This window comes from Vulpes vulpes, chromosome 4 (assembly GCF_048418805.1).
Source record: "Vulpes vulpes isolate BD-2025 chromosome 4, VulVul3, whole genome shotgun sequence".
NCBI classification, from domain to species: Eukaryota; Metazoa; Chordata; class Mammalia; order Carnivora; family Canidae; genus Vulpes; species Vulpes vulpes.
In genome coordinates, this window is record NC_132783.1 from 55,042,079 (window position 1) to 55,278,990 (window position 236,912).

Genomic DNA, 236,912 nt, shown 5'->3' on the forward strand with positions numbered 1-236,912 from the left:
TTAACGTCTTTTCATCATCTGTTCTGAGCTGTAGTTTCTTTAAAATGCATCTAGAGGCATGTCTCTGGATTCCTCATTTATCTTTCTGCTAGGAAATTTCAACCACGACCTCTTTGAATATCACTTCTTTTTCTGAGACTTTACACAGAGCTGAAATGAAAGTAATAACATAGCTTAATCTGCTGTCATCACCACTGACTAATTTCAACCGCTGTTTTTCATTCCCCAAAGTACTTTCTCTTTTAGGTAGGCTTGGCCTAAAGCGTTCTGATTTTTCTTCTTTTGGTTTCATTGAGCTTTCATACATAGTTAACTTTATATCCTATGGTTGGTAATTCTGGTATTTGAAGTCGGGGGTCCTAAATCTCTTGTTGCTGAGTTGTTCTTATGGTGCCATTCTACATGTGTGATTTTGTGAATGCTTCCTTGGTTGAACCTGTGGGAATCCAGAGGTTCTAAGATGGACATGTTCTCTCAAAGACGTCTTGCATTTGCTTCTCTAGGCTGGGAGCTGCCCCTGGACATTTTAGCCCTCCTCTTGGTTCCTGGCCTGACTTGGGGTACTCAGACTTGGCTCCTCCCCTTACCATTCATCCAAGGTTTAGCCTCAATCCCAGTGCTGATTAGGGTATATGTGTCCTCAGGACAACCATGCTTTTCTGTTTATTCACCATTCCTGCTTCTATATTGTCCTTGGAGGTTTCTCTGCTTCCCTAAGAATCCAGTAAGGATTTTTAAATTTTCTTATTTTATCCAAGAACTGATAGTTATGGGAGAACCCTTTGGAGGGTGCCTGACTGGCTCAATAGGTAGAACATGGGACTCTTGATGTCAAGGTTGTGAGTTCAAGCCCCCCCCACATTGGGCCTAGCACTTACTTAAAAAATGATAGAGTGTATTCTATTAAAAGAGTTACTTGTGGGAGATACTAGAGTGTTGCCACTGCGATTCTAGAGCCAAAGGGCATAGTTTTGTCTTAATATTCACTTACCTTTCTCAGATTACTGCTAGATTCCTTTGTAAAATTTTAGTTTCTTAGAAGGCTGTAACAGGGCTTTCTAGCCCCAGACACTTGCCATATCTTTTAAGATTTTATTTAAGAGAGAGGGTGAGCGAGAGAGCGAGGTGGAGCAGAGGGAGAGGTAGACCCCCGGCTGAGCAGGGAGCCTGATGCAGGCGGGCTCGATCCTCAGACCCCAGGATCATGACCTGAGCCGAAGGCAAATGTTTGAGCCACCTGGCACCCCTTAAGTTTGAGTACATTTAAAAATCAGAAATATATAAAGGATAATTCAGAATATGTAATATTACGTGACATAGATGGGTTGATCACTTCTTGTCTCAAGTATCAGTTATTTTATACACACCAGACCCTTAACTTGATGTTATAAATCCCTTCATAAGTGACTCCAAAGTACTGGTTTTCATTCAGAAAATAATTGCATTCTGCCTGAAACTTTGCAACTTTTTTTTTAATGTTTCCATTTTGGCCTCTGGCCAGAAGTAATAAAATTTTTACCTGACCGTAAATTCCCTGACTTCCCTCCATTGGTCTGCAAACAATGTTCTTTTTTCCTGCCTGGAAACCAGAGCCCAGGACTGAAATGAATGACACAGTGGCTATTTGTATTATATCCTAACAGTGCTCTAGTTTTCCCTCTACTTGTTTCATTTCTTAGTGCCTATTCTAATGTAATACTAAATCAGCGTGTTTTGGATCCAGCTTTACTGAGGCAAAATTTATATAAAACTCATTCACCATGTTTACAATCCATCAGTTAGTAAGTTTACAGCTGTGCCAAAATCACCATAATCCAGATTTAAACATTTTCATCACACCCCCCACCGAATTTTCATGAGCCCTTCTTGCAGTCCATCTCTACTTCTCCCCAGGCAACCAGTGATGTGGTTTCTGTCTATAATCATATTCTATATGATTTTGCATCTTCTAGTATAAATTTCTTGAGGTTCACCTCAAAAACCAATCTAATTGCTGCATAGTATTTCATCTTATGTATATATCATATTGCTTATCCATTCACCAGTTGGTCATCTGGACTGTTAACAAATTTTGGCTCTTTCTGAACTTTTGACAGCAGCTTTACACATAAAAGAAGTAACACCAGTCATCAAAGTAGTAATTAGTAAGTTTATTGTGCATACACTGGGAGTGCTCAAACCACGGAATGAGGCTTAAGGGTTATTATCAAACAGCGTATATAGCGAGAAAGCAGTGGCTGTTTATTCTTCACAGTGTTTGACAGGGAACTGATTAGTGGTTACCTCATATCCACTTTGGGAAACATTTCAAGTTTTGCTTATGAATTTTAGAAGCATAAGCAATAAATGACCCAGGTCAAGTGAGTCTTGCAAAATAAACTTAATGTGTGTGACCAAACTGGTTTTGTCGGCCCAGGGAACTGTTAAGGCTGGTCTCTGTTTTTAATAAATGCCTCTTTTTGGTCATTTCCTCAGGGGGCTGAGAGTACGATTGACCAGTATGGCGTGATTCTCAGTTACTACTGTTGGTGTAGTCGGGTCAAAGAATTGCATATTCAGTGTTTTCATCCAGCTGAGTTGTCAGATTGCAAGGCATGTAGGCACCATCTTCATCATTTCTAGGGTTACTGTTGAGTTCATCCAGTTGTCTGATCACTGGTATGTGAGTGGCTGCTGCCAGGTAATGAAAACCCACAAGAGTATGCAGTGCGCTAGACAGGTGTATATGATGACTATAGGGAAAACCACACCAACGACCGAAAAACTCCCCAGAGCAGAGATAACCACTTAGAAGAAAAAAAAATGAAGCCCACTTATATACATAGGCACACAGGATGTATTAGCATTCACAGCTTCATTACTTAAAACATCCTTATATTCATCCAATCCTGTTTCAGGTGAGCTTTCACCTAAATTAGGTCTCTATATAATATGAACCAGTAATGAGATACATTTCTATGGAAACAAAGGAAAAACAAAGATTAATAGTTCCAGCAAACTGGAGAGCTGTCAGTTGAGAAAATTTCTAGTGTTGGGTTCAGATGGAGTGAGGGCAGGCAGGGACCGTCTGGCAGATTTTCCGGTTTGCACTGTGAATGTCTACATATGAGTTATTCTGATGATTTCTCTGAAGTTTGTATCAAGTTGTCCAGCTTTAAGCCGTTGGCTTCGGGGTAAAGGGTAATTTTAGTTTCATAGTGATTCTATGTCAGAAAAGTGGGAGAAAATTGGATGTGTTAGTCTGGAGTTCTAGCCAAATACTGGAGCAAACTAGAATAATTCAGGATCTAGTTTACAGGTAGAAAACAAAACCTCAAAGACAACAGCAGTAGAATCCAATATCCACAAAGGTATATTATTGAAATGTAATTTCTCTCATCACTTCCATTACAATCAGAGATAATGACAGTAGACTAATTTGTTTGCAAATTAAATCTAGTTTCAATAAAGTTGGCCTAATTAATTACATAAGTGCAGCAAGAATAGGGATTGACCATACAGACTCTTCCAAATCTGCTTTGCTGGGACTTTTTGTAAGGAATCTTAGAATGGACTTTCAAAAGCCTGAGGCTAAGAAGCCAAGCCTAGGACTTACCCAACTGGGTCCTGTTAGAACAGATTATTGAATTTTTTTTTTCCAGAGGGAGCAAGCATGCATGCATGCACATGCGAGTGTGTGTAGGGGGCGGCGGGGAGGCAGGGGGTGGGCAGAAGAGAGACAGTCTTAGGCTCCAAATCCAGTGCAGAACCCTACTTGGGGCTCAGTCTCACAACCCTGAGATCATGACCTGAGCCAAAATCAAGGGTCACTCAACTGACTGAGTCACCCAGGCACCCCTGAACTTAAGTTTTCAAAATCTGGAGAAATCAGGTGGAAAGTGACAAATGCTTCAGCCTTTGTTGCAAATATACACTTTACCAAATTGCTGTAAGTTATAGATAGCTTAAGAGAGGAGAGAAAGTGATCCTTTAAATCTAAATGACAGGGATCCCCGGGTGGCTTAGAGGTTTGGCGCCCGCCTTCAGCCCAGGGTGTGATCCCGGAGATCCGGGATCGAGTCCCACGTCGGGCTCCCTGCGTGGAGCCTGCTTCTCCCTCTGCCTGTGTCTCTGCCTCTCTCTCTGTGTGTGTCTCTCATGAATAAATAAATAAATCTTTAAAAAAAAAATCGGAAAAACATTAAGGAATCAACAGTATTTTAAATGAAGTCATAAAAATTCTAATCATCTTCATAAGTTCAATTTAGTTGTATGTAATTCTTTTGTTTCATCTTGGGTTAGCGGCTTTATGAATCAGTTTTCCATTAGAGCTTTAGAAATTCTTACCCAGTTCAGTTGTTATGAAGTTGTTAGAAGCCTGCATCTTTGAGTAATTGTCAAGATCTTTCACATGAATTTCTTTCAAAATGAAGCATTTTTGCAGGAATACTTTTGCAAAACCATCAGAGTAAAACAACTAATGTCTGTAAATGGCAAAAGACTTAAAAAACAGACACTTTTTAAAAACATCCCATGAGAGTTCCCATATTTACACCCCCAAAATGATACAACTGACAAATTTGGTTATTTTTTATGATCCACAATATTTTAAGATCATACTTGGAACTATGATAATACTATACCAACACATGAAATTCTTAAAGATCTTATAATTTGAATTTTAATGACCTATATATCCCAGAAATATGATCTAGGTTAAGCAATTACAAATTATTTGATGTTTCCCATGCAGTTTAATATATCAAATAAGCCTAAATAAATTAATATTTCTCTTCTTAATTCAGAGTTTGATTTGGGGCAGTTAGTTAAAAATGTCAAAAGATTTCTTTTTAAGATTTTAATTCATTTATTCATGAGACACAGAGAGACAGAGACACAGGCAGAGGGAGAAGCAGGCTCCTAGCAGGGAGCCTGATGCAGGGCTTGATCCCAGGCCTCCAGGATCACGACCTGAGCCAAAGGCAGACACTCAAACTGCTGAGCCACCCAGGAATCCCAAAAAATGTCAAAAGATTTAAAACATCTGATCTGATACAATCATTGGTCTCTGGGAAACAATACTTAGTTACCCATTCAACCAAAGCAACAAAAGATTTCAAAGGCAAACAGAAAGTTTCAGTTGTAAAAAAAACTCAGTTTTTTTAAAGAAGACTCAAAGGCTTGAAGCACAGGAAATATTTTCGTAAGACACAGATCTGTGTTTCCTAGGCAAATTAAAATAAAGGTAAACAAAAAACTTTGTTTACAATTTCTTATTAAAAGCAGACCAATAATCTAAGAAAAAAACTTGGTTCTTTTAATAGAGAGGGAACCAAATTTTAATTTTGCATCAGTTTACTTTTGATATTAAAGGTCTTTTTTAGGGCATCCCGGGTGGCTCAGCGGTTTAGTGTCGCCTTCAGCCCAGGGCCTGATCCTGAAGACCCGGGATCGAGTCCCACATCGGGCTCCTGCATGGAGCCTGCTTCTCCTTCTGCCTGTGTCTCTGCCTCTCATGAATAAATAAAATTATAAATAAATAAAAAGTAAATAAATTTCTTTTAAAAACTTAAATCCATTCTAGCCTGGGTGGGCTTGATCACACATAACATTCCTTTCTCAAGTTTCCCTTTTCACAAACCCTCTAACTTTCTATATCCAATTAGGTTTTGTCCTTTTTCCTTTCTGCTTGTGAACAATTATTTTACTTCAGGACAAAATTACTGTTTTTTCCCTAAAAAGACAAAAACCCAAAAGTCTTCATGTCTTTCCTTACCCAAAACCACACTATTTTTCTTACTTTTTTTTTTTTTTTAAAGTAGGCTCCATGCCCAGTGTGGAGCCCAACATGGGGGCTTGAACGAATGACCCTGAGATCAAGACCTGGGCTGAGATCAGGAGTTGGATGCTTAACTGAGCCACCCAGGTGCCCCTCCTTACCTACTTTTCATCTACAGTTGGTTTTTTTAGCCCTATTATTTCTAATAGTTTTAATTACATGTATTAGAATTCGTAGCTATTAGAATCTTTAATTCCTAATTAAAACTAAGAAAAAAGCAATTGTGTTGGCAAATTTATAAATATATCTCATAACTTCTAGAAGTATATTTTTCCTGATAGATTTTTTGATGTGGCACCATGTTAATTAATGGATCCAAATATCTTTTATCTCCCTGTGGATAAAATTAAAAAGCCAAAGATAGATAAACATTAAATGCTAAATGTAAGTTTGGAAATGATTTAGATATTCAATGAATATCCATTATTCAGTTAAAATTAATATAAACTTCAAGTTAGTGCTTTGAACACTGATGCTTGGATTAGGCATTGAACAACTAATCATCCTGTTTTTCTTTTTGGCAAACTTTGAAGACATACTTGATTTTATTAAACTAGCAAACTTAAATTAGCTTTTATGTATCTAGGATTATCTCAGATTATATGACCTTGAAAAACATCTGGGTTCATTCCTATATTTCTGAGAGTATACCTGATAAAACACTTCATTTTCTTTAAATGAATTAAATGTCTAAGTAGAGAGGCTCTGTTTTCCAGCAACTGTTACAAAACACAGGGAGTCACATTCCACCCCACCCCATTCACTTTGGACAGAACAGAATGACTCACCAAGGAGCTCCAACAAGCAAACTGCAGGGGGGTGCTATAAAGTTGAAGTGCTCAAAATACACAGCACAGCTGAGGTCCCGAAGAGATTTACCCTCCAATTCCAGGGTTAGTGAGGAAGCAGGGAGTTCAGTGGACTTTGTGGGTACCAGCACCTATTTGTTCACTGGCCTTGGAGACATTCAGGTTCTTCTTTGGATCCCACTTCTGTTGCCATGAGATGTCAAAAGTTCAGAAATAACAGAAGCAAAACCAGTCACCAAAGTACTGATTAGGAAGTTTATTGTACACACACTGGGAACACACCAAAACATGGGATGAAGCTCAGAGGAATATTTGTTAGCAAGCAGCTACGATAGTGAGAAAGCAGTAGCTGTTTATTCTTCACAGCGTTTGGTTATATTAAAATGTTCTTAAATGATAGGGAATTGGTCAGTGTGCTGCCTCCTACGAACTTTGGAATCTGCTCAACTTTGTGTATGACTTTCAGAGGCATAAGCAAGAAGTGACCCAGGTCAAGTTAGTCTTGCAAAATAAGCTTAATTAAGCTTTGTTTGTCTGACTAAATTGGTTTTGTCTGTTCAGAGAATTTTCAAGGCTGGTCTCCATTTGTTCTTTATTTTCACACTGCCATGAATGTTCATGAGCATATCTTAACATGAATGTGTTTTCATTTATCTTCATACAACTGGAATTGTTGGGTTGTATGGTAATAGTTTTTAAGAAACTACCAAACTTATCCACAGTGGCTGTACTCTATTATATTCCCATCCATACAGTAGGAGGTTTCTGGTTTCTTTCCATCCTCTCCAACACTGTATATTGTATTTTTGGTTACAGCCATTCTACTGGGTGGAAGTGGTACCTTCTTGTGGTTTTAAATCCATGTATTTTTTCCTAAGGGAAATGATTGCTCTCTGGTGGTGCATTCTGCACATTACAGTTGGATTAAGGGCAGTAATGAGAAGCCTAAAGCTAAAACTTGTTAAAATTTACATTCACGTCATGTTGTGCCTGCACTGCTTAGCACACCAAGTGCGATTTGAGGCCCAGGTTCAAAATGTTTTCCTCATTACCGCTAATAATAATCCTCAGGAGCTGGCTCTTGGCTGTGGCCTTTACTTAATCCCCAGAGGTACTTTATAGTCCAAACTCTAAGCTCTTGCGCTTCAGATCTCCTCCACTTGATGCACACAGATCTTCTGGTGTATGGGTTTACACCTGTGGAGTGGCTAATGCCTATGAATAAGGGGAGGAAGAGGCTAGAGACAGTTTTGTTGACTCAAACCTACCACATCCTTTCAAGCTGAAGCAGTAAATAATTCTTACTAGTGGAATGAATGTAAATTCTTTTTAATGAATTGCACACCAATGGAATGTCTGCTGGCTCCTTGGCATTTTCAGGTAACACTCTGTAAATATGCCTGTAGAGAGTTGTAAAGTTTTAGGAGAATGGGTCTCAGTTGACCCCAGGCTCCTAGGCTCTGCTGAAAGGAGAGAGCAACTATGGGCATTAAAAATAGCAAAGAAATTGGGCCAAGGAAGGAACCCGGCAAGGGATTTACTTACAGGAATGTATATTTGGTAAGTAATGAAAGATGTAGCTTCAGGAAATTAGGGAAGTAGAACCAAACATTTAATGGTATAATGTAAGAACCTACAACATTTGCTTTAGTACAACAGGATATCTCACCTTTTTTTTTTTTTCCCCAACAAAGTGTCCATATGTGAAATTTCCCTAAGTTCCTGTGTTTGAGGTAAGTGCCTTGTGCTAACAATACATTTTACTATCCTTATATGTCCATTAAATGATCATGGATATTCATTTGTGTGTATATGTACATAAATACATAGGCATACACAAATGCCTGAGCACAGCATAGTACAGAATATAATGGATGGGCCTCCCTGTGGTTGAGTCCCTGCTCCAGTCAAAGGGAGGCAAGAAGAGAGGCCAAGCCACCCGAGTGACATTTTTGTACACAATAATTATACTTCATAGTAAATATAGTTGAATTCTCTTATGTTCCCAATTGAGGTTGGATATAAGGGTATAACATTTAGGATAGGAGGAAGTCTACTCAACTTTAGCTTAAACACTAGATAGAAGGGAAAATTAAAAGAATTTTTAAACATGTATTAGAACTTTAAAAATGTTGCTGCAGGGCAGCCCAGGTGGCTCAGCGGTTTGGTGCCGGCTTCAGCCCAGGGCCTGATCCTGGAAACTCGGGATCAAGTCCCGCATCGGGCTCCCTGCACGGACCTTGCTTCTCCCTCTGCCTGTGTCTCTGCCTCTCTCATGAATAAATAAAATCTTAAAAAAAAAAAATGTTGCGGCAATGAATATTGCCATATATAAAGAATATGTGGAAATTTTGATTAATCCAGCGATGCTGCCATTATCGCCAAAACAAACATAAGGAGATACTGGAATTATTCAATAGGGAATTTTTTTTCTGCTGCTTTTTGAAAATTGGGTGTTTCAGAGCCAAGTCTAATGGGTAGTATTATTTAGCTCTTCCCAGAAAAACTACCATAAAATAAATATGCTTGTTTGCCCATCTAGTCTTGCAAACAACTTTAAAGTGTTCTGCCTCTGTTTGGAACAATTCTCACACGTGTGTACAACTGCCATCCACAAGATGATTTTGAAGGACAGTGGTCTTTTCTTTTAAGATTTTATTTATTTATTCATGAGAAACAGAAAGAGAGAGGCAGAGTCACAGGCAGAGGGAGAAGCAGGCTCCGTGCAGGGAGCCCAATGAGGGACTCGATCCCGGGTCTCCAGGATCACGCCCAGGGCCGAAGGCAGGCACCAAACCACTGAACCACCCGGAGATCCCCTCTTTTTAAAAAAAAAAAAAAAAAAAAAAAATTATTTATTTATTCATGAGAGACACACAGAGAGAGGCAGAGACACAGGCAGAGGGAGAAGCAGGCTCCGTGCAGGGAGCCCGACGGGGGACTTGATCCCGGGACCCCAGGACTATGCCCTGGGCCAAAGGCAGGTGCTAAACCGCTGAGCCACTGGGGCCGCCCCAAGGACAGTAGTCTTTTTAGTAAATTCTGTGTATCTCTAAATTTTAACCCATCACATTTAACAAATATATTAACATTTTTCACTTCATAGACTTTAGGATGGCCTTTCTGTCACAGGTGAGGAAACAGTACCAGACATTCAGGTGACTTGCACAAGGTAAAGGATGATTATTGTTTTTGGCTTCTGGTTGTTTTTCCTAGACACTGTAACTGTGAACGTGAGAAGCGTTCTGCAGGGCCAAGGCATTCAGTCTTCAAAGTCATACGTTTCTGACCTAAAGTTTTTTTTTGTTTTTTTGTTTTTTTGTTTTTTTTTTTCTGAGCTAAAGTTTTATTTGGTCCCACTATTCTCCAACTTGGAGGGCCCGGGGGGTGCAGTGGGGTGGGGGTGGGGGAATCATGCTGTTGCCTGTTTCGGTTATTTCATATTTGCTGGGATTTTAGCCTTTAAAGCTTACTTTGCATTGTTCGTGACTTTAGAACTTTTGTTTTATGCTTGTTTTTTTAAAGGCTTATCACTGAGGTGTACTTTTTAACTATACTTCATTAAACAATCCATGTCCCCATAAAAAGAAAAAAACTTGTCAATTGCAGCAAGCCCTCGAGGTATACTTGTATCTAGGTGGCTAGTACTAGTAAATGGAGAAAATCTACAAGGCATATATAAAGTAACATCAGACTTGGAAAATCCCCCACTGTGCTAGTCGTTGTTTAGTATCTGCAGATTCTCAGGATTTCCTTCTCAAATTCTGTTTTATAAAACCTCTCTAATTCCTACCCATAATCCTATTTTATGAATTGTCTCTAGTGGTAATCCAAAAGTGGTTAAATGTTAAAACAGAGTGAGGATACTGGTTGTAGATGAAATTAAAACAGCTTATTTTAAAAAAAACAGCTTATATTAGGGTGTCTGGTGGCTCAGCTGGTTAAGTGCCTGATTCTCGGTTTCACCTCAGGTCATGATCTCAGGGTCCTGAGATTGAGCCCCACGTTGGGCTCTGAACTTAGCATTGAGTCTGCCTGTCCTGGTCCTTCCCTCTCCCTCCCACTCTGTATGCATGTGCTCTCTCTAATAAATAATCTTTAAAAAAAAAATACTTATAAAGGTGCATTTCCTCAGTTTACTTTCATAAGCAAAATCCTTTATAATGAAAAGTCAGACAAATCTGTATCATAATCTGGGTTTCACCTTTTATTAGCTGCTTGATCATAACTCACTCATCTTTAAGTTTTATCATCTATAAAGCATGATAATGACTAATGTGAAAGGTAATTTTAAAAATATAGACTATGGAAACTATACAGTACACGTGGTTTAACACACATTCCTTTCCCCTTCCGCATTTTTCCATTTTCTAGGTCTACTGTGCTGTAGGGATGGGGATGTATCATGGATGTAGTAAATGAAAAGGGGAAAGGCTGAGTAGCTCCATTTTGCTCTGAGGAATTTAGGACAGATATATAGGCACAAGAGGCCTACTAGATAAACTGGCTTATGCCATGCTGTGAAGCCTGAAATAACTCAGTCTGAACAAGGGAGCTAGCCACAGGGTGTTAGTTTTATAATAGCATCTATATTAGGACCGGCTGGAGGCAAGGACAATGGCTGTCAGACTGGGAAAGTGACAGATCTGAAGTTACCTGTCACCTGGATGGAAAAGAGACATGCTGTCCAGAAGCTAGTCACCCTGACCTATGCTTTGTATTAAAACACTCAAGTGTGTCACTAGACACAAACCAATCACTCAGGCCACTGAATGGACAGAAGTAAACTTCATAGGGATAAGAAATCAGTCTTCCCTTGTTCTTTCACCTTAATTTAAAATAAGCAAATATCAGATTAATAGGACTATAGTCAAGTAAGGCTTGGGACTGAGCTGTGATGCATTTTAGATTTGATCTCTGCAGGCCATAAAGAAACCTGTAAAAAAAAGGAAAGAAAAGAAAGAAAAGAAGAAAGAAAGAAAGAAAGAAAGAAAGAAAGAAAGAAAGAAAGAAAGAAAGAAAGAAAGAAAGAAAGAAAAGAAAGAAAGAAAAGAAAGAAAGGAAAGAAAGAAAGAAAGAAAGAAAGAAAGAAAGAAAGAAAGAAAGAAAGAAAGAAAGAAAGAAACCTATGGTGAAATTCATTCTGTACATCCACTGGGCTTCAAAACTACCAATATTTCACAGTTTTCGATTTATCAAGGATGAATATCATTTGCTTATACAAGTAATAGGTTTTAAAGATTAATGGACCTTCAATTCCTATGTCAATGATGTGCATGTAGTTTACTTACTTAGGGACTGATCACTGCCTCCTACAGCATTGGAAAAAAGGAAATGGGAATTGTAAGCAGCTCATGGATGATGTTTTCTGAGGTGCAAGCCATGGAGCAAACTTGGGAAGAGTCATGCAGTGGGTTAGAGGCAATCAACAGCCTAGTCCAGGTTTCTTTTTTTTTTTTTTTTAATTCTTTTTCTTTCTTTCTTTATTTATGACAGTTACACAGAGAGAGAGAGAGAGAGAGAGAGAGAGAGAGTCAGAGACACAGGCAGAGGGAGAAGCAGGCTCCATGCACCGGGAGCCCGACGTGGGATTCGATCCCGGGTCTCCAGAATCACGCCCTGGGCCAAAGGCAGGCGCCAAACCACTGCGCCACCCAGGGATCCCATAGTCCAGGTTTCTTAATTTACAAATTAGAAAAAAAGATAACCTAATAGGAAATGCGCTATGCACAGGAATAGGCATTCCATGGAACCAGAAACAAAGGGCCAATAAATCTGTGACAAAATGGTCAACTTCATTTGTCAGAGAAGTGTGAATTGTATAAGGTTTTTCATACTGTATTCAAAGCTGGCAAGGATGTATGCCCAACCTGATACAGGCCTTACTGAAAAAACCTACAGCTAATATCATACTCAATGGTGAAAAACTGAGAGCCTTTCCCCTAAGGTCAGAGCGGGACAAGGATGTCCACTCTCACCACTTTTATTCAACATAGTACTGGAAGTACTATGCTATACTACTGCTACCCATAGCAATCAGATAACAAAAAGAAATAAAAGGCATCCAAATTGGTAAAGACGACTCACTATATGCAGATAACAGGATATTATGTATAGAAAAGCCTGAAGACTCCACCAAAGAACTACTAGAGCCAATCAGTGAATTCAGTAAAGTCACAGGATACAAAATCAACATAAAATGCAATCTGTTGCATTCTTATGCACTAATAATGAAGCAGCAGATAGAGAAATTACGAAAACAATCCTTACTTACAATTGTATCAAAAAGAATACAATACCTAGGAGTAAACTTAACTAAGAAGGTGAAAGACCTATATTCTGCAAACTGATTAAAAAAAGAAAAAAACCCTCTAAAACACTGACTACTGATGAAAGAAACTGAAGATGACACAAAGAAATTGAAAGACATTCCATGCTCATATGTTGGAAGAACAAATACTATTAAAATGTCTATATTACTCAAAGCAATCTACAGATTTAATGCAATCCCTATCAAAACACCAGCAGCATTTTTCACAGAGCTAGAACAAACAATCCTCAAATTTGTATGGAACCACAAAAGACCCTGGATAGCCAAAGCAATCTGGAAAAAGAAAAATATTACAAAGTGGTGGTAATTAAAACAGTATGGTACTAGCATAAAAATAGACACACAGATCAATGGAATAGAAGAGAAAACCGAGAAATGAGCCCACAATTATATGGTTCATTAATCTTAATCAATAAAGGAGGAAAGAATATACAATGGAAAAAAGAGTCTCTTCAACAAATGGTGTTCGGAAAACCGGACAGTCACATGCCAAAGAATGAAACTAGACCACTTTCACTATGCACAAAAACAAACTCAAAATGGATTAAAGACCAAACTGTGAAACCTGAAATAGAAATCCTTGAAGAGAAGACAGGCAGTTAATTTCTCTGACATTGACCATAGCAACATTTTTCTAGCTATGTCTCCTGAGGCAAGGGAGATAAAAACTATTGGGGCTACATCAAAATAAAAAGCTTCTGCACGGCAAAGGAAACAAAACTAAAAGGCAACCTACTGAATGGGAGAAGATATTTGCAAGTGACTTCTCTGATAAAGGTACTCCAAAATATATAAAGAACTTACACAACTCGGCATCCAAAAAAATGAATAATCCAATTAAAAATGGGCAGAAGATATGAACAGACATTTCTCCAAAGAAGACAGACATATGAAAAGCTGCTCAACACCACTCATCATCATGAAAATGCAAAGCAAAACTACAATGAGGTGCTACCTCATTACTCTCAGAATGGCTAAAATCAAAAACACAAGAAATAACAAGTGTTGGCAAGGATGTGGAGAAAAAGGAATCCTTTTGCACTGTTAGTGGGAATGCAAACTGGTATAGCCACTGTGGAAAACAGTATGGAGGTTTCTCAGAAAGTTAGAAATAGGACTATCCTATGATCCAGCAATCTCACTACTGGGTTATTTACTCCCAAAATACAAAAACACTCAAAGGGATATATGCAGTTCTATGTTTCGAGCAGCCTGATTTACAATAGCCAAACGATAGAAGCATCCTAAGTATCCACTGATAGATGAATGGATAAAGAAGATGTGTTATATACAACAAGAGAGTATTATTTAGCCATAGAAAAGAATGAAATCTTGCCATTTGCAACACGGCTAGAGCTAGAGAGCATAATGCTAAATGAAATGTCAGAGAAAGACAAATGCCGTATGTATGATCTTACTCATACGTGGAATTTAAGAACTAAAATAAATGAGGGGAAAAAGAGAGACAAACCAAGAAACAGCCTCTTAACTACAGAGAACAAGCTGATGGTTACCAGAGGGGAGGAGTGGGGGAAAGGATTAAATAATACACTTATCAGGGACGCCTGAGTGGCTCAACCTGAGCCTGAGTGGTTGGGCGCCTCCCTTCGGCTCAGGGCGTGATCCTGGAGTTCCAGGATCAAGTCCCACATCAGGCTCCCTGCATGAAGCCTGCTTCTCCCTCTGCCTGTGTCTCTGCCTCTGTTTCTCTCATGAATAAATAATTTTAAAAAAAAGAATACACTTAGCATAATAAATACATAAATGGGAAAAAATGTATGCCCATCCACAGTTGGTATGAGAGGTTTTTGGGAGAAGTGGTTTAACATAAAAAATTTTAAACTTGACTTATCTTTTGACTCATATCCCCCTTACAAAAATTTATCCTGTAAAAATACTTAAAAGAATGCAACATGATGTGGTATCAGGATTCCTTTAAAAAAAAACAATCCTCAGTATAGCACTGTTTGTAACAGAATAATGGGGGGGGGGGGGGGAGGTTACAGGGAAGGCCTGTATGCATAATGCGAGAATGTTTACATCAAGGGTGATATATCCTTATTATGCAGTAGTTTGCAGCCAAAATAGGATTACCATAAAGAAGACTGATATAAAGTGAAAAGAGTCAGAATATGGAATATTCCACATTTATGTTTAAAAACAAGGTATAATTGCACAATAAATGTTCTGGAAGGAGATGCACCAAACTTTATGGCTATTAACTCTGGAGGGAAAGGGATGAAGTATGTTTGCCCTTGCAATTTTTATTCTGCATGCTTTTATGTCATTTGATTTTCCTTCAAATAGCAATCAACAGCCTAGTCCAGGTTTGTGAACTGATTTGTGAATCAGTTAAAAACAAGATTTTAACAAAAAATCCCAAATGATTTGCATTAATCAATGTAGGTTCGGGAAGCTCTGCAAGCCACTCTAGCATATCACAGACTTCCTCCTTAAGATACTTGGCAAGTCCTCAGTTGTAATCCCAGGTGCCAAGTCCTACCTGCAGGAAGAGTTTCTTCAAAAACTGCAGGACAAAGATGGAAAAGCAGGGAGTCAAATAGTTCAACTGAAGACATATTTCCAAAACCCATGCAGCTGAGTACAACTCATTTTTCATAGCCAAGAGTGTATATACCTGTAGAAAAATATGTGTGTGTGCTCCTGTTTGTGTGTGTACTGTTGCTTAGATGACCGTTTATAGGAATATTTAGCAGTAGAGAGCTACAAACCCATAATTGTTTTCACTGCCTCCCCATGAAGTAAGGTAAATGAGAAGTTAGGACTGGGCCCTAGTAATAGAGAAGGGTGATATACAGCACTTATCCAGGGCAGGCACATGGTCTTTTGAAGCTAAAATAGAATTGTCTGTTTAGAAAGAATTCCAGGTCCACCCTCTAGTGTGTTCAAAGGCACAGGTCTTTATTATCAGAGCCTTGATGTCTCACTACAGTCTTGCTTTCGGCGTAGTGTGGTCTACAGGGAAACCACAAACCCTGACATGGTCCTGCTCTAAGACAAAACAGACGAGACGGGTACATTTATCTAACCAAGCACAGCCAAAGTAGCAGCAGATAAACCTCGGATTATGTTACGGTAAAGACCCATTGGGCTTCAAAGTCATTGAGAATGGACTGGAGGACTCTAAACACCTAGATGTCCTAAGGAAAAGTAGCCTGGGTGTGACAATTTACATTTCCAACCACCTGGCAAATAGTGAACAAATACCTATTTAAGAAATTCAGGCTCCCAAGTGCCCAAATACTTGCCGGTACAAAGACTGAGCAGCACACAAAGGGCGAGGACTGCTTACCTTGGAGCTGCCGCCGGGACGCAGCTGCTCTGCTCCAGGAGGGACGGCCCGGGTGCGCCGCAGGGCACCACCGGCAGAAAGTGCACACACACTGGCAGAGGTTGGCCTACATAAAGCAAAAACAAACTTTATTTAAAAGTGCCATAATAAAAACCGAAAAGCAAAAGATAATTTGAGAGAAACCTTTCTAACCTAAGAGATTAATATCTTGAATACAGAAATCAAAAGGAAAAAGATGAATAGCCCGGAAGGGAATCATCTGTTCTTTTTTTGCTGCTCAGCATCCTCTCTCTTCCTTAAGAGAACCCTTCCTGCTGGTGAATTCATGCCATGATTTAGGTGAAAACCTTCCCCGTGTCTACTGTTTGGGGCATTTGATCTGGGTCTCAGGGTATTGGCCATATAACCCACATGCTGCGAATGGCGCCTTGGTATGTGATGGGGAAAAAAAGAGTGCCACGGGGATAAAATGTGAATGAAAACATCAGAAGACACTGTTTTCCACCTAAAGAATTAGGTGATTTCTTTTTTCCCTTTGCATTCTTTAAACATAATACCCGGGACTGCTAAAGGAATGGCTTGTCAATGCATACTAAAATCACTAAGTGTCAGAAGCTGTTGGGTCATGGAAAAGCCCATATTCACCACAGCATTTCAGGGGTCGCATCTTAACTAAACGTTCAAAGTTAGCATCACTAACAATTTCAGGTGCCTCCTGATAGAACACAATGTGAAGCATACTACATCCCCTGTCGGGTCCTGCCAAATATAATCTTCTAAGATCTAACCTAGTTTGCAGGAAATAAAGGAGTTGGAGGAATGAATTGAAGGACACTTTGGGAAACAAGAGGACATCATATTTTTTAAAAGTTTTTTTCCTAATATAATGACTAATGTTATGCATGAAACTTAACTGAATCTTGGTTTGCAAAATTGACCCTTCAGGGACAATTACAGAAATTTTGCCATGAACTGAATATTAGATGTTTGTTGAAAATGTTTCTTAGCTGTTAACATGATATTAGTGTTGGAAAATGTCCTGGGAAATGCATGAACTTGCTAGGGCTGAAACCTCTAATTCAGCATAAATATATACATGCACACATTTACTTAAGGACAATATGGTAAAGTATTAATTGCTGAATCTGTTTCAAATAGTTTGATTCAGGGAGGTTTGTGGAAGCATTCTTTAGTTACAAATAATCTCAATGTCTAACAAGGAGGTTGGTTAAATAAACTGATACAATCATACAAAGGACAACAACTGAAAATTGGTAACAGACAAGATAGGACATGGAACAGCTTCTGTGAAAAAGATGAAAACCAGAGATTTTATGACCCATCTGCCCTATAGCTTCTCTTAAGAAGGACTAAAAACACTCCCTAACACTTGCTTGCCATTGTGTGCTTTACCAGTTCTTGCTGCTGGTCGACTCATCATAAGCTTGCGGAGTGACAGCGGGGGTCTGTTCAGGAGGCCCGATGTTAGGTAGAGGTCAACCTAACCTAAGGAACAAAAAATGAAAAAGGTGGTGGCAGGTAGTGAGGTCTTTATCAGTGTTCAGCCATAGGCTGGGGGGCAGGTGTTGGGGGGACTGTGGTGCAGTAAGGGCAAGGAGTAAACTGAAGGAGCCATCAGCCAATAAGCATTCATGGCAGGCACCACGCTAAGCACTCTCAGTTACCATCTAGCGCAATCCTGATCATCTTACTAGGTAGGCCGCAAATCAACAAAGTTTATGAGAAAACCCCCCGAGAGGTTAAGTAACTTGCCCAAGGCCACAGAGCAAATTCAAGAGCCAGGATTCAAATTCAGTGAGTCCGATTTCAGCACCTATGTTCTTTCTGATTTACTAACATCATTGAGAGGCAGAACATTAGTTCTTTCAGAGTTGCAAAGGGAGGAGAGACCCGATGGCCTTTAGAATTCCTTTTCAATACCAACATTCCACTCATCAGTCCACCCAACAAACATTCAAAATAGGCAAATGATGGTCACCATTGCACCTGGCACTTAATGTGGGAAAGAGAAGATGCCACACTGATGACATTAGGCTAATCTGTGGGTGACTGAAGTTCTTAAAAGTAAGCCAAAGAGAAGGATGACCTACCCTCTACCCACCAGTCTTTCCCCATTTCAACACTTAATACACATTGTGAGTAAGGGCATGTTCTGTTATCCCACCATGTCAGACTCTTCTTGGCTATAAATGGATGGTAATTACATATAGCAATTTTAGGAATCACTTTATTCAGGCAAAATGAAAGCATGGATTCAACCCCAATGATTTCTCTAAATTTTTATTGATTTTTTTTAACAGTTCGATCCTCTTGTGAAAAGGAAAGAATTTGAAGATTAACAAGTCAATTACATTTTTTTTTTTAAACAGCAATTAATCCTCATTACAGAGAACAACAAACAAAAGATCTGTGGCACGTTATCTTTGGAAAGATCTTTTGCAAATTTTTCTTCTAAAAAAAGAAAACTATAATTTTCACAGATCACATATGTCTCTTTCAAAGGACTATACAAGGCAGCTAAATTTTATTCACAAAAGCCCCAAGTTGCAGTTCCATTGCTGAAGTAGATAAAATACATGGAGTCCCCCCTTACTCGTGTTGCACATCTTCCCATTGAGAGCATCACTGCTTCCCTATCCTACATACAAAATCACTGTGTGGACTAGATAGCTGGCACATTATTCCACAATAACTAAAGACAAATTCATATTTTAGATAGACCAGTGATCATTTATCAACTGGACAATTTATTCCTTTTTAAACAATTTTAATACCAAGATTTGACTTCCTCTAAAGTTATAAGAAAGCAACAAATATATAATATAATATAATATATAATGGTAATAAATTAAAAAAAAAAAAGGCAACCCTGCTCAGGTATCATCCAAAACATGATCACATTCAGAAAAAACAAAAAAGATTTGGGACACATGCCTACAAACACACACACACACACACACACACACACACACCATGAACAGTGTATACTTGATATCTGAGGGGGATGTGCAGTAATTTTAACAATACATGTGGATGGCCTGAACAAAAGGCAAAGTTAATACTGCCTGTGTGAAGCATCATTTGAACATCTACTTTGAAGCAAAGCACATTATCTTCCTCAGGTGAGCCACCGCCCACTCTCACCAGCGCAGCTTGGCCAGCCTTGCTGCCAGTGGTCTTATTCCCTTGTCTTTCCAGGCCAATATAGTACTATGTAGGCTCATAGGGAGCTGTAGGTTTCCTTCCTGCCCTTGTGGGTAGAGAAATATAGGCACTTTTCTACCCATCACAGTACCTGTTGATATCTGTTGCACAGCGGAACATAGTGTGATTTCCCCCGGACAAGAGGAAATTCACAGCCCCCTTAAGTAGACAGCGCCTTGCCAACTCATCGTAAGAACTAAAGAACATGGCCAGTGGTCATCACTCTTAGTCTCTGAGAAGCCAACACAACTGGATTGCATATTGGAGGTTCATGTGGTAGATATCACTTGCACTGTTTGAAGGAAAAATCCCCCACCACCACTCCACCTCCAGCAAACAAAAGCACAAAGATAAAAAGGCACAGGAAAAACCTTACATCCATTAATTCTCAACAGGACGAAAAACAATCAAAATAGGCAACCCACTACAGAAAGGGAACAAAGGAATAAGTATCGCCATAATCCTGACACCCCTCCATAGCCACAATGTACAACTCACTTTCCAGTGAGCAAAGCTCTGCATTTATGTTTCTAAAAGAAGCCCAAATATTCCTGCAAAATTTAAATACTGGTAATTGATGATAAAGAGCATAGTAGAAGAAGTGGCAAAGTTTTTCAAAGATTTGTGTAGTGTCTGGGAAAATAAATCCTTAAGAAAAAAGTAGAATCTGTGGTGGGAGGTAGGGAATCAAGCCTAATTTGATGATTCATTTACCTTAAGATGAATAATTATGCCTCAAACTTCACGAAGCAGAACAAAAGATTTAAGACCCACATTAACAGGTCTTAAAAGCTACATCAAAATAAATACAGCATTATCCTCAAATTAGTATTTCAAAATCAGGTTTGGTTAACAAAGACACAATGAATATATCCAATTCAACCAGCCTCCTATTCTGTGTATGAATGCATATGTACACGCACAACACACACACGTCTCCTTTCATATGTCAGATATAAAACCTGTTCATTTTGGAGGATGCAATGGTTCATCTTTTTGCTTCTAAAAATTACTGGACAGGAATCATACAAAAAATAGTAAGCTCCTGGTTCTACTAACATAAATATTTCAGGTACCAATTAAGGCAAGCTTTCAGCCAGAAAGGGGTCGACAGTTAGCTTCTCAAAAGCCTGAGATGAAATTAAAGGATGTAAGTGTGTTTGAATTTGTCTAGGGGCAAAAGCTAAGTATCTTGATCAAAACAGACCTATAAAATAAAGTCCTTTTATTTAAAAAAAAAAATCAGATTCATTTAGTATCATTCGTATACGTCAGACATTCTATTGCAGTTCTCGTCCTGATAATATGCCTGCTGGACCCTTGCTTCTTTACCACAGCGAGCGTGCGGTGAAGGTTTTCACATTCTTAACCCAGTGCAATTTGGTAAATTTCAGTGAAGTGTTTTTCATTCTTTATCAGGGCCCCTAGTCTGGCTAAAATCTCAAGTTTAGTGATTCACATTTTAATTATCTACAGAGAGGACAGAAACATTCAACATTTTAAAAAGCGAAACAGTGTTCTTCCATTTCCTAGTAAACACACACGCTCGCACACACACACCAAATTATAGTGCCAAAGGCAAGATTTTACACTCAATTTTCACTCCTTAAGATGAAAAAAAAAATGTTCTGTATTTGTCTCATTTTATAATCTAGTCCTTTCAATTATCTACCCCAGTACAAATTCTGCCTTTGGGAATTTAAGCATGCAGTGAAAAACTGCAGTGATTTTTAAAATTCTTTAGATTTCTATACACAACTGAAACAAGAAAAAGATCTTATGAACATTAAGGATTCATCAGCCACTATTTTTCATACTCTATTTAAAAAGTAGCCACTGGGAATCCTCTTTTCGGTATAATGCAGTAAGAACTGGAAATATTCCACGATCAAAATACTACAAATTGATCTCTGCAAATTGATGAGTTTTTCAAGGGACAAATAAAATTTTAATATAAAGGCTGGAGGTGGGGAACACTACACAAGAAGAGTAAGGCCACTGAAAAAGCAAACAATTTTAGAAGTGGCTAAGAAATCGCTTAGAAATGTCTTTAAGTCACAGGAATGCTGTCGCTCTCACCAACAGAACACACACACATACACACACGCTCCAACACAATCTGCATAGATCAGAACCTGTCCCTAAAAGGACATACCCTTTCAAACTGACAGGTGACTTGTATTAGGGAATGGTAGGGGAAACAGGGCCAGGGGGGCCAAGTGAATAAGGGGGGAAAAAAAAGACTTAAATAATCCCATCAACCTGGTTCTGGTGTCTGGTCTCACACATGTAAGAGATGGACACAATGCCACAACCCACCAGGCAGTTAGTGCTCATTTAACAAAAGGTTCTGTTAAATAGCCTTGCTTTAGAACATCAATGAATGAAACAGGCCCATCAAGATCACACAACCAATTCTTACGTTCAGATACTACTACTGCTGTAACTCTGGCTTTCACCTAAACATGAGGTAACAAACCACTAAACTAGCTAGGATAACAAGAGCATAGGCTGGATTAGACACTGAAGGAACAGCTTCACGCAAACAATTCATACATGAAAAATCATCACTCCCATCCTCTACACATCCTTATATTAGTGACCAAATCACCAAGTTCTTGCATTCCTCGTACAGATCTTCGACCTCTTTGTAATAAAGATGGTCCACCTTTCTTCATGAATAGTATGAAAATGACAAACATTCTTGATAGGAATCAAAACAGAGAGGGGCAGAATGGGACGAAGGGAGAAAAAAAATGAACCAACAGGAGTGATAACACTCACTCCTCAATTTTAATATGTGTGCAAATTCTACTTCTAAAAGGGATATAAAGAATTGGCTTTTTAAAAACACTGCACTCAAAATAATGCTTCCAATACCCTTCAAAGTTTCAATTAAAAAAAATCTGTGCTTATGGTTATGTGGGAATTTTGATTGTGTTCTTTCATTTTAGGTTATTCCCTATGAACTTGGTTTAACGTCTATAATATGGCAATAACAGCGTATGGGAAGGCCACGGTTCCTCTTCAATCCAATCAAATCTAGTTGATTGAGAACACTTTGGAGTGAAGGCATGTGGTGACAATTTTTTTTAAGTCTAATTAACCACCCAAATCTCCACATCCTCTCAGGGAGTTAATTTACCCTAGACAATCAAGGGCTCAGAAAATCTACTTTTGCTATAAATATAAAATAATTTGTAGCAGAAAAATATAGCCTCTCTAAGAAGTAGTTTTCATTTTTCTTTGCTGACAAAATTGAGTGTTGGTTAGACAACATGAGTTACCACATAACTGTAGACCATAGATCAGCACCTCAAATCCCAGCTCTACTTAAACAAAAATGAAAAAGCATTTTAGCCATCTGGTCAGGTATAAATGTTGGTTCCTTCTTCCCCAAGTAGAAAAGTCAGAATATAGTCAATGGTGACTGCCTTTCGCTGAAGCAGGGGGCGGAGACGGCAGCACCACATCCTCCATGGTGCATGCGATCTCAAGATGGCTTCCCCATGAGCGGCAGCTCCTCCCTCCACTGCTCTGACTCAGGCTGACTGCAGCAGTGACAGAGAAATCCGAACTGGGGTGAACGCGTGGTACTCCAGGCAACAGGGGTGTGGGGGGGAGTTGCCTTCAATTTTCTAAATTGTGACAATACTTGGTATTATCAAAGCCACTGTTCATGTGCAGAAAGTGGGGTACAGTGGAGTCCTTCACAACTTATGCTTTACAGATGACCATTAGAATTTACTAAACAAACATTCCCCCCTAAACTTAAAAGGAAAAAAAATCATCCACAAAACCCTACACCAAAATTCATTGTTTAAAAATTTTTCTGGGAATAGATTGGGGTGGCTACTGACAGGACATGAACTTGCTTTCAGAGCTAAAACTGCTTCTCCTCATTTCATCTGCCTTTTGCATCCTGTTGGTTTAAAAAAGTACGGAAATGTTTCTAGACCACTCATACGCCCACTTAGTCTACATTGCACTTCTGTCCTTTAGTTAGGAAAGGCAAGATCATCTCTGAGGCCAGCCTCCTCATTGCTGCTTCTGCATAACCACCATGTCCAACCAACGATCACATAAGTTCTTGAACGTTTAAGTGGACAAATGTCCTGGCCATCTCATGGTGCTTCTCTTCTCGAGTCTGGTGTCCTGATGAGACAAACGTCTGAACTGTTTTTGAGGCTTTCAATGTGCAAAAAAGTTCCCAAGGCATCAAATCAATTTGGGCCTCCGTTAAGGTGTTTTGGTTGCTTGTTTTAGCCGCTGAAAACCCTGTCTTGTATAGTGCACCAGATCCATCAAACTGCTGTTGAGGGCCAAGGCACACACACTTGTGCTGAGCTGAGCAAAAAATTCTGCAAACAAAGCAAAACCAAAACCAAGTAAACACATTTGCACACACGAAAATAAAAATGGATACCTAAAAAGTCAAAGTTTCAGCAACTGTATCCCCCACATTATTCTATACTTCATCCCAGGAAAAAAAAATCACAATCTACTATAATGGCTCACTAGTTCTCCACATCCCTCCACTAGACTACTAGACTAGAAGGATAAGAACTGGGTTAGTTTTAGAGCTGAATCCATAATGCCTGGCAGATGGCTTGTGCCAGAAAATACCTCAATTTATGTGACTGGATCAATGGATGCGTGAATCAAAACAAAAAAATCCCCAATGTATTAAAAGCATCATTAGTTTGCTATGAAAGAAAATTAAATTGCAAGAAGCTATGAGAAAATTAAATGGCTAGAGCTGGCTGGCCACCGCGGAAGAACTACGGAATGGCAGTCATGCGGCAGTTACACAGACGCAGTGACTCAGTGGTCGCAGTACGACACGGAGCAGTTCCTCTGATAGCAGAAGCTCTACCACCTCCTACACCTTGAATTTCTCCAAGGGCCTGCTTCTCAGAGAAGTCTCGGGAATATTCACTACGCCATACTTCTTACACTGTTGCAAACCGTCTTTCTTAACATACGCTGAAAGCAGATAACGTGACTTGCTGTTGAGGTTACGCTACTTCACATACCAAACTGGTTGTGCCCAAAGACAGCCAGTGACTTCCCTTCTTCACTTGCCTTGCCCTTTTGCTAGCATTTCAGTTCAAGCTGGAATAAACGATGCCAGAACTTCTCGACGAGCAAGGTGGCTACAACCACTTCTAATTTAATTTTGCTGAGATCTAGTCACAGAAATCTGGCTCCAAGCTGCAGAGCTCATGCACTGTGGCTCAGGCGTGAGGCAGAATGGAGGAGATGTGAGGAGAGCAAATACCTACATACTTCCTTTTCTTCCAAACACTGAACATAAAGCACAAACCAACCACATTACTCCCTCCCGATCCCCCTGCCCCAGTAATTACCACCACAGAGCCATTTACCTTTATTCTTCCTTGTAAGGACCTCAGCCTGTTCCCAGAGGTCAAAGGCGGTAAGGACATGGGAAGTAATGGTGACATAAGAAGATGTCATGTTCTGGATGGTGACAGGCATACCACTGCTCCCTATGCTGCCAGCACTGGACTGGGACCCTACGGAGCTGGCAGGAGAAGGAACTGGAGAGAGAGGGGACGGTGTGCCTGTGTTTCTAGAAGGTGAAAGAAAGAAGACAACTGATTAATCACCTACCCGAGGACTATGGATTTATTGTCTCTGGGACTGCAGTCCATATTACAAAGTTCCAGTGTGTCCTAGCCAAATTGACAATCACTTCCAAAAGATCAGAGACACCCTTCACCTTCAGTATTTAGGGAATTTATTTCATGAAAGACAACAAAATGGAGCCCACCAAGCAGAGGAAGTAAATGGATGGAGGCAACGTGTCCTTCACTAGACACAGAATCAGGTGGGCCTATCTATAGTCCAAATATGTTTGCTCCATTTACAGAGTCTACTCCCTTGGCCTGGAATCCCTTCTTCCCCCCATCCCCTCAATTCTAACTTTACCAAGACAATGCTTCCCTGTGAAGACGGTTCTGACCTCCTATATATTCATTCTTTCTTTTGCTCAAATACTTACCGAGCGCCTACTCTACACTCGGCACTCTTCTAGACACTAGGGATACAGCAAGGCTTCCCTTCAGCCACCACCTAAGCTGGTCTCTTTGCATTTACCTTTTAATTTATCTACTGCATTTATCACATCCCATTTTACTTTTCTGTCTATTCCTTTTCCTTCTTTTCCTTCCTTGAAGACTGGAACCATTTCTTCCTAATCTTTGCATTTCTAGCACTTAGCACAAAGAGTAGGCTCTTCACATGTAACTATTGAATCCATGACTAAATGAATACAGGACAGCTTCCAAGGAGACTGGGCAAAAGGTATCATGCATCGGGGGCTTCACAGTCTTCCCTTCACTCCCCTTTTGGCCGTATACCTGCACATGCAGGTTAATGGGGGCCTTGATGTGCATCAAGGGAGAAATACAAGGAAAACGCTTAGACATAAAAAGTAATGGAGGGTGCCTGGGTGGCTCAGTGGTTGGATGTCTGCCTTCAGCTCAGGTTGTGACCCTGAGATCCTGGGATCAAGTTCCACATCAGACTCCCCAAAGGGAGTCTGCTTCTCCCTCTGCCGTGTCTCTGCTTCTTGTGTGAATAAATTAATTAATTTTAATAAATAAATAAAAAGTAATGGAAAGATGGGTCAAACAGGAGCCCCATGATTGGGTACATCTGCCCTCGGGGGCTGCAGGGACCCTAAATGTCTCCTGCAGAATGTATATTGTAAGAACTAGAATGGAAGCTCCACGAGGGGAGAGATTCTTTCCTCCTCTGCTTACTGCTTTATTCCCTGTACCTAAAAACAAGGTTTCGTACAAAGAAGGCTATATAGTGGCTGGACAAATGGTGAAGGAGTTATATAAAATAATGTGACTGACAACTTACTAAGAATTAATATCTCAGAGGTGAGAGTCATGAAAATTTTCAGAAGAAAGAAGTTACTTCTCAATCAGGGCTTTTGCTTTCTTTCTTTCTCTTTCTTTCTTTCTGTCTTTTTTTAAAGACAGGCATGCATAAATAAATAAATAAATACATACATACATACATACATACAGGCCATATGGGAATTTCTTCTCTTGAATGTGCTAGAAATGGGGCAATCTTCTAGGTGATATTCTTAAAATAGCAAAACTTATTAGAACTAGAAACTTTTCAAGGAGTATAACCAAATTAAAAAAAAAAAAAATACTAGGCAAGCACTATAGGGAAGAAAATTCTATCTTCATCTTAACCACCTGCACAAAAATTCTATTTTCCAACACCTTATGGCACAGATGAACAACTTCCTTCACAAAGTGGGGGTAGGGGTGAGGTGGAGGTGAAACTTAGGTAGGAATATTTTTTTTCGGGGATCCCTGAGTGGTGCAGCAGTTTGGCGCCTGCCTTTGGCCCAGGGCGCGATCCTGGAGACCCGGGATCAAATCCCACGTCGGGCACCTGGTGCATGGAGCCTGCTTCTCCCTCTGCCTATGTCTCTACCTCTCTCTCTCTCTCTCTCTCTCTCTCTGTGTGTGTGTGTGTGTGTGACTATCATAAATAAACAAAAATTTTTTAAAAATCTAAAAAAAAAAGAAAAAAATTTTTTTTTCATTTTTATTATCACTCTCATGGATCCTAGGTAAGGGTATACAGTTCTGGAAAGTTCTTGTTACCTGAAATGACAAGACCACATGTCATACAGACAGAGAAGACTATATCTGATTGGCTCTGCCTCTGTTTTGTGTTGTTAGGCCTATCTGAAGATTCTCAAAGCTCTAAAATGTTGACCCTATATTCCTTGTAATTATCTTTTTATGTTACTTAATCAGCAAACACCTGGACTTATAACTATTCCTCAAAAAGGTAGAGATATGCAAATAATTTAAGTTTCAGGGGCAAATCAGCACATAAATATACACAATTTTTGAAAAGCCAGAGTCCTACAGATGGTTGCAAAAGCAAGAGATAAATAAAGAAAGCACTCAATTTTGAAAATTACATAAATTAGACTTTTCATTACCTTGCAATGCATGGAGAAGGTGCCTGGGCAACTTTGAAAAAACTGCTGAAGTGTTCATTAAGAGCACGAGAATACTTTATTGCTATATCTTTTTTACAACGAAACATCGCCATGTTCAAAATGGACTGACAACGCATGCTATGAACATAAACAGAAGTTAAAGTGAAGTATTACTTTATAGACATGAGTACCACTACTACAGAAAGTCATATATAACTAGCCTTTTATAGCCTGAGGAACACACTGGGTTTTCCTCATCTACATGAGGAAGACTATCTTAAGAATCTTACTGTATTGTTCAAACTATCATCAAAAGGAACTATTGGTAGGAGCACCTGGGTGGCTCAGTCAGTTGAGTGTCCGACTCTTAATTTTGGCTCAGGTCATGATCTCAGGGTCCTGACATCAAACCCCAGGTTGGGCTCCATGCTGGGTGTGGGGCCCGCTTAAGGCACTCTCTCTCTCTCTTCATCCCCACCCCTCAGTAAATATTGGTGGAAAAATACAAATACACAAGAATATCATTCAAGTCACGAGACCAAAGCATCTACTGAGTCAACAGTAAAACAGATGCCTTTCATACAAAGTATCAGTGGGATTAGCCCCTTTGATCACACATCCTACTTTCTGGTATTGTTCTGCCTTTCATTATTAATTTCCATGTTAAAAAAACAAACTTCCAAATCTTTTTTATAACAGCAAAAGGTGCAAAAGCAAATACTATTTAGACAAAGTAAAAAGTACACACCATAAAACAGCAAATATTTTCTCTTGTGGAGATGAGGCGTCTGAGAAGGATTTTAATGACATTATAAATCTATAGGAAAATTAAAAAAATACACCAGGTTAAACAAAGGCAGTTAGAAAACCCCAGATACAAAGACATCTTATTATATTTGTCTTGGTTTTATGTTGATTTTCCTGAAGATGTGTAGACATGAAAACCACACAGAAAAAAACCCCAGGCTTTAGAGCAGTAATTCAGGCCATTCAGAAAAGCAGGCAAGGACATGTCTCTTCTCTTCTCTGGCCTGTCTACCTGCTTGAAACCACGTACCTGTGTCCTCACTGGGTCCCCTGCCCAAATACAGATGAAGAAGGGAGCTTTCACTGAGCTGCCAGCGCATCTGATAAGAAAACCAAACTGGAAAAACCAGCCTCTCCCTGCAAGGTCTGGCATTTCACAGCACACTTGGCAAAAGGACGGAGCTGGACTCAGTCCCTCTATTCTAGCACTTCATCCAGGATACAGCTTTCGTCTAGGACCCAAGAAAGTCCTGGATCAGTCACTTTTTTAAAGCTCTCCTTTATTAAGTTGTCTTCCAACTGAGTTCAAATGGATTCAGGCAATAAAGGTGAGGAAAGAGAAGCTCTTAGGAAGATGGCAAAATGACTTGGCACTTACTTAATGAGGTCTACGGTTTCGGAGTACACCGAGTAAGCCGATTTGGAGGCTGGGCTTTCCGACTCCATGGCAATCCCACACTCAATTAAGGACAAGGCGGCCTCCAAGTACTTAAAAGCCTTCCCAACCTTGTCCATCTGTAGAAGAATATGGTCAGTATTAGGCCCAAGACAGACTTTTGTTTAGTTTCTCAAACACAGTCTTTACCTTCCCCCTCCCCTCCACTGTCTTAGTTTAATTATGGCCAAGGAAAACTGTGAGAACAAAAGAATTCACAGTGATAACCAAAGCCTATTGGCTCTGACCTACTTATAAATTTTCTTTTAGAGAAAATTTAATAGAAAAGAGAAAAACTATCTTATTAAGACTACTCTAAGTCTTAAACTACATATTCAAAAACCAAGGCAGTAAGCACATCCTCTCCTTGTTATTAGGGTGCAATTTCTCATTATATAATTTTCCTGAGAAATAGACTTTTCTACATATCTAGAATGATGCAGACACAAATTTCTTTGTACTTGTGATGTTTATCTTACGAGCAACAGGAAACATTATGGTTTATAAGCATCTTAAATATTAATTCTAACAATAATTGTTTTATGTATTTTAGAGCCAAACAGATCATCCAATCTCATTTGGAAGTCAGGGCTAAATGTACAAGGCTATCCCTGGGCCAGCCAGCAGGGATAAAATTTCAGAGTCCCTTAAAGGGCAAGTAGAAATATGAATGAAATCAAATACTGGTGCTCACGTAAACCTGAAAGCACACCCTGTCACTGAATGCTCTCCTCACTGGAACACAGCCACCTCCTCCAAGACTGCGATGAGCACCTCCACCTTTTCTCTACATTTGTCCTATGGACCATGTGTTATAAGAGCAATGCATATCCAAGTTCGTAGTTTCTGCTAATGTTTTCAATTTGACATGTTCAAAAAGAATTAATAAAAGCAGCAAAGATGCAAGTGGAGTATAAGGAGATGGTGACAAATCAGCAAGGAAAGATGGTGTGGGGCTACTAATTTTTTTAAAAAATAGCTTGGTTCTAAAATATTTTTTCTAGAGAAGAGAGGGTCAGAAAATTGGTGACAGTAGGGAGGCTCCTCAAAAAGTTAAAAATAGAACTACCCTACGACCCAGCAATTGCACTACTAGGTATTTACCCAAAGGATACAAAAACACTAATTCCAAGGGGCACATGCACCCTGATGTTTAAGTTTATAGCAGCAGTGTCTACAATGGCCAAATTATGAAAGAGCTCAAGAGCTCAAGTGTCCACTGACTGATGAATGGATAAAGAACTGAACTGCAGGGGATCCCTGGGTGGCACAGCGGTTTAGCGCCTGCCTTTGGCCCAGGGCGCAATCCTGGAGACCCGGGATTGGATCCACATCGGGCTCCCGGTGCATGGAGCCTGCTTCTCCCTCTGCCTGTGTCTCTGCCTCTCTCTTTCTCTCTCACTGTGTGACTATCATAAATAAATAAATAAATAAACAAACAAACAAACAAACAAACAAAACTGAACTGCACACACAGTGTGCATACACACACACACACACAAAGGAGTATTACTCAGCCATCAAAGAGAACGAAATCTTGCCATTTACAGTGACAAGGATAGAGCTAGGTATTATGTCAACTGAAATAAGTCAGTTCGAGAAAGACAAATACCATGATTTCACTCGTATACGGTATTTAAGAAACCAAACAGATGAACACAGGGGAAGGGAAGGAAAATAAGATGGACAAAGAGAGGGAGACAAACCATAAAACAGACTCTTGACTGAGAGAACAAACTGAGGGTTGTTGAAGGGGAAGTTGGTGGGGGGTGGGCAACAAGAAGGGCACTTATGTGATGAGTGCTAGGTGTTATATGTAAGTAATGAATCACTAAATTCTATTCCTGAAACTATCACACTATATTGTAACTAACTAGCATTTAAAAATAAAGAAAAATTAAGAAAAACTTGAAACACTATTTAATAAGTGCTGTCAACTTCTTATACTTGAAAAGTGTATTTTGTGTTTAATAAAAAAATCTGTTTTACATTCCAAAAAAAGAAAAAGAAAATTAGTGACAGAAAGAATAAGAATCAAACTGGCAAAGCCCACTATATCAGCAGTATAGGGCTTTAGTGGTTTGCTTCACTGGTGAGACTATGACTCCTCATATTTACTTACTCAATGCCATCTCTTTCATGGAATTTCCAAGATTTGTACTGGCCTTTAGTGTACAAACAAAAGGAACTATAGTAAAACGATTTGCCAATATCTACTTCTCTGAGGGACGTATTCTGCAAGGCTAATAATGAAAATATTTCTGAGACAGCTCCCTCTGCAGCTCCAGAGACAGTGTTCAAGCAGTAGCATCCTCACCTCCCTACTCAACAGTGAGTACAATGCAGAGAGAAAATACATTCCTCTCTATTCAGTGGTGAACTTAACTACCTGGAATGCAAAATGAACTTATATGAGACCTTGCTCAATTAAAGGAGAATATTATAAAGAGATTGCCATTCTGGGTTTTGTGCAAACCAGCATAACTTCACGGTGAAATGAGCTTTTATTAGCTATTAAAATGAGATGCAGCAAGGTATAAATCAGGACTGCCCTGTACACACGGGAATATATGGGCAGCTAAGGTAGGGAGGAGAAGAGGTGCATCTGGAATCTGTATAATTTAATAGCAAAACAGAAAGTTCCCTGGACTACTGTTTGAATAATGAAGGAACCTAGCGGCTGAAAAACATTCAACCTCAAGGTAAGTTTTAGATAACTGGCTGACAAAGCACTGAGTATTTACTCTCTTGCAAAAATTCTAAAGGTTCTTACGGTTCTGGTACCAACTTTGGAAAGCTGGAAGACAGAGGCCAGAAAAAACACTGTCATTCAGTGCAGACATCTTAATCTGACTCAGGCCATCCTAGTAACAGGGCTGTTTTGGAGACAGGTCTACATGGAGAGGCTTAATTTTGACCCCCTCACAGCATCCCGCATAGTAAGGACTTGATAAACATCTTGCCCTGATGAACAGGGACTGATAAAGGCTCTGAGTCCAGCCTTCCCTCGCCTGCCTGCGAAGAGATGCCCGCCTACAGCCTGGGGTTGAAGAACACCAGGCCAGGACATTAGGGGCCACCATGCTCTTCTCATGTGGTACAAGGTTCAGTAAGTGGTATTTGTAGGGGTTTGGGTTTGGAGAATACATTAAATAAATAAAAGCGCCCAAGTCTTAGATATTTAAACACAACAAAGGGCAAACATTATCTAATTATACTGCAGCAGAGAAGTAAAAGTACATTTAATTGCATATGCAATTACCACAAAAGCACCACTTTCCAGAAAGTCCCAACAGCCACTGGATAAAGACAGCTCATTTTTAAAAGTATGTTCACCAACAGTGCAATCATACCTCCATCTTAAAATCTTACCTAATGGCACTGGTCTACTGTTCTCTCAGGTTATTATCTCAAGGGCTCTAAGACCATTTTGGAGCACAGACTACCTCATCTCCTGAAATGTTTCAGGTTAAACACAAACTGACAGACTTTGAATAGCAGACCTTGTCTTCTACATCCAAAGAACTGATCCACTGATTCAGTGACATATATTAATTAAATCAAACACTATTGGGTGGATTTAACTTCCATTCATTTACATATAAAACTTGTCACTAGGTACCCTGTACATTTGCCTATGTTCAGATGGAGTCAAAGAAAAATAATTTCACTAAGAATCCCTTACCCCTCACTCCTTAAGACCCGCTGATCGCGCTTATTTCACAGCCTATGTTGGCCCTCCCCACCCCACCCCTGCCGTCCAGTGATAGGGAATTCAATGAGACAACAGATATCTTATCAGAAAACTTTCTACCAAAGGGATGAAAGAGCCAAACTGACCATTAACTCTGCTTTTTGCTTCAACTTTTTGGCCTCCTTCCTGTGAAAATCTGCTTGTTGTCTGGAAGAGAAGCAAACATCAGGGGTGGGTCATAAGAACCTGGAATTATTAAGACTGGGACAAGATGACTTTAAGACTATGAGGGCAGAAAAAGGATGGGAGGAGATGCGGGGGGGGGGGGGGGGGTTCAAATGAAGGGGGTTGAGGGGGGCAGATGAGAGGGGGAGCAGCAGGAACACTCAAGGTCTTACCTGTCAAGCTTCACTGGAGGCTTCCCTGGTTTAGAGTTACCATTTGGCAAAGAAGGCACTAGAAAAGGATATGCACTATCTCCAGAAGATCCCTTTAAAAAAAATCATCATACAGCTCACACTCCAACAGTTAAAACCACTGACCACACCTCTAAATTAGCCCAAAATACCAGTTCAGAACAGAGAAAATCAAGCACTGTACAATTAAGCTTGGTCACCCATTTTCCCAACTAGATTCAACTGAAACTATAGGCTCTGGTTATACTGAGGACTAAAAAGATGTAAGACAAAAAAGTCAAAGTGCACAGATAATCAACAAAGCTAAACATAACATTTTCTCTTAGTCGACACACATACACACCCACCCGGCCCAGGTCAGTAGAAGAGAAAGTGGCTACATTTTTCCCATTACAACCAATAACGACAGTAGGTGACACCAAACATGCAAACCAAGAACTAACCAGGTAGCATTCTTTACTGCAAAACAACTGATAGAAAATCAACACGATAAAATCTATTCTGATCTTTCACCTCTGAACCACTTTAAGAAGAATAAACTGACATCTAAACAACATGGAATAGTAGTCATCTTTTTTATTCTCCCTCTCCCTTTTTTACTCTCCCTCTATAGGTTTAAACACAAATAACTCATTATTGCCTTATTAACAGTGATGAAGAGTTCTGAAAAATCATCATTGGGAACTTCTCTTATTTGGGAATTTAAAGTAAAGATGTAATGATGTGTTGATGTATTCCATTCCGTTAAGTTCCAGCCTTGCCTGCTTACCTTGTGCTCTGTACTGCTTCCAGATCCCTTCCCCTCTACTTTTCTGTGCTTGGGAGTGGAAGAGTCTTTGTGGTTGCCCTTGCTACTACTGGCACTTTGGGAAGCGTCTTGGCTGGAGGGATCAGCTTCCCGCCTTGGCCTCTTTTGTGCAGGCTTGGCTGGCTTCTGGGAGGATGAAGATGAGGATGACACAGGTGGAGGGGGAAGCATCTCCTTCTTTGAGGGCTCAGAGGAGGGCCTGGGTGTTCTGGAAGGAAACATCACACAAAACTAAGTTAAGGCAGAACACGAAACACATTAGCTTAGTAGTTTAGTTGTAAAATGGCTGCTGACACCAAAAATTAACAAATCACAGAGCATGAAATCCATTGTTATAGAAAGGCCAAACTTCAAGGACTTCAGGTACCTCTGAGAGATCTAGTCCTATCTATGAATAATGGATTAAGTTGTGTGATTTGTCACTAAACTCGTAGAGTCTACCAGAGATCCTAACTTCCCCAACCAAGTTAATCTCATTAGCTGTGCCACAACCTGGACCTTTGCTGGACAAGTGGGCAAACCCAGCTGTCACCTTCTCTCTGCTCCTTCTTCCACCCTCCCTCTCAAATCTGTTGGCTCCCACCCAGTGACACTATGCATTTACTTTCTTTTGCCAGGTCATTTTATGCAGCGATTTCTTGAATAAACCAAGGAGTGAATAATAACTTTTTATATTCACAACTTCCTGGAGTTAGCCGCCTGCCCTGTGGCCACCTCTCTCCAAAGCAGGAGACTTACTGAGTCAGCCTGGATTATCCCAGGCTCCCGGGGTTCAAGTGGTAGTTCTGTCAAGAATTTTGTGACTATAGGCAAGTCACTTTCTCTCTGTGCCTCTGTCTCCAATTCTGCAAAGTAGGGATTATAAGAGCACCCTTCTTTTTTTCATTAAAAATTATTTTAGAAAGAAATTACTTCCAGATGTTCAGGAAATTTTCCATTGTTAAAATGTCTTTGATGAACTGTTCATTCCCAAAAGGGCCTCGTGGATGAAAGCAACATGAAACAAACTTAGCAAGTCATCAAAATGAGCTAGACAGTGTGTTGATCCACTCCTACTGCAGAATAAAAATGATTTTGCCCTGTCGAGCCTGGGGAAGACTTGATCACCTTTCAAGGCCGCTGCTAATCTCTATACTCACTTTGTTTTGGAAGATTCTTTGTGGGGGGATGAAGATAATGACTGCAACTTGGTTTCTTTCTCCAGTCTGGCTTTCTTGCTGTCATGGTCTTTCTCAGCTTCAGCCTGTTAGCGTTGCATGACAAAGTACACTGTTAGGAACACAGGTGTACAGATAAAACAGAAAATGCTACACAGCAAATGGAGTAAGAGTAATTAGACTTCTGGTGACACCTCCACACACAGCAAACTTACAAGTACGTACACTGTGTGTATTTCGGGGGGTTGAGGGAAGCAATTGATATTTGATGAGATTTGTACTGAGACAGATTTTCACACGAGGAAGGCATATTCTTCCCATCCAGGGAAGGGAGGATGTCTAAATCATAGCTGACAACAGAAGAGTAAGTAATGGTCCTCAATATCTCACTGATGTTTTTCTAAATATAAAAGAATCAATAAAACATGCATATTCACAGCAAGTAACAACTGATGATTTTTATGAATAAGGACAGTCCTTTCAAAAGGACTATCTGCTTATACATTTATACCCACTAATTTATTCTTTGTATAAAATTAGGAATGAGGTGCTTAAAGTACACTTTTCATCTAATGAAAATTAAGTACGCTATTGAGAAAGAAATAGGTCACAAAACTCTCTGTCTCTGTAACTTATAGACAGGACTAGAAAGACATAAAACAAAAAATAGTTGCTTTGGGATTCCAGCTAATTTTTTTTCCTCTTCCACTGATACAACTGTCTTTCTTCCTTTCTTTTTAAGAGATTGTCTTTTTCTCTATATATATACATATGGACACACGTGTTTCTATTTTTCAAAAAAATTTGAAAAAAAATGAAGGGTAAGTATAATTTTAATGAGGGAAGGGTATGAGCAGAAGAGCTATCTAATTCTATGGAGAGTCACATACCTCAAAAACATCTGTTTACACCAACTAAAGTGCAAGATAAACACACGCAATCATTAAGAGAACAAAGAATTCTTCATGGCAAAAGTCTTTTTCACTTGTCAACACACAGACCAAGCTTACAGCAAGTCTCACGTAGACTCAGTGACTTCACAGTGGCCTCCTTCCCACTGGTCTGGGCTCACGTAAAGACTCCATGGGAAGAACAAGTGGCAGTGCAGTGATTGGTGGGAGTCCTTCAATTAATTCTGATGCACATTTAGAACTAAACTCCTCCAACTGTCAGTTGTTCACCAAGAGAGAAATCTGGGACACCACCCAGTCAATCTAGGACAATCCCTAAAAAACCTGAAATCCTCTCTTAATGCCTTAAAGGAAAAAAACGTTCTTCAAATTAACTGATAGTGGGAGGCCCCACTGTCTCTCCCTCATTCCCTGAATTTCTCCAAGAAAAAGCAGTAAGTTAAGATGTGTAGGCTCAAGCTCTGCCCAGACGTTTATAGGCAGCTTGACCCCACTCAAAGGAAGGGTAACAGGAAAAACGTGCCCCTCCTCCACCAGACATTCCGCAAACCAATGTACCTGAGCATACACGTCCACTCGGCCCTTCACATCTCCACTGGAAAAAGTTTGTCTCCTTTCAAAATGGATCATTCAAGGTACCTCATACCTCCAATCTCTTGGTGTGTGTACAACAAGTGAAAATATTAAGAAGGGAAAATATGGGTAGAGAAGAGAAATGAAATCCAAGGGCAGGCTTTCACTCTCCTAGAGGCCGATTCTGCATGGCCTGTGCAATCCCGACAGCCACCAGACAGTATCTAGACGGAACTCCAACATAGCTAGTCCAAAGGGACCAAGTTCAAAGGCTTAGTGCAAAAAATGGGAAATGTAATTATTTTTATATCAATTAAATGTTCAAGTGGTGCTGTTTTAGATATGCTGGATTAAATAAAAATCTAAAAATTATTTTCACTAGGGTTTTTTTTGTCTTTTTATATTTTTAAATGTAGCTACTAGAAAATTTAAAATTACATATGTAAAAAAAAAATAACATATGTGGTTTACATTGTACTGCTAGTGGGCAGTGCTATGCTACAGTTTTCTAGTGCCAATCTATAAATTGCGTTCTGAATTTCCAACTAGTCAATGCAAAGAAGAAACTATGTAATGTACAGGTGAGGGGCCCCTGGGTGGCTCAGTCATATAAGTGTCTAACGCTGGATACTGGCTCAGGTCATGATCTCGGGGTGGTGGGATGGAACCCCATGCTGGGCTCTGTGATCAGTGGGGAGTCTGCTTGGGATTGATTCTCTTTCTCCCTCTCCCTCTGCTGCTCCTCACTTCCTCTGATAATAAAATTTAAAAAAAATGTACGGGTTAGATAAGATAAAAAGAGACCAGTTGCTCAGAAATAATAACCATTTATTACAGAAGACCAGAGAAAAAACATCTTGGGAGAGCAGGTAAGGAGATGATGTGACGTACATAAATAGGCACATCTCAAAGGCACAGCTGAACAAGGAGAGGGCAATTCACACAGCTATTTCTCTTGTGGCATGCAGCAGGGGCCGGCCGCAGAATTCTGGAGCACAATTCAGAAGACATGAAAGGTACCGGCACATGCCAGGGGAGCCCTCCTAGGTGGGGTCCTGCACAGCACACAGATCCACAATTCAACTCGTCCTGCTAACAGTCCAGAGACCATCAATGTTGACAGAGAAGAGAGTGAATTGGAAATGAATGGGTTAAAACAGAACCCTACTATTCTCCCTGTCAGTTAAAAACCTACTGTGCCGGGAAGCCTGGGTGGCTCAGAAGTTGAGCATGTGCCTTCAGTCCAGGGCCTAATCTTGGAGACCCGGGATAGAGTCCCATGTCAGGCTTCCTGCATGGAGCCTGCTTCTCCCTCTGCCTGTGTCTCTGCCTCTCTGTGTCTCTCTCGAGTAAATAAATAAAATCTTAAAAAAAAAAAAGAAAAAAAAAAAAGAAGGAGCCTACTGTGCCAAGAGTCTCTGCCACCACTGGGCCCAGTGAGTTTTAGATTAAGGGCTAGAAAGTTAGCCTAGCAAGCCATGCAAAAAGATGGGAGATTTACCTTTAGGCCAAGTCACAGAATTTGCTAAAATACCCAGACAGATATTAACTTGTACAGGAGGTAGTTGGCAATATATACTTTTTCCAGTGGAAGGTATTTCCAGCCAATTAATGACACAGAGAATAAGTTCCCAAGGGAAAACCAGGCATAAACTGTCCACAAGGTTACTTCCTTAAAAACAAAACAAAACAAAACAAAACAAAAAAACCCCACCAAACCCCAGAGGTGGAGAGTTAGTTTTTGTTTGTATATCTTCATGCTGCTTAGGACATGCCGGTAACCCAAAGTGGTAGACCTTATATACCACACACAAAAATAAGATTCATAGTGAGTCAATCCTCACAAACTGGACATAACCTGGCTTGTGCCAGTCGGTGACTCAAAAGAACAGCCAAAATAACCCTCAAGAAATCACCAAACACACGAACTTTGACACTAGCATTTAACACCCATGTTGGCAATAATATGCTCATTACACTGATATGTAGAACTTACAAACAGATAATATTTGGTAAGCTAGGAGAAAGTAAGCCATTAAACTAAATCAAACAACATTCCCCTTCTTGTGATTTTCCTTGCTTGACTGAGTTCAAGCCTGTGGGCTTGAGGTCAGTACTTCCGTACACTATGCACTTGAAACCTTGTCATCTTCTGTCTGGAACAGTCACAGAGGCTTCCCCGGAATAAACGTTTGTCAAGTGGCACAAGCTGAGCAGCTGAAGGGTGCAGTGGAGGCCCCTGGGCAAGCTGGGCTGTGCGACAACTCTAAGGGGGTGGATTTAGGAAAGCAAGCAGGGAGTCCAGCAACACTCAGTGGCAGGAGATGCAGTCTTGAATTCCAAGACTGAAAAGCAGGAGGCAAGGACTTCTGAAGGTTTTTCTGGGACAAGAAGCCATTTGAAAATGAGACAAGAGTGGGGTACTTACTCTTCAAGAGAAAAAAAGAAGTCTCCTGTGCCTGTGGCTTACCTACAGGTCAACCCTGTATGAGGTCTGGGCTTTGGAAGTTCCCTTTTTCCAGAAGGATAAGCATCTCCACAAGCCTGCATCTACACAACAAAAGGAGGCTGTTGACTTGTTTGCTTTTCTCAACCAGTTGGATCAGGTGGCCCAGATTATCTGCCAAAAACTGCTCCACCTACAGAGTACAGCAGAAGGGCAAGTATGAAGACCATAAAAGGAAGAGATGGGACAGTGCTGAGCCAGGGTGGTTTCTGGGAGAGAGCGGCCTCACGCCTGCCCTAGCATCTGGCTCATCATCTAAGTACCTACAGGTAGCAGAGGGAAAATGAAGACAGCTTTTCCAAGACGGACACTCATTTCAGGCCACAGAGTTTCTAACAGGTAGAAGGTTGGTCTCCCTGATGCTTAGTTAGCTATGATAGAGACGACGAGCATCTGAAAGGGAAATGGGTGGGGATGAGGGCGCAGGCCCTGGAGTGGCAAGAATGGGGACAATGGAAGGACTGAGCCAGGGATGACACTGTCAGAGTCCGTGAACCCATCCTGAACTATGACCTTGTGCTTCTCTCCAATAATCCCCCCAACCAGATACCTGTGTACCAAAACAAAAGCAAACAAACAAACAAAAAAAAAAACCCATCAGGTGTGAAAGAGAAGAACGAACATCACTGGACTGGGCAGAGTGAGCACACACGAGTTCCAGACCTACGTTGGCTAAGCAGCCAGGTGATGTGAGAGCTTTCCCAGATCTCACCTAGGAAAGGGAGCAGCTGTACAAGCAACCCATAGGCTCTTAGCACTCAAACTCTAAGGCTGTCATCTCCCCTCAGGGAAGCAAATGGGCTCGGTAGCACCTGGGGTTAGGAAAAGCAGAGAAGCAGCCATCTGGGAAATTCGAGGTGTGTCTCTGCAGGAGGTTCAAGAAGACGAAGATACAGTGCCAATCAGCACCAAGAACAAGGGTGGGGACTTACTGAGAAGACAGATTAGAGGCGCTGGGATAAGTATTACAGAAAACCCATTTTCCCCCCTTCTTGGTGAGGAAATACACAGGCATGAGGATGGTTTATTTATTTATTTTAAAGATTTTGTTTGTCAGAGCAAGAGAGCCTAAGTAGGGGGAGAAGGAAAGGGAGAAGCAGGCTCCCTGCTTAGCGGTGCTCAATCCCAGGACCCTGAGATCATGACCTGAGCCAAAGGCAGATACTTAACGGAATGAGCCCCCCAGGGACCCCCATAAGAACAGTTTAAATCAGGGATCCCTGGGTGGCGCTGCGGTTTGGCGCCTGCCTTTGGCCCAGGGCGCGATCCTGGAGACCCGGGATCGAATCCCACATCGGGCTCCCGGTGCATGGAGCCTGCTTCTTCCTCTGCCTGTGTCTCTGCCTCTCTCTCTCTCTCTCTGTGACTATCATAAATAAATTAAAAAAAAAAAAAAAAAAAAAGAACAGTTTAAATCAGTCTTCACTATCATGCTCATATGTTTATGAGGCTCTTCTTGGGGTAACTAACAAAACATGAAGAAATTAGACATCAATGGCTTTAGGAAACTATAAGGGATGATGTTTTAAACCCTTGATTTGATTTTGAAGAATAACTGGGAATGTTGGTCTGAATAAACAATCCAAAGAAAGATGGTCAGATCTTGGATAGAAGGAAGGGACTGAACCAACCATTCACAAGCAATAAAAATGCGCACTCCCATCACATCCCATAATTTCCTTTTCCCATTCCCCAAAACTGACATAATTGATAGCTCTGAAATGTTATTTCCCAAAATGCCAAAGCATCTTGGTCAGTGAAGCCATTATTTAGAAAAATGAAAGGACAGAGATATTTGTCTACATGATGGTTAGGACAGTCTGGCATTTTATTTAAAAGGCGATCTATACAATGATTGAAATTAAATGAGATATGATCTACAAAAGTGCCTAGAATATGCTAAAGTCATACATGGAGCTCTATGCACATTAGATGTGTCGCTAGAATATGTTCAATTGTGCTGCACTGTTTTCATTATATTGTACTTCCCGACTTCCATTTGTCTTCCTAGTCTGCAAAGGCATCAGCTTGATTTATGAATTAAGTGAAAATACAAGTAGTGTTTTAAATTCTAAATTGTAAGCTAGATGATGAAATTCTGCAGTTTCTGTAGGGAGCATGATGTCAAGTCATGCCTATTTACTCCCACACTTTTCTCCATTTTTCGTCATGACCTGCCTCCCTGCCTCGTCCTTTTCTCCAGAGGCAACATGTGACAGCTTCATCAGAGCTGCCACAACCCACCATTATGTCTTTAGGATTATCTTCTCACACTTTTAAGTCTAAAATGGTTACAAGGACTGGTTAACCCTCTGAAAATGTTTGCTAAATTTGGCACCATGAAAGAAACAGATAGAATTTAAATGAAAAGCTAAAGTTCAGGGGTGCCTGGCTGGTGCAGTCAGGAGAGCATACAACTCAATAGCAGGGTCATGAGTTCAAGACCCATGTTGGGCATGGGGTCTACTGCAAAATAAAAAAAGAAAATACAAAAGAAAAATGAAATTTCACTCATGTGAAGAACCAGGCATGTTCTTCAACTGTTCTCATTACTTCCCCAGAGATCTTTTTCTAGTGTTCACACTTAAAATGAAGATGAACAAATCGTCACCATCTGAATTTGTGAAAGAGTGCACAGGCTTAACCTGAGAACAGCCCTGCCTGCCTTGGGGCCCAGGTGCACATGTTGGGGGAACAGCTGTTCTGTGGGGAAGGCCTGCACAGTGTGAATCAGGGTCCGGACAGGACGAAGTCCACCCATATAGGGCAGGATCTCAGGTTCATATGCTCAATATTCATAATATCGAGAACACAGCAGGAATAAACCCAAAAGACTGTGATTCTCTGATCATGAAAAAAGTATACAATTGATTATTATTATTTTTTTTAATTTTTTTATTTATTTATTTATGATAGGCACACAGTGAGAGAGAGAGAGAGAGGCAGAGACACAGGCAGAGGGAGAAGCAGGCTCCATGCACCGGGAGCCTGATGTGGGATTCGATCCCGGGTCTCCAGGATCGCGCCCTGGGCCAAAGGCAGGCGCTAAACCGCTGCGCCACCCAGGGATCCCCAATTGATTATTTTTAAATTGATTTATCTGAAAGCTTCTAACTAGTGATATACTTTGGCAAGGAATTCCTGGTTGCCTAGATCCATGATGTTCAAATGTAGCACAGTGGAGGAACTTCTTGAACCAAAGAACTAGCTTTGTACAATCTCAGCCCTGTAGTATGGCTCTGCTCCAGCAGTTCCCAGCTCTGCTAGACATTAGGATTTAGAAAACACCAATGGAGGGGGTAACGCAGGGGGTGCAAATCCTGCCATAGGCAATAAAGGCTTCCCCAGGTGACCATCATGTGTAGCCAGGGTTTGGAACCACTGGTTCAGACCCTGATCCTGTCAGTATCACAGCAGAGAGGTAAACTGTTCCCAGGGGCAGATCTCTCCGCTGCCTGCCAAAGCATTCAAGCAAGCATGTATCTGACTCAGATGAGCGGATCATTATCTCTCCATCCTCCAGAGAGATAAATGAGCCACCCTGGTGGAGCAGGGCCAAGGGCTGGGAATGGCTTTCTAGAGCCTAGAGCGCACAGCTCAAATACTCAATAGGGAGAGCTGACTTTCCTTTCCGGAGCTGCAAACAATGCTTCTAGACTTGCACTGGGGTATGGACTGGGACTGAGAACTGTCTGCAGAGCCTCCAATTTCTAATATTCCCATCCGGTTAGTATTTTAGAAGCGAATACTTCTCCCCACTCCAGCTAATGCAGAAGGTTCACTTGAGATTAGACAGGACCATGACAGGTGAGAGGTAAGTGATAAAAGATTTCCCAGGAGGAAGGGGAGGTAAAGGAGGGTTGTGTTTTATTTATTTATTTATTTTTAAAGATTTATTTATTTTACAGAGACAGGGAGTGGGGGGAAGGGCAGAGGGAGAGAGACTTCAAGCAGACTCCATGCTGAGCATGGGGCCCCACAAGGGGCTTGATCCCAAGACCCATGAGATCATAACCTGAGCTAAAACCAAGATTCATAGGCCTAACTGACTGAGCCACTCAAGGGCCCCAAGGAGTGTATTTCTGAACCTTTCTCAGGGATATGAGATGCAGGCGCTTTTTTCCTAGCCAGATCCATCGCCATTTCATCCATAAAGTTTTATACCTTTAACACACACACAGATCATTTGAAAAGTTCCCTGACATGGGAATATGCCCTCCTTTAGCTGGAGCAGCACTACCAATTAGGACTTGAGCTGCCAGCTGCGGTTACAGTGGTAATACACACCCTCACGTCTCATTCAACGAGCTTCTGGAGAAAACAGTCACCCTGTGCTATTTGATAAAGTCATGTTATATTTTTAACCTGGTGGAGTAATTGGTGGAATCACACAGACGGGACAACAGGCTTCAGGATCTTTTTGTCCTTTGTTATTCTTAGTTCAACTTCCACGACGGAGTAAGAAGTTTTTGGTGTACTTATAAAAGTGTTAAAATTTTTATCCCTTGTCAGCAGGAAAGAGTTGGCCCTTCCCGTGCCTTTTACTCTGAATCTGGAACAGATTAGGCTGGAATGCCACTAGGGGAAAAAAATTCACTTATCTTTCACCATGAAGCATCAGCAAAAAGTGTATCGGGGGCTCAGTGATTCAGGATATAGGAAGAAATGAGACTATCCAAAATAGTGGTATGTCCAAGTTAACTCAGGATCTTAAGTAATGTACAAATGTGTTTTTTTTTTTCATTGTGTTTATTCCTTAAATGATATCTCCAAAAATGGTGATAAATGAAACGACAGATTTTCATTACCTTACAATATATCCTTATCAGCCCGGTATTACTCAACAAGATATCCTAACCGTGTGTTTAATAGCTCTATAACTTTTTTTTATAACTTTCTGCTTATTAATGAAAGTCTTTAATAGAGGTCACAAATTCTAAATCTGGTAGTTTCAAATTAATGAGGTGTTAGGCAGCCATCAGTTAAAATACAGATATAGTATCAGTACTAAAAAGGATCCTACCAGAAGAGTAAGATTTAATATATAGCAGTTCTTTCAGTAATTCAGAATACTGATTAACATTTCAGTTCATGTAAGATATTAATTTCAAGGGCAAAACCTAATAATGGGTCAGGTGGCAAATACCAATGTTATCAGAAAAAAAGTGCACCTGAAAATGCTATATTATCCTAAAACAAGATAGCTTTTTCAATGACTGCCTCACCTCTTCTCAAACTAGCAAGACTGCTGAAGGGATCCAGCATTTGGTAATGCCTGCCGGCAGAGTGGGAAGCACGCAGGTCCCCAGGGACAGGGTCATTCTGGTATAGGAGCAAAGGCTATACCAGATCAAAGCAAAGACTTCCCGCCTCTTCTAAGACAATTCGGGTCACAGCCAGCTCCAGGCCAACAGTAGGTACAATCCACACTGCAGAGCGCGGCCCTGCCCTCTACACTCACCTTTCTTTTTTTGACCAACTTGCTTGAGTTGTCTGCACCTCTCTTCTCCAAATCGAGCTTCTTCCCTGTGGGGGGCTGCTTGTCCTCTGGCTTCTTCTGCCGGCCCCCTTTCCCAGGAAGCTGGGGTATCCGAGAAAGAAGGTCCAGGGTTATCTTCACCATCAAGATGGGTGGGGGAGGAGGGTCCCTGAGCGGCGACAGCAGCTTGGTGTCTCTGGCAGGCCCCGGGAGCTTGTCCTTCCTGCGGTCCTCCTGGACCACCACTGCGCGCCGGCAGCCACTAGTCCTGCCGCCACCGCCGTGGGGCGGGCCCTGGCTCTGGGTCAGGGGAACCAGGGCAAAGTGCTCGGGGCTCCTGGCCCCCGCATTGTCCTTCGTGGGCTCGGGGCCCGAGAGTGCCTTTGAGGGGGCCAGCGGCCCGCTCTGGTGCTTCTTCCGATCACCGGGGCTGGGCGCCGCGGGCTTGGGCTCTCTGCTGTCTCCGGCACGCGGCCTCCCTTTCGTCTTCACCTTGGGCTTGTCTTTGGAAGGCTGGTCTTTGGAGCCATACGGAGGGGGGCCCGGCTCGCTCTCCACCTGCAGGCCGGCCCGAGGGTCCGCCGGTGTGGAGGCCTTGACCGGCTTCTTGGGTTGTTTGGTTCCGACAGTCTGCCTCGGCAGGGCCTCCTGTTGGGCCGGGGACTTCTGACAGCTCCTCCTGCCGGGGTGAGGGGCCTCGGAGGAGCCCCGGGGGGCTTTGCTGGAGCTCTTGAGGGGAGGATCTTTGGATTCCGAGAGCTCGTGACCAGTGGTGGGGCCGCTGCTGTCGCCTCCCCCCTTGCCCTTACTGTCTGGGTGCCGAGGCGGGGGCTCTGCGCTCCCCTCCTGGGTGTCTGGTGGGGCTGCCGGTTGGCTGACTTTGGTCAGCCAGTTGTCCAGCTGCCATTTGTTTGTTGTAGGAGGCTCAGGCTAAAAACAATGGAAAAGAGAAAAACGTGAGCTGACCGATGATGATAAAAACTCTTCTTCTGTGTTAGTCAACCAATCGTACACAACCCCTTCCTCCCACCCCCACCCGGGGAGAAATGCAATCATTCCAAACCTAAGAATTCAAGTCCTTTTTATCTTTCTCTAATTACAGGTCAGAGTCTCTTAATAATTAACTCAACACAATCTTCCAGTCCATTTGTGCTACAGGAATTTTCACTGTAGCAGATATTGACTAGTAATAGACCATGAGATACTGACCAACCTAGACAACTGACAATTGCTGAGAAATCTTCGTAATAGGAAGTATTTTGTCCTAATTGTAATTACAATTTAGACAGAATTGACACATTATTTTGGTTTGTAAACTATCAGAAAATAAAGGGAGAAATGAATAAACAGAATCCTTTTATAAAGAGGATTTTCAGAAGGCTAGTGAATAGACTAATTCTTAGTGATTACCTATAGGCTTTAACCCCCTTTTTTGGACCTAACTTTTCAACTGAAAAGGACTTTCCTGAAGACTTGATTGCATTACTTTTACTTACTTAAAAACATTAAACATTTATACTTGACAAGGTTTGCAGTATATCATGGATAACAGCCTGACTTTCAAATTTTACGCCTTGGTAAAAGAGTAAGTGAAGTCACAGTAACCCACCTAAAGTTAGTCCCACTTGAATTCTTTAAAAATCAAACATTAAGTCTCCTGTTACAGACAGTCTTATCTGAAATAACATCTATTTTTCTGAGAAACACAGGGAGACTCCACAGCACACAATTAAAAGCAGTGAGATTATACTGATTATATATACATCTGACGAACGAACAGAAGTTTCTGACTTCTCCTGATATCCTGCTGTTTAAATCTTTGTTGCTATTGATGTATCCCAACTCATCTCTCCAAGTAGATTATTAACAGAAGACCCAATGGCATTTCTATCTCCAAGTTCCACTATTATCTTGCATATAGTGCTATACATGAGATATTAACTTGAGCATTTCTACAGACCTATTGATGTACCTATACTTATGCCATACGGAAACATATTCATGTCTAATACAGTAAGCAATGATCACATCTTTTAAAAGGGCAGTACAGGGCAGCCCGAGTGGCTCAGCAGTTTAGCGCCGCCTTCCGCCCAGGGCGTGATCCTGGAGAACCGGGATCAAGTCCCACTTCGGGCTCTCTGCATGGAGCCTGCTTCTCCCTCTGCCTGTGTCTCTGCCTCTCTATCTCTCTCTGTGTCTCTTATGAATAAATAAATAAAATCTTTTAAAAAAATAAATAAATGGTGATGGTACATCACCATTATGCTACATGTTTTTAAGATCCATTCATTCTGATAGGTGGCTTGTATGAATGACTAACTCATATACACAAAGCACCAGGAAATTAAATGAAAGACACTCCACATGGGATTTAACAGGTTAGATTATGAATAAGGAGATCACTCTAGTAGGGGGATGATATTTTACAGGGAAGACTGCTAACAATTTTCCCAAGAAGAACGTCCCAAATTATTCAACTCTATAAAAACACAACAACCTAATATATCAGGATGTGTGGATATAATGTAAAGAGTTTTCGGCCAGGAAAAAGGTAATAAAATGACCAGGTAGGTAGTTTGGGCTTGGTGTGATTACAACAGAAGAGGAACTTTAAGGAACCTGGTAGGACCAAACTTTGGCCACAAAGAGGGCTGCAAAACTGTTTTATTTCTGGCTACCTCTTATTGCTGCTTAATATAATAGGTCTCCTTCAGGATCGACTCTATATACCCAGACTCTTATTTGAATTTCAGAGCAGGGAGGAAGCAAGAAGGAAACTACTCCAGTGTGCCATTTATTTTGCCACAGGAAATCTAAAACTATAGTCCATATTCTAACAAGACAGGATGATGGTTAAGGGTGGAGAAAAGATTAGCACCCAATACCTACTTGTCAAACGATATTTCCTGCAAACACTTGAGGGTGTGGTAATCTGGGTGGCTAACCCGGGACAAGACATTAGGATATATCACTTGCCATTCACCTAAGGAACCAAACCCTTCAAACCCTTTCTTGGGAAGGGAATGGATCTCTCACCAGAGCTAAGTTTACAGCCCCAACTGAATCACTGACAGAGTATTTATTCGTGAACCAAAAAGGAAAGTCATTCCTGGTATAAATAACATCTGCTCTCCCCCACCCCAAAACAGGGCAGTATAAGATACATTTAGTAGGGATGTCCTACTAAAGGAATGTCCTGATTACAGAAATAAAACACATTTTCTTCCACTGTGGTCCTAAAAATGTCCAGAAGGGGAGGCATATGTCCCAATTGCAGGGTAAAATTGAGTTTATGTGCCCAGGTAAGGAGAATCAGTAGGGCCAATCCTTTCTACAGACCTGCTATAAAGATGGGAAAATGTATAGAATTCTTTTAAGGTCAGATATTTGGGTGTTGAGATGTGGAAAACTTTTTACATAAGGGATTGATTGAAACAGATTCTAAAATGAATTTTAAGTCTAAGTGCCGGATAGGATCAAGGTCTGGACTTTGTTTTCTTGCCCTACCTTGCCCCGTGCCCCACTGACAGCCACCCTGGGCTGGCACAACCCAAACACTGAACATCAGGTGTGAAAAAAAATACCAGATTGGTTTTCATTTGGCATTTAAAAAAATTTTTTTTTCCTTTTGTTTTTTATTAGGCATTTTAATAAATGTTTGAACTGCATGTCCCTTTACCTGTCCTAACTCCTCAAATTGTCAGAAGTTCATTTTAGGCTGAATTGTGATATTGAAGAAAAAGTTATAAACTATGCACAAATGTCTACTTTTTTTTAGTAAAAACATCGTCATTGAGTATGAATCCTAAAATGAAAGAAAAAGAAAATGAAGAGAAGTATGGTATAGTAGGAAAAAAAGGCTTCAGGATTAGATGGCTATGGGCCTGAATCTTGGTGTTGAAACATCAACAAAGGTCGTTTATTACAAAAACAAAAAACAAAAAACTGGACAGTGAACAGATTAGAAAACTAAGTAGACCCCTGAATAACTGAGAAGAGAAGCATTTTTTCTGAACCAAAGCAGTAAAAGACGATGTGTCCCACATATTGTGAAAAGCTGAGATTTACGTTTCGTTTCACACTATAAAGCGGAGCTAAAAGCGGCTTTCCTCCCTTGTTCACTGCCAGCCCACTGACAGGCACAGGACATTTTAGATCTTATAAGATCACTGGACTACTTTGTCAAATGAACTGAAAACAGAGCCATAAAAAGCAAAATTCTCAGCATTAAAAATAGATTTTAAAAAAAGTGAGAAAGTTAAAATTAGTAACTGTGGCTTATTGTGGAATTCATGTTACTCTCACACAGGAGATTTACAATAAAGCGGGTATTCCTTTTAAAAGGAAAGAAGGTAGTTAAATACACTGGGGGAAATGAAAGGTTTAAAATCTAGACCCAGACAAAATATTTCTGGTGAAATCAAGTGTCAGGAAATGACACACAAACTGTACCCAAGTCTAGATAGATTTGCTTGTCAACACAATCATACAAATATCAGCCTATTTGTAAGGCGATTAAAAAAAAAAGTGGGATGGGAACATTTATTTTTCAACTAAGAGTCTCTAAATTTATTCCAGTAACCTTTTGAGCAATAAGATATAATGGTTTCATTAATACAAACACTAGATTAAATTCTTCTTTCAAGTTTCAATTATTCAGCCAAATCTGTACCGTTTCCATTTTACTTGAACTGAATTCTATTATTTAATTCAATTATCTTCCTTCTTTTAGTAACCAAACAAGCATGCAGATTTTTCTAATTGAATAAGGTGAGACATAAAGCAAAGATCTTATAAACAAGGAACAAACACACAATTTGTCTGCACAGCATATTCAATATCTTTTTTCCTGAGGCACAGAAAAATTATTTCAACAGTGATTAGTATCACACAAGGAAATAGCCCCCAGATATACACAGAGTAGTTCCTACAATCTAAAAGGCATTTTAAGTGCAGTTAATGCTGATTCATGTTTATTCACTCCAGAAAATATTTATTGAGCACTTACTCTGTGTCAGACATAAATTCATATCTAACAACAACAAAAAAAATGACTTGGAGTTCTTTTTCCAGTTTCTCTTGCTCTCAGACATGGCTGTTAAGGCTCACTACATGTTCTCCAGATGTATTCAGTTAATGGTCTAGTGCAACTGCCTTGATTGCTAAATAGCAGAGACAAATACTGGGAACTTCAATGCTTTCTTAATCAGAAAAGCTCATTTCCCAGGATTCCCGACTAAAATATGCAGAGTTATTTTCTCTATACAAGCTGGACTAGTTCACCAAAAATGTCTTTCTTCCCTTTCCACGAGGTAGTCTTCCCCAGCATAATTTTTACATCACTATTCCAAGTTTTGAGGGCATCTGACAACCCTGATTGTTACTAGACTTCTTGCATTAAACAATCCAGTAAAAAATAGTATAAATCCTCCAGATATACTTAGTGCTTGCGATTTTGCCATCTCATCTGTTTATCTTACAATATCTCCCAAGGGTAGGGGTGACAGGCAAACACAATTATCCCTGTTTTACATGGAGCAAAGGGAGCAAGAAACACAGCCCTGGTAAAATCACTTTGCCATCAATTTAATGCATGGCTTTTAGTGATTCAAAAATAGAACCTCTGACGACTTATTTCTAGTTCACGTTCTTGTCCTTTGCTAAATTGGGCTGTCTCCTTTTGATTTCCTTAATTCATGCATTCCTGAAATTTCAAAAAGAATTCTCATTAGTATTATAACAGCAGCCTACTAAAAAACAAGTTTGGGTTTTTTTTTTTTGTGGGTGGGCTTTTTTTTTTTTTTTTCGCAACAGAAGGGAAAAGAAAATGGTGTGCAAACATTTCTTAATGAGTTACTCTTCCAAACAACACTAGCAATGACAGAGAAGAACATATTATTTTAAATAGGAGAGAAAGGCCTCTCTCCCAAACCTCTGTTGCCACATGTCTGTAAGAAGTAAATAGAAATAGCTGGCTCGGCTCTACACAGCACAAGAGTAGGAGAGAGGTGCCCGTGGGACAGAACCACTCAGTCCAGGGTCAGTGCTGGCCCACAGTGGACGCTAGCCCCAAAGGACAGAACGCTGCCATCTTAGACTGCCTCTCTGCCTCCTGGAGGGGACACGGTACCTCAGGAGTCGGAGCTGCTAGGGGCTCATTCTCTTCGCTGTCACTTGAGCTGCTCTCGCTCTCGGAGTCCGAGGAGCTGTCTGAGTCACTGGTGCTCTCTGACTCGGCACTACTGGAATGTGCTGAGGCCGCTGCTTCTGGAAGCGACTGCGGGGCACTGCGAAGCAAGCAACCCGGAGAGAGACTCTGAAGACACCTCAAAGGTGGATTTCTTTTTCCCCCTCTCTACTCATTTCCAACCTCTTGATCATTTTTCTGCTACTCAAAAGCAAGGGCCTCCATATTACTAAATCACCATTATCATCCAGTTGAGGGAAAAGACCATGGTGGCTCAAAACCCAGTGAAAAATCCTTAAAATAGCTCACCAAATAACTACATAAAAGAAAAGCCTGTGGGAATTTTGCTCCTGAAGAACATTTTGAGCTATACAAAATTTACATCTGATGGTAATGCTTCGTATCAGAAGTTGGTAAACCCCAACATGGACAGGCTGCCTGTTTTTCTAAATAAAGTTTCACTGGAACATGTCCACACTCATTATTTTATATATTGTCTGTGTCTGCTTTTATACTACAGAAGTAGAACTGAATAGTTTTAAGACAGGGTATGTAGCCCACGAAGCCTAAAATATTTACTTTCTGACGCTTTAAAAGTTTACTTTAATTGGTTCATTTTAGCCCAAAGAAGCTAATTTATAAAAGAACGGCCAATACATTAAAATTTCCCTCTATTTTCTATATGAAAACTAACAAATGGTAGCCAGAGAATTACTGATTTATTGAATATAAATGGTGTTCCTCTGGTAAGTGACCTCAAAGGTAATCCAGTCACACTCTTAGGCAGCAATGTAAAAGAGGCCTTCCTTTAATGAGTGGCCTCAAACACCAGCCAAAGTAGAAATTAACTATCCAAGTTTTAAGAATAGGGCAATAACTCTAGGTCAGTGAGAAAACACATGCTAATCGCACTGCTGGACACACACAGAATTTCATAGCTTGTCATGCCCCAGATGGAATCGGCCAGAGCAGTAAATCAATAACTATAATCTTGAAAGCCTCCACATCTACCTAAAATACTGACCTAATAAAATTGTGTAATAAGTAGAAAAAAAAATTAAAGTCACTAGTTGAAGTAATTTTAAAACACACACACTATGCTATAATTTCCTCATATAAAAATGCTATATCAAGTTTGTGGTCCTTTTCGCACTGGTAACTTAAGTCAGTGATGAATGGAATGAGATGCACTTTCAATGCTATTCCTGCTTCTAATTTATGCCTACCTTTCCTCTTTTCCTCAACTTTTAAGTTAGGCTCGTCATAATTTTTGGGTTATTACAAGCCATGAAAAATTACTGAACAGAATAGAATATAAATAAATGAGTAGAGCTTATGAATACATGATCTTCCTTCACATGAACTCTAACATCACATGCTTGACAGGAAGGTTTTATTGCTGAGCTTCAGAATGGATGACCCCATCTCAAGAAGTACAACAGCGATAGCATAGTTTAACTCTGTCCATGGAAGGCAGGTACTGGTATATTCATTAATATACCACTATATACAGGGAATCCCTGGGTGGCTCAGCGGTTTGGCACCTGCCTTTGGCCCAGGGCATGATCCTGGGGTCCTGGGATTGAGTCCCACATCGGGCTTCCTCCATGGAGCCTGCTTCTCCCTCTGCCTATGTCTCTGCCTCTCTCTCTCTCTCTCTCTCTTTCTCTGTGTCTCTCATGAATAAATTAAAATATATATATATATATATATACACACACACCAGTATATACTGGCATATACTAGTAAATTCAGTACCAGAGGAAAATATTATAAAGGCAATTCCAGTAACTCCCATTTCCAAAAATTAAAGCATCTTATTTTCTGAAATATGGCTACTGTTTACAAAGTAAAAATACTGCCATTTTCCATCACACTAAAATGTATTTTAGGTCATTTTTAAAAGCAGCTGAGGGGCGCCTGACTGGGCTCAGTTGGGAGAGTACACAACTCCTATTCTTAGGGTTGTGGATTCAAGCCCCATGCTGGGTATAGAGATTACTTAGAAATCTATTTATTGGGGATCCCTGGGTGGTTCAGCAGTTTAGCGCCTGCCTTCGGCCCATGACACGATCCTGGAGTTCCGGGATCGAGGCCCACATCAGGCTGCCTGCATGGAGCCTGCTTCTCCCTCTGCCTGTGTCTCTGCCTCTCTCTCTCTCTCTCTCATGAATAAATAAAAATCTTTAAAAAAAATCTATTTGTGAAATCAAATAGAATAAAATAAAATGAAATGAAAGCAACTGAAACAATTAGAAATTCATGACTGGGAAAACAGGTACTATGGAAAACAATTTCTAGAAATGATTCAGTTTTACAACTTCTGAAAAGAGCAAATAAATCTCCATAAAAATTTTCATACAAACATTGGGCTCTTCAGCGTAACTTTGAAAATACTGGTTATACTGAAAAAAGTGATTTGAGCTTATTTTTAAACTCTCAAATATTTTATATATTTTTTAAGATTTTATTCATTTATTTGAGAGAGTGAGAAAGAGAGGAAAGCAAGGAGCGAGGGGGAGGGACAGAGGGAGAGAAGAAGCAGTCTCCCAGTTCCATCCCAAGGCCCCGAGATCACAACCTGGACCCCAAGATATAGCCTGTGACAAAGGCAGATACTCAACTGACTGAGCCACCCATAAAGTCTCAAAAATTTTAAACTGATGATTTAGGTGGGTACAGGGACTTTCTCTTTTATAGAGTTAACAACCTCTCTAGGCTTATTTAAGCTTCCAAAAAATTAAACAGGTACTTTCTTCTGTGATCCTTCATGTCTTTCCCTAGGAAACAGCTATGAAAGCACTAAATAAAGCTGTATTTTCACCATTTGGTAGAAAAATGCAAACATTTTGCTCACACATGCACACAATACCTGGGAGGTGCAGACGCAGGAGGAGGCTTCTCTGGGCTCTAGGGATTCACAATAAGGGGAAGAAGGACCAGGAAAAGAACAAAAAACAGATTAGGATAAGCAGCTCAGAAATACTAGATTTAAAAGGATCACTGGTATTATGGGGTGTACAAAACTTACTTGTTCGTTGTCACTGTCCTCACTGTCACTGAGCTGAAGGTCATCTTCAAGCATGCTGAAATGGGCAGGGGCAAAGACATTGGAGGATTTAAAATAATTTCTAATAATTTCTTTTAGCATATAAATAGAAAATATGCTTTATAACTAAAAAAAAGAGAGATGGAATACGGTCTAATTTTTATTTATTCATCAAATGTCTCATTTTCCTGGAAATTTAAGTTTTACCTTTATAACACAGTCCAGGCTCCTTACCATCTCAAGACTCACTCTTTCACACGTTCTGAGCATTAAAAAGCAGAAATACCATGAGACAGGGCCTTGTGGCCAGCCTCGGGACTCATGTTCCCAGGCCCACACAAACAAGACAAATAGTGACAACCACAAAGAGAAAAGATACGCCAAATACACTCTATTTTATTCTATACTCTATAGAATAAATGATTAATCATTAGCTAACCCTGGAGAAGTGAATATCTGTCAAGTGCTGAAAACAGTGCCAAGGGACTCAAGAAAAAAGTGCTCTATGTCAGCTCAGTACCTAGTAAGGCAGATGAAGCTACAGAGGCCACTGTCACCGAACAGTGCAGGCTTCTTACAGCTTCGTCCAAAGGACATTATTAATACCGAACTTTATTTTTCACTGCCCCCCCATACAAATTCTCAAACACAGTCTGCTTAAACACTAACGAGCTGAAAGAGTAGAATATACAAATATTATTATTGCCTAGAAAATATGCTTAACTTTACAGGTATCATTCTAGTGAAAATATAAAAGCTCAGTTCGCTTCCTCAAAGTTATTTTAATACTTCTCTAGGCATTCTGGTTAATGATCAACCTGAATATTAAAAGCAAACATTATATTTTGATTTTTAAAAAAGCCATTTTCAATCTGCATGTGTTTCCTGAAATCTTAGCCCTTCCCTATCTCCTCCTCTTTTACCATCATCCATTGGGGATGCCTAAATATCAAAAGAATCAATCCTTCATTAAACTGCTTGCTCCCATTTCCCCCAAAATTTATGAGCGTGACTACTGGAGGAAATGTGCAAATGAAAAACAAAACAAAACAAAACAAAAAAACAACCAATCTCCTTAAGTATCATTAATGCTCCAAAAGGCAAAATTGTATTGGAAGTTATAATCCTTTAGTATTTCTAAAAATACTTCTTCAAATAAATTAATTAAAATAAAATACTTCTTCAATAATCTGATTTTTACTGCAAACCCACTAACCTACCACTGAAGTAATAAGTAAGCATGATTATTTTGGGAATCCTTGGTGAAATCATTATATTTTCTAATGAAAATAAATGATAAAACTTGGCTCTTTCATAATGACCACCTACATGCAATGTTGTAATTCTGCCAAGGAAATATTTTCACCAACAAATGTACTAAAACTATCTGCAATAAGTTTCTTAAAAATATGAAAACTGTTAGCTACTTGTAAATGTAGATGCTGCTCAATATTTATCTAATGAGAGCTAACTTCTAATTTTAGCAAGGCTAGAAAACGCAGCCTTCAGATGCAGGATTTGGTAGTAGATATCATAATAGTATATAAGAAAAAGTCACTCAATGGTGTTACTGCCAAGTCCTGGTTTGGCTGGGGCATACCCAAGCAAAAGATAAAAAGATGTACCTTTGAATAAATGTAGGGTACAACACAACCATGGAAAAACAAAAACTAAACCTGACAGTGTACCCAATATTGACCACTACCAACAAAACCACAATAAGTGGAGCTCTTTGTTTCTTAGTCATTGGGTTTTATACAAAACTAACTTGCTTTAATTTTCTGAAACATCAATAATCAGGTAACCAATCACACTTCCTGTTGTAAGCAGAAGACTAAATATGCTGTAAGCTGTCTGCCTGGCTTCCACAAATATGTTCTCCTAAAGTCAGAAAGTATGTTATATTCTGACTTTTAGCTCTACTTGCTCTTAGGGAATAAAAGGGACTGTAAAAATGCTGTCCCAGATTCTGAGAATTTCCCCTTCAGAGCCTTACGTAGACAATGACCAAATAACCCTGCAGGTATGACACCTAAAGAGATGAGGGACAGTGACCTCTGAAGGAAGAATGCTCCAGATATCTCCAAAGAAACATTCACTCAAAAAGCAATGATAAACCCACAGGGTCAAACAAATCTACCCCTTATGTGGGATATACTGGTTATTTACACATGGTATTTCATCTCATCAAAATTCACGGTACAATTTATTTGATGCAAAAAATCAGTTTTTTTTTTTTTTTTTAAGAGTAAGCTCTAATAGGCCCAATGTGGGGCTTGAACTCATGACCCCAAGATCAAGAGTCACATGCTCTAACAACTGAGCCAGCCAGGCACCCCAGTGCAAAAATTGACAAAGTGTATTATCAGTGTCTACCAACCCTGCCAAGAGAAACCACAGCATCTTCCAGAAACCACAGTTTATTATATCACCAGATGGGCAGCTTAACATAAACCAGCAAGATTAACTTCTAAAGTATTTTATAACAAACATGTGCTGAATCTGTAATAAAAAGTAGTACAAAGAAAAGTTACTTAAAAACCATATCTAAGTTTTACTAATACAGAAAATTAATCATGAATGCCATTGTGATTTAAATAAAAAAAGAATCTATGTAGTTGGGGGAAATCTAACCTAGTAACAGGTAATAGTTTTATTTTTAGAGATAAGGAAAAAAATGTAAAGGAAGCAGCTGCTAAAATCCCCTGCTTGTCTCACAAACAGGCCTGAGGCCAAGCACATTACTCTACCACACTTCACATAGTCTATGTAGGAGAACTGGTCCTTCATGTGAAAAACAGCAAAACTAATCACAGCACATCTGGGTGACCACCTCTGCACCCACCAGAAGGGAATCAAATTTCTCAGACCTCACTCATACCAGTAAGATCTAGGTCAAGAGAGCATAAGGCCCAAAAGACATAATCAACTGCTCAATTATAAACTTTTCTGGGGCAGGACCAAGTAATTTTCACCTTCATATCATCTATATGCAGAGCCTGGCAGGTTCCCTACAAGGCCAGGTGAATGAACAGCAACCCTTTTGCTGAATAACAGTAACACATAGCTGTGCCCACTGAGTGATCAGAACTCTACCGACACTGCCTTTACGCACAACCCTGAAGGCTGCCTCTCCTCTGATCATCCCCTCGCAGTCTGAGGGAGAGGAAACAGGCTCAGAACAGCCACCGAGCCTGCCTAGATCATGAAGCTGGTACATGCTGGATCTGGAATCCAACAGCCATTCCACCTTCTACGATCGCCTTGCTCCAGCCAATAGAGGGCACAATGGCTAGAGAAAACCTCCCTGATAGGGAGGAGTATCTAAGCTCCAGGATCCCTGAAAGACTTTGATTTAAAAGAAAACAATAATTATCCTGTTGGAATAAAATGAATACACTATTTTTCTCTTATGAAAATAAATGAACTATAAGCCTTACATACTTTAAAAGTTGGTTAAATGACTAATTTCACTTCCAAACACCAAGACAAAGCAGTTATTTCAAAGCATATGTCACCATACAGCCTACCTTGGCACTGTTCAAAAGAAGCCAAATACTCAGGTACGGCAACTCTTTGAACTAACACGTAGGTGTGACCACATTTTACATTACTGGTGAGGTAGAGTTTTTACTTAAAGGTTAGAAACAATCTTCAAACCCCTTTGTACAAATGCATTCTTCAGGCAGCTGCTCTGCAAAGCTTAAAGAGCCACGTACAGGTTCCGGCACAGAGGCTTCAGTGAGTCAGAGCCCAAATGTTGCTGTGTGAAGACACACAAGACAAGCCTTTATTCCTTTCCCATTCCCCAGTCCTGGGCTTGCCAAAGACTTCACTGCCAATATTCTGTAACATCTCAATTCAAACCCAAAAACTACTTAAATACGTTAATTTTTTTGGCTCAATGTTTCCTAAGATCAGGCCATACATTTTATTTGGGAAAGAGCAAGTGAAGGCAAGCTCACAGTAATTAATAAGTCACAACCCTGGTATTAGGTGTGGTTAAGATGGCAAGTAATACTTTTCAGAAACCGCTAATGAACACGTGAGAGTGTGTGAACTTCAACAATCTCACAAACTTCAAACCGACATGGGGAATAGAATAGGCAACGGAGTGGGGAGAAAAAGGTTCAGCTCCAGAGCAGATATACCTAATTCCCCAAATCTAAAATTCAATCAGGCTGTGATTCCCTTTTTTGATCAAAGGCGGAAATAAGGACTACAAATGCTTTGCAGGAGATGACAGAAAGCTACAAAGTATGAAGAAGTCTCCACATATAATAAATGAAAAGCTGAAAAGGCAAATCTCCAGCAGTTGTGACACTATATCCAAGGGGAACTCTCTCCAAATGGTGGCAGTGGTTGGCATTATTCAAATTCATGGAGACACTGTCTATGGGAGGTTATGGATACACAACACAGAGAGGAAAGTGACAGGAGATATAGTATTCAAGATTATGGTTGACAAAGTAAAACTTGTCATTAGTGTAAAGGACTATTTAAACTTCATCCATGGATGAAGTGAAGATTATCCGAGGTCACCTAAGGACATGAGAAAAATTATAAGAGTATATAAATGAGGGGAAATTTGAAGTGAGTAAGATTAAATCAGTAAGTATGACAGGAGTGTGTGGCTGGCTCAGTGGGTAGAGCGTGGGACTCTTGATCTTGGGAGTCACTCTTGATTGTGAGTCTGAGCCCCATGGTAGGTGGAAAGATTACTTAAAAAAACAAGTATGACAAATAAGATGTTAATGCAAGAATGACATACTGGACAAACAGGAAAAACCTAGAAAAATTACTGCTGAAAAAAGTTTACCTTTCCAATGGGTAAAAAGCCTGTGGAGGGGAATAAAAGAGTGAAGATGGGTATAGGTTGTTTTTCTACATGGGGTAGTCAGGGAAGTTTGCACTGATAAGGGGATGGCATCCACTGCGGGAATAAGGGGTAGAGTGATTAGGGCATAGAAAACAGCAAGGAAGGGGCGTCTGGGTGGCTCAATCGGTTAAGTTTACCTGCTTTCAGTTCAGGTCATGATCTCAGGGTTGGGGGATCAAGCCTCACATTAAGCTCCTTGCTCAGCAGGGAGCCTGCTTCTCCTTCTCCCTCTGCCCCCGCCCCCCTTCCCCTACTTGTGTTCTGTTTCTATCTCAAATAAATAAAATCTGAAAGAAAAAGAAAGACGACAGCCAGTAAGGAGGCCAACGTGGCCACAATGGAAAGTATGCCAGAGTATGGGGAGAAAAGGACAGTAAAGGAGGTTAGACAGGTAAGTTACTGGTGGGCTTTGAAGGCCCTTGTGGGGTGAGACGAATATACATTCTTAGGGAAGTAGACCACATCTTGTTGATATAATAGTCTAGCACCCTACAGTGGGCGGAATACACAAATTGCCTGGGGGCTAACAGATTCTTAGTGAATTAAAACATATTCAATCTTTCAGTCCCCGTTTAAATTAGCCTATGGTCACTTAATGCAGGAAATTAGCAGTTATGATCACCTTTTTTTTTTTAAGATTTTATTTATTTATTCATGAGAGACACACACACACAGAGAGAGAGAGAGAGAGAGAGAGAGAGAGAGAGAGGCAGAGACACAGACACAGACACAGACAGAGGGAGAACCAGGCTCCATGCAGGGAGCCCGACGTGGGACTCGATCCTGGGACCCCAGGATCACGCCCTGGGCTGAAGGTGGCACTAAACCCCTAAGCCACCCGGGCTGCCCAACAGTTATGATCAAATATGAGACTAAAATGGACCTCCACAGGCTCCCCCAAAACCATGTTTTGCATACGCAAAGAACTACTTACTTCAAAGTTGTCACTCCAGTTAAGAATTACTATTCCCCCAATGTTTTCAAATGACTTCAGGGAGTGCTGCAAAATCTATCAGGCTAAAGCCTTGGCAGAAATTCTCTGCCTCCCTCTCATCATTCAGGCACCAGATCAAATGTCACCTCATCTAAGAGATCTTTCATGACCTCCCTCCCAAAATTATCACCACCACCCAAAAGAATTGCTCCTGAAGCCTGTCACCACACATCACCTAGTTTGCATGACATGTCACCAGCATTAAGTTACAAGACAAAGAAGAATTTTCTTAGTGGCCACTGTTTCCAAGTACCTCAAGGAGCACCAGACACACAGCATGTTCACTAGTTATGCTCTGAATGGATGAATGGAAGCAATTTTTGGAAATCTCTCCAAGTCACCTGGAGCTCAGTCCAGAAAACAATAGATCTAAGGATTCCCAAGTACTAGCAACTGAAAGATAAAAGCATAAAGACCTACATTGATTTTTAAAACCATAGTACACATGACCCTGAAATGAACATTTTTTTTCCTCTGACATACAAAGTGCATTAGACCACCTCTCTGGCACTCTGCCTCTCAAATAGTTTAACTGAATGTCAAAGAACTTAATGTTGACACTAGATTAAATTAACCCGTGAGCACTAACAGATGTGACATACTAAATATGATACAACGATTGCACTTTACAAATTAAGTGGAACACTAAAGTGATTCCATTTTCCCAGAGTTGCGTTTGGCACTTATCAATACCAGCAGCCCCAGCCCCAGATAAACACAACGACACCACTTTCATCATCTACTGAGCCCTAGTACTACTTTCTCTCCTCCGTCATGCTTCCCTTCCTCTTCACTTCCATGAGGCCTTGCTTTCCTCTCCTCCTTCAATCTATCAGGATCATAATAAATATTATTTTCTAGGTAACTATACTTTTATATATGGCAAATGAATAGTTTTGTACAGGAAGCACTACGTATGTCAGAAGATACAAGTATACCTGTCACACACTTTCAGGCACCTTTGATTTCTGTGGTTTAACTCAGCAGAACTGCTTATCTCTCTGAGGAGCAAAACTGTCATAGAAAATAGTCTAAGTCCGCAGTACCTGGGTGGCTCAGTGGTTGAGCATCTGCCTTTGGCTCAGATTGTGATCCCGGGATCCTGAGATTGAGCCCCACATCAGGCTCCCCGCAGGGAGCCTGCTTCTCCCTCTGCCTATGTCTCTGCCTCTCTGTGTCTCTCATGAATAAATGAATAAAATCTTTAGTAAAGAAAAAGAAAATGGTCTAACTACTCGAGCCTGAAAGCTGATGAAAATGGGTGTAAGAGGGTGTAACTTTGCCCTGGCTCACATCCAGCTGCCTTTCTTCCTCAACCCACAGGCCTAAGGACACAGCGGGTTCCTTCTCTTCGTGTTGCTGCCTCCACACACTGCTCTGTGGGGACCTCCTCCCCTCTATTCTTATTGCCAAGGGGGATGCAAGCTGCCCCCAAAGACACTGACAAGGACCTTTCATGGTCTAAAGGACTTTACTACCAATCATTACAAAGATCACAAGGTGTAAAGCCTTGGGGGAAGTTAGAGCCTCCACAGAATCATTAGAATTGTGGTCCCTCAAGCTACAGTTTCTACTCTACCAGCCATTAGTTTAACAAACCTCCTCCTTATTCCAGACCTCCAGAATTCAGCAGCCAGTAAAATTTAAAAAGGAAGGAAGGGAAAAAAAAGGGGGGGGGGGGAAAGGCACATAGCTTTAAAAAAATTTTTTTTCTGGTAAAGGAAAATAAAAACAAGCAAAAATCTCACCATCTGCTAGTACCACAAATGAAATAATTTTTATTACATGTACAAAAAAGTCCATCCTTCAAACTACAATAAATTACTGTTTTAAAAAATTTGTTATATTGTTCTTTTTCTCTTATTTTGCGATGGAGAATTGAACAGGACATTGAGAGGCTGGCACTTGGCAGTGATTTAACTCAGGCATGGTGAAAAGATAATATAACCTCTTTGCCTCGACTACACAGCTTTTCAAAAATATTCAACCCATAGCAATGACCCCTTCCAAGATACATGGAACAAACACTGCCCAGAGCCAAGCTGGAGCATACACCTGAAATCCTGGGAGGCTGGCAGCTCCCAGTGACTGGGAGTACTGGAGTAACAGTGACTTGTCACTGATTAGATACTGGAGTATCACCTTGTTCCTAAAAACCCTTTGCAGTTGTATGAAAAGAAAGAAGTATCACTTTGATGCCTTCAAGAAATGACAAATCGGGTCCAAATGCTGATTTGGACCCAAATTTTTATTATGTACTTTAAAGTGTTGCAAAAACCCCCAAATGTATCTGGACTTAACTTGCCCTTAATCAAGAACAGCTGGGCAACAGAATTTGTTCTTTATTAGTTAAAATCAGGCCAAAAAAGTGGCAAAAAAAATCATAAATTGTACACATCCTCCAAAATTTGTTTTCCAACGCAAAAGCTATTTAAGACTGAAATTTACAAAGCTAAAATTTCTTTTTCCACTGTTAATATGTAAAGAATGGCTCAAATGCCTTTCTTTTGAGAAAGCCCCTTAGCAAACTCTCTTGTAGTGCCTGAACCTTCAAGAGAAGACCTTAATCCAAGTATTAATGTAGGGCATTACTTCCTTTTACAATCCAGTGGTAGTTTATGCAAGTCATTACTTGAAAGCAGTAGGGAAAAAAAAAATTTAAGCAATGGATTTACATGGGTAATTACAATGCAGTCTACAATGTTACATTATAAACTTCTAATAAACAAAAGCATTTTACTTACGATGTTCCCTGCTGAGAATTAGTGTAGGTTTTTGAAGATGTATCATATTGTTCTGTGGGGGAAGGAAAATGATCAGAGCAGCACAATGAGATATACCCATGGGTTTGCTAGTTGTAAGTCCCCCCCCTTTTATTTTGCTGTCCCCCTCACCCGTCTTCACCTAAACACTTAGTATAAACTCCATCAACCATACTGCTTACTATACACACTGCACTTGGTACAATCTCACCATTACATAATAACATATTACCTCCAGAAAGAGGACTTGCTCAGAATTGAAATATCCTGAACAGAGCAAAAAACACAGAAGAGCACTGCTTGTAGCATACCCCACCACCTGGCTGATAAGTTCCCTACATGCTGGGGAACTGACTTTCCTTGACATCCAGTTGTGGTGGACTCACATGCAAGCGCAATGACAGGGCTGCTCTCACGCCTACCCGGTCTGCCCTTACCTACGCATCAGTGATTGCTAGCAGTCCCTTTATATGTTTCTGCCCTTGGTCGAGTATGCTCTTCCTCTCAACTGCCCCCCCCCCCCATCATTTAACACCTGCCCCCAATCATTTCTTCACACTACCGTACAGATACAAGATGTTCAAGGCACTGAACCCTACCCTCAATGAGCTTACAACTGCCTGAGGGACAGGTGACAGGCACACAGCTATCTACAATGTACACAAATCAATCAAATAAATTAACGGTCTAATCTAAAGAACAGTCTCTCCGTTGGTAGTGACTAAGAGGGCAAGTTAGACAAAGAGCAAAATGAATTGTGCCACAAAGGATGGGTGAGATTTTGACAGAATGACTGCTGGCCAAAGGGAGGGGAGGGGGGAGGCATTCAGGCAGAAGAGACAGTGTGAGCATAGGCACAGAAGAGGGAAGGATTTAAAACGGCACAGATTTGGAAAGGGGAAGGATGGGGTATAAAATGTGTGGACACCATGGTAAGATGAGTAAAGGTCAGACTTCAAAGGGTTCTGAATGCCAGGATGGTAAGTTATAACTCTGTTAGGCAATGAGACACCACCAAAGGGGGTGTGACAGGATAAAGAGATTACTCAGAAAGATTAATCTAGTGGTACCACCCGGTAGAACCTAGAAAGGAATGGGGAAATATTAAATGTGGAGGCAACAAACCATGTGGGTAGTTGCTTTAGGCATGAGACAGTAGGGACCTGAAACAGAACTTGAAACAGCATGGAAATACAGGCGCCTTTTAAACAGCATTGAATGAGATTTCCCCAAAATGTCATGTGGAGACCTTGCAATGAATCACTTCATCCTCATGGTGGCAGCAGCTCTTATGTGATATTTGTAAATGCTTCCCCTTGGGGCTAGAAAGCTAGAGGTAGGATTACAAACTGGAGGGGCTGAAGTCACTCTTCTAAGCATTCACAGGGACTCTTCACTGTGTTTTAAGTGCCACAAAGCTCCAGTTATCTTCAGGCATACTTCATTCTCTACAGACTCCAAAACCTTAAGATAGCTCCCTCTTCATCTGACGTACAACCAGAACTCTCTAGCATAAAACGAGGCCCCAACTCTCACAAAAGTAAACAAGGTTCCCCAGAACACTAACAGAGTGGCAAGCAGCATGAAAAACCCTAGGGTAAGTATCTAGGGAGCCAAGGCCTACTGGAGACCTGCCAGGGTCTGAAAACATCTCGTGGCAAGGAGATATCAGCCCACACTACTCCACTGGCTGAGAATGCCATCCATCCTCAGCCAAGAAAGTGCTTACCTACTAGCTCATCTTCAACCATATTTTGCTAAAAGAGGAAATCAAACAATTTAAAGGATTAAAGCGTCTTTCTAAACCAGGAGTGAGCAATCACCAAACCTGTGAGCAACCCAGTTGAAGAGATGGGATCTGCCTGACGGGCAGCCCTACCTAGCAAATGGGGAGCAGGGAGAGCAAGAGGTAAAGGAGCATACAGCAATCCTGTCCACAGCTGAGTTGGTGATCCATCCAATACTTGTGCCACTTCACTGCTTATCTGTCTCTGGATAGGCTGCCAAGATGTTGAGAAAAAAAAAAAAAAGATTTCCCAATCTCCCTAAGAAACTATCAAAAAGATTTCCCAATCTCCCCCCAAGGAGCCATTAATTTATGTTCATTTTACTTTGCTACTTATAAAATACTGTGGCAGGATGATTGGGTTTATTTCTTTGCATTTGGGGGAAATTCAGTTGAGTTCTTTGCAAGATCTTATTCAGTATCGAGAGGAGAGGATGGCAAACTTTTTCTACAAAGGTCAGATAGTAAATATTTCAGTCTTTGCATGCTGTACCTTGTAGCATAATAATAAATGAATGGGCATGGCTGTGTCCTAATAAAACCTTCTTTACAAAAACTAGCTGCAGAACAGATGGGACTCTCAGGCTACAGTGGGTCCAGTCCACCCCTGCTCTAAAGGAAAGTGTATTTGTTTCTTGATTTCCTCATCTTTCCTACTCTCCTCACATACTGCAATTTATTAACTGTGGAAAAATAAAGGGGAAAAATATGAATGAGGAAAAGGAATGGGGTGGGGACAGGTGAGGAAGAGTCACCTCCAAGGAGTATCTATGTGCAACCTTCTCCCAACATACAGACAAACCCTACTTCGGTTGTCCTATTTTTTTGAAGACTAATACTTCATAACTTGGACACCTCACCATATATTCATAAACTAAATGACTGCAAATACCCTAGTCATTTTTATAAGGTTTGAAATGCCTTGTACGTTGCCAGAACACAAAAAATTTATTGAACCAAGGGGTTATCAATGAAGAGAAAAGCTGGATCCAGTTAGCTTACTTCTGTTTCCCTCTGAATTCTCAACTACTTACAATCCATAAAGAGGGACCAAACAAGAACTGCAGGACAAACACACTGAGAAAAACTAAAGAACCTATGTACTCTATTCCTCACACAAATTTCTTACTTTTGTGAGGGAAACACACACACACGAACCACACAAAATATCCCAATCTGTTTTATATACTATTCCTGGGTTACAATGCTTTGAGAGTCACTTTCGAGATATGTACATATGTCAGGGAATTATATTTGTTACAATTATGACACATTTTATTTGCCAAGTATTTTACTAAGACATCTTCATTAGCTCTTCCTAACAATCTGAAACTTCACTTAAAGAAGTTTTATGTTTGCACTCCATTCCTACTCTTTCAACATAGGAAGCATCTCACCTGTGCTGGGCTATTTTTCACTGTTTTTTCATATTACAACAATAAAAACCATGCTTTATTCTCCAATGCAATAATCAGTTCCACTTACTTTGATTTTGGGTCACAGAACTAATGTGCTGAGAATCCTAGAAAGAAAAAAATCTCTAGTTATTAAAATATTAAGGGTTATAAATCTAAGGCTACATCACTGCTAAGTCTAATGAATACTGATAAATCTAATTTTTACATATGTAAAATGGGTTTTTATTTCTTCTACTTATTTTTTTTCTTTTTTTTTTTAATTTTTATTTATTTATGATAGTCACACAGAGAGAGAGAGAGAGGCAGAGACACAGGCAGAGGAAGAAGCAGGCTCCATGCACCGGAAGCCCGACGTGGGATTCGATCCAGGGTCTCCCGGATTGCGCCCTGGGCCAAAGGCAGGCACCAAACCGCTCGCCACCCAGGGATCCCTATTTCTTCTACTTATTTCTTCTTCTATTCTATCCTAGAATTTATTTTGCCTGTGGCGTTAAGCAAAGACTGACTGATTCAAAGTCTAATGTTTTACCTTAAAACCAGTAATAACAAACATTTAAAACAAACAAACAAACATCCTATCATGAGAAAATATGTAACCAAATTCTGGTTTGAGTATGAAAATAATACCATGGAAAGGAATAGCTATATTAACAATCTGCCTGCATACCAAGCTGGACAGAACACAGATCTGAAGGTGCTATTTCTATACTCTGAAGGTTATCCAAAAGTACAAATGAGCAAAGGAAAATGGCAGTGTTTAAAATGCACTGTTCACAAATACTTCAATGGAAACATCCAAGTTAGCAACTGATTTGCCTGTTATTAAAACCAGCACTAATACAAATGATCACATCAAACTTTATAAAAATTAGTAGGCATGAGAAGTATAAGATTTATGTGTTATGCATATATCTAAATTCCAAATGAGGAATCAGACCTCTACCTCTCCTACTTTTCCTGTACTTCTGTTTTCCCATGTCTAAGTAAAAAAATCTCACATGAGAGAATTTACTGAAAAGTGCTGAATGCTTTCATAAGCTGTAGAACCTCATACAAATATAAGACATTCTTACTGACATAGTTTGGAGAGTGAAGTGTTTGAAAACATTATGAAGCACTTCAGAAGCTAAATCAGTTGTAAATTTAACCTAATCTGCAGAGATTTCATCAGCGAGTGCTAGATCCATCTAGCTCCCAGGAATACTTCAGACTTTGCACTGGTGTGGATACAATGCCTGCTGGACTTGTAAGGAATTACCTTTGTGGGAAAAGGAAATTTGGAGGGCTCAGCAGTACTAGGCGTGTGTATTGCTGTCAAAGGAGGTGGCCATGAATGGGTCATTTCCTGGAAAGAGATTTGGAAAGGGAAGAAAAAGTAAATTATAAATAGAACATTTACAGCTAAGTAAGTTAATATTTTACACTAAACATAGAGTGGATTGGTAGTAAATAAAAAGAGAAATCATAAAAGTTATTTTATTTAAAAAAAAAAGACTCCTATTTAAAGGGCTATGTTTCAGCGCTGATAATCTCCAACTCACAAAACAGAGATCAGTTCAAAGAAGAAAAAAAACGAGAATACAGAACATGAACAGTCTTAACACTGAATATTATAAAGCATATAAAGAGTAATAGGTATTAACAGAGCTTATGTAACTGTGACCACGGAGTCTCTACTCAATGCTTTCTTTTTCCCCTCAGCTTCTTTATTGAATTTCCTGGAATTATTTAAGTTCAAAGGAAGAAGAACTTTCCTGTTTGACTTAAGCAAACAAGTAATTCAGGTCACTTGTTCCACTTGGGAGAGTTTTAATGGATTTGACCCTCCCCTGATAAACACTATTAGGACATACGAACTTTTTTTTTTTTTTTTTTTTTTTTGAGGAAAGGACCTTAAGAAATTACCTTCCCTTTCCAGTAACAAGTTTTACTTCTATTCACTATTTTCATGGAGGCAAGATTTCTGTCTTACAAATTAATACATTTATCTTGACATGAATTATTTTCTAAGCACATTTATGACCTATAGTCTGCTTTGCTAAAAAAACTGGCAGAAAACAATGTCAGATTAAACATGTCTAATCACAAATATGTGCATGTGTGTGCATGCATACACACACACACACACACACACACACACACACACGTATGCACGCACCCACTTTGGTAAAGAGCTAAAATGTAACTGGAGATCATTAATATCAATCCCTTCGTTTTTCCCGAGGAGAAAACTGAGGTCCAAAATGAGTGGATCAGGCTGATGGCTGACAACGCACAGTGTGGGCCCCTTGGCTCATCTAATCTAAGAGCAAGAAATCCATTCCCATATGTGTCCACCTTGCCTGGGAAACTGGCTTAAAGAATGACAGACAACTCCAGCAAGCTGGTGGCCGGAGACTGTGCTGAATTACTTCAGGTGTACAACACTGTGTATTATAACACTGCATTCTTTTCAAAGTGCAGACCAACCTGCCCATTACCACAGAAACGCCGTCTGATCCTTGAGCAACCAGAGAGGGATCTCTAGCAGTATTTCCATTGCCAGCCACTGTACCTTTTCTCCTTGCCTTTCCCCCCGGCCACTATCTGGGTGGCTATCACCCCAAGACAGACAAATGATCTGGCACAGTAGCAAGCCAAGTAAGTGATGCTGGCTTTCTTAACTAATTTCTGCTAAAGGTAAAGACATGCCCCTGTCTACTGACTAACCTTCTGCTTTGTTTAGCACAAAGGAAGAATTCTGTCCTGAAACGGAATGGAAAGAGTAGCTGCATTGGAGCCAGGGGCCCAGACTGGAATCTGAACTGCGATCCTTACCAGCCCTGGCAGTCTCACATGCCTGGGCCCTCTGAACAGCTGTGTTCAGGGAGAGGCGAACCAAGACCACTTATTTTCCTAAGTGGAATGAGGGCAATTTATGTAAAGAGTTTAGATACATGGTCATAGAAAGTACTCCATAAATGAAAAGCATCACAACTTTTAATTAAGTCTAATTTTTAAAGAATTTCAATACTGCACCAAAGAGAGTTCCCGGCTGTTTCATGTATTTGACTATCCCCTTTAAGGAATGGGATCATCATACCGCTACAATATGAAAATGTAATTAATGCAGGTGTTTGAAAGTATTCTTCCCCTCTTCTGTTTTCCAAGAATTTCTTTAGAATCCCAGTGGTATCTATGACTTTTTAGTCACCAATTATTCCCAGAAAACGTCCATTGTACTCTCAATCCCTAAGGCTGCCCCAAGCTATTAAATTAGGCAGTTGGAAAGTGCATAAACTCTTTCAGGCCCTAAGTGGTTTGCCCAAGGTCTGAAAGAATTTATTTACTTCCCTAAATGCCTAGCTTACTAGAAGGAGTTAGGCCTTGGGAGAATTGGGGTCATCAGTCAAGGAGGCTGGCCAGAGCTACATGCAAGGTCATGAATTCACTACCCACCCTAACAGTGACTTCTCACACCTGCCTCAGGCTCCACTTCTAGGTGCCATGGCTGCTCTTGCTCCTCCCTCCCTCTCCACCTGGGTCATTGTGCTCTAGGCACACACATGGTCTGGCTCTTGGTGCTTTTCTAATACACCAATCTGTTCCCACCTCAAGGCTTTCTGCAATCTTTCCTCTGTCGAGTCCTCTTCATTTGTCTGCTATAGGACTCACAGCAGATATTTTTATTATATAATTATCTTCTCCCTTTTGAGCAAGAACTCTTAGTCATATGGAATCCCCAGTGCCTAGAAAAGTATGTGAGGCTGAGTGGATATCTGTTGCATGAATGAATGAATGAATGAATGAGTGCTGCCACTCATTGTACCAACATCACTGCAATGCTACACTGAGGTCATGCCCACGAGTGCTGCACTGACCCAGAAGGCTGTCCAGGCCAGGCCACTTTAAGTAGAAAATGTGAGCTGCTTCCAAATGCCCATGAGGACATGAGGGCACAGTGCCCTGTCTGGATCCTGTGTGTGACCATTTCCTAGTTTCTAGTAGTGTCTATCTGCTGTCTTCTTACCCCACATCAGCTGCAGGAATTACAGGCCACCACCTCCCCTTCATTAAAACACTTCCACTCTTAATATTTCCACCAGAGAACCAAACAATATCCCCTATGATTGATTTTTTTTCTGTTAGGTAACTATTTACTGCTTCTATTGCCCATCAGAAAGATTTGTGTTAGGACCTCTGGCAATCTTCATACATTGTTGTTATAAGAGAGGAGAAAAGAAGGGAGACAAACTCTAAGTCTCCACTATGTCAAGACCTGTGCCCCTCCTCAGTCCAGGACAACCTTCTGTTTGCTTTCTGTATGATTTCCAAATGAAAATACTCATCTGTTTGCTTGCATTAACCATTCATTTTCATGTATTTCCATTTTAGGAAAGTGATGTGAAAGTGATGTTGGCTGAGAAGGGAGGGAGAGTGAAAGGGTTCATTAAATTAAAATCACTTATCTGGTACTCTACTGCCATCATCCTAAATAAGATATTTCACAAGTAGTATACTAACACACCACAAAACCTAAGAGTAGCATTTGACATATATAGAAGACAAACTAACTGTTATTATTGCATTTGCTTTTGAAATAACTATAAAACAAATCACATATACTCTTAGAGAAAATGCTAAGGCCGTATTTTCTAAGTCATTTGTTGTTTTTATGACTCATCATACCAAAGGATTTCAGAAATACCAGGAGAAGATAAAAACAAAAGCTTAATCAAGATAACCTGTTTATTATTAATCTTCCTTGCTGGTTCACAAAAATTGCTCAATTCTAGCAGTATAAAGTGTGTTTCCTTAGAGATATTTCTTTCTCAGAAGATCCTAACTGCAAAAGTAGGGGATAAAGAAAACAAAAATGATGAAACTACTTTCCAAACAACCTTTGTCAAAAAAGTTGCAAGTGAGAAGGTAACCTATATAATTACTGGTTTCAGGGGCACCTAGGTGATGCAATTGGCTAAGCATCTGAGACTATTGGTTTCAGCTCAGGTAGTGATCTCAGGGTTGTGAGATTGAGCCCCACGTTGGGCTCCCTACAGTTTGTTTAAGGCTCTCTCTCCCTCTACCCATCCCCCCATTCCAATCACTTTTTCTCTTTCTCTCTCTCTCCCTTTTCTCTAAAATAAATAAACAGGGATGCCTGCAAGGCTCAGCTGGTTAAGTGTCTACCTTAGGCCCAGCTCATGATCCCAGAGTCCTGGGATAGAGCCCCACATCAGGCTCCCTGCCCTTTGAGGAGTCTGCTTCTCCCTCTCCTTTGGCCCCTCCCCGTTTGTGATCTGTCGCTATCAAATAAATAAAATCTTTAAAATAAATAAATCTTTTTTTAAAATGTTGGTTTCAGTGCCGCCTTACTTTACAATGAAAAATTAAAGGGAAAAATTAAAGGGAAAATTTGGGTAAGTATAGTTTGAGGAAACGTGAGCAGTGAAGATACACATGAAAAGGTACCTGTGACATATATATTCTACTTAAAAAAAAAAAATCAGAAAATAAAGTAAAAGATAAAAGCAAGGTTATCATTAAAACCCACACGGAAGAAAGTTAGAAGCCAAAAAAGAGGAATGAGAAATAAAACCCTCAGTTATTACAATTACAGTACTTGAACATTAAATTTAGCTCTAGATTTCCTGGAAATTAAAGCCAAAATGGGAAACAACAGTTTAATATAATTCTTCTCTATCTGATAAAGCATGTGCCGCCGCCCCCCCCCCCCGCCCCCCCCCCCAAAAGCATGCTAGTTCACAAGGAGAATTTATTTTTTCCTGGAGCTGAATTCTAGGAGGCATTTGTTGTGCTTGTGCAAAGAAACCTTGAACCCATAGATAATGGGGGTTCAATGATGTATCTGTAGAAGCTGAATAAATCATCATGGCACCATCTCAAGAAACAAGAGTGAAAAATAACCCCTTAAGGTAGGTTTATAGATGTCCATTTACTTTCTATGTTATTTTTTAAATTCCCTTAAAAATTCATGGCCCCCCTGAAGATGAGGCCATAAATATCAGGTGTCACCTTACAAAACACCAAGAGGTATAAATCAAGCACTGTTTCACCCCTCAGATACAGAGGACTTTCCTTTCTGAGAAGTGAGCAACTCTTGTGGGTCTTTATGAACAAGCAGGAAAACCTGAGAGAGGTCTTAAAACTCTGGTCCAAATAATGCCTTGCAGCTTGTAGACTTCATTTTAATAAACAATCTGTCAGAGAGCTCAGTAAGGCTCTTAGGGTCCCTCTGTTATTTCTCTGGTTTATTTTGTATTGGGAGGTGTGAGGAGGGGAACCGTTGAAAGGGGTTTGGAATGGCAACTGCTCATTAAAGTCAAAGTGGATATATGTCTACCTCCCTCAATAACTCTTCAAATGGAGATTGACGATGAACTCTTCAAATGGAGATTGAAGGTAAATGAACTCACCTTCAAAATCTCTTCAACACAATGAACTTCATTGGAGTAGGTCTGCTGAAAGTGAAAAACAAGGAAAAGGTTAGCACAAATGAACAAAACCCAATTCCAATGACGGTTATTAGTAGATGCTGGTATTATTACAGCAATACTCTTGCAGGGGTTGAATCACCCCAGGCGCCATCTTTGAGTGGCTAAGTATTGGAACTTCACATTCTCGATGAAAACAGGACTGGAGACTAACCTGACCTCATCAGTGGGGAAAGGGTTCTGCTGGGAGACTGTAGCAGACTAATATGGACTCTCAGGTCAAAGTTTCCAGAGGAAAATGCAGATCTTAAAGAAAATTAATAAATTAGTAAATCTAGGGGAATAACAGATACTAACAAAAATGGAGGCAGAAAGAAAGAAAACTGGGGTCACAGTTTGCTGCTTCACAGCAACATCTGTCCAGCGAGCCAAGTAAAATGAACACAAAGATGGAAATCATCTGAACACCTCTGTGAGCCTACGGTAAAGAGGCTAACATCGAATCAAGGATAGGTTAGAGTTGTGGTTTTTTGTTTTGTTTTTGTAGTATTCTAGCTGGCCAAAAATTGGCTTTAAAGTAATGACATTCACTTTAACGTCTCTCCCTCGACTTCAAGTCAGTATTTTCATTGTATATACATGTGTGTGTGTGTGTGTGTGTGTGTATATACACACATACATGCACATGTATACACACACACCCACACAGTAAATATTTCCCCAGAGAAAGACCCCAGGAAGAGAGATTTCCTAGTGTCTTGGATGAAAGATCTATTTATACTTCTTCCTTCTCCACACCTAAACAAATGACAGCTGCTGCCACTAGTATTGTCACCATAGTGTCTAGGAAATGTCATATTACAGTCTTTATAACTTTAAGTGCAAAGAAAATGGAAAAGTTAAAAAACAAAACACTTTTCCTTCACTAGAGACATGAAACAAATCCCATGACCTCATGCTTTTCCCTGGAAAAGCAACTTCTGGCTCTGTGTCAATTGAGAGCCAAGTGCTCTGGGCAAGTTCTATACAACAACCTCCCCCCCCCCCCCCCCCCCCAGTTACTGCCACTGCTACATGCATAAAGCACTGGTCTTCCTAGTCTGTCTGGTCCAATACCTGCCTCCAGCTGGAGAGGAGATGAAAGGGTTCTTTTCCAGGCTCTCATTTCTAATCTGAGTGTAATTTAATACAGCATTGGTTGCCAATTCCTGATCTAGGATTCATTAACCCACCATTTCAGTTTAAGGATGAAGGAAAAGGAAAGAAAAGAGCACACAACATTCACACTGTTGGGGAATCAAATCGAATGGAAATGTCAATGTTCACATGTAATTTAACCCACCTGGGTCTGGTTTTAAAACATGTAAATTTCACGGAAACAATTTTGTTGAAATGTCTGCAGTTTGGTATTTTTGAGGAAGTTAGGAGGTATAACCAAAGAATCAAGGGTAATTCCTTTTATCTGAGTGTCCTATCAGATCTGCCTGTAAGCATTATGCATATCACAAACTACATTTGCTTACCTGCTTTTTGTTATTCAAACCATTAAGAGATGCCTAAAAACTGTACCAAACATTTTAGTACGAATGCTGTTTTGACCTGAGGGTAAAATGTAAGAATATTCTATGGTTTCAATTTTTCACATGCATCATAAGGAAAAATAACAATTATAAGTTGAAGGTGAATCAATACAACAGAGCATATAGCATATTACTACTGACTCTGATCAAACAATTCCCTTATCTCATCTGTTCCTGGAATGGGAATGGGAATCTGATTAACATGCTTGGGAATCAATGAAATAGTAGTGAAGCATGTTGGAAAGAGAGAGAAAAAGATTTGCCTACCACTTCCAACAGAATGAGATGAGAATGCTAAAAGACCTTTGGATCTTTGTAATTATTCAAGGAGTCAACACTTAGCCAAGGTGCTTCACATCACTGAAAGATTCTTTTTTTTTTCTAAAGTCTTATTACATCAGATGAAGCAGAGCTAAGGAAATTTTTCTATAGCTCAATATTTATTAGTATCTGGATAAGATAAATATTGCTAGGTAGTCACCATTTAAGCCATTTAAAATTGTAAAATAAGGTCTTAAGGTTCAAGTATTAATTCGGTTAATTTACTGTGAATTTTCCTATTAAGTCCATTATGAGAGTGGGAGTATTTCAATGGAGTGTAGAGATTCCATTCCAAATACATGAGGGTATTATCATATTTAAGGACCTCCAAGTGGCACTGTTTATAATCGCAAATACCTGTTAATAATCAAATGCCCAACAACAGTTTAGCTCTAGACCTTCACAGTACATCCATACAACAGTATGATACAGAAAAATAAAATAATAATGTGAATGCATGGGCTTGCATGGGAACATGCTCAAGATATTTTCAACTTTTTCTTTAGAAATAATTTTATAGATACAGCAAAATTATAAAAATAGTAAAAGGAATTCCCACAAACTCTTCACCCAGAGTCCCCAAATGTCAGCATTCTACCACATTTGTTTTTTATTTTTCTCCCCGACCCATCTATGTGGAACTGTTCTACGAATATCTTAGAGTTAATGCCCCTTAACCCCTAAATACCTCTGTGAGTACCAAGACATATTTTTATATTAACAGAGGGGAGGTTACAAGATAGTCTATATAACATGAACCCATTTTGTGTTCCATCTGAGATTCAAATCGCTACTCTTCTTCTGACCCAAATTAGAGACTCTTAAGCTAGAGTGTAAGTACTTCAAATGTGTCTGCAGAGAAAGATCTGTAAGGACAGGCTCCTTTGTTTAATAAAATACAGTCTGGCACCTCCAAGTCTGCCACTGGAAGGAGACCTTCCAAAAGGGGAGGGGAAGTTCAACAAGTCATCATGGCCTAATCCCTTCCTTAAAATCCACTTTGGCCACTGGGTCTCCAGCTGAGGACTGCTACTCCTGCTCAGAGATACCAGGCTCCCGGGAACACACACTGCAGCCAAAGAGTAAACCAATCAGCCTCTCTAAACACGGTCTAGTTAAGGCTAAAGATCCTCCGGTAAGACCTCCACAAACAGTAAGAGGTGACAAAAAGCAACAACAACAAAAATCTATGCTAGTTGCATCAATAAGGAAGTTCTAGTTTGCAGGTCCTTCCTTGTCCAGTTCTGCTTCCAAGGTGCAGATGGGCCTTAACACTTACAACCACAAATCCCACTGCTGTCTCTCACATGCAACATCTAGGTGCCTACGGGAGTGCAGCTCTGCCCTCCTGCCTGCTTTGTGGCTGCCTCACAAATCTGGTGTCCTGTGTGTAGACTGACCTCACCTCCCCACTAGGGAATGGCCTTAACACAAGAACCAGAATTCTGATCAATTAAAAATAAAATGAGAGCAGATACTTACTGAATACATATTGTACCTGACACTGCATTAACCTTTTTACACGCCATTGTTTCCTCTGATACCATCTGTTGTAAGATGCAAAATCATTAGCTTGTAGGGCAGGGGTAGGGTGGGGGTGACTGTACTAAATGTACCCATCAACTGTAGATACAGCCCTCATTACAGAACCTTAAAAACGAAATACTGGAGCTTACATTCAACTGTGAGAAGCTGAAAGCTTTTCCTCTAAGATGAGGAAGATGTGGATGCCCACTCTTGCCACTTTTATTCAACACAGTACTGGAAGTCCTAGCCACAGCAATCAGACAAGAAATAAAAGGCATCCAAACTGGAAAAGAAGTAAAACTCTCCCTATTTGCAGATGACATGATACTATATATAGAAAACTCTAAAGACTTCACCAGAAAACTATTAGAATAAATGAATTTAGTAAAGAAGCAAGACACATGGGCAGCCTGGGTGGCTCAGCGGTTTAGCACCGCCTATAGCCCAGGGTATGATCCTGGAGACCCGGGATCGAGTCCCACATCGGGCTTCCCTGTGTGGAGCCTGCTTCTCCCTCTGCCTGTGTCTCTGCCTCTTTCTCTCTGTGTGTCTCTCATGAATAAATAAAATCTTAAAAAAAAAAATATGCAGGACACAGAATTAACATATATAAATCTATTACACTTCTATATACTAATAACTATCAGAAAGAGAAATTAAGAAAACAATCCCATTTGGGGTGCCTGGGTGGCTCAGTTGGTTAAGTGTCTACTTTTGGCTCAGGTCATGATCTCAGGGTCCTAGCTAGGATAGAGCCCCGCATCAGGCACCTTGCTCAGTGGGGAGCCTGCTTCTCCTTCTCCCTCGACCCTTCTCCCTTGCTCATGCGCACATACGCACTCTCTCTCAAATAAGAAACAAAATCTTAAAAAATAAATAAATAAAAGGACAAAGCTGAAGATATCACACTCCCTGATCTCAAACTATACTACAAAGCTATAGTAAGCAAAACAATATGGGACCAGCACAAAAGTAGGTACAGAAATCAAGGGACCGGAATAGAACCCAGAAATATAAACCCATGCTTGTACAGTCAATTAATCTTCAACAAAGGAAGAATATACAATGGTAAAAAGACAGTCTCTTAAATAAATGGTGCTGGGAAAAACCGGACAGCTACATGCAAAAGAATGTAACTGCATCACCTTCTTACATCATACACAAAAATAAACTCCAAATGGATTAGAGATTTAAACCTAAGACCGGAAACCATAAAACTCCTGGGGAAAAAAAAAACACAGGCCGTAATCTCTCGGACATCAATGTAAGCAGTATTTTTATGGATCTGTCTGCTTAGGCAAGAACAGAAGCAAAAATAAATAAATGGGACTGAATCTAACTAAAAAGCTTCTGCATGGTGAAGAAACTATCGACAAAACAAAAAGGCAACCTACTGAACGGGAGAGAGTATTTGAGAATGACATAACCAATAAGGGGTTAGTATCCAAAATACATAAAAAACTCACAACCACTATTCAGAGAACAATCCAATAAAAGAATGGGCAGAGAACCTGAACAGGCATTTTTCCAAAGACGACATGACATACAGATGGCTGACACATGAAAAGATGCTCAACATCACTAATGATCAGGGAAACACACAATGAGATACCACCTCAACATCTATCAGAATGGCTAGTATCAAAAAAGACAAGAAATAACAAGTGTTGGCGAGGATGTGGAAAAACGGGAACCTTCATGCACTGTTGATGGGGATGCAAAATGGTGTGACTACTATGAAAACAGTATGGAGGTTCCACAAAAAAAAATCAGAAATATCATACAATGCAGCAATTCCACTTCTGGGTACTTACCCAAAGAAAACAAAACACTAACTGGAAAAGATAACAAGTACCCCTATGTTTACCACAGCATTATTAACAATAGCCAAGATACGGTAGCAGCCTAAGTGTCCATCGATAGATAAGTAGATAAAGAGGCAATGTAGCTGTACAATGGATTATTTAACTCAGCCACAGAAAAACGTAAACTTGCCACATGCCACAACATGGATGGACCTAGAGGATATTATGCAAAGTGGAAGAAGTCAGAGGAAGACAAATACTGTATGATTCTACCTATCAAAACAAAACAGAAATAGACTCATAAATACAGACAGCAATTTGGTCACCAGAAGGGAGGAGGGGAGGGAGGAGGGCTGAAATAAGGGCAAAGGATTAAGAGATACAAACTTCCAGTTATAAAATAAATTTGACACAGGGTGCAATATACAGCACAGGGAATATAGTTCGTAACAGGTAACAACTTTGCACAGTGACAGATGTCAGCTAGATTTATTGTGGTGATCACTCCATAATGTAAAGGTTGAATCATTATGTTGTACACCTGAAACTAATATAATATTGTATGTCAATTATACTTCGGCAATGACAACAAAAATCTCTGAGGGAATTCTGTATAATGCTCCAATTCTCCTATCAACCTCTGTGGTAGCTATTATCCCATTTTCTAAAAACGAGACTGAATTCTAGAGAAATTTAGTTACATCTCCAAAGTCACACAATGCTCTGAAGTGACTGAGCTTGGGTTTGTAATACTGTTAACACTACCTTTCCAAAAATCTCAACCTTCAGGCAAGAGACAAATACATTAGCATCTTTAAAAAAAAAAAAAAAAGGATTTTATTTATTCATGAGAGAGAGACACACACACACACACACACACACACACACACGGGGGGGGGGGGGGGGCAGAGACAAAGGCAGAGGGAGAAGCAGGCTCCATGAAGGGAGCCCCGATGCAGGACTCCATCCTGGGACTCCAGGATCACGCCCTGGGCCCAAGGCAGGCTCTAAACCACTGAGCCACTCAGGGATCCCAAATATATTAGCATCTTAAGGAGGGGATGTGACTCCAGTTGTCCTACGCATGACCAAAAACATTTTTTTTTTTTTTAAAGAACAATGGTTTGCCTCTGTTTGTGAAAAGAAGCAGTTTGGTATTCAGATCTAACCACCTCTCTGTACTACAGGTGCGTCAGACCAGAAAAGGCAGGAATGCTGGCCTCAGTCTGATTTCTCACACCTCTTGGAATGACGCTGTAATCCTAAGGAAATGCACTGATACCAAAATAAAATGTTAGTAAATGTCTTCTACGCATGACAGTTTGTTTTAGTAAGCTAAAAAGAGCTGAACCAAAGAACCATACCTCACCACTGAGACCAGGGGGCCCTCACAACACTGTGTTTTAAGTCTCTCAAGTTTCAACAGAGCAGCACTTTTGTGACAATGCTATCCTCAAAAAGGCTTAGTGGTCACTAACTGGGGAACCCAGGGGGCTCAGAGGCAGCATGCTGATGAAGGAAGCCAAAAGACCTTGGATTCTAGTTCTGGCCTGCTGAGGGCTGGCTCTCCAATTCCGCATGAGAGTCAACTTCTTGACTATTTCCTCATGGTGATTCTAAAGGGACAGTATTACCCATCCTAACCCTCTCCACAGGATTGGTAAAAAGGTCACATGTGAAACGTGAAAGGCCATCACAGGCACAGATATGTGAAATAATGCACGGTGCCAGCATTACCATGGCATTCTTGAATGGTGTGGATGGATGGAAACCTCAAGAGGATTCTCTATCGTTTAATTTTTAAAAGATTAAAGCTCATGCTATTTTTCTTCAAATACAGGTCACCTTTTGGATTATGGATCAACCAGCAGTATCTACTTGCTGCACACTGATCTCCATCTAGGTAGATGAATCATACTTTTCTCGTTCCCTATCTCAGACTCTCTTCCTTCTCTCACTGGTGACCACGTAACTTCCACTCAGACTTCTAGTAGCAGATTAAAAAACATCTTTTGGAAAACATTCCCCGAGTCTGTCGCTCCTGAAACTGTGTGTGCACTCCCACACCTGGCTATACGTTCCCTGACAAAGCACCTCCTGCAGCAGCATCTCTGCTGCTTCTTGATTTCAAGTTCCAGGAGAGTAGGGGCCAGTTCTACCTTGGTAAATCACCAATCAGACACTGCTGCCATCCAGAGGCAACCAATAAACATTTGTTGGTATGCCTTCAGGCTCAGAACTCAGAACATGAAAGTAAATTTTCAGATTTTAGCTTAGAGCCTTATTAAACACTGTTGTTTGTCTGAATTATAACTCAAAGTCTTAAGTAACAAACTACTGGAAATAAACATACTAGGGACAAAAGGGAAATTGTTTCCTCCTTTAAAACATTAGGATTACTCTTAGAAACTTTTTTCTCACATATTTGGCAAAACAAAAAAATGACGATACTATGTCTATAAGATAGACATGAGGAAACAAGCACTCTGATACCCTGGTTGGGGGAGGGTAAAGGGTCAAAAACTCTGAAGACATCAATTAGGCAACAGCCCCCAAATTCTAATTTCCCATACTCTGAAACAGCAATATGACTTCTAGCACCAACTTCTGTATGTACACAAAGACACATGTACAGTTATTCATTTCAGCCTAGTGGAAACAGTCTAAATGCCCATCCAGCGGTAACTGACTAAGAAAACTGTGGTACATGCCCGTTACGCAGAAATACCATACAGCTATGACACAGAATGAGGACCCTCTCCATGTACTGATTTGAGGGTAAACTCCAAGATACACTGTTAAAAGCAGGAGGAAAAAACATAGGTGCAGTATACGCCAGGATCTAAATAAATGAAAAGGTGACAGAAAAGAACATGTATGTGGAGTAACTGATTATGAATGAAACATCCCTGGGTATACAGATGAGAAGAAGCCTGTAACATCAATAATTACTTCTAGAAAGGGGAATTCGGTGGCTGGGGGTGGGGTGGGGTATAGCAGTGGGAAGATGTTTAATGTAAAAACATTAACCTTTAACCTATCCTTTAAATCCTGAACCATGCAATATTCATAAATAAAAACATAATTAGATTTTTTAAGTGATAAAAATGTTTACTCAAAGTACAGTCAAATGTCTTCTACCACATTTATCTTTACTTTCATCTTCCTCTAAATGACTTTCCTTCTCTCAAACACACACCTACGTGAATCTATTCCCAGCTTCTTCCTCAGGGTTCTGGGCTTGCCCCACCAAGCACTCAGCACACCGAGCTGTTCACAGATTACGGTCAGTCCTCCATGAGACTGTGAGCTGTTCCTGTGGAAACTGGGGACTGCTGTGAAGGCCTGGTCCAGTGTTTGCTAGCGAATTCACTCTTTCTTCCCAAACTAACTTACAAAGTCCTTGAAAGAGGTGTATTGTTTGGATTTGCTTTTTAAAAATCAGTCATACTTAAAAAAAAAAAATCAGTCATACCTAAATACTGAGCAGGCACATATGAAATACACAAAACCTTACAGGATTGCTGTGAGGAAGAAATAAGACAGTACATGTTGAAGCCAATGCCAAACAGATAAATGCAGGCATTTATCAAGAAGATGCTACAATCAGCACTTCCAAGAGACAGATTAGAGGAGGAAACCAAAAGGCCTGTCTGAGCAAGGTTTTGACACAAAATTAATTTTATTCTGTGAATACACCATAAATTACCTACATAGCGAGGCCTATTACAAGGACCTGCTCATTCTGCCTGGGTGTGCCTACTTAGGCTGGGAAAGGTATAAAGTTGCTAGGAATAATACTTCTTCAGAAGCATCGTGCCCTTTGGGCAACTATCTAAACGTCTACTTCCATACCCAGTATTTTAGAAGAATTTTTAAGATCCCTAGACAGATTTAAGGCACACTTAATAGTACACATATTTTTAAAAAGAAAGCTATAGATTGTTAATATGAAAGGAGGGAAAGTGAGGTAGGAGACAGAAAAGGCACTCTTAACAGTATTATGTAACTGTAAACCAACTTTAACTGTTAAATTCTAAAACAATTAAACACCCTCCCATCTCTTCCCAAATATGTTCAAATAATGGAAAGGTTTAGAATAGCTTTCAAAATGTGATATGCTCTAATATGCAGCAAAGAATCACTCATGTTCCCTTGGAACTCTTTTTTTAATGCCAAACTGTCTGCTGCTACACACAAAGGCTACCACAATTAATGTCATGCTAACTGCAGAAATTGCTATGGCTCCTCTCCAAATTAATTTTTCAAGGAGAGAAGGAAAGAGATTGATAAAGCACAAGATTATATTTTAAATGATGAGGGATCTACAGATCACCACCAGTTATCATCCAACAAAAATTTATTATGGAAAGACCATGCTTTCTACTCTTATCAGGGGATCTAGGAAGAGTGGTAGATGCAAACATGGGTGTCACAAACACTGGCAGACCTTTCCTGGAAGTCTTTTTGTTCACTGACACTCTCCCCACCTTCAATTCTGAAACAGCCCTTGGTGCTTCCATTTGTTCTCCTAGGCTCATTTCCTATTTGGTGGGATCTGGGGCTTATCCAGCTCTGTGTCTCCCAGGACCCTGGCATAATTCTGAACTAACACAGATGTGTAAGTAGTATTTGTGAAATGAATTTGATTTTGTCATTTCATGGCATCACTGACAAAATTCAGAAACAAGAGCATCAAAAGTTACGCAGTATTTTATGGTGAATTCTTTTTCCTACATACTGGAAAAGCAATACGTTTGTTCACATTTGTAATATTCCAGACATCCTCACAAAACAATGATTTAAGATACAGATATCGAGATCCCTGGGTGGCGCAGCGGTTTAGCGCCTGCCTTTGGACCAGGGCGCGATCCTGGAGACCCGGGATCGAATCCCACATCGGGCTTCCGGTGCATGGAGCCTGCTTCTCCCTCTGCCTGTGTCTCTGCCTCTCTCTCTCTCTCTCTCTCTCTCTCTCTCTCTGACTATAATTAAAAAAAAAAAAAGATACAGATATCCTCCATTAAAAAAAAAAAAAAAAAACTATTATAACAAAATTCCATCACCACCCCATCAGATGTTCTTCACCCAAGGAGTAGTTTCCTAAGTGCAATTTAGGGATGCGAATTTCTCCGAGCAAAGTTTCAGATCTGAGAGTTACAGGAGATCATGACAGGTGGGAGAGGGGATATCAGGTATGCTTAGGTTGGGGTAAGGGAAGGCATGTGTCTTCTTGAGACAGGACATTAAGAAATACTCTAAGGATAAGCACAGTAGAAGAATGCTGAATGCTTGGAGGATGTGGTGCCACCCCAATTCATTTATTAAACATGAGCTAATATCCCTGGTTTTTAAAAGTTCACCCTTAGGTAAACTGCTTTTTTATAGGCAAATTATTATTTCCTTGTCTTTCACAAACTAAAACTAAAAATGAAAAGAACCCTAAACATCATTAATGAAACTTATAAAAGCTCACAAGAAGTATTTTGAACTTTTAAAAATCAATATGATAGTTTCTTTCTAGTCACATTAATTTTACTATAGTTACATGCTTTAGTGTCACTAATATATTTTTCTAAAATGTGTAAAATTTATGAAAGCTCTTAATTTGTGTTAACTGATACTTAAAATATTCTGGAAATTCTATTTTGATCTCTATTAAAGTATCTTTTCATTATAGACCTAGGATCTAGTTCTTAAGATGTGGTTTAAGTAAAAATAAGAGAAGTGAGTAGCTGTTCTCCACATATAGAACTGTAAAACCTTACTTCATCTAAATGTACAAATGACTATCAGGGGAGTACTAAAAGGATTGGTTTCACTTATTTGATTACTATTATTTTCCTAAGATCCCTGAATGTGTACATTTTAATGTATTTCCAAGGTTTCTGTAGAGCTACATGAAACAGTTCCTATCTTTAAAAAAAATACCATTTATGTTTATGCATTATATACAGAAATATCTTCAGTAGATATTATTTATAACTATATGTCAACTAGTTTCTTGGTGTAAAAGTTAAGGGGGCAGGGGTACACCTGAAATAGGTTTAAACTGACTTAAAAACAAAGTTATGATTGTTTGATAGTACTTACGTTTAATCTCGGTTATTCACCTACTTTCTAACTTTTGACTGTGAACCACTACCATTCACCATGTAATAAGGTATCAGAAATCCCCAGTGCTCTTAAGACTTGAAAACACTGTGCCTTTGATGAAAGATCACTTGAGACCCCATGAAGCCCATTGTGGGCATAGCAACCGTGAATGATTTAAGTAAGCCTGGCTACAAAGGCATTGCTATTAAAAAAAAAAAGAAAAAGAGAAAAGAAAAACAGAAAGAAAGAAGGAAAAAAAGGAAAGAAAGCAAAAAAGGGGGGGGGGGTATCTCAAAGAACGAGTCTACACACTGGTTCCATGCTAGTGATAATAAACTGGCAAGTTCTTTCAAATGGACCAAACTATGTGATCCATTCCTTCCACAACCAATTCTGTTCACTAAAACCATCTTCAGTATTTTTTTCTGAGAGATCTAATTGTTATTTTTGAGTGGGCACATTAACATGAAGCCTTTCATTAAAATATATCCCTGTAGGGGAGGGTGTTACACTGCAGTGTGATGTTTTGTGATCATGCTTACTCCAATCCCCATCCCACCATTCTCTCATGCATGCTCCCTCTCCCCCTCTCTCGCTTACACACACACACACACACACACACACACACACACACACACACACACAAGTGCTCTCCCACAAATCATATGAACCAATGGTTTTGAGTCAAACCACACTACTAAATTACTTTGTCAACCATGACCGGATTTATAGATACATAAACTTGTATTATTGTTCCTCCTTTGAGTGTATGCGTCTATCAAAGTTAAGCAGCAAACAGTGTTCAGGAACCATATCTAATTCTATGTTACATAGGGTGCCTGGACTTTTTTTTTTTTTTTTTTTTCCATAGCTGAGCATAAGCTAAGACTAGAGAGGCACCAGGAAAAAAAAAAAAAAAAACTTTCCATCAGTTTCTGGATTAGGTTGAAAGAAACTGAAGTCATATGAATAAGATAAGCCATTTAATCTATGCTTTGTCTGAAAGAACATAAAGATTTTATCTTGGGTTTATTCCAGCAGTAATCTCAACAGTCCCCTCTGGGCTAGGTGTTGGTTGCCTGTCTCCTGGCATGATGACTTTTAAAAACAAAAAGCAGAGCCTAGTGAAAGAAAAAAGGAAAGAAAATTATTGAAGCAGGCGTATATGCTCTGAGGAAGCAACCTGAGCTTCAAACCACCTTGGGGATTACTGATACTATAATAAACAGAGGAGAGAAGGAAAATAAAGATGGCCTTGCCCTTTACATCCAATTCGGAACAAGTAAATTCTCCCCTTTCTTGGGGCTTTAATATTAGGTAACAAACCACCAGGTTACTTGCCAGGGTCTACAAAACTGACCAAAGATCATTCTTGGAAAGTACAATTCATCTAATACTGCAATATTATGAATGGTTACAAATCACTTCTTTAATCCTATCATCAAAGAACATCTAAATTTAAGAGACTGTTCTACTTTTCTATAATGTATTAAGAACGGGATTCGGTCACTCTCTTTAGGAAAAAAAGTTTGCTAATTACACTGACTTTCTGGTAGACTAATACTCTTTCCCTTTTCTTGCATTATCTTTGTATGTAAATTTGGTCTGAAAGTTTAGATAAATTGCCCCAAGATTCCAATAAAGCTCATCTTATAAAGTAATTTACTATATTGCCCAAGATGAAAAAGTTTAATAACAGTGTTTGGAGAAAATATTTAGTCACTCAACAATTGCTAATATTTATTTATATTATTTTATTTATATTATAAATAAAATAATCCAAAGCATGGAACCTGCCTGGGATTCTCTCTCTTCCTCTGCCCCTCCCCCAACTCATGCTCTCACTCTCCCCCAAAAATAAATTTTATTCTTGCATATGTCTTAAGTAGGTATTTTATATGTGCCAAGGAAAAACATTCTTTGCTTGTAAAATAAATGTACTCTAATACCCGCTAAATTTTTCTAAGGTTTTATTTATTTATTTATTTACATATGAGAGAGAGAGAGACAGAGAGAGAGAACGCGGGCGCACACACAGACTGGCAGGAGGAGCAGAGGAGAGGAACCAGCAGACTGTGCTGAGTGAGGAGCCCGACAAAGGGCTCAATCTCACGACCCTGAGATCATAACCTGAGCTGATGCCCAAGAGCTAGATGCCCAACCGACTCGCCACCCAGGTACCCCCTAATAGCTGCTGAATTTAAAGCATCTAAGCATTCACACTATGTATGATCACAATTCTAAGAGTTGCAACAGCAAACAGTTTATATCCATACTGAACACATGCAACAGTGACTCTACTCACTTTCCCCATCTCAGTCTCCTTGCTCTTCTCATCCCCTCACACGTGCAGTGAAATTTTAAAAGTACTTTCTGACTTTTAATGCAGAGCCCGTGACCCCAAGACTCCAGCTTTTTGGATGATTTAAGGCACAGGGTAGGTCAACCCCATGTGTCCTAACTACTAATATTCTTGCATTTACTGTCATTCCTGTTTTCCTAGAATATAGAATCTAGGTGCCAGAGAAGAGATATTATGAAAAACAGTTAACCATTCTCACAGCTGCAACAAAACCAATTCCTCTTGAAAACTGCCTTTGAGAGAAGGGGGGGGTGGGGGGGGGCAAAGCAGCAGAAGTAAATTACATCTCAGTTGTACATAAATCCAACTGTGGCCCTCTTGACTACTCCTTACACATGGACACATGGCACACAGCTGGGGGAGGCGGGGGCGGAGATGATGCTCTTGGAGGCCAGGTCACTTTTTCACTGACATTAGCATAATCACAATGCTGGTTTGGGGGATGCTGATGGGAAGGGATACATGCTATTTAAAAAGTCCTTTCAAAAAAAAAAAAAAGTCCTTTCAATTTAAAGTTCTTTAATTGGTAGACTCTATAAAAATAAGCAGTATTGGGACGCCTGAGTGGCTCAGTGGTTAAGCGTCCGCCTTCAGCCCAGGGCATGATCCTGGAGACCTGGGATCAAGTCCCACATCAGGCTTCCTGCCTGGAGCCTGCTTCTCTCACTGCCTCTCTCTCTGTGTGTGTCTTTCATGAATAAATAAATAAAATCTTTAAAAATAATAATAAATAAGCAGTATTATTTATACAGCCACAACAATGCTACCTACCAAGTAACATTAAATGAACCTGAAGGGTTTTAGACCAGCTCCGGAGCAGGTGAGTCTCATCTGTTTTATTATATCTTTTAGTAAAAAATGTTTAAAGAGGCATCTCAATGTCAAATGTTTCCTTAATAAAACTCTCTCAAAAATATTTTGTAGGACAAAGTAAGCCAGTTTCTTCTGGGCTTAATTACAAGTTCTTTGAAAAACAAACATACTTGTGCCCAGTTTCTCTGCTCTCTCGTCACTGACGAAGATTCACTGCTGCTTAACTGTAAACAAATTCTATCTTCTGAGGGGGAAAAATGGAAACACTGTCACCTTCTCTAGCCTTTCATCACATAAATTTATATCCCACAAAGATACAGACTATGTGACCATGAACTGTTCTGAATCAATTAATAAAAACCAAGTAACTATAAGAACATTAAAATTTGTGTCCTGCCTGCCTCACCAAAGTAAAACTACTTCAAAATACTCTTTCATCACTGGAAATCAAGTATTACTACTTATCAGTTAGAATTTGGGTAGGAGTCCCACAATCATTTGAATTTGACTCAAATTCCATCTGTATGCTAAAAAACAAAAGCAAAGCAATAAAAGCCAAGGGGAAAAAGGAGAGATAGGGAGAAGGAGGGTGAGGCAAGGGAGAGAAAATGGAGGGGGAGCATACACATGTGTACACACACACACACACACACACACACACACGTAAGCTTTTAAGCTGTCAGTTATCTTCCATTTGTACCTTTACTTTAGAAAGACGAAAGAAATCATCAGTATTTGTCAAGAGATCTAGAGGTTCAAGACCGGAGTTTGAAAGATGGACCAAAAAAAGATCTAAGTGGTAAGGAACTGCTAATTTTTTAATTTCTTTAAAATGCATTGCCAAAAATAGGCTATGATTTCATGCAGATACGAAACGATAACGTTGTACTTTCTCTACTTTTACACCATTATTTCATTAAAAGAGACAGTGACAGAGAGAGGAAAACCCATAATCCAAACCAACAACCATGAAAATCTCAAGGGGTATTCGAAGTCTCTAGTGGCAGCCAAAAGGGGAGAAAAAAAAAGAAAAAAAAAGAACGAACGAACCCATACCACCTGTATGCTACCTATCAAGTGTATACCAAGGGAGGGGCCATGGGAGGGGCCGAATACCTGTGGCTGGTGAGCTATTTACCTTGTTTAGAAGGTCACACACACTGCAGCACTCAACTATAGAGGTTACTCGGATCCTTCTCTTTGATGTTAGCCCCTAACAGAGGAAGCAAAAGAGAAGGAGAGAAGAGAGAAAGGAAATAAATGAGGGAAGGGCAGGATGGAGAGAGAGTAAAGGAGAGGGAGAGAGATTTTTCTTTTGAGGCCTTTCTCACCTCCTTCCCCACCTGAAACCTCAGGCGTACACTTACTCGTACTTACTGTGGGGCAGCTGTTCACTGGGGGGGCACTTACCTCTGTGAACATGGCTTACTGCCTTCCTACATGGCAAAAAAGCTTTTCTGTTTTCATACATCCCTTTGCCAGCCCTAACTGGTGCCCCTAGGTCACTGTCTTTTGTGCTGGCGGTTGCAATGGCGGCCCTGACAGGAAACAACTTTTCATCTCTTCCCTTGTACTGAGCCATAAGAAGCAGCAAATGCTCCCAGGCACAACTCCCCTGGCTCTGCTCCTAAAAATGCTCTCTCAAGTACACCGTTGCTTAGCAATATTGGCCTTCCCCCTGTACATTTGAAATTGGCAACATCTGTCCCTTTAGCAGTTTTGACTTGTGCAAAGCACCATGCTCATAGTTTAAAAACATACGGCTTTATGAAATGGGCAATCCTCCATTCTTCCCATCAAAACCAGGGATGTGAAGACCCCCAAGATGGTTTAAATCTTTACTTTGCTTTCAAAGGTCGATATAAAAATCTTCGTGATTTAAAATTGCCAATAGCACAAAAGCAAAATATTCAAGCCACCACTGGGAGTTCCTATTAAACCCCACCTAATAAGTGCCTACACAATGACACCTGAGGACGTGTCTGAAGTAAATCCCATTCTGCTCAAAATTTTCTATATAACTAATGCTATCACCAGGTATTCTATGCAAATAAGTACTTGATAAGACATATGCTTATTAGTAAATAAGTATAAGATATAAAGGCAATGAAGTAGATAACCCAACTTCATAATCGAAAATAAACACCAACACACACACACACACACACACACACACACACACACAGATCAATGGCAAAGGAAGCTAAAGAACCTAAAGTCTAGAGAAAGAAAATTCATTTAATTCCAACATTATGTATTTCAAAACAAATGATCTTAAGTTTCCTAAGTTTTTTTTATCCCTCAACAGTCTTCTTAGTAATCTGCTAAAGTTACTCATTAACACGAAAGTAGTTCATAATGCTGTAATGTTACACATAAGAAAAAACCTAACATAAAAATTAGTGTTTTTATGGGTAGTATATATGTTCTGCAAATAACTTTACTCATCTAACACACTGATGGGAAATAAAAATCAGAGTTTATAAAAAGCAAAAAGAGTCAACGAAGAAATGAACCATGCTCTGTACACTGAAACTTTGGTGTGTAGTTATTTTTGCTTCTTTAAACAAGTCAGGCTACAATTTTCTTTTTGGCCAACCAATTTTGACAGATTAAAAACACATGTTTTCAAAGACATTCTATAGGAACAGCTTCAGCTATAAAGGGCAGGGTGACCTACTGGTCTCATCAAGTCTCTACCTGGCACTCATATGAAGCAGAAAAGACTGGGTGATACTTATGGCCACTAAAAATATACCCTAAAACGTCCTTGATTCTGCAAATTTAACCCCTAAAATCCCATTAACACGCATGGATTTATAATCCTGCTTAGCCAACAAACATGAATTTAATACTCTAGAATCCATTTCCCACTGTAGCTCAACATTCACTACTTGCCCAGATGCACACAGTAATTCTTATGAAGTTAGGCTTTTTTATTGCAGTTTACTTTTTCTATTTTTATTTTTTAAAGTTATTTATTGCAGTTTATTAAAGAAACTTGAGCAGACTTTACAATTGGGGATTCTCAGAAGTCTCAGATGTTCCTCCAAGTCATCCCCAGTGATTCTGGCCTTGCAGGGTTGTGCTTATGAGCAAGGGCCTGAGTTGGACATAACTGGCTTTCAGATAAGGCTGCCAGGGACCAACTACAAGCCCCCTGCATGGAGAGGTCTTAAACACCATGCCTGGTACCCAATGCATCCCCAATAAAATATATCATTTTTACTCTTATACTCTTACCATGACACAAAAGCCTGAGTCTCTTAATTTTTTCCTTTTTTTCCATTCTACTAAACCTTCCCACTTCTCCACCCCATCATCCAAACACAACCTTTATTAAGGTAATCAATGTGTATGAAAACTTCCTCTGGAAGGGAGAAGGGAATTCTGAAGGAATGAATGACAACAAATTTTATATCTTTTAATAACTATATAGTACTATATAGTACTATATAGTACAACCCTTGCTTGCATCTTCCTCTGATTTATCGTTAAACAGCCAAAGTCTCTTCAGCTTTGGAGCAGTCATCGCCTATGGACGCTCTTATTTACTTACATTTCTAATAAATTCTGAATGAATTAATGTGGGCAAAAACATTTGTAGAGGCTGGGTCCAGGGCCCTGGGCCTTTGGGACTGGGGACTGCAAGGATGAAGGGAGCCAGGGCAGGGGCAGTGGTGCTGTCCACCAGCAAGTGCTGATAAGCCTTGAGGGTTCAGTTGAGCCTGCCTCCAGGATACCCCTCGTGTCAAGCCATTTATTGGACAAGGAGAAAGTGCAAAAAAGCTTTCCCTGATAAGAGTTTCAGGGCCAGCAGGGGAAAACAGGACTGGCCATGTCAGTACTGCCCTTCTCCATGACTGCCCTTTTACAGAGTCTACTAAATGGACAATCAATGAGAGGCCACTAGAAAGCTAAACCCTGGGTTTACTTAACCAGCCAGAGCATTATTGAGAATTTCTCCATTCTGATGCTTCTGGCATGAGACTTGTTCTTCAGGATGAATGCCATCACCTATCCCACAGTGCCAATCAACAAATAATTATTAAGTCTTCAAGCAAGGGAAATAAAACACAGGGTGTAATACTCATCAAAATCAGTTGTATCTTCATTACTATGTAGTGATACTCTACCCTATTCTGATATGCTTAAAAAAATAATCTATGGGTGGCTCAGTGGTTTAGCACCTGCCTTTGGCCCAGGGCGCGGTCCTGGAGTCCAGGGATTGAGTCCCGCGTCAGGCTCCCAGCATGGAGCCTGCTTCTCCCTCTGCCTGTCTCTGTCTCTGTGTGTGTGTGTCTATCATGAATGAATGAATGAATGAATGAATGAATGAATGAATAAATAAATCTTAAAAAAATAATCTATGGCCCTTGTACTACCTTCCACCTCTCAAATAGAGCTAAGCCCCAATCTCCTTCAAATCCTACATACCTAATAACTTTTCAGGACAACCTGATGGCATAGTCAGAAATAAATTTCAAACAATACTATCATAAAAGTCTTCTAAAAAATATTCCTCACTCAAGAAAAATGTTAATAGTATGATATTAGTAGGAGCAGTAGCAGCTGTCAGTAGTAGAAACATTTTTAAGCACCAGTTGAATAGAGGAGATGGAAGAAGGGGGAAAGAAAATAGTGGACAAAATTTAGTTCTGATCTGAGGGAAGAAGCTCTTCATGTATGAAGAGGTCCTTCACTGGCGAAGACAAAGAAATGTTTTAAGTCACCACCAGGCCTCAAGCTTATTTTCCTTCTTTGACACTGGCCCATCTCTAACCAAACTTTATAAAATCTTTCCTTCATGACTCAAAGTACAGTCTACACCACTTTTACCCAAACTTTAGTCATTCCCATACTATCTTGACAAGGATACCATATTGTATTGCAGTACCACCTGTACTATTTTCTTTAAATTAACTTATGATCAATTCAGTTTCTCACTGGCCTCACAGTAAGTTACAGTATTTATGAAATCCTGAATTTGATGAGCTGGTACATGTATTTTTTCTAATTCGCATTAAGATACATAGAATAAGTATTGGTGTCCCCATACTCTTAGAAGTTCAGACACTAATCAATATTATTAGAACTAAAAACTGAATGGATGTCCAGACATTTCATTGATGTTTCTCAGTAAAGCTGTGGTGACTTCCCTACTTCATAAAGTCACCCTATTTTATTAATTTATTAAGATGCCCATCCTCTGTATCAGACTCAGGAAGCCTTCACAAATTACATGAATATGCCTACTCATGCCTATCCTTACTGGATTTGTGACCCAGACCACAAAATTAATACTATGTGATCTGCAGTTCAGCACTGTAATTCCCTGTCCCTTCCCCCCATCCATATGTTTCATGATGCCCAAAAACAACTAAAAGCTCTTCACAAGGCTGGAATTAGCCCCCATGGAGTTCTTATGACAACTATGACAACTAGTACAATTCTAAATCCTGAAAATACAAAAGAAAGAAAAGAAAGAAAGAAAGAAAGAAAGAGAAAAAATAAATAAATCCTGAAAATACACCAGGTACTCAATACTTTACTAGTGGTACAAAATATTCATTCAAATCTCTTATTCAAATCTCTTATTTTAAAAAGCCTATTTTAAAATTTGAATAAAATTAAATGCATGACATAGAATTTCATCACTTCACCAAAACACCTGAGAAACACAATCAAACCAACCCAAAACATTAGGATACTTATTAGGATTCCAATTACTTCCAACCATAGTTATAGTCAATAAAGACAACTGGAAGATGGGTAATATCTACAGAACCATTTCCTACAGTGTGAATTTGCTTTTACTGTCATTGCAGGTCAACAAAAGTGGGACATCATGCAGCCTACTATATGTTAGGCAAATGTATATCCTGTTTCATTCTCACACCAGACCTGTAGTTCAAGTAGAAATGTCTCATTTAAAGATATAGGAAAATGAACGTAAGTATTCTGACTCCATAGTGCCATCCATCATTAGATTACCTCCCGCATGTATTTCTTTAAACCCTTAATATTCAAAACTATTGGGGTGCCTGGGTGGCTCAGTTGGTTGACCCTGGATTTTGGCTCTGGTCCTGATCTCAGGGTCATGAGACTGAACCCCACATCGTGCTCTGCGCTTTGCATGGAGTTTAAGATTCTCTCTCTCTCACTCCCTCTGCCCCTCCTTTCCCTCCCTCCCACATGCATACAATATCACTCTAGAAAGAAAGAAACAAACCTATAACTATTAAAACTACCCAAATTTCAGATTCTAAGCTGAAGCAAAGACGTGGATCTGTTACATTTACTCATACATTTAAACAATGTCAGAATAACTATGATAATGACATAAACACAGCAGCTATTAAGTATTTACTATATGCCAGTCACTGATCTAATATTTTCTTATTTAAGCCTGGTAACTACCTTATGAGAAAAATTCCATTATTATTTCTGTTGTACCAATTAAGAAATGAAGCATGAACAGTAATTTTTAGTATTTAAGTAATTTATCTGTGGTCTAATAGCTAGTTTGAGATAAAGACTCAAACCCAAGTCTTCCTTAATCCAAAAACTCATGCTCTTAGTTACTACCTATAATACCTTAAAGTCCCATCTAATTAGCCAAAAAACAAAAAACCCAAGATTACAAAAAGAAATTAAAGTATATCTTCATTCCCTTCAACAACTCCAAAGTTTTTGGTGGCCCATGGATTATATGTTCTATTATAGATTTATTATTTATTCCTAGTTATTAAGTATTAACACATCAAAATTCTCAGCAATTATATCAATGGGGGGCGGGGGGGGGGGGTATATCCAACAAGAAAGAATAGTTTAGAAAATCTCCAGAACACTCACACCTCAGTTCTTGAATAGTAGTATTAATTAGGTACACTTGCATATCTGTATAAATATAGAAACCTGTACCCTAAGAAACTTCAACATTAGTTGTCCATATAACTACAGGACCAATATTGTTAAGATCAGCCATTTTGGGGGTGATGGGGGCTTCTGCAGGCACCTAGGACCCAGAGCTGTTGTATCTCTTCCTCTTTTCCACTTCTTGTTTCCATCAATAAAGGCTGTTCATACCATAAAAAACAAAAACAAAAACATGTATACATGTTGCTAAGATCAAAGGAAGAAAAGCAGCTCTTGTTTGCTGAATGGATGTTGAAAGCCCATTTCCCATCATTCGCTCTAAAGACAAGAAAAACAAGAAAGCCCATTTGGAATAAAAGGGATTGAAAAATATGCTACTGGGCTCAATATAGGAAATAGCATCAGCATCCAACTGCTAGGAATTCAAATTCCTTTTCTAAAAAGAATCATGATATTTTAGAGCCGAGAAGAGCATGAATGACTACTTACCTCCTCATTTAGAAAAACTATGTAAGTATACTTCTAACTGGTGACAAGGAAAATAAGAACCCATGTTCATGGTTTTGGGTAGTAGCAAACAACTTAAAAAAAAAAAAGAAAGAAAAGAAAAGAAAAGAAAGTAAGGCCGCTTGGGTGGCTCAGCAGTTGAGCTTCTGCCTTTAGCTCAGGGTGTGATCCTGGAGTCCCAGGATCCAGTCCCCTATCAGGCTCCCTGCATGGAGCCTGCTTATTATCCCTCTGCCTATGTCTCTGCCTCTCTCTGTGTGTCTCTCATGAATAAATAAATAAAATCTTAAAAAAAAAAAAAAAGTTGTTAAGTAGGCTATCCTTGTGGGGTTTTCTTAAAATATGATTAAGTGCCTGAACCATACACTTAAAAGCTTATTGGAAAAATCTCCACATTTGGAAACAAGGGCAAAAGATAAAGCAGCAAAGCAGGACCAACTTTGCATAATTTTTTGTAAAAATGTGAAATCTGCAATCAGGGGCACTTGGCTGGCTCAGTTGGTAGAGCAGGCAACTCTTGAGCTCGGGGTTGTAAAAGTTCAAGTCCCTCACTGGGCATAGAGCTTTTTTTAAAAAAGAAGTTTGAAAATCATTCATTTTTTTACTTGAACTAGATTACCATTAAACACACCTCATTATAAATCCTCCTGGAAAAATACACTTTTTGCATGACTGGGTTTTCATCCATTGGATCTGCCCAAAAGGGAGGAACAATCAAGAGGATATAAAAATACTTGAATTCACTGAGAACACTGACACTCCCAGGGCTCAAGCAAGGACAAGGGCAAGCCAAAGTGTGTGCCTTGAAGGACCAGCCAACTGCTGCTTTGCAGGAATGCAAAACCTGTGTTTTCAGTGCTTAAGGAGAAAAAAAATAAAATAAAAATCCAGACTTCAGTGTTAAGTGTATTAATTTTCAGATGCTGGCAACTCAATCAGTCAACCATACAAGACCCTGCCCCTCTGAGAGTGAGCACTCTCTAAAGCCGGCTTTAATGCTTCCTTCTCTCACAAATAGGGGAATGGGGAAACACGATATTAAGAGCCTGCTCATTTTGAAGACATGAGTCTCTTTTTATACTAAGCACGGCCCCACACACATTATGAACATCTTCGGTTCCCTTGGGGAGATTGTGAAAAGGCCCTCTGTCTGGGGGACCCAGTGTGAGGCGGCCTCCCGGCTGCGCTGTGCGATGGTCTCCTGTTTGCCGCACGAGCGCCTGCCAAAGCCTGCTTCAGCAGATTGGCATATGCAGCCTGACAGATCACCAGAAACATGAACCAAGTAAGCAAAACAAACCACAGTGTAGTTATTTTACATGACTTGCACGGAATAAATCTGTGAACTATAGGTGAGTCATAACATAATAAAGGACTCAATTAGGTTCAGAACAACACACCAGTGTTTTCCCTCATCGTAGCAACTAGCTCACTGGAATCTTGAGAAAATATGAGGGATATAAAGAACCCTGGTGTCTCTGTTTTACCCTTTCCTGCAAGATAATTAATCTTACTAGAAAATTAAACCCAGGTTGCCAGTTGGGCATTTTCAGGGTCAATGATTCTTAAGTTACTAGGATACCAATTAATGATACCCAAGTGGCCTAGAAGAGTTAATGCCCCTACCCAAAATGATTGGCTCATTCCCAAAAAAGTGATTCATTCAATGGCAAAATATTTAAAATTGAGAATCCTCGGAGATTAACAGCAATTTTATCGTATATAAGCACTTATATAAAAAGAAACCCAAAATACACAAAATGATATTTGGTGCCTTATTTAATAGAGAGGAAAGTACCTACATACATGACAGATATAGAAAAATCATGACTTTCCAAATTTTATAGTACATAAAACCACCTGATTAATCTCTGAACTCAATACTGAAAGTACAGCAATTAGGAGGCTAGAGCTTTACTAGGAACACCTAATGATCGGATTAGGACGCTTATTTTCAAATCCACACATAAGAATGCCTAACATGACCTGGGAATACTTAGTCTGAAAATGGTTAAGTCAAACAATTTCTTTAAAAAATTGTTGAACTTATTAGTGCCTGCTTCCCATCCCAGTGTCCTAAATAGTAAATACAGTCCCAAATCAAATTGTTCACCACCCTCCACACACACACACACACACACACACACACACACACACACAAACATTTATCAGAGATTATCCTTCAGACTCTGGATTTAAGTGAATCAAGTAAGAACTCGAGCTTAGCACAGAACAAGAAAATCCCTGTTTTTGCCCCTGTCCTCACTTGTGCTAAACACAAAGGACCAAGAAACAAAGGAGTCAAATGATCCTGCCCTCAAAATGTTTACCATCTGGAAAAAAACACAGACCACAGCACCAAGAAGTGCTGAGACCAGAAGTCTGGGTACCAGGAGCATAGTGGAGGAAGTCCTCTCATTCAGGGTCTGGGTGGCTGCAGAAGGGAAAGGAAAGCATCAAGCAGGGGGGCCATAACCCATGCCTGGAGAGACAGGTAAGAATCCCATCAAGAAAGCAACTTGGGGAGGCAGGGTATGGAGGGGAGAAGGGAACTGGAAATAATCTGGATTTTTTTTTTACCCTGAGCAATGAAGAGGAACTGAAGGATTTTTAAACTAGGATGACTTGATGCTATTTTCATATAATAAAATCACTCTTGTGCAGCAGTATGGCAGGTACTTTGAAGAGAAGAACAGGGCAGGAAAATACATTAGAAAGAAATTGTAACAGTTCAAAGTAAGCATAAAAATCTGAACTAAAGATTGAGGACTGTGAGGAAGAGAGAGGAGAAGCTTTCAACGATGTTTAGAAGGCAATATCCATTATGACTGGGTTGCCAAGTGGATAATGCAGTCTCCACTCCAGAAAGGAATGGGGACTAATGACCAGGAAGGAGGAGAATGTTCTGTGTGTATGAAGAGGTACAGGAGACGGAACGAAATCTGTTACAGATGCTGAATTTGAGATGTCTGTGCAACATCAAGAAGAGCTGCATAAAACGAGCTAGAGCTGAAAAACCTTTCTGCAATTTTAAGCTAGGAAAATCAATTTGGTGATCATGAGGGTGCCGGCAGTTGAATCTCCTTATGTGCAAATGAGATCACCAGAGAAAGGCTCCAGAATGAGAAAAGATGGTTGAAGGCAGAGCTTGGGGAAAGAGGTGGGAAAGAGAGCCTCCAAAGGGGATCATTAAAGCATGTGTGGGGAGGCCAGAGGAAAAACCAGACAAACCAGGGCAGTATTTCAGGGGATGGTGGTCAATAGTGTAAAAGGCCATGGAGAGGCCAAGCAGGCTACGCCCACCTCAACAATACTCCTTGACTCTGTACATTGGGAGTCCACTGGAGGCAGCACAGTGGATTGGTAGGGGTACACGTCAACTTGCAATGGGTTCAGAGATTATCTGGGAGCAGAGGAAGCAGGCAAGAAATGTTTACCTACTTCTCTCTCCAGAGCTCTGGCTAGGAAGGAAACAAGAAAGAGGTAATTAAGAGAAAGGGGTGAAAAAAGGTTTCTTAAGGTAACCAAAAAGGGTGCGCAGGTGGAAGGGCAAGAAAAGGATCAGCTCCTTCTACAAGACCAAAGGGAAAGAGGTAAATGGTGAATATAAGTATAGATTGGTGGGGGGAATAATGTAGATGGAGAAAACCCAGAGATCTCATAACTGGTGGCCTCCTTTTTTAAAGGATAGAAACCTCAGAGGAAGCCACAAGGCCATCACGACTAAAACTGAATTTTAATCACCCTCTCATCTGAATCATCTGTACCACCCAATATTTGCGTGTATCAGACACTGACATGAAAGTAAGGCCATGGAGAAAGGTCAGAGCTCTTAATGTTTCAAACAGAGTGTTAAACAAATGATCATTACTTCACAGAAACCATGTTTTGTGGTAGAAAGAATACTGGAAGGGTGCCTGGGTGGTTCAGTCAGTTGAGCGTCTGCTTTCAGCTCAGGTCATGATCTCGGGGATCCTGGGATCAAGCCTGGTATAGGGCTCCCTGCTCAGCAGGGAGTCTGCTTCTCCCTCTGCCCCTCCCTGCAAGGGGCTCACATGTGTGAGCCCCTTCTCTCTCATATAAATAGAATCTTAACAAAAAAAAGTACTGAAACTAGAAGCTAAGGGTCCTGGTTTCATGCCCCCCAGCTCTGCCACTCAGGAGCTTAATTAAACCATTAAACTTCTTAGACACTCCGTTCCATGGCATGTAAGATGGTGATTTGTGCCTATGGCCCAAACTCACAAGGTTGCTGTGACAACGGAGAGAAACAAATAAGCAAGGGCTCTGGAATTAAAACGGGGTGCGGTGGGGTGGCAGTAAAATATTCTCAAGAGCCTAAGTTTTTATAAAGGGAAACACTGATACCAGGAATTGCCAAGCTATGGGAATCTGCCTTACAGGAGTTGAGTGCCCCCTATTCTCTCAGGCAGGATTGGACAGTGGTACCCTCACCTCACAAACCAGTTCTTAAAATGTTCTTGATAACCCCACCCTTAATCATATGTTGTTTTTCCCTAGGCTCTTCATTGGTTTATTTTTAATACTTGTACATCAAATTTTTAGGGCTTTCTTCACCTAGCACCTACCTGGGAATTCCTGATCCCTTTGATCTGATTCCACCTCCATTTTTTTTTAAAGGTTTTATTTATTTATTTATTCATGAGACACAGAAAGAGAGAGGCAGAGACACAGGCAGAGGGAGAGGCAGGCCTCCAGTGGGGAACCCAATGCAGGACTCGATCCAGCGACTCAGGATCATGCCCTGAGCCAAACGCAGACGCTTAACCACTAAGCCACCCAGGTGTCCCCACCCCACCTACATTTCTAAAGCCTATGCCAATAAACAAGACTGTGTTCAGAGTCTTTCTACTTTCCCAACAACACCAACTCCTCATTCTGATATCCCTCTAAATTCTAACTTTTTCCAGTTCAAATTTTTTTTTAATTTTTTTTTTTTTTTTTTTATGATAGTCAAAGAGAGAGAGAGAGAGGCAGAGACATAGGCAGAGGGAGAAGCAGGCTCCATGCGCCGGGAGCCCGATGTGGGATTCGATCCCGGGTCTCCAGGATCGTGCCCTGGGCCAAAGGCAGGCGCCAAACCGCTGCGCCACCCAGGGATCCCCTCCAGTTCAAATTTTAACTCTAATTGCTTCTACTACCACCCATTGAGCTCTTATTATGTACCAAGTGCTGCTCCAAGCATTTCTTGTGGACTACCCTCTCTCAATCTAGTAGCCCCACTGTACAGGTAAATAAACTAACAACACGGCAAGGTCAAGTTCCTTGACCAAGGTCTCAGAATTGTAACCCCGTGCTGTCTGCCATGAAGCCAAAGTAACTTCTCCTTTTTATTAAGCATTGGTTCTTGGATAAATTACTTAATAAGGAACTAAAGAATTTCACAAACTGTCCCCATTCTCACCAGGAGGGCTCATCCCCTGCCCCACCCCGCCCCGCTCCCCCCACCATTGCTCTGCCCTGCCTCTATCCAACCTCTCTTGATAGGCTCTTCACTGTGTCTTCCCTCTGTGTTTTCTTCTCTCCCAAATACTTTGGCTTAGAATGCACTTTTGCCAATACCCAAAACCCAAAGTGCTACAAAAGTCAACCCTCAATGAATGTACGGTTTTCAGGAAACCTGAACAGCATGGAATGCTTTCTTTAATTCACACAGCTCAATTCAAAGCTTCAAATTCTGGTCTAATATATGTTTTCAGAGTCCTATTTGTACACTGGAACAAACAACAAAAAAAACAACCCTAAGGTGATTTTCCTAAGGGACAGGGCTAGAAATAGGACCTCTAATTACTTAAATGCTGAGGCCCATAGATTAAAACATTAAACCTCAAAACCCTTCAGCCAAAGGATTAAGGAGATTAGACTGGGCTTGACAAATTACCACAGGGTTAGGGGGAAAAAATGCAGACAGAAAGTAGGCCAAGCTTAAAGTGGGAATGAAATGAAGTTCAAGAGAAAACTAATGGTGTGTGTGGACTCTACCTCTGGGGGGAGGGGAGGCTGTCAACCTAGTGATTTCAACAATTAAAGAAAACAGTATCAATATAAAAATAGCGACTTATAAACTTCTCAGAAAATGTGAACATGGAGCAAAGTTAACCTCAGAAAATAACAATTTTCAAACAGATCTTGGCAACTGAAGAGGAGAAATACAAGGCCAAAAAATAAACTTGTTATGATAACCGGAACCAGGATTCTCTCTTAAAAGGAATTCTGCTTAAATAACTCATTAGTATTGGTCACTCCCATCAAAACAACCAAAATCAAAACTACTAACTCGGTCATCAACAGATTCCCCCTTGGAATATTTGGTTTTCTGTCCCTGAAGATTATCAGTTGGCTCAAAATAAATCACAATTAATCTAGACAAGAGCTAAAATGACTCTAGTGGCTATGTGAGAGCCTGGGAGAGCGCACGACCTGGAAAGATTCTAAAGAGTTGAATGTCTACATTTTGGCAAAGGCACAACATGAGGGACCCAGGGGGGATCCAATAACTCTCCACAAACATCTCAAGTGTGAAAACAACAAGGAGGAACAGGAATTTCTTATCCTGGTACCAAATGTACTTCTGGCATTTTAAGAAGAAACAGAACATAAAACGTACAAGGAAAACAAGTCCAATTAATACCACCCAAAAATATTTTCAAGGTTCAATTGTAGGATTTCTTCTTGGGCTACTTTATGTAATTCCATTATTCATACCAACTCATTTCTAGCGATGTTAGAGGGGATTCAGTAATATCTTGCCTATATCACTTAGAATGTTGCCTTCAGAATTTAAAGTGTTTCCTCAGACTCAAAAAATTACCAGGATCAGGAAATTAAAGGAGCAGTTTCTACTCAGCTGCAGTTCGTGAAACTGAAATCTGATTTTTCACCACAATTCTCCAGTTTGTAAATACGGCTCAAAGGAAACAAAAACAACCAAAACACACAAATACACACACTTGAACGCAGGCACATTAGGCAGGCAAAACAAAATAGCCCACAGGCCCCATCTAGCACTCAGGCTGTCAGTTTGTAAGATTCTGCTCTAAAATTTCTATCAGTCACTTGCTACTATTTTTCACTTTTATATTTAGGTATTTCAGGGCTCTGAAATTCAGCCAGCCTCTAAGCAGATACAAGTTAGTTACTATACAATATTTCTCCCAGATTGGGAGTATTCCACTCCAGACACCCAGCATCATTAGGGAGTTGTGTACACAGATAACCTTTCTGCTCTGTTACCATTTTCTTAGCAAACATTTAAGTAGAGCAGGTCTGCCAAGTTAACTGAGTGCTAGCTCCCAGAATCTAATTTAATTTGCTACAAAAAGTTACTGTAATAAAAATGCTTTTAGAAAACTGAAGCAAGCTAGATAAGATTGTATCAGAATCTTACTCCCCCCCAACCCCCCCCCAAAGAAAAGAGAAAAGAATTTTACTTCCCCCACAAGCCTGAAAATGTTGGGGACACAAGAAAGGAAACAGGAGCAGTGGGACAAGAAAGGAGTGTCTGTATTCTTTGGAATCTTACTCCCCTGTTTCTTCCCTGAGGCTACTCTCATTTCCTTCTCAGGACAGAAAGTCCCATCAATTCCCAGAGATCTTTTTGCCTGAGGCTCACTTGGGAGATACTGGGACCAGTAGGAGGAAATCAGTCCTTTAACTCCGTGGGGTCAATTTTTGGCTCCTGTGGGGCAGTTTTCATTGCCAGGCTCTAGAACAAACCTCATGAAAAATCAGATATAGATGTATGAGCCTACCTGTGTACCTGCTGAATCAATCTCCCAGACTGGGGACCAACAATTTTTATTTTTTACAACTTGTATCTTTAGCAGGCTTCCCCAGGTGATTCTGATGTGCTGCCAAGTTTCAGAAATGCAAAACTCCCCTTTGATCTACACTACCGAGCTCATAACCCAAGAGTACTTGTAACAGTCTCTGTACATCACTGGGCATTAGCCAGAGGCATATGCTGTTCCCTCTTCCTGAAATATTTATGCTGCCTAACCCCTAGCACATCTGCTACAGTCTCAATGTTTATGTAACCCTCAAATTCATGCTGAAATCCTAAATTCATGTTGAACCCCCAAAACTGATGACAGTTAGAGAAGGGGCCTTTGGGAGATGCTTAAGGGCAGAGCCCTCACAAATGGGATTAGTGCCTTATAAAAGAAGTTCCAGAGAGATTCCTGCCCCCTCTCACCAAGTGAGGATACAGTAAGAAGACACCAACTAAAACTAGAAAGAAGGTCCTCTCAAGAATGTGATCATACTAGCGCCTCAATCTTGGACTTCCAGACTCCAGAGCTGTGAGAAATAAATTTCTGTTGTTCATAAGCCACCCAGTCTGTGGTATTTTGTTCATAGCAGCCCAAACAGATTAAGACAACCCCTCACTTCCGTCACTTTTACTCGCTATTCAGGTCTTGCTTGAATTCTCTGAGCTCCTTCATTCTCTAAGCCACAGTTCCCCTTCATCCGTCTTGTAATGGTTTGTGGGTTCCTTCCTTTACAGCACTTGCCAAAGTTCTTACAACTTGTTCTAAGTGGTTATTTAAATAATGCCAGTTCCTAACTAGATAGTCAAGGTCCAAGAGGATCGAAATGACCTGTTTTGCCAACCATTTTTTTTTTTTAAGATTTTATTTATTTATTCATGAGAGGCAGAGACACAGGCAGAGGGAGAAGCAGGTTCCATGCAGGGAGCCCAAGGTGGGACTCGATCCCGGGGTCTCCAGGATCACACCCCAGGTTGAAGGCGGCGCTAAACCATTAAGCCACCAGGGCTGCCCATGTTTTGCCAACCATTGTAACCCCGTCCCCAGCATAAGGCCTGGCACACAGTAGGTGCTCTAGATATTTTAGTTACAAGTCACAAAATTGATGGTGTATATGGAAGAGAGTGAGATTAACTCCACTGAGTTCTGCATTAGCAAGATACATACCACCAACACACCAGAAGTGAATGGCCTAAAGGGTGAGATCATTTCATAATAAGTAAGTTGTTCTTTTCAAGGTTTAAAATAATAAGAGAACTAAATTGGAAGTAGGAAAGATCATTTGTGGGGCACCTGGGTGGCTCAGGTTGTGATCCCAGAGTCCTGGATGGAGGACTTCTCCTGTGTCTCTGCCTCGCTCTCTGGGTCTCTCATGAACAAATAAATAAAATCTTCAAATAAATAAATAAGGAAAGACCATTCGCACATATGAATGCAAAGTGAATCACTATTACACACAGTTTTCCACTGTGATTAATTCACACGGTTAGGCTGGCAGTTTAGTGAAAATGCAAAGTTCAATTTAAGACTTGCCATGTGTCAAGGTGGTCCAACAATGAACTTGAAGCTTCAGGTGACACCCAGGTTTTGGAAATTAGGTGACAGAAATCATTCCTCATTGGTGCCATAAGAGGCCACAAGGAAATCAGAGACCATCAGGACTCAAAATCAGATTCATCTGGAGGGGTGTGGCATGGGACCACATAAGTACATCGAAGCAGTAGCAAATTTAAACTGCTAGTAAATTCTGCTAGATGCCAGGAGTTATTTTGAGTGAATTAAGATAACTGTACCATTTACATGTATACTTCAAACTCTAAAAAATGGAAACCTATCATTTCTACGACTTTATAAGCAGATTCTCAAGTTCCCAGGATGGTCTTCCACTTTTTTTTTTTTTTTTTTTTGTTCTTCCACTTTTGTTTCTGAAGATCCAGCTCATCCTCATTTTTCCCACCTGCTGCCCCTTGTCACAGGTTAACCTGAGCCAGGAAGGGCTTGATTCAGGCACTTTTCAGGCAGACTAGTCCCAAAAGCTTTAAATGCCGACTATATGCAAACACAGTCCAAACTTATCATTACTAGTCTTAACATTTTCTCTGAGCTGCTCTGCTACTTATGACTGCCAATTTGTCGCACTGACCTGGACAACCAAATCCCTACAAGTTTTTTGCCAAAAACATCTGGAATATGTCCAGTCCGCACCAGTCCACTTCTATTATCCTATTCCAAGCCATCAATCATTTATCAACCCCTAACTGGTCTCCCAGCTTCCACCCTTGCCTCTCAAGCCATTTTCCACCCAGAAGCTAAAATGATTTTTATTTTCCAAAAAAGAGAAAGATCTATCACTACTCAAGATCTTCCAGCAGTCTCCAATTGTACTTAACAAGCAGAAGCAGAAAGATCATAGAACTGAGAGTTCGAGCTCTGGTTTTGCTACTAACTATAAATCTTAGCAAAATTATGTGACTTCACCCTCCTAGGCCATATTTGCAAAATGAACGGGCTGCTTAGCTTTAAAAGTCTAATATTCTAAATCCAGTATGCAATTTTATTTTACTTTTTTAAAAAGATTTTATTTATTTATTCATGAGAGAGAGAGAGAGAGAGGCAGAGGCAAAGACACAGGCAGAGGGAGAAGCAGGCTCCACACAGGGAGCCTGATGTGGGACTTGATCCCGGGGTCTCCAGGATCACACCCCAGGTTGAAGGCGGCGCTAAACCGCTGAGCCACCCAGGGATCCCCAGTATGCAATTTTAAATGCCTATCTTGGCTTATTCTATTTCTCTGTTTCAATAAAACATCTATTTCATAAATCCTGTACCCATCCTGAGGTCTATGCTCAGCAACACAACATAGAGATGCCCCGGTGTTTCTCTCACTTTCATTTGGTATCTTCAGGCAGACAAGAGGGATAGGAGCAACTGGGTGGCTCAGTTGGTTGAGTGTGTGACTCTTGATCTCAGCTCAGGTGGTCTTGATCCCTGGGTCATGAGCTCAAGCCCCATGTTGGGACCCACGATGGGCATGGAGGCTTACTTTAAAGAAAGAAAAGAGGAGCGTCTGGGTGGCTGAGTCAGTTAAGCATCTGCCTTTGGCTTAGGTCATGATCCCAGGGTCCTGGGACCGAGCCTGGAATCAGCTTCTTGCTAGGCAGGGAGTCTGCTTCTCCTTCTCCCTCTGCCCCGTCCCCACCATCACTTGTGCTATGTCTCAAATAAATGAAACTTTTTTTTTTTTTTTTTAAGAGGGATAGAGAGGAATCTCAGCCTTCCACTTGGGCAAGTCCATCTGATGTGGCAACTCTACAGCTGGAAGGTATCCACATAAGATCACCAAGTCCTGGCTGTACCCCTCAGATGGGTCATTTCAAGCTGCTAGACATCTTCCAGTTGACACAAAACTAAAACTGACATGCCCACAGAAAAACCAAGTGCAGATTTTTGTGAGACAGGCCTCTATGTGGTCAGAATATTGACCTTTTGAGGATTTTTTTTCCCTGTAGGATTTTAGCAAAGACGAAGTTTTAACTGTGAGAATGACTTATTCCAGAAAAGAATATCATTTTTTATGGATAACCAACTAAAATATACAAACCACGTTCCACAAAATGAAAGGACACTGTGGTGTAAGGAATTCACATGTACGTGGCTTGAGAATGAAGGAGGCAGGCAGACAAGAGGATTTTCCCAGTTTGGTTCGTTTTTTAAAATACTATTTCATGGAAGCCATGGGGAAGGGGTTGGCGGTGAAGAAACAAGCCACAAAACCCTCACACTCAGAAAACCAGGAAAAAAACCTCCTCTTACTTGCCTTAGGGCAAATTAAGCAAATAAAGGAAAACCACTTAGTTACTCCCACTCCCCTTCTCTCAGGGCTACCAAGAGCCAACTTCCTCTATAGCCATGCTCTATTCTTCTGTCTCAATGTCATAAACAGCCCAAGATATTGCTAATATTCTGGTTCGATATTTAGTTTACCTGCTTTGGGATTAATTCCCAGCTTTTTCCAACCCCCCACTGCTAGGCTTTCCTTTGATTCATCAGAATACTAAAATTTGAGATTTTAATCCAACCTACAGTTCAAACAAACAAAAAAATTTAATGCCCATTTTCTCAGGTGTGTGAACAGAAAATGAATGTTAAATCTGTGAAATGTGAGATTAGTTAAAAGAGTTAAACAGATCCAAAACCCAGCCAGAGAGCACCAATATCCCTGCTTCCCAGATTCATTCCCCCTTTATCCCAAGACCTTAGCTCTGAATTCCCTCTTCACAGTGGTTGTTGCCCGGCACCCTCCATCTGCCCAGGGACTCCAAGGCAGTTGGCACCACAGCTGCCACCAGCATGAGAATCCTGAAGAGAAACTAGACAGAGCTATCCTATTAAAATGAATGCTCACTGCAAACACAGGCCAAAGACAAAATACTTACATCTACTCAAACTGTTGACAGCAGATGACCCTGTGCCAGAAAACCCCATTCTCCAATCACCAAACCTATGGAGGATTTTGTGCATTTCAAATATCCACTCAGAAAATATTCAAGAACCATCACATGGTCCTATGTTTGAAATACACATTAAATCTGAGGAGCTCTTAGGCCTCAGAGAAATCTCAGCTTGGCTTATCTCTTTTTTTCCACCAAGAAAGCAATAAGTTAGCCAGGACCCTCTCCCCTGGACGGTCAACTGGAAATCCCATTGGTTGAATGTACCTAGGTCCCCAGCTTTAAGACTGCCGGCCGTTTGAAACTTTCTCTAAGCACCAAGTAGTAGATAGTCTGGACTCAATTGTTCTCTAATTGTTTCCTGTGTGGAGGCTGACCTATATACTAGACTGTCATCTCGCCTGGGGCAAGGACCAATACTTGCTTGGCATCCTGCCCTGCACTTAAGCATATGGTCATGCATTTGGTATACAATGCAAATATCTGCTGATTTGTCTTAAAATTTGTTTAAAAGCAATTTTTAGTTGCTTTTTAATTTTTTTAATTAAGAAAATATGTTTGGGACGCCTGAGTGGCTCAGGGGTTAAGCAACTGCCTTCGGCTCAGGGCGTAATCCTGGAGTCCCAAAACAGTCTGCTTCGGGCTCCCTGCATAGAGGCTGCTTCTCCCTCTTACCTGTGTCTCTGTCTCTCTCTCTTTGTCTCTCATGAATAAATAAATAAAATCTTAGAAAAGAAAGAAATAAAATATGTTTAAATTTCTCCCTTATGTTTTTTAAACTGGGAAAACTGAACATACCTCATTTGATAAAGCAAAGAAAATCCCACTAAGTTCTTCACTGTACAAATTATAAGGCAGGCTGATGACTGGCCATTATGAAAGGGGATCTCATTTCATTCCATTGGGCTCTAATTTGCTGCCTACCATTCCTTCCAGCACAGCACAAAAAATGTTTAATAAGTATTTCATTACAGTGAAATCTTCATAACTTAAGAGGTTAAAGGCAGAGTTCTGCTATCTTGGTCATTTCTACCACTTGTTTTCCTCTCTCTTTCCCATTTTTCCTCAGCCTCTAATCAAGTCACATTCTGAAGACATTCAGACTCACTACAGCTCAAGAGCTGACTGTGGACAGAGCTATAACCTCTTCTAAACCAAAAACTGACACCTCGGAGGAATAGATTTTCCTCCTTCAAGATAAGGGTTATCTTTCCAGCTAAGCATCCAGGAGTCTCTCTTGGTTTTGTTTTTAAGCCTTAAGGAATTTTACCTTCTAGCACTATGTAATAGGACTGATATCTGGGTACACACAAAAGCCTCTGGGTGATGGATATGCAAATTAGAATGTTTATACAATAGATGTAACTAAACCAAGGACATTACCTTAGCAGATAGGCTTTCAGACAAATTCACTTCAAACATTTCACTTTGCACTACTAATCTGAATTTTGGTGTAACTGTTGCTAATTTAGAATTTCAGTGATAAGATGTGTGCTCTGATTCTCTTCATTCAAACACAATGCTGCCATTTACCAAAGGAGAAGAAAAAGGAATTTTTTTTGTTGTTTAAAAAGATAAAGTATTTTGGTTACTTGAAAAAGCCATGAATAACATTCTGTATTGTATATTTGACTCACTCTCCAATAAGACATCATCACACCCCCAGTCTTCATTCTTAGGTGATAAAGAAAGAAAAAATACTACAACAGAACTTTAGCTTCAGATTTTCTTGTAATTTACTGGGAACAAACCATTGGAAATGCTTTGCCTTCAATATTTTAACTTTTTTTTTTTACTTTTTTATGGTTTGGATCTCAGAAAAACTGAGGCTGAGGACGTATTAACCACCACCACTCCTTTCTTTTTTTCCTCTAGAATGTTAAAGTAAGTCAGTACTCCCCCAAACATACAAGTAAAAGCAAACAAACAAAAGCAATGACAGCTCAAAACCTTCCTGAAACTTTCTCATGATAAATATGACTGAGTTGTGGGTTATACAGGTGTATACATTTTTCAAAACACAGCAAAATGTACTCATGATCTCTATATTTCACAGTATATAAATTATGGCTCAATGCTTTTTAAAAATACCTTCCTGAAAATCATATTTCACTGTCATCAATAATTCATCTCAGACCTGAGTTCTTTGTGGGTCAACAAAATCCGAAAGCCAAAAAGGAGTCTCATAACCCAAAAGCCATTGATACCCATGCCCCGAAGTCACCAGAAACTTCCATCTTGAATTCCCCTTCACACTGAAATTGCCCCAGATATGAAAATCCACTCACCTCACCCGACTGAGATGGCATCTTCAGTTTGGTGAGCTTGGCTTTGGCAGGCACTTTTAAGTCTGTTTTTTCAAAGGTCTGTTGCCGGTAGTCCTCCGGCAGTGGTTTCAGTTCAGGTGACTCACTAGGAGCCTGATCTTGACCGTCCATGGGCCGGACATAAGCCGTGGGCTTCTGCTGCATAGCAACAGTTTTTGAGGGGAGGGAAGGTGGGGGGAAAGTCTGAGAAGGTGGCTGGGGAGGGGCCACCCCAAGGCCGGCAACTGCCACTAAACTGTCTTGAGGAGTCTCTTTATCATGGACCTTTGCTACTAGGTCTTTGGGAGATTTGGCTGGGCAATAGCCTTTACTGTTACTGTTACTGCTGTGAATCTTGCTGCTTCCTTGTGTCCGGGGAAGAGCTTGCTGGTTGGAATGTACAGATGACAGGGCGGGCACTGGGGAAGGCAAGGAGAGTAAGGGAGAAAGCTCCCTCTCTGGAGCAGAGTCTGTCACCAAAGCACAGCGGTCTCCATCAGCTCTGCGGTCACCTTTTTTGTGATGACCAGAGCCGCACACCTCCTGACCAAGGCGATCTTGGGTCGGGTGCTGGCTGTCTGGTGGGCCATAGCTTTTGACATGAGGATTTGACATTGGTTCCATTCTTGGCTGTGCCATCTTTGGGTTCTGGCTTACGTTACCAACAGGAAGTGGTCCGGAGGCAGGAGTATTAACAGGCTGGTGGTGGGCACTCGTGTGGAAGGAGTGGGATGGAATGCTGCTCCCCTTCTCAGGAAATAAAGGATATCTTGGCTTTCCCAACCTATTTTCAGAGGCATCCAAGCGATGAGGGTGGGACTTGCTGCTAAGGAACTCCTTCACTTCTTCATAGTTTCCCAACATGTTCTGTATTCGACTGGATAGCTCATCACCTTTTTCTGTCTGGAAAGGGAAAATATAGCAGAGTTAGATACTGGAAAAAAAAAATCTAAGGAAAATCATCATTTAATAAATGTTACATAATACTATTTAAAGAAAAAAAAATTCACTTCTATTTAATGTATAACATAAAATGTAACATGCAGTTTAAACTCAATTATCCTGTTGAGAAGCCCACCCTGGACAAATATTACTAAAGACAGGAGACTAACATTACAAAGGAAGACCACAAACTGGTCATTTGAATGGCGAAGTACAGAGAATTTTCAGTCTTTTTTCAAAGACAATCTAAGATAAGTGGTCTTATTTTCATATTTGTGACCCCTGTTCAAACTCACTTTCTATTACAGAGTGAAATATGGTGATAAATCAGGCTTTCTAGTATTCACTGAATACCTTGTAGGGCTCTCCAAAAAGGGGGATCTTTTCAGAAAATGCCTCTTTCTCTTGGTGAGCTTCCTGGTTGCGTCTTTCCTTCTCTCTAATTCGAAGCAGGTTCCGGTCTTCATTGTACAAGCTGTTTCAGATGCCACAAAGGAACAAAAACAATAAAATTTATCAGCGTCCAAGTTTTGTTTTGCATGTGTACATGTGTGAGGGAGGCCAGGAGAGGTCAACAAGAAGTGATAACAAAGGAAATGTTTCAAAGAAAGCGTAAGTCCCCCAAACCACTCCTGGATTGAGGCTGTGACCCTCTGGCCTTAAGTCCTGGCTCCAGAAACCTAAGCAGTCACTCTGGAATACTGCCCTTCATGGCTCAGGACTGACTCCAAACTGAACAGTCTTTTATAGGCAGTCGTGGAAGAGCGACAAGATTAGCGTTATTTTTACTTTCAGCTTGCAAAATATGGGGTAGAGATAGAAGCTTTTCATCTGAAGGAGTCAGCAGGATGTGAACTTTAATAAGGCTGTTTTCCTGGATCACTATTATACATTTTGGAAGATTAAAATCAAAAGGTTTATTTCATAATTAAAAGATTACCAAGCACCCAAAACAGCATTTACTTTATTCTCTGCCTATTCTACCGGGAGTGTCTTGGCATGTTAAACCCCAAAAGATAATTTTTACTTCTCATTTCAAATGTAAAGGATGGGAAAATCCTTTTCTTTTCTTTTTCTTTTTTTTTTTTTAATATTCATGAGAGACACAGAGCAAGAGAGGCAGAGACACAGGCAGAAGGAGAAGCAGGCTCCATGCAGGGAGCCCGATGTGGGAATCAATCCTAGGACTCCAGGATCATGCCCTGGGCCGAAGGCAGGTGCTAAACCACTGAGCCACCCAGGGATCCCCAGGAAAATCCAATTTTAGATGTCAGCTTTACCTACCGAGAAGTCTGATAATCTGATTGCCCTACTTAAACCACATAAAAATATATCCTAAATCATCAGCCCTGGCACTAAAAGGGTTAAAAATGCATTCACTGACAAACAAATGGCAGAAGGAAACCAACAAGAGTGCAGTTTTAGCTAGCATGTAATCCCAAAGTAGGCTTGCCACAGGTCAGCAACACAGGCCACACTCTCCCGACACTCATAAGTGATATATAAGAATAACGATAGTAAGAACTATAAACTGACTTTTGTCCTCATACATGTGTTTCTAGGGGAGCTACTGAATCCTTTCCCCCATCATTATGTGAATAAATAAGTAGGAAAAAATTAAACTGTCTTGCCAAGATCACATGCACACCTTCACAAATTATAGTGCTGATCTCAGACACCCCTTTTCCTGGCCTCTCTGCTCTCATGACTTCTCTTATTTTCTCCAACAAGAGCCTACTTACTGTCCTCCCTGCTTCCCCAACATCTTGTCTCTCTAAACTAGCCTTCTCATAGAAAGAAATCCAACCTAAAGCTCTGGTTCCCATGCCACTACCCACATTTTAAAATAACAAGCATTTGATAGCTCTTTGCTGCTGCAGAATTAACTCTAAATCCTTGCTATGGCATTAAAATTCTCCCAATAATCTAGTACAAATCTACTCTAGATATCACCCTACTGCTTCCATGTAGACCTGCCGCACGCATTCTCCTTGACAGTCATGTCTACTTCCCAAACATAACCTTTAAAAGCAGCCTCTTGCTCTAATCTCATCTCTAGAACCCTGAATGATAATCAATTCTCCCAGGACCATTTCACACATGTAATATGATTCACCCACAAACCACCTGTATATTCTGGGCATTCCAGACTATTCCTTGCTCCTCACTGGTATCCTGGACTTTGATGTTTTCATTCTAATCAAACAAATTTCCTCTGCTTCTCTCTCAACCTCACACCCTTATCCCCGATTTTCAGCTACCAGCAAATCTCTAGGGTGGTTCCAATGTTACCCAATCTAAAGGCTTCCTTAAATTCACCAAGCATGTGCTAATATAACACAATGAGTGCTTCTCTCTCCTCCTCCCCTTTCCCCCTAGTATGTGAGCTCCATCAAAATAGAACCTCTCACTTCTCTCTCTCCTGATGCTAATGCATGGTACATAGAAACTAACCATTACTTTGTTTTGTTTTGTTTTTAAGATTTTATTTATTTATTCATGAGAGACACAGAGAGAAAGGCAGAGATACAGGCAGAGGGCGAAGCAGGCTCCATGCAGGGAGCCTGACGTGGGACTCTTTCCCTGGACTCCAGGACCATGCCCTGGGCTGAAAGTAGGCACTAAACTGCTGAGCCACCCAGGGATCCCTAACCATTAGTTTTAAATTAAAAAACAGCCACTATGTTTATAATGTATTTTTAAAGATATATAATGTATTTTTAAAAATTAACTCCGGAAGACATATGCAAAAACAATTTTTTAAAAATAGCCATCTATAAAGTTATTTTTTGCTTTTACCATAGCCTTAAGGTGGTGAGGAGGCTAAGCTACCTGGCTAAATTTACCTGGATGTGGCCAAAGAATTACCTATTTAGCTTACCATAACAAAAACTTTTCCTAAAGAATGGATAGCTTGATGTCATACTTTACAAGAGAACTACAAAGTGAACAATTTATGTTAGTCAACATACTGAAAAAAGTTGGAAAAAAAAAAAAGACTAAACCAGAAACTAGCTATGGAATCTTCTTCAATAGAGTCTGAATCTCACATGTTTTGGACAGTTAGAGTTATTTCTGGTTGAAAGCAGCACAGTGAACCTGATGACCTTTCAGGAATTCCTTTCAGTTATTTTATAACTTTGGTAATTCTTCATTGGCTAAAAAAAAAAAAAAAAAAAAAAATTCATGAGGGGCAGCTGAGTGACTCAGTGGTTGAGCCTCTGGCTCAGGGTGTGAATCCAGGAACTGGGGATTGAGTCCCACCTTAGGCTTCCCATGGGGAGCCTGTGCCTGCTTCTTCCTCTGCCTATGTCTCTGCCTCTCTCTCCATGTCTCCCATGAATAAATTAAGTCTTTAAAAAAAAATCATGTAACGTTAACATACATCCATGAGAGCCAATTAAGAGGGTTGATCAGGAAATAACTTTTTTCCTTCCAACTTGCTTTTACAGCCACCCGCAGAGCAGGTAGGGCATGCAACTAACTGTCTTGTAAGCAACCCGAAATGCCAAGCTTCTCTTTTCCACAGCTACTTGGTACATGTACCACACACAGGTAAGAAGCAGCTTCCCAAGGGCATCTGCTTTACATCCTCATCATGAAGGGAGTTCTCCCTTTCTGATTCTGCAGGTTACACCACCACAGTCCCTACAGCTTTATTTGCTTATGAGTGTTCACAGCCTTTGGCTCTACTTCAATAACAGACTTCTGCCCACTTCTGATTTTTACCTTGGTCTCCGAGAAGGTAACCCAAATGCAAAATTCTCAGTTCCAGATGGAAATTGAGGGTGTGAGCAGTGGCACCCCAACTATAGGCAGCTTGGGGTCCTCACTTAATTTTTCTATCAACTCCACACATATTTTTAAGAAAAGCTACCCTGGCTTAAAAGTACTCAGGTATTTCTAAATTGATCAGCACAGCCTTATCTCCGTTATCATGGGAGTTTTACCACACTTCAATGTTTTATTTCTTTTTTTTTTTTTAAGTTTTTTTTTTGTTTGTTTTGTTTTGTTTTTTTTATTTATGATAGTCAGAGAGAGAGAGAGGCAGAGACACAGGCAGAGGGAGAAGCAGGCTCCATGCACCGGGAGCCCGACGTGGGATTCGATCCTGGGTCTCCAGGATCGCGCCCTGGGCCAAAGGCAGGCGCCAAACCACTGAGCCACCCAGGGATCCCTGTTTTATTTCTTAAGTAACAAAAATTGCTATGGAAATAATAAGAACCCAATTTTACAACATTTCCAACACCGGCTTATGGCTGCTATGTGATTCAAAAATCCAGGTACCTCCCACAGGGGAAAAAAATCCTATTAAATTAGGGACTCGGCTTAATTAGAGGTTTTATTTCATTAGTTTAAAAGTTAAAACCCACACCAAGATTTTATTGGCAGACAAATGTAATACTATACCAATTTTGAAACAACCTTTGAGTGTATTTCTTTTTTAATTAACCATTCATTACCCTTCAACTGAAAAACCTAGTGAGATGAGGAAAGACCTCATGAGTGTTACTGGTAGGATGAGTTTTATGAGTTCTAGACTTTGTGAGAGAAACTCACTCTCCCCCAACTGTGCCTTGGGTCTCACTCCCCAAGGCTCCTGGGCAGGGCAGAGGTAGGCCGAAGAGACAGTAAGTGACCAGTTCACAATTCCCAGGACTACAGAGGATAGGCTCTGAGTCCTCATTCTTCTGGACTGTCTACCTTCTCCTTGCAACTGTCAGGGTTTTACCAGTCACACTGGGGAGCTTTCTGGTTTACTTGGCTTTTACTTACTCTAAATTTGCAATGGTTTAATGAATGGTTTGCTAAAGTTCATAGGCAAATTTTTTCATGAATGTTTTTCTTTATTCTATTTTGACATCAGGGGAAATATCTATTTTTTTTAAATATCAAAACAATTAGTATCCATGAGTAAGTAAATCACTGTTCAGCCTTACACATCATCTTTAATTCAAGGTGCAAAGACGGGGTCGACAGAAGAATTTCAAATGAGGGGATTTGAAGTACATGTCCTACATGATTCACAGACTTAATTACCTTTGAATAATTACAAGGTGACTATCACTTCATTTAATAAAATTAAAGGTGGCATTTCTCCTCTGGTGTGGAGGAGAAAACATTCTCCCTTAGGGGATAACCCCATCCCAACATCATCCTTTCACTGGACTTTCTCATTGTTCCACACAAAGCTACAAGTTCTCTTTCCCTGCATTCTACGCAGCATTGTGGATTAGGTGAGAGGTTCCCAAATCAATGAACACTAGAATCAACCTGGAGGACCTGTTAAATCATGGAATGCAGAGAACCTATCCCCCAGTTTCTGAGTCTGTAGATCTGATGTGGGACGTGAGATCTTACATGTAACAAGTTTCTAGGTGTGCACACTCTACTTGGCTCTATGGATCACTCTAATAAAGCTTACCGAAAATGGGAGCAAGGATGACAGTACCAGCAGGTTGCCAAGAACTGCCACCACTTAGCAGCTGTTGTTCAGTCAGCACTGATTTAGGCACACCACATCGGTCTCCTATTTAATTTTCACAACAACTCTGTGAGAGGGAGATTATTAACCCCATCTTCCAGACGAGGGGAAAAAAATGAAGCTCAGAGATTAATTTGCTATTAAATGAGAACCTTAAAATTCGAATGCAAGTCTGTTTGGCAAAAAAGCAGGTATTCTTAATCACAGTTCTGCTAGCAAGTTCTGCACAGCAAGGCTATATTAAATAGGGCAACAACAATATTAAATAGGGCAACAACAAAGAAGGTGTGCTGTGTGTTCATTTACAATCACTCACAATTCCTTGGTCTCAAAAAGGTACACATCGATGATTCAGGTTTTATCCCTGCCAGCAGAGCAATCTCAGAGCCACAAAATGTGTTTGGTTAAATGTATCCACGAGGGTCTGTCTTTGCCTCAGGACCTGACAGAGAGCCCTTTGAGAGAGGAATGGCCAGCAGCATGAAGTTACTCCTCAGGTTATAAAAACCACACCACAATTCTTATTTTAGAACCTTAAAAAAAAAAAAAAATTAGAGCCCTTTTTAATTTACAGATTTGAGGTTACTGGCTCCATAACAACCTCTAAATTCACAAGTCCTCTCCAATGTGCTAAGGGGCTCTTCACATTAATTTCTTTCAAGGACAGGCTGTAAATAAACTTGCACCAAAGCAGCCATTACATGCCTGATATCAGGCTCCACTCCCAGGAACTTCTGGCCACTAACCCAGGCCAAGTTCCTAGAGCCTTGGTGCCACTTGCTTGGCCAGCCCAGGAGCCCCCTCCCCTGACCTGGGGAGAGGGAGAGAGAGAGACAGAGACAGAGAGAAACAGAGAGACCACCAAGTCACATGATGATTTGAAGCAACCTAGGGCATTCAAAAATAAGGCCACATGTTGAAGTGCCCCTGGGGGGAGGGTGCCAAGTCTGACCACCCTGCAGATGGTCAGGAGTTTCAGCAGAAGTCTGCCTAAATAAAATAGGGAGTTACTTCCAGCGGCCATTCAGTCACTACTTTGTTGCTTTTGGATCACATACTACTGTCCCCCGTCTGCAAAGGTTCAGTACCGATGGATCAAAAAGATCTCTGCAACAAACCACTGCCCTCCACTTTTTCCCCCTCTTAAGCGAACTAGAAAGACCAAAGGCGAAACCATAGGCTCCAGCTTCCTGTGCCTGGTAGGCCCTGCAGAACACGAGTGCACCAAGCATTACTCAGGCGGACGGCGCTGCAGGTTTGCAGTCACAGAATCCTACCACTCTAATCCACGCAGGAGCCCCCGTGAAGCCTGGAACTCTAACACACACCAGGCTGCTCTCGCTTTCGGAGAGGTGTTGAACTCCTGAGGAATTCAGAGCTGCCCATTCAGCCCCTGAACGCAGTCACTCAGTCAAGCCCATGCTGGGGCCTGTCAGGACCCATTTACTCTGACTTCTCAAATGTTCCTCCTTGCCATTATGGGTAGATGTGTTAAAAACACTGTGACAGAATGAAGAAATCACAGTTCTGGTATGGATTAATGAGAGAGATCCTCTTTCTCAATTTCCCTTGCACTAAAAAAGAAAGGAAAAGAACATAGGTGGAAGGAGGAAAAGACACTATAAGTAACAGGAAGGGCCAAGTTGAGCGTGAGCAATGGGGCCATCATCTGGCTGTGAGCACCTACGTCCAGGCTGGAGCCCACAGGCCCTGCTGCTAATCTAGGTTAGTCATGCAGGATCACCAAATGCCATTGGGTGCTTCCATGGCAACCCTGGGCCCCCAGGGCAGGCTATGCACAGATGACTACCCATTTATCACCCTTGACTGACCACTCCACACAGACCTGCCTCTAATAGATGTGACCATTCTCTCTAGAACTCACATTTAAAAGTTGAATTCTTCCTTGGGGGATAGAGTGTAATTTCTCCAGTGTATTTATCTCCCTAGGCATGGAAGAGACATTTGGCAGTAAAGAAAGGAAAAAAATCCTAAAATCTAAAACGTAGACTAATTTTGGAAAAGAATGAGTCTTTTTTACTGTTTTAGGAGGACTATGCCATTCTGACTTGAATGGACAAAAGAGAAAACAAAACGAAAAACTCTCAGTCTATTCACAAAAGTTGGATAAGCCTGGTTTAAAGATTGGTGATATGGGACGCCTGGGTGGCTCGGCGTTTGAGCATCTGCCTTTGGCTCAGGGCGTGATCCTGGAGTCCTGGGATCGAGTCCCACAGCAGGCTCCCTGCATGGAGCCTGCTTCTCCCTCTGCCTGTGTCTCTGCCTCTGTGTGCCTGTCATGAATGAATGAATGAATGAATGAATGAATGAATGAATGAATAAATAAATAAATAAATAAATAAATAAATAAATAAATAAAATCTTTAAAAAAGAGAGAGAGAGACTGGTGATATGTCACAAAGTGACAGACAAAAGGATAGCAGCTTTGGGTTCTTACTTTCATGCAAGCGACTTTTTTATTTTGGAAACCACCTCTGTTGACTTTTCTTTTTTTTTATTTTTAAAGATTTTATTTATTCATAGAGACACACACAAAGAGAGAGAGGCAGAGACACAGGCAGAGGGAGAAGCAGGGTCCATGCAGGGAGCCCGACACGGGCCTCGATCCTGGATCTCCAGGACACACCCTGGACCAAAGGTGGCACTAAACCACTGAGCCACTGGGACTGCCCACCTCTGTTGACTTTTAAAGTCCATCTTCAGGCCCTTTGCCACCATGTTTCTCTAGTCCTACAATCTAACATTCAGGGAACATTTTTCACATACTGGCTTTACAGGAAAATGTCAACATACTTCAAAGCACAAAGTTCATTTTGCCATTAAATCTGTATCACTCATCAATACACTTTAAACATGAGAAATCAGAGTGGCTCCATGTTTGAAAGAAGAAATGCTGCTTCAAAGAATGGAGAATTTTTTCCCTCTTCTGCTTTGTACATGTGAAAGAATTTGCAACAGGAATAAAAATAAATAAAATCACTTGTAATAAAAATCACTCAGCTAAATCTTCCAAAGATTTCACCTTTATTACTTCCCCCATCACCTAACATACACAATAAATGCAAAGAAAAAACAAAGATTTAACCCTTAATTTCAAAGACCAAATCTGATTTAATATAAAAGAAATATCAGCCAAGTGAAATGACAAAATAGAATTATGTCACTCTTTTTTCCCTGGAGGAGCTCCAAGGGGATTATCTCAAAGTACAGCTCTGCTACTCACTTTTGCTTGCCACAGAAGACGCAGCCTCATTAGAATACTGAAGGAGTTGTATATCACTCCATTTTGCAAAATTAAATCAACCTTTAAGATATTTTTATATATCTTATAGACATACTATGAGTTTTGAATTGAGAGAGCCTCTACTTGGGCAAACTTGAGTAAAAAGTCAGGCATTTCCATCCTAATGAGAGACATGTTAATTTACCTTTCAAAATGAACCTGCCAGGTATTTTTCTACATACATGTTAGTATGTAGCAAAGGTCTAAAAGGATTCACTTTACAAATATCTATCAGGAAGAAGCACCAGATTAGGGTAGAGGAGGTAAGCAGTAGTGTGGTGGTTTAAGGAATATTTTAACTTTTTTTTTTTATTTATTTTTTTTTAACTTTTTTTTTTTTTAAATGAGAAGGTATCCATTCATTATTTGCGCAGTTAAAAATTTTGATTAAGAACAAAAGAAACTGCTTCATGTAACAACATCAAGATCAGGGCTAAAGAAAAATTGAGGTGTTGAACATTTTGGCACTAACTCTCACTGGAACCTATGAACACTGATTTTGGACCCTGGACTCAGTCTTCAATCATTACTAAAAATTATAGACCCATCTGCATAAAGCAGTGCCTTAGAGACTATGTTCCAAAGTTCAAACACCAGCAAGCAGCTGATTTTTTTTTTAGAAAACCTGTCTCACTAGAGCTCATTTTGGTTACCTTAATAGATCATAAATATATTTGGAGAGGCATTTGTACCCTATTGATGGAAAAGCACAAGAATTTGTCTTCTTCAATAGTCTTAAAAGGGCAGTGAGGGAAGCTGTGTGGGTGGGGATACAGAGCTCCAACAAGAGGAGGTTGAGGGGAGAGGAGACAGATGAGTTACTGTGTTCCTATGCATAAGAAATAGTACTTTACCTTCTAAACACGTTTAAAACACAAGCACACACATTTTAAACATTTTTTTAAAAATCAAAAAACTAGTACTGACTGAGGAAGGCCATCATGCAAATGGCACAATTACACAAACCACAACACTGAAAAGAAATCACTCCCGACCTTGAAGATTTGACAATCAATGTGCTAGGGGTTAGTAAAATTTGCTTTTAATGCTATTTGAAATGAGAACATATGAATGTAGCTAAGAAATTCCAGAAAAAGGCAGTCTCTCAGAGGGGATCCCTAAAATGCCGACACTTCCTACTTACAGTTAACTGAAAGCAAGTACAGAAATGACCCTCCACCTCCCACAGTGGCAACAGGCTCACTAGAGATAAATCTGCCACTTGACTATTTCTGTTCCCTCATTTAGTTATAAAGGTCCCTGGTGTTCGGAACTACCTCAGACCGCCTGCCTTATTGGCAACTGTACATTTGGCACCAGTCAGAAACATGGGCAGAAGCTGTTGGCTCTCCCCTGCGGGTCTCGTCTGTACTAGGATCAACCAGAGCACTGGCCTCATTACCATGCCATTCTTCTTTCACACTCAACTGACCATGAAGGACCACATCACACACCTATAAAATAATGAGGCTGGTGAAAGTCTGTATTATAATAGCCAAAAAATAAAAGAATGCGGTGATCATAAACTAAGAAAGAATGGAGAATCTAGCTCAAAGTTCTAGACTTTTAATGCTTGTCTCATTTAATTCATGCTCAACCAAAAAAAAAAAAAAAAAAAAAAAAAGATTGGGATATTAAATCTATTAAGCATCCAAAATTTAAATGAAGTGTTGTGTGGACTTCCTTACTTCTGACTTGGGAGCACAGCCCCACAAGGCTTCTTGTCCTCAGCCACTTAGCTCCACACAGCTGCCTCACATTAAATGCCTTTATAAAAATCATGAATCTGATCTTATTACTCACCTATTTACAACTTTTCTGAGCCCAATGCTGCCTACACGATTAAAACTACAGGGGTTAAGCCAAGCGACACCCTTCAGTACCTGGCTTCAACTTACCTCCAACCTTCAAGGGGTAAGACCTCTTTCTGCTCATTTCTCAAACAAAAATGGGGAAGACCCCATTCCTGCGCCCCCCCCAATACTATGAACACAAAGAACTGGGGGATGTAGGAAAAAAGCACAGCCCTCATCTCTGCCAGTTCTCTTGAGAACTCTTCCCCTGACTTTCGAAGCCTTCCCAAATATCCCTGCCTCTCCATCAGGGTCCCTAGCCCCAAACTCCATTCTCACCTCCTATCTCTGATGTGAATGATTCCTTTCTCTGGAATACATCTATTCCTGCAAGTCTTTCCATGTTTACATTTACAGAAATGAGACAGACTGTACACGTGCCTACAGATTTTCTTTATCAGACTGTGAGCTCCTTAATGGCAAGGACTCTTCCTGAGAGCACAGGGCTTAGAACTAGAAAGTGATGCTTAATCTACTATCCTTGACTTAGTGATTACATTCAAGCATTACTCAATTCCAAACAGTCGAGAATTCTCCTGAAGCCTGCCAGTCTTACTCATTATTTGATGACAAAATACGATTCATTGTCTCATACCTAAAACTGATTTTACCAGACTGTTGTACACATCAAATGACTCAAACCGAAAAGGAAGCTGACATCTCTCTTTCCTAGGTCAGCCATGAAAGCTGCCTTGGCTAACACCATATGTCTATTAGTTAATATTATGGTTTTTATACTTCAGTTTGCCATATTATTAGTCATGAAAGTCCAAGTATACTACACCAAAAAAAAAAAAAAGGCTAAATAACATTTATAGCAAATACACATTAATTTTAAATCAAATAAGATTCAGAATAATATTAATAAGCTGTCCCTAGGACTAAAGCTTCAACAAAAATCCCACAATGAAAAAAATCTCTCCATGCTGTTTTAAATGCATTGTGGGGAAAACAAAACAAAAAAATACAACATCTAGAAAGTTTTAAAATGCAAATGAGATTACATGGCTCCTTCCACTGATGGAAGATCATCATAGGCTTCCCTTAGAATTTAAGATTAAAACCCAGAAGGTTGACCTATAAGGCTCTATCTCCAGCACACTATCTCCAGATATAAGCCCCTCTCCCCTGCCTTTCTCAAGTACTAGCCACACTGGCATTTCCATGCCTAGAACCGGTAGAGTTGTGCATTGCTGATCCCTACCTGGATGCTCCCTCAGGAGAGTGGAGGACAATGTTGCCAGCAACACCTTCGGTTAAAAGAGCTCCTCAGTGAGGTCCCAGGTTTAAATGAGCACTTGGCCTCACCAGCACGAGTTTTGTAGCACTTCACCCTGCTCCATCTCTTTTTATCACTACCTAAAAATTATCTCATCTATTCATTTATCTGTTCAATTATGTCTGGCTCTCGGGCAGCTCAGGTGGCTCAGCGGTTTAGCGCCTGCCTTCGGCCCAGGGCGTAGTCCTGGAGATCTAGGATCGAGTCCCACATTGGGCTCCCTGCATGGAGCCTGCTTCTCCCTCTGCCTGTGACTCTGCCTGCCCCTCTCTCTCTCTCTCTCTCTCTCTCTCTCTCTGTGTCTCTCTCATGAATAAATAAATAAAATCTTTTAAAAAAAAATTATGTCTGGCTCTCCACACTCACTTCCTCCAAGAACATATGCTACAGAATGTCAGTCACCTTTTCTCTCTTGCTCCACACTGTGGAGAAAGCACTAACCCATTAGGCTAAGGAGTACTGACTGAATGGATGGTAATCTGCATACAGATGCAGAACCTCAAGTAGTGTTTTGTTTTTTTGTTTTTTTTTAATGAACAACAACAAATTATACAATCTGGAGCTAACAGAAACATTTTCAAAAGACAGTATTTTTTTTTTTTTAAACTTGGCAGTTATGGACACCATCCCACAAATAAGATTTACACATCAATCAAATTTTCAAGTACCACACAGAAAGCAAGAGAAAAACAAATCATTCCTAAATTCATCTTGTATCTCATGAGACTGCTGAAATGCCTCTTAAGGGGTTTAAAAAAAAACAAGAAAAGCAACTACTCTCAAGAAATTATTCAGGAACAAGTTTATTTTTTTGTTTGTTAAGACGAGTCATAAGAGATCAAATAAATATACTAAGGGGATTTTTTTTGTCACTTAACATCTTGAGCAGCATATAATTCCCCACATATATCAAACTGAATGAATTACATTCTACAGAACAGCTAAGACAACTATAGGATTTACCATTCCAAAAGGAAAAGTCCCTCCCAATGACCGAACTTCCAACACACACACATTCCAGAGAACCAATTGCAGCACATACGATAAGAAGAACTGTTTGAAACTGGGCCAATGTACCAAGTGCTGCTTCAGCCAGAATAAATGCTCAGCATTTAGACTCACTAACCAACAGCAAAAAGCAACAGGAAAAGGCTTACTTTTGGAAAATGAAAGGAAAAACAATGTCTATGTATTGATAAGAACAGTCAGGAACAATGGGATAATAAGGAAACTGGCAAGAGGTGATTTATTTTTCTAAAAAAGAAAATGTTAAGAAACATTTATTCTTTAAATGAATATGTAGAGACCCATCAGCACATTTCAGTTACTGAACAAACAAAAAAATGTAGGGCTCCTCCTCTACCCATTTAATGAAACTCATTCCATTATGGGAGTATATCGAAGACTAAACTTAAGGATGGATTTTCCATCCCCTGATCAACACATAACTTCCAGTGGAAGCCACTGCCAATTATACTTTAAACCTAGTTAAACAAGCTGCTGTGGACATGTATATATGAAGAGATAAACTTTCTACCACTAAAAAAAAAAAAAAAAAGGCGGGGGGGGTGGTTAGGCTCCAACACACATGGATGTAAAACACAAAGATAATCCTAACTCACTTGCATATCACACAAAACAGACAACAATAATGTAAGAATCAAGTGTTGGTATGTTTTTACAGAATCATCAAGTTTTTTCTTTACCTCCTGACTTAGTTATCTTCTTTTAGTTAACTGCACATGTCACATTTGTTTTCACAGAAAGAAAGCTTAATGTCATAAAAGCTAGAGGCATTATCTCTTCCATTTTATCCTACAGACATTTCAAGAAGGAAGAACAGGGAGATTATTATAGGAGAAGAAAGCTGGAAACATGTATTGGTATTTTATATGGCAACAAACAACAATTACATGTTTCTAAATATTCTCATTTTCATCATAACCCCAGCTCACCTCCTACCACCGGCTATAACTGGCATCTCCTGAAAGCTAAACAGTAAGTCATTGTTTTTCTGGAGAAGTCTCCCTTCATTTTGACCTCTGCTAAGCAGTGTTATGAGCCTTACAAAGCTTGTCAGGATTCCTTGGGCTGGATTTTGGCCCAGCCATGGACATTTATATGCAGAATATATCATCTTTTCCCCATCACTGCCAACAGGCAGTTCACTTGCTTAAACAAAGGGTATTTATCAAACTTAATACAGCATCCTCTACCTTCTTCAACACCAGTAAACTAGAAGCTTGAGAGTTCACTTAATTTTTTTAAATACACTTCAAGAGCTTCAGAGTTTATAATGCTTTAAAATTTTAAATTTGCTTTAAAATTTAACTCTCTCTTTGAAAAGCAGAAGCAAATAGACCTATTGTAAGGAAACAATAAGCAAACACTTAAAATAACCAAATGCACTGATGCTTTATATTAACAGTGTCTGATTGTAAAATGGTTTCTTCCAACATCATCGCATTTTAAATTTTATTGCACCTAAGGTTATTTAAGAGCACAAATGCACTTCTATGGTTTTCCATAGTCCAACTAAGACCTTCAGCCTCACAGAATAAAAACAGAAAATCTATTTGTTTCCAGTCAATATTGACTCCCTTCCTATGTGCTAGACCTAAGGACAAAAGAAGTAAGGATTCTACAATCTAGTGGGAGAAATACAAAAGGGGGTAGGGGCAGACTGCTAAGATTGATTGCAGAGGCTGGTTACAAGTGCCACAAGCACTAAAGAATCAGAGGAGAAAAACATCAACTCTAAAGGAAGGAGTCTGGGATGATTTAATTAGGAGCAGTGACATCTGAGCTTGAAGAACAAACAGGGGTTTGGAAGAGGGGAAGGGGTCCCCACGCCCCTGCTGAGAAAGCATGTAAGTCCTGGAGGGGTGATCATTCACCATGCGATGTTTGCACCATCTTATTTACTTCATTCCCCAACTACAACTCCAAATTTCTCCTAAAAAGGGTCCAAAGAACCACTGATAATTCAAGGGGATGACAGCCTTTTTGCAGCCACCCAATCCACCTGGTTGGCCCAGAGCCTCAGTGATATTTTAGGGCAGCAAGCCCCTAAGAATTGCCTGTGGACTTTTCTCCTCCTGAAACAATGACCTCAAATTATCTGTTCATGAAAAACCATCAATTTTAGGTAATGAACAGAGTGGGGATGTCAAAGTTCAGAATGCAAATGGACTTAGCTGTGGCCCCAGATGATCACAAAAAACTGACCACTCCTCCCAGCCCTCCATCCTCATTGCCCCAAAGAACACAGTCCTGGTGCCCAATGGATACAGAGCCTTGCTGTGCAGTCTGGCCTGACTTCCTAATTCAAATGGTTTCACACTATTTTCAAGACTTCCTTGTATCCTTGCGTGTTTGTTGAACCAGCAGCCACAATTCCACGATTTTAAAAATTCAGTAATAAATGTAAAAGGAACATTTAGTTGAACATCCCCATGTGATTGTTCCTTGATTTCCTAACATGCTTAGCTCAGAAATTTCAGGCTTTTAAGTAAAATTAATTTAAAAAGAATAAGGCTACCAGTGGCAAAGAGGGAAAAAAATTGTTTGAACATTCCAATTTGAATTATGATTGAGCAATGCTTAAATTTCAACCTAAAAATGTACAGTAAACAAAGTTAGCAGAAACAAAAAGATGGACTAGACCAGAGGTTAGCAAACTGGCTTGTGAGCCAAATCTGGCCCAGCTGCTTGTTTTTATAAATAAAGATTTATTGGAACATAACCCTGCCCATTTGTTTACACACTGTCTATGGTTGCTTTGGTCCTGGAACAGCAGAGCTGACTAGTTGCAACAAAGACTGTGTGGACAGGCAAAGCCTGAGATATTTACCATCTGGTCCTTTACAGAAAAGGTTTGTCAGCCCTTGGACTAGATCCTAAATTATTAAGAAAGAAAGACAGAGGGTGAATTTTTAAGTTTATTTTGAAGTGTTTCATTTTAAAGGAGTAAAGTACAGACTATTTCTGAAATGTCTTCTGAAACATGTCAGTCTTTCAGGAACACCAAATTTCTCTCTTATCAGCTTTCCTGACTTGAGGGCGAAAGATGAGAAATCTCTACTCTTATCTCTAATTTTAATGCCTTATTTTTTTATTCCAAAAGACTGGTATAATGTAGTGTGTGGTGCACAGTGTGCCAAGCTGGCTGCCTCCAGGGTTTGGCACCATTCACTGTACGATGTTATCTATTACCTCCAGGACTCAGCTCCAATACCCTGCTGGCCTAATGGTCAACAGCCTCAAAAGGGTTGTAGAAATAGTGTGCTGGTGGAAGCCTGGGAAACCAGGAGGCATAAAAACCAACCCAGTCACTGGTTCCAGCTGCATCTTCAATGCAGTAATAGACTTCACGCTACAGCTGTATATGATTTAGGGTGAAATGAATGGGAAAGGACAGAATATGAGGGAGACAGCAGAGCAAAGGAAAACATCAGGAGAGGCTCTGGGATTAAAAATCCCAAGGCACAGAGAGTCCATCCAACTTCCCTGAGCTATCTACTCCAGCAGGCGGGTGTGGTTTGTGGAAAATATGAAGAATTAAGCCAGTGGCTGCTATTAAAGGTCAGAACTTACTGTTCCTCAAATGTCCTGGTTCTTCAGAAGTCTGGTGGGAGACTACACCACTAGATTTGAATACCTTCATTTAAATAAAAGGACATTTGTCAGGTTGACAGTGTAAAGAAACAGGGTAACAGCCTTGATAAAATTAAACCAAGATCTTCAAAATGAATGTAGACTGAACCTCTTACACACTTTAATCTTATTCCTTGGATTTAAACCTTCTAGGGGATCTCTCACTAATTAAGGCTGCTATCTTCCCTCTGCCCCAGGGAATGCTGCTTCCACTACAACTCTGGCCCAATCACAGATTCAACTATTCCCTTACTATAAAATAGCTAGGAAGTGGCTGAAATATTTACATTAGACTTTACCAAAACCTGGAGAAGAACAGAATAGAAATAAACAGATAACATTCAATCAGATAATTTGATTGACAAATTACAACTTGCCCCACTTCAGCTTGGGGCCCCTGGTTGTCTACAGACCCACCACCAGGTTACTTGGGAAAGCATTCCTGTATTCCCAGATTCTCTCATTCATCCTGGTAGAAGACGGAGCCTCTGAGAACCCTGAGCCCACCCATGCAGGATGAGTGACACTGAGTCCACCACTTTCAGGAGAGACCCCATTCTCCCTACCAGTGACTTCCATAGCATGATCCTGGAAGAACACAACCCAATCACCCTGGCGCCCCTCTACTACATGCACTCTTTAAGCAGCAGGCTTTAATTGCACTCTGTCACATGCATCCCACTGTTACCCAGAAATAGGGAGGTCTTAAAGAATGGACAGGGGGCTCTACTCCCATGAAGCATCTTGACTGGGCAAAGAGCTAATCCAAAAAAAATTCAATGATTTTGGACTTAAGCCTTCAAAGCACTCTGTAAAGAAGGCTTTGCTTGTTTCAAAGAAAGCAGTCCCCATGTTGCCCAGTCACAGACTGAAGAAATTGTAGTCTGTGAGTCAGGGAGAAGTCATTTTAAAAGCAATACTCAAGGGGCACCTGGGTGGCTCAGTCGGTTAAGCATCTGACTCTTGATTTTGGCGCAGGTCATGACCTCAGGGTCCTGGGGTGCAGCCCCACAGCTGGCTCCACGATGGGGGTGGGGAGTAAGGATTCCACCCCTCCCCCTGCTTGAGGTACTATATCTCTCAAAATAAATACATCTTTAAAAAAAAGAAATACACAGAAACTAAACCTTGAAAGGAGGACAAATAAAACAGAATAAGTCCATTTACACATCTTCTAATCATCTTCCCACATGCACACCAAATATAATGACCCTAAGATTAGTTCTACATCTTTGGAGGGATTTGGGTTACGCAGACATATACTGCTGTCAAATGCACCAGTACACTTAAAGTTTGTGCGTTTCGTGGCATGTGACTTTTGTGGTGAAAGGGGAAAAACCCTGTAAATAAATACTTTAATGACATACAAGCGAAGTATTCTGGGATCTGCAACTTACACAAGAGGCATAAGAGATTAATGGATAGACATAGCAATGAAGAGATGAGTACATATGTGAGAAAACAAATATAATAATAAAGTTAATAGTATAATCTGGGAATAAGGCTTTTTACTGTTCAATTCTTCCAACTTTCTGAATGTTTGAAAAATTTCCCAATACAGTGTTAGGGAAATTAGCCACAAGAATAAATTCATAGGGACGCCTGGGTGGCTCAGCAGTTGAGCGTATGCCTTCGGCCCAGGGCATGATCCTGGAGTTCCAGGATCAAGACCCACATCAGGCTCCCTGCATGGAGCCTGCTTCTCTCTCTGCCTGTGGCTCTGCCTCTGTGTGTCTCATGAATAAATAAATAAAATCTTAAAAATAAAAATGAAAAATAAATTTTTAAAAAAGAATAAATTCATAAATATGGTAGGATCTAAGAGGCTGCCAAACACAAAGAGATCCCACATGGTTCTGTCACCCATATCTACAGATAAAACTTCAGACTTAGGGCAGCCCGGGTGGCTCAGCGGTTTAGTGTCTTCAGCCCAGGGCGTGATCCTGGAGAACTGGGATGGAGTCCCACATGTCAGGCTCCCTGCATGGAGCCTGCTTCTCCCTCTGCCTGTCTCTGCCTCTCTCTCTCTCTCTCTCTCTGTGTCTCTCATGTTTAATAAATAAGATCTTAAAAAAAAAAACTTCAGATTTAACCAGAAGTCTCCATCAGAAAGGGGGTAAGGGGGTGGTGGGTACATGTGAGTGGCTCAGTCAAGTGTCTGACTCAGTTTCAGCTCAGGTCGTGATCTCAGGATCATGCGCTTGAACCCCACATTGGGTTCCCTGCTCCACACAGAGTCTGCTGGAGATTCTCTCTCCCTCTGCCCCTCCTCCCCACTTGGGCATGGGCATGCTTCTAAATAAATAAATCTTTGGGGGGGGGGGGGGGGTTAAGTGGAAAGCACAAATTCATCTATTAACCAGTACAGTGGCTCCCTGAAAGGAAAGAACTGAAGAGTGGTCCTGAACTCTGTGAGACACATCATGACAGCTACTGTTGGCAGAACTGAAGCAGCTTGAACATACATACGCCTGCATACTGCAAGGGTTTATCCATGTGTGTACACTGAGCCAAACCTTTCCTTGCTCTTTCAGAATCTTCCGCTTTTGCTCTATTGAGACGAAACAAGGGATCCAGCAGAGATACATACATGCATTTGAAGGAAGACATTTCAGACTCCCATTTGGGAAGCTTTCAAGGCAATCTCCTTAGCAGCCATTGTAGAGACTTAATTCACCTTTCCCTCCTCCCTCCTCCAATCTTCACCTGTGTAAAAAAAAAAATCACTGTTTTTCCCTATTTGAGAACCAGGTTGGTTGAGAGGTTTCAGAAAATTAATCTTCTCCAATTCTTGTCCTGCTTCTTCATGTACAGATTTAATGCCTATAGAGGAACCACTGGAATCACATTTCCTTCTTCATATTTCAAAGTGTTTTCCCTGCAAGTCCTTCCCTACAAAATTACCAAGCAAGAAAGCCCTGGTCTTTAAGAAGGGCTTGATTCTATGGTTTCCCTAGTTTAAGTCACATCTGATATCTAAGATACAAAAGGCCAAGATTTTAGACATGCATTTTACACAAGTAAATTTGTAATATAATAGGTGGTTACCTTATACCTACCAATCTCCCTTTCTGCCTATTTTCTCCCTTGAGTTAGTTCAAAACGCTTCTGCAAATCAACCTCTTCCCTGCTAGGTATGTTAAGGCCCCATGCCACTGAGAAGTCTTTCCTTGCTGCCTTAAAAGGCCTGACTTAGTTCTCTGCTAATGGGCTCCCTCACCTCTGACCCCTGTATGTCACCTCCTGCTGCAGAGCAACCGAAAGGCCACTCAAGGTCCCCAGATGGAGACTGCTGTGTGTCAGTCTCCTACAGCAGCTTTGCTGAATTCGGGGAAGGCAGGGAGGAGGATGAGCATATGCAGCAGGATGCAACACTGGCTACCAGCACAGTAAACTGATGAAGAGCATAGTGTCTGGAATTAGGGATAAGTTTGAACTTGGGCTCCATGACTTTCTAGCAGTGTCCTCTAAGCAAGTCATTTAACCTGAAGTTTAAAAAGATCATGGTAACAATGGTAAATTAATGTGAGGTTTAAGTGAGCTAACGTCTGATAGTACAAAGTAAACTGAGAGCACTCAGGTGAGTAAGAAAGGAGAAATCTGAAAATGTCCCTGGATACACTTCCAGAAGTGCTCTTTATCCCACTCAGGTTTTACACTCTCCAAATTTGCAGCCTGTATATATCCAAGCCTTTGCCCTTCCCCTTGTCCCCTCTGCTTCAACAAATCCTTTCCCCTCCACCACACTCAGACGTGTTTCTTCCATTTCTTCCTTTCCTACAGGGCTGTGTAACCCACATGGTGCCCAGCAACGTCCTGCGCACGCGGGCACACACGCACACATACACTGTGTCCTAAACAAACAGGCTAAATAACCAACACGTGGGGCCAGCCATGGCTGAGCTGGATGGAGTCTGATTACAATATGCTGATGTTCTCTGAAGCACTAATATACCCATACCTATGAGCTAGGGGGAAGCAGCAGAGCAGGGCTTCTGAACTCAGGCACTACTGACATTTTGGACCAAATAATCCTTTGTGCCCGAGAACGCTGTTCCATGCATCGTACGATGTTTAGCAGGATCCCTGGCTCCCATCTTAGGTGATGGCAGCACAGCATCTTCCCAGCTGTGACAATCAATTATGTTTCTAGACTTTGACAAATATCCCTGTGGGGGGTGGGGGTTAAATAACCTCCTCCTGTTTTCCCTGCCTCCCCCATGTTGAGAGGCACTGCTGCACAGAACGAGAAATATTCCCCAAGTCACAGTGCTGGTGCTCGACTGAAACCGCAACCGCCACAGTGCAGCACACTGCAAAGTGACACGGGAAATCTTTCCTAACAGCTACGTTTGTGAAAGGCACCTTGGAGAGTCTGTCACTACAAGCTTAGGCCAACAGGGTAGGTCACAAACTCCAAGTTCTAATTGTACCAAAGGTTTAGAACTGTTGTAAGAATGAAGTGAACGAGTGTACATATACATACTGTTTAGTCCCATGCCTAGCAAATAGTTAAGTCTTCAATACCTGTGCGCCATTATTAAGGATATACAGCTGGGGTCCAAGCGCTGGGCAAAGCAGCACAGGCCTTGGCTCTCCCCTCATCCATTTTTTCTGTGTTCCTCCCATCCATCTCCCCAAGGAGAAACTCAGATAATACTAAACACAGTACACCGGTCCCTAGAGCTGATAACATATGAAGCAGGGTAAGAGACCAGAAGATAAAAAAGGAGAATCCAAGAGTGGCATGAGAAGTGTGGTGTCCTGCAGCAGAGGCAAAGGGGTGCACACATTTCATACTAAACAGGAAGAGGCAGAAGGAGGTCAGTTTCACTCCAAAATGAGTTTCTTATAAGCAATCTGCATTCTGAAAGAGGACGAAGGGTACAAGGGATTTCACATCTTTTATCCAGGGAAGTTCCAGCAACATAAATCTTCCTTTCCAAATAATACAGAGTTCCCTGAGTTACAAATACCTCACAACTTCAAACAGTTGCACTGTTTGTTTCCTTAATTCCCCATGTGGCAACCCAGTTGTGGGGAAAAGGCACTTCCCAGTGCAGGGCATTAGGAAATACCAATCTCACATTTCTTCTGTACCTTTCTTCACCCTGAGACAAATTTTACACATACCATGTTTCTCTACTCTCATCTCATTCCCTCTTCCTGTTTCATACACTTTAATTAAAAGACACAACGCACAGGATCATGCTCCATTTTCTCCATCCTTCCTTTGCTCCTTTAGTAAAACCAAGGACCACTGACCATACAGATTAATGTATACAGGACAAAGATGACATTAATGTGAAAGTCTAGAGTAGATTAGTGGAGGCTGTATGCCAAGTGTCACTTTCTGGCTCTGTGACTGTGATCAGTCATTTAACCTCCATGAGCCTCAGTTTCTTCATCTGTACAATGGGAGTGGAAACCGACACCTTAGAGAGTCAGTGATAATTACCATATACCAAAATTATACATGTCTGTTCCTTCAAAGTACCCAAAGTTTACCAAGAGAAATACTACCAGGAGAATTCTTTATTTCCACATTTTCTTCCTATTAAACCTAAAGGTCCCTTACAACACTCTTCCCTCCCACCAAAAGAACCCACTTAAGCAGAAGACAAACTATCTTATTCAAGTATGGTTCATCAGCCTTGTTTAATCAATTGCACTGTTTTCCATTTCTGTACCACATGTTTGACATTTTGGCACTGTTAGTGAAGAAACATTCTGGGTTCAGCCTGGGGCCTAACCTTCATCACATGATTTTCATTGCTGCTTCTGCAAAACATTTTCTGTGCTCCAAACCCATTTCTGGAAAAAAGCAGTTTGTAAATAGGAAACCATGCATGCTTTCTTTTTAAATTCCCAACATCTATTGAAGTAACACCCACTCTTACCAGCAATTCAACTATGAAAACATAGTGAAAGAAATGATTTTTTGAGTTAAATCAGAAATGTTTCTCTTTAAAAAAAAAAAATAATTACAGTGGCTCTTACTGTCCTACAGTTTGGGCACAATTTTTAAAGGAATTCTCTAAAAAATATAAGATCTGAATTTTCTGTTCTTGGTAATTTAAACAATTAGATTAAAATTTACAGTTAAAGACAATTGGTAAAAAACCTGTTATTTCCTTAACATTTATAAAATGAGATCGCAAAAACAAGAAACACAATTTTTCATTGGCTAATTTTTAAAAAATATTTAAAAGCACAACGAGAAATAACCTGATTTCAATCTGCATTAGGATTCCGACTTCTAGGGGCACCTGGGTGGCTCTGTGGTTGTTGGTCTGCCTTTGGCTCAGGTCATGCTTCCAGGGTCCTGGGATGGAGTCCTGCTTGGGGCTCCCTGCGGGAAGCCTACTTCTCCCTCTGCCTATGTCTCTGCTTCTGTGTGTCTCTCATGAATAAATAAAATCTTAAAAAAAATAAAATGACACCTTGCTTTATTCAAGGGAATGCTTTTGGCTTTTAAAAATGTATTCTTAGCATGGCATTTCTAAGCATAAAAGACCTTACGTTCCTCTTCAAATTTAAGACAAAATGACAATCTAAAAAAATCACAACCGCCTAAAGTAATCTCTAACTCATCTTTCCCCCTAAATATTGAATAAATCACCTATCAAACATATATCAAGAATGATTCAAAATGTGGTAACATTTAATGTGTAAAGAAAAAATGGAAAAGGATCAAAAGGAAAATGTTTGGTCAAGTTGTTGAAAATTATGGAAGATGTTTCTCTTTCATTTTAATCACAATTAACTTTAACTATATTGTTGCTTTTGTTTTACCAAACTACAGAATATTTTAGAGTAGAAATTGTATCTATTATGGTCAAGGAAAAGTGAATGGAAAAAAATCTGCTAGGAAGCAAGATTCTCTCAAAGCATGTGGCTGGCTCAGTCAGTGGAGTATGCAACTCTTCATCTCAGGTTTTGAGTCTGAGCTCCACATTGGGTTTGGAGATTACTTAAAAATAAAATCTTAAAGAGTTCAAGAAAAAAGAAAAGAAAAAGAAAGATCTTCTCTACAGCAAATAGAGACTACAAAATCCTCCTCTGCCTAAAGTCCAATGTAAGTCACCTAACAGAAATAGGATTCCACTCTAGAGAGTTAGACTAACAATGCATTCATTTGGGACAAGAGCAAATGTACATTTTCATTTCCTCCTGGAGAAACTGAGGCAAACAACATTTTCCAAATGTCCCCAAGATAAATAAGGGGTGTCTGGCTAGTGATTCAGGAGTCCCTGGCACTCAAACCTACTCTTTTCCATTCCATGAAAATCTGCAAAGAACACAGTAATCCTGTCTAAAACTTTAATACTTCTCAAAAACAGGATGAGGTTTTTATAGGAAGTTATCCCATTAAAAGGCCACCAGCTTTTTTATTTTTTTTAAACAAAATACTCAAGTTGTCTTGAAAAATATCCATGAAAATTCCAAAAGCACGGTCAAAGAAGGGAGGTTAGCTCTAGGCATATTAATACACCTTAAAAGGGCACAGTGATTGAGTTTGACAATGGCTCTTGAAATAGAACAGAATGGCTACTTTTGAGGGAGAGAAAGAGAGGGCTCCAGAACCCTCACTCCTCAAACCAAAATAAAATCCACATGGATAAAAGATACAAAGATATAGCTTTAAAAAAAATACATCAACAATACTCAAAGAAACCTCTGGAAGAAGACCTAAGAAACTAATACCTTGAAGGGCTGGCGGACAATTTAAAATGAAGACATAACAATTATGAGTATTTATGCAACAAAAGCATTGTAACAATATTCATAAAGCAAAAACTTCAGAAGATTAATAGGAGAAATCGAAGCTCATTAATGTACGAGACTTAGTTTATCTCTCAGTCCACAGAATTGACAAAAATATGAATATAGAAATTATGTAAAACAGGTCTAATGTACAAACCCACATTTAACTATGGACCCTGAAAATAAATACATTTTTTATATGTTCACAATACATTCATAAAATTATCATATGCCACAAAAGGTCCACAACTAAATATTTATTTAAAAAGAAGTATGAAACAGAGGTACAAGAGATGAGGTGATGAGGTGACAGTGAATGCAGGATCCCTGAGGTAACTTTATATAATCAAAAATAGCTGTGATGCATGCAGAGGTAAGAACTTTCAGTTCCTATAGTAGTTTGTTGTGATCACATTTTTTTCAAGAAGCCACAGAATCCCTTGAGAAAAAGGTACCCTAAGCTATCTGCTACTGCCTAAAATATCCAACGTAGAAGAGTATCCCTTTCCTATTTCTAAATGACTAAAAGAACTCCACCTTCCACTGTGTTTTCAATTTAATTATCTTCAATGAGAAGTTTGTTCCTTTCCTTAAACCCCTTAACATATATAATGTATTAATCCAAGATCTGTTTTTGGCAGAGGTGGAGGCCATCTTTCACCACTTCGTATGGCAGTCTTTCACACGCATAAAAGGTTGCTTTGTAAATTAACCTTTGTATTTAATAGCCAGGCTAAATATCCTCCTTACTGTCTAAACCTTCACTTCCTTATGACCGGACTCACTAAGCTGGGACTTCCCTAATATTATCACAATCTTTATTTGATGGCTTTCCAAACTAAGAAAAACGTACTCTCAAATTTCTTTCCCACATGTTTAACTTATTTATATTTATGCACCAATTAAGGCAAAGTCTTAGAAAATATAATCCCTATTTTAAAAATACAATTTGCTATGGAACTCATTTTGCCTTCATCAAAAAAAAACAAAAACAAAAAACCCAGAGCTGACTTTTGATAAAAATTATTTTTGTGAATTAATTCTATTTCAAGAAACTGCCACATGGGGATGCCTGGGTGGCTCAGTGGTTGAGCGCCTGCCTTCAGCCCAGGGCGTGATCCTGGAGACCCAAGATCCAGTCCCACGTCGGGCTTCCTGCATAGAGCCTGCTTCTCCCTCTGCCTGTGTCTTTGCCTCTCTCCCTCTCATGAATAAATCAATCTTAAAAAAAAAAAAAAATGAATAAAATCTTTCCCAAAGAAAAAAGAAAGAAAGAAAAGAAACTGCCTCAGGACAGTATTTCCTAATACCATATTTGCCCTGTTTAAAAATGCCATCCTTTCCAGTACTACCATCACTTATTTCTATGTATATTCTGAAAGGGCAGTTAGTTCTAACATATATCATGACCTGCTTTTTCTCCACTTCAGGTCAATTTTGTCAGAGGTTCTTGTGGCTGCCAGGAGACCAAGTTCCACACTCCATTATTCTGTCACAACACCAGACACCCTGTCTTTTGTCATGGTGCTTTAAAAGTTTGCAATTGTTTCATTGGCCAGGCTGTTTGCTTATTTTCCCTCCTCCACCCCCTACTTCCTATCAACTATGAGCTCCTCTTCATGTGGGGAGGCAGATATATCTGTCTGAACCAGCTTAGAGCCCTGTACACACTGTGGCTGGCTCTCAGTAAGCAATGAGGTGTTCATCGATACATAATATGAAAAATATTAAAAGTGCTGCTTGTGTATGTGAATTGGCCACAGTCATAAAGCTATTAATGCTGATATAATCTTTAAAAAGGTAAATTAATACCGAGAAGCAGTGAATGCCAATAACATGCCATAACGTTCTAAGGCTCCAAAGCTGAAGGCATACTGGGCAGACTCATTAAAGGTATCCATGTAGGAGATAGCTAACCAGGGCCTCAGAGCTCTCTAACAGAATAGCAGCAGGAGTGCTGAAAAGATGATTCACTTTAACTACCATCACACATACATCTAAAGACAATTTCAGAGCACTTCATGAAGTATTTTTGTTCATAAAATAGATCTATCTTTTCCTGAAGTTTGGAACACACCACCGATTGGGGGCATATGGTCACCACCTTCTCCTAGCAGGACTCAAATTTTAAAGATAATTTCCAGAAGCTCCACTTAGATAACGTATCTTTGCATTCAAGACTGCAGTGAATGGGAACAGCTAATTTTTGCCTGAACACTTTCATTAAAACAAAACACAACACATTTAAATGACAATTTCCAGGGCTATTTTACACTTCTGAAATAAAGGAGATATATATATATATATATATATATATATATACATGTATATATATGTATTTATTTATATTTATATTTATATTTATTGCTATTTGCAGGGTTTACGAGTTACGTATTGGAAGATTCACTTCCTACTTTGGCAAAACATACATGGATACTTTAAAAGTTTTTTTTTTTTTTTTTTAAGATTTATTTATTTGAGAGAGAGGGAGAGAGCACAACAGGGAGGAGGGTCAGAGGGAGAAGCTGTCTCCCCAGTGAGCAGGGAGCCAGACACAGGGCTCCATCCCATGGAGGAATTGAGCCCAGGCCTCCAGGATCACGACCTGAGCCAAAGGCAGACATTTAACTGACTGAGCCACCCAGGTGCTCCTTAGATGTTAATTTGGTTTTCTTTAAATATTCCTTAATATAAATTTGTCAAAAAGCCCAATTTTAGAAATACTATAAAGTATTTTCTACAGAAAAACAGTTGTGTTAAGCCATATGTATTTAAAAGATCACTTTTAATAATCAAATGCAAAATTGACCAGATCTCAAAACCACCAGTTCCACAGCCCAACTGACTCTAAAGATAGCAAAATAACTTGCAAAACACTGACTGAATTAGATCAGTTTAAACATAGGCTAGGGTGGACATACAGTCTGAAAACAGTTTAGTGGTTTCTCAAAAAGTAAGGCATCAAACTACCCTAGGACCCAGCAATCTCATCCTTAGGTCTCCAACTTAGCAAAAGGAAAATGTATATCTACATAAAGACTTACATGCAAATGTTCATAGAAACATTATTCATAATAGACACCCCTACCCATGAACATGAACACACACAGAAAACCGGTTTATCACATTCAGACAGCAGAATACAAGACAAAACTAACACATGTTATGCCATAGATGTACGTCAAAAAAATTATGCAAGTGAAAAAAAGCCAGATGCAAGAAATCAAAAGATTCCATGTATGTGAAATATCCATCCACAAAAAGCCAAAATTTACACACATGGAACTAGGAACAGGGATTACCTATAAATGCACTAAGGGATCTTACTGGAGAGATAAGATGCCCTAAAAATGATCTAGTGATGGTTGTATGACTCAGTAAAATAAAAATAATTGAATTGTACACCTGAAATGGGTAACTCTTATGATATGTAAAATACACCTCAAAGTTATAAAGAAAAAACTTGAGCTAAAAAAAAAATCATAAAATGAGAAGTAACAAGAGATAAAAGATCTGAGTGATAGTGAATGTATACTGATTAAAGCAAGCTATTCCCCTCCCCTCCTGCCAAAAAAAAAAAAAAAAAAAAAAGTCATTTACCACACTACCAAAAGACCAAGTAGGAGTAAAATTTCTACTTTACTCTTTAACATAATAGATAATAACCAACTCCTGGAGGTACCCCCAGAATATGAGTGACCTCGAGAAGAAGCCAAGTTTTATTCCAGGCTTATCATGAGCACCGTCATGATCTTTTCAAAGCCTACAAATTAAAGTCCGCATTAAGTAAATCTAATGATTTTCACTTTATCCTTAGAAAAACATGCCTGTTAAAATAAAAAATATGAAGCTGTTTGTAAGAATAAGGCACCTGTCGTGAGGTTTAAAACAAAAACCCCACACTATTAGCAAAATGATAAAAATTATCAAACTCAATCTTTTTTTAACTCCCAATCATCTAGGGCTTTTTGTTTCTGGGCACAGTTCCCACTTAAAAACAAAAAACTATGGTTAATCAGTTATTCCGAATTTTACTAAAACCAAGAGACATGACAAGGAGACAACACTCATCTCTTTATCCTTCCCACGTTTTCAGCTAAAAACTGATTTTGCAAACAAATATAACCCACTGGATTCCACTGTATCTTTTTACTTTGCTAATGTCAGTAAATGTGGCTGCCTAATTTCTTTCCTGTGGTACAAAGTGTATATTTACATAGCTTTTTAAAATGGAGAGTTAGGGCAAGTATGGTTTAACTCTAAAAGGGAAGTGAGTGGGGAAGGAAGATACACAGACTATAAAATTACAGAAAAACATAATACAGATCAACGTTACTTGAAAAAGAGTTAGCTATGTGTTACTGTCCAGAATTTTGTACCAATAAATATCCCTTTTAACAACTTTTTAAAGTATTTAAAATTCAGCATATTAACTTAAGAGGTTCTGTTTTCCTTTAAAACATGCACACACACATCCTAATATCATGGGCTCACAGCAGCTCAAGCTACCAACTTACTAGATAGGCCATCTTAGAAATGTCTACTGTAAAATATTAATCAAGAGACAAAAATATGGAATTTCTGCCAAAACTAGGAAAACAGGTTTCATTCTTTTACACAAAAACAATGGGAACTGGTTAATTTTATAGCACTTTCCACAAATTCATATCCAGAGTAAATCAGGTACACCTGCATTTTTAAGGCAACAAGAATAAGGGAATCATTTAACAAGTTGTCCAGATGCACACTGTCCAGGATGAAAGTCACGTGATAGTCTCGGCTCTAGCATGACCACAAAAACATATGCACCAAATCAAAATTTAATTACACTGCAGGACACCACTTGTGAATTGTGCTACATATTTTATCAACTGCTCTGCTTTTGACAGGACAGTTTCCTGAAGGAAAGTTCCAAGAACTGAAGAGTTACAACACCCACATACCAGAAAGTGTTTCCTGAATTTGTTACAGGAACTGACATCTGCTATAATTTGAACATTTACTTCCCAGTAGGAGGCCCATTTAAAATTTTTGTTGAACACTATTTGTTCAACAACAGTAGACATAGACAATGTTTTGTTAAAAAAAAAAAAAAAAATCACCACCACCACCACCTTTTAGTTTCATAGTTTGGATATAACTGACCAATTCACAGTTCTAACTTTTCCCCTGGGAACAAAAACATCTGCCACCTGATAAATTGGGGGATGCCTGGTAGAGTGTGAGTTTGTTGTTTTGGGAGGGAGCCCAGAGTGGACAGGAAAGGGTAAATTAAATATCCAGGTCCTTGAGAAGAAACAATTCCTAGGAAAGTGCTGCATGATCAAACTTGGGCACTACTTCTTGGTACCTTCTGTTTATTTTTTAAATTTAAGTGCATATGGACACTTCAATTACAGTCTGTAACAGATACATAAATTTATAGAGATGGAGATTACTTTTTCTAACAACCTCTTGTCTATTTCAATGGGGGAAGGAGGACATGTGTATATAGGAGTATATTAAGTCAAAATGTAACTGCATTGCATGATATACTTTATGTATCTCTCACACACAGACTCCATTACACAAAGAGTAGTAGGATGGGCCTCTGACCTCAGAGCCAGCAGGGCTCCACCCAAGCTCCACCCCGTGGGGGTGCGGGGGGGGGGGGGGGGGGGGGCAGAGTAGAACCAGCACCTTGGCAAGCACTCCTAGTGATTTCTAGTGTCTAGTCAAGTTTGAGAACCTTGAACTTAATAGGACTACATTGCACCTAAAATATTATTTGTCTGACAATCCAGCAGTAAGCAATACTGAAAATAAAGGCAAGATCATTTGGGGTAAAATACAGGCAAGTCAGTAACTAAAAAGTTACATCCTTAACTCTCTCCAGCCCACCCAAGCCAAGGATCATGTGGCCCTCAAGTCTCTAAGTATTCATCATCATATGAGCCATTATGGAGGAACAATAATTCTTGGTACTTGTAGAGTGTGGTCAAACTGTGGGTGCCCTTTAGAGATATAATACCTAAAACCATGGTAAAGGCCACTTAGGTATCAATCGAAATACAATATATATTCCCCTTCAGTTGACTTCAGTTCTTTTTTGACAAGATGTTGCTCCTGGAATTCCCCTTAAGATATTAAACCTGACATCAAATTACTGCTTGAGTAACAACCTTAAGAATCTGATAGTTCAATCTGGTTAAATTAAAAACAAAGCCAATAAACCGTAACAAGAAAACAAACGTTCACCAGAAAACAAGACTTCCAGGATATTAAGTCTGCTAGCTTTGTGGCCATCAGGTTAAGCTTTAACTCACTGTGGACAGGTAGGGGAAAGTTTGAACAGGGGAAAGATTCTCAACACTGATCACTGCCAAGACACAAAAAAGTCAGAACTTGGGATGGTTTTGAATTTAATTTTTACTTAGGGACTCTGGGCATTAACACTAAAAGTTGTCTTATTTTTCCCCTTGAGGCCTAAAGCTAAGCTCCACCTGACACATTTATATTTGAACAAAATATTTTATTTATTTGAACAAAATATTACTGTGCATTCTATCTGCTGTATTATTCTGAACAAATGAATACATATATATTTATAATAACCTGAAGCAGAGCTAAAAATACTAGTTTCTGCTCTCCCTTCAATTTTTTTCATTTACATAAAATAAGAATCATTTAAGCTGCTGTAAAAGTTATGCACACACCCTATACCAATAAAATGTAACTGAACCACAACAGAGATTATGATATCCAAGCATGTTATGTTTGTACTTCTGAGCCAAGAAACTTTGTCCTAAAGATGTAGGCTTAATCTCCAACTAGTACTGAGGGAAAATCAAAATACACCATCACTTGTAGTTCTTACTACAACTCACATACAGGACTTTCCTTTTTAAAAGACAGATTTTTGTAATTAAGTTTATTTGCCAATCTTGGAAAACAAAATAGAGAAAATTCCTAATAGAAAACTAAGTTTATATATTTATTTTTTTTAAGAATTTATTTATTCATTAGAGACAGAGAGAGAGAGAGAGAGAGAGAGAGAGAGAGAGGGGCCAAGACACAGGCAGAGGGAAAAGCAGGCTCCATGCGGGGAGCCTGACGTGGGACTCCATCTGGGGCTCCAGGATCAGGCCTCAGGCTGAAGGTGGCGCTAAGCTGCTGAGCCTCCTGCACTGCCCGGAAGTCTATATATTTAGAAGCAATCAAATTGTGTGTTATATCTCAAAGCAGTAATGAAGATAATTGGCTTCTTAATTCCTCCACTTCACAGATATTAGGTAATACATAAATTTGAATGCTCAACACAAATGACAGTACCAAAATGAGATTTCCCTCTTATCCCTGATTAAGATAACATTTTTCTTTACTGAGAAGATGTGAAATTTAAATTGCTTAAATGCAGTGTTCACTAAATTCCATTTTTAAAAGAATACAGAAGCAAAAAAAAAAAAAAGGAATACAGAAGCAGCAATTGAATACCTTTTCATGCTCTCGTACAGAATCCCCTAAATCTTTTGAGAGATCACTTGCGTTAATGTTGCCAAAGAACATCCCCATAAACCAGCTGACTGAAAAAAAATGACTCAATTCTCCTTCTTTATCTTGGAAGAAGCTGTAGTCTGAGTCAGGAAGCTCAGCTGGCTCTCAGGATGAACTAGAAGGAAATCACTTAAGAGACCTGTCTGTTTCTCTTCTGTCAAGGACACTGTTTACAATGGCGTCATAAGGGAAAAAATGAAGATATTCACTAGGTCAAAATACTGCATAAATTATCTCCCTCTTGAAATTACTTCCTTGAACCGCACTTTCCAAAATACCATAGCATTCTTCTTTGATATCTGCTCACATTTAACCAGAGTTTCTCTGCTTTCATGAATTTGCTTCCAAGGTAATCAATCAGTAGCTCACAAATCAGGAGGGAAGAGGACAGAGCAAAACTGGTTCTATACCAGTTTAAGAGCAATGCTTCTTGCAATGGAAAAATTTCCCTCACCAAAGAGATCCACCAAAAACCGGCTTCATAATTATCTTGGGAACAATCTGACTTTGCTTTATTATTATTTTTTAAACGTCATTAACATTAACTTCAGTCAAATTCAAACAAAAACGCTGTGGCAGAACTAACTAAACCTAATTTCCTTTTGCAATTTGTCTGAAAGTGCTTTCTTCTGAGATGTGTTCAGCCACCAGATGCTACTCTCCAACAGAATTTTAACTCCCCCACTCCCCCCTTCCTCCTGGGGGTGGGGGGTGGAGGAGGGGCAGGGCTTCTCCAGGAGCACAAGGTGCATTTTAAAACTGGTAATCCCTGGCAGTAGTTGCAGGTATGTATATATTCCTTTCTAGAATTCAAGGATTGCTTCAACTGGGGGCGTAGGGGGAGAAGCAGAGATGAGGAACCAAAGCCCTCCTTTCTGTTTTATCCATGAACACACTCTTCAATATAAAGCAAGCTAATCCTCATAGAAAAGTATAAATCTACAAACTATTATTAAGATTCTATATCCATTCCTACCCCATCAAAGGCTTGCCACCTTCAAAAGAGGGCATGCCAGATTGTATATTTTTATAAGGTATTCTGTGCCTTAGATGAGAATTTGGAAACTAAAGCCGCAATCTGTTAACTATTTCACATTAAAGAAAGTTAAGTGTGTTAAAACTCCCATCAAAAAGTCGTCAATGTTATCTGTTGTGCTTATAGGTTCCAAAGAAAGCACACACTAATCTGAGAGCTGAGGCATAGTATGCGTATGTCCTGCTTTAACTGATACTGCATTTCTAAGTGACTGCCTTTCTCCACAACTCGAAAACTCAAACCAGGGGATCCCTGGGTGGCTCAGCGGTTTAGTGCCTGCCTTGGGTCCAGGGTATGATCCTGGAGTCCTGGGATCAAGTCCCGCATCGGGCTCCCTGCATGGAGTCTGCTTCTCCCTCTGCCTATGTCTCTGCCTCTCTCTCTCTCAGTCTGTGTCTCTCATAAATAAATATTAAAATATATATATACTAAAAAAAAAAAAAAAAACTCAAACCAAATACTAAGTGCTTTCAAAATAATGACCCAAAATACAATTTTTAAAACGTAGGCAACTTGTGTTCCCCAGGTGGCTCCGTCGGTTAAGCGTCTGCCTTTGGCTCAGGTCTGGGTCCTGGAGTCCTGGGATGGAGCCACATGTTGGGTTCCCTGCTCAGCGGGAGACTGGTTCTCCCTCCTTCCTTCCCTCCCTCCCTCCTTCTGTCAAATAAATAAAATCTTATTTAAAAATTAAAAAACAATAATAAATAAGTAAAACATAGGCAGATGTCTACCACTTCTGGGAAGGGGGGAAAAAAAACCCCAACCGCAAAATAATCAACTTCCTACTTTTAGGTTTTAAAATGTGGGAGAGGACTGGTCAGCTTCAATTTATAAAGGTTCACAAGCTAAGAAATACTTAGGTAGAACGTCTCATTCAAAATACTTCCAGCCTATGCAGGAGATGCTAAAAATGTGAGATAACATCTTGTCTTAAGGAGCTGACTGTAGAAAAGGAACACACTGCCTAGTCTCTTCACATGAAAAATTAGTCAGGGGACGCCTGGGTGGCTCTGTGGTTGAGAGTCTGCCTTAGGCACAGGGCGTGACCCCAGGGTCCTGGGATGAGTCCTGCATCAGGCTCCCCCACAGGGAACCTGCTTCTCCCTCTGCCTGTGTCTCTCTGCCTCTTTGTGTCTCTCATGAATAAATAAAATCTTGAAAAGAAAAGAAAAAGAAAACTTAGTCATATCCCAACCATAAGTTTCAAATGAAGAATATTCCCTTACAGCAATGTCAAATAATGAGAGAAAAGTGCCATGGCCATCTCATGTATTCACTATCAGTGACACAAATTTCATTCTCTTCTAAGTTCTTATCTACCTCTTCCACAAAAAAAAAAAAAAAAAAAAAAAAAGTCAAATTATTTTAAGTAGTGCACAATGAAACAACTGTGGTTAGAACAAATTGAGCTATGAATCTTGAGGGTCAAAGAGTCTACCAATTCAGACTAATTGTTCCAAGAGAAAAGAGATACTGCAGTGGCACATGGGCAAGATTTTACTACCCTAGATTATAAATCAGAGGTGATGGTTCTGTTTCTCTTAGCACTACTCTGAACAATCTGACCCAGCTTGAGGTTTCCTTGAAATCCAAAAATATATGCAATCTTCTTAGATCTCAAAGATTACCTACTGTCCCACAAAATACAATGTCTAAATGAGTACAGACCACAGACCAGATGAAACTGGAGAAAGTGAATATTTACAACTTGTGAGATCTATTCCCATTATGCAAGCTAGGAAAACAACAGACATCATGGCTTTGTTCCTAGTTCAAGGGCATGTCTGAAGGCCAGGTTAGAAGAGCAGAATATACACAGACCTATTTCAATTACTAGCAAGTTGCACTACCACACAGGTAATTCAAATTTTTCCATTTAATAGCAAAGCACTCTTAGCAGAAATTGCTTTTTGTACACTTATAGTGAGGCTCTGCAGTTCCCTTTTCACATCTCACCTCGAGATTAAAGAGGAAGTCTGGAAGTAAGGAAATGCTGCAGAGCAGCTCAGGAGTCAGGCATTGCTCTACTATGTGACCTCAGGCAAGAAACAGGCTGGCTGGGCCTCAGTTTCTTTAACTAAACATGAAAAATAATAGTACTTACCTATTTAAGTGACTGAGAAGAATCAAAGAGATAATCCAATTAAAGTAGCTGTGCCTGGCACACTGCATGCAGTGACCAATTAGCTATTATCTCATCTTATTCTTAATTAGTTTAAGAGCTGAGGCATTGAAATCACTTGCACCTGAGTTCAAATCCCAGCTCCATATTATTGAGTTCTGTTGGGTAGTGTTTAATTTCTTAGACCAAGGTATCTTAATCTAAGGCTTTATTCCACAGACACCCCCCCCCACCCTTGGCAGTTAAGTTTCATTAGAGGTTAGCCAAAAAAAGATGCAAATTTTGCTTCTCATCCATCCAAGTTTTCCTACTATGTGGTTTCAAGTTAAGAACTGCCCCCCCCTTTTTTTTTTGGAACAACCAAGAACATGGGGCAGGAGATAAACCACTGAGTTCAGAGGATTAAGTATATAAAGCAGACAGCACACAAGAGGCAGAACTATTTCATGTAGAAATAGTTTTAATAGTTTTCATGTAGAATAGTTTTTTTTCATTTCTACATGAAATAGTTCTCTTCCTAGAGAATCCTCTTAGGAAAAAAAATCTTGAATTTTATATAGCCCAAACTTCAGTATTGGAGCATCTATTTCTTTCAGGGGTACACCTGGGTTTTCAGACCTGAAGCGTACTCAGCCTTCTAAGACACCCCCAAATCCCTAAACTACATCAACTATCAACCCCCAAGAGCCCTCCTACTTTTAAATAGTTGACACCGAGCTGCTTTTTTAGAGAAAGTTGAAAAAGAACTTAAACGTAACTCTAAGTTGCCCTCAGCACCAACCTGCTGTCGCAACTAAAAATGAACTCACACGCAACAGTCTGGGTCGTGTAATGATCACTAATGCCTTGTCATGGGTCCTTAACACTCGTTACAAGAAAAGGAACCGACCGTGGAAAGTCAGAGCCTGAGGTCCTCACAATCGCGGTCCTCGGGCAGCAACTGCACCTCATGACCCCCCCACCCCCCACCCCCACCCCCCCGTGCATTCCGGGTCTTTGCCTGCTCAGCAGATTCTCGCACGCTGCGCCGTGTTAGGTGGGATCCCGCATGGTGGCCGTTAAAATTCTCCATCACTCCCCAGCCGGATTCTCAACCACCTTGTCCAGGGCGAGCTGCTTTTACATTAACTGACTTCTAAAATTCCCATCAAAATAGTAGCCGCCAACCCCCACCCCGACCCCCACCCCCCCACACATACACACACACACTCAGGAGAACCCACGGGAGGTGCACAAAGAAACTAAATGAAAATTCCGGGCAAAGGCAGACAAGTGGAAAAACAACTCAATTTCCACGAAAACGACAATTATTTTGGAAGACGGGAGACATTGGACTTCGAACTCCACGTCTCTCCTCCACTCTGCAGGAATTGTGCAGTGCGCTCTGCCAACTGGTGTGCGTGTGTGTGTGCGCGTGTGTGTGCGTGTGTCCGTGTGTGCGCGCGCGTGTTCTGATCTGACGGTAAGCACCGAACCGCGGCACCGGGGACGCGGAGAGCAATGACGAAGCCGCTTCCTGCCGGCCGTCGCGGCGCCCCAGCTCCCTCCCCCGCCGCCCGCCGCCCCCTGCCCGCACCCCGCAGCTCCCCGGCCGCCAGCGCGCGTCAAAGTTTCCGCCGGCGCCGGGCTCACCTGGACTGGGCTGCCATCGTTCAGTCCGCAGGGCTCAGGGGCTTGCGTCCATCGGAGCCCCCGACCCGCGCCTGCGGCCAGCGCCGCGCTCACCAGCGGCCGGCGCCGGGCGGGGGCCGCCTCCGCAGCACGACTCGCCGCGCTCCGGGGCTACCTGCTCGGGCAGCCTCGGGCTCCGGCCGGCCGGGCTCGCACCAGCCTGGGGCACATCCGGGCACTGGGGCCTCTGCGGGCCCGCGGCACTTCGGACCAGCTCGGGGACCGGCGCGGCCGAACTCGGAGCCAGCGAGAGCCCCCGCGGCGGCCTCGCAGGAGCCCCGAAACCCCAGCGGCCCGCGCCCCCGGCCCCGCGGCGCTCCGCAACCCCTGAGCCGCACGGGCAGCCGCGCCGCGGCTCGCGGAGACCCGAGGCGGCCTTCTGGCTCGCTGGAAGTTGTCCGAGGTCGCCGGAGTACCCCCTGCCAGGAAAGTTCTGGTGGTACGGTCCGCCTCCTTAAATGGGCACGGCGCTCCGCGGGCCCGAGCCGCAGGCTGCGCCGGGCGGGGGCACCTCGCCGAGCGCCGACGCAGCCCCGTGCGCCCCCGTCCGCCCGCCCGTCCGCCCGCCCGTGCGCCCCCGTCCGCCCGCCGTCCGCCCGCCCGTCCGCCGCCCAGCCCCGCCTGCAGGCCCCCGGCGAGCGCGCTCTTGCCAGGTTTTAACAATGTACCAACACCCCGCCGGAACACCCAGTCCCCGGGCGCTCGAACTCAGCCCCGATCGGAACACGGCTGCAGCGCCGGGCCCTAGAGGCTGCCGCGAGCAAGGAGCGGAAACCACAGCCGCACGCCGCGGCCGCTCCTTTGGGTCGTTCCGATGCGTGCGGCCAGGAAACGTGCGGCCAACGCGCTCTTTCTTGTTTTACTCCGTTCACTTTCAGTTTTGATTTCATGACATTGGGAGAAAAAAAAAAAAAAAAAACGTTTACAAAACGCCCTTCCCTTTTCTGGACAACATACTGATGACAGAGTAAACAGTAACTCATTTTGGGGGTTGGCACTTGAAAACCAAAATCACCGAGGATGCGAACCAACCACACGGTATATGAGCACTGCGCGAGAAGTACAGGTGAAAACGGGTCCTACACTAAGAGGCCCGGGAGGTGTTTAAACACTGCCTCGAGGGAAGCAGGAAAACCTTAGGTGGGCAGAGATGCAGGGAGGCCGCGCTCCAGTAGCTCCGGGGGGTGGGGGGGGGGGGCCAGCAGCACACTGTGGGAACTGAAAAACTCTTAAATGAATGCCGCCGACTGAATGCCTGCCCAGTAGACTCATCAATTCTACCTTGAATCGTCACAGCGCTGTCCACCTCACAAAGACATCCTCCAGACTTGTTACTAACGAGCCATGGAACACGGACATGTGTGACTTCTGGCATGAAGCACAGTGCTGGGAGGAAGGCCCCAAAGCATCTCTATGGGCGGTTCTCAAAGTGTGATCAGTGGACTGCAGGAGTCCCCAAGAACTTCTCGGAGGTCAAAACTATTCTTAGGTTAACACAAAGGCATTATCTGTCATTTTCAACTGTGCTGACATTTGCACTTCTGGGTGCAAAAGCAATTGTGGGGTGACTGCCTGAGCACTGACCGAGGCAGTGGCAGCAAACGGGACTAAGCAGTACTGACTTCTGCACCACCACACGTAGGAGTTAAAACAAGTGCCCTTTCCCAATGTCCTTAATGAAGCAAGCAGCAGGAATTACTACTTTTGTTAAATCTCAACAAGGCCTCGAGTAGAGGTCTTTTGGATGTTCTTTGTGACAAAATGAGAAGTGCACACGAGCACTCTGCTCCTGCAAAGTACAACAGTCTAGAAGAAAAGCACTTGTGTAATCGAGTTGTGAGCTAAACCAGCTGTTTTTTCATAGACTACCATTTTTACACGAAAGCACAACTGAGGAACTGTGATCATTCCGACTTGGGTTTTTGGCAGTCATTTTCTCAAAAATGCACAAAGTGAGTCTGTTTCCTCAGGGAAAACAACTGACAGTTACCTACTGCCAATGATAAAATTTGAGCTTTCAAGCATTTTGGGAAACTTTTACATCTGCCACTGTGAGCTTAATAGCTTCCCGAATCATGAAAAGACTTTTCCAATGAGAATGGAGGAAGACCCATTCATCGCCCCGAATGATTCCATTTTGCCTTCAGATCTGTTCCTCTTAACTACCATTTTTCTCCCTCCAGCTTTATCTGGCAAGAGACCCAGAGGGTAAACCATCCAGGACTGGGAACCAAAACTATCCCCGGACTCCCGGACTCCAAGCCCGTGTGGTTGACCCCAAGACAATGATCAACCTGACCTTTTGCTGCTCAGCTGCAAGCACCAAACTTTGTTCCGCATTTTCCCTATATAAACTCAGAAGTATTCTCAGCACCTTGGAGATAGTTCTTTAGGACATTAACCCGCTATCTCCTGGCGTTGGCTTCACTGAACTAAATTCCTTTCTTGTTTCACCACCGCTTGTCTCTCAGCCCTTTAGATTTTGTTAGCGGTGAGTGGCAGAACTTGGTTTGTTTGCCCCCACCACCACCCCTACCCTGGGCCAGGTGTTCCCGCACCCTTGGGCTCCAATAACAAATTTTCTTGTGAGCCAGCCAGGAGCTGTGCTTCCCTTTTGTCCAGCCCTCTTGGGATTCCTGGATGGAGCAGCTGGCTGCAGTGCACCAGGGCTCGCCTGTTCATTTCCCAAATCAGTGACACTGACAGGCTGGAGACAAGCACTAGTGACTGGTTGACCTCAGGCAAGGAGAACAGTCCCTCATAGTGGCCAAAACTTGTTGTGGGCACACTTCCTTCTGCTTACCCTGGATAGGAACCGATTGCCTTAACCACATTTGGTGAAGCAGAGAAATGAACTGAGGAATAAGTGGGCCCTGAAAGATGTGGTCCCTGGTAAACTCCTTCACACTGTACACTGGGCCCTGTCCTTCTCAAGTTCCCTGTTGTCTGAGCTCCTTGGAATCATTTTGAGCTTGCATGGCTGGTTCATATGATTTGTAACAAGGAATTTATAAAATTCGTGATTAGAAGTACCATTAGAAGAGGAGAAGGGACATGTGGCAAGTAGGGAAGTCAGGAGAGGTGTTTTAAGACTCTTGAAATTCGTGTAAGAATGGGAAGTACTGGGGATCCCTGGGTGGCTCAGCGGTTTGGCGCCTGCCTTTGGCACAGGACGCAATCCTGGAGTCCTGGGACCCAGTCCCACGTCGGGCTCCTTGCATGGAGCCTGCTTCTCCCTCTGCCTGTGTCTCTCTCTGTCTCTCTCATGAATAAATAAATAAAATCTTTAAAAAAAAAAAAACAAAAAAAAAGCTCAATCTGAAATTCCTTGTGAAAAGTTCCAGCAAAGCAGATTTAAAAGAACTTAAATGGCCAATTACTATTCTTCCTGTGCTTGTGTAAATAGGCCAAGTTTGTTAAAACTGGACTTGTGGGACACCTCGGTGGCTCAGCAGTTGAGCATCTGCCTTCTGCTCAGGTCATGATCCCGGGTCCAGGGATCAAGTCCCGCATCGGGCTCCCTGCAGGGAGCCTGTTTCTCCCTCTGCCTGTGTCTCTGCCTCTCTCTGTGTGTCTCTTGTGAATAAATAAATAAAATTAAAAAAAAAAAAAAACTGGACTTGTTTTACAAAATAGTCTTAATTTAGCTACCTTTGTTGGAAATGAAGGTGATTTTGGAGAGAAAAGTTATGTTTCAATAACGTACTTTTGTGGATGTTAGATTCTAGTTGTGATTATCTTTAAAGGTCTGTTCACCTAAACTACATAACTTGAGGCAAATTTCAGAGGAATTGCCACAATAACTCAGGTATAGACAATCTTCATGCCTGTTGCTCTGTGGGAATAATAAAAGGACCCATGGGCATAGGACTGAGCAGTTGAACAATGGGAGGTACTTGCTCTTAGGGGTCCTTACTACTCCCTTCTCAGTCTACACTGTATCTTAAGTTGCCCATCGGACTAGCTCTCTCAAATTAATCACCTTGGTCACACAGGCCCTCCCTGGGGGAAGTAAAGGATGGAGCTGAATATCTGGGTATCCTTTGCTCCCGTGGTGGCGAGGTGCAGGTCATTAACATGTGTTTGCCTTAGTAAAAGAACAGATCACCACCACCACCACCACCACGCATGCCCCTCTTGTGGGAAATGCAGAACATGCCAGAACTGAGTAGCTAACTGCTGAGCAAGTCCAGTGGAATAAAGCTGCCCCCAACATAATAAAAAGTTAAATAGTATTCAGGGATCATCTCAGGCAATGGTATGGACTTCCTTTAGTTAGGTAACTCACTATTACACTATTACATTCTATGTGGCATGTATGGCAAAAATCACTCCCTGAAAACCAAGTGGACCCCACTCTGTTGGGTTAACTATGGACTTCTGGAAATAATGCATGGCCTTACCTTCCTTATGATTGGATTAGCCCATACACTTGGGGATGAATTATCTCCCACTGATTAAACTGGAGTTAAATCCTAGTGATTTCTCATAATTGGGATATTGTTAAAACTCGACATCATGCAAAGAGGGCTTCTTGATGGTTTTCTCCCTTAGCCATATTTGTCCCAGGAGCCACCTCCATCAATGTGGGGGGCTTTAGGCAAGCATACAACCAGCCACCTTTAAGCAAACCGAGCATACAGTCACTCTCCTAAAATGATGAAACCACACAAATTCAAGAACTAGCCCTTCAAAACTGGATGGTCCTTGACATTTTGACTGCAGCCCAAAAGAGGAACCTGTGCTCTCATTTAAACAGAATGTTATGTCTCTATTCCAAATTACTCAAAAAATGTTAACTAAAGCCATAACAGATTTAAACACACATATAACTGCTGTAGATGCCCTAGTTCTAGATCCTTTTAGCAGCTGACTAAATTCGATTGCTTTCAAATGGAAATATGCCCTGCTAAGCATTGCTGTATTTCTTGGTCTTCTCTTTGGTTGTTGTCTGACTTTGTATTTTGTCAAATAAGAGCCCACGCATGTACTAGCTCAGAGATCCCCTTCTGTCCTCCTCAGCAGGGACACAAGAAACAAAATTCTCCTAACCTATCAAAATCTTCTATTCCAAAATTGCTACATTTAATTATCCCTGGCCCGCAGGAAGTAGTTACAGCAGAAATGACCCCTGACTTTTCTCCTTCCACTGAAATGGAATGATGACTTGACAGTGAGGATTTGAAGGAGGTCCCAGTCATTGCCCAGATTGACTCCATTTATTTAGCCTTCAACCATTTCCTCTTAATGATTTTGTTTTTCCCTCCAGCTTATCTGTTAACTCAGGCAAAAACCCAGCAGGCAAAACATCCCGTGATGGCAACCAGCACTACCCCTCAAGCAATCACTACTCCCCTGATGCCAGCAAGACCCCACGATTGACCCCAAGACAACTGTCAGCCTGACCTTTGCTACTGCTGTGAGTACCTACGGATCTTTGTTCCATGTCTTCTCAATTTAAACTTAGAAGTATTCTCAGCACCTTGGAGATATTCTTAGGACATTGGTCTCCTGTCTTCCCAGTGCTGACCTCACTGAAATTCCTTTCTTGTTTCACCACTACTTGTCTCTGGGTCTTTAGAATTTTTTAATGGCAAATGGCAGAACCTGATCTGTTTGCTGCCCCCACCCACACCACCACCTTGGGGCTGGGTGTTCTTGCATCCTTGAGCTCCAATAACAAGATGAGAGAAATAAATGTGATTTTAAGAGATCTGCATAACTTTGTGACCAGTATCTTCTAATTAGTACAAAATCATGCATGGAAAAAGATTCACTGAAAGCGTAAGACAGATGAATGGATTTTAACGTATCAAAGTAAAAACCAAGACAAAAAAACACCCTCAGTGATAGGATTTCAGATTCCACACTGCAGCCAAGCTTTAAGAAAATAGGACTTGTATACTTTTGGTATGATTAAAATACTGCCCCCTTTTCTGTGTGCAGCTGGATCTTCTCTTCTTCATAGATTTCAACCAAAACAACATTACAACAGATTGAATACAGAAGCATATGAGAATCCAGCTGCCTTCTACTGTATTAACCTTCTACTTAACAGTAAAGAGATTTGCATGAATGTAAAATAAGGCCATAACTGTTGCTAATTTATTTTATTTTGGATTTTTTTTCAATTACAAAGTATTTAAATAACAAGTAATGGGTTTATTTAATAAATAATATTTAACATATTAAATATCTCAATTTTAATTTTTAATATGGTATCAATAGATAAAACCCATATATAAAAAACTTTGGGGTTCTCAATAATTGTGGAGCACAAACTTATTCCATGTCATTTGCTAATACTTTCATGTCCCTCTCACCTCTCCACACTTATCACAGCTTCTCTTGCATTATAGGTTATACTCTTATTAACTATTCCCATGTAACCTCTTAGCATCTAGATCAGCTTTGAGAAAATATGGCCAGATTACCTGGGACTTGTGTTAAAAACACAGTGGCGTCTAGAACTATCGAACCAAAGTCCTTGTGTGGTAGGGTCCCACAGCTAAGCATTTCAGCATATTCTCCAGGTAATACTTGTTTCTGCTTATATGTGAGAACCACTTACCTAGATCACGGATATTTAGAAAATAATGTTAAGAGCTTTTGATTCACTAACGGTTTATAATCCCTAAAATCATTTTAGAAGTCATGGTTGAACAGCATTTATCTTCAGAGATCGCTATCAAACAAAATACCATTGCATGCATGTATTCTTATTGCCATCATAGAATGATAAACCTTCAAGGAAAGAAAGTATAAATTCAGAGAAAAAGTCTACTCCTAAGAATTTTCTGCTTGCCATTTCCCTCCCCTCCCCCCACTGTTTTTCTCTTTTTCTTCCTAATACCAATTATGATCATCTGTGCTTTAAACAAATTGGTACCAGACATAAGTAAGATGAAACAGTATTTCATAAGAGCATTTACTCACAGAGTCTCCATTTACCACAGGCCAGAAATGTAACAATAGTAATATTACAAGTACATGTTTCCTCTGTGAACTGTGTTAATTGTTCTGGCACTATTTAAATATGAGGAAATAAAAGAATACAGCAAATGGTTACCCAAAAAGAGGGAATCACCAGATTATGATTACACCTGAACCTACTCAGGCTCTAAAAACTGTAAATTAGTGAGGGTAATTTGAAACCAAAGCAAGATTATACTTGATTTGTAATAGATCTAAAAATACTAGAGGAAAGTGCAAAGAAATTTTCTGGAACTAGATACTGCCTGTGGCTGCAGTACAGCAATACAAACATGGGTGTTATTACTTCCAAGCATTTTGAAAACACCACTGTGTCCTAACCACAGACTTGACAGACTTACAGAGTAATGAAACTGAACGAAAGAGACATTTTTGATCTTTAGGAGGTGGAGGGGCAAAAAAGTCTTTGGTATTCGGAAAAAAATTGGAGAAAGCCCCATATATAACATTTGTTATACTTTGATGTGTTCATGATCTCCCTAGCACCCAATTAGGGAGCCCGTGAGGTTCTGCAGACTTCAGGTGAAGAATCACTGGGCCCTGAGAATAAGCATTTCAGCATATTCTCCAGGTAATACTTGTTTCTGCTTATATGTGAGAACCACTTACCTAGATCACGGATATTTAGAAAATAATGTTAAGAGCTTTTGATTCACTAACGGTTTAGAAAATAATGTTAATAATGTCCAGTAAGCTCAAACTAGACCAGCTCATAGACCCAACTTAAGTTTACAAGTTAAGAGGTAAGATCACCTGTCAATCTTCACTGCCCCTTTAAAAACTTAGAGCTATCTTATGAATGCCCAGTGCAGTGAAGATTTGCTAATGAAAACAGAAAGATGTTACAGGACACTAAAACACCATCTATACAGCAAAATAACAAGTTTCTCTGTACAGTGAGAATATGCTAATCAGTCTACATTTTCTAAATTAATCCTACAGTGACCAAGTATGCTAAAACCAAAAGTAAGGGGACACAATTTAACAAATAGGGTAGAATTTACAAGATGAGTTAGATTATTTCACAATCTAAAATTTGTTCTTAAATAACAAAAGAGTATTTTTTATTAGCTCTTTAAATTAATGACCTTTATAAATGACACTTGAACACATGTAGTGGCAACAATATATGGCATATATAACATACCGTAAGTATGATCACAAATATGTACTAGATATTGTAGGGTTTTTTTAAGATTTTATTTATTTATTCATTAGAGACAGAGAGAGAGAGAGGCAGAGACATAGGCAGAGGAAGAAGCAGTCTCCAGGCAGGGAACCTGATGTGGGACTTGATCCCGGGACTCCAGGATCACGCCCTGAGCTGAAGGCAGACGCCCAACCACTGAGCCACCCAGGTGTCCCTGTACTAGATACTGTCATCCAAGAGAGAAGACAGAATCATCTTTCCAATGCTCCACCATCTATTTGACAAAATATACAGACATATGTTTAGAATTACGTATATTTACATTTTTAATTCTTAAAAAACTTTAGAAGGCAAAATCTTTCTAACACACCCTAGTTGAAATTAAAGGAGGAAAAAGAGGGCTACATAGGTTAGCTTAATCCAAACTATAAAATATCTCTTTCAACGTACTACACATTTGGTCCACAATAATCATCCAGTGATTCTACTCTTTAATAGCATTTTTAGGTCTAAAAGTTATATAGGTCAAATCTCCTAAGAATTGCCACTTCATTTCAATGGAATGTTATTTAATGAGGACACTGCAAAAATCACTTCACAAAAAGAGGTCTGCTCAAGGTTGCCACTGGAAGATATCAAATAAAGCAGACACAGGAAAAGGGAGAAGAGGCAGAGGAGGAGAAAAGATGAGCAGTCCAAGGGGCCAGAACTAGCAGGGAAAACAGTATCATAAGCACCACTGGAAATTAACTACTCTCCTTGTAGCTGTGACCTCCATGCAAAGTAGTTCTCCTCTCACTGGTCTTGAGAAAACCCTCTTCTTCCCCAGGCACTCTTCCAAAGCCTTACCCCACATCTCTCAGGTCCTCTACTATGGTCTTCAAACTGGGGGTACAAGGAAATTCACAAAAGGTATGAGGGCCGAAGTTTTAGGCAAATCTCTTTCCAAGGTCCTTAACTTCCAAATGCCCTCTTCAGGCCTTTCTTTCACTTCTCACTTGCCTTTCCCTAGCTGAACAGGAAAAGCAGTCCTCTCATCCCCAATCAAGAGTACATTGCTCCCTGGTGTAAACACCTTTGAGGCCCCAAGGAAGAGAGAGAAGAATCCCTGAGCTCAAATCAAACAATAATCATGGGTGATTCCTCATTTAAGACATCCAGGTAGGGGCGCCTGGGTGGTTCAGTCAGTAAGTGTCTGCCTTCAGCTCAAGTCATGGTCCCAGGGTCCTAGGGTCCATATTGGGCTCCCTACTCTGCGAGGAAGCCTGCTTCTCCTTTTTCCCTTTTTCTCCTTTTTCCCTCTGCCCCTCTCCCTGCTAATGCTCTGTCTTTCTCTCTCAAATAAATAAGATTGTTTGGGGGGGGGGGGGGGGAAAGACATTCAGGTAACCAACCTGTAGCAAGGCACATGCTTTCTCTATCTAGCTATATAGCAGAATTACAAAATGAGGTGAAGATTTTCTCTGATAGGTCTGAAAATGAAGACTTGCAGTTTCTCAACATTCTATGGGGGTGGGAGCGTCGTACACAAGTAAAAAGGTCCAGAACTACCGCCCAACTTCAGCTTACTCTTCACTGAATGAATGTCTTTTTCTCTACTTCTGGTTTACACTTTTCTGTGTCTCCTTCTATTTGTGCATTGTTAGAGCATCCCTCCTTACTCTCCTCCCCAGGACTCCTGTCCTTCCGTACCAATTACTTATTCTCAGCCTACAAACAAGTTCAAGGTTCAAGTTTTCCAAACCCCAACCCAATAAACACACACACACACAAACACACAGTATCTTTAAAAAAGTGTTTTTTAATTTTAGAATAATTTTAGATTTACAGAAAAATTGCAAAGAATTCCCATATACTTCCCCAGTCAGTTTCCCAATTTTCACATATTATAGCATTCTGTCATCTGTTGAAACTGAGAAATCAACACTGGTTTTATTACTTTTAAACTTCAAACTTTGTTGGAATTCAGTTTTTCCATCAGTGTCCTCTTTCTGTTCCAAGAACCAATCCAGAGCATCACACACTGCACTCTGTGACAGTATCTCAATTTTACTTGGCTTTTCATGACCTTCACACAGTTTTGAGGAGTTCAGGCCAAGTGTGCTATAGCATGTTCCCCTCCCTTCCTCCACTAATCTGGGTTTATCAGATGTTGTCCCTTCAAGAGAGGGAGGGAATTATACTATACATCTTATTTGGAATTCTTCTGTGGGAAAGATTTGCTTCTCCTCCATCTATTAATTTATAGAACCACTTTTTTATATAAGTATGGGCTCATGGTTATTTTATCCTTTGGGCTATAATTCAGTGCTACATGATTTATTTTATTCATCAAATTGTTCCATCCCTGGCCATTGGGTGCTCTCAGATTAACTCTTTGTCCCTTTGATTTGCTCCCATTCTTTTGTCTTTTGAGCACTTCCTTACCTTCTGGTACTACAAGATGCTCCAGGCTCATCTATTCTTCTCTACCCAATTCTAGAACCAGCTATTTCTCCCAGATGTTAGTCTTCTCTTCTTAAAAGCTATCCCCTGGATTGCCTGGGTGGCTGTAGGTTAAGCATCTGACTCTTGGTTTTGGGTCAGGTCATGATCTCAGGTTAATAAGATAGAGCCCCGCATTCGGCCCCACATCAAGCTTCACATGGGGCTCCTGGCTCAGCTGGGAGTCTGCTTTTCTCCCTCCTTCTCCTCCCTCTCCCTCTCTCTCTCTGCCCCTCCCCCTGCTTGAGCTCGTGCTTTAAATAAATCTTCAAAAGAAAAAAAAAAAAAAGCTATCACCCAATCTCTTGCCATCCCAGGCAAACTTCCTAAATGAAGAGTAGTCAGTCAGCTTCCTTTGTGATGTCCGCAACCACCTTCCTTCAAAGCTCTCTTCCAAAGTGATTTTAGGATACCACTCTAATTGGGGGGAAATCATTTTATTTTGTTTTATAATCCTTTCTGTTCACCCATTCATTGTAAGACATTAGAAAATTTCAATTAACTCTCATTCTGTATGTGGTCTTGGTCAATATCATCAGTGACACTCCCAAAAGTTTAACTCCGCCCCAACCTCTCTCCATGACTCCACATTCATTCTTTCCAGCTGCCCAAAAACACCATCCAGAGTATCAAAAGGCACTTGGAAGGTTGTCTGAACATTCACTTAGTGAAAAGTGTATCACCCTAGAGATGCCAAAAGATACCTATCATTCAGCCTGAGCTGTTGCTTGAGTCTGCAAAGGGCATTTTCTCTGTAAAGAATACAATGTTTCCGTCTCCAAAGAAGGGATGGTCAAGAACTGAGGGAGGAAGGCTGGAGCTGGTTCCACTCTTGCAAATAAAAGCAGAAGGCAGAATTTATAAAGGGCTTCCAATTAGCAATCAGGAGGGACATGAGTAACATAAAACTAAAAAAAAGTCATTATCTTTATAATGTGTTTAACTGTGATGAACAGCAATAAACATCTTAAAATAGCAGCTGCTTCCTTAAATTTTTGACTAGCAAAAACCAATGAGTGTGCACAGTAACAGGTGGTGTGTGCAGAGTAATGAAACCTTTTTAAAAAGGAAAGGCAAACAAGATGAGGGAAAGAAACAAAATCAGCCTGAGAAATGGCCACAGACTAGGCAGTGACCCCCCAGCAAGTCACGCTCAACAGGGCCAGAATTATTCTGATGCCAGCTCCAACGCAGTCCTCTCCCTCTGGTCCCTTGGCTATCGACCAGTATCCATCACCCAAACTAAAGATCAGTTACTCACTCCTTTTCCTGGCTCCTTCCTCACATGCAATTACCACCCACTCAAGAGACCCAGAGGTCTCTTGAGATAGAAATGCAAGGATACAGTGGTGGGGAGTTCTTCATTTAAAATACTTCTCCAGGGCAGCCCCGGTGGCGCAGCGGTTTAGTGCCGCCTGCGGCCCGGGGCATGATCCTGGAGACCCTGGATCGAGTCCCACGTCGGGCTCTCTGCGTGGAACCTGCTTTTCCCTCTGCCTGTGTCTCTGCCTCTCATTCTCTCTCTGTGTCTCTATGAATAAATACATAAAATCTTTAATAAAATAAAATAAAATACTTCTCCATTAAAAAAAAAATTCTCCATTATTTTCAATTTAAAGATTCTTATTTTGAGGGCGAGAGTGAGCATGAACACAGGTACACAGGGGAAGGGTGGAGGGAGGAGAATCTCAAGCAGACTGTGCTTAGCTTGGAGCCAGACACTTAGACTCAATTCCACAACCCTAAGATCATGACCTGAGCTGAAAGCAAGTGTCAGACGCTTAACTGACTACACCACCCAGGCACCCTTCTATTATTTTCAATTTATACGACTATTCTCTAAGTACTTTTTCTTCCCTTGGGTTGAAACATCTTCACTCTCCTGTTTTACAAAAATATCTCATGACATGGGAAGATATTATAACATGGTGTAAGGGGGATGGCTGGGTGGCTCAGGGGTTAAGTGTCTATCTTTGGCCTAGGGCATGATCCCAGGGTTCCGGGATCGAGTTCCGCACCAGGCTCCCAGCATGGAGCCTGCTTCTCCCCGTGCCTGTGTCTCTGCCTCTCTGTCTTTCATGAATAAATAAATAAAATATTTAAATAATAATAATAATAATAATAATAATAATATAGTGTAAGGTCTTTAAAAAAAGCAATTGCGGGGCACCTGGGTGGCTCAGTTGGTGAGGCATCTGCCTTCCATCCAGGTCATCAGCCCAGGGTCCTGGGATCAAGCCCAGCATGGGGCTCCCTGCTCAGCAGAGGGCTTATTTCTTCTCCCTTTCCCTCTGCTGCTTCCCCTGCTTGTGTGTGTGCTCTGTCAAATAAATAAAAATCTTAAAAAAAAAAAAAAAAAAAAAGCAATTGCAATACAGGTGCATTTGTTAGGAACCCACTTCATCAAAATTTAATTGAATATGTGTATTAAAAAGACTGACTGGGCCTCTGAACCAAAATGCTAGCCATAGATATTTCTGGATGGAAGGATCAAATGGCTTGTCTTATCCTGGGCATTTAAATATTTTCTAAGTGTTATAAAATGAACACATATCTGCATTTCTAGTCATTAAAACAAAACAAAAAAAAAATCACAATTATCATAAAAATAAACTATACTCAAATCTTAGCTCCAGAAAGGAGACCAAGGTCATCTAATCCACATCTCTATGCAAGAATGCTTTCTCTACCTAGTTTGTTTGCAAATCTCCAATTTAATCTATTGTAATTAAAGGGCAGCCCTGTCCACCAATAGCCAGGGATGAACACCAGAAAGTTCTGTGCTCCACAAAGCTAAAATTGGCTTCCCTGCAGCCCTCATCCACTGGTTATACTTTGGCTCTCTTAATCTTAATGTAGCTATCCAGCTTTCTTATGCTTACTGGGTATTAGAGGGTGTTTCTTCTTCAGTCCTTTTTCCTTATACCTATGTATGTTTTCATATTTAAAATGCATCTAAAATAAAATAAAATGCATCTACTCTAAGGGTATCATGTTGGGTGAAGCCCAGTCTGCTGGATCTTTGCCTTGTAATTGAAATGTTTAGTCATTTATTTTAATTATTGATATTGTTGGGTTTAAGTTCTACCAACTTGCTATTCGTCTTCCAATTTCCCTTGAGATTCCTGTTGCTCCTCTCCTGCATTCTTTTGCAAATTTTCAGGCCCCACCCAAACCCACAGAATCAGAAACTGTTGGGTGGGGGGGGTAAGGGGGCACCATCAGGAATTTCAACTAGCCTCCAGGTGATTCTGTTTTCTACTAACGTTTAGAAACCACTGCTCTAGGGCTAATAGAAGGCATCCTTAACATACCAAATTCTATTTAGAGTACCTATTCCCAGCTTACACTTTCATCATCTAATTCCTTTTGGAAATTTAAAATAATCACAACGTCTTCTAGAACCCCTACCATTCTCTTAGCTCAGGTTTTTTTCTCATATATCATCGTGCTTTTTCAATAGCTTAAGAATTCTCTCTTGCCAACTTTCTCTCCCCACTTAGCCTTCAACACTACTGCCAGAATATATCATTCCTAAAATACACATCAGATGTTACTCTCTTGTGGAAAAAAAGATAAAATGCGCGTTTCCTACAGCCTCCAGGATGATGACCATACTTCTTACAGGGACATCCCACATACATACCCTTTGGGTCAAACTTCAGCAGCCCTGCTCATCTACCAACTGCTTCCTCACCTTATCACCTCTACTGCCAGCCAGCTTTGCACAGAGTATTTTCTTTGTTGGAATGCTCTCTTCCCCCTCCTCCAGCTGGAGTCCCCACTACCATTTTTCAAATCCCAACCAATGCAGCTCTTTTCCGAAGCCTCCTCTGCTAATCTTAACCTTGATGCTATTCCACGAGCTCCTAGCTCTCCTGTATATCAAGTCAACAGGGTGGGACAGGATCAAGGGGATTGTTTGCTTGTTTGAGCAGAAAGGCGGCTAAAAGATAACTCAGCTATGGGAAACAGGGCTGTGAAGAACTCTGCTAGTGGCAGCTGCAAGGCTGCTTCCTACACCTGAACCCCAGGGAGAGCTCTGCCCCAGAACCAGCACCACCGAGGAACTCTCTCATTATGTAATCGCTGGACTCTGACCTAGGTCCACAAATGGACATCAGTGAACTATTTTCAACATTTCAAAAAGGCCAAAGGAAAGCACGTATTTGCCCATGGAAAGTATGTGCAGGACTGTGCTCTGGACCTTTCTGGAGCTTATGCCAACTCCGTGTGGTAACAAGAGGGAGTTCATTCTCACCAGGAAGTCTGACTGACAAGTTAATATGGATTAATTTTAATAGGAAAGCGAAGTTGTTTAAATGTATAGTTTGTTTAGTAGAGAGATGCTTTCAAAATACGCAGTTCCAAGGAGAAGGGAGAAATAATAACAGAAAATAATAATATAAAACACACAGAGAGGACATGTTTGAAGACAGGCTACTTCCCCACAGATGTGAATAATGGAAATGATTCAGATCCTTCAGACTGGGCACTGGTTCACAGCCTTGACTCTACAGGAGAATCACCCGGGGAGATTTAGAAATTCCTGAAACTTGGGCCACACCCCGGGGCCAATTACTCTCTGGAGGCAGGTAAACGTCCTCAGGTAATTTAATGTGCAGCCAAGTTTGAAAATCTCTGCTTTTGAGCCTTACGACCTCAAGTGAGGGCTGCAGAGCAGAAGCGGTACCCCTATGTGGGAGGCTGCTTAGAAATACAAAATCTTAGGGGCTCCTGGGTGGCACAGTGGTTGGGAAGCTGCCTCTGGCTCTGGACGTGATCCCGGGGTCCTGGGATAGAGTCCTGAACATCAGGCTCCCTGCATGGAGCCGGCTTCTCCCTCTGCCTCTCTCTGTGTCTCTCACGAATAAATAAATAAAATCTAAAAAAAAAAAAAAAAAAAAAAAAAACCAGAATCTTCGGTTCCATTCCAGACCTACCAAATCACAATCTGCATTTTAACAAAATTCCCAGGTGATTCATACACCCAATAGAGTCTGAGAAGCACTGCACTGTAAAATACAGAAGATTTAAGAATTCCTTAAACTCTCAAAGACCAGTGACCAATATCGTCCCAATATTAAGTCTAAAACAATAATCTCTAAACAATGTTTGAGGGCTTTTCCATTCCTTCAAAATAACCTCAAATTTTCTTGAGTACATATATAAGAAAAAGGGAAGGATTCAGGGCACCTGGGTGGCTCAGTCTGCCTTCACCTCAGGTCACGATCCTGGAGTCTGGGGATCTAGCCCCCAAGTCAGACTCCCTGCTCAGCAGGGAGCCTACTTCTCTCTCTCCCCCTCCCCTTGCTTGTGCTCTGTCAAATAATTTTTATTTTTTTAAGATTTTATCTTTTCATTCATAAGAAACACGGAGAGGCAGAGAGGCAGAGGGAGAAGCAGGCTCCTTGCAGGGAGCCCGATGGGGGAACTCGATCCCTATACCCAGGGATCACCCCCGAAACCAGAGCCAAAGGCAGACGCTGAACTGCTGAGCCACCCAGATGTCCCAATAAAATCTTTTTTATTTTTTCATTTTTTTAAAAGATTTTATTTATTCATGAGAGACACACACAGAGAGAGAGAGAGAGAGAGAGAGAGAGGCAGAGACACAGGCAGAGGGAGAAGCAGGCTCCATGCAGGGAGCCCGACGTGGGACTCGATCCCAGGTCTCCAGGATCACGTCCTGGGCTGAAGGCGGCGCTAAACCGCTGAGCCACCCGGGCTGCCCCCAATAAAGTCTTAAAAAAAAAAAGACAAAAAAAGAGAAGGATGTAAGAATTGGAAGAGAGGAAACATTTCCCCATCGCTGCAGACCATTTTCTCCTTTTGTGAGCAAAAAAAGTTTACACAGACAAATCACAATGATCAGTAAATTGCAGCTCATAAATTACATTAAGATCTAATCTTCACGAAGCGCCTGGGTGGCTCAGTGGTTGAGCATATGCCTTCAGCTCAAGTCTTGATCCTGGGGTCCTAGGATCCAGTCCTGGATGAGGCTCCCCATGGGGAGCCTGATTCTTCCTCTGCCTAGGTCTCTGCCTCTCATGAATAAAATGTTTAACAACAACAACAAAGAAAGATCTCATCTTCCCACACATAAAAAGAGGTTATGTCAACTACTGACGTTTGTCTATGATAGCCAGGCTTGTCCTAAATGTGTTTTTATTTCTAGCAGATGTTTGAATTGAAACAATTCAAAACCTAATTTGAGGCCCAAGTTTCGCATTCCATTCCATTCCAAGAGGGCAGAAGCTCTTCTTCAAAAACTCAAGGGGAGGTGGTTCACCGGAGGTCGGGAGCTCTGCCCCCTACCTAGGTCACATGCAAAAAAGGAAGATTAAAATGAAATGAAAGCAGCATTAAGCATCTATTATGTCCAAAGCCCTGTACAACCTTACAGGAGAGATTTAAGTCTTTGTCTTCTAATCACTAACTCAGGGAAAGGGACATTTTCTAGGTCCTAAATAACTTGAACATACAACAAATCTGACGAACAAAAAGTTGATTCATAACCAACCAATCCATAACCAATGAATTCATAACCAATTCATAACCAACCATAACCAATATAACCAATTCATAACCATAACCAATTCATAACCAATTAACCACCCAGCCTGGGTGGCTCAGAAGGTTTAGTGCCATCTTCAGCCCAGGATGTGATCCTGGAGACCCGGATGGAGTCCCGGGTCAGGCTCCCTGCATGGAGCCTGCTTCTCCCTCTGCCTATGTCTCTGCCTCTCTCTCTCTCTCATGAATAAATAAAATCATAAAAAAAATAAAAACCTCTTCATGATCATGGATCTCTAAGTTATTGAGTTAATTAATTAGTTTTAACCACCATGTTTAAGAATTCATTTACACCAAAATTACACCAGTTTTAGTTCACCGTGTTGCCTGTAGTCTCAGCAAGGAGGAGACTTTCTGGCTAATCCAATTAGAACTCAGCCAGTTCCAGGGTCCAAGGTGAGAACTCTTAGCTGGGAACTCTACTCCTAGTTGACAGACTAGTTAGTGCCCTTAACACCTCAAAGCCAGCTGGCCTCGCCTTGTGACTTAAAATGATTAACCACTTAATAGTAGTCCCCTACATTTTATCCACTTGGAAATTCAAAGAAAGATGACTTTTCCCCCAAATACAATATTCCCTCAGTTTGCATCCTTGAAATGGTTAGTAACATCCCTAAATACATGCCAAAGTCTGGGAACAGTGGCAAGAAGGTGCTGGGAATAATTCTGTTAGTGATATTAACTGTGAATGTTTGCTGAGCACCCACAGTATACAGTGCTTTGCCTGTATTAATTCCCACTGCAAGCCATTAAGCCAAGTAACAGTACTGCAATCCCTGCTATATCCATAATGAGGGTAAGGCCATGAAGTTGGGTGATTTCCTCAGTCACAACTGGTAAGTGGTGGGATGGAGCTATAACCCTGGCACCCTAGCTCCAAGAACTCTTGCTCTTAATCACGATGCCAAGTAGACTCTGGAGAAGCTACTGTTACACTGTCAAGCTGTCAATCACAGAACCACTTTTACAGCCTTTCTGTAAATATTTTTCCTGACATCTAGCTATGTTTCATCACAGCACTCCCAAATTTGTCATTACTTTTGAACTCAGCTAGACAGCTTCTACAGAAGGCAAATTAGGGATTTATGATCACAGTTGAAAGACATTCGAGGGGTGCTTGGCTGGCTCAGGCCAAAGAGCTTGTGATTCTTCACCTCGGGGTCATGAGTTCAAGCCCCACATTGGGCATTGAGCCTACTTAAAATAAAAAATAAATAAGATATTTGATATCTGCGACCAGGGCATCTACCATATTTCAATGACTAAAGATAAGGATATAAAAGAAGCACGTTGAGGTAAACATGGAACTCCAGTCCTGGTATTTACCTGATATTTCAGGTGCTATGAACACTCAAGTTTCCCACCATGAAGATGTGGTTAAGAGATGCCCACCTCAGGGGATCCTTGGGTGGCTCAGGGGTTTAGCACCTGCCTTTGGCCCAGGGCACAATCCTGGAGTCCTGGGATCGAGTCCTGCATCAGGCTCCCGGCATGGAGCCTGCTTCTCCCTCTACCTGTGTCTCTGCCTCTCTCTATGTCTATCATGAATGAATAAATAAAATATCTTAAAAAAAAAAAAAAAAAAAGAGATGCCCACCTCCATCCTAGCAGAAAGTCTGCAAAGCTGTAAACTAATGTTACTGAGTCTGAGGTAACAGTAACACAGCTATTGATAGTGGTGTCATCTATGACAATCACTTTGTGAAGAGAAAGCGATTTCAGAATAAGAACTTGGCTGAAACAATTTCAACTAATAGCATTTCTCTCTCCTACCTCTTTTCTCTCTCCTTTACTAAATGCACAGTTGCAGAGAGCTATATATGTAGGTTACATATTTCCAACCTTAAATAAGTGGATCACAGCTGATAAAATAGTAAACAGAAAATCATTCTCTATGCAAACAATTTTTCCTATGCTCATACACTTACTTATTCTCAGCGTTGAACCAAGTTCCCGAGAAAAACAGCCTCACAGCCTACATGTAATATTTAAGCCCTAGTTTTTCAATGAACTTTGATGACATCTATAGCATGTTACCCAAAACATCTTTGGCAAGTAGCTCCTTGTGCTCTGCTTACCCACTGTTAGTGGCTAGCAGTGTTGCTCTTGGATGGCATCCTCTTTGTGGGCAGTCTGAAATTGTTCTTGGGAGACCTGGGATTTCAAGTTATACACAACCTCTGCTGTACAGCTTTCTAGAGATGTATCCCATGGGCTTGTGTTTTCTTCATACTTCTTTCATGTCAACTGCTAACCAAGACTCTTTTTGAGTATTACCAAAACTGGAGTGCTGATGGCACCTCCTGGAAGAGGACCAGCTATCTCTACAATTTATGTAGCCTTAAAGAAGTGCTAAATTGTTACTACTCTAGAACAGTTATTGCCTCTGGTTTCTTTCACTTCTTGAGGAATGAAGTCTTCTACAGAGAGGGCTGACCCCCAGCCAAATCTGACTCAGCCCAGTCCATATATTGTTGTCAAGCCCTCAAAGCTCAGAACTGTTGTGGTCAGACCCTGGCCCTGAGAGGGCAAACGGCCAGGAAAAAAAAAAAAAAAAAAGATATCATAAAGGAGCTTTCTAGGGCCTTGGGTCAATCAGACCATTGAGGCTGAGCCCTGGAGTTCTTCCCCATGAGGTACACTGTTAAATAAAGCCTCATCCACATGCAACACTGCTGCATGCTCAGAACAGCATAAGATTCTGAGGAGGAAAACAAGAGGGAGTGGCTACTGCATAAGGAGCAGAGAAAAAAAAAAAAAGAATCTAATCCTCTTCCTTATTATGCAGGTAAGAAACTCAAGTACCAGGGTTTCCCAGGTTTAAATAGATTTTAATATGATTTTCTTAAAAAATGTGACCACAAGGGAATCCCTAGGTGGCTCAGCGGTCTAGTGCCTGACTGGCCCAGGGCATGATCCTGGAGTCCCACATCAGGCACCCTGCATGGAGCCTGCTTCTCCCTCGGCCTGTGTCTCCACCTCTCTCTCTCTGTGTCTCTCATGAATAAATAAATAAAATCTTAAAAAAAAAAAAAAAGTGACCACAATAATATTGTCCCACCTAAAATGTTTTCTTTAAATAAAAATAGGGGGATCCCTGGGCAGTGCAGCGGTTTGGTGCCTGCCTTTGGGCCAGGGCGTGATCCTGGAGACCCGGGATCAAACCCCACGTCAGGCTCCCGGTGCATGGAGCCTGCTTCTCCCTCTGCCTATGTCTCTGCCTCTCTCTCTCTCTGTGACTATCATAAATAAATAAAAATTAAAAAATAAATAAATAAATAAATAAATAAATAAATAAATAAATAAATAAATAAATAAAAATAGGGGTACCTGGGTGGCTCAGTCATTTGAGCACCCAAATCTTATTTTCAGCTCAGGTCATGATCTCCCAGTCCTGGGATCACCCAATGTCAGGCTCTGCACTCACTGCAGTCTGCTCCAGATTGTCTGCCCCAGCCCCCCACCTCAGCTCACGTGCACGCTATCTAAAAAAGTAAACTCTTTTTTAAAAATTAAAAATAGGGCAGCCCAAAATAAATAAATAAATAAAAATAAAAAATAATAAAAAATAAAATAGGGCAGCCCCGGGTGGCTCAGCGGTTTAGCGCCGCGTTCAGCCCAGGGCGTGATCCTGGAGACCAGGGATCGAGTCTCATGTCGGGCTTCCTGCATGGAGCCTGCTTCTTCCTCTGCCTGTGTCTCTGCCTCTCTCTCTATCATGAATAAATAAATAAAATCTTTTTTAAAAAATTAAAATTAAAAATACAATTTTTAATATTAATATTAATAAAATTTTTCTATAATGGCCTCAAATGTCTAGTTAGTCTTCAAATTTAATAGGTATGCTTAGATCAAACAGGATCCTTTCACCACAGGGTATGTCTCTTGGACTTTTATATAATATACATATTTTTTCATACAGAATTGTTAGAAAAAAGATTATTCCTATAGTGTTCTCACATTATGGATTTTGCTGAAAGCCAGCAGGAAGTGTCCTTTAACGCATTTCTTGGTCCAGTGTACTTCCTATAACTGGCTTGACCAGATTCCCATCCAAACTTTTGGAAAGATTCTTTCACAGGTGGTTTGCCTAAATCCCATTGAATCACATTATGATGTACAATAGTTACCTCTTTTAAAAAAAAATCTAATGTTAAATAATGGATCCAGGCGTTATCAGCCACCCTAAACCATCCCATTGAAAAGCTTCTCACCACTTTTTAAATTTTTATTTATTTATGATAGTCACACAGAGAGCGAGAGAGAGAGAGTCAGGGACATAGGCAGAGGGAGAAGCAGGCTCCATGCACCAGGAGCTCAACATGGGATTCGATCCCGGGTCTCCAGGATCGCGCCCTGGGCCAAAGGCAGGCGCCAAACCGCTGCGCCACCCAGGGATCCCTTCTCACCACTTTTTAACCTAATGATATTATCAGCTACTAGTGATCACTGCCTATTTAGTTTGAGAATGCCAATACTGAAATGATAGTATTCCTTTTTTTTTTTTTAATTTTTTTTTTAATTTATTTATGATAGTCACAGAGAGAGAGAGAGAGAGGCAGAGACACAGGCAGAGGAAGAAGCAGGCTCCATGCACCGGGAGCCTGATGTGGGATTCGATCCCGGGTCTCCAGGATCGCGCCCTGGGTCAAAGGCAGGCGCCAAACCGCAGCGCCACCCAGGGATCCCTGAAATGATAGTATTCCAATGCTTTCACTCCTTGTTAATTTTTTCCTGTAAATAACTCTTCCTCATTAACTATTCGATTACCCAGTTCAGGAAGCCATGATAAACACTTGGTACTTTATTTTATTTCCATTTTTTAAAAATTATGAGTTGGTTCCCTACCATTTTCCAAAAGTGAAAATGGATTTTCTTGTTTTAATATCAGTTTAAATCCACAGGTTTAAATGTATTTGAAACCAAATACATTTGGTTAATGTATTTGATTAATACATCAAGTGTAATTGATTAATCCACTCAGTTTTATTTTTTTGTGCACTTATGCTGACATTTGGCCACTGAGAAACCCTTCAGGTTGTTTCTGGAGTCTTTTTTGCTATCACTCCAATAGCCTTTAATAGTGCTTTCCTTTCTGGTAATGACGAGAAATTGTAGGCTCATCTTGTACATTTCTAGACCCAGACCTAAAATCAATCTTCACTCCCTAGAGTCTGGTTCCTTTTATTGGGAAATTGTACGTATAATCCATACTGTGGGATCTGAAAGAGAGCCCTGCTGCTGGGTTGGCCATTTTTTAGGGTTTTTGTTGGTTTTTTGTTTCGTTTTGTTTTGTTTTTGGTCAAGAGACAGAGGAAGAAAATGGATTTTTTTTTTAAAAAGATTGCATTTATTTATTTAGAGAGAGCATGCAAGCAGCGGAAGGGGCAGAGGAAGAGAGAAAATCTCAAGCAGGCTTTACAACCAATGCAGAGCCTGAGGGAGTGCTTGATCTCACAACTCCAAGATCAGGACCTGAGCCAAAATCAAGAGCCAGATGCTCAACTGACTGAGCCACCCAGGCGTCCCAAAAATGCAACTTAAAAAAGATAATAGACATCATTAGTTTCCACTGATGTTTCAATTAAATTTAAGATTTTAAACAGGTTTTTTCACACTGGTGAATTCTCTCAATGTGATGAAGTAAAAGTTCCTTTAACGTAAGCATTACGATTCTCTCTCCCCCTCTGCCCCTCCTCCACACTCTCTCAAAAGAAAAATAAAAATACTGTGATTTAAAACATTAAACACTTTGAGAATTAAAGGGTTTTATTTCTTTGCTTAAAAAAAAAACAAAAAACAAAAAACTAAGAGGGCAGCTCGGGTGGCTCAGCAGTTTGGCACTGCCTTCGGCCCAGGGCGTGATCCTAGAGACCCAGAATGGAGTCCCACGTTGGGCTCCCTGCATGGAGCCTGCTTCTCCCTCTGCCTGTGTCTCTGCCTCTCTCTCTCTCTCTCTCTGTCTCTCATGAATAAATAAATAAAATCTTTAAACAAAAAAACAAAAAAAAACAAAACGTAGAGTACTCTGAACAGTGTTTGTCTTCTTGTCACATAACTCACGACACAAAGCAGGACATCTATCTCTTCTACACCTTGGCCAATTGTCACATTCCTAAGTATGGATCAACTCCCAACATCTTTATCCTTGGCTCTTTCAATGTGGTGAAACGTCTCCGTGTGGTGAACTAAGGATTCCTTTCATGTGTTTCCCCTGGAACATCGCCCTCCTTCTCATCCCAAGCGCTTTCCTTATTATGTCAGTAAGTACCTCTCCACTGGCCCTCTCTGGCTGCACATCCCCCGTCAGCCACTTCTTCTGTAGCTTCCTTTATGCTCTTTCAGCATTTCTCTCTTGGCACTGTCACGTTCTTTTTCTTTCTGCGCTTTCATATTTGTTGGCGAATTTTCTCTTTCAATTATCCATTTATGTGAAATGTCCCAGGGGTTTATCACTGGGAGACAAGGAGTCAACACACCTACAGCCACTAATCCCGGCAGGCTCTAACAGAAGTGCCCTGATTGGTTACTGATCATGCTGTCCTTTGTTATTTATACAGTGATTTGTAGAGTAATGAGGGAGTTTGCACTTTATGAAATTGCTGTGCTAACTGAAATTTGAACCACTGCATTTGAGGATTGACATTACTGAAACCATGATAACGGAAATTTGTGCACTGGAACTGTGCAAGGCAAGAACAGACTATAATTCCTATCAGTAAAGGCAAACCACCAACTTGAGAAACTATAGATTCATTTGTTCATTGTTCCTTCCCACTTTTAAGGGCTGGTTTCATCCTCCACAATTTTATTTTATAATTATGTCTAACATTTAGCAATTCCAAGATGAGCCACAAAGCAAGGCATATTCAGGAAAGTGTAGTTTCTATTTTTGTCCTCCTTCCATCAGTTTTTCAGTTAGCTATTACTTATTCTTCTGGTATGAGCAAATACATATACATTTTCATATTCTTCCCTTACTATATTTTACTAGTTTTTTTTTAAGACTGACTAATTTATTTGAGAGAGAGTATGTGCCTGCACACAGGTTGGGGTGGGGGGGAGTGGGGAGCAGAAGAAGAGAATCTCCAGCAGACTCCCCACTGAGCAGGAGGCCCAAGGCAGGACTTGATCCAGAACCCTGGAATCATGAGCCCCAGGCAGACACTTAACCAACTGAGCTACCCAGGTGTCCCAAGCATCTGACTCTTGATTTTGGCTCAGGTCATGATCTCAGGGTCCTGGGCTGGCACCAGGAGCGGGAGTCCTTGCTCAGCAGGGAATCTGCTTCTCCCTCTCCCTCTGCCCCATCCCCCTGCTCATGCTATCTTGAATAAATAAATTAAATCTTGGGCAGGGGGAGAGTCAGATGCTTAACTGACTGAGCCACCCAGGAGCCATGGCTTCCCTTACTATATTTTTTAAAGTAATCTCTACATCCAACGTGGGGTCAAGAGTCTCATCCTCTACTGACCAAGTCAGCCAGGTGCCTCTTCTCCTACTACTACTTTTTCTTTTTTTTAAGATTCTATTTATTTATTCATGAGAGACAGAGAGAAAGAGAGAAGCAGAAGGAGAAGCAGGCTCCATGCAGGGAGCCCAATGTGGGACTCAATCCTGGCACTCCGAAATCATGCCCTAGAGCTGAAGGCAGATGCTCAACTGCTGAGCCACCCAGGCATCCCTCTTACTACTTTTCTTACTATCTTACAAAAGATAACATAATTAAACATAGTATTCTGCACCTTTATTTTTTTGGACGGGGGTGGTGGGGGTGGAGGCAGAGGGAGAGGAAAGGGGAAAAAAAGAATCTTAAGCAGGCTCCACACCCAGTGCTGGGCCCCAAGCTGGACCTCAATCTCACAACCCTGAGATCATAACCTGAGCTGAAATGAAGAGTTGGATCCTTAACTGACTGAGCCACTCTGCCGCCCCCCCCCCATTCTGTACCTTACTTTTAAAAAACGATATATCCCTAGAGATCATTACTTACTTTTTTTTTTTAAAGATTATTTATTTATTTATTTATGAGAGACAGAGAGAGAGAGAGATGCAGAGACACAGGCAAAGGGAGAAGCAGGCACCATGCAGGGAGCCTGACGTGGGACTCGATCCCATGTCTCCAGGATCACACCCTGGGCTGCAGGCGGCGCTAAACCGCTGAGCCACCCGGGCTGCCCGAAATCACTACTTTCATAATGAATAAAGTTCTCATTTCATTTTATACTTCGATAATGCTCCATGAAGTTGAAGTACCAGCTAAGCTTATTTATGTATATATGTACGTAACCTCTGCACCCAATGTGGGGTTGAACTCAGGACACTGAGATCAAGAGATCCATGCTCTTCTGCTGAGCCAGCCAGGTGCCCCCCACAGTACCAGATTTTTTTTTTAACCAACTTCCTAATGATATTTAGGTTATTCCATCTTTTGCTGATACATTTAGCCTGTAATGAATAACCTGTAGATACTTTTTTTTTTTTTTTTTTCCCCAGTGTATCTTGGGGATAAATTCCAAGAAGTGAGCTGGCTGAACCAAAGAACAAATGCAATGCAATTTTGCTACTACTGCCAAACTCCCCTCATAGGGTTATACCAGTTTGCATTCCTGCCAGCTATGTATGAAAGTATTTTGTCTCCTACAGTCTTATCAATAAAACGTCATCAAATTTTTTAATTTTTATCACCCTAATGGACAAGACATGATAGCTTAGTGTAGTTTTCGTTTGCATCTCTTTTATTTTGCATGACGGAGCATCTTTTCTTATTAAAGAGACACTGTAAAATTGTAATGTAACCGTTCTGACAGGGTTGCTATTTTAGAATAAGTATTTTCAAAGAAAATTTTCACAAAGATAAAAAGTACTATTAAACACGCACCTTAAAAATCTAATTAAAAAAAAAAATCTGAGTAATTTAAATACCCATCCACCCCCACATAGGCTTTATGTGAATCAGTTTATTGAATCAACACATATTTGAGGGTTTTGCTGTACCAGGACCTGCCCTTGGCATACCATCAGAAGTGTGGTTTAAAAAACAAAAACAAAAACAAAAAAAAACAAAAAAATTTAAATAAATAAAACAAAGGAGCATGGTAAAGGGGTATGGGAATGCTAAGGATGAAATGTTCAGTGAGGAGCCCACTAGTTTAAAGACCACTGGAGTAGAGAGTTACCTGAGGTATTTTCAATAAGGAGTAGTTCACTAAGCCAAAAGACAAAGGGTTTTCTGAGTTTAGAGATGGTCTGAGCAAGGAATGATAAATGTTTACAACAGAACAAGTCTGCCTTTAGTATTAAAAAAAAAAAAAAAAAAAAAAAGGCAGTGAGGTAGGTTACAGATGCCAGAGAATTATGGTGAGAAAAGCAGGGACAGACAGGGACACCTTGGGTGGCTCAGCAGTTGAGCATCTGCCTTTGACTCAGGGCATGGTCCTGGAGACCTGGGATCAAGCCCCACATCTGACTCCCTGCATGGTGCCTGCTTCTCCCTCTGCCTGTCTCTCGTGAGTAAATAAATAAAATCTTAAAAAGAAAAGAAAGAGAAAAGAAAAGAAAAAAAGAAAAGAAAAGCAAAGCAAAGCAAAGCAAAGCAAAGCAAAGCAAAGCAGGGACACAGCCAAAAGCTTAAAACTATAGCTGTAATAAAAACCTATAACTAGGTACCTCTAATCAAACAGAAAACCCGATGCTGATTATGGATTAAGTCCAAGAACAAAGAGCCCAGGAAGGTACTTCATCCAAGGACGAGGATATATCCCCCTGTCCCACATGAGTGGGATAATTTCTATTCAGGATTAAAAACTGAGAAATGAGCAGGCTTACTGTGAAACTTTACACTGTGCAGTTTACTAAACAGATTCTGTCAGGACAGAAAACTGAAACATAACAATGAAAAATAATCTGTCTTCAACAAGACAGCGTCAAAAAAAATAATTCTGAGAGTCTTTGATTGAAGCAATTACTTCTAAACAAAAACCCCAATACAACCAAACCACTCTCATTAAACCTATCAGCAACCATTTACCTTTTCCCTTACACCCACCAATTAATAGTGCAAGAGTCAACACAACCCAGGGCAGAGTACACAGTTGATTCATCTTTGTATCCCCCACAGCACCATGTGCAGTAGGCACTCAATAAATACTTGGTGCATTAAAGAATGAAAACACCCTCCCATAGCAACATGCCCAGACTTTTCCATGGGAGGACCTTTCTCCTGAATTATAAGTTAGGGCAACTCCCTAGTAAAGCTTTCAAATAAATTCAACAACCACTTCTTGAGTGCCCGGAATGTGCCAGTGTTAGGCACTGTCCTTGGCAAGGGTATGTAAAGATGAGTAACACATAGTCCCTAACACCCTGGGGGAATTCAGTCTAGTGGGAGAAACACAAACTATAAAACACAATGGGAAAATGCCACCATGGAGATAAAATAATGTGGGAACACAGGTGAAGGAACACATAATTATGCAGGGAACAAAGAGAAAAGGTGAGGTCAGAGAATCCACAAAAATACAATCCCAGTCCCCTCCTCCCCAACACGCAGGCTCATGCTTGCTCTAAAATGATCTTTGAAAAACAGAAGGATCAAGTCATTCCGCTGCGAATAATCCTTAACAGGTCTGCAATAGGTCATAGCTTATTTCCATGTAACACTAAGTCCACAATCACCACCCCTGCAGTTTAGTGGCACCTGCTGTACTAGACACCATTTCCAAGTACTTTACAGGTAGCTATTTAACCTTACAATAACCTGATGAGGTTGGTGCTATCGTCTCGGCTTTACAGATGAGGAAACTGAGGCACAGATTTTTTTTAAAACCTTGTCCTATATAACAAAATGCCAAAGGCTGAGACCTGAGCCTATTTCTGGCTCCAGAGTCCTCTGCATCTTTCCCCCTTCTTCTCAGCCTCATTTCCTTCCTCTAGGTTCCTCACACTATAAAACTTCAGTACTACCAAAGTACTTTAAACCCTGTGAACACAAGTCGCTTTAAACCTCTGTGCTTTTGCATGAAAAGCCCTGCAGCCACCTCTCACAAATCCTTCCACTGCATGGCAGGAAAAACCTTGTGAGCTTTCATACTACCCAAGAGTCCTTTGTTACATCCCTGTATCATTGAGTTTATCACACTCTGTTATAACTATTTGTTTGCATTTACATTTCTACACACAGGTCTCCTATACTTATCCTGTGATAATTAACCTTTGTTATGCTTTACGACAATTACTTGGGCTTTTTAAGATTTTATGAGAGAGAGAGAGAGAGAGAGAGAGAGAGAGAGAGAACATAAGCAGAGGGAGATGCTGAGGGAGAAAGAGAAGCAGGCTCCCCACCAGGCAGGAAGCTGACTCTAGGCTCCATTCCAGGACCCCAGGACCATGATCTGAGCCAAAGGCAGATGCTTAACCAGTTGAGCCACCCAGGCGCCCCTATAATTACTTGTTTAAATGTCTTTTTTAAAATGTCACCTCCTTGGGGATGGAGCCCCACATAGGGCTCCCTGCTCAATGAGGAGTTTTCTTCTCCTTTTCCCTGCCACTCTCCCTGCTGTGATCTCTTGCTCTGCACACACGCTCTCTCTCAAATAAGTAAATAGAATCTTTTTATTTTTTATTTTTTAAGATTTTATTTATTTATTCATGAGAGACACAGAGAGAGAGAGAGAGAGAGCCAGAGACACAGGCAGAGGGAGAAGCTGGCTCCACGCAGGGAGCCCGATGTGGGACCCAATGTGGGACCCGATCCCAGGTCTCCAGAACCAGGCCTGGACTGAAGGCGGCGCTAAACCGCTGAGCCACCCGGGCTGCCCAATAGAATCTTTTTAAAAAATAAAATAAAATATCACCTCCTTGGAGAAGCTAATCCTGACCCTCCTTTTTTTTTAATCTAAAATTGACTTCCCTACCCTCCCAAATTAATTGCTTTCTCAGATCAAAGGGGTTTTTCACTCTCACAGAACTTCTCACAGATCAGTTTCCAAAATTTGATTTCTTCTCCCCAACCAGAACATACGCTTCATGGGGGGCAGGAAACATAAGGTTTGTTCTGTCATTCTATTTCCAACACTAGCACTTAGGAAGATTAATAAATATTTGTGTACCTGCTACCTTATACTATTAACTCCTTGAAAAAAAGATCATCTTAACGAGTTTTTTATCTCCAATATATAACGCATGCAATAACCTCAATAAATGTTTGCTGAATTGAAACCAAATAAATAAATAATTGTTATGGCAGGATAAACAGGATTTCCCCCCAGGAAAACAAAGTAGTTTTAGAAGATCATTCAAGGCTTGGGATCAATATGGTCAGAAACAGAGGGACAAGAAGCAGTTTTTTTTGTTTTGTTTTGTTTTTTCATTTTATTTACGTGAGAGAAAGAGAGACAGAGAGAGGGATAGAGATCATAAGCAGGGAGGAAAGGGAGAAGCAGACTCTCTATTGAGCAGGGAGCCTGATACAGGACTCGATCCCAGGACTCCGGGATCATGACCTGAGCCAAAGCCACCCAGACACCGCGAAGAGGCAGCTCTCAGTGAAAAGGTTCTCTGTGCAGCAGGGAGCCCAGAGGAGAGCTAAGGAAAACACTGGAGAGGTCAGCACACCAGGCTGCAGAGGGACTTGCACTATTTGTCTTTAGGCAGCAATGATGTAGCAGAGTTTTTAAGGCGGTTGTGGTTTTTGAAAGATTGTTCCAAACAGAGGGGGCTAGCAGAGGCAGCTGTTAGCTGCAGATACAGGGAACTGGAACCTGTAGCAAAACAAGACTGTCGACGTATATTCAGAAGATGGAAGGAAAAGAAAGAAGGCCTGGAATCTGAGCCGGCAAAGAACAGCAGAATCTCCTACACCACAACCTGCCAGCCTGTTCTTTGTATCATGACCCACATATTTAGCTAGTCACCAAAATTCTTTTCTGAATTCAATTTATATGACCAAGACGTTACGTCCAGCTTTTTCTCTTAAGTGTGTACTAATGCTTTCCTGTGATTCTACACTGTTAGCCTTTAATATGTTTTATATGAATGCTTTTAGAAGAAATATCATCTTTCAGGAAATCACAAGCTAGCAATTCTTGATGGCACTTCTTAATGCCTTCGTCGACACTCGACACTCAGAATCAGAGGAAAAAAGCAACTCCACAGTTACCAAAATGATTACAGTTAATATATATGACTGCATTTACACAAAAAGTTTAAGAGGCACTAGACTTAAACACACAAGTTGAACTCTTCCATAGCACCACCTGGAGCAAGAGGAGATGACCGCAAAGAAAGTGAAAATGAGCAGAATAACCACAGTTCTCATCAGAAAGATCTTATGTAGGACACTTCACTGCTTTCTACTATCTGTAGCATTTTATCGAGACTGCCCTTAGCCGAGCATTCGTCTATTACACAGTTTCATAATTTATCTGTGGGCCTATCTTGCTGGCTAAACAGACAGGGACTCTTATTTTGATCATCTTTGATATATCAGATTTTAACATTCTCCCTACCATAGTAAATGTTTAATAAGTACCTGCTGAATGAATGAATGAAAACAATCCCAAAATGGAGGGATTTCCTAATAAAAACTCAGTCCTCATTCTGATTCTAGGAAACAAAGCTCAGCAAATTTGTTATTTGGATACCTCTTTTCTCTTTACCAAACCAACCTGCTTCCAGAAAAAATAAGGAAAAAGAGAAGTTGCTGTACTAGTCTAAATATCTGCATTAAATTTTTTTGGCCACACCATAATTTGTATGCTTCCTTTTCTCTCTAGGATAAAGTGTGGTAATTTTAAGGAAGAAAAAAAAAAAAAGGATAGGGGATGTCTGAAACAGAAATGGGAAGCCCAATGTAAAACTGAGCATCAACAAAGCAATTCTGCAGAATATTTCTATAGGACATCACTCTCTCACCCTGCCCCCCCTCCAAGAGGCTGCAGCAACCAGTTGTGATGGGCATGGGACCCAACCTAACTGGTCTGCCAACCTCCAGCTCCTGCCAGCTCCACATTTTGCTGCCAAATTAATCTCCCTACAGCACAGCCTATGATCAACAGGCCCAAATGAAATCATCACTGCCCTCCACCCTCCAACGCCTCTGTGCAGCCACGCACTCCTTCAAGTTGATTGCGACATCAGGCCAGAGCCTGGGGGAGGGGGGTGTCACTGACCTCTCCCACACCCACTAGTGTAAATCCTGTAGATCCTCCTTTTCTGGTTGTCTTCTGTGTCTCTCCTTCTTGCCTTTCACCCTGCTTCTACTCCCTCTTCCAGTGTTAGTAGGCCTAACCAAGATCAGCCACAGCCAATAAAAACGTAAAGGGAGGGGGGAATCCCTGGGGGGCTCACGGTTTAGAGCCTGCCTTCCACCCAGGGCAGGATCCTGGAGTCCCAGGATGGAGTCCCACGTCAGGCTCCCTGCATGGAGCCTGCTTCTCCCTCTGCCTGTGTCTCTGCCTCTCTCTCTCTGTCCCATGAATAAATAAATAAAATCTTAAGAAAATAAAATAAAGTAATAAAAAAATGTAAAGGAGGCTACAAATGTAATTTTTAATTTGCCAGTAGTCACATTAAAAAGGTAAAGAGAAACCAGGGCAATCAATTTCAATAATGTTTTATTTAACACCAATATAACCAAAAAGTAATTGCATTGCTTGACTTAACCAATCTAAAGTTAATGATGAGTAGTTTTACTTTCTTCCCCTTGCCTCCAGATCAGCTTTGAAATTTTCCAGGGCATCTCAGTCCGGACCAGCCATGTTTCCAGTGCCATATGTGGCCAGTGGCCACTGTACTGAACCGTAACAGCTCAGGCTCAGATGTAATGATCCCACTGCACCCATTGCCTCTCTTTTTCACCTCCTGAAAATACTTTAATTTGGCTAACCTATACCCTTTCCTGAACCCATTTCCTTCCATGGCACTCCTCTGGCTGTCCCTTAAGTACAAAATGCCTTCTGGTCCTCTCCAAACTTCAATACCCAGTTCAAGCACTACATCATTCATGCATGAAGCCTTTCCCGTAAGCCCCACTCCTAACTCATTTCTACCTCCTTTGTACTTTTAGTTCTCATCTTGCAACTCTAATAACATTAGTGCTTTTGCAGATTGTAAACTCCTCAAGGGCATGATACTGCTATTTATATTATAGCTCTTAGAGAACATGGCACACTGCTTTGAGTACAGCAGATCATGATAAGCTAGCTTCTGATGATATGAACTCTATAATTTACCAGCCTTATGATAAATAAATGTACCCTTCACATGCACACTCAAGGTACCGATGGTTCCAAAGCAAGCTTAACCACTGCTTAAAACCAGCTGACGAAAATGAGCACTTGATGTGTAGATGCATCCAAACCCTGCCATGGAAAAAGCAACACTAAGTCATACTCTGACTCAAAATTTTAGCAAACATCATAAATCAGAAGCATTATCTTCCTACAAGAAGACGACTGAGGCCAGAACCCCTAGAAATTCTGTAGCATCATGGGCCTACTACTCATAATAATTCATCAGAAATCTAACTATTAAAAATAACATGCTATAATAGAAAATGGAAAGTCCCAGATTAGATACCCTTACCTGTATAACCAAGTGCTGAAATGACAACCAGGAAAACTCCGGGCCTGATCCTAACTCTGTAATGCTTCACACTCCCAAACCAAACTTTTTCTACTTGTGAAGTGAGGGGGAAGGATATTCCCCATCCACTGCAGAGACGGTTTCTTTTGCTCATGCCTACCACAGTGTAAACTCCACAAAGCTTTCCCAAGTGACCCTATTAAAAGGACACTCAGACTGTGCTACTCCTCTGATCAAAAATAGTTTTCCAGGGGATCCCTGGGTGGTGCAGCGGTTTGGCGCCTGCCTTTGGCCCAGGGCGCGATCCCGGAGACCCGGGATCGAGTCCCACGTCGGGCTCCCGGTGCATGGAGCCTGCTTCTCCCTCCGCCTGTGTCTCTGCCCCTCTCTCTCTCTCTCTGTGACTATCATAAATAAATAAATAAAAATTAAAAAAAAAAAAATAGTTTGGCGCCTGCCTTTGGCCCGGGACATGATCCTGGAGCCCTGGGATAGGTCCCGTGTCAGGCTCCCTGCAAGGGGCCTGCTTCTCCCTCTCTGTCTCTCGTGAATGAATAAATAAAATCTTTAAAAAAAAAAAAAGTTTTCCATCTCATTCCAACAACTTTCCAGTGGCCTAGAAGGCCCTGCATTGTCTGGCCTCCTGTTAGCTCTCTCAGACTCCATCCGAACCACCTTCCCCCTGGTCACTGCTCCAGTATCACTGGCTGCTTTGCTGTTTCTCAAACATGCAAAACACACACTGCCCCAAGGCCTCTACACAAGCTCCCTCTGCCTGAAAAGGTCCCCCACCCCCAGCTTACACTTCTTCAGATCTTTCCTCAAACATTACCATATCAGAGAGGCCTTCCCTGATGACTGGATATGAAATAGCACAGCTTTCCTTCACATACCTAACACTGTTTCCCCTGACCAACACTACTTTACAACGCTGAGCTGGTACATGTTTACTCTTTGTATGTCCCTATACTGGACCATAAGCTCCAGAAAAGTGGAATCCTGTGCGGTTTATTTGTTCCTGTATCCTCACTGCATAGAATAATGCCTGGAATGCGAAACAAGCAAATATTTACCAGCTGAATAAGTAAGCAACACTTTAACCTTCCTTTGGAAGAAGCAGAACAAGAGACCACTGCCTCACTTTTTCAAATAATATTTTTTTTAATAAATTAATTTTTTATTGGTGTTCAATTTACCAACATACAGAATAACACCCAGTGCTCATCCCGTCAAGTGCCCCCCTCAGTACCCGTCACCCACTCACCCCAACCCCCCGCCCTCCTCCCCTTCCACCACCCCTAGTTCGTTTCCCAGAGTTAGGAGTCTTTATGTTCTGTCTCCCTTTCTGATATTACCCACACATTTCTTCTCCCTTTCCCTATATTCCCTTTCACTATTATTTATATTCCCCAAATGAATGAGAACATACACTGTCTGTCCTTCTCCGATTCAAATAATATTTTAGAAGATGTTTTCAATATTACACATGCACATCAAGAAAAAAAATTACCTATAAGTGTATGAATTTAAAAACTGAAAGTCATCTAGTGAGCATCCTAAATAATCTTATTCCCAAGAAAATTATGCACAAAGGTTGGTAAATGTCCTTTCAGATCCATTTTATGTATGTTTGTCTAAACAGATAGAGCTCTATGTTATTTCTATTAAAAAAAAATCTTTTGATTTTATTCTGCAATTCATACACTGTATCCTGCCATGTTCATATACTTAAAATTATCTCATTCTTTTTAATAGCTATTTCTATTCTGTAGGTATATCCTATATCCTAGTTTAGAATTCAAGTCCCTATTGATGGATTGATTCAAGTATCTTTCATTTGAAATGACAAAGAATGTTGGTTTTGGTTTTTTTTCCAGGCCCAATAATTCGCCCTCTGGCCAAGACATTAGGATCTCACCTATATACATCCTGAACTCGAGCAGAAACTGATGCAGATTAATGAAGGAACAGGAAGAAACTCCAAACAGAGGGTACCATTTAAGACCTGAAACCAATGAACACAATCTTCTGCTCCCTACCAAATGGCCCCTTCAACTCTACTCTCTTCTTCACACTTCAGTGAGCATTTATAAAGCTATAGATAATTCTGAGCCCTCTGTGCCATCTCTGTTTTCTCCTGTTCCTTTTTCCTTCCTTCCGAAAGATGGATTACCTCAGCCCAGCATTAACCCCCACAGACTTAAGAAGAGTACCACCTATCAATTCTCTTTCACCCAAGTGTTCTGCAAAAGATATCCATAAAAGGGCCCCCTGAGACTCCTATAGCAGACTTTATTTCCTGAGCTGCCTTCATGATTTATACAGAAATTTCTCCCCCAATTCTGTCCCCAGCAGTGATCCCAGAGCAGGATGTTGCTCATAAATCTTTTCCCTCGCTTACCTACCACCCACTGACCAGCTTATTTTTACAAGAGTTGCCATTTCCCATATTCCCCTAGTGTAAGCCCCCTATGTCACGTAAGTTTTATTCCTGAGGTCTTTGTCTATCACAAGAACCAGGCACAGTCAAAATGTCATACTTCTGCCATTGGGAGTGCAAAAAATTCTACAAGGCGCTATGAAGGAATGTTGATATATTTAAAAACATACCCTAAAAATCCAGACAAAGAGGCCATAATCATTTCTTGATGGTAGAGGTGAATTCTCATTTATTTTAAGATTTTGTTTATTTGAAAGAAAGCGAGAGTGAGAGAAAGAGAACATGCACAAGCAGGGAGGAGGGGCAGAGGGAGAAGCAGGCTCCCCACTCAGGGTCTTGAGATCATGACCTAAGCCAAAGGCAACCACTTAACTGACTGAGCCACCCAGATGCCCCTCTCATTTCTTTATAAAATATTAACTTACTGAATATCTTCTTAGTCCAGGTACTATGCCAGCCCTTGGAGACACAAAGATGATAGCCCTCCAATCAGCTGTCTGATGACAGAATCTTGTAAGGAAGATAAACATCACAGCAATTTAGGAAATAAATGTCCTAATACAAGGCAGTATCTCTGACAGGCGGAGGACCATTGCTGCCCGAAGGTGGCAGGAAAAGTTGCATGGAAAAGGCGACTGAACCAAGAGTTAAAACAGCATTCCATACTCTGAACCATCCTTGCTATGCTCTCTTCTCTCAGTCCCCAAGCTAGCACCCCCTTGTTTTTCCTCCACTTCTTTGCTAATAATCTTCTCAAGCTCCTTGAAATTTCTTATGACTTAGTTTCCTCCTCTTAGGCATTTTCATTTTTTCACTGTCCCAAGAAAATCTCATGGATAACTGTGATTCAGTTTTTACTAAACATATGTATATCTCAGGCCCAGACCTTCACCAGAGAGCTCCACTTGCCCACTTGCAAGGAGTTTCACTGGCATCTCAAACTTAAACCCTCCCCCAAAGAACCCATAGCACCTCTAGTCTTCCCCACCTTGCCAAGAGCATCTCCCAGTAACAGAGCCAAATAATTAGGAATTGTTCTTGACCCTTCCTCTTTTATAGATCCTTCACATCCAACCAGCTATAAATCTTTTCTTGTTATTTCTCCAAAATTATCCAGAACATATGTGGTCCTTTCCAGCTCTCCCATGAACCACTTAATATTCCAACTGGTTTCTCTACTTCATCTTCCGCCCTACTACACTCCATTCTCCATTTGGTAAGTGACCTTCTAACATCATGTCAACTATTAGCCTACTTAAAATTCTTTGAGGACTTCCCATTCCCCTAAATATAAAGTCAAATTTCTTAGCATGGCCCACCAGGTCATTTCCTGGCCCGGTACTCTTATTATTCTCCAGCTATACTGAAGTTTCTTCAGTTCCTCAAAGGAGCCCTATATTTTGTTTGTTTTTTTAACCCAAACCCTCACAAGTATGTTTCCTTTTACCTGGAATACATTTTTCTTCTCCCTATTCCACCACCCAACTGTTTCAACTGATTAACTCTTAAACATACATTCATTTTCTGCCCAGCCACCTCTTCCTCCAATAAGTCTCCCCTAATTCTTATGCAAATTTGCATGTAGGTGCCCTTTCTATAAATTCCTGCAAAGCCCTGGACTTCCTGGATAGCACTTACAGACGAATGAAGCAAAGATGGGAGAAAGCATAGCATATACAAAAGCATATAATTTAAAGAGAAAAGCCTGCACAAGGAGTTGTGATAACTTCTGTACCACTAAGCACCAGAGTTGGTAGAAAGACTGGAGTGACTAGAGATGAGACTTGAAGAAAAGGCTGAGGCTCAGGGGATGGAGATTTGGGATTCATTAAGAGAATCCAACTATAAACAGTAGATGATATGGAGCCCTGGAAGTTTTTTAGGTAAGGGAACAAAATGAACATACAAGAAACCTACTGGCATAATGCAGTTCCTCCTATTGAGGAATAGCAAGGGAGAGGAGGAGAAGTGTAGTTGCGGGGCGGGGGGAAATGACTGACCTTTAGAGCCAGAGGAATCTGGAGAGGGAGATGATGGCAGATGTGAACGCAGTTCTGGCTTAGAAATCCAGACGTGGGGGATCCCTGGGTGGCGCAGCGGTTTGGCGCCTGCCTTTGGCCCAGGGCGCGATCCTGGAGACCCAGGATCAAGTCCCACGTCGGGCTCCCGGTGCATGGAGCCTGCTTCTCCATCTGCCTGTGTCTCTGCCTCTCTCCCTCTCTCTCTCTCTGACTATCATAAATAAATAAAAATTAAAAAAATATTTAAAAAAAAAAAAAAAAAAAGGAAATCCAGACGTGGGAGTCACCTATTGTGGTTAGGACAGCCAGAGAGAGAGAGACTGTACACAGAAAATCTGTGGTATAAGAAGGAAGCAAGTCAGGGACAAAGGTTTGAGGAATGACAATTAAATTTTTATGAATCAGGAAAAAAAGGAAGTTGCGTGTGGAAAAGGGAGGAGCTCAACAGAATGGTGAAGAGCCATGAGTGTCCCAGATAAGGTACTGGGGAGGAAGGGAAGGAAATGTCCCACCAAGTGCCCAATTTACTGTGCAGCACTCTGCACACAATGGGTGCTAAGCATTTGCTGGAGTGTAAAGTAATACACAGAGCACCTCTGTTCAGGTTACATATATTCCAAAGAAACTGTATATCAAGACCCTGTCTTACTACAAACAATTACTCTGTGAGGTAGTTCAGAAAACCACACTTATTCCCTGATTCAAAGGATGCCGGATGTGAATCCTTTTGAAAAGAAACAACAAAATTTTCTTCATACAAGTAATTATCCTCTAACATTTCAAATTGGGGGTTGTTATGTATCGGATCTTCAAAAAGGAGAGAAATCTTGCTTTAGTGTAAAAAAGTCATCTGAGGGCAGCCCGGGTGGCTCAGTGGTTTAGCGACGCCTTCAGCCCAGGCTGAAGATCCTGGAGATGATCCTGGAGACCGGGGATGGAGTCCCACATCGGGCTCCCTACATGGAGCCTGCTTCCCCCTCTGCCTGTGTCTCTGCCTCTCTCTCTCTCTCCCTCTCTCTCTCTCTGTCACTCATGAATAAATAAATAAAATCTTTAAAAAAAAAAAAAAGTCATCTGAGCGGATGGAATAGGGAAGGGGTAAAAGATTTGGACAACGACAGAAAAACACTGATGGAGAAGACTGGGCACGGGCAAAGGGAAAGCAGAGGCAAATACCCATGAGCTGAAATCAGCATATCATAAAGGGTCAATGGCAAACTGACTGAACCAAATAACTTCTTAGGATTCAAAAATGCCTATTAGTCTCCTAATGATATCAAGTATCAATATTTCCCTTCTGAGCCATAATAAAGCAACTATAGGGATCCCTGGGTGGCTCAGCGGTTTGGTGCCTGCCTTCAGCTCAGGGCGTGATCCTGGAGTCCCAGGATCGAGTCCCACGTCGGGCTCCTTGCATGGAGCCTGCTTCTCCCTCTGCCTGTGTCTCTGCCTCTCTCTCTCTGTATCTCTCATGAATAAATAAATAAAATCTTAAAAAATATTAATAATAAAGCACCTATATTCAAAATACAGGCAATATTCCTGCTTTTCTGGCTACACTGCTTTCCTAAACACAGACTTAGAATGCCAAATGGAGGGGAAAAAGATGCTCTCCCCTATGGGCTATATACCCTTTACTCTGCTTTTGCTCATGAGCTCGTGAGAGAAAAGGCTTAGCAAATATGTGCATAGAACCTGAACATTAACCCAAGCCTAACACTCTGGCTCAAACAGATAACGCTAGTGTAATATGATACTGACAAATTAGCCTAAAAAGTGAAATACACATGATTTTTAAGCACCACTAGCTATAAGGCTTGCTGTGCTTTAAAGCAATTTGGGTTTTTGTTTTTGTTTTGTTTTTTAGCAATCTGTTTCTAAAAGGTCAATGAAGACAAATAGGTAGCAGTAAATCACTGTTTACACAATTCTGAAGACTTTCGACACAGATCTTAAAATGTACTTTTCGATAACTAGGTCACCAAGTAATTGCCCCAAGTGACAGGATTTCACAGAAACACAAGTTAGCACATTAGGAATACAGCAAGAACTTTGAGTTGTCTTTTCGATAAAGGACAAATAAATACCCATTATAACCATCCTCTCTCTATCACAGCAACAACAGCAGCAGCAGCAAACTCAATCATTCATTAATCACAGGTTATTTGCAAAGCACAGAGATAATGCCAAGGGATTAAACAGGCCTCTGCTGTAAAAGTAGTTAACAATTTACACAGATGTGTCAAATAACACTGAGACTAAGGAAAATAAGCATTAGAGGTTGTATTCGTCTGGGTATAATCAGAAAAGAGAAACCATACAATAATGTGAACAGAAATGTAATATAAAAAATAATTCAGGGCAGCTTGGGTGGCTCAGCGGTTTAGCGCTGCCTTCAGCCCAGGGCCTGATCCTAGAGACCTGGGATCGAGTCCCACATCGGGCTCCCTGCATGGAGCCTGCTTCTCCCTCTGCCTGTGTCCCTGCCTCTCTCTCTCTTTCTCATGAATAAATAAAATCTTAAAAAAAAAAAAAATTCAACTCTGATAGAGGAAAACCATAAAGGCATAAAAAGAACTCTAAAAGGTACCCAAGGAAGAACAAACTTTGAAGAGGAGTCCCTCCCCAAAACTGAAGCTATTGCTGGTGAGAATATGGTTGCAGCCCACTGGGTGGTAGAGAAGTTGGCTGGAACTGGTCTACACTAACAGAGCAGCAAGGAACAATCTTCCAGAGGGCAGGCAAGGGGTAAGGTAGTTGGCAGGTACACAGTAGGAGCTGGGAACAGACACAAGGCCCGGAGTGTGCAGTGTCTGCACTGAGACAATGAAAAAAGCAAGGTCAGGAGACCCAGGCAAGGGTTGCAAAGTTACCAAGAGACTGCATGCACGGAGGTAGAGCACCAATGGTTAAGTGTGCCCACATTATGAGCATGGTCACAATGACCTTACAGGAGGAGAAAAAGAAGCAACTACAACCAGGCAGACTATCCCTAACTCCATAATGTCCCTTCAGTACCCTCTACTGGCCAAGCTTAACACCAGGTTCACTGAAAAGGAGAAAGGCTTCCAATCTATTTTAACAGAGCAGGTACTGAAGGGTGACTTTGGGAAAGAGGAGCATTAACTAAACTCTGGCACAGAGGAAAGGACAAAGATGAGTGCTCAAAAAGAGTAACAAATGTCTTGGGTGATCAGAGTTATAAAAGAGGTATTATTTCAGTGGAACTTTGAAGAACAAGAAAAATTTTGAAAGACATGGGGAGAGAGGGGGAGGGTGGGAAAGATAGAACGCATTCCGGGTTAAGGAGACAGTTTTCTTATTAACTCTGGGATGTTGGGCAAACCATTTAACCTCTTTAAGGCTTATCCACCTTATAAAATACGTATGTGGTTAAAATGCAACAGCATTTTATGTGGTTAAAATTAACAGCAGACTGTTAATGCTCTGAAAAAGCTTTAAAGCACCAGGGGCGCCTAGGTGGCTCAGCTGGTTGAGCATCCAACTCTTGGTTTCAGCTCAGGGTCCTGGGATTGAGCCCCGTGTAGGTCTCCACAATCAGCAGAGTCTGCTGGAGATTCCCTCTCTCCCTCTCCCTCTGCTCCTCCCCCTACTCTCTCTAAAAAATAAATGAGTAAAATCTTAAAAAAAAAACAAAAAAAACACAAAAGCTTAAAGCACTAAATGAAAATCACTTGATGCTAATACCTTTACATGATGACTAGAATGCAAGCTCTAATACAAGCTCCTACCAGCTAACCCACTCTCATCCTAGCTCCTTCCCACCCCATCCACTCCCCCTAGTTCCTGGTAGGTACTTGTGACATCAAGGAAGGCCCTATAAATCACTGCTGAATGAATGACTGGATCTTAGATTATCAGAAAAACAAAGACTTTTCATTTAAAATCAAACTAACCCAGGGGCACCTGGGTGGCTCAGGTCAGTTGAGCGTCAGTCTTCAGCTCAGGTCACAAACCCAGGGGCCTAGGGTCAAGCCTCACATCAGGCTCCCTCCCTGCTCAGCAGAGAGTCTGCTTCTCCCATTTTATCTCCCTCTGCCTCTTCCTCTTGCTAATGCTTGCTCTCACTCTCTCTCAAATAAATCTTAAAAAAAAAAAAAAAAAAAAAAATCAGGGACCCCTGAGTGGCTCAGTGGTTGAGCATCTGCCTTCAAGTCAGGGTGTGATCCCAGGGTCCTGGGATCGAGTTCCAAAACCGAGATGCCTGTGGGGAGCCTGCTTCTCCCTCTGCCCAGGACTCTGCTCCCTGTGTCTCTCATGAATAAATAAATCTTAAAAAATAAATAAAATAATCAAACTAACCCAAAGGAAACAAATGATTTATTTCCTTAAAACAAAAGGGTAAGAAGTATTATTAAATATTCCCTCTACATAGTTAGGCACACTTATCTTGATGGATACCCTAAATACAGGACTGCTATTCTGCCTAAATATAGTCTTAATATAACATTTAACAGGAAATATGAAATGAGGATTTTATTAAGAAATGGATGCACAGTGTCATCTAGCACTTTGAATTACCCAAATTCTCAATAATATAAATCCCACAGTAACAAAAATCATTCTTTCTCACTTGAGCAGCACAGATACTGCTAAAAAAAAAAAAAAAAATCAATCTCAATCACCTGAGCCCACAGTGAGCAGGACCATTTGATTAAGCAGTTCACACACTGCCAGACCCCTGTCAATGACCAGGTGTTTCAGAGATGCATCTCAAGGGCACAGCAGGGCTACTTCACTAAATTCTGCTCAATGGGGCCCAGACTTTTAAACCCTACTAGATGCTTTAAGAACATCACGGAGTTCAAATTCTCCAGGCCCTGAACACTAAAATTATCAAAGGCAGGTCAACAGAAAAGGAAACTAATTAATATTTATTAAATACCAATTCACTGCAGGCACACTGCTGGGTTTTTTTGTTTGTTTGTTTTTTACACTGCTGGGTTTTTAAAAAATATATTATCTCACAAAATTATTTTCTTTAGGGCAGCCTGGGTGGCTCAGCGGTTTAGTGCCACCTTCAGCCCAGGGTGTGATCCTGGAGACCAGGGATCGAGTTCCATGTCAGGTTCCCTGCATGGAGCCTGCTTCTCCTGTGCCTGTGTCTCTGCCTCTCTCTTTCTCTGTGTGTCTCTCATGAATAAGTAAATAAAATCTTAAAAGAAAAAAGTTAAGAAATAAAAAAGAACTCGAATCAATGACTTAGCTTAAAAAAAAATTTTTTTTTTTTTTTAATAGTCTCCACACTCAACATGAGGCTTGAACTAAGAACCCTGAGATTAGGAGTTTCATGCTCTCCTGACTGAGCCAGCCAGGCGCCCAACATTATTATTTTTATTTCACAAATGAGGGAAGTAGAGTTTGAAGAGGTTAAGTAAACCACATTACACAATCCGGTAGGGTTAGAATTCAAGCCCAAGTCTAACTTATTTCAAAGTAAACTTTTTCCCTTGAACTTCAGCTGCCTCCAGGTCAAATTCATGAGCAGAGTTTCAGTGAGTCTGTTAGAACTCCACTCACCTGGGTCCCTACTGTAGGTTGAGGACACAGGGACAGAAGGAAAAGTAACACTGACATTAAGAACTATTCCAAATATCCTCCCCTCCCATTCCCCTCATTGCCTTTGTTCTCAACTCTTTTGTTTTTTGTACAAGCCAACACCTATTTTTAAATATATTTTTTGGGACACCTGGGTGGCTCAGTGGTTGAGCGTCTGCCTTCAGCTCAGGGTGTGATGGCGGAGTCCTGGGATTGAGTCCCACATCAGGCTCCCCACCTGGAGCCTGCTTCTCCCTCTGCCTGTGTCTCTGCCTCTCCCTCTGTGTGTCTCTCACAAATAAATAAATAAAATCTTTAAAAAATAAATTTATTTATTTTTTGGACAAGATATATTCTCTGCTCTCATCCATTAGATCTTCTGTTGTATTTGAAAATCAACACCTTCATCCTTAAATTAAGGAGTTTCATATCTGGCATCAAAGGCTCACTGGAGAAAAGTCAGTCTCACCAAATGTTGAAAAGATAATCTAAAACAAGAACTGCTACAATTTCTGCCCGTCGAGATGTTGACGTATGAACGGGGGCCACCACCTGACATCTGTGATACTCTACAGACTGCACGGTGCTCTCCAAGAGGATATACGACATCTCACGGCGAGGATGACAACAGCTCTGCTAGAGGCGAGTTGGGGCGATCCTATGTTTTGTTTTGTTTTTTTTAAGATTTTATTTATTTATTCATGATAAACACACACAGAGAAAGAGAGAGAGAGGCAGAGACACAGGCAGAGGGAGAAGCAGGCTCCATGCAGGGAGCCTGATGAGGGATTTGATCCTGGGACTCCAGGATCACGCCCTGGGCCAAAGGCAGGCACTAAAGGGCTGAACCACTCAGGGATCCTGGTGGGGGGGTGGGGAGGAGGTGACCCTATCTTATCCTAGGCCGGGCACAGGCACCACCTCTGTCCCTCAATTCATCTTTTCCCTGCCACCCCACTCTCCTTCCTTCCTTTCCTGTCCCCTCTCTACAGTCTACACCTTAAAGAAACCAGCTTTGTCCCTTCCCTAGAAAGGATGCATGTTTCTGTGACCACTGGAGCCAGGCTGAAGCACTGTCCCAGGAGCAACCTTTTATGTAATACTCCTTCATGGTGGCAGAAAAGAACAGTCCACCACAGAAGGTCTCTCTGGCCCAAGCCTCAGACTTTCAAATCAGAGCTCAGAAAGGGGGTTAAAGACTGAGGGTCTGGTGACAGAATGAAGGTAGCCTGAATATCAACCACCGGAGAGTCCATTAACCTCTCCTTTTTTCTTTAAGATTTTATTCATTTATTCATGAGAAACACAGAGAGAGAGAGAGACAGGCAGACAGACAGACAGAGATACAGGCAGAGGGAGAAGCAGGCTCCATGCAGGGAGCCTGACATGGGGCTGGATCCCCCCAGGTCTCCAGGATCAGGCCCTGGGCTGAAGGCGGCACTAAACAACTGAGCCACCCAGGCTGCCCATCCTTTCTTTTTTTCATCTGTAAAATATAGCCTCGTAGGAAACTGAGACTGAAGTGAAATCATGCCTATCAAATAAATAAGTACTGGCACAAAGTCTGGTCCCTGTGGTCATTAGATATTAGCTGCTATTGGCATCTGAGCTCACAAAGGCAGTGCTAACTGCAGCGTTGCCCACAGGCTCACCTACCATTCTAGTATCAAAAGAGATTTATATATATATATATATATATATATATATATATATATATATATATATATATATTTACTTATAAATATATATATATTTACTTATAAATATATATATATTTACTTATAAATATATATATATATATAAGGAGATTGGACGGCCTCTAATACCCTTATCTCTAGCTGAATTGTCTTGGCTAGAGGACTGCTATTCTACCCCCCATCCAGGGACCTGCTTGCTCCCCCCACAGCTGTGACCTCTGCTCCTTTCTCAAGTTTGACCACTTATTTGGAAGATACACTCAGAAGGTGATCACCGAACATCTGGAAAGTCAGTCAGTAAATACATTAGAATTCTTGGGTGTCCAGCACTGTACTAGTATCCACCTGAGTTACAAAGGGCAATCTCTGACCTCTGGGTTAAAATCTCTTTGGGGCTTAGACTGACTGCAACAAAGGAGCCAGGTGAAAACCAAGCAAGAGATAAGCTCGATGGAAGTTGGGTACACAAGGGAGGGAGTTTACTGAAGGTGGACCTTCAACTCTGCAGAGCTGAATTTAGACAGCAGTTCCCAAGTCTTGGCTCCATAAAATGCTACGTGATTAGTTGCTTTCGATATAAACACTGAACATATGAACATAAAGTGTTCAAATCTTATCATTTCGCAGAAAGGCCTCAATCATATGCAAAGCCCTGCACTACACAAACAAAAGGAATCTATCTTTGGGACGTCTGGGTGGCTCAGCAGTTGAAAGTCTGCCTTCGGCTCAAGTCCCACATTGGGCTCCCTGCATGGAGCCTGCTTCTGCCTCTGCCTGTCTCTGCCTCTCCCTCTCTCTGTCTCTCATGAATAAATAAATAAAATCTTTAAAAAAAAAAAAATCTAACTTTAAAAGTAAAACTGAGGGGCACCTGGGTGGCTCAGTGGTTGAACACAAGTCGTGATCCCAGGGTCCTGGAATTGAGTCCTGCATCAGGCTCCCCGCGAGGAGCCTGCTTCTCCCTCTGCCTAGGTCTCTGCCTCTCTGTGTCTCTTATGAATAAATAAAAATAAAAAATATTTAAAAGTAAAAATATATATCTAAAAGTAAAATTGAAAAAAAAAACAGCCTTTGGACTCCTTTACAAAGTTCTAAGAATTCACTTAAAAATTGACCTCTTTCTGTACTATGCAGGAGTTAAGGGCATTTTTCTCTTGGTGTTGGGTGGGAAAAGGAGCAGAGGAAGAGTCTAAGCCCTCAACCTCCTCAGAGGTACAGAGCTCAAGAATCCTGCCTTGTTCCCCTTATGGCAACAACCACATAACAGAACCCAGTGCCCTTCAGATCACCCTCGTGGAGGAACGCCTGTGAAGCCGCCCTGGCCTGGGTGCATTTATGCCATATTTGAGAGTCACAGCAAACCCAGGATAACAGTGGCCACCTCCTCACAATCTTAATAGAAATCTCCAGCGTGAGTAGTCAAAATTCAAACGAAGAGCAGCCAGCCCCACACTCAGCACTAGTAAACCCTGTTTTCTTTTAATTAAAAAAAATTTAGAGGTCACCCCCTCAGCTTTGTTTACAAGTAATGAGTCCAGCAGCCCCCATTTATCACCCCTGGAGATTCTTTTACACTTTGATGTGAAAAGAGTCAGGACCCATTGTGATTTCAACTACTCCAACAGCAGTCCTTTCATTTGCAAACGAAGCTCTGGCCCCAGTAAGAAACAACTGTCAGAAAAAATTCATTGCCTTTCCTTCTAATGATTTATCAGAGATGGGGGAAAGAGAAGCTGGCTCTAAGACAACTTTCCAGAAAGGATTCCCAGCACACCCCTGATGCGTTCCCGACCTTTGCTGGTTCTTTCAGCCCCAAATGCCCCTTTTCCAAATCCCATTGCTCATGAAAGGCGACCTTCTCTCTTGAAACCATCCACTTTGGAAGGGCTTTCTCTCTCTGCTTTAAGCCTTCAAAGTACTCCAAGTGGCCTAACTTTACTTACCGATTTTAGGTGTTCTCTCTCTCATGGCAATGCTCCAGAACATAAAAAATACCTGACTGGTCCATAATTGACACTCGACCATCCTAATAATTAGGTCACAAGGCACCTGTTTTATGCCACCGTTTATCATTCTCTTACATTAAATGGAACTGAGTATTAAGGAAGTTTAAAAGAAGAGGATTTAAGGATTTCTTAACATATCTAAGAATTCAACGTGGTAGTAAAAGATACACAACAGGACTATTAAGACTTTTTCAAGTAAACTTTAATAATTAGAGTATAACACATTTTAAAAGTATACAGCTCTTGCTGCCATTTGCAACACCATGGATGGAGCTAGAGACTGTACTGCTAAGTGAAGTCAGAGAAAAATATGTGATTTCACTCATATGTAGAATTTAATAAACAAAGCAAATGAACAAAGAAAAGAGAGACCAGAAAAAAACAGACTCTTAAATACAGGGAACTGGTGGTTGCCAGAGGGGAGGCGAACAGGGGGGATGGGTTAAATAGATAAAGGGACTAAGAGTACAGTTACGGTGATGAGCACAGAGTAATGTACAGAATTACTGAATCACTGTATTGTACACCCCCAAATAAAACTGTATATTAATATTTCAATTTTTAAAAAGTGCACAGCTCACACATGCATTTCACAGAGACAAGAGTAACCAGCACCCAGATCAAAACACAGAACAATACCAGCACTCTTGAACTATTAAACTATTTTTAGTAAAAAGACTTATCTTGACTCTGAGCTTTAGAGCTAACTTCCATTCTACAGGAAATACCTGGAATAGAACCACAGGGATTCTCAACCTCAGCAATGCTGACATTTGGAGCCAGAAGATTCTTGGTAGTGGGGGCCATCCTGTGCATTGTAAGATATTTAACAGCATTCCTGCCCTCTACCCATTAGATTATGACAACTAAAAATCTCTCCAGACATTGTCAGATGTCAAATGCGGGAGATAAAATTATTCCTGATTGAGAACCACTGGTATATAAGAACAAGTTAAAAACATTAAGAGTTAATAAACTGTCATACAGTCAACTCCATTCTACGACCAGTCAACACCCCCTACCCCCGCCCCCAAGTAGGGTAGCTGCTCTAGATTAAGACTCAAGAAACAAAACATAGGGGTGCCTGATGCTCTTCATCTTGCACTTGTAAAGTTGTGCCCCACATTGGGTATAGCAATTACCTAAAATAATTAAAAATGTTAATAACAACAACAAAGAAGCAAAACCAAACACAACATAAGCACTTTGGCTTACGTGGATCAGTATGTAAATAACTTTAATACACTTTTTTTTTTTTAAACATAATCTCTATACCCAATACTGGGTTCAAACTCACAACCCGATCAAGAGTTGCATGCTCTACCCACTGAGCCACTCAGGTACCCAGAACTTTAATAGACATTTTTTCTTCTAAGGATTTTTAAAATTTATTCATGAGTGACAGAGACATAGGCAGAGGGAGAAGCAGGCTCCCCGCTGAGCAAGGAGCACAATAGGGAGCTCAATCCCAGGATAGCAGGATCACGATCTGAGCTTCCCAGGCACTCCTAGACACTCTTTTCTTAACCAGAAGTCTTGGACGACCTCATGCTTTCAAATAGCTTTAATAAGACGTGTTCTCTTGATATCTATGAACATCTTATATAAACCTACACAATCTAGTGTCTACAATTTTAGCAACAAAAATGGTGGCAGTCTGCAGTGCAGTCTATGAAAAACGTATCATCTAATGGAGACATTCAAACCTGTTGGTCAAAAGCAGAAATGAAATTGCACCGTGCCTCACATGTTAAATGTTATTCTGTACAGTAATTTAAGAATTTCACAACCAAAACAAACTAGGTGCCCTTAGCATTCCCCATAGTCTGATTCACACATCCAGCTATTAACTTCTCCAGGCCTTTGCTTCCTCCAGTACAAGTAAGCTGATTACCATCTAATCTGACCACTTTACAGGGTTATCATGAGCTTCAGAAAACAAGACTCCAATTCTGAAATGTCCTCCAGGCTTCCAGAAAACCACAGGAACCTGGAACTGAAATTCTCTTCCTCCTAATCCTGTTCCACAGATTCCTAAAGAAGCTAACTGCTACAGCTTAAGAAAAGGATTATTGAAAAAAAAAAAAAAAAGAAAGAAAGAAAAGAAAAGGATTGTTGTCATTGAAGCCCCGCCCCCCCAAAAGAAAAAAAGGTTCTCCTTCAAATCAGGAAAGCATAAATTTAGGATCCCTACAAAGATAGTCTAATCCTAAATCGTTTAACTCAATGTCCATCTTATCCACCACCAAAGGCCAAAGTATCACGTAAAATGATATCATGCTAACTACCGAGACTAGTAACCATTATACAGAAGGCACTAACTAATATTAATTCATTTTCTTCCATCTCTTAGCATTAGTAGAGTTCAGGGCTGAAGGCAAAGAGGAAAACCATATGCAAATGAATCTGAAACTGACCCACTAGCACAATGAACCAGAATTTAGAATAATCTAAAGACAACTCTAAACACGAATCTACCTTACAAGAAAGCAACTCTACTTCTAATTTCTACCCAAAAGAAATGAAAAGATATGTACGATATTCATAATAGCTACAAAGTCCAATAGCTACCAAATGTCCAATAGCTACAAAGTCCAATAGCTACAAAGTCCAATAGCTACCAAATGTCCATCCATTGGTGAATAGTAAATAAAGCATGCTATATTCATACAATGGATTATTTGGCAAGACAAAAGAAGGAAAAATTGACACATGCTGGGACACCTGGGTGGCCAGTAGTTGACCATCTGCCTGTGGCTCAGGTCATGATTCTGGGATTCTGGGATGCAGTCCCTGTATCAGGAGAGCCTGCTTCTCCCTCTGTCTCTGCCTGTGTGTCTCATGAATAAATAAATAAATAATCTTTAAAAAACAAAAATTGACACACGCTACAACATGGATGAGTCTGGAAAACTTTATGCTAAGTAACCAGTCACAAAGAAACCACATTTTATATGACTGCATTTATATGAAATGTTCAGAATAGGCAAAACTGTTCAGTAGATTAATGGCCACCTGGAGTTGGGGTGGGAAAAAGATAGCTGAATCTACTGTGAGTGCAATTCTGAAAATGGAATGTAGAAATGGTTGCAAAACTCAGTAAGCTTACTAAAAATCATTAAATTGTATACTTAAAATGGTGTGTAAATGATACCTCCATAAAGTGCTGTTGTTAATGACGATGTTACTTGCAAAAAAGAAAATACTACGCAGTAGCGTGTTTTTATCCTATGTGTATGATTGAGGACAATCCCATCACCAATATCAAATGTAAAATAGACCACTGTAAAGCTTGTAAGTGTATCCACATGCTCTGCAAATAAACACACATTTTGTTTTTAAAGGTCTGTTTCCTCTATCATCCTTCTTTGTATGAATGCTATTCCTGGAGTAGCTTGAAAAACAATCTCTTTTATCCAAAGAGTTGCCTCGAAACAAAGCCTTTCCCCTCAAAATAGAATTAAGGAAGCTTCTGACTCCCCTGAAATACACCATTCTACCATCATCACCAAAGTAGTAGAATTAAAAACTCATGGGAGATTTATGATGTAGAAGGTACTGTGATAAGCACTTTCCACTTATTATTCTTCTTATCCCCATTTTTTTTTCTTATCCTCTCATTTCAATGAGGTTTTAAAAATTGAACGATTTGCCCATGTAACCAACATGTCAGAGATTGAAACATAGCTATCCCACTGCAGAGTCCTACACTTTGGCTTGCTGTAACACAGATGTAATACTAGCTCAACTGGATTTTACTGGTGAAAGTATGCAGTATTCCTACAGTTTAGTCTCCCTTCCCCAAATTTTAACGGTCCCTTTGGGAGATAATTCTGAAAAAGATTTCCTCAGGTCTGGGTTAAGTCTGAAACCAAACTCCTAAACCCATCAAACTAAGTGACTCACCCTAAACTACTTATGACAATGTCACATACTTAACAATTAGGAACTGATTTCTAAAGTAAAGGGATACAATGAGTTCTATATAAGAAACATTATTGCACTTGTAAATTAGGCTTTAAACGACTTAAGAAATACAGGAAACTTTCCTATTTCCCCAGTTCACAATCCAGGTGTGCATTATTTACAATGCCCAGGCCAATCACTGCTTCAGGAAAACACAGCCTAGAGCCATTAATTTCTCTAGTAAGCATCTGGAAGTTAGGCCCCTGATTTACTCACACAAAGAAAATCTGTCCATATAATAGGTGTTAATCAGCTTAACACCTTGTAGCTTCCTTACTAATTGAGGACTCTTCTCAATTAGGAGAGCTAAACATTATTTCAGACTCTCCTGGGGAAGGAGATTGTCCAAGAGTACAGTACTATAATATGATTCAGCTCTCACAAAATCCAATCTTTCAAATCTTCCTAAATATTGAAAAGCATATCTCAGCACATCTCCTAAAGCACATACAAGAAATAGCTACCCCGGATCCCTGGGTGGCTCAGCGGTTTAGCGCCGCCTTCAGCCCAGGGCATGATCCTGGAGTCCTGGGATCAATTCCCGCGTCAGGCTCCCTGCATGGAGCCTGCTTCTCCCTCTGCCTGTGTTTCTGCCTCTCTCTCCCTCCCCCCACCCGCCCCTGTGTTCTCATGAATAAATAAATAAGATTTAAAAAAAAAAAGAAGTATCTACCCTTAAAGGCAGGAAATAACAAAATCACGTCCCACAGATCTGGTGATACAGCCTAAAATACAATTTCTTTCATTCTTACATTTTACCTTCGTATATTTTCCACCCATCATCAAGTAACATTTTCACAGAATGTATCCCCACTTTACTCTCTGGCTTCACTTACCTGGGCCCAATTTCAGAAGAATGAAGTTTAGCACATACTTTGTAAAAATTAATTTTAATTTCTGGATTCCAAAAAGGAAATGAGACATTTCAGTCAAATAGATAAGAATAAGAAGGGGAAGAAGGGGAACTGACTGGTGAAATGGCAAAAAGGTATGTTCTCTCAGTAAGAAAAAAGAAAAGTAACTAAAAACTCCAGGAAAAATAAAAACATCAAAGATGAAGCAATTTAAAATGTGGCATGAATTTGAACAATTTGCTCAGCTAAAGAGTTGATTTTTCCTGACCAAAATGAACCTTTCTCCTTCAAGTGGTATCTGTGATAACTGTGAACCCATATGAAATATAAACCTATGTGAAACATGAAATGAAACTCTAGGGACACCTGGGTGGCTCAGGAGTTGAGCACCTGCCTTCAGCTCAGGGTGTGATCCCTGGTCCTGGGATGGAGTCCCACATTGGACTCCCCCTCAAGGGGCCTGCTTCTCCCTCTGCCCTTCTCTGCCTATCTCTCATAAATAAAAATCTTAGGAAAAAAAAAAGCTCTAAACATTATTTTGCTTCCTGATAAAAATAATGTAAATAGAAGTTTGAAAAACCTATTAACAATTTAGAGACAAAGCTTTCAAGGATATAATTATAAAATAAAATGTCCTATCTGGACAATTTAAAACTAAAAGCAGGGGCAGCCCAGGTGGCTCAGCGGTTTAGCGCCACCTTCAGCCCAGGGTGTGATCCTGGAGACCAGGGATCGAGTACGTCAGGTTCCCTGAAATGGAGCCTGCTTCTTCTTCTGCCTGTCTCTGCCTCTCTCTCTCTCTCTCTCTCTGTCTTTCATGAATAAATAAATAAAATCTTTAAAAAAAATTTTTTTTTTAAAATTAAAAGCAAAAAAAAAATTAAAAGCAGAGTAATAGTTGGAGGGTAGAAGAGGAAGAAATGGAAGAAAGAGTAAGGATAATTATATCAAACTATGTAAAGTTGATGGAAAGGAAAATAAAAATATTCAGGATAGACTATATAAAATATACCTAACAGCATTTTTATTTATTTTTTAGCATGATTTTTTTAAAGATTTATTTATTTATTTATGATAGAGAGAGGAGAGAGGCAGAGACACAGGCAGAGGGAGAAGCAGGCTCCATGCCAGGGGCCCAATGCGCTACTCGATCCCGGGACTCCAGGATCGCGCCCTGGGCCAAAGGCAGGCGCCAAACCAGTGAGCCACCCAGGGATCCCCTAACATAGCATTTTTAAAATTGTATTTAAATTCAATCGATTAACATATAGTGTATCATTAGTTTCAGAAGTAGTGTTCAGTTATTCATCAGTTGCATATAAAACCCAGGGCTCATTATATCATGTGCCCTCCTTAATGTTCATCACCCAGTTACCCCAACACCTCGCCCATCACCCAATTACCCCCATCTCCCCACCCACCTCTCCTCTAACATAGTATTTTAATATAAATTACATTATTACTGAGACAGTTAAAAGTTCATAATATTTAAATTTATGAAATAGAATAATAATCACAAACATCAAAACTGAATAGAAAACATTAAAAATCATACTATATGGTTAAATGCAAATAAAATTCAAAAGATAGCAAAACAAATTCATGATGTCAGAAGTCAGAATAGTGGCAGCCTTTGAGGGAGTTAATAGCTGAAAGGGGACAAGAGGAGGCTTCTGGAGAGCCGGTATTGTCACTTGATGGGTTACACAAGAGTGTTCACTTTGTGAAAACGCACTGAACTGTACTAATAATGTCTGCTCTATTCAGTTTGTTATACTCCAGTAACAATTTTTAGAAAGAAGAAAAAGAACGGGAGGAAAATGAGGGTAGGGGTAATATAAGTGAGCTGCGATTCACTAGTGTCTAATGCTGATAAATCTGCAAATCAGAGAGTAAGTCTACTATTTACAAGAACTAAAACAAATATTGTCTTTACACATTACATTAATATTTTATCCACGCTTATGACTTTTGATAGCCTTGAGCAAAGTAAGGGCTCACACTCAGACTTCTGTTTAGTTTGAACAATTAGAGTTGCATACTCAATACACATCTGTTTCCTTTCAAGTATGTGCTAGCCCTGGACCAGTTCCACGTGAATTTGATGGGATTTTTTTCTGGACTACTAAAAGACTAACCTGTCATGATTAAACATTAAACAGTGAGCTTACTGATATATATTAAAAATTGAGTTCCATTCAGGATTCCCTCGAACTTTATCACTTGTATTGGGTATTAAAACTAAAAGGCGCGTATCAGGAAGGTTATGAGTTGAAAAAATGTAACAAACAATAAAACCAGTTCTATAACTGCCAGAATGTTACTACAAATGCCATTCACCCATTCTAGTAATTATTAACAATAGCAACATATGTAAGTAATAGAATACGAAATAGTTTCAACCTTAACACTGAAAATACTGTAACTATTATAACTGAATATTCTACTAGAAATTATATGGGAGGCAATGTCAACAACTAGAAATTTTTTTTTTTAAAGATTCTATTTATTGGGCAGCCCGGTGGCTCAGCAGTTTAGTGCTGCCTTTGGCCCAGGGTGTGATCCTGGAGTCCCAGGATCAAGTCCCACATCAGGCTCCCTTGCATGGAGCCTACTTCTCCCTCTGCCTGTGTCTCTGCCTCTCTCTCTCTCTCTCTGTGTCTCTCATGAATAAATAAATAAAATCTTTAGAAAAAAAAAAGATTCTATTTACTTATTCATGAGAGAGACAAAGAGACAGAAAGGCAGAGACATAGAGGGAGAAGTAGGCTCCCTGAAGGGAGCCCAATGTGAGACTAGATCCCAGGACCTGGGATCACTGCCTGAGTCAAAGGCAAATGCCAACCATGGAATCACCCAGGCAGCCAAAAACTAGAAATTTTTGAAAAATCAGACACCCGCAAAAATCTTACAATTTAAATTTAAAATTTCTTCATCCTCTTAAAATTTCACCATTCTGATATTTAGATTCCTTTGTAGGGAGACTCAGGTTTAATATGCTATAGAATTAAGCTCTCCCTAATTGATGAAATTCTTTTTTTTTTTTTTTAATTTGTTTATTCATGAGAGACACATAGAGAGGCAGAAACAGGCAGAGGAAGAAGCAGGCTCCCTGTGGGAGCCTGATGCAGGACTCGATTCCAGGACCCCAGGACCATGACCTGAGCCAAAGGCAGATGCTCAACCACTGAGTCACCCAGTTGCCCCCTTAATTGATAAAATTCAAAAAGACCTGAATCAAAATGTCAACATTTTTCTAGAAAATGACTAATGACCTCAGAGGATACATGGAAATGTAATCAGATGTGAATAACTACCAAAATTCTAAAAATGAAAAGTAGTGACAAAGAAGTACCTGAATATTAAGATCTATGAAAATACAGTGACATAGTATGGCACCATTGCCAGAACAATCAATCAATGGAACAAAAGAGTCCAACCAAATACTCAAGATGGTGATGGAATTTAGATGCAGCACTCAAATCAATGGAGAAAAGAGATGATGTAATAAATTATGTTTAAACAACTGGCTAGCCTTTTGCTTAAAAAAAAAAAAAAAAGGCTCCTGAAGTGCCCGGGTGGCTCAGTTAAGCATCTGATTCTTGATTTCTCCTCAGGTCATGATCTCAGGGGTCTTGAGATGGAACCTTGCATTGGACTCCCCGCTCAGCAGGTAGTCTGCCTGCGATTCATCCTCTCTCTCTCTCTCTCTCTCTCTCTCTCTCTGACCCTCCCCTGCTCATGCACTCAAACTCTCTCATGCAAAAAGATCTTTTAAAAAATTAAATTTTAAAAATAAAAACTAGGGACGCCTGGGTGGCTCAGCGGTTGAACATCTGCCTTCAGCTCAGGGCGTGATCCTGGGGCCAGGGATCAAGTCCCGTGTCAGGCTCCCTACAGGGAGCCTGCTTCTCCCTCTGCCTGTGTCTCTGCATCTCTCATGAATCAATAAATACTTTTTTAAATAAAATACTAAAAGGTCCAAGATCTGGGACCTGGCTGGCTCAGTCAGTAGAGCATATGACTGACTCCTGATTTCAAGGTTGTGAGCTCAAGTCCCACATTGGATATAGAACCTACTTTAAAAATTAATTAATTAGGGATGCCTGGGTGGCTCAGTGATGAGCATCTGCTTTCATCTCAGGGTGTGATCCCAGAGTCCTGGGACCGAGTAGCAGAGCCGATTCCCGCGGGGATCCTGCTTCTCCCTCTGCCTGTCTCTGCCTCTCTGTGTCTCCCATGAATAAATAAATATTTTTAATTAAAAAATTCAAAAATTAAACATCCAAAATCTGAAATGGGTCACAAGTTAAGAGGGCTAAGCAGTGAAGTGAATGTGTGAGTCCAACTGTGGAAACTGTAGTGAACTAGAAAGTACCTGTGCTCTTCTGATGTTTTTTTTTTTTTTTTTTTTTAACAGCAAGTCTTTCTGGGGCAACCTGACAAAGCAGATGTCTGCAAGAGGAAACAAGGGGGAGTTCTGGAGTTCTGGCTGACCCACAGGCTGGGAGGATGAACATGTTGGCACACCTGAAAAATACTGATGGCATACCATTTGGTAAGTTCTGAATGAGAACTCCTCTAACCTCATGCCTTGTTGCAAAGAGCAGTGGCTATTAGATTGTATCTGAGTGCTGCTATACAGCAATGCAAGGCCGAGGTTGTTAAATCTTCAATTTTTTAAGAGAAGATAGAAGTCTAGATTGTTATGTAAAAAAACATTGGCAGATATATATGTACTTTTTTAGAACACTGTGAGGGGCCAAACAAAACCCATCTGTTGACCAGATCTGTCCCATAGGCCACCAGCTCACAAGTTCTGATTTAAATGCAAAAAATGAAACCATTCAAGTGCCAGCAAAGAACACATGACATTATTTTCACAATCTTGAAGTTGGGAAGACCTTTCTAAGCACAATCAAAACCAGAATCCATAAAGGACAAGACATTTAGCTGCATAAAAATTTAAAACTTATGTGTAACTGAACATAATGAACAAGCCTAAAGACAGACGACAACAGCTTCCCCTCGTCCTAGCAGAATGTGAATTGCTGCAGCCTGGGTCACATGCCTTCCTCTGTGGGGGAGGAGAGTGCACCAAGTCTAACAACAGTACCACCAGGGCCACCTGGAACAGAGGAAGAGTTTCCTAAATGAACCAGAAAGGGAAGTAGGAAAGCATCCAGGCAGGACCTTCCAGAATTACAGGCACGAGCATCTGTTAATAAATGTTAGCTGAGTAAGTCTGAGTCTCCATCTTTCATTCTTAAATCTGTTTTTGAATATCTAACAGTATAAATAAAAATTGATCAGTGATACCAAATAAGTTACTCTTAATAACTGCTTCAGAATATTAATATGCTCCCCTCAACCAATTCTGATCATTCAGTATATGCAAGAAGGAAGTTAACTATATGTGCACACTTGGAGGGAGAGATCTGAAAGTAGTAAGATGTAACTGACAAGAAAGCCCGGGTGGCTCAGTGGTTTAGCACCGCCTTCAGCCCAGGGCGTGATCCTGGAGACCCGGGATCGAGTCCCACGTTGGGTTCCCTGCACGGAGCCTGCTTCTCCCTCTGCCTGGGTCTCTGCCTCTCTCTCTCTCTCTCTGTGTCTCTGATGAAAATAAATAAAATATTTACATAAACAAATAAATAAACTGTAACTGACAGAATTCCATACTTCAGAGTTCTCATGATAGGGCAGATTTCACAAACAGGTGCTCCTTTCTCCAAAACAGTGTAATACAGACCAATATCCTGCACACAGAATTGGGATGCTGATCTACTATGACACCTATATGTTAAAGAAATGAGGTATGAGGTTCCAAAAGCACTAGATCTAAAGAAAATATGTAGCCGGTCTAACAGGTTTGTGTAGAGAAAACTAAGATTTTCACATACCTTCCTGTATCATAAAAATGAAAAGGATCAAGCTTATTCTTTGAAAAATACATCATAAACTCAAATATCATTGCATCTTTGAATCCTGGATTTCACCGTTACCTGCTGCTACTGCTGCTCTTGACTCTTTCAGTAAACGCCATTGCTGCCAGTCAGTGGAAAATAACGAGTCTGTTCATCTGAAAGAGAAAGAGCAACCTGTGAATATTAGCCCATAAGTAAACTCATAGGTACACATGACTGGCAAGATATTCTTACTGGAAACAGAATTCAATGTTTTCATTTGAATTAGAGACAGTGGTTCTTCATCAACCCTCAAACTGCATGAAGAAACTGGTTATCATATATCAAAGGCCAAATGTACTTTTGAGCCTCTACTCAAAGCCATTTCAGCAAGAAGCAATGCATACAAGTTTATTATGAGAAGGAAGAAAGGAAATAACATTTCCCTAGTGTCTATTCTCGCCAAGCATTGTGTCGAGCCCTTTTCAGATGGCATTTCAAGTAAACATTAAAATAAACTCGCAAGGTAGATGCTAATACCCCACATACTAATAACTCATTTTATAACTAGGAAAACTGAAACTCGGTTTTAAGTAATTTGCCTGAGGTAACAGGTTGTATCAGCACTCCGTCTAGAATCAAAAGGAAGAAAGGTAAGAGTATGCACAAGAAAGGAAATCAGCCAGTTGGTCTTCACATAAGAATACTTAATAAAAAAGTACGCCAAGTAAGAGCCAATTGTAAGAATTTACTTCCACTCCTAAAAGGTGCTTAATTCCCAAAGCCATTTTTTGAGCTCTCAAAAGAGTACTGGTCCAAAAAAAAAAAAATTAAGAAAAAAGAAAAAGTTATACAACCTGGGCAGACGGCCTTGGTACTGCCCTGCATATCTCTAGAAACAACCTCTCTCTATGGTTAACACTATCAACAGCTGTTTCCTTTTCCCTTTCTTGTATGTATGTGTGAACTCACTGCACTTATCCTAACTTGCTTTAAATAGTTTCAATTTTTCCAAACATCCTTAAGGCAAAGGATTTATTACAAATGATCTTAGTACAGATTTAACAAACTGTGATACAAATGAAAACACACTAAATTTGTAACAGTTTTAACTTGTCTCTTATGTTTAAGAGGCTAACTGTACACTTCCGGCTGAGGCTGAAACTCTGAATATAGTCCAGCTCTACTCTGACACCTGATAAGGTCTTTTATCTACTCCTCCTCCTCCATGAAATTAAAATTGCTGACCACAATGTTTCCATACCAGTAGATAGCACTGTCTCTCTATCTCCCTCCCCCAAAAAAGAATGCAACATGGATGCTACAAATATTCTAGTTAAACTCACACTGGCAGAGCTCTCAGTTTTTCAGGGTCAAATATGCTTTGGAGTCCCACACTCCTCCAACCAGTATAGTAAGCCAGGCCTACAGGAGCCTAATTAGGCAGGTTTCCTAAATTCTCCAACTCAAACCCCAATCATTCCCATCCCACCCCACCACCACTGCCGCTTACTCTCTCACTTTCCCTCTATCCAACACAATTTTATTTCCCTTTCCCCTCTTTCTCCATTTTCTTTCCCCCCGTCCCTTTCCCAGCAATACTGTCCCTTCTCCCCTTTTGCTGCTCTCTTTTCTCTCTTGATACTAGGGCTGGCACACAGTGGGTGGTCAATAAAATAGTGTGTCATCTCAGCATAATTCTTCATAACACTGTAAAGGCTTCTGAAGAGTCAGTGATGGCAGTCTCCACATAATCATCCCAATCAAGATGTTCACCTGCTTTGCAACCCAACAGTACCCACCCTAGGTCTTGGAGAGCAAGAGGGCAGTGAGGGAGGAGGTAGGTTGGGTTGCAGAGGAACACCAACCTTGAAAATGGTCCTGAGGGCAGCCCAGGTGGCTCAGCGGTTTAAGCGACGCCTTCAGCCCAGGGCCTGATCCTGGAGACCCAGGATCGAGTCCCACGTCGGGCTCCCTGCATGGAGCCTGCTTCTCCCTCTGCCGGTGTCTCTGCCTCTCTCTCTCTCTCTCTCATGAATAAATAAATAAAAATCTTTTTAAAAAAAGAAAAAGAAAAAGAAAGAAAGAAAATGGTCGTGAAAAAAATAAAAATAAAAAAATAAAAAATAAAAGAAAATGGTCCTGAGTTCCCCTATTTGTTCATTTAGTCACTAAGCCAGCAAATATTTCCTGAACATCTACAGAGAATAAAAGTGAAGAAGACAGACTTGACGTCAGCAAGCTTGCAAACTATAGTTTAGCAAAGAAGAAACATAAGAAAAATACATAGATATTAGATATTAAAAGGTGCTATGGAGAAAAACAAAGCAAAAGTGTAGAGTGCCAGCAAGGAACCAAGGTAAGGTGTTGCAATTTTATATAAGGTAGTCAGAGAATGTAACATTTGAGCAAAAATCTAAAGGAAATAAGAAGCCATGCGCAACTGCAGTGAAAGATAGTCCTTAAAAAAAAAAAAAGAAAGAAAGAAAGATGGTCCTAGAATTCTAGGTGATAATTATGTGTCAACGCAAATTCATCATTTTAAACTACTATACCACTGCGCTGGGAGATGTTGATTATGGGGAGGCTGTGCATGGGGGCCGCGTGGTAGTGGTGGGGTAGCAGGGAGGTCTATAGGAAATCTCTATAGCTTCTGTCCAATTTTGCTGGGAACCTAAAACAACTCTTTAGTCTATTTTGGGGGCACCTGGGCAACTCAGTTGATTAAGTATCCAACTTTTTATTTCAGCTCAGGTCATGATCTCAGAGTCCTGGGATAGAGCCCTGCATCAAGCTCAACGCTCAGTGGGGAGTCAACTTGAGGATTCTCTCTCCCACTGCCCCTCCTGCTTACACAAGCTTCTGCTTACAGTGCGTGCATGCATGTGTGAGCTCTCTCTCCCTCTCTCTGAAAGAAATAAATCTTTAAAACTCTTTTTTCTTTTTTAAGATTTTATTTATTCATGAGAGACACAGAGGGAGAGAGGCAGAGACAAAGGCAGAGGGAGAAGCAGGCTCCCTGCAAAGAGCCCAATGTGGGATTCAATCCTAGACCTCGGGATCACACCCTGAGCTCAACCGCTGAGCCCAGGCATCCCAAAAGTCTGTTTTTTAAAAAACTGTTGTAGAAATTGACAAGTCCAACACTGAACACAGGCCAAAACTGTGGGTCTCACCACTGGCTTCTTGGATGAGTAGATACAGTAGAAAGTGAAAGAGACATATTCTCTGAGGGATGCAGCCCCAGGGCACAGCCAGGAACTTGTCTGTTCAACTCAAATTCTCTATTCTTTAATTTGCCAGGAGACATGAGTCTTTCCACAGAGGCAGGTGCAAGGAGGCTGCATCGCCAGATTATTGACTGTTATCTCAATTATGTCTCACTGAAAAAAACAAATTCAGCCCACAAAATACTGTTTAAGTGCTAACGTATAATTTATGCAGCTGTACGGGTGGCCACGCGACTCACAAGGTTAGGTTGGAATGGAGGCCTACTGTAGTCAGGAAGTTATTAACCTAAACCACTGCTAAGAAAGGAAATCAGTATACGCTTCAGTTAATGTCTCTTTCAAAGAATCTTTCTTAAAAATACAGTCATGGGACACCTGGGTGGCTCAGCGGCTGAGTGTCTGCCTTTGGGTCAGGGTGTGATCCTGGAGTCCCGGGATCAAGTCCCACATCGGGCTCCTTGCATGGACCCTGCTTCTCCCTCTGCCTGTGTCTCTGCCTCTCTCTCTCTCATGAATAAATAAATAGAATCTTTAAAACAAAAATACAGTCACATGTATACAAGGAATCATGTGCAATAAAATATTGTTTAGAACAGTAAGAAAACTGGTAACTTAATATATGCCAACACAGAAATGGCTCAATTATGATATATCATGAGATGCAACAGAACATCAAAAAGAATATCTGTATCTAAACAAGATGTGTAACATGTACAATGTGAGCCAATTTACTTAAGAAAAAAATACTTTGTTTATGCACCATACAAACACGTGTGCATACATATACCAAGCTATAAATGGTGACTTCTCTGGAAAGAGACACTCTGTATGCTATGAATCTTTTATTATTCGTGTAAACATACTTTTCTTTAAATATAAGGACTGGGAAGAAAAGTGGCCTATATATATCAAAATCAGAAGGTCCTCCTTTATGTTTTCATTCTTTTTTTTTTTTTTGTATTATTTTCCTAGATTATAAAGACAAGATGTGATTAAAGAGGGGGAGAAAGAGGCAGTTTAAAATTCTATTTGGAGATCCCTGGGTGGCTCAGCGTTTTAGCGCCTGCCTTTGGCCTAAGGCGTGATCCTGGAGTTTCAGGATCAAGTCCCACCTCGGGCTCCCTACATGGAGCCTGCTTCTCCCTCTGCCTGTGTCTCTGCCTCTCTCTGTGTGTCTCTCATGAATAAATAAATAAAACCTTTTTAAGAAATAGATAAATTGGGCAGCCCGGGTGGCTCAGTGGTTTAGCGCTGCCTTGGGCCCAGGGCGTGATCCTGAAGACCTGGGATCGAGTCCCACATCAGGCTCCCTGCATGGAGACTGCTTCTCCCTCTGCCTGTCTCTCCTCTCCCTCCTCTCTTTCTCTGTGTGTGTGTGTGTGTGTGTGTGTCTCATGAATAAATAACATTTTTTAAAAAGGTTTAAAATAAATAAATAAAATAAAATAAAATCCTATTAAAAAATAAAGCAGGGACAACTGGGTATTCATTTGGTTAAGGGTCTGACTTCAGCTCAGGTCATTATCTCGGGGTCATGGGATTGAGCCCTGTGTCAGACTCCCTGCTTAGCAGAGAGCCTGCTTCTCTTCCTCCATGCCTCTCACTTGTGTTCTCTCTTGCTATCTCTCTCTCTCTCAAATAAGTAAAATCTTTTAAAAAATAAAACTAAATTAAACAAAAATAAATAAAATTTTAAAAATAAAAACAAAAAGGAAAATACCAACTTGGCAGTATAGCAGAAAGAGAATAGATTCAACTGAGACAGGTGATCACTTTGGGTAAATTAAATCCTACCAACCTCAGTGTTCCCATCTGTAAAATGGAAAATAGCAAATTTTACAGTGTTACTGAACAAATTATATAATCTAGATAAAATGGGGGTGCCTGGGTTGCTCAGTTGGTTGAGGGTCTCCCTTTGGTTAAGGTCAGGATCCCTGGGTCCTGAGATCCAGTCAGGTCTTGGGGGAGGGGGGTCCCTGCTCAGCAGGGAATCTTCTTCTCCCTCTCCCTCTGCCCCATATGGCCCCACTCCACTCCTGCTGTCTTAATGTATGTATTTTTAAATCTAGCTAAAATGCCTAGCACACTGACACATCATAGGCATCTAATACATAGCAGCTCATACAGAGCTAGAGGGTGAGGGAGAATTCATAGCAGCTCGTTATTAAGTCAGCAACACCTATGTTACATTTTATATAAGTGAAACGAATACATTTCTTTTTTTTTTTTAATTTTTATTTATTTATGATAGTCACAGAGAGAGAGAGAGAGAGAGAGAGAGAGAGAGGCAGAGACACAGACAGAGGGAGAAGCAGGCTCCATGCACCGGGAGCCTGATGTGGGATTCGATCCCCGGTCTCCAGGATCGCGCCCTGGGCCAAAGGCAGGCGCCAAACCTCTGCGCCACCCAGGGATCCCGAAACGAATACATTTCATTTAGGAATGTACCCCGCCAGGTCTCCTATAGTCCTTCCAAATTTATTCAGAAATAAAAATGTCATGTATATCAAATTGCTTTTCTCACCAAAATAACAGGTAAAACAATTCAAATTTAAAAAACTGGGGGAATCCCTGGGTGGCTCAGCGGTTTAGCGCCTGCCTCTGGCCCAGGGCCTGATCCTGGAGTCCTGGGATCCAGTCCCACATCGGGCTCCTTGCGTGGAGCCTGCTTCTCCCTCTGCCTGTGCCTCTGGCTCTCTCTCTCTCTGTGTCTATCATGAATGAATAAATACAATCTTTTAAAAAAATTTTTATTTCATTTTTTAAGGGGTTCCAAACCTAGCACATTCTAGGGAACCTTGTCTCAGAAGTCCTTATGACAAGCTAGTTAAAAGGCCTGCTCTGGAACCTACTAGCTATATGATCTCAAAAAAATTACTCTTTTTCTTTCCTAAGGTCTCAGCTTTATCATCAGTTATACAGGGCTTCATGGGATTGACACAGGGCTAAGTAAAATGTTTGTAATATTTTTAGCACAATGCCTGGCCCATGTTAAGCACTCAGTGAAATGTTAGTAGTTGTTGTTCTAGTTATTTTTCTGCCAATCAAAGCACAGGCTTGGAAGAATCCATATATTGCTTTTCAACAACAACAGAGCTAAGCAGGTCTCAAAGTCCCATGACCATGACCCTGTTCCCAAAAGAGAGTATGAGGGAAAAAAACTCCATCCAGATTCAAAGGGTGTGTGGACTGGTCAGTAGTCCCTGTCAAGTTTACTTCCCTTCCTCTTCCCCACACATTCCTCCAGGAGTAACAGGCAATGTGTCAGGGGTGAGTCATGGATCATACACTGTTTTTGTCGGCATTCTCCCGAACTCTGCCCCAAGCAGATCATAATCTCCCAAGGCCCCAAACTGATCTGATCACTCACAGTTCCTTTAGCTCTCCAATGAATACGGTACCCACAGCTTAGAAATCCATAACGGAACACAATTTCCCCAACTGTTTCTTCATTTCAAAATCTTTGTTCAAGGGGCGGCTCTGGTGCTACCCCAAACTCAAGTATACATTTCATATCTTGTTGGCTCCCTCTCATCATTTGGACCTCTGTTCAATGATCATTCTCAAAGAGGCCTTCCCTGGTTACAGTAGCTAATGTAGAACAGCTGGGCCTTCAGCCACATCCTCCAACCAATGCACTCTCAATTCCATTATACTCTATATGGCTTAGGAATGTGTCTAGCTGCAATAACTGCTTTTTTTTTTTTTAAGATTTTATTTATTTATTCATGAGAGACACAGAGAGAGAGAGGAAGAGACACAGGCAGAGGGAGAAGCAGGCTCCATGCAGGGAGCCCAATGTGGGACTTGATCCTGGAACTCTAGGATCACGCCCTGGGCCAAGCCACCCAGGGGCCCCACAACTGCTTAATTAATAGAAGTTTATACTTTCATAGCAAGTTCAGAAGAAGATGGTATAGTTTAAGCTGTTCAATGAGGCCATCAAGAATTCTGGCTCTGCTCTGCTGTATTCAGCTTGTTATCTTTTTTTTTTTTTTAACATTTTATTTATGTATTTGAGAGAGGGATATGAGAAAACATGAGTGAGGAGGAGAGGGAGAGGGAGAAGCAGGCTCCTCACTGCTTTTTTTTTTTTTTTTTTTAAAAAGGAAAATTCCTTTATTGTGAATGTCCAAGTTCTTAGGATTCATCTTGAAAGATACTAGAAGATGAGAAAGACCACATACACCAGACTATGTTTAGTCATTACACTAGCAAATTGCTAGTTTGTTCTAGGATGCTTTGCATCAGACATCACAGTACATGAGGAAAATCTGCATTTTATGAAGAGCCACCAGGTAGTTCAAATCCACTTTATCATGAAGTGCAGCCACAGGCCAACCAGATACCTAGACAATATAGTCAGTGCAAAATTTAAATGGGTAAGTCCGGGCTTTGATGAGGCTGGCTACACTGCAAAATAGAAATAGCCTGATACAGGGCTCGATCCCAGACCCTGGGATCATGACCTGAGCTGGCAGATGGTTAGCCAACTGAGCCACCCAGGTGCTCCTTTAGCATATTGTCTTTATGCCTGTCATCTCGTGGTACAAAAAGGTTACTGCTGTTACCAGCTATCTTACCTACATTTAAGGCAGAAAGATGCCAGTCACATCTTTCTCCTTTTGTCAGGAAAGGAAAATCCTTCCCTAAGACTTTGTCTATCAAAAATCACAGCTAGGTCCCATGGTCTCCTAAATTTACTGTAGGGGGGGCAGGTAAATTAGGATACAAGTTATTAGCACTGGCTAAGAACAAGCATGATCCATCACCTAAGGCTAGGTACAATGTAGTTCCATACACAATTAAGGCTCTTTTAACAACAACAACAAAAAAAATGGGAATGGGCATTGGGTATGAAAATAACAGTGCTGAAAAACTTATTTTTTATAGCACTTACCATCTGAAATTACTTCATGTAAAATAAATAAATTTTAACTGCTCATATTGTCTTGACAGAATGAAAGCTCCTAGTCTAGCTCCACATATATATACACCCAGAGCCTATATTTTAAAATAATAGTCAAGTTTCTCACAGGTATTATATTTATATACAGACACTGGAATATAGTGAGTTTAGTCCAGGTTATTCTGTAGTGGCAAATTAACCTCAAAATCTCAGTGTCCTGTCAGAACAAAGGTTTATTTCATACTCTTTATGTCCACTGTATATTGGTGTGTTAGGGTAGGAAAGAAGGCAACGAGCTTTTCTCCACATTGAGAAACCCAAACTGTTGGAATCTCCACTATCTCAAAACGTAGCTTCAGGGTCTGCCATAGTAAAAGAGAGCTGGAGGGCCTCACAAGAGCCACTTAAATGCTTTAGCTCAGAAATGCATCTTACTCCCACAGAGAGCCCACTGTACAGAATTAATCACATGACTTTTTGTTGTTGTTACTGTTGTTTTAAGTTTAAAGGGGGCTCCTGGGTGGCTTGGTTGGCTAAGGGTCTGCCTTTGGCTCAGGTCATGATCTTGAGGTCCTGGGATCAAGACCCACATCAAGCTCCCTGCTCAGCAAGGAGTCTGCTTCTCTTTTCCCTCTGCTCCTCCCCCCACTTCATGCTACCTCTCTCTCAAATAAATAATCTTTAAAAAATTTTTAAAAATAAAAATTTATGTTGTTTTTTTTTTTTAAGTAATCTCTACACCTAACATGGGATACAAACTCATGACCCTGAAATCAAGAGTTGCATACTCAGGGATCCCTGGGTGGCGCAGCGGTTTGGTGCCTGCCTTTGGCCCAGGGCGCGATCCTGGAGACCCGGGATCGAATCCCACATCAGGCTCCCGGTGCATGGAGCCTGCTTCTCCCTCTGCCTATGTCTGCCTCTCTCTCTCTCTCTTTCTCTCTCCTCCTCCCCCCTTCTGTGTCTCTCATGAATAAATAAAATCTTTAAAAAAAAAAAAGAGTTGCATACTCTTCAAGAGTCAGGTGCTCCTTGGACTGAGCTGGCCAGGGACCCCCAGAATTAGTCACATGTTCTATATAATCATAATGAGGCAGAGAAACATGAAAGAATACGTGAATATTGGTAGTAAAAGTTTCAATCCCCATGGGCTGGTAAAATAATGCATTATCCCATTTTAAAATTTAGACTCATTAAAGAAGTTCCTTGGAACAAACTCAAAGTTAGGGATACTCAATAAAGCAGTTATTTCATCTTATAAGGTAATACCATTAAAACACACACACATTTTCCTTCAGGAGTAATAACAAGAACTATTTATGTAGCATATATTATGTTCTGCTCCAAGTACCTGACAAATTTTAGTATCTTTAATCTGCTCAATTACCCAGTAAGGAAGATCTTATTAAGAATGAGGAGGGTCGGGATCCCTGGGTGGCGCAGCGGTTTGGCGCCTGCCTTTGGCCCAGGGCGCGATCCTGGAGACCCGGGATCGAATCCCACATCGGGCTCCCGGTGCATGGAGCCTGCTTCTCCCTCTGCCTGTGTCTCTGCCTCTCTCTCTCTCTCTCTGTGACTATCATAAATTAAAAAAAAAAAAAAAAAAAAAAAAAAAAGAATGAGGAGGGTCCCAGGGCAGGCCGGGTGGCTCAGCGGTTTAGCGCCACCTTCAGCCCAGGACGTGTTCCTGGAGACCCAGGATCGAGTTCCACGTCGGGCTCCCTGCATGGAGCCTGCGTCTCCCTCTGCCTGTATCTCCTGTGTCTCTGCCTCTCTCTGCCTCTCTCTCTCTCTCTGTATCTCATGAATAAATAAATAATAAAATCTTTAAAAAAAAAAAAAGAATGAGGATCCCTGGGTGGGTGGCTCAGCAGTTTAGCACCTGCATTGGCCCAGGGTGTGATCCTGGAGTCCTGGGATCAAGTCCCACATCAGGTTCCCTGTATGGATCCTGCCTCTCTCTCTGTGTGTCTCTCATGAATGAATAAAATAAAAAAAGAGTAAGTCTTTTTTTTCTTTTTAAAGATTTATTCATGAGAAACACAGAGAGGGAGAGGGAGAAACACAGGCGACACAGGCAGAGGGAGAAGCAGGCTCGATGCAATGCAGGGAGCCCAACATGGGACTCCATCCTGGGTCTCCAGGATCAGGCCCTGGGCTGAAGGCGTCGCCCTGGGCTGAAGGCATCGATAAACTGCTGAGCCACCCAGGCTGCCCAAGAATAAGTCTTATTAACCCCATGTTGTAAGGGAATGGAAAAGTGTTAGAAGCCAGTTCTCCATCGGTCCATGGCATTTCTGCGTATTGTACAAGCAGAGGCACCAACTGTATTTGTTCTAGACAGTCTTCAAAGATGTTCGTATAGAGAACAGCCTTGGAAAATAGAGATTGTGTCTCCTACAGCACAGGGCAACATGTTTACAGTGCAGTATAAACAAAATAATGTCTCCCTCTCTGGAGCAAAGGGCAGGCATACTTACCGCCCATTATAAAAGATTAGGATTCCGTAAGCCCAGGATTCCTTTCCTGTAATGCAACTCATTTTTTTTCTCAGGTGTCATGACTCTCTCCACATCTCACTTTGGAAACTGGGGCTTAAGGAACCAGTGTAAGAAAATGTTGATACTCTGACAATAGCTATTATTATGAGTAATAAAGTCATTCCCAAGAGCTCATGAAACTGTGGCAGGTTAACTTGTTAGCTTGAAAGTAGGGTAAATCTCAGAGCCTTCAGTTTTTGACAAAAAGTTAAGTAATTTGCTAAGGTGTGATAGCTAGTAGGCGACAAATGCAAGATTTAAGCCCAAGCTGTCTGGCTCAATAACCATAGTTTAAAATTTTTAAATTCTCTGCTAAATGGCAGTAGTTCTCATAGTGTAGTTCCAGAACCAGCACCATCAATATCACCTGTGAACATGTTATAATTGCAAATTATTGAGCATTACCCCAGACCTACTGAATCAAAAATCTGGGTGTGTGGGCAGGGTAGATGTGTTTTAACAAGTCTTCCATAAGATTCTGACAATAAGTTTGAAAACCACTGCTATACTGCATATATTCACTGAATCTACAAGATTGAAGGAAATGATACGGGTATATTCTGATTCACATAGGAATGTGACTGACCTTTCATAACTTGAACAGATTTCAAACACTAAGGGAGATGGTTCATAAGCCCTTATATATAAATTTTTTTTAGAAGGTAAGGATCTTTATATGGTACAAATAAACAACACATGTCCTTTTTGTAGGTCTGCATAATATTTTCCTTTGGAGTCACAAATAATATATCCAGAATGCTAAATGAAAATACCTGCTTTTTTATTCCCATAATGATCAGAAAGAATTACTTAGCCAAGGAGAAACACTATTTATATTTTAGAGTCAAGCTGTAATTCTTGAAAAACAGGAAACCACATATCAACAAAGCCAACTCAGTGTACCATAGTGGAAAGGGCACCAGGCTTTGAGTCACAGAGTCAAGTCACTTAACTTCTTCAACTCAATTTCCTGATTTTAAAATGGAAAATGAACTCCAACTTTAGAGCTGCAATTAGGCTTAAATGATACATTATTTGAAAGCTGTTGCTTTCAAATGGCTTTTATGCTACATGAATATTAAGTCCACCTGCACGAGCTCTTTCTTTTTCTTGATCATGGCGTTATCACAGTCTCTGCAAAGCTTAAAGTACTGCCTGGCTTACTTTATGCCAGTACTTATGAGGTATAAGGAATGAATATGAGGTATTATATCAGTGATGTAATTGACTCCTCTGGGCTCCACTTATCACAATAATTTCAGCCTTTTAATAAGAAAAAGTCACTCTAACAAGAAATCCTTAGTCATGTTTAAAATGGGCCAGTTAATTTAAGAAAATCAGCTGATTTTCTTCCTCTGGAGAACACTACTGAAGGAGTTCTATCCTAAGGCATAAGACAGAAACTCCTATTAGCAACCCCATAGCCTTAGAACCTCAGAGATTCAAGTCTACGATAATCTGTTGTATATACATCAATAGTCAGGAATAAAGGATGTGTACCTACAAAGAACTACATATTTCACATTTACTTCTGCACTGTGGTAGACTTTTAATAAATGGATTACAGGGTTTATGCAGTCTCTTTTAATGAAATCTGAGATTCAAATCAGCAAATATTAAATAAACCACTACTGTGTATAAAAAAGAGAAAGACAGCTAGAAAATTTCAGCCAATTAAGTATTGTTTGGGAACAGAATTCATAATGAGGAAAATATAATTTACAAAACTTTGTATATTTGTGTGAATGCAGTTCCTTAATTTACTCTCTCCAACATACTTTCTCAGTGTCCTGAAAAATTAGTTAATAATCTAAAGTTCTTGAAATCGGGAACTTCACAAGCTTTCAGCTTCAACAGACATATCTAAATTGGCAAATAAATTCAAGTTGAAGGTCAGCTTTCAATGCAAGGCTTTAATAGTAAGGACACCATCCCAACTATGTTTCATACTTTCAGAGACACCTGCAAGGTACATTGTTCCCTGCATCTTATAACGATCGAAATATTTATCATAAATTGGCCCTACCTTTTAAAAAGTGAATGCATAAGTCCATCTTAAAATTTGTAACAGCCAATTAACTTCATAAATGATTATGGAAATTTGTTTGATGAAAACACAAATTATAGCTGAGTATGAAACTCCTTTCACTTGCTTCTTAAAAATATTGAGGGGTGCCTGGGTGATGCAGTTGATTAAGTGACCAACTTCAGCTCAGGTTGTGATCTCAGGGTTATGGAATCAAGCACTGCACCCAGCTCCAGACTGAGCACATAATCCACTTGAGATTCTCTCTCCCTCTTCCTCTGCCCCCCCCCCCCCCGGCTTGTGCGTGCGCACACACACTCTCTAAAATATTTTTTTTTTAATTGGAAAAAAAGGAAAGCGATATTGAAAACAAGTTTGCCTTTTCTAAACTTAATTTTTTTACCCATCTAGTAACTCAAGGCACTATAACTCCAACTGAACAATCACATAGCTACAGTGAATTATGGACATTCAAACATGCAACTCATTATGTATCTTAATTGAAGAGTACTCTTTGAAATTTAATCCAGCAGTACCTGGGTGGCTCAGTTGGTTGGGCATCTGCCTTCTGCTCGGGTTATGATCCAGCCCAGCATTGGGCTCCCTGCTCAGTGGGGAATCTGCTTCCTTTCTCTCTCCCCTCTTGCAAATATAAATAATTTTTTAAAATGAAAACCAAATTTAATCCAAAATCCAACTGAGAATCTTAGTTAATAAAGCAGTAACTGTTAGCTCAATGCACTCCTTCAAAATTCAGTCATACCAGATAGGAAATAGGAGAGACAGAGACAGCCAGTTTTGATGTAGTCTTAACTACCTCAAAGTAGTTAGTTTTATAACCCTACAGTGAAACAGTGACTTCTGGTGGCAAAAAAATGCATGCATACTCCACATTTTGCAAGAGAAAGCAATGTTTAAAATCACTGGGCTTTTCTGACCATAAATTCACAGTCTCTGGATGATTTTTGTATTCTAATTTAACTCACTGTGATTCTTCAAAATTGTATTTTTACAAAGTTGAAGAATTAAGCAAATCACAAATGTCAAAGCCACTACAACGAATGAATAAAACATGTTAACTCTGATAAATAACAGTTCATTTTCTTTCCGCAGGTGGAAAGCATAAAGTACACACTAACAAGTCCTACACCCCCAATCTCATCATCCCTGTATGTTATATTTAGAAAATTTTAAGAAAAAGAGGAGGAGCCCCCAAAATTTAAACTCCTTTTCTTTAAGTAGGCTCCAGAGCCAGCAGGGAGCCCAACGAGGGGCTTGATCTCAGAACCCTGAGATGGAGACCTGAAGTGACATCAAGAGTTGGACACCACTGACTAAGCCACTAAGTGCACCTAAACTCATTTTTTTCAAAGCCTTGTGTCCTACCCTTCAATACCTCTTTGTCTTAAAGATCTCGAGTCCCTTCTTGGTTCCCTCTCTCTTTATTTAGCTAAACTCAAGTTGGTTTCTCTAGTTTTACACAACTAGTATTACGAGTTATTCTCTTGCTTTCTCTCCTAGTCTCCATTCTCTTGGGTCATTCTTTAATATTCTACATTCCTTTTCTGCATATTTATCTTCAAAAACAGTATTTTCTGACGTTGGCAAGAAAGAGACAACACCTTTAAATTAAAGCACCGGAATCATCCAGAATTTTCAACTCTCCTGCGAATTTATTTCCAGATTATCCACTCAAGGAATACTTTCCACTAAAGATGAAAGGCAAGCTAAGGAAATACATTAGACAGAGGAAGTAAACACTGAAACAGGGCCATGCCTAGGTATTCTCAAGCCTCTGAGCAGAACTAGACTCACAGTCCAAAGGCCTTTTTCTTTTCCGTGCCTTCTATCTCCACCCGGAGTCTGACACACGTAGCTCCAGAAATATCCCACCTTTGCCTACCTTCTACGAACTCTGCAGGTCTTTGCTCTGAAATAATCTTTCACAAGCAAAATCCCCCACACTGCTCAGGCCTCTCCCTCGCCTGATGTTTCTGTGTCTTAATTTTTGAGCTTTTTTTTCACTTTGCAACCGTCCCAGGGAACACACTAAGTCTTTGCCTTAATTATGGTTTTCGCCTTTAAGGTTTTAAATCTGTCGGGTTCCTTGATGATATGTCACCCCCCACTCACAGCTCTCGCGTGCACCCACTGGGTTAAAACTGCCCCATCCCACACTTTAAAAAACAGCAAAACGTGCTGTGCAAGCGCCTCTCGCACCCCCCCCGCAACAGACTAGCTCCCGGAAGATGCGGACACCTCTCCACCTCCAAAGCCAAAGGTCTTCCAGGGACAATTTGCATGACAATAATGGGGAGCGAGTGAGCGTAGAAACTCCTGGAAGACCAACCTAGTGAGCAACTATCAAGACGCTCGAAGGTCCCTTGCAGATTCATTAATATAACTACCATTACGTTGAGGCAGCTACGACTCCCACAACTCTCCAACTCCTTTTTAATTCGATGACCCTGCACTTGCAACGTCGGAGGGGTCGAAAGCAGCAGTCACAGGAGGATCGGATTCCGGCGTAAAAAACTAGCACGAGAAATTCACCAGTTCCACGTTCTGCAGAGGCCGTCCCCGGGCGCCCCAGGGGCAAGTCTCAGGAGGTGCCTCCAACTCTCCCCTCCCTCCGTCGAGGCTGCGACCACCGCCGCGAGCCTCCCTCTCAATCGCAATTAGACTGGGCTGGAACCACCAAATTAGCTCAGCTAGACGCAAGGGGGAGGGGTGACAATGACGAGGACTGGAGGACGCGGGAGGGAAGGGAGAAAAGCCCCTGGTTTACTCCCCGAGAAACTTCTGGGACACTTGTATTACGCAATCCCGACACCAGGTTCCAAAACCCAACATCCTTCCGCAAAACGCGGGGCGCACCAGCAGATGTCTGATTTGGGGGAGTGGGGAAAGAAAACGGGTCTGGCCTCTTCCTGTGGTTCCCACCGCTCCTCCCCGAGTTTTTCTAGGCTCTATCTGCCTGGGATCTGCAAATAAGGGCGATGCGAGCTCCGCGTCTTTCCCGTCCCCCCCGAAGGTTCCCACCGGAAAAGTGGGAGCGCCAGCTGCTTGAGTCAGCGGTGCTGGGAAGCGGGCAGCACGGCGGAGAGCTGCGCGTCCCAGAAGGCGGCGGCTGCGGCGATCCCAGCGAGGCTGACCCCCGCCCGGGGCGCACGGGGCGCACGGGGCTCCGCTCACCTTCCCGCCCCTGCTCCTCCAGTCTCGAGTCGTGCGCCTCGCCGCCTCCGCCTTCCCCGGACCTGTTGCGGTGGGGAAGGGGCGCGGGCGCCGAGAGCGCAGGCGAACGCGTGCTCCCAGGATCCCGAGGCGGCTCGCACCGGCCTGGGCTCGCCGCCCGCGGGGGCCAAAACGCAGCTGCGCCCGCGACGCGCGCAGGCGGCGGCCGAGTGCGCAGGGGACGCGCGCCAGACCGCTCGCTGGCTCGCAAGCTCCGCGCGCGGGCTGCGCCGGGACGCCCGGGAGGCGAGGCCACGCCCTCCTCTGGAGAGCCCGCCCCGCCCTGCAGCCCCGCAGCCCCGCAGCCCCGCCCCGCCCTGCAGCCCCGCCCCGCAGCCCCGCAGCCCCGCCCTGCAGCCCCGCCCCGCAGCCCCGCCCTGCAGCCCCGCAGCTCCGCAGCCCCGCCCTGCAGCCCCGCCCCGCAGCCCCGCCCTGCAGCCCCGCCCCGCAGCCCCGCCCTGCAGCCCCGCCCCGCAGCCCCGCCCCGCAGCCCCGCAGCCCCGCCCCGCATCCTCGCCCCGCCCTGCAGCCCCGCCCCGCCCCGCAGCCCCGCCCAGCAGCCCCGCAGCCCCGCCCCGCCCGCCCCGCAGCCTCGCCCCGCCCCGCAGCCCCGCCCCGCAGCCCCGCAGCCCCGCCCTACAGCCCCGCCCCGTAGCCCCGCAGCCCCGCCCTACAGCCCCGCCCCGCAGCCCCGCAGCCCCGCCCCGCAGCCCCGCCCCGCAGCCCTGCAGCCCTGCCTCCCACGCGGATCCGCCCAGCCCACGCCCTCTGGCTGGCACCACCCAAACAGCTGGGAACCTCGCCGCCCTCCTCGGGAAACCTGTGGGAGGATCGAGGGGGAGCGGCCGCCGCGGACGGATACTGCAGCGACCGCCCCGGCAGCGTGGGTGACCCTGCCCCCGGCTGATGTGGGGCGCAAGCACCCTTCCGTTTTACAGAGATTCAGCTCAGGGTCAAGTTCTAAGTGTCAAGGAGCCTTCTTTCTGCAATTTCCTATACAATTGAAACAGATTGTGTCCTTCAAAGGAGATAACGACTCACATCTGGAGAGTGTTTTCCAGTTTTTAAAGGGCTTTTCACTCACAGGTCCGACTCTTCACAACCTTATAAAACAGATACATCATTATTGCTGTTCCCCAAACAATGAAACCGACGAGCCAAAAATTAAGTGTTGTGCCCAGGGTCGCAAGCGACAAAGTGGCACGGGAAACATCTCCTGAATCCAGCCTCTGGGTTCTTTGCATTGCACCAGCTCAACGCCAGAAAGTCCTCGTGGGGCTAGGGACGCTGGCGAGCAGAACTAAAGGAGAAGTGAAAGCTAAGGTCTAGTTTTTTTTGTTGTTGTTTTGTTTTTTTTTTTTACATAAGGTACCTTTTTTTTTTTTTTAAAGGTTTTATTTATTTATTCATGAGAGACAGAGAGACAGGGAGAGAGAGAGAGAGAGAGAGAGAGAGAGGGAGGGAGAGACATAAGCAGAGGAGAAGCAGGCTCCCTGCAGGAGCCTGATGTGGGACTTGATCCTAGGACCCCAGGATCATGCCCTGGGCCAAAGGCAGGCACCAAACCACTGAGCCACCCAGGCCTCCCAGCTAAGGTCTAGTTAAGACGCTACCCGACTCCATCTATGAACATAACAAGGAAAGCATCAAAAGTCGTCGTTGGGCCTTCTCACCTTCCTCACTGAAACAGATGCCGAAAGATTACACTGAGTGGCTCAGCGGGTCTGTGGTATGGTAATGGTTTAAAGTAGGTTAAAGTATTTGGGTGAAGAAGATTGCCTTTCAAATGTAATATAAAGTAAGTGTGAATTAATATAATGTATGAAAAGAACCCCCTCAGTGCCCTCTGTATTTCTCTTCCTCCCCCTCCTCCTCCTCCTTGTTGCTATTGCTTTGTCCCTCATTACTCCTTCATTGTGTACATGAAGGTGTTGACTGAAAACCTAATCAATAGATATTTGCATTTCCAAATTAAACCTTTGGTTACTTAATTTCCCAGGGATTGTTTTCCAGAATCTAACTCTTCTTTCTGCTCCCTGGGCGCCCGTGATGATATCGATGTGGTTTACCTTAACAGCTAAAATGATGAAAGTGTCCCTGATGAAATTTGGTATGCCTCTAGATGAAAGCTTTGGAGGTCATCTCTGAGCAGGAATCACCTCTGACAGGCCGGTGTTTGTGTAGTTCTTAAAAGTTTCTAATAGGCATTGGTATCTAAATACCTTCAAACTGTGGTTAGCTTAGTAAATAAGGTTGACAGTGAAAGTTTGATAATTTTATTTTTCCGCTTTTGGAGCTGAAAGATGTAATTTTGCAAAGAATTTTTTGTAAAAGATAATGTAATTTTGCTTCAGAGAGTAGTCCCTTCCATTTATGAGTATATTCCTAAGGCAATGTCCTAGGTGATAGGTCACATCAATAACAAAGGTTCCAGTGCCTAGCAGAAACAAACAAGTAAATAACCAATTCCAAGGCATACTTCTATTGATTAATTTCTGGAAAGATGGTAGGCTATTTAAAAACACTTATCTCGGGCAGCCTGGGTGGCTCAGCGGTTTAGCGCCGCCTTCGGCCCAGGGCCTGTTCCTGGAGGCACGGCATCGAGTCTCACATCCAGCTCCCTGCGTGGAGCCTGCATCTCCCTCTGCCTGTGTCTCTGCCTCTCTCTCTCTCTCTCTCTCTCTCTCATGAATAAGTAAATAAAATCTTAAAAAAAAAAAAAAGTTGCCTTTCTGAGGCACCTGACTGGCTCAGTCAGAAAAGCATGTGACTCTTTTCTCTTGAGGTCCTGAGTTCAAGCCCTGTATTGGTGTAGAGATTACTACAGGGAGGATGAGGGAGGGGGAGAGAGAGAGAGAGACAGAATTTTTTTTTTTTAATTTATTCATGAGAGCCAAAGGCATTCCCTGAGCCAAAAGCAGACAGACACTCAACTGCTGAGCCACCCAGGCACCCTGAGAGAGAGAGAATCTTAGGCAGGCTCCACCCCCCAGCACAGAACCTGACACAGGGCGGGATCTCACAACCTTGAGATCATGACCTGAGCCAAAATCAAGAGTCAGATACTTAACCAACTGAGCCACTCACGTGCCCCTAAGCAGGCTTTAAAAAAAAATAGTATTATACCATATCTAAATTTTTAAGAATTATGACATAAACAGGGCAGGCCAGATGGCTGAGTGATTTAGCGCCGCTTTCAGCCCAGGGTGTGATCCTGGGGACCTGGGATCAGGTCCTGCATCAGGCTCCCCGCATGGAGCCTGCTTCTCCCTCTGCTTGTGTTTCTGCCTCTCTCTGTGTGTGTCTCTCATGAATAAATAAATAAAATCTTAAAAAAGAAAATAATTATGACATAAACAAAAGAAAAGTAATAGAGATGCAGATATTTAGACTTATTAGCTACACCTTCTTCTAGCTCCTTTTTTTTTTTTTTAGATTTTATTTATTCATGAGAGACACAGAGATAAAGAGAGGCAGAGACACAGGCAGAGGGAGAAGAAGCAGGCTCCATGCAGGGAGCCCAACGTGGGACTCCATCCCAGGTCTCCAGAATCACACCCTGGACTGAAGGCGGCGCCAAACCACTGAGCCACCTGGGCTGCCCTAGCTTCTTCGTTATAGTTTTTAAGTTACATTTTTAGTTCACTCAATGAAATTCTAGCACTTTCTTAATCTTGACAGCCTAGTCACATATATTTCCAATTGTTTCTACTAAGGTAAAGCATGTCTCTGACATCAGTCTTTTTTTTTTTTTTCCAACAGAACCGGAAAGAAAAAAAAAAAAACTTTTCCTTTTTTATTTTTTTTTTAAGATTTTATTTATTTATTCATGAGAGATACAGAAAGAGGGAGAAGCAGAGACACAGGTAGAGGGAGAAGCAGGCTCTATGCAGGGAGCCTGTTGCAGGACTTGATCCTGGGATTCTAGGATCATGCCCTGGACCAAAGGCACCACTAAACCGCTGAGCCACCCAGGGATCCCCCCCTCGCCCTTTTCCTTTTTTATTTATTTTTATTTTTTTATTTTTTATTTTTTTTTCCTTTTCCTTTTTTAAAGGGTATTTTTAAAACAGCCTCTTCATGGAAGGACTCCTGGGATGCTACCTGACAATTTTCAGCCATGATTTTACTTAAAATTTAAAGACAAACAGGTGAACCACCTGGGATTCACAGAAATTCATAGGCTGTATTCTCAGAACACCTGCATGGTACAAAGGAGCAGGAACATAATGTTAAGGTGGGGACTGGTGGGAAATGTGCCTGTATCACAACACAGACGGCTGTTTGCTTGGCCAGCCTGAAATATTTCTAAACTGCCAGTCAGCAAGACCAGCAGTTTAAATTATACTACTCCAAAATTACTGCATGTATATTTCAAAGGGATAATTTCTTTAAAGTGTAAATAAATCCCAACCAGACTGAAAGCTGAGTATACACTTGTAAAAGAAAACAAGCAACCTGGAGTTGGGAGGTGTGTAGATGAGAAGGTGATGGTGAGGAAGGAGGTGGAAGATTTAGCATTAACCAGGTAAAGAAAAGTGGCAGAAGAGCCAGTTCCCAAAAAGAACACAAAGAGGGGTATAGTAGGACCTTGGGGCAAAGATCATAAGGGACAGTGATAAGATATAAGACAGGAAAAGTCAATAGGAAACTGTTGGTAAAGTGACCTACACAGCAACTAGAGTTTTCCTTTCATCCTAAGTGCAGTGGGTAGGATATTTAATCAAGCTGCATTTTAGACAGACTACTGTGGCTGTCTTATGAAAATGAATAGGAGACCGTAAGGCTGCAGTCATAGTCCCCGGGGCCACGTAAGAAAGTGTGCTTCGAGCTCAGCAGAGATTGTAGGCAGACACAGAAATTCTGAGCTTTACCTCTCAACCTGGGAGGCAGATATGCAAATATAAACCTGCAGTCTTTTGCTCTGAAAAGAACTAGGTGCAATATTAAAATAATTAAAATAACTATCTTTATCTTATCATGAATATTTAGCAAAATATCATGAAATATTTAGGTCCCAAGTAACCTGATATTACGTTTTTTCACAAGTACAACCTGAGTTTCATATTGTGTGTGAGTTTTTACTCATTGCGTGTGAGTTTTTACTCATTGCTACTACATACTACTTCCCAATCCCAGTGGGGATTATGAATGTTTTTTAGTCACGTAGTAATACTGTTAAACGGATTTCATATTTATAATAGTAATTTGAAAAATCCCAATGAATCTGGAGCAAAAGAATGTGAGCACAATATCCAGATTTTTTTCTAAAAAAATGCAGGGATTTAACTGGATTTCTACAATTTATCAGACATTTCACACACAAAACTTTAATTCTCTTGAAAACATGTGGATTTATCTAGCCAATGTATAAAGAAGGAATAAGGGCAGCCCAGGTGGGCTCAGCAGTTTAGCGCCACCTTCAGCTCAGGGCATGATCCTGTAGACCTTGGATGGAGTCTCACGTGGGGCTCCCTGCATGGAGCCTGCTTCTCGCTTTGCCTGTGTCTCTGCCTCTATCTGTGTGTCTCTCATGAATAAATAAATAAAATCTTTTTTTTTTTTTTTTAATTTATGATAGTCACAGAGAGAGAGAGGCAGAGACACAGGCAGAGGGAGAAGCAGGCTCCATGCACCGGGAGCCCGATGTGGGATTCAATCCCGGGTCTCCAGGATCGCACCCTGGGCCAAAGGCAGGTGCTAAACCGCTGTGCCACCCAGGGATCCCCAAATAAATAAAATCTTAAAAAAAAAAAGGAATAAGCTCAGAGGGATCATTCATCTTGATCATGTTTATACAGCAAAAAACAGAGGCAGTACTTGAACCTAGCTCTTCTGTGGCTCAAGATCATGTTCTCACCACTATACACAGAATTAGATTAGTATAAACATCTCAACTAATGTCTATTATAGTCAAATCCATATCAGCAGGACAAAGTGAGTTGGTAATGGGTTTTTATTCTGGCAGTTACATCTGAAAGGTTAAATAGAAAGAGGATAAGAAAAATCTGAGTAATTATGGGAAAATCAAATAGTTGGGCAGTGAAAAAGGGAAAGATATAAGAGTCAGAGCCAGAATACAAGAGCCAAATTATGGTGCCCCCATGGGAAAAGGAATAGTGATAAGAGTACCCTGCAAACTATGACACAACTTCGAGAATTCAATACTCAATATTAGGATTCACCTCAATTCATATCTCTCTCCTAAGTTCCAGATTTTCACCCTCATTTGTTCACAGGAAATTTCCATATGGTTGTACCATAGGCAAAACAAACTCAGTATAGAAAGTATGAAATACATACTATTTCATTCTATCCACCCATTCTTCCACAACCCAGGCAATCCAATTCTCCCTATTTTTTTAAAGATTTATTTATTTATTTATTCATGATAGACACAGAGATTGAGAGAGAGGCAGAGACACAGGAGGAGGGAGAAGCAGGCTCCATGCAGGGAGCCCAATGTGGGACTCGATCCCGGGACTCCAGGATCACGCCCTGGGCCAAAGGCAGGCGCTAAACTGCTGAGCCACCCTGGGAACCCCCAATTCTTCCTATTTGATTTTCAACTTTTTAAAAATGATATTATGATAGACCCAGGATTCCGGTTTGAATGTTCATTACCTACCAAGTCATATTTAACTTTGCATTTAAATATCCCCCTCTGAGATCCCTGGGTGGCTCAGCGATTTAGCGCCTCCCTTTGGCCCAGGACGTGATCCTGGAGTCTCGGGATCGGGATCGAGTCCCACATTGGGCTCCCTGCATGGAGCCTGCTTCTCCCTCTGCCTGTCTTTCTCTCTCTCTCTGTGTTTATCATGAATAAATAAATAAAATCTTTTTAAAAAAATAAATAAATATCCCCCTCTGCTACGAGTTCCCTTCCTTTTCTTGTTGTATTCATTCTTTCACTGAATAGCTACTAGATGTCAGGTACTAATTCTGTTCAATTCTGGGATATAATGACAAATAAGAGACTAGCCTTGTCTTTGACCAGTTCACATCTAGCAGGAGAGTACGGAAGGCAGAAATCTAAACGGCCTCGAAGATTACCAGTCTTGGTGTGTATTTGCTATTTAATTTTTCTCTCCTTGAATGCAGGTGAGTCCAACCTAATCAGGTGAGCTCTTTTTTAAAAGGGGATCTAGGGGCCTGAGGAGATGGAAGACAAAGATATTTGAAGCTAGAGCAGAAGCTCTCCATGTTGGAGAGCAGGCCATACAACAAGGACCTGAAAGGATCTTTGGGGAACTGCGAGTGGTCTTTGGCCACGAGCTGACAATAAAATAGGAACCTTAGTCATACAGCTGCAGTAAATGAATTCTGCCAAGGAAACTTGGAAATGGAACTTTCCTTGATCAAGCCTGTAGACAAGGATACAGCTGGCCAACACCTTGATTCCAGCCTGGTAAGATCCTGTGCAGAAGGCATGTTGCCCTCTTAGTTACAGAAACTATAAAGTAATAAATGTGTGTTGTGGGTTTTTTTTTTTTCTTAAGATTTTATTCATTTATGAGAGACACACAGAGAGAGGCAGAGACACAGGCAGAGGGAGAATCGGGCTCCCTTCAGGGAGCTGATGCAGCACTAGATCCCAGGACCCTGGGATCATGATCTGAGCCAAAGGCAGATGCTCAGCCACCAAGCCACCCAGGTGTCCCCAATGTGTGTTGTTTTTTACTGCTAGGTTTGTGGTAATTTGCTATGCAGCAGTAGAAAACTAAAAGAGATAAAATCATTGTCAGACATCTGCCCGGTGCTATGAGGGAGATATGCATAGAATGCTATCAGAGCATAGATAGGGGCATCTAACAAACATTGAGGGACTCAGGGAAGACATCCAGCCAGAGGCAGAACCTAGGATAATAACAAAGAGAAAGAGGGATTTGGAGAAATGTGAGTCATTGGGAAAGGGCACAATGCTGTGTGGGCAAAGGGAGCTAAATATGCACAAGTCCCGAAGTGACAAGAGTTCACAGTGAAGTTTAAAAGCTAGAAATACTTCAATATGTCCAAAATTAGGAGGAAATTAGAAAAGATGAGGACAGAGATGTAAGAAAGGGTAAGAAAGGGGCGCATCAGTGGCTCAGGGGCTGAGCATCTGCCTTTGGCCTAGGATAGAGTCCCATATCAGGATCCCCACAGGGAGCCTGCTTCTCCCTCTGCCTGTGTACTGTGCCTCTCTTTGTGTGTCTCTCATGAATAAATATATAAAATCGAAAGAAAGAAAGAAAGAAAGAAAGAAAGAAAGAAAGAAAGAAAGAAAGCCAACATAGCCCCTGACCAGGCACTGATTGTGGTGGCCCAGTGTGTAGTCTCAACTGAGCTATTCACAGTAACCCCCCATTATATATCCATGTGTGCTGCTCAGTTGCTTGTTTGCCTCAAATTCAGTCCCTGCTCTTCCTCTATTCGGTAGTGAATCACAAGGGGTTGATTCTTGCAAATCACCTTCCCAGGTTTCTTTGCTGGGAATCTGACTTCTGTCTAGGTTTGGCCAATGGATGTTACTGGGAGGAGACTGGAGGAAAGGAAGAGAGAGAGGAGACTCCAGAATGTTTCTCTTCTCTCTCTGCTTTGGGCATGGCTCTGACCCAGTGGCTGCACCTCCTCCCTACCTCTAGCTCCCACAGGTCCTGACTGACAGCTCTGTCTCCTGGGCTCTGGTAACACTATCTTCACTTAGTTCCAGGCTTGGAAGAGTCCATTGCTTTCTGCAGTTGCTTAATCCCCTGTCTGGTCTTTCAGCTCTTTCGTCTGTAAGACTGTCTTCCCTTATTAAATTCTATTGAATTACCCGGCATGAGTGTTATTTTCCTAATTGGATCCTCACTGAATCATCATGTTTTACAGACAAAGAGACTGAAATTCAGAAAGACTGAACAACTTGCTTAGGATCCCACAGTTAGGATACTGTGGAGCTGGGATGTAGACCAAGTACAGTGACTGTCAAGCTGCATTGTCTCTCTGAGCTTCCATCCCCACACTGAGTTAACTCCTTTGTATTTCACTGTTCCAGTAGCCTCTGAACTGTTCTCCATCCCTCCTCTGTCTTCTCTCTTTAGTGTGTTCTTCACAATGCTGCCAGATGGGTCCTCCTAAAATGTATCTCTGGTCATGTGACATATCTGGCAATTGCAAAGAGAATGAAGCACTGACTCCCCATTCTAGACCCCAGACTTCCCTAAAGAGTTCTTAGTCTTTCCAGCTTCACTTTGTTAAATATTTCGCTCTCCTGGAAATCGACCCTTAATTTTCGCTTTTATATCTTTGCTTATACTGTTTCTCTTCTTTTCTTTTAACAAATTTACTTATTCTTTTAAGAAGGCTCTATGCCCAGCAGTAGAGCCCAGTGTGAGACTTGAACTCATAACCCTGAGATCAGGACCTGAGCTGAAATCAAGAGTTGGTTGTTTAACAAGCTAAGCCACCCAAGCACTTCTTTGCCTATACTGTCTCTGTTCCCTTTAGCTTGAATGCTCTCTTTTCATCTTTTGTTTTGTTTTGTTTAGATTTTATTTATTTATTCATGAGAGACACAGAGAGAGGCAGAGACATAGGCAGAGGGAGAAGCAAGCTCCCCATGGGGAGCCCGATGCGGGACTCCGTCCCAGGACCCTGGGATCACGCCCTAGGCCAAAGGCAGATGCTCAACTGCTGAGCCACCCAGGCATCCCTCTTTTCATCTTTTGAGATAATAGCTCTCTCAGTTCTACCTATTGATATTTGTCCTTCAAAGCTTATTTATTCATTCAGTCAATAAATCTGGGCAAGATACATTTTAGGAAAAAAAAAAAAGATACATTTTAGGCCCTCAGAATAGAAAGAAGAAAATTGTTCCTATCCTAGAGAGTAGGGATTGGCAAACTTTTTCGGTAAAGGGCCAGATGGCAAATATTTTAAATATTTAAACTTTGTGGGTCGCATGGTCTCTATAGCAACTACTCAAATCTTCCACTATAGCACAAGAGCAGCCATAAATCATACATAAATGAATGAGTGTAACTATTCCAATAAAACTTTATTTACAAAAACAGATGACAAGGCCAAATTTAGCCCATAGACTATGGTTTGCTGATCTTTCTTCTAGAAACTCACATCAAACAAATGGAAAAGGTAGCAGGAAATGATAATGAATAAAACATAGCAAAGAAAAATGGAGAATAGAAGTAATAGTGTCAGCATCTTTGTAAGAGGAGTTTCAGGGGATCCCTGGATGGCTCAGTGGTTGAGCGCCTGCCTACGGCCCAGGGCGTAATCCTGGAGACCGGGGATCAAGTCCCACGTCAGGCCCCCCGTATGGAGCCTGCTTCTCCCTGTGTCTCTGCCTGCCTCTCTCTCTCTCTCTCTCTCTCTCTGTGTCTCTCATGAATAAATAAATAAAATCTTTAAAAAAAAAAAAGAGGAGTTTCAAAAGACAAAATATAAAAGAATAAAGAAGAGGAGGATATATTTGAAGAAATAATAAATTCCTCATAACTAATGAAAAATGAATGATTTCAGGTCATAAATTATCCAAGAGAAGACATTAGAAAAAATCAGACCCAGACAAGTTATAGTGAAAGAATACTAGAGATAAAGAGAAGGTCTGAAACTTTCTAGAAAGACAGAACATACAATCTACAAAGGAATAGGAATCATATTGATGTTAGACTTTTCAACAGCCTACTGGCTATAGGAAGATAAAGGAGTAGTTATAATGAAAAAAAAATTGAGCCTAGAATCTTTTTTTTTTATTTTATTTATTTATTCATGAGAGACACACACAGAGAGAGAGAGAGGCAGAGACACAGGCAGAGGGAGAATCAGGCTCCACGCAGGGAGCCCGACGTGGGATTTGGGACTAGATCCCAGGCCTCCAGGATCACGCCCTGGGCTGAAGGCGGTGCTAAACCACTGAGCCACCGGGGCTGCCCGAGCCTAGAATCTTGTATTCAACCAAATTGTCTTTCAAATATAAAGGCATAAGAAAAGTGATATTCAGCCTCAAGTATACAAGTTCTCAGAAAATTTGCCACAGAAAGACTCACATTGAAAACATTTTTGGGGAAGTACAAAAATGAGAAGAAAAATTAGAAATCCTGATGTGTTTTAAGAGATATCAGAAGTAATTGTATCATATATTTAGGTAGTTTGCTGTAGGCTTAAAAAAGAAGCAAGTAGAACCAAAGAAAAGAGAAAGAAAAAATATATCCATTACAATGCAGAACTAAAATCCCAGTTGTTATTAATCTGATGGATGCTTTGGGAGAATATAAAAAGGGCCAGGAGAATGTGCTAATATATAATCATTAAGATAATAATACAGACATGACAAGTTTAAGAAATGAATTGGAGGAAAATAAAGTCATGTTTGTATCAGTCTGGAGACAGAAACCACACCCATAATTTAGCAGGGAATATTTAATGTAACAGTTAAGAACTAATAAAAGGTGGTTAAAGGTAGAGGTAAAAGATAACTCTACAGAATAACCAACATAAGCAACAGTACTACCTCTAAGCTTGAGGGAGAATATTCACCCACCCACTTGGAACAGACCCTACCCCCAAGGTGAAGTTGAGTCCAGACCTCCTTGGAGAGAATAAGGCTGTAGCCTTCTCCATGACAGACAAGTTCAGTGGAGGCCCACAGCAGCCCACAGCAGCCCAGAGCTGGGGCACAGCCTGCGGGCCAGGGATGGTCAACTGGAAGCCATCCATTTAGGGTGGTGGTGATATCTACCACTGGGTCGTCACAGGAGACATCACAGAAACTGGAAGATATAGGAAGGGAAGCCACCTCTCTGCTCTGTCTTGTAGTGTCCCTCCAGTGCCCTCTGCTGTAAGGCCCAACATTGTACCAGCTGGCAAATGAGAATTGGTTCACAGAGTCCAGCTCTATCTGGCTTTGGAGCTGACAAATAATAAACTGATAATAGTTCTCTCCCCCACTTTTTTTTTTTTTTTTTGTCCTACTCAGTGTTATTTTGGCCTTATTCATCCATGTTCCTTGTTTATAGTTCTTGAATATACTGCCTTGAGCACACTACCAAATTGCTTTTTTCTTTCATTTTTGGGGAGGGATATTTTACTATTTTATGACTGGTAGAAAACTAGTAATAATGCAGACTTAGCCCAGAGAAATGGAAATTAATTGTGTTAGTGAAATCATCAGTTGCAAATTTTTGTAAATTCATTCAAGCATTTCTTACATCCTATATACGTGTGGCTGCTGTTTGAATTCTCCTTTGATCTAGTTGTAACATCTTACTAGTTTCCTCACTAATTAATGAAATAAATTAAACCTCTGACATATTCATTTTATATTTGCATGAGATTTATGATTTTAGCTTTCAAAAAACTTGTATCTTGAATAAGCCAGTCCTAGAGTAGTCAAATTCATAGAAATACAAAATAGAATCCTGCTTGCCAAGGCCTGGTGGGAGAACATGGGGAGTTATTATTTACTGGGTACAGAGTGTCAGTTTGAAAAGATGAAAAAGTTCTGGAGAAAGATAATCATGATGGTTGCACAACAATATATATGTAGTTAATACCACTGGACTGTACAGTTAAAAATAATTAAAATGATAAACTTTGTTATGCGTATTTTATCACAGATTAAACAATAATAATTAAAAGTTATACTTTAGGGGCCCCTAGCTGGCTCAGTTGATGGAGCATGTGACTCGATCTTGAGGTTACAAGTTTTAGCCCTGTATTGGGTGTAGAGATTACTTAAAAATAAAACATCTTTAAAAAATTATACTTAAGGGCAGCCCGGGTGGCTTGGTGGTTTAGCACCGCCTTCAGTCCAGGGCCTGATCCTGGAGACCCAGGATCCAGTCCCACATCAGGCTCCCTGCATGGAGCCTGCTTCTTCCTCTGCCTGTGTCTCTGCCTCTCTCTTTCTCGTGAATTAATCAATAAAATCTTTTTAAAAAATTATACTTAAAAATTATACTTTAACACAGGCTATATTACTATATTGTTTCTCAAATTCAGTCACAATTTTACTAGATACTCTATTACCTAAAAACTAAATTGTAAAGTGAACCTCCAAAAGCTTAAATAATAATGAAAGGAAAAAATAGTTAATATTTACAAATAAATGCATATATACAACAAATGAGAAAATATGCAAAACTACTGCAGTCCTTGTTTTTGTAACTGTTCACAGGGCCATGGTTAATATTTATGATCCCTTTTTTCCACTACTTATTTTGTTTTTTTTTTTAAGATTTTATTTATTCATGAAAGACACAGAGAGAGAGGCAGAGACATAGGCAGAGGGAGAAGCAGGCAGTCCTGGATGTGGGACTCAATCCCAGATCTGCGGGATCACACCCTGAGCCAAAGGCAGACACTCGACTGCTTAGCCACCCAGGCATCCCTCCACTACTTATTCTGTTTTTTATTTGCTCTCAGCTAGAAGCTCAATTGGTCAGTTTCTTAGTGAAATGACCTAAATCTTCACTCTTGAAGCATCTTAGGTCTGATATTCTTGCCCCTTTTTGTTTTTATAAAAGTTTTATTTAAATTCAATTAATTAACATACAGTGTATTATTACTTTTAGAGGTATGTCTCCCATAAATAAATTTCATTTTATTTTATTTTTCCCTCCCTTCTCCTAGGGTCCTCTGTTTTGTTTCTTAATTTCCATATATAAGTGAAATCATATAATTATCTTTCTTATTTATTTCACTTAGGATAATACCTTTTAGTTCCAACAATGTCATTGCAAATGATAAGATTTCCTCCCTTTTGATGGCTGAGTAATATTCCATCGTATATATGTGTGTGTGTATATATATATATATACATACGTAGTATATATATACATATGTATATATATGTAGTATATATAGTATATATATATGTAGCATATATGTAGCGTGTGTGTATATATATATGTAGATGGACATCTGGGCTCTTGCCATAGTTTGGCTGTTGTAGACATTGCTGCTATAAACATTGGGGTGCAGATGCCCCTTAGGATCACTACATTTCAATCCTTTAGGTAAATACCTAGTAGTGCAATTGTTGGGTTGTAGGGTAGCTCTATTTTTAACTTTTTGAGGAAACTCCATACTGTTTTCCCTGCCCCTTTTTGAATATAGTTTTCTATTAACACTTACTATTGGGCTTGGAAGTACTAAGATATGCCTCAGAAAATGCCCTGGGTTAAAGATATGGTCCTATTTGTACTGATAGGTTAGCAGTAACCTAAGTTCCTCTTGGTAAGTGAGATCCATCGCTCCAGCAGTGGAAAGATGCATTTTACTGCCTATTCGTTTGTGACATAAGTCCAAGATGGCCAGGTTGCCCCCTCATCTCCCAATTTAGTGCATGTGTTGTTGTGTCCCCTGGTAGAAGCATTTCTCCCTTTGAAACAAAGACCACTAAAAAAGAAATCTCAGAGTTGCCTGGACTGGAAGCAAAAATTTTGTGAGTAGCTTATGTGATATAATAATGAGAGGAGCCACTCCCACTTATACCCCTTGATTCCTGAATCCACGTATTCTGGCTGTGGAGAAGGCAACACCATATAATGACCTCTGATTCAAAGTATATACTACATTTTGGAACACCTGGGTGGCTCAGTGGTTGGGCATCTGCCTTTGGCTCAGGGCGTGATACTGGGATCCAGGATCGAGTCTCACATCCCTGCAAGGAGCCTGCTTCTCCGTCTCTGCTTCTCTCTCTGTGTCTCTCATGAATAAATAAGTAAAATCTTAAAAAAAAAAAAAACAAAATATACTACATTTTATAAGATAGAACTTCTAGAATTATAAGCTGCTGCATTTCTGTTGGTATGAAATGAGTTTCTTGATCAGAAGCAGTGCTGTGCAGAATACGATAATGGTGAATAAGGTATTCTGTGAGTCTATTGATGGAGATCCTAGCAGAATTATGGGGAGGGAAGGCATCTATACCCAGAATATGTGTATATTATAGTGAGGAAGATTTTCTGCATTTTCAACTATGAGAGAGTTCCAATGTTATCAACCTGCTACCAGGTGGCCGGGCAATGGTGCCTTATCAGAGGTCCAGTGTTGGTCTCTGCTGTTGGCAGATAAGGCATTCAGCAATAGCATTAGCCAGGTCAGGTAATGAGAAGTCCATGTGATTGAATCTATGGCTAGCTTCCATCTCTTCCATAATCATTTTGTTCATGGACCTATTGAATAAGTGCTTGGTGTCTGGGGAAAGAGGTTGTCTGACATCCAGAGGATGCCATTTTGACCACTTGATTATTAAGAGCCTCCTCTGTAGTGAATATGTTTTGGTGGTCCGCTTCCATCCCTAACCATCCAACCAAATTGTTAGCAGCCACACATGAATTAGTGTAGGTGCATAATCTGTCTTTGTGGGGAGGACACTATTCAATTCAGTACAGTAGACAATCCTACTGAGGGTATTTCCCTTTCCAGCTGTCCATTAGGGTGCTTTCTTTTTTTTTCTTTTTTTTTTTAAATTTATTTATGATAGAGAGAGAGAGAGAGAGAGGCAGAGACACAGGCAGAGGGAGAAGCAGGCTCCATGCACCGGGAACCCGACGTGGGATTTGATCCCAGGTCTCCAGGATCGCGCCCTGGGCCAAAGGCAGGCGCTAAACCGCTGTGCCACACAGGAATCCCTTTTTATTTTTTATTAGGTGGTTTCTGAGTGGAGTTTTGTTTAAGCATATTGCAGTGAAGTTAAAATTTAATTACAAAAGGATACATGCAATTTCACATATTTGAAAATCAAGTTACATATTATTAAATAACCTTTATTTTTAAAAATATTTATGTATGTATTTATTCATGAGAGACACACAGAGAGAGGCAGAGACACAGGCAGAGGGAGAAGCAGGCTCCTCACAGGGAGCCCAACGTGCGGCTGGATCCCAGGACCCTGGGATCATGACCTGAGCCAAAGGTAGACCCTCAATCACTGAGCCACCCAGGTGTCCCAACCTTTATGTTTGTTTGTTTATTTATTTATTTATTAAAGATTTTATCCATTTATTCACGAGAGACAGAGAGAGAGAGAGAGAGAGGCAGAGACACAGGCAGAGGGAGAAGCAGGCTCCATGCAGGGAGCCTGACGGGGGACTCGATCTCAAGTCTCCAGGATCAGGCCCTGGGCTGAAGATGGCACTAAACTGCTGAGCCACCCAGGCCGCCCCCAACTTTTATGTTTAAAAGGAAAATACAAAGTAGATTAGTACTTAGAAATGAATGATAATGAAAATACTACATGTAAACACTTTTAGATCACAGTTAAAGTGGTTCTTAGAGAAGAAATTATAATTTATATGTATTTATTAAGAAACAAGACAGTTGTTTTGTTTAGATTTATTTATTTATTTGAGAGAGAGAGAGAGAGAGAGAGAAGCCAGGAGGGGCAGAGGGAGGAGAGAGAATCTCAAGCATAGTCCATAATGCCTGACACAGGGCTCTATCTCACAACCCTGAGATCACCACCTGAGTTGAAACCAAGAGTCAGATGCTTAACCAACTCTGCCATCCAGGTGCCCCAAGAAACAAGATAGTTTTATTTTTTATTTTAAAAAATATTTTATTTATTCATGAGAGACACACACAGAGAGAGAGAGAGAGAGAGAGAGAGAGGCAGAGACACAGGCGGAGGGAGAAGCAGGCTCCATGCAGGAGCCGGAGGAGGGACCTAATCCCGAACTCTGGGATCACTGTCCTGAGCCAAGGCAGATGCTCCACCACTGAGCCAACCAGGCGTCCTGAAACAAGACAGTTTTAAAACAAAGCAGCTACGCATCTAATTATATTTGAAAAACAGTAATATCCAAAGAAACAAGAGGGAAGCAAATAATAAGAATAAATAAGAAAATAAAGAGGGAGATCCCCGGGTGGCTCAGCGGTTTGGCGCCTGCCTTCGGCCCAGGGCACGATCCTGGAGACCCGGGATCAAGTTCCGCATCGGGCTCCCGGCATGGAGCCTGCTTCTCCCTCCTCCTGTGTTTCTGCCTCTCTCTCTCTCTCTCTCTCTCTCTCGCTTAATCTTTCTCTCTCTTTCTCTCTCTATCTCTATCTCTCTGTCTGTCTATCATGAATAAATAAATAAATCTTAAAGAAAAAAAAAAAAAAAGAAAAAGAAAATAAAGAGGGCAGCCCAGGTGGCTCACCGGCTCAGTGGTTTAGCGCCGCCTTCAGCCCAAGCCGTGATCCTGGAGACCTGGGATCAAGTTCCACGTCAGGCTTCCTGCATGGAGCCTGCTTCTCCCTCTGCCTGTGTCTCTGCCTCTCTCTCTCTGTATCTAATAAAAATAAATAAAATAAAAAAATCTTACAAAAAAAAAGAAAATAGAAGCAGTAATATATTTTTAAAGATAGAAAACAGTAATGAAATATTAGATGAGATGCAAATCGCTGGCAAGACTGACAGAGACAGACTGCAAATAAATGGCAATATGAAAAGAGGGGGAATTAACCAAAGTCTCAACAGAAATTAAGACTTAAAGTAGTATTATGAATAAGTGTATATAAATACCTTTTAAAAACTAAATGAAATGGACAAAACCCAAGAAACACAAAACTGCAAAAATAATGCAAGAAGAAAGAACTTGAAAAGATCGATAAGGACTAAACAAAACAACAAAATCTCAAGTCCTACAATGGTTATACAAAT

The 236,912-nt window shown here is 41.0% G+C and overlaps 1 protein-coding gene and 1 long non-coding RNA gene across 6 annotated transcripts; both read right to left on the reverse strand.

The window, feature by feature from the left end:
* Positions 1-5,769: 5,769 nt before the first annotated feature.
* On the reverse strand, positions 5,770-17,823 carry LOC140598426 (uncharacterized). The gene is made up of 3 exons (XR_012000855.1): positions 17,685-17,823; positions 16,272-16,377; positions 5,770-6,810 (listed from the first exon to the last, which is right to left on the reverse strand). It is a non-coding gene; the product is annotated as an uncharacterized lncRNA (long non-coding RNA).
* Positions 17,824-18,556: 733 nt separating this feature from the next.
* On the reverse strand, positions 18,557-219,546 carry AFF1 (ALF transcription elongation factor 1). Of its 5 annotated transcripts, XM_072754980.1 has the most exons (22): positions 219,242-219,521; positions 205,210-205,394; positions 203,441-203,517; positions 109,753-109,873; positions 108,439-109,359; positions 72,002-72,046; positions 66,844-66,930; positions 65,653-65,689; positions 62,364-62,415; positions 53,729-53,783; positions 53,570-53,607; positions 50,641-50,797; positions 44,493-45,440; positions 35,024-35,127; positions 33,846-34,092; positions 33,059-33,150; positions 32,807-32,867; positions 28,910-29,046; positions 28,253-28,321; positions 27,505-27,642; positions 24,884-25,089; positions 18,557-23,857 (listed from the first exon to the last, which is right to left on the reverse strand). In XM_072754980.1, exons 3-22 carry the CDS (start codon positions 203,479-203,481, stop codon positions 23,736-23,738), a joined length of 3,678 nt encoding a protein of 1,225 aa, XP_072611081.1. In that variant the 5' UTR covers positions 203,482-203,517; positions 205,210-205,394; positions 219,242-219,521; the 3' UTR covers positions 18,557-23,735. The 5 variants fall into 5 exon arrangements, with proteins under 5 accessions (XP_072611081.1, XP_072611082.1, XP_025853912.1 ...); XM_072754981.1 differs by lacking the exon at positions 205,210-205,394 and having other exon boundaries at positions 72,002-72,043; positions 219,242-219,546; XM_025998127.2 differs by lacking the exon at positions 205,210-205,394 and having other exon boundaries at positions 219,242-219,546.
* Between the last annotated feature and the right edge of the window lie 17,366 nt (positions 219,547-236,912).

Excerpts from the sequence above, each read along its gene's own strand:
- AFF1 (XM_025998127.2), bottom strand. The coding sequence starts at position 203,481 with ATGGCGTTTACTGAAAGAGTCAAGAGCAGCAGTAGCAGCAG. Across the intron at positions 53,608-53,728 it reads AGGACAGTGACAACGAACAA|AGCCCAGAGAAGCCTCCTCC; the intron begins GTAAGTTTTGTA and ends GTGAATCCCTAG. Across the intron at positions 33,151-33,845 it reads GAAGCAGTACAGAGCACAAG|GGATCTTCTGGAGATAGTGC; the intron begins GTAAGCAGGCAA and ends TTTTTTTTAAAG.